This window comes from Numenius arquata, chromosome 8, assembly GCF_964106895.1.
Source record: "Numenius arquata chromosome 8, bNumArq3.hap1.1, whole genome shotgun sequence".
NCBI classification, from domain to species: domain Eukaryota; kingdom Metazoa; phylum Chordata; class Aves; order Charadriiformes; family Scolopacidae; genus Numenius; species Numenius arquata.
In genome coordinates, this window is record NC_133583.1 from 7,845,472 (window position 1) to 8,100,540 (window position 255,069).

The following is a 255,069-nucleotide window of genomic DNA, read 5'->3' on the forward strand; positions in this document are numbered from 1 at the left end:
CCGAGTGTGATAAGGCAGGGGAGCTCCGATACTGGCTCCATTTTCAGTCCTGTATTTGTTCTGCAGTAAGCACAAAGGGGGCTCGGTCCCTTGGTAGGTCCTGTCTTGTCAAAACAACGTCAGTTAAGTCAACAAATCCATTCACGTTACGGTCATTTCCAAGTCCTGCTTCCTTCCTTTAAAAATTCTGGATGGAAATGTTAGGGATATTTAAGAATTAAGCTGATAAAACATCGGGAGAAAACGTGGAAACAGCTGGCTTGCAAACGTGAGCCTGATTCCCATCACCAACATTCAGTAATGTTATATATAGTGTATATAGAAAGTAAAGAGGCCTGATAAATGTGACATATATATCCCAGCATATGTGCATCGTAGGATAGAAAATGACCTCTTTAGCAGAGTTGTCCTATCTCCAGGCATACAAGATGGGCTGTCCACCTTCACATCTTCTTGGGTCTGCCATGTACCTGCAGGTGATGAGGACCTCTGGCGGGGAGGTCACCCAAACGGCCCAACTCTTCTAACCGTGCCTGGGTAACACTTTTGGCTGGGAAAGAAATGTCATGCTCTCAAACTGGGTGTATGGAACCTCTGTTCCTGGTGTCTTCAAATTCAGTCCCTGATATTTATTGTAGGTAATAGTGCTATAATCCTGTCCCAGCTCATCCCTCCTTGCAACCAAAAGACAAAGTAAGGTTTGGTTTAAAAGCCTAGAGAATTTTGAGGACTGATCCATGTTTCTGTGTGCTTAGAGTTGACAAAGTTAACTGCTTGCTTCATTGACTGAAAACAGGTAAAAAGAAATGCCTCCTTGCGCAATGAATAATTCATCAGTGAAAGAAAGTGCTGCAGGATGCTATTTGGGGTGAAAACTGCTTAATGTTAGTCTCCGTGAGTCAATCTGCTACCTATAAAGTTAAAGGAAGGGATTCCTGCTGGCTGTCCTCTCTTCAGGAAAAAAAAATGACGACAGAAAAAACCCTCCTCTTAACACTGCCTGCATTTAGAAACAGCCTACATTTTAAGTAATTAAAACTGATGATCCTGACAAACAGTCGCCTCCAAAGAAATAGTCTATTGTAAACGTAAACTCTCAAGATCCTTCCAGGCATACCAGCACAACTGTCTCCTAAAAATTCTTCCCAAGCCATCTGGTGCCTTATCTTTGTAGCCAAGCCGTACAATAACTTTAAAAGGGGATTGTTGCTAGCAGGCTTTAGTCCCTTGGAAGTATCACAGCTAGCTCTGAACCCGTCAACCAGGCAGCTCTGGCTGTGTGAACATTCCACTTCTTTCTGTTGTGACCCAAAAATGTCCAGCTGTGGTTCTTTGGGGAGATCCCTTTCTCATGTGGTTTGCGAAGAGAGTGAAGGGGAGTTACAGGGAGAAGCTGGAGACGCTGTGTACTTCCAAACAGGGATTTACACTCCATTAATTCTCTCTACGGCAGCCCAGCCTGAGTGGCATGACATGAATGCGGTTACGAAGGCTGCAGCCAATTCACATCATTCGTATAGCTCTCCCTGCACCTGCGAGGGGAACGTATGGATTCCAGGTTTGCTCCTACACTGTCTTTGCCATCAAAAAAGGTATTTAGTGAGTGAGAAGGCAGGAAGGCATGGAGCAGAGACGGCTGATGGAAACAGCTGGGAAGGAGAGGACAACTCTGCTCCAGCTTTGCAGATCATCCAGAGTTGTTGCATCCCACTACTTCTGAGGCTGCTCCTTAACATCCCACTTAAACTCCATCATTTAAGGAACACTGAATTCTTACTGTTAAGGGCCCTATTTTGGTTGCAAAAGCAGAGCTTGACAGTGAAGTTAAGTAACAAAGCCAAGGCTGCAGACACCTGACAGTGAAGCAATGATCCAGATACGAGCCGGAGCGAGGGATCCTGTGTTAGCTGTGCCCAACTGCTCGGGCAGGCGACAGCCACCGTGAGAAAGGGGCAGGTTGTCACAGAGTGCGTGGCTGGAAATAGAGCCTGCTCACTGCTCATTCATCCAGGGCAAACACAACATAGTTGGGGAGAGACCAAATCCCTTTTTAGATTCTTGTCACGTGCTTATATGCTGACTCTCCACCGCCTAAGCATCCCTAGTCTGTCCCTTATCGATGCTGCTTTCGGAGGAAATGAGGAAACTGGGTGCAAGAGTGTAGGAGCATATGTAGGAGGAGAGCTCTTTCCTCAGTGCACCCTGCACTCGGCAAGTTGGAGACTTGCTGGAAGCGGCATCTTCAGCATCACGTTTAAGCAGTGTCTCTTATTCCTTTAGCACCGGGAGAGCAATCCTGTGTCGCTGCTCCGGTCTGGTGCTCCTTCTGACTGTAGCAATGATGTGATTCCAGCTCTTGTACCAAGGGATGGAGCTACCATTAGGTTATCTTCTCCCTCCCTGTGCCAGCCTGCACTGGCAACACTCAGCTACCCGGGCAGCATTTTAAACCACCCAGGGTTTTCGTGATGCACCTTAGGGAGCAGAGCCATTTTTCAAAGTTAGAAATGTTTTTTCAAGCTGTTGCAGCAAGAAATACTTGGGTGTTACATATGCTTGTCAGGTGGATGCTTATGAGCATGATGTGATGCTGTAAAATACTTCTGGAAATGACACAGGAGGCCCCTATTCTGCACTTCTCCAAGTCAGTGGAAGTTTTGTTGATGAATTTTGACAGGAGCTGGATTAGGCCTAAAACATTCCCGTTTTTTAGCCATTGACAATTGTTTTGATGGTTTTATAACAGGTACAGATTTTCTACAAGTATGCAAATACAACAACATTGCAAAGACTTCCCCCAGGGAGATGTCTTTGCTTTTAGCTGGCTACTTTGTGACACCCCTAGGGAAATCAAACAGTTTAGGGAAAAAGAACGCGGTGTCTCTAAAGCTGCTTAGCTTTTTTTCTACTCTAATGGATATTTGTATTTTATTATCTCTGGAGACAATGTACTATTTGGGCAAAGAATGAAAACAGCCCTCCTAAAATAGTGCTACAGTTTAATGATCCCTGCACTGGAATATTGCATTGTACACTTACGCTGCGTGCAGGCTTGAGCGGGAGGGTGGAACTGATCCACAGGGTCAGAAATCCACAACTCCCGTGTCCTTTGCCAAATCAACCCTCTCGGTCTCCTCTTCGTAAGGTGGTGGTGATACCTCGCAGAGCTGTTACGATAATTAGTTTATATGAATAAAAGTACGTGGCTCGAGGGGTAAAGCTTTTTGTACCTGCAGAACTTCCAACGTTCCCTTTTGGTGTGGGATTACAGAACATCTGCTCTGTTTAGTCCTCCTAGTATTACTGTTAATGTTTTGGCAAAGGCACCTGGAACACAGCATAGATGCGTATGTACATAATATCACAAGTCAAAAGGAGTGTATTCAGCCTCTGTTTGATTTATAGCCTGTCAAACACAAAAGATAAACCAACATAATGTTTAGCTTGATGGCTTAATTTGCACAAAAATGCGAAGATGTAGAATTAAGTGTTTCTCAGCTACTTTAGGACCTGTTCCAGATTGCTACCTGCAGTAGAAAGGGTAGGGGATGGGTCTATAAATGCTTGTCAGGCCAAGGGAACTCTCAGGCTGCAGTGAGACCCAGAAGTTGGTCTACTCTGAGCGCGCATTTCCCCAAGGCAGATAAGAGGTGTAAGCAAAGGCAGCGTGCGAACGGTCTGCGGCAATGCTGGGAGCAGGGGAGGGGTGAGCTGGAACCAGCAGTTTTCAGTGGAAAGCCTCAAGGGATCATTATGTCCGTCCGTGCTGACCTGAAGACGAAAATCCCACACATTTGCAGTGTCTACGTGGGTTTTCCTGTTCCTCCCACCCACTCCCTAGTTCCTACTCATCTATCTGTTTTCCAGGGTCAAAGTTTTTCCAAAGGCAAACTTGAGAGCCTGTTTCCTCGCATGTGAGCGGAGCATTATGAGAGACTTGTTTGCTTTTCTTCTTTCACCTTCTGTTCCCAAATGGTGCTTCCCCACCCAGGCAAGGAGGAGGGATGATGTCTGCAAGGACAGGGTGATACTTGCCTTTCCACTGCACCCAGATTGCACCTCTGTGCCGAGGGATGGCTCTCACAGGACACAGCTCCTGCTGCAATGCACTGCCTGGGAAGATGTTTGAGTTGTACAGTTCGACCAAGGACCAAGCTGAACAACATTTGGGTCTTATTTGCATGGGTGACCTTGTATTAGTCACTTCAGCACGCACATCTCAGTGTTCAGGGGACTGGGATGGGACCGAGAGTTTAATTCTGCTCTGCAGCATCCAGGTGCATCATTTCACATCTCCTTCTGCCACCGGCCCTAAAATGGGGATCAGGATATGGCCCCTCAGAGGGCAAGCTGTGACAGCAGTGACAAAGTGCTGTGTTGGTGTTACTGCGAATGGCAGGTACCACTTCCCAGCCCTCCACGGGCCAGAGGAGCAAACCCAAAACAACCAAGCGATTCAGACCTCAAGGGCAGCAACACCCTACGTGGGGCACAGCTCGGGGGAAGAAGAGAGAGCCCCACAGAGGGTTGGAGCTTAAATGGCTACTGTAGATGAGTTAAACTGTATATTTAAATCCTTTTAAATAGGATCAAAAAGAGTTGGCTTGGCACAGATAACAAGTTTGAAAATTAAGTATACACCAAGAACTTGCAAGTCTCAGCCCCTCCAAACAAATGCAAAAGGCTTAAACCGACTTAAAAATCCAGCCTTGACACAATTGTTGAAAGTATCCTTTAAAGAGAAGCCTTTATGTGAGCAGAACAGCTTCCTAAACTGAGGGAAAGGCAGCAGAGAGAAGCGATATCCTTGTTACCGGCATAGGTATAGATGAGCAAGAGAGGCTGAAATCTAGCCAGCAAGAGGTCAACTGTTTGAAGGGAACGAAATCTTTCACTTTCTGACCACACAGATTAGACACGAGGAGAAAATGTTTGCCGTCTTCAGTTATCTTGTGGCATTGAAGAGCAAGCATCAAAGGGAAACAGTCTGCCTCCCGGGATAATCGTTGGGCAAGCGAGTGGATGCAGCAGATAAAGGAAGATGAGGCTTACCGGGAGAGGCCGAGCGGCAAGGAACAAAGATTAGCGACTGGGGATTGCCCTCACCTATGGGGAAAAGGAAATGGTAACGAGAGTGAAAAGCAGTGCAAAAACCGCAGGAAATCTGGGTTCCTTGAGTGTATTCTTGCAGCAGCGTGCACTGCCTTAAATTTCCTACTGAAGTTTCGTGGTTGTTGTCAAGTTCTCATTTTGTAGTTTATAAAGAGGCCTTTGCAGCTAACTTTTGCCGTATTTATGTAGGCAAAATTCCCAGTGTTTTGAGGGGATTTTTCCACGGGTAGGTGTGGGCTCTTAGGGGTTACATTTGACTGGGTTGAGGACTTGGAGTCTGCACAATTACCATACCGTAAGTATTAATAGATCCTTCCTAATAGGAAAGTTATTTGAATTTAAGATTGGAGCTTAGCTCTCTAAAGTCCACATAATCTATTTACTTACACTACAGCTTTCCTTCTGCATTTCCTCATCTCCAGCTGTAAAGATTCAAAATGCTGCACAATATACAACTCATGTATATCAATGGAAATGGCATTGTCAGTAACGCCACGCTCCTAGAACATGTTTAGTGCCACCGCAAAGCTAGGATTTGGTCCTGGGAGCACTTCAGTCCACTCCCAGCTCTGGCCCATAATTGAGACCTGATTAGTCCCTCCATGGGTCAGCTCCTCTCTTCTGAATGATGGAGGGGTTTTGTTTCTTGCCTACCTTCAGGTCTGTACGTGCCGAGGTTTCAGATCATGGGCCGAGCCCGTCAGGATGCTCCTCTACAAGCCTGCCTCGCTCCATTCAGCTCAGTGCCAAAGAGAAAGCGGTCCAACCCGCTCAAGTCACAGGTACGTGCTGCCACTTCTCACTTTGTGCCAGCTCCTGAGCATCTTTGATCCCCACTCCAGAGCCAAATTAACTGCTTACCTTGTAGAAAACGAACAGAGCAAAAAAAAGGCAAAGCTTTGATGGGTTTTCCTGGGTCAGTGAGCTGAACAGGAGCAAGGCAGTTTTCACCAGCACCAAACCCAACCCAACGGGATGTTGAGGCCGGGAGTGGTGGGATGCAGGGCACTTGTGAAAAGGGGAACAGCGGCTGCCCCGGGGCACTCTGCAACCCAGATAAACCACCAGCAGACCTGTTTCCCAACACCATCCTGATCCGAGGAGGAGGAGATGAATGAAGGCTGCACCCCTCTCCCCCAGGACACCAGCAGGACTCGCTCCACGTAAGCCTCCTTCCCCTCCCCTCCCCTCTGACTCAGCTCTAATGCTATGCTCAGCTTTTCACCCTCTCCTTCCTCAGGCAACTGCCTTCACTTTTCTTCACTCCCCCTTTGCTGACCGGCAGCTTGATATCGCTCAACACACCCAACCGGCAGCACCAGCTCGCCCCGGCACTCCCGGGATACGTGTCTGCACCCACCTGAGCGCAGGATACAGCCTCCTCCTCCCCTGCCACAACTACCCCAAGCTCAAGCACCCCGTATCCCTCTCCCCGCAAAGTCTGAAACTTTTGGGGCACACGTGGAAGTTGTGGGACAGTGCTGGAAGACTGTCAGGGGTTTGGTAACGTACAGGGTGCTCCTGCTAGGCCGGGGGGAGCAGCACCACAGCTCAGGGAGCAGACATCACTCCTGCTTATGAGTTAAATCATTTATTTGACGATGAGACAGAGAAAGCCTGAAGAAAAGAATCAGAGCAAGAAAACACGCCTGGAGGGAAGCCTGGGCTGCTATGCGCTGACGTTATGAGATTCCCCTTTTTGTTCCTCCAAGGACCTCGGTGGCTTTTCCGACTCAATCAGGACACAATTCAGCGTGGGACGGGTGGGGATGCCACGCTCTTTCATGCTGAGCCAGGCAAGGCCATGCAAGCCAGGGGGTTGCATGGCAGCCCCAGCAGGCTTCACAGATTGAAGTTATTTTAGAATAGTTTGGTCTTGCTCCTCGTCTGGGGGTTTCTTTCTTAATGTGCGTGCATGAGCAAGCAATTAGCTGCAAGGATACGAAGATGTTACTGTGCAGGCCCTTTGCAGCATTAAAAGCAAATCTGGTCCACGTTTGCTCAGGAACAGATGAGTGCATGGACATACAGCCACATTTGGTTATTGGAAAGAGCTGCTCCCAGCAGGAGATGACACCTACCAGAAGGGCACATCACTGCTCCTACACATCCACAGGAAGCAGGAAGACACCTCTGCCCCCCAGAACCAGGAGACCATCAGGCAGCCGTGGCTGTGCTCATGTCAGCCCTAAGGCTGGACACAGTGAGAAGACACAACGCCATTGTCGGAGCTGACTGCACGCAAACCAACTCATGTCTGGAAGCATCCCAGCTTTGCCAAGCCCCTGAAAGCAATATAGGTGAGTTATCTTACTATAAGCATCCCAGACTTAAATTAAACATAGTTTATAAGTGTGGGCACAATGCCATGCTGGGAGGTTACGTGCCATTACGCCTTGCCCTAAAGGTGTGCTGACTTGGGTCTCCACCAACGTGGGGATACCTGCACCATGCTCAGTTGTGCCAAGCTGCCACCGAGGGCTTGCCCAGCAGCCTTCCCAGCCCCGGCCAGCCAGCCACAGAGTTAAAGACACAGCTTTTCAGGTGATGCTTTTCTTACTTCGACTTTTATATTCATTGTACAAAATTAATAATTTGCTGCTCATGGTGGAGGTTTGTAGAGCTTCACCAGTTCATCTGGAAGAGCCAGGAGGTGCTATTCTGCCCAGAAGTGGATTCTGAACTGATTTCTTTAAAAGCTTTCCCTTTCTGCAGCAAATACGGAGATTTCTGTTCTTTGTCCCAAAGTTGAGTGAAGAAAGCACAGAACTTTGACATTTTCTATGGATGTGCAAATCCAAACTTCCATCCGGCTATTTCCTTTTGCCTTGCCTACAGGCTTTACATTTCATTGCATCTTTCCTCACTTTGGAAAAAAAAAAAACAACAACAAACACCAGACACAAACCCAAGGTTTTGGGTTGAGGAAGGGTAGAAAACAACGATTAATTACATTCAGCTCTAAAGGATGTCTTAAATTATTATAGAAAACTTCCAAATTGTGAACCAAACCGAAATAAACGCAGATAAGGAAATAATCTTTCTTTTCCCTCAGGGTGCCTGAAAACTGCACAACAAAACAATAACCCTAAACAAAAGTTGCTTTAAGTGCCTCATATCTGAGACGTGCGGAAGAAAGCAACTGCTATAAAAAGTGTCCCACGGGGGGATTCTTCGATTGCCGGTACGCCTCTTCGACCTGTCTTTAAAAGAAAGAAGGAAAAGCATCAATCATGTAAGAAAATTCAGCTCTTCTCCTGGTGAGTGATAAAGTGGCTTTTCCCCCCGGGACCTGGCAGACCGGGGAGCAGCCGGTGCCGCTCTGCCCGGGCCGCTTTGAGTTTTTAAACCCCCTTTACCGGGGCGCGGCTGCGGCCGCCCGGGCCGAGGCTGCGGGGCTGCGGCTCGGGCTCCCCCCGCCCGCCCCGTCCAGCCGCGGCGAAGGGCTTTTCTTGGCGAAAACCTGCGATTCCTGCGTTCTTGGGGAATGAAAGAAAGTGACATGTTGAAAGGCGAAGAGGAGGGGGAAGAGAGGAGGAAGGGCTGTCCCTGCTCTTGCAGGGCGGGATCTTTTCTCCTGCTTGATCTATGGAGCCCGCCCCCTTAAATTGGCTCCCGGGAGCGCCCCGTCCACCAGCCCGACGGGGGGAGAGGCGGAAAGCGAGGGAGAGCAGGCAGGCAAAGGCGGGCGGGCGGCCGGCTCCCCCGTCCCGGCCCGTCCCGTCGGTCCCGGCCCGTCCGCCCCCGCGCACCATGCGCGGCCCCCGGCGCCCCGCTCCCCGCCGGCCCGCCCGCCCCTAACGCCGCCCGGCTCCAGCGCCTTCCCCCCGGCACCGCACCGGGGGGGCGGGGAGGGGGGAGAAAGGGGGCGAAATAAAATAAAGAAAAGGAGAAAAAAAGAAAAAGAAAAAAGAGGGAAAAGGAGGAAAAAGGAAGAGGAAAAGAAGAGCCCAGGGAAAGCCGGGGAAAGCTGCTCTCCTCTGAGGACAGCGCGCAGCACCATGCAGCTGGCGCCGCTGGCGCTGGCACTCACCACGCTCTTCATCGACGGCTTGAGGATAGGAGCGAGGAGGCAGAAGCTGCACCCCAGGCAAGGTAAGGGGGTGCTCGGGGAGGGGGGGAAGCCAGGGGGTGTGCTGGGCTGCCGCCCCCCCCACCCCTCCGGGGGAGCGTGGAGGGCTCGGCCTCCCCGCTCAGGGGCATGTGCTTCTCTTCCCTTGCAGCCAAGCTGCTGGAGAAGCTCAGCGAGTACGAGATCGTGACTCCTACCCGGGTGAATGAGTTTGGCGAGCCCCTCCCCACCGATGTCCACTTCAGGCGGCGGCGGCGGAGCACCAGCGCTGCCCCCGACGCCTGGACGGCCGCCGCCGCCGCCTCCCCTAAGGCGCACTACAGGCTCTCCGCCTTCGGGCAGCAGTTCCTCTTCAATCTGACGGCCAGCTCGGCCTTCATCGCCCCGCTCTTCACCGTCAGCCTCCTGGGAGAGCCCGCCGCCGACCAGCGGCGCCTCTACGCCGAGGCGGCCGACGCCGACGTGAAGCACTGCTTTTACCGGGGGCACGTCAACGCCCACCCGCGGCACACCGCCGTTATCAGCCTCTGCTCCGGGATGGTGAGACCCCCGTCCCGGCTTACGGCCCCGGTCCCGGTCCCGCCGGGCGCCCAGCGGCGGGGCACCGGGGCGGAAGCGCGGAAGAAGAGGAGGAGGAGGAGGAGGAGCAGGGCGAGGGAGGGTGGGCAGAGGGATGGGGACGGCCTCTTTTCCCCCGCCCCCCCGGTTGTGGGATGGGGCTGGCGGCTCTGGCTCGCCCCGGTCGGGGGTTTCTCCCACTCCGCTTTTATTATTCCGTCAGGTTCTGGGAGCGGGGGGAACCCCCTCCTGCTCCGCCGGTTTTGGGGGGAAAAAGTGCCACCCAGCGGGCGCAGACCCCGGGCACCGACACCCTCCTGCCCCCGGGGTGCCGACAAGGACTGCAAAGGGATGACTGGGGGCTCCCCAGCAGCACCAGCCCCAGAGCCATCCTGCATCCCAGGGCAGGGGCACAGGCATGGCTCGAGGAGAGCTTCCTGGCAGCCCCTCCTGCCAGCCTGGTGCCCTTCTGTGCAGGGTGGCATTGGCAAAGGGATGAGCAGAGGCTCCCAGCAGGTCTGACCCTTCCAGCACCCTTGGTGCCTTCCAGCACCCCGGGGGTGCCCATCCCAGGTGCTCCCCGGGAGGTCTCTGCTGGCTTCTGTCTGGTCTGGGAGCCCTCCTGGGTGAGTGTGTTCATCCAGGCTAGTGCAAGTGTGTGTGGCTGGGCAGGCCTTCTTCCCAGTTACTGGTCATGCTTCCCAGTCTATGATGACTGTAGGATGGTTTTAGTTTTGGATGTTTTTTATTTACCTGCTGAATCCCCAATTCATAGTCACGTGCAGCTAGAAGTGTCAGTGGCTTCTCATAAGCAGGGATTTCTCTGGGCTGGCCACCTCCCTCTGGTCCTTACATGTGGGTTTAAAGCTTGCCTTGAGGAGAGCTGCTGTATGAAACCAGTACAACGTGATGGGCTTGCACTGGGGCCTCCAGCATGCTGCAGCACCATCTGCCCTGGGGCAGGGGTGGCTTGGTAAATGTCACTGGTATAGGGACAGGGTCTGGCAGACATCCCCCTCTCATGCTCCCTGCCTATGGATTAGTAATTTGCTTTTCATAAGTTCCAGTGGAATGGCTGGAGATAGCAGTGTAGCCCAGCAGGGGTACGATGGGAGGTGGAGCTCCAGCCTGTGCCTTCGCAGGGGTCGCTGCAGAACCAGGCACTTGTGCAGCTCCCTTGTTAACCACTCATTTTGTTGGGTAGTCCTGCTCCATGGTTTGTCATCACCCGAAGCTGACCGCCTGCTCCTCTCTGGTCTCTCTCAGCTAGGCACATTCAAGTCTGACGATGGGGACTATTTCGTAGAGCCACTGCTATCACTTGAAGAACAGGAGTATGAAGAAGAGCACAATAAACCACATTTAGTCTACAGACATCGGACACCTCCAACCAACTCTTCAGGGGACAGGCAGACTTGCGATACTCCAGGTATTCATTTTGTTACTGCTGTTGATGACTTGGCACTTACAAAAAAGGAACTAATTTGTAGTAATTAGTAGGTTTCTGTGGGGCAGAAGGGATGTGGAGTTGAGGGACCCCTCTAGAAATGGTACCGCGTGTGCTGGGACCAGCCTTTGCAGTGGTGCTGCTGTCCTGAAGAGACGTGGTGTGCCTGTGCTTTCTAGTAATCGGTTATAAGGAAGTTGTGGTTAGGAAAAATCTTACAGTTTCCATTTCATCCCTGCTGTAAGGCTGGCAAGAGATCCTTTGGGCTGTCTTGCCTTAAGTATTCCACGAGCCTTTAAACTTGCTTTCTGTCCTCTCCTCTCCCCTCCCAATTGTAATTCCTAACCATCCGAATCTGATCTTCTCTCTGTCCGAAATTCTGTTTCTGTCCTTTATGTGTCATCCTTCTGTCCTGGTCTTGCTGTGCTCCTGGTCTTCCCTCCCCAAATCTGGTTGTGAGTTACAATGTCTTACGTCTTTCTAGTGGAAATGAGAAAGAAGGTCCTAACACCAACTCTGACAGTTCTTCCCTTATAAATCGCTTTTCTATGGTTCGTTTTCAAAGCCTTTTTTTTTTTCTCGTGTCTCTTCACCAGCACCATCTCCCTGACCTCCTCACTCCCTCTTTCTAGTCTTTGCACATATGAAAGAGCACAAGCCTTTTTATCTCCCCTTCACGTGCCTTGGTGAGCCACAGCCTTGCTCCCACTGTCCCTATTATCTGCAGTGGCCTCCTGCTGATCTCTGCCTCGTTGACTTCCTGATTTCCACAACTAATCCTCTCCTTTGGCAGCAAATACCTAAGTTCTCTCTGAAGAAGCTTATTCCTTCGGTCTCCTGTTTCACCTGCTGTGTTGCCCTCCTCCTTTGGCCTGCAGCTAGATCTACAGGAGCTTTAAAGCCAAAACAGAGTAGACCTTGACTGGCTTCCCTTGCGTGGGCTGCAAGCCGCTCATGTGCTGCAAAGTAGGTGGAGTTGCTCAGGGAGTAAAGGTACCGCTGGAGGAGAAGCGTGGTGCCAAACTTAGACTGCATTTAGCACGCGTGACTCGTTTGGCACCCGTCTCTGAGGATCGTGGCCGTGCTGTTGAGCTGTCGGTCTGTTCAGCTTGCACTGATCACGTGCTAAGCCAGAAGATGCTCTGGTGCTCTGTGACCAGCCAGAGCTGAGGCACTAGCAAGATGTGTTTCTTCTAGAAGACATGTGGATAGATGTCCGCATGCAAACATACGTGCTGGGGGACAACGGTACCTCTCCCAAGGCTGTCGTTGTGTGTTCTTCCAAGGGTTGCTGCTGGACTATGCCATTCTGGTTTCTCTCTTCCAGCTGTTTCTGCTCCCTTCTTTGAGATCAGATGCAGGAGACTCAGAACAGTTGGAAAGAAACACGGAATCTGGCACATTGCATCAGTAGCCCTTGGAGGAACGGAGCAGCAGATCACAGGACTCATTGAATCAAAGGTAGCTGGGAGGGCTCTGACGTTTACTTGTGGACTTTACTCTGTGCCGTTATAACAGTCTGCTGTATTTCATCCCACTGTGTCATAGCTTCTATTGAGGGTATTATTCTTCTGGATCACGATTCACAAGAATAATACTCCATCCATGATATTAGCTACGTAGTGTATCTTTCTCCTCTTTTCCAACACTCTTTACCTCTTGCTTGTCTTTGTTTCCTTGCTCTTCTCAGTTGCTTGGTGGTGTAGTGGAGGGAGGAGGTCTCGCCTCTCAGATACAGGCTTAAGATTCCCAGATAGGTGTGACAGTCTTACTTGTCCTCCTGTCCTCTTCCCCTACATCTCTCCCTCTCCCTTTCATTGTTGTCAAAGTTTTTGAAAGGGAATGAAGCTTTGGTGATACGATTTGGTGAACAGGTCTTGGTCACTTCATTTAAGGAGCAAGTGCAGGGCAGCTTGTGCGATGCTGAACCTTGGTGTTCCCCCTGGGGTTATGTCTGGTGGAGAGAAAGTATCTCACATGTCTTTGGAGCAGAGGGGAAAACGCAAAATCTAGCAGCACTCACTGTTTTGGAAGGGGTGCATTTTTCACTCCTACCAGAGAAGAATGGTTTCATAAGAGTTTGGGAGTTTATAGTTGTAGGGTGTTGTGTGAATCCAGTCTTTGGTCAGAAGAACGTGTGAAAAGGTGCATGTGCATTGCAGGCTTCTGGCAAGGATTGAAATTTTCTCAAAGAGGAAATTATTTCAAGGGAAGTCTTGAGCACCCACCCTGCGGTGAGCAAGGGAGCCCACGTTGCCGGGCAGTGGTGCTATTAAGAATGGCTTTCTGATAGCTGACTTCCTGGAAATGATTAATAAGCAACGTAGTGGTGTGTCCTTGCCATGATGATGTAATTATAGACTTCTTGCAGTATCCAGGAAAAGTTTCCCTTGTGAGTTGACTGACAGATTGAGTAAAAGCTTTCATTTCTAGCAGTCTCCGTGGTGTTACTTTTAGTTTTCAGCGTCCTCAGGTCAGCTTAGAAAAACAGGCATTTGATTTTGTTAAGTTTTAATTAGCAGTTTCTGATAACAGTTTTAGGTCCTCTGACATACGAGATACACTGCAGATGTTCTGAAAAAAAAGACCTTTCTCCTCTGAATGCTGATGGATATCGAATGCAAACTCTGGTCTGCGTATGAACTTTCATAGCACAGCACCGGGGTCTCCTGGCAATGCACTTCAGCCGTCTGGCGTATAGCTCAACCGCCGCAATAAAAACTTTTGACAAAGTTTTCCTTGGGGTAACAGGTTAATGTAGTTTCAGTCATAGGAAATGGTGCAATTTCTCCTCCTTCCCTTCTTTTAGTTAGTGCCGTGAATCAATTTGTCATCTGGTCGAGGATCTGGCAGAATAATTAGTTGTGTTTTACTGAATAGCCCTGACGGGATGAAGACTTGGCCAGGCTGACAGCGTGATGTGACTAGGTGCAGCGCCGCTACCACCCATCGCTTCACGATAGCCAGCTCTTCCGATCCAAATTATTAAATATCCGCTTTTTTGAGGTGGAGGAGGAAGAGGAAAGAAATTCTGATCCTAAAAAAAGACAAAAAGGAAGTGGCTCATTGCGAAGCTGGAGAGCGGAGCTTTCCTGCGCCCCGCGGAGGAACAATCTGACTCCAATGATAAAAGGTGTGTAGCCGTATCCTGTGGTGCCACAGGGAGCTGCCTCCGCCGTGCTGGCCGGCTTCGGGAGACCGGCAGCAGCTCTCCAAGCCCCCGGTCCAGTCTGACCCCCCCACCAGGAGCCAGACCAGCGAGCCCTACCCACCGGTTTCCATGTGAAACCCTGAAGGTTTAGTCTTGCAGAGAGATGTCCAGCTCCAGATGCCAACAGGACACTGCCTCTGGTCGTCGCCTAAATAAACCACTTCAGGCCACCTCTTGCTCTGTGTTCCTTTCTGTGGCCTCTCCTCTCTCTCACAGTTCACATGTTTTGTCATTGATATGTTTATACATATATATTGGTTGTTGGCTTCTCTGGAACTCTTCTCTTCCAGTTTTCTTGGATTTTGTGATAGCTTTAGCCTTTTACTGAATCTTACCCAATCGTTCTTCCCATTGGCCACCCCTTCTTCTGAGGCTGATGTGGCCTCCACCTGCTTGGTGACACCGAGCCACAATTGCCCTGTGGCCGTGAGTATAAATGTAAGGGCTTTCTCATCTCCCCACTTCGGCTGCATGTTCAGCTATTTATTGCTCCAAACTTTGCAAGTTCCTCGCGGCTTTTACTGTGACCCTGGTGCAGGACTCCTGAATGAATGCTTTCGGGCAGCTCCTTCTGTGTTCCCACTGCGTTCATTCACTTTGTTCTTCTGATCTGTGCTTTCCATTTCCTTTCCAGCTTCGTTAGTTAAATACCTCCCTGTTCTTGCCTCATTTTTCATAATTCTTCTATATTCAAGAACCATCTGTGGCTGAGATGAATGAGTCAAGGACCCAATATATGGCAAGTTGTAGCTGTTCCCATGACTTGCTGCTGGTCAGCCATGACCATCCTGGTGTCAGACGTGGGCTCTGGAGCCGCTTGTGAGGATCTTGCACAAAGTCCTGGCTTCTTAATGAGAATGTTTAAAGCAGGGATATCTACCACAGGCAAAACTCCTCACGCAGAAGCAGCAATAACACTCTGATGGTGCCAAACTAGTAGGAAGATGATTAGAGCTTTTTCTGTTTCTGGAGGAGAGCCAAGCGGCTGTAGCCAGCAAAGAGGCCTTCCAGCAATTTGCGCTGCAGTGGTGAGGTTTTTGGAAGCGGGCTCAGATGAGTTGAGTGCAGGACAGAGCAGATCTTACCTGCGTGGAGCTAGCTGTGCCCCCATCCGCTGCCGGCGGAGGTGGGAAAGCCCAGTGACTCAGCTGCTGAGGTTGCTTTCCAAAAACCACCAAGCACTGCCAGCACAGGTGGCTGCTGGGCACAGCCTGGAGCCTTAGCACATCCCAGTACCTGCCAGAAACGGAGGCAGAAGGGTCTCAATTTTGCAACTGGGTCTTTAGTTGCAAGGCATTAAAGCAGTTTGACTGCTTGGGAGGCAGCACATGTGCTGCAAAAAGGCAAGGCCCATGTACTCATCCAGGTGAGAGGAGAAAAGGAGCCGTGTGTGTAACGTGTGTTGAGAAGGTTGACATAAAATGAACAAGGCAAATCAGCAGCATGAGCCAAGTCCTGCCGCCGAGCTAGCGTGACACAGGCTTAATCAGTAATATGTCACTGATTTTTCAGTTGCATTAATAATTTGTAATAGATTACCCTTTCATAGTAACTTTAACGACCCTTTCCACTAACGTGACACTGGGGAACCACCAGAGCAGAGGAGTGCTGCCCTGTGTCTTGAGCGAGCAAATGCCTGGTACTGCCAGCTTGATGATTGCGATCCTGTTCCCGCGTGATAATTGGCACCAACCCTCTCAGCCCTTAGAGATGGTTGTCATCTCTCTCATGCCACCCAGCTGCGTGGGAGGTCATTGGTGAACCCATGGCACACGCAGGAGGTGGTTCTGCCGCCACGTTCCCATGTGCTTGGGAAGGGATGGCCAGGTTGAGGTTGCCTGGGTGTGAGTTTTTTATGTGTTATCAGTGTTGTGACCAGGGAGATGACCTGGGGGAGGATGTGTTGGGGGTCTGGCACCATGGCTAAAGCTTGACTTTTTCCCTTTCCATGTAATGTGATCTCTTGTTGGCACAGGGAGGTGGTCAGCTCTTGCCTCTGCCTGTTCTGTGGTTCGAGGTGTATGCCCAGTGTTAGAATTGGCAACGGTGGGGAACGGGGCCAAACAGGCCAGAGCTGGAAAATTTCACACTCATTCTACAGACCATTTCTTTGTGTCACATTCTTATTTTATAGCAGCTTTGAGAAAGAAACTTTGACTGCCTTTTCCACAGGACTTGATGTTTGCACTCTTGTGAGTGGTCCATGGTGAAATCCCAGATCCTTTGCAGTCAAGCTGTTGGTCTAGAGCTCTTTTGTGTGTTTGCAATTTCTTTTGGACTATTTGTCTTGCTTCCAACTGTGTGACCTTATTTCAGTTTTCAACTCCTTCATCCAGCAGAATTTCATATTCTAGGTGTCTGGTTTCCAGGCAGGTCTTCAGGCAAATTCTGTACTGCTGGGTCTCACGTAACCATGGGGTTGCAGAAGATCTCCAGGGTGGTTTTCCTAAGCCTTTGCTTCCAGGTTGAGCAATCCTTGAGCTCTTTCAAAAGTCTGTTTAAGCTGTCAACTGTGCTTTTGGCCTCAGGGTAAAACATTGACTTCGTTCTTTCCCTCAGAAAAGTTTCTCATCTTAAGGAAGTGAATTGTAATTCATAGTCAGATAGTAATTATTTCAGGTTTCCTTCCCTCCCAAAAACAGCAAACGAGAGAGTTACGTCACAAGTCCCATACGCTAATGTAATTAATTCTATTTCTAGCTTCCTATTGAGGTAATAACACAGTAACAGCCAACAGCCAACTTGGTCAAATGGGCCTGGGATGTCAAATGCAAGCTTTTCCCATACTGAGTTGGGAAAGGGATCAGGCCGTAGTGTTTATGCTATCTTTCTGCGGTATTGGCAAGTGAAATAAAGTATTAGACTGACTTTGGCTAAAAAAATTGATCACAGCCAATGATACAGATCCTATAATTGCAGTTTTGTGTGAAAATTTCTCAGTGTGAGTTAGAAGCAAGGTTTTGTTGCCGTTAGTATTGAAAATGTATTAAGGATCTGTCTGGCACAAAAGTTTAATTCCTTAACAGTGGAAGACCAAGATTGTGACTAAACAAATTATTATTGATTGGTTATTGTTCTGCAACTTAGAAATGGTAAGTGAACAGACTTAAATTGTTCTCCTGGAATCAATTAGATGTGCTGTATTTTGCATCTACTATTACATCACTTGTGTGGACGTTTGCTGATGAAGGGGCAGGTGGGAGAAGCAGGGAGGTATCACCTTGGTACTTTCCAACTCTACCCCGTGGCATATACTAATGAAAATAAACAGGCTGACTGTTCTGTGACTTCTCTTCCATGTGCCTGTATTGTCATTACCAGCATCCCTGTGGCCAATTGCTAGGCAAGGTTTCCTTCTAATGGGATTCCTTTTTTCTCATCTTTTACTGAGTGTCAGTGCAAAGATGTGGTGAGCTCAGCGTTGTTCTCGTTGGCGTGGTGCCCCGTAGGTATCACTAGACATGAGTGGGGATAGCGTGTTGGCATACTTGTGACTGTTATGCGTTGAAAGTTGCATTAAGAGCAAGCAAACAAGCAGTTTGGGTGCTCAGGTGGCTTGCAAGGCAGAAGTCAGGTTCAGCAAGTGCAACCACTGGCACTCTGCAGGCAAAGAGGTTACATCAGCCCAGGCAGCGCAGAAGGCAGCAGCCCTGGCTGTTTTCCTGACATGCTGAAATGCCACCAGTGCATGTCACTGTGCCCGTGGTATATTTGTACCTGTTTGACCCACAGCCTGGCTCAGATGTGTGTCTACTCATAGGTGAAACGCTGGGATGTACTTTAGCAAACTGCCCAGCGCCTTGCAGTGTCAGGATGGTTTTCAAGGGTATTTTACCATGGGTTTTTTTCAGTCATTCTACAGGGCTAGTTTATTTTTCTTCCTGAACCAAAGGATTATGCAACTGGTATCAGTGATTTTCAGCACTGTAACTTTCTGCCAGCCATACCTTAAACCAATTTTGTACCAATTCAATGGTGCTTTTGTGCCTTGCAGTTATGAGATGCAGTTATTTAGTAATTTTGTCTGGAAGGTGATCTTGAATCATTTTCTGCCACATGCTCAACTCATGTGTTACTATCTGCTCTCTTAAGGAGGCAATTTATTGTTTTGTTCATTAATCTAGTTTCTGTCTACTGTGCGAAATTGATAGCTTTCACGTACAACTTTTTACCTTAGGCAGGAAAAAAAATTCTTTAAAGCTGGAATGCATTTTCACATACATCATCAGGAAAGGAAATGTCTAGAGCATGTGTGGTCTTTGGTGTTTGCGTGGTAGAAAAACAGAGAATATTTTCTTAATAAGGGAAGTTGATTGGTGCTAACTGCAAGTCTGTGGTTCTCAAGCGTTCTGGTTCAAGCAGCAGGAAGAAAGGCAGGATCACCCAGAAAGACATAGCTGGGTTCAGCATCTCCTTGAGCTTTGGCACCTCCAAGGCTGGAGTCTCTATAGCCAAAGCCACCACAGGCCACAGTGGGTGAATGGAGGTGGGACCATGGATTTTTGTATCAGTGATGCTTCATGCCCGTCATGGCTCTATAGTGTTGCTTGCTGGCCTTAGAGTATTTTCACATATTGCAAACACAAATTCCAGGCTCTGGGCTTGATGCCGGGGAGTGACTTCAGCAGCAGGTGTTTCTGGACATGGACCTTTCTGAAGATCTAAATGTTGCTCCAGTCAGGCACTTAGGAAGCCACTTAGTAAAGGGTATGTGCAAATTTCAAAGTGGAGGAAGGCAAGAAAAATAACAAGCAGGTGTGCCTGGGTCATAAGGGCTTATGATCCGTTCATGCAAAAGTTTCTTTTAGTAGCAAAGACGACTTTTTTGTAGAAGCCAAATATTTTGATTCTCCTGGAACAGTTTGGGAGGGAACTCTTTTCAGCCCAGATTGTTTCCTAGTTGAAAGCGAAGTATGAACAACACAGGGAAAATTAAAGTTTCCCTCTTTTCTATTGGTCTAATAGTGGCACCCCATATCCTGGCAAGAAGAGCCTAAAAATATGGTTTGATTTCAGTTAGTCGGACCTCTGCAGGAAGAAAATCCATTTTGCCTCTTGCCTCTCTTTTCCAAGTGATGGCAGTCACTTCGGTGGCTGCTGTTGTACCAGCTGCAGGCAGGAAATTCAGGCCAGTCGACTGTAGCCGGAGCTCATACCTGACCGTTTGGGCAGGGTTTGCTGCTGTGGCTCCTTCTTGAGTTGAGGAAGGCAGGTCCCACGCCGACTGCCTGCCCGGAGGGAGCTCAGCTGCGTCTTGATCTGCTTTATGGAGGTGTGCAATAAATAATTAACTTCCAAATGACAGTTTTATCATCTACGCAGCTGGATCAGAGCAGGTCTAGGAGTGTTATGGGCCAACCACTGAGGAGCAAATTTTGTGTTAAAAATCCTAGGTCACACATTCAGAAAACCTCTGATGGCAAGTTGGTTTGAAAGGACCATGCGCCTTTTCTAGCAAGGCAAGGTTGTTATTGTTATTAGCTCAAGGAGAAATAGCTTACTTTTCCCTCTCTCTTTTGCTTCTTTTTTTTTTCTTTTTTCTTTTTTTTTTTTTTTCCCCCTGCTATGTGAGCTCTCATGAACTTGGAGCTGAACTGGAACTCCTTGCATTGTCACATGTCTTATTTAATTGTGCAAATTGCTTTCTATTCCAAGGACAAGTTAATGTAGAAATTGAAAGGATTAGAACTGTTGGGATAAGTGATCGCTCTTTCTTTTAATTTTTGGTTTTAGCATAACAATAGCTACTATTTCAAAAGCAGTCCCTGGCTCTGCCCTGTCACCCTTTCATGCAGGCAAAGTGCTCATGTAGGGCCTGAGTCTCTCCTGCTCTCTCCCTTGGGATAGATCCCCATTAATCAGCAGGAATCACCCATAAATCAGCTCAGTAGGCTCTGGGCTGAGGCTTCTTGTGCAAGCAAAAATAAATGGCACAAGTGGGAAGATGGCATCAGGAAGGAACATCCCTGTCCTGGCGTTGGGTCTCCTTTTTAACTCTCACATAACAAAGAAGAAACCAAGCAGGAAAAATGAACATCCACCTCCAGGTCTGTCTAAAGACATTGCAAACACCATAGACTGTCCTAGTAAAGCAAGCAGTAAAAAGGACATTATTCCTGCAGCTTTTTAGCCACCTCTTAAATTAATACTAACTGTTGAGTCAGTGCATAGGCTAGTCTGGTACTTGGATTGTTGATCTGGAGTTTGCGTGGTTTGAAAGTGTTTGTCTGCTCATTGGGATTAGGGTGTTTCTTTTTTTTGCAAATTAAAGAAAATATTTTGTTACTTAAACCTATCCAATTACTGCCATGTGTAGGTAGATATTTTTCAGGTCATTTGCAAAGATTGAGAGCTTGCCAAGCAAACCATTTTCCTTACTGATTTCTGTTAACATGTTAACACAATAGGAAAAAAAAAAGCAAAGCCAGGTGGAAAAATATCAGACCCTTTTTGGGTGTTGTGTGTGGCAGTAGGAAGCTGTTGCTGTAAAATTTCCGTTTTCTCGTGTAATGTGAGAGATTTTTCTTTTGAAAAACACTACTTCTTGATTAAACGGCAGTATCCTGCACCATTCAGGCAGAGCATTTTTGTTGTAACGGAGCGAGCGAGATATCAACAGCATCAGCACAGGGAGTACTGGCAGTCCCTGTGTGCAACTCCCATTAACGCTGGTGGGGGGTTTTATGGATGGGTTGAGAGCAGTGCACTGCCATTAGTGTTTAATTTTTTACAGGTGCATGTGCACCACCTCCTGAGCATAGTTATAGGCAAGAATGATGGGTGAAGATAACAGCTCACTACTCTCAAAGTCCAGGACTGGCTTTACATCCCCACTCTCTTGTGCTTGGTTTTACAGTAACTAGACTGGCAAACATACTCTATGCGACTTGTCCAAATGGCATGTAAAAAGTGTTGGAGTGACTTCATACCTGGAAAAAAAATGTTGGTTTTTGAAGGGATGATGTGGATGACTTGATTTGTGCGCTGGACGGGGGGGAGTACACTGATACCGTACCCTTGGCGGTGTTAGGTTAATGATTGGATTTGATGATCTCAAGGGTCTTTTCCAACATACTGATTCTGTGACACTGTGCCAGATCTCTGCAACAGAAAGAAAGGTGGTTTTTCCTTTGTGCTGTGTGTAGCTGGCTCTGTTGGGCTCTGGTTCTCGGGGCTCTCCGAACCAGACCTGGCATTTCATGTGGACTCCTGGTTTTTGGGTGGTATTTTTTTTGGAGCGTGCGACAGCAATAACTGCAGGATTTCAGTGCAAGCCTGGTAAATGCCAGTTAACTTCTTTTCAACATCTCCTGTATAACAGGTGCTTCTTCAAAGAATCCTTTGCATTTCCTCCTCCTTCTGCCATCTAACCTGCCTCTGTGAGGCTGGCAGAAGGAGAAGATGCTTGAGCCCTGTGGTCCTGTTTTGAGGCTTTGCAGAGCCACTGCGATGGATGCTGCAGAGCTCTGCCTTCGCCCTGCAGCCTCGCTCAAGCCCTGTTGAGCATCTCCCCATCCTTTCCTTGAGCGCCTGCTTCTTTTGGAAGTTAGTTATTTAGAAAGGAAACGTGACTGGCCGAGGGTGCAGAGAGGAGAGGAACTGGCTGAAGGGCTGGGGTTAGCGCTTTATCCTCCGTCTGGTCTTCCTCTCACCTTTAGGTTATTTGTATGCATAGTTGGCTTCCCGCGCTGATTGGCACTGAACGAGTCGGGATAATGTCACAGTTGCCCACGAAGCCGTGCCAGCGTGAGAGCACAACCTTGCCAACACAAGGGCATTGATTAGTGCAGGGGAACTAGGGCAATCCAATTATAACCACAAATGCCATTGGCTTTCTCGAATTCTTACTCAAATAACTGCGGAGTCTCTGCTGTATTAAGGTGGTCTGGACTATATCAAGAAAGGGGAACTTGTAGGGCTTAGTTAGTGCAGAGTAAACAGAATTTAATTCTTAAATATTCTATTGCCTACTTACACATAGGGCAAAACCCCAGCATTTTTCAGATGGGTAAAAGCTGGCCAACCCCCTTTGCCTGTCTTGATATTAGAGAATGTGTTCTATATTTCTTTTTTTTTGGAAATTATTACAAAATATCCTAAAAGGAAACTACACAGGAAAAATAGCTAAAGTTTCCTATCATTTCAATCTTGTTTGAGCATTGAATATTCCTTTGTTCCCTGATATTATGCTTCCTCTAACCTACTCAGTAGGTCAGATAAGGAAATGTGATATTTTTCACCACCATGACGAAATTAAACTAAAGCTACAAAGAGCGTGAGGGTTGTAGCCTGGAGTCTTAGATGAGTAGTTCAGATCTGGCTTTATATTAAATGCAGAAGCGAACAGTCTCTCATGGATGAATCACATTCAATTAGCTTCTTCCTATGATGAACTGATTAAAAATTAAGTGGCATCAAATAAGACTGATTTTGCTCTTACATTTAAATAATGCTATAATTACATACTAATCAGATGGTAAATCTTAATTGTACACGTTCCATATGTATTATTTGTCTGTTCTCCCTCTTCACTTTGTCGTCTTTGTATCAGCATGGAGTATATTTTCAGGCTGCTTTTATGTTTGGCCTAATTGAATATCAAAAGCAGTATATGTGAAACTTCCTGAATTCTATTCTTTAGCCAGTGGCAGCTGTGCTATTAGATGACCTTTACCATTCCTGTAGCACAGAATAATAAAGGGAGGGGGGGAATTGAAGCCCAGCCATGTTATTGTTAGAGACAGAAATAAATCATATATAATTGCTTCGCTATGAAGGCCAAATCCTGCCGTCCTTCATGCCTGAGTTAGAAATACAGGATTTGGACCTTTGTTTCCTGTGGTTTCCTGGCCACCTTGGACGTGCCCAGAATCCTCACGCTGCTGCTGTGGTGGCTAATTACCATCCCCAGGCTCACATCGAGTTAAACTGAACTGCAGCCCCGGCTCCATCCCTCCTGTGTGGGCAAGGAGACGGCTCTGATGCAGGAATGCCTTTTTGTGAACGTCTGCCTTCAAGTGCCATTAGACGTTGCATTACGTAGTGGGCTTCCACATAGTCCTTCTGGTTTGTTTAGCTGTTTTGAATAAACCTGCTAACTCTTGGTTAAAGTAAGTAGGTATTTTGACATAACGTGCATGTGGTATTAACTCTATTCACTCCGGAGTGTGCTTTATGTTTTTCTCTGCTTTTTAATCACAGATCATGAACACAGTCACAAAAAGAACAAACGGAAACACTGGAGAAAACAGTGGGCAGAGGGCAGCTTATTATCTGACATGGAGATGTTAAAACACAGCCTGGAAGTGAATTCATTTCCTGCAGACAGCAACAAGACTGGGAACATCAGTGAAAAGAAGAGCCACAGAAGAACAAAGCGGTTTCTCTCCTACCCTCGGTTTGTGGAGGTGATGGTGGTGGCCGACAGCAGGATGGTCGCCTACCATGGAGCTAATCTACAGCACTATGTCTTAACATTAATGTCAATAGTGAGTATTCAGCTACGGGGAGTAGGTTCACCCATGGATCATTTTCTAACAGTCACAGAGTCTCCTTTTCTGCTGAGTTCTTATGCAATACCATCAGTTTGCCTTGGCCAGGCATGGAGATAATGCTGGGATTAGAGTAAAGCTTGGTAAAACTGGTGAGGAAGTGTTGGTTGGAGTCTTCTTCCTTCCCAGACCCATCACGTTTCCTAACCCTTCCCACACCTCTCCCATCCAGCTTTTCAAGCCCCAAGCAGCACGAGAAGTGTCACTGGCCCTTTACTCCAAACGCTGTATTCTTTTTATTTACACCCATGTGAAGTAGCAGCTGGATTTAAAAGGTGCTTTGGGGACTGTGCCTTCCAAGAGACTGATGCTAGTAGGCTATGCAGTTGCATGACTTCCCTTGAGCCTGTGGTCACCTTGATCCTTAGCATAGTGCTACGGTTGGCTTCCCAGGCTGAGGACAAGCATTTTAGTAGCTACCGGTACTAGGATGCAGTAGTGCAGTCCCCAAAGAGGCATAGAATCATAGAATGGTTAGAGTTGGAAGGGACCTTAAAGATCATATAGTTCCAACCCCCTGCCATTGGCAAGGACACCTCCCACTAGACCAAGTTGCTCAAAGCCCCATCCAGCCTGGTCTTGAACACTTCCAGGGATGGGGTATCCACAACTTCTCTGGGCATCTCTGTAGGTGCCTAGTGACTGGAAGTGAGTATCCAGCATAGTTGTGTCACTTGGAGGGATTTTCATCCTATTCAAGTAGAAGTGCGGGTCTGAAAATGTCCATGACAAAACAAGGCACTTGAGAGAATGAGTTGCTTTTGACAGTCTTGGTCGGTGGTCATTGTATCTCAGAGCAGAATGATCTTGTAATTTGGTGAAATGTGTGTTAGAGCAAAAGGAAATGTTGATTTTCTGTGATACCAGCAGGTTTATTTTATTCTATTATTGTGCTTCTGGCAGGAGGTCTCTCCAAGTTGCATCAGAGCTCTGAGTGGGCCGGAAGAGTGGCTCAGGAGAAACAGATGCAAAATGGAAAACATGCATGTATTGTCTTAATTGCTTTTTTCCTTCAATATTAGCATTAATTCTGAACATTTCTTTTTTGAAACAGGTGGCTTCTATCTACAAAGACCCAAGCATTGGAAATTTAATTAATATCGTTATTGTGAAATTGGTCGTGATACATAATGAACAGGTAATGGAAGTGGTTTTCTTCTCCTTCTGTTGGACACTGGCATTTGCAGTGAGCATTACAATGAATAATTAAAATAACTGCTTTCTGTGTGTCGCTTGTTAGGATGGTCCTGCAATATCTTACAATGCCCAGACAACATTAAAAAACTTTTGCCAGTGGCAGCAATCCCAGAACCACCCTGAAGGAAGTCACCTTCAACACGATACAGCCGTGCTTGTTACCAGGTATGGTGAATATTCTCATGAGAACAGTAGCCAGTCGTGTGTCAGAGGCTGTGAGCATGGAATGTATGCAGCTATGGGAAATGTTCGGCTTTTGATGTGGGTGTAATGATGTTTGCAATCATGGGAGCGGTGTAACTTTGAGCAGAACTGGGATAATGTTTCCACCACACCGGTAGATGACTTCGAGCGGTTCAGGACTGTCCAAGGTCTGCCCGTGGGTTCAACATAAGATGAAAAACTCTGACTATGGTAGGGAGTTGGTTCAGACCCTGACTGGACAGTGTGGTCAGCCAGCATGAGAACATCTGGTGGAGAGCCAAAAATTGCTTTTGGATGTTGTTGTTATTGTGCTTGTACCTTAACTCACTGCTGCATTGAAAATTAATGTGTCAGGTCTGTTCTGCTTTCAGACAGGATATTTGTAGAGCGCACGACAAATGTGATACTCTGGGTAAGGAAAACCTTTTCTTTGTCTTTTAATAACTTTTTTTTGTAGTGACAATCTTAGTTGCCTGTGCTGAACCGTGGACAATGTTTCTTTTTCTATCATAAACCTCTTTGTTCTCTCCTAGGTCTGGCAGAGCTGGGCACAGTCTGTGACCCATACAGGAGCTGTTCAATTAGTGAAGATAACGGACTGAGCACTGCTTTCACAATAGCACATGAACTTGGCCATGTGTATGTTTTATGTAAATACATTTACATTTAAATAGCCCAAGATTTATGCTAGCTAGGGCTTGCCAGCCAGGCTAGGCTTGGGACCTGCTGAGCCTAATTATTTGAGAAGAGATAAATATACTTGTGTAGAAGGTGTGCCACCGAGGAAGATTAGGCAGTGGTGTGACGCCGGGAGGCAGTGGTGGGGCTCCGGAGCCCATCTGAGAGCAGTAAAAACAGCAGACCCACGTTTTGGGGAGGATGAACGACAGAATACCCCAAGCAGCACCTAACCAAGGGAGGAGAGCTAACAAAATGTCCCTTATTACTGCGTCTTCCCACATCTACATGTGGGTGTCAGTAAGATCTGCACCAGCAGCTGTGACATCTTGGCCGAGCCACTGGAACTAGCCAGGATTTTGGCCAGGGCCAGGAGGTGCTGGGTGCCTCAGGGAGGACCAGGGCAAGAGGCAGGGATGCATCTCACCTGGCCTTCAGGGCTGAAGTCTCCTCCAAGAGCAGGTACTCAGCCTGCCACAGCTTGTCCCGGTGCCATGCGTGATGCTACTGAAGAAAAGAATTTACCCAGGGTGTCTGGCAGGCGATCAGGACGTGTAAGTGAGCCTGACCCACCTCCTGGACCATTTCACAAAGGAAAATCTCATGCAGCTGGACATCTTCAGAAGAGATGCTGTCATTTAAGATTCACCTCCTCCCATGGAAATTCTTTTTAACTGATTTTGTCTTTTTTTCATAGTGAGAAAAATCATCTTAGATCACACAGTTCTTTACTCACCAGCTACAACTCAGTCCCAAACCATCTCACACCTGGTTTGTGGTGGAGGCCTGTAGGTGTGGGATGGATGAGTACATGGGAACAGATCTCTCAAAAACTCCCTTTTTCTGCACAGAGAGCTGGCTGAGAGGGTCTATTTTAAACCACAGTAGCATTTGTTTAAATAAGATTTCCTGAGGGAAAGTCCCTGAAGGTTTGGTGTTCCCCACACCTAGCCTGTGGCTAATTCCTTGGCTAATGCTGCCCCAGAGCTGTGGAGGGGTTAGAGGAGCTCCCGAGCAGGGAGCCAAGTGAAAAGGTGGTTCCTTGGAGGTAATCTTAATGGGATACAAACTCCCCACCCTTCGAAGGGAGGATCACACCGGGTCATTTCCCTTTCTCCACTTCAAACGGCAAAGCGCTTTAAGCCATTCTGTCTCCGTTAGCGTATTTGCCGCGTTCTTCAATATGTCACGTGCTGCAAACTTCGCGTGGGTTTCTGCTGATACTGATGCTTGATAGCATTTTGTAAACCTACCACATAACATGTAGAAGCCAAATCTATCCCCGGTGCAGTCCTGTTTAGGCATCAGCACGAAGGATCAGCATGCAGTCATTCAACTGCATGAGAAGACATTTTGCAGCCAGCGTAGGGTGCTGCCAACATACATGACGGACTTGGACCACCGGTCGTTGGTGGGATCAAGTAATTTATCTCCTTCAGAAACTTGGCTCTTTGGATCAATTCCAGAGAACTTGCCATTTTCATGAAGGTGGGGCCAGACTCCAGCCTGCCTGAGGGATGGCGACCTTCAGCTGAAAAGGAAACTGCAGCTGAAATTGCATCTCACTCCAGGCTCCCTCAAGGACTCGTCTGGATAAATATATGCAGTGGTGGTGTGGACAGCTTAGCAGGGTGCTGCGTAGCTGTTTGCAGACAAGTGCTGGGAACCCAGTTTGAGCAATGCTTGTTGACACTTATGAATATGTGCATATTAATACTTTTCTTCTGTAATATCTGTCAGTAGCACATCTCGGAAAAAATCTTGGGTTTGCTTACATTTAATTCACGCTGTTGCTCTTGCTGTGCTAAACGCTTGACATTTGCCATTTAACTGACTGTACTTTTTTCTGTTTTGTTTCTCTTAGATTTAACATGCCGCATGATGACAATCATAAGTGCAAAGAAGATGGAGGTAAAAATCAACAGCATGTCATGGCACCGACACTGAACTTCTACACCAATCCCTGGATGTGGTCAAAATGCAGTAGGAAATACATCACTGAATTTCTGGAGTAAGGCCTTGCATATGCATGTGTTAGGCTGTTTTCACATGTGCATGCCATCCCATGGGGCTCCTCGGTTAATCTGAAATCCCAGTGTGCAGCGTTTGGGGGAAATCCGAGGGATTCGTGTGTGCACGCATCCTTTACGTGGAGCAGGAATGCACCCCTGGCATCCAGTCCCTGCCAGTTCAGCCTCGTGATAAGCTGGCAAGGACCGGCCTCTCTATGGGGAAGAATAAGTCTTCCCCCATGGATATTGCTTTTAAGGAATGTGTGTTCTTCTCTGAACCTGAAGAGTGAGTTTTCCAAGCCCTGTGGCCCAGATACGGAGCCGTGTTTTAGGAGGCAGATTGAATCTGCCTTTCTGCTCTGCAGGTCAAGTGCCTTGGCACTAGTCCATGGTGGGAACACTCTTCCAGCAGCCCGGGGGTCAGTTTGATGCACAGTGATCACTCATTTTGCTGTGATGCCTTCCCATGTGTTGTGATGGGGAGCAGAACGAAAGCCACGATGCTGTCCTGGCAAATCCAGTAGCTCAGTCCCCCGCTTCTTCTGCTGATCAATAATTTTCTTTCTAAATATATACTGGCACTTATTTAGCAACTAACCGCAGGTTGTGCATGCTCAGAAGTGCTTTTGCCAGGGTAGCTGGCTGCATGGTGGTGGATGGTCGCTAGCACAGCATGGGCGGGTGATGAACGGGTAATGCACCCTCCTGTGCTTGAGTCTGCAGTAGGTGCTGTAGTGCTTGTTAAATATGGCAGATGTGGTGCACATCTGCCCTGAGACTGGCTCAGGTTAACGCCAATGAGTTCTAGTCCCATCACCTCCTGTTTAACACCATTTCTCTGCTTTGCGTTGTAGCACTGGTTATGGGGAGTGTTTGCTTGATGAACCTTCATCAAGAACATATACATTGCCTCAGCAGCTCCCAGGGCTGATTTATGACGTCAACAAACAATGTGAGTTAATTTTTGGACCTGGATCTCAAGTGTGCCCATATATGGTAAGTGAAATTCCACACCTTGGTTTTCCTGGTGTTGCCAAGGCAAAATGAGGTCCCCTGGGGTTGGAAGAATGGGAGGCTCAAGAGCCATCAAATTATTGTCAAGTTTGTCAGCTAACGATAAAGCCTAAGGGGATAATTTCATAAAGGGTCATCTCACTGGTGAGGCAGGTGGCATATATTTATTTCATATTTTGATCTTTTCCATAACTTAAGCAGATGCAGTGTCGACGACTTTGGTGTATTAACATTGATGGCGCGCACAAGGGATGTCGTACCCAGCACACACCTTGGGCTGATGGGACAGAGTGTGAGCCTGGAAAGGTCTGTAATACCTGGTGGTCCGTGCCTTGTAGCTGTTTCCCAGGGCTCGGGCTAAGCCTCTCAGTCAAAATCATCCTATCTCAAAGAGCATTTTTATGGGGCAAAGCTTCTATCTGCAAGGGTGGAAGCCCAAAGCAGCTCTGTGTGTTTTAAAATTGGTATACGTGGGTCAGCTCTATGCCAGATAATGTGATTAAAATCAACTGCGTGGCATAACATTGTTTTAAAGTGGGTATTCCTTCTGGAGTGCTTATCTTTTTAGATTAATGCCCTTGAGTGAACTCTCGAGCAAAACTTTCGCAAAGCTTCCCTAGGCTTTTATTAGAAATTTCCTATGTGATGTGACCAATTAGTAATTTTGTGTAACAGAAATTTGCCAACTGGCTTCTCATCTTGACAACTTCAGAGTAAAATATAGAACTGGTTGACGTTTTCTGTATGGAACAGTTTTGGCAGTAATTCATAGAAACTTTCAATTTCCATGTGCAGTATTAGTTTCCAGCTAACATTTTGTTTTATAGAATAAGTATTTAGGTTTTAGTTGTCCAGATCTGGAGAAAAAGAGTTGAGGATTTTTATTGTATTGAGATACTGAAGCCTTTGAAGAAAAATAATAGCTAGTTTTCCTAATTTTTGTCTGAATGAAAGTATTCTCCATCTAGGTCTAGTAAAATAAGTGTGATGTTATTCTATAAGGTATAACTTAAAAATTTTCTTTTCTGGCTATTAATGATCAACAGTTAAAGTTTTCTTTAGAAAGAGTCAACATTTTAATTCATAGTCTTTCAAATGTATTTTAATACAAATATCTGGATGCTATTTTAGATATAGCTTTCCATAAAGGCTTGGTAATTAATTTTTTGTTGCATGTGTCTGCAAAGTCAATTGTTCAGCGATGCTTGACTGATTTCCTTCAAGACAATGGGCAAAATGTATCAATTTACCTTCCTTTCTTAGGGAAAAGCACAGTCAACACGTTTGTTTTTATTGTTGAGATGTTTAGAGTTGTGGTTGGAAATCCTATTCCTGTGCTACCCTTTGGAGCCACTAGTACACTGATTTTTAAAGTTTTTATGTAAAATCCTCCCTTTTTTGAGACTCAGGATAAAGTTTAGGTATCTGTGGAGTCCCCTTGGCTTGAGACCTTGTGCTTTCAACTTCTCCATTTGTGAGCTTGGGGTCTGCTCACTGCTGGAAACTCAGAAGTAACTGAGTTTTTTTTTCTCAAAATCCAAATAATCTGGGCTGCAATTTTGTTCCGACAAACCTGCTGTTACCCTTGGATATGGCCAGAGTGATGTGCAAACAACTGCAATTGAGCAGATTAACACCTCCTCAGAGTTACTGTGTTATCCAAAAGGCAGTGTCCAGCTGCATGGCTCTTAATAAAGACCGTGTAAGCAAAAACATTTCAGTCCACAAATTTAGCCAATTTGACAAGTTTAGACAAGTTGGACAACTGTGACCTGAACTTCTCAGCTGAGAGCAGATGGGCTCTTAAGAAAAGCTAATTCGGTCCACTCATGTTCAGGCATTTGAATGTATTCTCACAAAAAGGCTTTACAGAGTAATTCTTGTATCTCTGTGTCAGTCTAATTCAAGCTTAAGGTTTGGATCATCATAAAATCTCTTCTCCTCAGAGTTTACTTGGGCTTGTGAAGTGCTGAGGTGCGAGTCTGGAGTGCTTTTCATTGGAATAAATCACTATTTTGGTACTCTGCTGTGGCCAAGGGCCCCATCAAACTGCTGCTTGCTGACTAATGCCTTGCCTCAAGTCTGCGTGCTTAAAGTCTGTGATATACGGGTTGGCAGATGGAGAAAATACCGTGCCATTTTTTACGGAGATATCTTTGGAAATGAGGGAGCCTGAATAGCTAAGAAAAATCAGCTAGCTAAAATTACTGGCATGTAGATTTAACCGGGCTCTATATTTATTCTTAAATCAAGGACACTAAAACAACATGAGAGTATTAGCTTATGCATATTTTGCATGTGAGGACACCGAGTTTGATATCGCTAAATCGAGTAGTAAGCCCAGCCCAGAGTTTGGCCTTTGCTGGGTGAGCACCAGTTGTGATGGTTTACAGTGTCTGACAGCACCAGTGCATTGTCGGGGGGAAATAAATCACTGAAAGAAAATAAAGAGAGTCGTAAACTTGGGCCTCCATCTCTTGCGGTTTTCAGGGTTGTTTAGAGAATGGTAAAAGAAGAGTAGACAAATAGTAATCATTTCTGTCTCCTGCCTTATGGCAGCAGGTAGCGTATATGTTATGCATGCATGAGGCTTCACAGCACTTGTCTGCCCCCTGCTAATCTATTCAGCCAAAGTCAGCCCAAGGATGGGAGCTGGATTTGGTGAATTATCTGGGACTCCGGTGGCAAGACAAAGGAAAGGAAAGCCTGTCGTCGTGTCTCCCGTCCCTGCCATTGCTCTCCTGCTCAACTGTGTGTCTGAGCTATTTTGAACTTGCTCCAGACAAAAACTCTTTTATTCTCTTCATTCTCTGATCTGTAAGCTCATAGGAAAGAGAACGCTGGCAGGCTTTTTAGTTTTTCCTGTTGTAACTCAAGATAGAAATTATTTTTAAAATACAAAAGGCACGAAGGTTGCACAGCCAGACTATTCACAGTGTGGTTCCAAGAAACACCATTGCGTTTCCATAAGATTATCTTGCTGTTTATTTAAAACAGCTGCTCTTTTTTCCCCCCTTTGATTTACCATCAACTCCAAACCCCCAGTTTTTAATAAAATCAAGGGACGTAGGTGATTTCCTGGTTAATTCTCAACCATGGGATGGGAGATGTATAGGTCATGTCATGGTCTGTTAGCTATGTTCATTCACTGGTTAGCTATTCAGTCATCTTCAAAGGGTCAGTGGGGCCAAGCATGACTGTGGTTATATATTTAGCTGTGAGCATCAACATTGCTGTGAATTCTCCGCTGGGACAGCGCTGTTGGATTGATGTTATATATTTTTGTACGGTGATGATAGCTGTCGGACCTCTTTGTCCCTGTGCAGGATTGGCATAGGGGACCCCGTCCTGCAGTTTTTCGACCCTCTAAATGCCAGGAGGAGTTGTGCGTCATAAGGGTTTGTCCTGAAGCAAAGGAACAGGCATTTCAGCATATTCAGTTCTCGTCCTTTACTGTAGCAGATATTTTCCAGCCAGTTTCTAGCTGGGCAATCAAATCTTCAGATGAAAGCAAATACAGGGCACATCGCAGCCTGGAGACCATGCCCATCTCTGAGCAACCACCACATTTAGGGCCCAAGCTACGAGTTGTTCAGCTGCCCTGCAAACCATGCCCATAGGCAAATGCACCTGAGATCAGCTTTATTCATCAGGAAAGCGATGTGACAAGCTGGCCATCGTGCGAAAAAGGTGTGAACCATGCTGCAGAGCCAGTGTCCTATGGGCTGGATGCACAACTGCCATGACAGCTTGATTTTGGTCTGTTTTCCCAGACAGCTTTCTCCAAGGTGGTTCATCAGGATGTCTAAAAAGGGGGGTGAGCTTATGGTGGGTGTGTCTTGATACAACCTTAGTGAACGGGCTGGAAAAACACGGTACGTCAGTAAATTTGACTCCATTCCCATAAATATTGTCAGGTGTTTCCCTGCCTGAACAGCATCTGATGCAGAGAAATATTGCAAGGGAATATTTTCATGATGCACTACGCGTTTTCTTCTTTACGTCTGTAACCTTTTCTAATCTGTGAGCAATCAGCAATGTTTGGGCTTCCTATAATTGCCAAGATTTAGGCATCTGCCAGCAGATTAGCCCATATCTGGGTTTAAACCTGCTTTAACAAGCGCTGTTCAGTGGGAGGGAAGCCCCTCATGGGTCTGAGGGACACTTTTCCATTTGGTGAGGCCAGAAGGTGACTGTCTCCTAGATCTCACCTCTCCAGAAGTCTGTGTAGTCAAACTAGCAAACATAACCCAAAAGCACATTATTTATACCATAAAAATGAGGGACGGGGGCTTGCCAAGATAATTTAAACCAGTTTTCCAAACAAAAGAAAACAAGAGTTATAGCTGGAAAACAAAAGTGTAGGCCAGGCCTTGGCAAGTCCCATGTTATGGCTGAGTGAAAAAAAAAAAATTACTTTGGATTGAGGAATTCATTTGTCTATTTTATTTGCCCTTTGGTTTTGGAAGTTTCCTTTCCCTCTTCTGTTCTGAGGCTTTGTACAGCTGTGGTGAGGTTTGAGTTTTCCCTGGTGTTTTTCCCTGCTGTCTGTCTCTGGCACAGCGCGGTTCCTGCTGCTCTCCAGGAAATCAGATAAGCGGCTTTTTGAAAAGCCAGCGCTGCGAGCGTCGCCGTGTTGTTCGGCACCAGTAACCAGGGGATATTCGGTGGTTGCTGTGGTCCTCAGTCTACTTCTCATAAGTCGCTCCCGTGGACTCTGCAGTTTGCCTTGGCTTCTTCATTTAAGGGTGCAGAGAATAAAAAATAAAAAAAAAAATAATGGGGGCGACAGACAAAAAGTAAAGAAGTTGAATTTTATTTGATTGCAAAATCCTTGCTGCGTGTTGGGAGTGGTTGAGAAATAAGTAAGCGTGAGTCTGGGCGCCCAGGCTGGTGGCTGGCGGTCGGCTCGTAATGCAAAAGCAACGCAAAACCCACCTCTCCCCTCTCTCTCCTTCGCGCCCAGCACTGCCGGTTTGGGATGTGCGTGCCCAAAGAGCGAGAGGCGCCGGTGATAGACGGAGCGTGGGGGACGTGGAGCCCTTTCGGGACCTGCTCGAGAACCTGCGGCGGCGGCATAAAGACGGCGATACGAGAGTGCAACAGGCCCGAGTAAGTGCCCGGAGGGGAAGCGCCGGTGGGTGAAATGGGGAAAAGCGGGCTGGGTTGCCCAAATGGGCTGAAATCCCCTTCGGCTGTCCCCAGCCCATGTCCACCCCAGGGACTGGTGGCTTTGTCCCAGGGACCAGTGGCTTTACCTGGCATGGATGAGGCAGCACAGGAACCCAGGAGGAGCCCGTCACAGGTTTGGTTTGTGGGTAAAGTGCACTAAAAAGGGATCCCTTCAACAGAGAAGAAAGCAGCTATTTCTGTGTGGGGGTATTGCCTGCTCCTTTCCTGGGGAGGCACAGTTGGGGTCCCACTTCCAAAGGTGTTTTTCTTTCTCCAAATCTGTGGATCGGAAAGGAGGAAGAAGGGAAGGAGCCATGTTTTTTCTCAATTTTTCACCATTTTACCCCTGCTTTGGCTACATTTGCAGCAGTTCCTACAGGCCAGATCCTCTTTACAGAGTTCTACCACTTTACTCCTGCTTTGGCTGGTTTTACAGCTTTTGGCTGGTTTTGCAGCTGATCCTTTATACAGTTACATGTCAGCTGGTGCAGACTAGCCAAACCTCAGCAGAAATCTGTGCCCCATTAAAAAGTGGCACTCGAAAATGTTTGCCGTCAGCCTGGAATGCAAAATTCCTGCACCCTTTGAAATAGCAGGGAATTTTGCCGTGGGCTTTAAAGAGATGAATGCGTGGCTGGCAAAATATTAGTAATAGGTTGAGCAACTGGTATGAAAACAGCCTGTTTACATAAATTGTGAGCTGTGCTGGTTTCTGTTTAACTGCGTCCTTTCAGCCCACGAGAGCAAGAAGGGGTGAGCAGGATGCTCCCCAGGCTCTCATTTGGGACTGTGATATGGAGAGGAGAGGGGTCTGCGGAGGCCCTTGGACCAAGGGGTCTTAAAAACATCAAGCAGGCTCGTTCCATTTTCTCGTCATTGGTGTTGGACGGCACATTGCCAAGGAAATTGCCGTTAGTGATGCACCAGTGACAGTTTCATCACTGCTAATGGGAGAAGGGAGAGCTTGTACGTGTGGCATCGGTGGTGAAGTGACAGAAGAGGCTGGCTCAGCATGGCTGGGCAAGTGTTGAAAGAGAAGAGAGGGGTTGAGGCTAAAGGAGTCAGACACCAGCACGTTAATTAAAATGATGCTGAGAAACACACAAGCCGAAAGGAGTTCTCGTCTCACTGTGCTGAGTCAGCACACGCCATATGGTTGTCCAGTAGCCATGGAGACGCAAAAATAAAACATCTTTCCACACGCAAAAATAGCTATGCTGCTGAACCTTGCGATGCTGTCAGAGAGAAATATTCCCGTCTTCTGGAGGGACACCTGTTTGGACTGATAGCTTTTTGTGATAGAAAATCTCCTTTATCCTAAAGGCTAGTCAAGGGATTTTAAATTCCATCTTCTCTTATAGCTTGTGTTCTGTATCTTGGTGTTTTTTGAGGCATGTTGCTTCGGCTGGGATTTGCAAAAGCACCTAAATACGCCAGGCACCAAGCTGCCTGTGAGATACCCTGCGTTTATCATTAATAGTGGTTATTTTCCAGGCCCCCTTTTGAGAGCTGTGTAACTGGCACTGACCTCTTCTCCAACCCCTCATGAAGTCTCCGCAGGGAGTCGTCTGTCCTAGCACCGTCCATAGAGCTTTACACCGATTCTGTTGTTTTGTCCCCATAATTTGACATCGCAGTGTGGGCTCCCACTGTCTGTGTTCCTGTTCCTGTGGGGCTGCTGGGACCACGCGAGTGGATGAGACACCACTGGGTGTAGTCTGCCTTTCTCCTCTATTGTAGAAGGCAGCAAAACCAACCCAGATACCTTGAGTAACATCTGAAATAGTTTTCATTAAGTCTTTTATTTTCAAAGACGGCTTAGCTTATTTAAGATTTCTTTTTCGTGCATGAAGATCTGAGGTGGTATCTTGCACACCAGTAAAATATTGTGTTAAATCTGGCATTGACGATGAACCCCCTCCACCACGGTATAGAAAATAAGGCTGCAGCTCCTGCCTCTGTTTGTAATGGGCTGTGACAGCTACGTGGACAAGTATCTTGCAGGGCTGTAGGAAGATGTAAGCCTCTGAAAATGTCAGCAGACTGTGTTTTGATGTAAGCTGAAGGAATGTATTAGCTAATCAGACCAGACCCTTCCCACCAAGATTGCCCACTCGGGAATCCAGGGCTGGCTGGTACAGACAAAGCCTGCGGCTGCGGTGCATCACGCAGAGGGTCTGTGGTGCAAGCTCTGGTTTTCAAAGCAAGGCGTAGCTGCAGAATTATGGGGAAAAGGCATATTTCATAAGATGTCGATACCAGGAGCCCTGTTTTCAGGAATGGCTTTCTGGATGGGGCAGTGTTATCTCTGAATGCGAGTCAGATCACGTCTACATTTTAGACCATCACAGAAGTATCCACCTGTGCTGAAAGCTGCCTGAGTTTGACATGTAAACACATCTATAGATAACTGTGCTGGCCACTGGCAGCACACATACTGATTCCTGGTCTCAGGGCTTCCCGGGATGCTGCAAGAGATCTCACACTGCTCTGTGCAGACTGGAGCTTCACAGATGTTTTTCTGCAGTCGCTGAGTGAGCACAGACACATGGGCAGACGTGCAGATGAACACATGTGCCCCGCAGGTGGTCTCCAGGGTCCTTTCGTTGTGGCAGCCCGAGTGCCCCCGGGCGCAGCAGCATGGGGCTGAGCACATGCAAAGCACCCCCAAAATCAGCAATTCTCAGCAAGTTGCCCGTGTCTGGTGCTCCTGGACCTCTGGGAGTTGGGCGCTGCCTTAAGGTCTGCAAGCGAGAATGTTCAAGGTTAGTAATTGCGGATGATGCATTAAGCAGTGTATATTTAAGACCTGTTGGGGTGGGAGTGGGGATGAGATCCCGTGGTCCCCCAGGCTTGTCTGCTGTGTCCTGAACGTTCCTGACGTGCTGGGAGGAACGCAGCGAAGCCGGGATGTGCGCAGGAGCTTGTAAGGGGAATTATGCTCGATTGAAAGTGGGTCCACGCCAGCCATTAGTTGATCAAATAGATGGTTCAGAGAGAAGGGAAGTCGAGAGAGAACAAGGAGGTTTCTATGCATGCACTGCATTCCCTTCTGCCTCTGCAGTACATCATTGATGATTATCCATAGAAATATTACGTAGTGTGAAGTATCCCGTATTTCTTTGTGACACTGAAAATCGATGTTGTACGAGGCTGACTTATTTTTCAGGGTCAGCTCTTTCTGTTTACTCAGACTCTGTGAAAAGCAATGCTGGTTTAAAAACACCCTAAAACTGTCAGGGTGGTTTGGGACTGTTTTGAAATGTCAGAAGTGTGAGTGTGCTTCAGCCCCAAACACTGGCTGCAGGGAGATTTACTGCCACGGTTACAAAGCTGACAGTTTGCAACACGATGGCAAGTTTTAGCATCTTCAGTTTGCTGTGTGTCCATGTGCTCAATGTCATCTCAATCTCATGGGTCACGTCTAGAGACAAGGAAACTATACAGTAGCTTGGGATCTTTGGCTTTTGTTAGATATACCCCTAAGAAAAAAAGGTTTCTGCATGTTCTTCTTAACTAACTTAATATTTTAAAGTCTCATTTTAATTAAACTGATTTATATATTATTTATATTGGATTTATATTGTAATTGCCTTTTTTTAAAAAAAAGAAATGCTGTGTTAGAGATTTGTGTAATTTAGAGCATTTGTCAAACTGCAACAGTCCTGCTGGGGTATAAATGCTTTCGAAGTGAAAATGCTGAATCCTGTTAACTCCCCTGTGAATTATTCGGGTTCACTGAGACCTGGAGTGTGCTGCTGCCGTAGCTATGAAGTTTGATTGCTCAACTGCAAACACCAGAAACCTTTGCAAGTGACACACGTTTAGTTTCCAGATGGCATGTGAGAGCTGCCTCAGAGCAGGTGGAGCTGCTGTTACCAGCTACTGCTCCGCTCTGTGCCTGAAGACAAATCATACCCCTCAGCATTCAGGGCAGGACTCGAGAGGTCTGCGCCATGGCAGTGGGTGTCTCGGCGAGGAGAGGATGCTGGCAGGAAAAATCCCTTGTGTGTAGCTGCTGGTGGTGCTCTGCATCTTGCTCTCAGCTGCTGGAGGAGATAAATCCTTCTGTCAGACCTGTGAGCATCCCTAGTGTGTTGCTGGTGGGGTGGTGGGAAGTCTGCCTGCCCTTCCCTGCTTTGCAGGTAGCCTTTGGGCAAGTGCAAGTTGCTCTGTGCCTCTGTCTCCCCACTTATATCACAGGAACTCTGCTACTTGAGTCACAAATAAGAGTGAAGAATTGTTATTTGTGGGAGAAAAGGCGCTGCTGGGCTTCCTAGGTGGTTGATGTGCAGAGACGCTAAAAAAACTGCTCAGCTGTAGGAACTCGTTGACTCCCTGTGTGTAGAGACCCTCATACATGTGCAGGGTGTTTCTGTGTCTGTTGTGTCATGCAATGTGCAGAGCTCGCAGTGGGCATCTCTGTGCTAAGGGCAGGGGTGGTTCCCGTTTATCACTCATTAGTTCATGTTTCGAAGGGTCTCTAAGTGGGCAAACCGGCCTCCTTCCCATGGAGGCTCAATGGGAAGATGCGTTCTGCCAGCATCCGTGGGGAACTGATGGGCATCTGGTCCCATGACAAGACAGAGCTGATCCTGAAGGAAAGCGCTGAAATGCAGGAGACGTGGGTGCCAGGGCTTCAGCCCCCAGCATGTCGCTTTTCTGATCTGCACTTCTTGCTACAGCAAGCACTTGTTTTGTTCAAGGGTTGGGTAGAAGATGTAGGTTTAGTGGTTATTTTCAGCAGAGGCTAGAGCTGAGCACAGACGTCATCTTGAGCTTCGAGGGCCACTCTCTGCCTCTTTACACATGTCCCGGCTCAACGTGGTCAGGACACGGTGGTTCTGGCCACTCAGGATGCTCTTGCCCTCCTCTGACTCCTCTGAAATGGTCTGTGAAAGGGAGAGGCTGGGGCTGACCTCAGCTGGTGGAGGGTTTCCCATGCTGGTGGCTGAGATTGTTGTTAACTTCATCTCTCCTCAGTGCAGGTCCTAGTTGGTATAATTCTTCCCTTTTGGATAATTACAGCTTTGCCCAAGTTGACCTTGCCGACATTTCATCCAGATTGCAATATTTTTTCTTCTGTAACATCAGGGAAAAGCAAAGCTGCAGTTTTTATTATGCATATTAATGGTGGTAGCTTGTAGAAGCCTCCACCATGCCCTCCCAATTTCATTTGAAGTTTCAGGAGAGAGCAGCAGAGATGGTGGGGTTTGGTTTGTTGGTTTTTTTTTTTTTGGAACATTTGGAACATGGTGCATCCTTCTTTTATTTTATTATGGCAATTCATTATATACATAGAAGGCTGCCCGTAAGCAGGCATATGAAATCTTACTCAAGTTCCTAGAAGAAATGTCCATTGAACAGGCAGTAAATAGGATAGCTTGGATCCCAGAGGTACTTTCCTTGCAGCATTACCGTAGCTGAAAATGAGCCGTCACCAGAAAAGTGCCTTCTTCTGGGCTCCTCTGACGCCGTCCGCATGCAGCTCGCTCCCGGATGGCTGCTGACAGCAGCTGGAGGGGGAGAGGCTTGTTTGGTCCCCAAAGTGAGCTGTTATCTGGCAAAGGCTCCGTCTACACATGAGGACAAAAATAGTTTTATGACTACAGCCCTGAATCTGGGAGTCGGGAAATTCAAAATGACAATTTCTCCTAGGCTTATCTGCTGGCTTTTATGTGGCTTGGATGGTATCACTCTCTCCAGTTTATACGAGAGTCATCCTACTATAAAATTGGGGTTAAGTATTTACCGGCTGTCTTCAGTGCTTTCTGGAATACACGGAGATCAAGTTGTTTAAAAGTGTCTAGCATTACCATTTCTACCATTTTGGGCTAGAAATCCTGAAGGACTAAGTGCTTCCTGGCCTTTCAGCCTCTACAGGGAAGCCCTTTCTCTTTTCTGCTGTGATGTTTGGTTATTTGCAACCCACTAGGTCACGTGCAAAACTTTCAGCCACAAATCCATAGGACCGATGGGTTTGTGGAGGGATGGTTCTCCTGTATGGGATTCCTCAGTGTGAAACTAAATCCTCAGATGGGGAGGAAGATGTTGCTCTCCCTCTCTGGTTTCTCTCACTACCGCTGCACTCATTAGAGAGCAAATATTCCCTTTTTCATCCCTTTTTAGCATCGCATATACAGTCTTTTTTTTTTTATTAGACACCTACGTAATCTTTCCTACTTGTCAGCCTGGGATGTTAATTAAAGACAGGCATAGATGTAGACAGAGCCGTCAAAGTGGTGTTGAACAGGTCACAGAACTGCAACTGCATCTCATTTCCAGCCCGATCCCAGCCAGCTTCTCTTTCTTGTTTCTGCAGGCCTAAAAACGGTGGGAAATACTGCGTGGGTCGTCGCATGAAGTTTAAATCCTGCAACACCGAACCGTGCTCGAAGCTGAAGAAGGATTTCCGTGACGAGCAGTGTGCCGACTTCGACGGGAAGCACTTCAACATCAACGGGCTGCCCACGAACGTGCGCTGGGTTCCCAAGTACAGCGGCAGTAAGTGGCGGGGAGGGGAAGGAGATGCAGATCCTGCCTTCCGCATCGCCGCCTCGGGGTGAGGGCGTCGGGATAACGCGCTTCTGGTTTTTCCTCCCTCCCATCCCCAGTCCTGATGAAGGATCGGTGCAAGTTGTTCTGCCGGGTGGCGGGAAACACGGCGTATTACCAGCTGCGGGACCGTGTCATCGACGGGACGCCCTGCGGTCCCGACACGAATGACATCTGCGTGCAGGGCCTTTGCCGGGTAAGTGTTTTCCCTTCTTTTTAGCGAGGGTGACTGCAGTTTTGCATGGCAGGGTGGCGCTTCAGCACCTTGTTCCACCCAGTTGTTGGTGTGCCCTCTTGACTCGGGGGATGCCGGCAGCATCCGCAGGCTCCACAAGCCCAGGCTGGAGCCTGGGGCAACCTCCAGGTTTGCAGAAGATCCACGCGTGGAGGATGTTCATATATCTGTCCTAAATTACGGAGGGCTGAGGAAGGCTGAGCCTCAATCCCAATGATGCTTCCTTCTGTGTCTGCCCCGGTTCTTCCCGGTCTTCCCGGAGCACTTTACATTTCCATTTACAGTTATATTTCACGTTTTTCTCTATGGGAACAATTGATGCAAGAATTTTCTCTAGCAAAGGCATCGCCCGGTGCAAATGGCAGTTCCGATTCTCGCTTTGCAAAAAAAGCTGTTTGTTTGAAAATGGTGTGGGATGGCCGCACAGATTTTCAGCAGAAAAATGTGGGGAAGCAAAACAATTTGTCTCACGGCAGCCTTTTGCATACAAAGCTTTTGTGTGCCTTAATTAGGAGGTTTGTAAATGCTGTTCTAGTCTGTATTTGCTCAATCTAGTTTTTTCAATTTTTCTCTTAAAGCAAGCTGGATGCGATCATGTGCTGAATTCAAAAGCAAGAAGAGACAAATGTGGTGTTTGTGGTGGGGATAATTCTTCATGCAAAACTATTGCAGGCACATTTAACACGGTGCATTATGGTAAGAATCTGTTGCTAAAAACTTTATAGTGAAAAATGCGGGTCTATAAAAGCTATTACCACACTTAATCTACAAAAACACTGATGTAAAATGCAAAATCCTTCTAGCTATAGCATATCGCATTTTATAACTATTTATGCTATCCCTAAATGAAAAGTATCGGCTTGTGTAATGTGAGGTAATTTTGCTCATTTCCCTTCCCCCCATAGAAAGCAAATGAAATGTCTGTGTAATAGCCTTGACTTTCTGTTAAATCTTTTCTAGGCTATAACGTTGTGGTCCGCATCCCAGCTGGTGCAACTAATATTGATGTGCGTCAGCACAGTTACTCAGGGAAACCGGAGGATGACAACTACCTGGGTGAGTTGCAGTCCTCGTTTCGGTCCAGAACTCTGCTTTATTTTTTGGTGTGGTGATATATCTACTGGCTGTTCTCTGCTAGGGAGGATGAAGAATTCATTTAAGGGAGATGTTTTCTTATCGAGAATCTTTCTCATAAGTCTACCAAACATTCAGTTTTATCTTACTCCTTCTTTTTGTTGATGAAATCCTTGATGCAATGTTTGGGAGGCCCTTAAATCATAAGAAATATCCCCTCAGAGTTCCTCTGGGGCTGGGAAGGAGTTTCAAGCCCGGGCTGGGGGTGGGAGCTGAGGCACTAAGCTGGGAACCAAACAGGCTTCTGAGTTCTGCTGGAGTCTCCTCATCGCAATTTAGCACATCTCTGCTGCCACCGTGCCTTAGTTGGAGAGTAAATATGTCATATCCTGAATGACGTGTACAAACAAATCCAAAGAGAAGTTATTTTCTATTCCCCTCAGAATAATAATTCTGATTTCACTTATACTCAGCCCCTCTTGTCCCTGCCCAACAATGAGGTGTAACTGTAATGAAATACCGTGCGCCAAAGGTGTTGGTTTGATTTAAACCTAACAATAACTTGGCCTTTGGCTGTTGGACATTGGACGGCTGGTGGTTCCTAGCCCATTGGAGGTAAAGAACCTCATTTCTTTATGTCACTTGAGAAACAAGTAGGGGAGACTATCGTGCACCAAAGGAAAATGGTGCTGACAGCTTTGGCTGTCGCTCCGAAATGCCGCCCATGTGGCTGGACCCTTCATTTGGGCAAAAATCTGAGCGGGTCCTCCCTGTCCTCATTCCCAGACTGGAGTCATTGAAGGCTCTCTGTCCCTCACAGCTGCTTTGCATCATTTCTGCACGTTCACATCAATGAAATGAGACGGTGCAGCACGAATGCACATCAGTACCGAGAAAACCTTACTGAAGAGTGATAGTTTTCCATCCTGGGGGAGGGAGATACGTTTCATTATTTATCTTTTCTAGAAATACAATCGGCCCTGTGTTGCGCTTATTCAAACTGGGTCACCCCAGAAGGAGCCCCAAAGAACTTCTCAGCTCTTCTTGGAGAGCCTTTAATCTTCTTGGGAAGCAATGCAGTCAAATCTTCTTTAATGTTGCTTTAATATTGCTGGGAAAGCATCTCTTCACATTAGGCCTGACTAGAAGCAAATGAGAAGTGTGCATGTGTCCACTTCTGTTGCAGCTCACTGAGTGTGAAATCTTGGGCCCTCAGAACTGTGAACCTTGTAGTTGCTTAACAATTTAGGAGGAATTTGGTGTTGTCATCAAGTCCAAGACGTGTACCTACTGTTGTAGGAGATACGGTAAACGGGAAGGAATCCTTTAATGGGTTTTACTACTGCCTAATGACATTAAAGCCTCCAAAGTGTGGAATTTGGTTGAGTATAGCATCTGCTTGAGTTTTTCTCCATCTATGTCTGTTTGCTACCGAGCAGTGTTTTGCTTCATTATCTCTCCTCATTCAGTGTAAAAACCTTCCCTTTAGTGTTTTGGTGTTAAGTTTAGGTTTTTCAGTACAGAGGCTTTGTAGTAATGTAGCTGTGATGGGTGAAATGGTGGGGAAACTAACTTAGGAAATTAGCTACATAATCGCATTAGTGTGAAGTTGTGCAGCAGACTGCTGTTTTCAGGAAACTGTTCCTTTTATAAAGCATTTAGGCTTTAAGCCTCCAGTGCTTTCACATACCTTAAGATTTGGAATAATAAAAAGTATGGGGGCGGGGAGGGAGAGAGAGGGGGAGATACTGACCACACTCCCTGTAATTATCTACTGGAAAATGACATTTGGGCAATTAGGGTACTCGCATTTACCCTAAGAACACACCTGGAAACAACAGGGAAGCCACCCTATCCACACGGCTAACAAAAAGGTTTGGGCAGGGTTATTTCTGTAATAAAGGAGGGGATACAGGCTGCGTGCCCTGCGTCCAGCAGCCGCCCGGCGTGTCTTTTGGGTATCTCTCTGCCCTGGGTTATGCGTGAACCATTTAGCAACGACTTCAGGCATTCAGCCTTCATTTTAATGAGGCTCTCCAGTGGAAAACGGAGAAGGCACAACGTCTGCAAGAGCTCTGCTGCTCTCTTTGCATCCTTTCTGCTTGAGAGTGCCAGTGGGCTTTTCCTCCCACCCCAATGAAAGGGAGCCCTGGGAGCACATGACCCACGTTATTGTGTACGTATGAGTTAATTCTGCGTCTTTAGTTCTTGTTTTTTGCACCTATGCAGCCTTATCTAACAGTCAAGGAGACTTTATATTAAATGGAGACTTTGTCGTCAGTATGTTTAAAAGGGAAATCAAAGTTGGGAATGCTGTGATCGAATACAGCGGATCGGATAATACTATTGAAAGGATTAATTCTACAGATCGGATTGAGCAAGAAATAACACTTCAGGTGAAGTATATGTTGTGCGTGTGGAAAAGTCTGCCCAGCATTATTGGACTGAAAACGGTGGGCAGCGAAGTCTGTTGGTTTACTCTGCTTCATCTGTTTTCCCTTCAGGTTTTATCAGTGGGCAATTTGTACAATCCCGACGTTCGTTACACATTTAATATCCCCATTGAGGACAAACCTCAGCAGTTTTACTGGAACGCGTATGGCCCGTGGCAGCCCTGCAGTAAGCTCTGCCAAGGTGGGTGCTTGGGAAGGCTTGAAAGTAGACATGGTTTTGCCCTGGATTCATCTGGGATCTGGGCAGTGCTGTTAAAACCCTCTCCATGTGCTTCCTTTGGGATTCTCATATTATGGGGGGGATTGTTTCCCTGGGCTGTGGTGGTAGATGGTGTTGCAGGAGATGTAGCGCTGCTCTGCTGCCTCTGGGTTTCAGAGCAGGGCACCTTTACGGCGCCTCTGAGCCAGCTCAGCCTTGCAACCCACTTTGCAGGTGAGGAAGTCAAGCACAGAGAAGGTGAAGTGGCATTGCCAAAGGCTGCAGGAGGCATCAGTGTCTGGTTTGGGTCTGAGGCCCAGCCGTTCCCACCTGGCCATCCTTGCAGACGTGCTGCAGCTCTGCCCGTGTCCATCCTCCCCGTGCTAAACCCCTTCTGCTCTACTTAGAGAGTCTTAACCCCCTCCCTGTTTCTGAAAGAGATTTAAAAGCATAATTAAATGTCTCTTAATTGCTACTTTAAAAAGAGTAAGAGAAATACCTGATTTGATTGCTTTCCTGTATGACTGAAAGGAGGTTGTAGAGAGGCAGGGGTCGGTCTCCTCTTCCGAGACACAGGCAATAGGACAAGAGGAAATGGCCTCAAATTGTGCCAGGGGAGGTTCAGACTGGATATTAGGAAAAATTTTTACACTGAAAGGGTTATTAAGCATTGGAACGGGCTGCCCAGGGAAGTGGTTGAGGCACCGTCCCTGGAGGTGTTCAAAAGACGGGTTGACGTAGTGCTTAGTGACATGGTTTAGAGATGTGGTTTTTTGTTTTTGTCAGAGTTAGGTTGATGGTTGGACTAGATGATCTTAAAGGTCCCTTCCAACCTAGACAATTCTATGATTCTATGACTTAATGTGTGTTTTTTTTAACTGCGTAGGAGAACGAAAGAGGAAGCCCGTGTGTACCAGAGAGTCGGATCAGCTCACGGTGTCGGACCAGCGATGTGATCGAATTCCCCAGCCTGAGCCCATCACTGAGCCTTGTAGCACAGAATGTGAATTAAGGTGCATTCTACTCAGCCAAGTGTATACATTACATCGTATATTTATTGTTTACTCCTCTTTCTTTTCACCTCTCACCATAAGTCCTTTTCTCAGCAGCCTGTATTAGATTTTTAAAAAAATAAAAGGATTAGCAGTTGCCTCTTTGTCAACCAAGAGGGATTGACATCCACCAGCTGTGTTTTGAGAGGCACTTTTCTACATTTTCACATGTCTCTTGTTGGATTAAATCAGTGCTAACTTTAAAAAGAATAATTAACCTGATGTTGAAAAAATCTCCCTGTGCAATACAGTGCCTGAAATTCGCATCTGCCTGGATCAGAAATGCTCAGCACCATCCTACAACCAGCCTGTAAAGAGGGGAAAAACATATGCTCCAAGCAAAAGAGTAACTAACTAAGACTTGGATTTATCATCATTTGCTTAAAGCGAAGAATAGGCTTAAGTGTAGAGTGGGTTTGGGGCTGTCCCCAGAGAACTCCTGGCAAGCTGGAATTGATGGAGCACGGCCTAAATCATTACAACCCATTTTTCCTTTAGAAAGCAATCTGTTTTCCTTTCTGGAGCTTAAATATGGTGGCATTAAGCGGCTGCTGGTGAAGCAATTCAGATGGCCGCCTTTCCCGAGGGGTTTCTCTGGCGGTGTTTAAACCCGGGGCTGTATGGGGGCTGTGGGTCGGGTTGTCGCGGTAACAGCTGTTGCCATTGCAACAGGTTGGAAACTTGAGAAGGGGAAATGCAGGAGTTTGAAAAGCAGGCAGGGATGTGAGTGCTCTGCCATTCAGGAGCTATTGACTCCAAATCCCCTTGATCTTATTCTTCTCCTGGCTGTGCTGAAGTTTGCTCTCTCAGCTTAGGAGCGGGGCTCCCCACTCCCTGCACAGGAGCTTGAGCAGCCCAGGGGTCTCCAGGACCCTCAGAGGACATCACTGACTCCTTCCCCAGGAGCCACCCCTGCGAGGTGCGGGGAACAATCAGCTCCTGTTGACTCAGGGTCTCCAAAATCTCCTTGGATCAGCCCTCGTGTCCAACATCTCTTACCAGAGCTGGGGCTGAGGCTGATGGAAAGCGGGGGTGTATCTCCAGGTGGGTCCTTGAGGGCCACCAGCACCAGCCCTTGCTGCCCATCTCAAGAAGGAGGCACCAGGGTGGAAGTCTATCATAGAATCATAGAATGGTTCAGGTTGGAAGGGACCTTAAAGATCATTGAGTTATAGTTCCCCTGCCATGGGCAGGGACACCTCCCACTAGACCAGATTGCTCAAAGCCCAGCCTGGCCTTGAACACCTCCAGAGATGGGGCATCCACAACTTCTCTGGACAGCCTGTTCCAGTGTCTCACCACCCTCACAGTGAAGAATTTCTTCCTAATATCTAAATCTCTCCTCTTTCAGGTTAAAACTGTTCCCCCTCATCCTATCACTCCAATGCCTGATAAAGAGTCCCTCCCCATCTCTCCTATCCATCCAGAGGGAACAGCCCTAATCCCTGCTGACACCTCTGGGGCTCGTGTGCTTTGAAGAAAGTAGTTCGCTCACACTTTGGAGAGCTGAAAGTGTTTTGCAGGCATCGTGCCTCGTGGAATGCCTTGTTGCACATTTCAAGCCTGTGTGGATCATGTTCTGTTGCTTTATTTGTCAGCTTTTTGTTTTCAGAGGCCAAGGTGGCACTCCTGTAGGGGAAGGTGGGGTAGAAAGCCTCCAAAGCACTGCTCCTTGCTTGGTCATGGACTCTCCCCACCACCTTGTGTGGTCCTGCAGAGTTGCAGCATGGCTTTGCTGCTCATAAGAGAAATTTGGTGATAGTTCCTTCCCCGCAAGGAGCAATGCCAGGGTTAATTGCCTCAGGTTTTTGGAAGCCACAAAGCATTGGGAAGTATTGTAAAGAGCCAAAACTTCCAGTTCAAGAGTGTATATTCCTTATTAATGTCAGACACCCCTGAGCACGTTACCTGCAGATTCCCAGAGCCCCACAGCTCCTTCTGCCTCTTCTGATCCTCTCCAAGGCAGGCGCCTTCGTGTGGGGCCATGGATTTTTGCCCCACCAGGGCTGACATTTGCTTTCCTCAGGTGGCACATCGCGAGGAAGAGTGAGTGCACAGCCCAGTGTGGGCTGGGGTACCGCACCCTGGAGATCTACTGCTCCAAGTACAGCAGGTTGGAGGGGAAGATAGAGAAGGTGGACGACCGCTTCTGCAGCAGCCAGCCCAAGCCGAGCACCAGGGAGAAATGCACTGGAGACTGTAACGTGGGAGGGTGGCGGTACTCGGCCTGGACTGAGGTAAGGGATGCTCGATGGTACAGCAAACGCTGTCTCCTCCTTGCTCAGGGTTGTGTCAGGCTGTTTAGTTTGCAAACAGTCTATATATAAAAGTTGGCCATGGTGGTTCTGCTTCCATTGCTTTTTTTGAAGGACACTGTAGTCCAAATCAGCCTGGTACTCCTTACTTTCCACTGCAATTTATTTATACTTTTAAGCATCCCAGTGTCTGTCTTCATCACGCTAAGCCATGCTGGCTGTCTTCTACTGTCAAAGCCAGCACCGCTGCCAGGAGTTGGGGAGGACATGTTACCATCGGCAGAGGACTTCTGAAATTTGTTTCCTTTACACATTTTGGCTTTTCCATGAACAAGAAAATTCCTTAATGCAAGACTGGCACCGAGAGAATGACTAGCCTGGGACGTTCCAGGGAGGGCACAGTGAAGGCGAGCTGGCTGGTTAGAATTAATCTCTCCTAAATGAGAACAAGCAACAGCCATTCGGGAGAACTGAAAGGCAACAGTTGTAAAAGCAATAATGGGGTTATAACCTGAAATGAATTTGTGAAAGTCATTGCCATGAGATTTTATTAAGCTTAGCAAGATTGGCTTTTTAAAGGAATATATAAAGTAACAGCCTGTTACTTAAAGTGCAAATTGTTCTTCCGGAGGTTTTCTGCAGTCTCTTCACAGTCCTGACTGCAAAGAAGGAGAAGGGCAATAAATGGGCCCTCGGCTCTTAACAGAGTGGCAGAAAGTATTAACCCAGTGTCTCCCCTTCCCAGTGCTCCAAGAGCTGTGGTGGGGGCACGCGGCGGCGGCGAGCCATGTGCATCAACACCTACAACGACGTCCTGGACGACAGCAAGTGCAGTCAGCAGGAGAAGCTGACGGTGCAGCGATGCAGCGACTTCTCGTGCCCCCAGTGGAAAACTGGCGACTGGTCTGAGGTAGGAGCTGGTCACCAGGGTGGGCTCACCCTGCTGGTCCTTCGCCCTGAGGAGCTGGTACCTGCAAAGAGATAGCTCGTGTCCCTGCTCATCCCTCCTGTTCTGTTTGTGCCCTGGGGCATGGTGGCACCTTGCCTCCTGCAGAAGGTCTCCCCGACCCTGTGCTGCCTGTCAGGCAGCAAAGTCACTGGCCTTGTCACCGCTGGTCAAGTGGCCGTTTCCCTCCTTGCAAAGCCGCAAGGGGTTAATTCCTCTCCAGTCCTGCAGTAATTTCTCCCCAGTTTTTCCACTGTTCCTCTGCAGTTGTAGAGAGAAAAATAGTTCTGCCCTCGTTTTCCCTTGAGGTTGTCCTTACGAGCCCTGGCAGCTCTGGCTGTCGCTGGAGGGCAGGATTTCACCCTACTAAGGTCTTGCTCAACCCTCTCCCTGCTGTTTATTACTGTTACCTCTTCCACTGCTGCTGGTGTCCTTCACAAAGCAACAAAACCGTATCTTGATAAGCTTTTTCCTACATCAGGACTGGGGATGCTGGAGAACAGTCTTCAAAGGCTGCTCATCACCTCTGTGGCCAGATAGATCTTGTTTCTTGCAAATCATGTTCTTTTAGGAAATAATGAAGGCAATTAAGTGGGAACGGGGATTGTTCTCTGCTAAATATTTGTTTTGTGGGTCAAGCTGCTGGCAGCCCAGTCCACGCTGGGGTGGTGGAAGAGGCACTCGCAGCCTGCGGGAGCCAAGACCCTTAACGTACACACTCAGAGCCCAGCAAGTTATTTTGCAAGCCTCTGGCACCCCATTGTGCACAGCTAAAGCCCCGTCAGGCAGCGATATGTCTTTGCCCTACGTCTCACAGCTGCTGGAAGTAAAGAGCCTTTGTGGTCTCACTTTGCCCGTGCTGAAGGGTCCCAGCCCAGCTGTGTTCTCCATGCTCTACTCTGGACCAGCTCCCGAGAGCAATTCTGTCTCCTTGCAAGAAGCTCGTGTTTTTTCCAGCACACGTGGTCATTAAACTCAGCAGCAGTTTTTAAGCAGTGGTTGCAGCGGGTCTCCAGGTTTATTTTTCAGCGCCGGGCAGGCGCTGAGCTGGCAGCGCATCCCCAGCATCTCCTGAGCTTGTGCTTTGCTCCTGGCAGTGCCTGGTCACCTGTGGGAAAGGGCACAAACACCGCCAGACCTGGTGCCAGTTTGGAGAAGATCGATTAAACGACAGGTTTTGCGATCCCGAAATGAAGCCGGAGTCGGTGCAGACGTGCCAGCAGCAGGAGTGTGCTTCGTGGCAAGTGGGGCCGTGGGGCCAGGTACCACTTTGGGACAACAGAGCTACCGTGGGGCTCCCAGCTGGTGGGACCCTGGTACTGGTGGCCAAGGCTGGGTTGCTACCCTTTCATCCAAATTCAGCGGGATAACTGTGTTAATTGATTTGCACACCAAAGCAGCCCTCTGTTCGCTTGGGTTCAGCGGATGGGCAGCAATAACAGTACCTGCCCTTTGTGCTAAATTTAATCTGTGTCATGCTAAATTGGTTGTGATTTTCAAAAAAGGGGTTTCCAAGGTTACGCTCCTAAATCCATATTTAGGCACGTAAATACACGGCCTAATTTTCACAGAAAAGCTGCTCCTATGGAATAGCTGTTTTTGCTTTTAATGTTTTCCAGTTTCTGGGTTGGTGAGGGTTTTTTTTCCTGTTAAAATACAAGTTGCTCGTTTCTCCCAGAGTGTTCTAGCATCTCCTTTCCCACAAAGCTGTTAGCTCTTGACTTAAAAAAAAAAACTGCAACAAACCCAGACCAGTTGTCCCAGTCAGACTTATTTCCCATCAGCAAAATTATTAATTAGCCGCTTGTGCTACTGTGGAGCTGAACAACCAGTTTTAAGGGAGGATATGATGCAGGTTCTACCAGACTATGATTTACTGTGTGCAGCAAAGTAAATCATTTAAATCCTTGCACCTTCATTCCTGGGGAAGCAAGTGAAGCGTGTGAGGCTCTGGTGGATGCAGTGAATTAAAACTTTGACTTAATTTAAAGCTGAAATGCATGAATTGGAGAGAAACCAGAAGGGAAGCTGGGTTTTATTTTTGCTGCTCATGCTGAATGCCTAAACACAGGCTGGGCTGATTAATCCTTCCTAACGGAAGCAGCTACTCAGACCCAGCACTTCTTTCTCCTGTCTATCCTCTCCCAGTGCACGATGACCTGTGGCCAAGGCTACCAGATGAGAGCGGTGAAGTGTGTCGTGGGCACCTACCTGTCAGTGGTGGATGATAACGAGTGTAATGCTGCAACCAGGCCAACGGATACCCAGGTAAATCCTGCTGTCCTATCTCCGTCTTTTGCCACCATGTGTAGAGAAGCAGTCAGGCTGCAGCTTCAGGGGATGTCTTGCTGCAGTAAATGCTTGTCCTGAACACCAGCCCATGCAGAGCAGTTTCTTGGTCCTCTCAGAGCTCATGAGCTGAAGAAGCAGCAGTAGATGAATACGGGAAGAGAACCAGAGAGTAGAAGGGTACACTTCCTTTGGCCTGCGTGGTGTCTGGGATGCCTGGCTGCCAGCTGGGCTCGCTTGGCTGCAGAACCGTTGCTGTGTGCTACAAGTGACAACTAAGGGCCATCACTTCTTGTCTGCTGCACGTGACAATATAGCCTGTGTGCCAGCTACAATTCCAGATGCATCCCTCCTGGCTGGATAAATTGAGAAATGTTGCACACCCTTTGCAAATTTGCTGAAGAGGCTTTCCCTGCTGTGTTTGGTGATACTTGGAAGCAAACGTGTAAGTTCCCATTTCAAACAGAGGATGTGTCCAGGGTGCCTGAAGGAGTTGAATAAAACAGTACGTGACCATCCATCTGTCATCTAGGAGAGCTGTGGTGCTGATGCCCTGCCCAGCTTCAGTCCTGCATGACTTCACAGAGTTTAACTAAGGGCACAACATGTAGGAAAGGGGCTGTTTTTCCCATGTATGGAGACCAATTGCACGCTATAGTCGAGGGGTAACAAACCCACTTGTCATCAGCCATCGCTTGTCCTGCACGTCTCCAGTATAAGTACAGTCCCAGCAATGTGGAAATCATTTATGCCATTTGTCAAGAGCCGCTCTCTCCCTCGCAGTGACCGTCAGTATTAATTTCCTTTTTGGCAATGACTACTCATAGGTTCATGGAGTAAAGTCACAGCTATTCATCATTTCTGTTGCCAGACCTCCCAGGAGGTCCAGACAGGACCAGAGCCCTCTTGTTAGGCACCGTACCAAGACTGAGCAGAATGACATGCCTGTCCCCAAAACCTTGCATGCTTAGCATGTGCTGGAGCTCAGCATGTGGATATAGGTGGTCTGGTGGGCTGCAGGGAATCAAAGGGCTGCAATCAGCTCAGCAGCGTAACCTTTACAAAGTGGGCTGCAGGTCTCATGCTGAAGGAAGGGAGCTTTGAAGGGAGATAAAGTTGCTGCTTTGCAGATGTGTGTGTTCACACCAGAACTCTCTTAATGAACTTTCATCTTTTGCCGCAAAAACATCTGGTTTTAATGCATGGAGATGGCACATGGTTATGGGGATCCCTACTGTAGAGTTCCAACGAAGTCAAAAAGCCACCAAGGTTCTGCATATGAAGCCCTCAGGGGTATTGATACCAAATTTTGCTGATTCACCAAGAGGACGCAAGGAAGAAAGCCTGCCAGTACACAAGCATTGCAGGTCACAGATTTTCAAGATGTTGTGTGTGGTTGATAATTATGTTGAAGATGAGGTGGTTTAACTCTGAAACATCTACAAATTCTTTAATTCCCTCTTTTCCCTCATGTATTTCATGTGCAGGACTGTGAAATAGCAGCATGTCCTCCCCATCCAAATAGTCCCGAAGCCAAGAGATCCATATCAGGCATTCACAGGACACAGTGGAGATTTGGATCCTGGACACCGGTAAGTGCCTGTCATCATACTTTCAGGATTATTTTACAGTAGACAATGTGCTATTTTAAAGTGCATTTGACCAACTTTTTGTTCCAAAGCCCTTGTAGTATATATCAGGAAACTTTCTAGTGGAGGGTTTGTTGCTCTTCCCTAGTGCTCCGCAACATGCGGGAAGGGTACCCGGATGAGATACGTCAGCTGTCGGGATGACCAGGGCTCAGTGGCTGATGAGTCAGCTTGTTTCCACCTCCCGAAGCCGTCAGCCACGGAAATGTGCACCGTGACACCGTGCGGGCAGTGGAAGGCCTTGGAGTGGAGCTCTGTAAGCATCACACTGTCTCTTGCAGGAGAGCCTTATAGACCTCGTTGCAGGAAACGTGTTTCGTTAATCTGTCACGCTTGCCCTTTTATGACTGGGGAGATTAAGGTTTTCTGCTGTTCGTTGTTATCAATAGCTGTCTGCCCGATTTTCAAAGCTGGAAATGTGACTGTGTCTCCTTTTCCCACTGTAATGCAGTGCTCGGTGACTTGTGGTCAAGGTAAGGCAACGCGACAGGTGATCTGCATCAATTACAGTGACCAGCTGGTGGATAGGAGTGAGTGCGATCCAGACGACCTCCCTGCCACCGAGCAAGACTGCTCCATGTCTCCTTGTCATCCAAACAGCCATGACTACGGCAGGCCCATCCACCCTTTCCTCTATCCGGATCATCGCCTGAAACTGCACCCCGGAGGCAGCCCGAACCGAAACCGTGCGCATATACCGGGAGGCAATCAGTGGAGGATTGGTCCCTGGGGTGCTGTAAGTGCCCTGATTTTTCTTATTCCTGGTTTTTTGGTTGTGGTTTTTTTTGTTTTTTGTTTTTTTTTTTTTTTAACCTGGGCTAATGCAGGCTTTTCTTAACACCACCACGCAGGGAAAAGAGGGGACCCTTCTCCCCATGTTCTGCTCTCCGCTCACAGGAGCAGAGTGTTGCAACAGGGCGCAGGCATCACTTCTCAGCCTCTTACACCTCCTGTCCCCAAGGCTCTACAGGCAGAAAGGTGACGGCATCATTTTCCATGATGCAAAGCCCAACCTCTTCTTCTTGGCTGCCTCCCGGGACATCTACAGCTGTGCAGAGCTGTTGCCAAAGCACAGCCGAGACTTAGTGCCAGCTCCTCTCACCCCAACCGGTTTGCAGTGCTTTATCACGGAAGTCCCTAAAGGGAATTAAGCACAAATGGGATGTCAAACACTGCATTAAGGGCAGTGAGGATTACTCACCTGCTTAAAACTAGGCTTACGTTTATTTTCTTTGCTTAAGTCAGCACCTACATCGTTGGTGCACTACTATTAGTAATAGCTGGGGTTTGAAGTTAATAATGCCTGTTAGCTGTGTTAAATTTCTTAGCCACACATTCCCACGGTGCAAGGCACTGGGAAGGAGCTGGGAATGCAAAATTATTCCTGGACTCAACGAAGCCGTGGGCAATTGTGTCTTCCAGTGCTCCAGCACATGTGCGGGGGGGTTCCAGCGGCGGGTCGTGGTGTGCCAGGATGAAAACGGATACACCGCAAATAACTGCGATGAGAAAAGCAAACCCATGGAGCAGAGATCGTGCGAATCTGGCCCCTGTCCTCAGTGGGCTTATGGCAACTGGGGAGAGGTGAGTGCACCATTCATCCTGGGCTCCCTGCGCCAGGGGAAGGCTTTCATTAGCAGGTGGTTGAAAAATGGGAGAAGAGAGGGATATTGCGGTGACATTTATTAGAAAGATTGGAGCATGAAAGGCAGCCTCTGATAAATGAGTGAACCCTAGCAACTGCTTGGTGGTGTTTTCCTTTCCATTTGTCATGGGAAAATTTTCTTCCCAGGCAAAAGCAAATTTTACAAAAATTGAGATTATTTTTTTTTTTCTTTTTAAGAGAAGTCTAGTTTAACTGAAGGCTTTTTTTCTTAATAAAAACACTGCTCCATTCTGAAAATTCATCTGAGACGAGCGATTAGAGACACTAACCTCCAGTATTGTGTTGGGTCTGGGAATATCATTGTGAAGCAGCATGAACAGCTTTGGGAAGAGAGAAGCTGAAGTGGATGATGCCCCATCTGAGGCTCATGCAGCGTTTGGGGGGGATTTGGCCAGCGTGGGGTTGGCTGGGGACAGAAACAACCGCTGGGTCTCGAGAGGTGCTAGTGCCTCGAGCGACTGGTTGGCAGTATTTTTGCTGCCCAGAGGGTGATTGCTCTGTCCTCTGCTGACTTCCAGTGCACGAAGCCATGCGGGGCGGGGACAAGAACACGGCTGGTGGTGTGTCAGCGCCCTAACGGAGAAAGGTTTACGGATCTGAGCTGTGAAATCCTTGACAAGCCACCAGACAGAGAGCAGTGCAACGTGCAGGACTGTCCTAGAGATGCTGCCTGGAGCGCTGGTCCTTGGAGCTCGGTACGACCATAAACTCTTTCTCTTTGTGAACCGTTTTGTGGATATCCCGTAACAACAGATTTAATTTGCTTCAAACCAAGGTGCTAATGCTTCATGTCTTAAAACTGCACTTAAAGAGGATTATTGAAAATATACTCAGAATAACACCTGTTCAGGAAGGGCTTACATTAGTGGAGCTCAAGTCCTTTAATTTAAAAAGCACATTCTGCTAAGTAGCCACCTTTGTCTGTTTTATTACACTCTGCGACCGCTGTGCATTATGAGTCTTCGTTCTGACTGAGTTCTTTGCATATGGATTTATACCTGATATTTAAGCAGTACATTTCCACTGAAGTTAAATTGTTCTGACGTTTAATGGCAGTACTGCACTGTGCACCTACTGGTTTACCAGTCGCGTGTTCTCTGCCAAAAGCAAGATGACAGGGGAAAATGTGTGCTAAATTGCGTCAACTCCCAAGTGTGTACAAGTGTGCATAGATGTGTGTGTGCCCACGCAGCTATATAGAAACGTGTGCATTCACACCTGTGCTCTCTTTCTGTTCCCATGTATATATAATAAGAGCATGATGTACTGTGCAAAGGCACGTGTAAGCTATTCTCATGCTTCTCTCTGGTTCTGGAGAGTTATTGCCTGGCCTGATCTCCAGCTGCTGCTCTAGATACCATTAAGTCAGCCAGGGATCAGCAAGGTGGCGGAAGGCTTAAAAGCCTGGGAGTTTTTCTAATATCAAAATAGTATTTGGAGCAGAGGTGTCTCACGTTGCTCCTTTGCTGCTGGAGAAGTCTGCTGCAGAGATGCTCTTGTGATGACAGAGCAGCCGTGAGCCAGGGGGCTGGGATGCTGTTTTGGGTCCCATGGCTTTGAAATTCCTGCCCAGAGCAGCACCGAGCCCTGGTGTGCCAAGCCAAGTGTCGCCTGGGGCACTTCTGTCACAGTGGAAACCATGGACCTGCTGGTTTTGGAGTGGCCTTCAAACAATTGTTGACCTTTATTGTGTATTTTGTTATAAAAGCATTTGAAGAAGATTTAAAACAAACAAACAAACAAAAAATTAATGTGACTCAAAAGCACTTTACAGGAAAAGAAAAAAAGAGGTCTGTCTGTAACGTATTGGACTTCCTTAATTGTCATGGTTTGAAAAGTCATCTTGCTAAAACGTAACCGGGTGCTTCCAGTAACGCTCCGCAAGATATTTACCATACCTCAGTGAGTTATGCGATAGCCATAAAACTGCTGAACTGGTGTTTATGTGGTGCTTCACCAGTACAAGGGACAGTGACGTGAAATATTTCATTTGAGGTGCTAATGTATCACTCGTATGCTGATATAGTTGGTGCTAAAGGTGAGCGAGGTGAGCTAAGCAGAGCTAGAAACCCCTGCGGTGGCTTCCCCGCCGAGTTACTGGCTGGGGGTTGCTGCCAGCCTTTGTTACCTGGACCATTTGTAAGAACCAAAGGTGTGGAGAGAGTCGTGTTGCATTTTGGTGTCGCTCAGTGTTCAGCCTCTTCTCAGCTCTTCAGGAGCAGGCTCCAGAGCTGCGTCTGCCTCTCTGTGTTGGAAATGCAGGGTGCAGTCCTGTATTCTGGTTTGGGCTGTTGGTGTTTTTTTCACCCAGGAAAAATTCCCTTGGTTCTACTAAGTCACATTACCCTTGGTGGGTTGTCCATGCTCGGTCTCCTGAGAGCGGGTGGGATGTTGGGCAAACAGGCAAAGGGCAAGAGCATCCTATCCTGCCTGTGGCATCTCCTCCCAGCTGCCGTGAGCCTTGCAGCCCCCTGGCCTCCCACCGGTGAAGGGGCTGCGGAGCTGAGCCCGGCTCATGGCCTCAAAGTGACTTGATTTTTCAGGTCTTATTCCAGAGGTGTCCTTTGGCTCTGACGTAGGGGACCCCAGAGCTGTTTGAAGACTGAATTGTAGCTATGGGGTCAACAGGGCTTCGTGTCCCTCCTGCTAAATACTCCACATCTATGTCTACCTCGTGCTACTACTGTAGGTAGTAACATCCAAATTTTTTTTTTTCTTCAGTGTGGTATCACCTGGATTTGCTTTAGCTCTGTCATTGGTTGCAAACATCATTCTGTAGCTGTACATACTTCATCTGTTGGGATGGAGTGTCACTACCATATTTTTTTGGTCACTTTTGAAACAAGAGTATAGTATTAGCTGAAGCTTTTCAGCAGTATGGATTTATGTATTTATGTAAAAGTGTATTTATTTTTCCAATATTGTTATTTAATTTTATATAAATATTGCATACATTTACGATGTTTAATGTTAATGTTGAACAGTGAAAATTAAAGACGAGTAGAATGTAATCATAAATGAATTTGTATAATGATTTCTTGAGTCTTTTGCTAAATTAAGATCATATACTTAGTTTTGGTAACTTTTACTAAATTTTCTGAAATGGTACTGCAATGTTCCATCTTCTGACTCACTTTTCTTTTGCTTGCTTTATTCTCCAACAGAAACTGTCATTCTCGATAATTAAACAGTTAAAAGTGTATGAATTACAAAGTTTGGATAACTAATTTCTTGCAAACATCTGATTGGCTTAACTTTGCTCAAGTTTCAGTGAAATTAGCACTATTAAATACATACAAATTAAAGCAGAGAGAGTCTGAAGAGTCCAACCCGCAGTCCTCAGGTGAAATTCCACTGGGATTTTATACAGTAAACAAGTGATTTTTATCTGGCTGGTTAAATCCAGGTTTTAAAGACACAATTAAATAAATAAACAGATTCTGTATGTAAATGATACATTTATAACAGGAAACTGATGAGATACCTTGTCATTATAATGTATGTTCAAAGAGAACTAAGAGGAGGTGACACTTTTTATTTCCATGCTTGTTTAAGAACATGTATTTAAACACTACAGAATTTGTACACCATGTGATAGACCTGACCTTTTTATTAAAATAATGCTTTAGAAAACACGCAGAGACTGTCACCAGGGTACAGAGAGTGTTTTTTCTCCTCTGAATGCCTTATGGTATGAATGCAGATCTCCATCCACCCTCTCGAATACCGAGAGGAAATCTGGCCATGTTCTCCAGAATGAGGGAGATGCTCACAAACAGTATTATCCATCGCTTCACTTAAATCCCAAGGCTGAACCCACTTCTCACAGAGCAGATCTGCTCTTTGCAGTAATCTCCGTGAAATTTTGGGGCTGTCGAGTTTACCATAATATACAGCTGTATCCTGAATGTATGAATAATGCTGAATTCACTTATCGTGGGCTTCTCGTTCTTTCCAAGTTAGGAAATGGGCACAGATAAGGTAAAACAATTGTATCTCACAGCACCGTGTCCTGGTTCAGCCGGGTGAGTCCTTTGGGCTTCAGTGCACTGGGACAGTAATCAATTGGATTTGACCTGTGGAAAATGGGTGGGTGGGGTTTTGGATTTGGTTTTTTGGTTTTTCTCCTCAAAAGTATTATAATTTTAAAAGTAATCTTTGTCAAGTACTTATCGCTCTTGGGTATCAAAAGTTCTGACTGCTAATGCACTGGCTGTGAAGCTCTTAGTGCCTGCAAAACAACAGTGGGTGCTTCCCAGCTCTTTATCAAATAGGCAGAAATGCTGGTATCTTAGTCTTTGAGGGTCTTTTGATCTAACAATGAGGAATTGGAAGCTTAGCGTAAAATAATTGGAATATTAGCTGGCTAAGCTCCAAACTCTGTTATTGTGGATGTGAATTCAGGTTTGGGTTAGGACAGCGATGCCGTATCCCCATAGCCAGAGCTGGAAGCTGGTGGCATTGATGGCTTTGCAAGGCTCTTTGGCCGCACGCAGGGATATAGGTAGCGGCGAAGGGCTCTGGACTCGGTGGGAAGCAGGAGGACTGTCTGGCCAGCATCCATGTCAGGGAGCTGGTGCTCAGGAATTTTAATCTTAAAATTGGTGTCAATGGAAAGTTCAGGTTATTTGTATTTAATTCTGCCAAAGCCCCAACACGTTGTTTATAAAATGCCCTACCTGTGAAGCTGGCTGAAAACAGGCTGTTCAACAGCAATATTCTCCATGTCGTCGTCTGATAATATTCTTAGCAGGCAGGATGTCAGCTCTTGCTAAGGCAGAAGTGATAACCAGGGGCAGATTTGGTTGCAAGTGTATATAACTCTGCTGTTCTCTTCCTCTCTTCTGCAGAAAATGAATTTGCTGTGACAGCAGCATTACTGAGCTGCTGTATGATTCTTTACACATGTTTTTGCAATAACAAAGCCATCCTTGAAAATGAAGTGATAGGCATGCTGAAGTCTCCAGTCACTCAGTGATTCACGTTGCTTTTTCTGTCCTTCATTCATATGACATTGGTTCAGGCTCTGAGAGTGCGGCAGCAAGCCTGTGTTTCTCTGTAGTGCCGGGTATTATCAGAAAACTAATAAAACTAATCCTACCCTGAGAGCCTGTTGGGGAAGGAGAGATGTTGCTGCAGCAGAGGAAGGCTGCACGTACAGTCCCAGCTCCCATAACCCACCCAGGCAGGAGGATGCACTTGGGTGGCTTGCACGCCTTTAGACAAGCAGGTAGAAATAGATGCCTTGGTGAAGATTGAATAAACCTGATCCAGACCATGAGAATGAGAACTTGGTAGCCTGTGGATATCCCCAGCCATCTGTCTGAAGCTGTCTCTGTCTCAGAGCTGTTTACTGTAGGCTTAGGCTGGCCCACCAAGGCTGCTGTCCCTCTTGGGCTCCTGGCTGTCTCCCCTCCGGCATCAGTCAGACCGACTGACTCCAGGGACTGCCGGTTCCGTGTGCTGATGAAAGGCAAAAAGTTGTCTGCTTTGGTTCCCCGGTCCCCTTTGACAGTGCAGGCCTCTTTGCTTTTGTTTAAAAAAAGCAAACCAGACACGTTTCAGCCCTTCCCTGTACTCCCTGCTGTGTGTCGCCCACCCAGAGCATCCCGCCGCCAGTGCCCAGCTTCAGCCACCCTCCAAAACTGCACGTCCCTGGGTGATGGCTGGAATGGGCAGAGCTGTGGCAGCTTTCTTACCATCCACCTATTTTCTGCCTTGTGCCCTTCTCAGAGCTCGTCCCGGAGGGTAAATGCAGTTGGGATTTTCATTTTAAAAGTTTCAGCCTGTTGCTCCTCTAGGGCAGTGGTGACGGATGCTCCTGCGGCTCTTTCCTCAGTGCTCACTGTCCCTACTGAGGCTCAGAGCCACAGTTGGTGGCTCTCAGCTGGTTACAGGTGGGTGAAGCCGGTGGTACCCAGCTGCCTAGTAGAGCAACATCACTTTATTCTTCTCGTGCTACTCTAAAATCTCCAATATTTGTTTTCCTTTCCATTTTTGTTGTTTGCCTATCATCAGCAAACATCTTTCATTGCCACTTCTGTTTCTCCTTAAATAAGGAGAACTGTATAAGTATGCTTTTGCTATCAGTTCTACTGTCTCCTCTTTGCTAGCATTGATGCTCCATGAGCAGAAAAACAAGAAATGATGCCCGTCTGCTACGCTGCAGGTGAGGGACCACCCCGCACTTAACACTGAGCCTGCACCGAAGTGCTTTGCTGGATCGGCTCCTCGCAGGGCTGATTTCCTGCAACTTAATGCTCAGCTGCTGCAACCCCGACTCCTCCCTTGCAGGCACCCCTTAGTCTTTGCACCCTTTGCGGTCTGACCTGGTGGTTAAATCTAGTGTCTTTTAGTCTGATGGAGAAGTAAAAGGACTGGGCAGGAGTGTCCCCTCTAACCTCCCTAATCCGGCGCCTGGATACTGGGGAAGTGCCAGGGTAATGAGCTGCAGAAAAGGGCCAGTCTCTACTCTCCTTCGATAGACTCTCCTACTGCCACTGCCAGGACAGAAGCCAGCTGGACCAATGGCTGGACTCAGGAAGGTTATTTTCTTGTATCTTGAAATTTTTCTCTTTTCCCTGCTCTCAGATGCTGCACCTTTTCCCAAGTTCCCCAGTGCACTTTGCCAGTCAGAGCAGGTAACTCCAGTAGTATTCACTGATGTGTCTTACCATGTACAGTCCAACCCATCCTTCTGTCCTCACTTATTGTAAAATACTTGCCTTTCTCCTCCCAAAGAAGTACAGTGGTTGGTTGGCTGCATTTGGTGTGCCTCTGGTTGCCTTTTTACACCTCCTCTCTTACACGCTTTCTCTACGAGATGACCATTTTCTAGGCTGTGCACAGTTCGCCTGAACTTGAGCAAGTGGTGGGACTGCTGTTCAGCGATGACTGGCTTCAGTCTTCGTGTCATGGTTGGCCCATACATGGCTGCTGGCTTTATAAAGTCTGCAGACCTCCTATATATGCGTGTATGCACATGCTCACACGCACAGGAGAAATAAAGCAATAAATAAAAGGGCAATTGCTGGGAATATTTGTCTCCCAAAGCACTGGCTTCAAGTGCGGAAATTGAAATATGCGTTAGACCACAGGAGACATGTTAGAGCAGTAACACACTTTCAAGGATGAGCTGTGAAGTTCAGCATCTTCAAGCAGACCCCTGAATTGGGGCAGTGGGAGGTCTGCGTGTGGTTTTGCCCACATTCCATACTCCCACCATGTACCCCAAACTGCAATATTTGCTGTTGCTCAGATCCTAGGGGTTGCAGCATTTAGAAACAAGAATGTGTGATGATGAGGGACGCTAAGCATAAAGACATTTACTGTGTTTCTAACTTTTCTGGTGACTGATTTGTGCAGTCATTAAGGAGAAACGATGCAGTCAATCTTGTTCCAAAGGCACTTCATGCTCTAGTCATGTTTTAATTTTCACTAGCTCACAGGGGAGGCGAGTGAGCCAGCAGCATGGATGAGAATCTGTCTGATGCCCAGACCGTGTGCAGGCTGACAAACAGGATTTGATCCCTAGTGCATTAAACCAAGATTATTCTCTATGAAAGCGGGGAGAAAGAATCAGCCCAGTGCTCCTACAAACCCCCGGTGTGATGCACACCTGTGAAATAGGGCTGATGGTCCTTGGAGAGCTCTTTGCTTTGTGTTTCACTCTATCTGACATGGAGAAATCCTACTTTTGAATGGAACTTCTAAATGGCATTAGAATACAACTGTTCACTAAAAATATGAAGTGTCAGTTAGCCTAGGCTGCTTGCTGCTTCAATTGCTACTTTCTTAAAAGTGCCACAGCATGAAAAATATGCTTCATCAGTGCCTTCCACATCCCATTACACTGGCGTCCTTGGGTAGCTCACACATCTCCTCCTAATTTGAGGGAATGCCATCTAACGGCCCCCTCCCTGGAGACACCTGCAGCGGCTATTTGGGGGCTTTTTCTTGTTTGTTGTCGTAGTTAAATAGTGTGGAGCAGAGCAGGGATGTGCCTTTTAAGGCAGCTTTGTGTGTTCACAGCCCTGCTGATTTCTGTACCCGGTGAAGTCTTTGTATGGGATGTAACAACAGAGCAGGGGAAAAAGGAGGAGAAGGTGCTACTTACTACATGGACACCATAGAAGATGAGATGTGTGGCTTTTCCTCCTGCTGCAGTTACCTGCTTTTCTCCTTTATATCATGTGAGGTTTCCCCAGCTCAGGGAAATTATTTACTTCAGTGCTCAGGGCCTTAAACCTTGCAGGAGTTAAAGAGCCCAAGAGCATCCTTTCCTCTGGGGCGCTCTGTGGTGCTGGAGGAACGGGCTCCAGACACACCAGTCTCTTCCCTCTGCTGCAGTAACACATCGAGTTGTACATTTTTCTTTCAAAAATTTCTCATTTTTTTTCTTTTTTTTTTAAGCTGTTATGAGACATCATCAGCATCTGTGTTTGGCAGTGGGAAGTGTGTGATTCCTCCCTTTTGCAAATAATCACTTGGGAAACTCTGTGCCTGTGCTGCAGAGCAGGGGGAAGTCAGACCCCTTGTGCAGTGCTCTGGGAGCCAGCATGGTTGTCCCCTCTCGCCCATGCCCGGGGTAAGGAGCACTGCTTGGAGGGGGACACTGGGGCAAAGCCTGCTCTTGTGCACACCAAGGGCTGCGCTTTGGCTCTGGGAGGGCTCCTCGGGACGCTTCCACAGGGATTTCTGGACAATGTTCACAAACTACAGACTCTCAAATCTCTAATGTTTGTGTCTTTCTTTCAGTCCTCCCATCACTCTGGGGACTCAGCGTGGATTAAGCATTTCTAAAGCCTCTTCCAAACTGCACTGCAATGATTTGGTGTGTTTTGCTCACAGCTCTGGTCTAATTCCCTTTTCAATGTAGAAAAATCAAATGTACTTTCTGGCCTCGTACCAGCTAAAATCACCATGACCATGCGCTCTCAGCAGCCATGTGCGTTAAGGTATGACTCCCTCTTAAAGTTTTCAGGAAAGGAAAGGAAAGCCCTTGCTGTTGTGAAGCTAATTAAGTTACTCTGGCTGGAAAAGAGCCTCTGTTGCTGGATAACACACAAAGGTTTGGGCATTTTCAGACTTCCAGTAAGGGTTCAGTTGGCGAGGAACAATCCAAGCTTTCCTTGGTGGTGTTTCTTCTGATGTTCCTTGTGCTTGAAGGACTTCAGAGGTGCAGAAGTCACACGGCTGCAATTGCAAAGTTACCAGCATCTGATGGCAGCAGTGTGAGTTGTAGTAAGAGCTGATGTAGACTAATAGGATGCTGAAACGTAACTATGAGGGTGCGTGGTGGGGCTCTGCTTGTAGCTGGAGAAGTTTGCTGACATCCAGGAGCACAGTCCCTCATGGAAAGGGCGTGCAAAGCATTGTAGGGCTCCATTGCTTTATTTCATCTAGCACATGTTCCAGCTCAGATTGTTGGAAAGGATGAACGAGGGCTTACTTAGGAGCACTTACTTTCCGTAAAATCCTTAATGTGTGGAAATCTAAACCTACAAGGATTGATTTTAATTTCCTCCAAGAAGTTGCTCCTGGCAGAATCTGATAAAGCCGTTTTTAGTCTTAATTCTTCCCAGCCCTGCCCTTGGTAGCTATCAGAACATACCTATCTTCAGGAATTCATTTGGTGATCACCGCAGCTTGCATTCATTATCTCAAATACCTCCCAAATCGTCGGCTGATGCACAGAGGGCCTGGAAAAGTGATCTGACAGCATTTTCTGAAACTTTTCACTTTTGGGGGAGAATGTCCTCAGATTCTTGCTGGTGGTTTGCTTTTCTGCCCCATGTTGAGCTGCCTGTTTGGTACAGAAAGTTAGGCAGAAGTGGAGCCGCTCCATAGCTCTTGACTGCTCTGTGCTGCTTCTTTCTTTTCACCAAGATTTGCTTACTTGTGCCCAGGGCTGTTGAGTCCCTTTGGTGCCAGACTGACGTTACTCCCATAGCTCAGCCTGGCAGTGGCACGGCTGTGACACAGCTCCCAGTGCAGAAGGGCAGGTCACGATCTCCTGCAACAGGGTCAGAACCTGGGTCCAACCAACCAGAAATTTTATACAATTTTTTAAGAGCTTTTGGGGTACATATTCTGGTTTTTACCTGCTACCAGCCCGGTGAATCAAATAGCAGTCTTCCTACATTAGGAAGGTCTTAATGAACAAGCTGTACCCTCACCTTCCAGAACGTCAGAGTAGGAAATGCAGCAAGGGTTAGTTTAAAGCAATTTGCACATACTTGGTAAAACAGAATGATCTTCGTCATTCCTGAGCTCTGAAACAGAAAACAAATTTCTGTGGAAACAAAAACACAAGCTTGCCGCTGTGCTGGAGCAGAGCGATGCATTGCAGGAGAGATTTAGTATCGTGTTCTGACCTTTCTGGAAACAGTTGATATGGAAATATTTTTGTCATATTTATTTAAACTTTTTTTCTTGCATTTATTTAAACTAGGCAGCATATTTATTTGAAAAAATCAGCAGCATACCAATCCCTGGTTCTTGGCATGTTAACAAAACTAATCATGCAATAAACATAATACCCTTAAATCTGTGCTCAAATGCTTTGATCCTAATGCTATTAGGAAAGTCCTTTTGTTCTTATTCTCTATGTAAAGCACCAGGTGTGACTGGGGTGGTTTCAGGAGATAATAAAGATAATGACAATAGGAAGGTTTACTAGAGCCTTTAGTGTAATGGCGATAGCTTATTTTTGAAATAGTACTTCTCTAGTATTTTATGTGCCACAATCATCTCATTTTTTTTAAGAAACACCATAATGTGTTGTTTTCACACCATCCTCCATGCCTGGCGCTCCTCCCGGCTTCACCCAGGGGTGCTGTTTGTTGCCGTGCCTCTACCGCAGGCTGGAAACGGCATTTCAGAGCCATGGTTTCAAGCACTTGAGGGGAGGCAGAGGCGGGTTGACCACTGGCATGCCCAGTGCCTGTGATTCTTGCCTCTAGGAAGCTGGTGGGTGAAAAAAGTCATTACAGTACCTTGGCTACACCTTCAGGGCTGGATCCAGAGGCGATTAAAACCAGTAGAAATCTTTCTGTTGACTTCAAAGAGCCTTGAACGAGGCTGCTGTTCTACAGAGAGCCACCCGTCCATCCCCAGTACTTGGAAGTATTTTCTATGAGGGGGTGGGGGATAGGAAAGAAAGAAATAATGTGAAATATGAAAGGAGTGATTTTTGGCTGTGCTATTCAAATGTTTTAAAGAAGGGGAGGTCAAAGCTTACCTCACTATGGCACTGTTATTGATAGGTACTGTAAGCGGGCAGCAGTGTTTGCAACGATGAAGAGCCCTGCTAATGAAATGCAAAGTTTCTCCAGGGTCCAAAATAAATGATGAGGCTGGTGGCACTAACTAGGTGTATTGCTTCCCTAAGTCATGCGGCGTTGAGATGAAGCCCGCTATTAAATTATTTTCTGCATGTGGCTCACATATGCTTAAAATCTGCATGCCAAATGGAAGCTGGAAATACCTGAGATGAATTAGAAGGCAGTTATGAAGTAGACTCTTTGCAAAGGAATTTTCAGTCTCTGATACTTGGTTACATTAGATTATTCAACCTCTCTTTTCTGTCAGTGCAAATGAGATCATAACTCACGTGTGCATAAAAGCAAATGGGTGGTTTAGATCTAAAAATGCTCAGCTGCCTAACTTTGATTTATAGTAAAGACAGACATAGAAATGATTAATTCCAGTGTCTTGGGAATTACATTTAAGTATTAACAAAATTAGGCAAATTATGCCTCAGCCTCTGAGTGCATCAAGGTACGCACGCAGTCTTGCTGTTTGATCATGGGATGGGGAGATAAATGTCAGAATCAGGCTCCATGCCAAAGTTGAGCAATTTGTAGAAGGGGGATGACAATTTTGGAAATGACTAGCACCATTGACTAGCACCAAATGACTCTCACATTTGTGAGATCAAATCTTTATCAACCAACTTCAGGTCCCCAGAAATGTCCTTGCGTTGTTGCACAATGAGATTATTCTTCCTTTAGAATAAGTAGAGGATCCAATGTATCTTTTAAATTAGCGAAGAGATGCACTTGGCTGTACTGGCCCAGGATGTGGGGGAAGAGAGAGTCCTGATCGAGTGTGTGAATTTACTCTTAAGCTTTGGCTGTCACAGTAAAGTGGCATCAGCCTGCATGGAGAGCGCTTACTGAGGAGCACTTGAATTTTTGCTAAAGTATCAGTGTTGCCATTTAGTCCAAAGATAGTAAATGGATGAAGGTATTAGAATTTTACGACTGGGTTTGGTAGGATTTGGTATTTCCTTCTTGCTGATGACGTTCATTGCCTTAAGAGAGATGTAGAAAGAATGAAAAAATGAACTTCTGTTGAAACGTGAAGGCTTATAAAAATAGGATAGCATTAACTCAGTCTTTTTTCTGCTGATACTAAAGAAAAAAGGTGAAGTTTATGAATCTGGGTAACTCGTGGAAGTCTTATCTTAGAACAAGGGACAGTGTTTCTTCTGGTTCTCGGTACAAGGTTGGATGTTGCTCTTTGGGTTTTTTGGCCTGTCTTGAAATTAGAGCTGGGCTCAGGAAAGTTCGGAGGCGGCCGTTCCTGCCGCAGGTTCTCCTGGCATCCCAGCTCTTGCAGAGGAGCATCGTTAATGGCCCTGTTGATCGCAAGGGACCTCAGCTACTTTTTGTCAAACTGCAGTAGACTCGCAGCAGGAAAACAGCCTTTTTCAGGATATCGCTTATACAAGCCTTTAAGCAGCAACGTCTGATCTTATGAGTTACATCCATTTCTCTCCACGTTGGTCTGAACTTTTCCATTTTGGAGCAAGTTACTGCTGTCTTGCTGGTTCTTTGTGTACCTCAACACAACAGGGGCTGAAGGAGTTGGAAGTAGTGCTGTAATTTAAAATAATCACAGCTGTCAATGCATATGCTAATTTCTATTATCACGGATCTTCCAGAGCTGCTACATATATAAATTGTAGTTTTTAAGGTTTCAAATGTATTCGTAGACTGGGAGGAGGTTGGGCTGTAGTTTATGTCTTAGGAAATATACAGACGGAGTGGCTCCGAAATGAAGGAAGAAGCCTCATCTCTGCATGTGTGCTGCATTCTGAAAAGAAAGCAGAACATTTTATACTCAGAGATGGTTGAACCAGTGTGTTTGTGCTCAAGGATTAAACCAGGATGCTTGTGACATAGCATGTAATGGCTTGCATAACATGTAATGAAGAAATTGAAGCTGAGTCTCTGGGTGCATCATGCTGAGTAAGAGGCTTGTTCTACACGAAACTGTCATATTAAATTCTTGTCGTGATTCCAGAGCCCTTTGATTCCTAAATCTTTTGGAGGAGACTAATCTGAAATCAAAGTGAAGTTGCTTGGGGTTTGCATGCCAGAAGTGGTCACATTTGAAAAAGTTCAGTGAACCTGCAGAGGGAGGTTGAAATTAGTTGCTTCACTACAAAGCTTACAGCTAACATACCTGCTGATTTGCTTTTTGCTTTGATTCTTCAGGCTCTGCCTTCTTGCCACCTTCTGAGTTGTTTTCAAAATGCATAAATCTTATGGATGAGCATGTCCTGGTTTCAGTCTGTTTAGTAAAAAAAAAAAAAAAAAGTAAACCAGTCTACACTGGTAAAACAAACATGAGCTTACATACCAAGGACATGGAAAGACTGTGGTTTTTTTCTTCTGCCTTGTCCTTTGTGCAGTCATTTCCCTCTGTGAAGGTGTATATCGTGCTTTACTCTCCTGATTTACCAACATTTGACCTCCCTTTGTACCAAGGTAAATGGAAATGGTTCCTTTCAAGTTCTTCTGAGTAGATACTGAGGGCTCCTGCCTTGATCCTTGTAAGATGACTCTGCTCCTTTGAAACCACTGGAGCAATGCCAGGAATCCAGCCTGTTATCCCTGCTGAATGTCAGCTGCCTTCTCTATTTTGATATTGGCATTTTGGGGGGCTTTGACCCATAATATCGTGCAATATTAAGTGCAAATGGGAACATTTCCAGCGGTTAAATTCTGCCCTTACGTATCCCCTTCAAGCTTTGTGTAGGCTCTTGAAGAACTGGGGACGTGCTTTTTGGTCCAGTCAAAATAAAATGCCCTGGGTAGCCATGGCCCATGTATAACCGTGTAGATGGCCCTGTGTGAAAGCTGATCTGTTGTTACTTTATATTTACAGTGTTCTGTCTCCTGTGGAAGGGGCCAAAAGCACCGCAATGTGTACTGTTTGTCAAAGGAAGGCAGGCATATAGAAGAAGATTATTGCAAGCACCTTGCTAAGCCCAATATGCAAAAGAAATGCAGAGGGGGCAGATGTCCGAAGTGGAAAGCAGGAGATTGGGGACAGGTGAGACACGTTGTATACCCTTTTGCACCCTTTGATATTCTTCCTCCATCCAATTGGTTAGAAGCTGGTTTCCCCATCGCTTCTGTCCTCTTGAATTTTTCAAGGGTAAAAGTTTTGGGCCAGATCCTCAGGTGGCGTAAAACAGTGTAGCTTCATGGATAGCAGTGGAGCAGCACTGATTAGTACCAGCTGAAAACACGGCAACTTGCTTTTAGTATCTAACTGAAAGCAAATTCCTTAGTATATACTCCACTATTTATTCTTGGTTTTAATGTTGTTGTTATTTAAATATGTCACTTCACAAGCAAAATCTGCCTTAGCTTTGAGAAATCTGAAATTAATTTTATTATCGGCTTCCTGGGAAAGCCTAAAGAACAATCTGAGCTGTTGATTAAAAATGCTTTTCACTACCTTTTGTTTCTTAACAAGCTCATCAGTTAATTTTGCTTCATTAAAAAGTCAGACACTGATGCATAGAGCAGAGGCTGCTGGAAATGTGAAAGTGCTTGGGAGTTATTAAGCATCTTGTTTGCTGAAAGCATAGCTTGAATCCTTGTTTTCCTGAAAATAATGTCTTTGTCATCACCTTGAATTTGCTGCATCACTTTTTTATCTCTGAACCTCGCTTTTCCCTCTACCTCATTAGTGTGCTAATCAGCAGAATTATTGAAAATCCCAGACTAAATGAACTGTTACTTGTAAAACATCATGTTCTCTTGCGGTCTGTCTTCCAAATTAAGGTACAAAACACCAGTTCTCACTGTATGCGAGTTCCCTGAAAGATAAACCATTAACATCGCTACAGGCACCCATGCAAATGTTAGGACTAGGACAGCATACTCTTGTTTAATATCGACTATTAAAAAAGACAATAAACCCATTGATGTCCTATGATTGTTTTCAGACTTGTATTTTTTTTTTAATGCTTATCTTTGAATTAATAAGATAGCAGTATTTGCCATTACGGGTGTAAAGGGCTAAATGTGCATTCACCATGGAGGTTCAGTTGCTGAGGCCCTTTATCCAAGGTATGGCTGGGAGCACCCAGGTAGCCCTGTGAAATGCACAGTACTGCTCCCATCTTGGAAATTAAATCAATATTATTACCTTTATTACCTGCAGGACTGAACCCTCAATTTTATACAGGAAGTTAGACTGAAAAGAAACGCCAGGCCATTAGACAGTCTTGTCATATCTGATTTGCACCTTATTTAAAGTGACTGCTCCTGAAAGCAATTTTTTACAGCTAATAATTGTAAACATAATAATGTAATGGTCTGTTGATTGCGTTAAAATACACTAATGTTAATTGATAAAAGTGTTTTAAAATTCCCAACATTCCACCGCATGAACGGAGTTAATTTTATGCAAGTGGAGAGAGAAACCCAAGTTAATAGGAGGATGAGGTGATTTATGGCCTGAGGTAATCTCTTGTGACTAGGCAATTAAGGAATATTTGTATGCTAACGATAAGACTAAGAATAGGCAGCACATTTCCAGCGTTCAGGGTGGCTCCGCAGCCCAGGTCCCTGATGCTGTACGGGCTCAGCCAGCCGGCATCTTGCTTGGGGGAAAAAAAATGAAGGGGTAGAAATACCCATTCTGCCGTATCGAACTGGGCTTTTTAAAGCCACATGAAATACTCTGACACGGCTCCCTTGCTCCTGATCCTCACTCATGCTGGCAGCATCGCTTTGCCGGTAAAAGATGAAAAGCGGGGGCTGTCAGTAGTTCGGAGCACCGCCGTGGCCGCCCCTGCCAGAGGTGTGCAGAGCTTGCACAGCTTTGTAGGAGATCGAACGCCTTAGAGCCAAGGTGGATTTCGGTGCTGAACTTCTCATTAAGACTATGAAACAGGCAGGGGTTCGGCACTCTGAATGCCCAGAGGTCAGGATCTAAATGGGCATGGAAGCTCCGTGTCACCTTCCCCATCATCGGTGACACTGCTGAAAACAGGGAGCCGCAATCAGCTTGCACTTAGATACCATCAAAAAAGCTTTCTGAAGGTCTAATTGCCTCCGAAAGATAATCCCGCAGCTGAGCTGCTTTGAGCTGCCTGCCTTTTGTCCTGGGTAAACCAGCAAAAGTCTGCGTGAGAAATAAGGCAAGATTTTCCCATAAAAGCGCATCCTCCTTGTCACCGCATACGCACCGGACCTGTTGCATCTGACTTTTGGTTTTCTTTTCTTTTCCTCTTGGGAAAAGGAATGTTTAAAAAAATCAGGATTAAAAAATACAGGAATGGTTAAAAATGAATGCCAGTCAATAGCTGGCTAAGCTGGTGTTCTGCTACCAGGTTTTTTTCTCCATGGATGTTTTGTATTCAGAGGCCGCGTAATTCTTTGCTAGATTGTTATGAATCCACTTTCCCACAGCAAAGCATTCTTAATATATCTGTAATAATCAGAAGGGAAGAAAAAAGGCTTTTTCTCCAAGTTTTAAATGTGCCTGTGTCTGCACTGAAATGTCAGATTTAATGTGTTTGCATCTCCTAAGTACTATCAATTATGGCCATTTACCTTTCGCTTAGCAAAAATACCAATATTTGTTCTGCTGTCCGGTATTTACGTATTTCAGCTACAGGCTGAAATCCAGCCCTGTCTAAAAACACAGGTAGAAGCATCAGGCAGAGCTTCTCCTTATCCAAGCTGGCACTCGGCAGTTTGGTGATGGACTTTCTCAGTGGAGAAAGAAGCGCTCCTTGGAAAACCCATAGACTCTATAGAAAGGACAAACGGGCTGCCTGGCTCGTGGCATCCCATAGGGGAATATATAAGTACAGCAAAAGTTGGCTGCCCCAAAATTGAGTATCTTCTGGCAGTGTTAGCCAGCTGTATTTCCCTAAGGTAACTGGTATACTGGATTAAAATAGCCAGGATGAAAATGGTGTAAAAACTCACCTTTTCTTGCCCCTGTAATAGAGCATAATGGTGTTATTTTGAAGCCAGAGATAAATCCAGCCACAGCAGTATTGGTGCTGCAGTGGGGGCAGCAGGAGGAGATGCCTCAATCTGCCGGGAAAATTCCCGTGGCCCCAACTCCCCCACCATTGCCCATTGCACAATCCTCCTCTGACTGGGCTCATCTGCAGCTTCACCTTCTCGGCCAGGGCCACGCTGGTGTTCCTTTCTCCCGTGCTGTGGCTGCATCGCACTGTGGCCACCGAGGGCACTTGGGAAGCCCGTTCAGCTCGGAAGAGCCTCCCCTATGTACACTCTTGTAATTAGCCCAAGGAAAAGCTCTTTTCTTGCTTGCTTACAGGAGGGGGGTTCAAATCTCTGCCAAGGGACAGTCCGGGACACAGCAGCACTGGTCTGGGATCCTGGGGGGGGGGGGGTCTCACTCCCCCGCTGTGAGTCCTCCCATGGATTCAGTTGGGGTGCAGCATTTATCCTCATGGCCTTATGCGGGGACAAAGTTTCACCCCAGGCACGCAGTGAAATGAGTCAAAGGCTTTGCCCGGTGGCCCGGCACGGCCAGGGACCAGCCTCCTCCACCCCGAGCCTGCTCTCTGGGCTCTCACAGCCCCCCCGTGAAAAGAGCCGTGGGATGGCTTGCTCTCCCTTATCATAACATTCCCGAGCACGTGTTTTTTAGGTGGGTGATAAATGCAAACCAAAAGGCATGTTAGAGCATGGTATGCATCCTGGTGTATATGTTTCTCCAAGTTTGTTGCCATTATTCAGTTTAACTGTCCCCTATGGAACGCGTAGGACAAACAGCCCTGTTAATCACAGGGAGGCAGTGCAGCAGATGGGAAACATTTGCATCTCCAGCGACAGAAACCTCACTGCTACTTCCAAAAGTGACACACAGAAAATCCCCACCCTCTTACACGTATCTGAAGCCAGGCGAATATTCACAGTCAGCTTTTCTCTGGTCCCCTTGGCTTTATGGGACGTTGGGATAGTAAAGCAAACGGAGCGTTACAGAGGAATACTCTGCAGAAGAGAGAATTGCTTCCCCGTCAGGCACTTCTTAATTCCCTGCCTTAACAAGTCTAGCTTTTATGGGTATTGCAATAACGGGCTGTAAACTTGTTTTCTTAGTTCCTGATGTATTAATAAGGTTGCTTATATTAATTGTTAACTCAGCAAAAGGCTAATTGTAATAGCCATGTTTTAAATGCATACCTTTGATTTTTACATGCTTTCTTCTATAAATGCAAATTCTTTCTATTCCAAATCTATATCGTATACTTTAAGATCTAGCAAAGAAAAATCCATACCAGAGGGACATTAAGTACTGCTAAACATGTTACAGTGTGCAGTCACAACAATAAGAAATGTTGTGTGAAGGAAAGAGCAAGCTGTTAAAAGCATTGTAGTGTAGATAATAACTTGAAGATGTCTGAGAAACGGAGAAATTCAGGCTTTTCTTGCTGTGCCTTGAAGTGGGGAGAAATGTGCCCACAGTGTAATGAAGGAAATGCGAAACGCAGTTAATTTAAAAGAGACATTTATTTTCACAAGCTAACAGTATGCCCTGGCTTGTGTGCACGCGCGTGTTTAGATACACGCTGAAAGAAACCCCAGCTGTGTCATACCTTTGCCTCTCTACTGCTGCAGACTTTCTTCTATATCATTCGAGCTCGCTTTTCATTAAAGTCCACTCCAGTGACACTTGCGGCATTGGAGATATTTTGAACTACTACTTTTTCGAGCCGAGTGCCTGAGAAGTAACAGGCAGAGCCTTGCCGCCTCTGGCGCGTTGCGATGGTTTAGCAGTGCCGCTTTCTCCAGAGGTTTTTTTGCAATATAAATCCTGTCCGGGAAATCCTGACCCCACTGAAGCCAACGGCAAAGCTTCCCGCTGGCTTCAGCAGAGCAGGGATTTCAGCCTGTCTGCTCTGCCCTTGCAAAATTTTCCCCTCGTGCGATGAAAAGCCGTCACCGGGAAGTTTAAACGCCGGCGTTAGAGCGTTGCTATTGCTGCCGTTGAGCCCAGAGCAGAGGGTGAACATCAAAAACTTACCGTGACGGCTGCGACGGGGACCGCCACTCACCTTTTGTCCCTTCCTCCAGTGCTCGGTGTCCTGCGGCCGGGGCGTCCAGCGCCGCACCGTGCACTGCCACGGCGGCACCCCGAAGGCAACCGAGGAGGCAGAGTGTGACCCGGCCGGCCGGCCCCCTCCACAGCGGGACTGCCACCTCCCCGAGTGCCCCACGCACCGCTGGGCAGCCGGCGAATGGCAAGCGGTAAGCGGGGACCCCCCCCACCTCTGCCCTCCCCCGGGGTCACGTCACTTGTGCTCTCAAGCGTGCAGCGTGGGATGATGTGGGATGATGCTGGAGATGGGGGGCTGCCGAGGCTGGAGATCGCTGCCTGAGGGTGGGGGTTCCCACCGAGTGGGGGTTTGGGGTTGGAAAAAAAAAAAAACCAACAACCAAAACCAGAGGAAGGGCTTGTATGTGCTGGCTGGAAGGGGGAGCTGAGGAATAGCTCATTAGAGTTAATGTATTGCTTTGTGCTGTCCCATGTTTGGCTGGGACCTATGCAAACGTTGAGCAGGTTTTGGGTAGTGGGGATTTGGGTCTATTCCCGGAGGCTGAGCCTCGTGCCTCTGGGTTTGGAAGAATTGGGGAACATCGTTAATTCCCCTTTTCCTGCCCTATTACCCCAGCTCCTGACAGCTCTCTCCTTCCGCTGAGCTCCCCATCCGTGCTTTTTGCCAAGCCATGAGCAGTGCTGAGATGAGATCTCCCATGGGAGACGGTGCTTTTCTGAGTGACCGGGACCAGTGCTCACCAAAATCAGCTCCTTAGGCTGGAGTGAGGGAATAAAGCTTCTGCTCTGGTGGCTCAGGGAGCGACTCCAACTCACCTGCAGTGTGGACGATGGCTGGCCCCGAGCCTGGTGGGTGGCAGGAGGACAAGGGGACACTGGGCAGGAGGAAGGGGTCCAAGAGGAGCCCTCCCATGGGCTGCGCACAGGGTGCTGTGTCAGGCTTCCAGTGCACGACAGGTTTTGGCAGAGAGAGTTCAGACCAGGCACCAAAATTATTTTCATTCTGGTTTTGTTCCATTTTTAGCTATCCCTGGGTGAAAAAGTCCTGCCCCAGTTCTCCTCCATCCCCATCCCACTGTCCCAGGCTTTTCCCTGTAGTGTGGGGACTGCCAGCCTTGGAAATGGGAAAGGCGATGGAGCTGCCAGCTCTGGGGAGCTGACTCCTGTCTCACAGCCCACAGAAGAGGCCAGCACTCCTATGGAGAGGATGTCCTCATCACACAGGGAGAAGGGGAATGCCTGACATGGGCCATCCATGGGGATGCAGGGGATGGAGAGGGGCAGAAGATCCCCAGCCCTCAGGTCCATCATCCTCCCTGCAAAACCATTGCTGTCCCCAGTGGCAAGGCAGCAGGGGCTCAATCCTGCACCCTTTGAACAGCAAAAGTCTCACTGGCTTTAGAGGTGCGTGATCCTGGTCACCCTGATGCCTGCAGTGCTCAGCTCTGGGGAGCAGGATAAATGTTAGTCAAACGGGGGCCCAGCTTTCATTGGCAGTCAGGCTGCTTTCATATTGCTTCTGCATGGCCCAGGGAGGTCTCGAAGGGGACGAAATGGGTCGAGGTCCCTTCCCCTGTTGAGATGGTCTGAAGAGCCCATGGTATCAATGCAAACCGGGGCCACCTGCTCCGCTAACAGGAGATGGAGAGGCACCACATCCATAAAGGCTAGTTCCAGAGCCTGCCTTTATTGTGTCACTGAAAAAAAAGACAAAAAGAAAGAAAAAAAGCAGGGGTATAGGAAAAGAAAATTTACTGATGAGAGAAAAAACATCTCACGCATGCAGAGGCTGTGCAACTTTGCTGCTGCAGCAAGAAAAAAATTCAAGGTCAAGGCAGCGTGTGCTTTGCTCTCATCTGTCCTTCCCCACGAGCTCGTCCTTGGCTCATGACTGCACAGAGCACCCCAGACTGCAAACAACCAGGGGTGTGACATTATCTAATATCCCTCTGCCTGTGGTACCTGCGCCTGACAGGGATGGTACAAACCAGTTTAGCTTCCTTTCTCCAGTCTTGGCGGTGCTGGGAAGTTATAATGGGTTTATAATCTGATGTAACGCGGCCACGAGTACAAGAGGCTGGAGGGGACCTTGCCCCATTCCCACCTGCCAGGGAGCCGAGGTGATGGGAAGCAGCAGGAGGCAAAGCCGAGCTGAGCACGCCGTGGTACCTGGTGGAAACATCCCAGCCTGGAAAAGAAACATCCAAGCAGCTGAGGGAGCTCTAGCAAGTTCCTTGCAATGAACTTTTGTTTTTACAGAACTTTTTTAAATTTCTTCAGCTAATAAATTTACAGGCAGCAAAGTAGGTCACCAAACAGCATGCGGTTGCAGTCCTTACGCAACGGTGTAATTAGCCCTGAAAAACCTAGACTCTGACCCCATCCTTTCACCCTCTTTCCCTTATTTTTGCAACTTTTCAAACCAGTGGTGAGAGACCCCTGCCTGCTCCCACCCTGTCAAGCCCTCGGTGGGAGGTAGATGCTGATATTTTCTATGGAGATACTTGGTTTTCCCCAGGGGAGCTTTGCTAGGGGAGTGGCCTGGAAGTTTCCTCACCCATAAATACCCATTAATAGAAACACGCAGGAGATGCCCAATGTGAGCTTGCCCCTTTGGCTGACTGCAAGCAGTTCTTCTGCGCACTTCTTACTTTGTTCTGATGTACCCAGCGAAAAAAAGTAATAGCACCTTCTCCCCAGCCATAAGTGCGGGCTGCATGTTATTTATAGTGAAGAGGCACAGATTGCATTAGTATTCTCGGAGCGGAGAACAGCAATGAACCCTAATCGACTTGAAAGGCGGGATGTAAAATAACATCCCAGAACTGTCTTGTTCTTGATTTCTTATCTTTAAAGGAATCTGTCGAGAGGGGTTTTTTTTAATTGTTCGTTTTTGTTGATGTTTGGAAAAAAGTTGGTCTTGCCAATGAAAAGGAATAGGGAACTTATTGGAAACCGTTTATTGCTCTGTTGGTGTATCACCATTAATTAGCTGTTCTCAGTGCCCACACCAGGGGGAAGAAAGTCAATAGAAAGGGCCTTGCTAATGTCAAAGTAAAACTCAGACCAGAGCCACAAAGAAAAAAAGGAAAATTGGGAGAGAGAATGGTTGGTTTTTTTAATATGAACCTCTGTGAAAGGACAATGCACAGCTCTGGAAGCTGCAATTCAATTCTTGAATCTTTGACATTTGCCGTTTGGGGAAAAATTGTGCCATCCTTGCCTGATTTGGATTGCAGTTACCCAAGGCTTGTTTGAAGTGTTCGTGGTGTGCAGTTTCATTTCATCTCTCTGTCAGATTTTGATTTGAGAAAAAAAAAAAAAAAAGAAAGCAAACAATGAATGCTTTCGCAAAGCAATGCCTTTGGGGTTTTTTTAATTATTATTATTACTCTTCTAAAATGGTTGCAGAAATGCTTGAAATGGTCCTTAATTTGAACTGCCAGGAAAATAGTTCAAGATTTGGGAAATGAGGCAAAAGAGACAAAAATTGTCAAATGCCTGACCTGTTTTTCAGCTCTTGCTATTAATGGCTGTTATCCCCTGGCCCTGCTGTTTTATATGAGATTTAGATCAGTCATGAACACGAGATTTCATACAAAATCTATCACCATATTAAAATGAAAAATAGCCTTTTCATGCTAGCTGAACTGTCCACCTTCTATGTGAATAATGTTTTATAACCTTGGGGTGGCTGATTGGAACCTCTGCAGTGTTTCTCTCTGATTTTGTTTTATGATGGTCTCACTGTTTTTAAGCCATATTTAATAACTCACTGGGATTGTTTTAATTGCCATTTATCCCCAAAAATACAAATAATCAAACATTAATTTACTGATGACGACAAAATCACAGAGCTGGCTCAGGTTTATTTGGCCAAACAACTGTTATTTGCAGAGAAACCCAAAGCAGGCTGGCATGAGTTTGCGAGTGTCAAATCTCTCATCAGCGACTAATGATTTTAAATGAGGATGGGTTTTTGATATGATAGCTCTTCACAGCCAATGTCAGAAGATGCATTGATGGCATAGAGATCGTTCACCCTCCCAAAATTAAGCGTGAGCCAATGTACTTTGCAAATTCAGGCTTAAGTATACATTAAAGGGAGGAGATGCAATCAGCCTTGTTTCTTCTTACTCACTGCAAGGTGCCTCCCTTGGCCGTGAGCGCGGAAGGCTGGAACGATTCACCCTGCGCTGGTGACCACATGCTGGGTTGGCCTACGCCAAACCAGAGACAAGGGGAGCGCTGAGCATCCCGTGGCCCCGCTCCCACTGCGCTGGGGAGTCCCTCCTTAGGAGGGAACAGGAAAGTCGGGGTCCACGCGGCCCCTGAAAGCTTCCCCGCTCAGGGAAGCTACGTGACGATGGAGCATTAGTGATGCCTTATTCACATGCGATAACCCCCTTTCGGATTTTACTTATATAATAGGGAGATATCAGAGAAGGGCAAATACAGTACAGTTTGTTTGCTCTCTGGGGAAATCACACTCCAGCAAATTCCTCCAGCCCCTATAGGATCGCTGTGTTTCGGCACAGACCTAGAAGGAGCTTCCACTCCAAGGACTTAAAGAAAGAGAGTAAATAAGGTTGAAAGCACACGAAGCCCTTGGGGTCTTCTGGCAGACTGCAGATTTTGCAATGTTGACTGTTGCCTAAGAGCTCCTAAGTTATTCCTTCAGAATAAATGCTGCTTTGTGGGGCTGCCTCTCCTTCCCCGTCCCCCTCCACTTTGCTCAGTTTCTAAATATTTACGATGAACATGATGTTGTGCTCACCGCGGCTCTCCTAGTTCAATGCTCCTGCCACGGGTTCGTCTGTTTTTTTCAGAGTTCTCACATAATTCGCAATGTTGGTTCTGACAGCTAATTACTTGGGTGCCTGACAGTGCCCGCTTTTCACAATTAGGTGAACCCACTAAGATCTTGCTAATTGTGGGCCGGCCAGGAGAGAAGGATCTGCTTCAGGGAGGCTGGAAACGATGTTCGGAGGGTGAGACTCTAACTAGATTAAACTGGCACGGTCCTGCGAGCCTAGGTGACTTCAAACGGTGTTTCTGTACAGAGAGGGATGGTGTGATTGAGTGTTTTATCCTTTTCCTCAGGGGAAGACATTTCCTGCATGTTATATAAAATGATTATTTTCATGCATTTTTCTCCTTGCTAATCCGGTTAGTTGAAAGTGTTAGAAGTCCATTACAGGCGATAACTTTAAGAAAATGGGGTTTTACCCAGACAGCTGCTCTTAACGCTGATTTATTTTGTTTTATGTGTGTTTTGTAAGATGTGCTCTGAGCATAGACCTGCTCCCAGTAGCACAGCCTCGCAGCCGGCCTGGTTTTCCCAAGAAGAGCAGAGAAAGAACCGAGTCCTTAAAGTCTCCAGAAGCCCCTGGGGAGCGGTTGTGCTCAGCTGTCAGGGGTTACTCTTGATATCGGTCAGGGCAGTGTTTAAAAGAGGATAAACCCGTAGGGCACCCTCCGCTGCAGTGGTTGCAGAGATGTGTCCCCATGTCGTGATGGCAGGGGCCGCGGAAGGGGCTCCCCCCAGCACCAGCCACAGCCAAGGGTGCCATGGTGTGTATCTTGTAAGGGGGATGGCTGGATTGTCATTCTCCAAGCAGTTGTGTTCACTAGGGGCTGAAATGATGGGGGGTTGGCCCTTTTCTTTCCCTCTTGCCCCATCTCCTGGCCCAGCATGCCCACATCTGCATCTCTTGGTCCCATCACAGCTGGACCCCACATCCACCCCATCCCAATACTTGCTCCCTCAGGTTCTCCTCTCTCCCTACACCTATGACTTGGCTTGGTACCTCCAGAAGATGGGAGCAATTTGTCACTGGATGCTCCCACAGCCCCTGGCACAGCGAGGCCCTGGTCTCGAATTTGTCCCCAGGTGATACCCATGAGAGATGCCAACACGGGGTACGGGGCCATCCGCTCACTGGGGATGGTGAAAGGAGGGCTCGCTTGCTTTGTAGGTGCAGATTAATTTGCTGAAGTCGCTCGTGGGTTGCATGAGCTGTTGTTTCTTGCAAACAGTGCATGAAGACGTGCGGGGAGGCGTCTCGGTACCGCAAGGTGGTCTGCGTGGATGAGAACAAGCAGGTGCAGAACAGCGGCTACTGCGACGCCAGCAAACGCCCCCCTGAAATCGAGAGCTGCGGGCTGCCACCCTGCGAGTACGTCTGGATCACCGGGGAGTGGTCAGAGGTGAGTTCCCATCCCCACGCGGGGACCGTGCCGCTCAGCACCGGACCACCCTCTCCTTCTCTCGCCGCCGGCCTCGCTGAGATATTGCAACCCAAATCAACAGTGGCAGGGCAGTGCTGCGTGGTTTAATTATTATTTTTGGGTTTGTCTCTCTGCGCAATTTCCCTGCTGCAGGGAAAGGAGCAGGGCTGTAGGAGAAGACCAGGATATTAAAGACTAAACGCCAGCGTGCTCAGAGTCCTAGCTAATATCTAGAGGCAATTTTCTTCCACAGCACATCGCGTTCAGCAGACACCCTCTTTGAATCTGTGCCATTTCATTTCATTTATTTATTTATTTTATTTTATCCCCATTCTCTGCCGGGAAGCCCTGGGGCCCCCTGAGCTGTTCAAGAGTCCGGGTGAGCATCCTGGGGGAAAGGCGAACCTGGATGTGACCATGGGGACACGTCCTTCCTCGGTGCCATCTTTGGCAGGAGCGAGGACCTGGCAGGAGCGAAGGCAGCAGGTTCACCCTCGTGGCTGGGAGAGGGTTCAGCAAGGAAAATAATGAGTTTTCTTTGCAGCGGGTGCTGAATGCGGGAGGACCCGGGCTAATCTCAGCCTGTTTCCTTCTGCGGCGAGTGAAGGATCACTCTCCACTTGGAGGAACAGCAGAGGGAAATGACAGGGCAGCTGCTGACACAGCACTGATTAAAAAGAAAGAACAAGAAAAGGGAAACAGGAAAACATGCCAGGACTGAGGGGGAGGAGAGACAAGCCACCCGAGATAGCGCAGGAGGGAGAAATGTGGAGAGAAGAGAATTTCTCGGAGCAGCCTGGTCTGCGGGGTAGTTTCCTAAGAGAAATATTAGGGTGCCTGTGAAGCTGGAGCCCTGGTTGCCCACACACCTTCTATCTGTTCCCACCACCCATCAGCCTCTGGGAGTGCTCAGGCCCGTGAAGACGAGGAGGTGGGCGAGGGCTTGTGGAGCTGGCGCTCAGCTCGCCCCGGCTCCCACTTGGCCTTTTGGTGAGGAGGGCAGAAGCACTGTTTGTCCTCTAGTAACAAGGAAAATCTTCCCTTTCTTCCAGTTCCTGCCAAGTACCTGCAATTCGGGGTCAATCTTGACCATTTTCTGTCACTGTGCATACCATGGCAAAAAAAAAAAAAAAAAAAAAAAAGATAAAGAAGAAAATCCAAATAATAGAAGCATTTCTGAGTTCTCAAGGATCTTCTGCTCCTTTCTTTGCCCTTGGGGAGAGATAACTTGTGCCCAGGAGCCAACCTGGAGCAGGAGGTCCTGGAGCAATATAGGGAGGAATTTTTGAGGGTGCTCAAACACAGTGTTGGGTGCCAGCCCACTTGTAGCCACTCACAATACTCGTGGTTGGCTTAAGTAGTTACTAGTGATCCCTTGGAGCAGCTTGCTATGTTAAAAGCTGGTAAGCTTGCTTTTCCTCCCCGTTTTGGGCAGCTTTCCCAAAGAGTTCGGTGCTGACTGGCATTTCCTCTGCCTGCAGTGCTCCGTCACGTGTGGGAAGGGATACAGGCAGCGCCTGGTGTCCTGCAGCGAGATTTACACCGGGAAGGACCACTACGAGTATGGGTACCAGAACACGGTCAACTGTCCTGGCACGCAGCCGCCCAACATCCAGCCCTGCTACCTCGGGGAGTGCCCCGTCTCGGCGTCCTGGCGCGTCGGCAACTGGGGAAGCGTAAGTTTGGCAAACTCCATCTTTTAACTGAAAAAATTGGAGCAAACGTCTTTTTCTTTGTGCGGGGGACACAGTCCCAAGGTTTTGCAAGGGAACGTTTGAGAGCTGCATAAATTAACACAGCAAACACCCTCGTGCAGCGGCAGCCCCGGTGTGTGTAGGGCTCCTGCTCCAGACTGAACCCCATCGTATGGGGGAGTCCCAGCAGCCACGAGTAGAGTCATCATCATGAAAATGTGATTGTAGCCAAAATTTGTGGCAGTGTTGAGGGTCCTGCTGAATGTTTACTCAGAAAGTGGGGTCATTGCCAAAAAAAGGGGGGTTTCAATCTGCCTTGTGCTAGAGTAGAGGGAGTGATGGTTAGTTGGCAGCTGGGCTTGATCCTACTTGCTCGTGTGTGTGAGCAAGACTTGGGAGCCACCAATAGGCCAAAACACTGGCAATTCTAGCCTAAAAAGGAATTTTCTTTCTTTTTCTTTCCCCCCCTTCCTTCTTACGATGCTGGGACAGGGCAGGGGAAAAAACTTTGCCTTCTGCTAAAGTTATTTGTGTTGAGCCTTTTTTTAAGCCTGAACTACAAGATGGAATTTTAGTTAAGGTGATAACATTTCACTTCTTTGGGCTTCTGACATTCTTTGAAATGTGATGTTTCTCCCATAAATTTGATTTATTAACCCAGCTCAGGCATTTGTAGGAATTTGTCAAACCTTTACAAGGCAACAAGGGTCAAGCCAAGCAAAATGTAGTGGAAGCTGTCTCAGTAAATGGCAGAGCCGTTTGAAACCTAAGTTCCTCCTGCCCCATAAGAAGCCTCAGATCCTCCCTGCAAGTCAGGGCAGAGGAGCTACAGCAGAGAGCTCAGCCTCAATTAACTGGTATTTTCCCAAAGAATTTCAGTGCAAAATGTCCGACTCATTAATACATTTCATTGCAAAGAGTATCCATTTCAGAGAGCAAGACCTTTCTCCTCACTTTGGGCTACTGCATCTCCCAGTGACTACAAAGTGCCATGACCCTTCTCATGTCTCATTTTCAAAGGGACTTAATGTAAAACACTATCACCTTTGATGGACACAGAGTCCTGTGTCCTTAGTTAAATTTTATGGATTTGGACCAGATACAGTGTAAGCACCAAGACTGAACACTTTGCAGGATTGGGGCCTTTGCTGCTGTCTCTTGATATAAGGGAAATGGGCTGACTCTGGTCCTCTGGAGCCCAGAAACCCTTGAGATGAAGTATGAATCTCTGCTTGTGTCTCTCAGTGCTCCGTCACCTGTGGAGTTGGAGTCATGCACCGGTCGGTGCAGTGTTTGACGAACACTGACCAGGTCAGCAGCTTGTGCCACGCGGATCTGAAACCCGAAGAGAGGAGGACATGCCACAACGTGCATGACTGTAAGTCTGCAGATTTGCACCTTCCTTTGCCTTTCTCGTGGCTTCAGCATCTGTTCCCATCAAACTCCTAGAGATGTGCAGTAGTTCCAAGCATTGGGAGCCATCCAGCTAAGCACTAAGGCGCTTCAGGGAGACCTCTTAAAAATAAACAAGGTGGTTTGATGCTTTAGGTGCTTCACAGTGTTACAAAAGAAATTTTGATGTACAGTTGCTCAGTGACTACAAGTATTTCTATTTTGTTTCAGGTGAATTGCCAAGGAGTTGCAAAGACGTTAAAAATCTCAAAGGTGTCACTGAAGATGGCGAATATTTCCTTCAAGTCAAAGGAAAGACGTTAAAGGTGCATTTCAGCAACAGACTGATAGTTAATGCCTTTCCAAAAGGCGCAAGAGGACCCTGCGTGTGCTCTTCGCTTCCACTCCTGCATTTTCTACCCTGAGTTTTCTCGGCCATCCCTTTGCACGTGATACCTGACAAAATTCTGGCTTCTCTCTCTCAGGTGTATTGCTCTGGGATGCAGACTGACAGCCCAAAGGAGTACGTGACCCTTGTAAATGGGTATGCAGAGAATTTTTCAGAAGTGTATGGATACAGGTAAGAAATCCCTTAATCCTGAGCTTTGTGATATTTTTGTTTTCCATGGCAATATTTTCCGGTCATGAGTAGAAAGGGTTTTCTTTTGATTTAGATTGCATAACCCGACTGAATGTCCGTATAACGGGAGCAGACGAGAAGACTGCCAGTGTAGGAAAGATTACACAGCAGCTGGGTTTTCCACCTTCAGCAAAGTAAGGCTGGACCTGAACACTATGCAAATAATAAGTGAGTAAAAACAGGGCCTTGCCATTAAAAAAAACTGTTTATTTTACAGAAATATAGCTGTAACTACAAACAAGCAGTAGTACTCTAGTGAGCAATGCTTTACACTTAGAAACTGCAACTTGAATACATCAGAGATGCTCATACTATTTCTCTGTAATAAGGACATGAGGAGAAACTTCTTTACTTTGAGGGTGGCAGAGCACTGGAATAGGCTGCCCAGGGAGGTGGTGGAGTCTTCTTCTCTGGAGACATTCAAAACCCACCTGGACAAGTTCCTGTGCAACCTGCTCTAGATGGACCTGCTTTGGCAGGGCGGTTGGACTGGATGATCTCCAGAGGTCCCTTCCAACCCCATGTGATTCTGTGATTCTGTAATATGGGAAAATATTAAGATAGTCACTGGTGCATCTGCCACGCAGGATGAATATTTGTATGCTCCCAGCAGGCCAGTGTATTTTTTGAAGGATTTTATTTCATTTGATCCCCTGTTTTCAGACTGGACTCAGACAGCTTCACCAGGGAGGAGCTGGACCCCGTTTTACACACAGATGTGTCAGGACATCCCAGTGCAGGGTCTCTGCTGGGATCGGGATGCTGTTCCCTCAGGGCTGGGGCAGAGGAGCCTCTTGGTAGAGCCTGGCCATGGGGAAATAACTTGTGTGGAGAGTGATGGAGGTGGGGCCACGGATTTGCAGGGGAGGAGGGGACTGTAGCCGTGCAGTATAAGTGATGCCCTGTATCTCTTGTCATCCATGGGAGCTGGAAGCCTTCCTGCTGCCAGAGAGCCCACAGCATCCCATAGGGATACAGTTTCAGTCACCCTGACTCCAAGGATGCTATCGGTTTCCAGCAAATGTCTTAAAAATACAACGTATTGTTGGGGGTTCATTCAGTAAATAGCGGAGATTTTTTTAGCAAATCAAAATCCTTCCTTGTAAAGTGACTCTTTATCTGATAGGGGGTTTTTATCACTTAATTTTCAAGCCATGATTCCTCCCACTCTATCAATCTGTAAAAAGCTAGTAATAGTCTGTAAAAGCTCCTAGGTAAAGATCTCAAAGGAACCACCCTTGGGGAATTTGATACCAGCTCCCTTTGAATTTCAAAAGGAACTGAGCACCTATCTCTCTCAGGCAGGAGCTATCTCACATCCCCATCTAAATGAGTCTCGATTACTTCGGATCCCTCCAGAGCAAAATGTCCCAATTCCCTTTGAAAGCCCGACCCCTGGGCTGGGCAGCCAGGAGAGCACAGAGAGGGTTGTTTGCCTTTTTTCAGAAGTGGGGTTTAGGAGGTTCCTGAAAGTGGGGCGTTTTCTGATAGAGAAAACCCAAGTCATGGGTTCGAGTTTTGCTGTTATTTATACCTAGGCCCTAAATCACCAATGTACTTGAACCAAGCTGTAAATGTTGAGCGTGTGAGTGCCCTGTTAAATTCAGTGCTCACATACCGGGAGTCACATGTGGGATGAATTGGGGATTTAGTATTAAAAATCCAACAGATGAGGTCTTGACTTTCAAGATTAATGTTTGAAACCAGCTTTAGTGAATTTAAACATTAGCCGAGAGAATGTTTACATTTATTTTGTCTCTCTCCTTGCCTCTTTCTTTCCGTGTTATTCACCAACTGTTCTCCACAGCGACCGATTTACAGTTTGCACGGACACATGATGGACGACCTGTTCCTTATGCCACTGCTGGGGACTGCTACAGTGCAGCCAAATGCCCGCAGGTATTTGACAATAGCATTTCATAGGAATTGGTGCCATTTGTTACGTTCAGGCCCTCTATTAATTACTGCTGATCACATCAGCCCAACTCCAGTGAGCGTCACATTCTCATCTCAGCGGTCGGAAACTTCTCCTTTTGTCTGTGCAGAAAGCATTCTCCATTTTCTATATGGGAAAATGTCAGGTTATTATCAGACCATTGTTGGTACTGACTCAGGGACATTCCCCAGGACCTCAGATAGTTGACAGTAAAGGAGAAAAGAAAGAAGAAATAAGTTGTGGGAGAATGGCTGGTCTTTGCATGTGTAGCTGAAGGTAGGAGGATGGGTCCATGGCAGAGCTTGGTAGAAATGCTGGGCAGGCAGAGCAGTAGTGGATCAGGCCATCAGGATGCCCTGGGACCCTGCCTCTGTGCTCTGCACAGTCTCGTATCCACTGAAACGAGGGTGCAAGAAGATGGGTGAGAGAACCCCTCTGGGTGGAGAAGGCAGCAGACAGACAGCAGAACTCCTGCCAAGCCAGCTCAGGGGGGAGATGCCCAAGAAGGAGAGGAGAGAGCCTTTGCAGGGCAGGAATAGGTCGGGTTTCTGCCACTGGACTGATGGAGCCCACCCATCAGAGACCACTATGGTACCTGCCAGCTGCTGCCCCACCGTCCCCATGCCCTGCTGCTTATCTTCACAGCAGCCCAGTGAGACCACCACTCACTCCACTTCAGGGCTGGGAAAAAAGTGATGAAATGAAGGCAATGCCTGTACATCAGGACAAATCCAGGCTGTCTCAGCACCGCAAGGTGCCTGGCCATGAAAGCACAGAGCTGGGCACAGGCTAAGTCACATCTTCAGTAGGTTTGGGAGGCAATGCAGGATGTTTACCCCAGTTGCTTGGAAGAAATATGCTTTTTTGAAAGTCTTTGGTAGACTAATTACCATTGTGCTACAGGTGGCTTCCTCTGTGTCCCCAGCACACCTAGTTTTTGTGGAGCTGGGGGATGATAACTGGTATGTTTGGATAGTCCAAGGTGTTGAGTGGAACTTACTCACAAAGGCTATTAAGTACGGAGTCACAGCAACAGACGGCAGAGTGCAAAGCTCTCCAACTCTTCCCTCCCTACTTTCAGAGCTGACACTTTTCCGCACAGCTCAGAGGCTTAGGGATTGACTTCTTACCTCGGGAAGGCTCATGAATGTTAATACCCATCCACCTGACCCAGACAGTTTGCTCCTTGCAGAAAATCAACGTTCCCAAGGCAGCAAGTGCAGGGAGCAAAGCTAACAGCCATCTGGTACTGCACGGCTGTGCTGGGCTGCGGGTCAGCCCAGGAATGTGGCCAAAGGATCCCTCCTTGGGTCCAGAAATAGGCAGGGCTGGGGTCTGCCTTGGGGGGTGGGGGCATCTCCATTGGATGCAGACGTAGCCCTTAATTTTCTGTCCATTTTGTGCATTTTGAGACAGGTTGGAATGAAGTGAAGGACGTTTTTAAGAAATAAATAAATGAAAGAGTTTTGATTTTACTGAAGTCTGCGGGAAGAAAAAAAAAAAAAAAGCCCAGTGGAAAATAAGGAAAATCAGGACAAGTGTGCCCTCTCCAGTTGAGGAGGGAGCAGTGAGAGCAGCTGCAGCGCGTCCCTGGGGTACCTTTCCCATCAGCTGCTGGAGCACGTCAGGCTCTGCAGTTTGTCATGGAAAAGCCAAGAATGCCCTCAGCCGGCAAACGGTGAAAAAGCAGTGTAAAACCGAGAAAAAAAGCAGCGTAAAACCCAAGATAAAGCCCCTCCTTCCTTGCAGCCACCAACAAGAAGAAAATTCCTAGCCCAATACATGCTGTGCTTTGTACAATATGTGCTAATCACTATCAGAGCAATGGAAAAAATTGAAAACATTGCTGGCAGGATCCTGCTAGAAAAGTGAGATGGCGGCGAAAGCACAGTATTTGGGGGTAACCAGGCTTGTCTGCTTGTTTTTTAGGGTCGCTTCAGCGTAGACCTTTATGGGACAGGCCTGTCCTTAACGGGAACGGCAAAGTGGCTCTCGCAAGGGAATTACGCAGTGTCGGAAATTCAAAAATCCCCAGTAAGTTGTAATTTTAATTATGGTTATTCTTGCTCTTGAGAACTTTGTAATTGTTGTCTTTCATGGCAACATCTTCCAAGGAGAGACTAACAAAAATCTGACATCAGAAAGGAAGTGTTTCCCGTAATTGTATGTGAGGTGGGGGGGACCCTAGCAGGTTTAACTTGATTTGAGTTATTGCAATTAATTAGTGAGCCTGCTTAACCGTGAAGCTGCAAACGCTGCATGCTGTGGGGCAGACAAGTCCCTAATTAGTTGTCTGAGGTGTCCAGCAGGGAGTGTGGATGACAGGCAGGCAGGACCGGGGTGCGTGGGGTCAGGGCTGCAGAGCAGGGCTGGACGTGCCGGAGAGGGTCCGGGTGCCAGGCGAGTGTGCCCCGAGTAGGAGTTGTTCCCAAAACGTGGCTGATAAAGTGTGGAGGACATGGACCTTCCCAATGGGCTGGGTTTAACTCCTTGGGAGACCCCCAAGTCACCACAGCTCTGGGGATGGCTTTTTTGCCCGTTACTTCATGTGAGTCATCCCGATTGCCCCTGTTAAAACTCTCCTAAGAAGGTCACCGTAATCATTTCACAAAAAGCAATTTGCAAAATATCCTCTCCTGTACTGCTATAGGTCTCCTTGGCTCTGGGGACCACGAGCCTCATCAGTGCTTGGGCTCTGAAAGGAGAATTAAATGCTCCTGATCCAACCATGCTGCAGCAAAGCATCTTCCAGTGCAGGTAGAAGGGGACCAGCACAGCCCACCTATGTTAGTTCTGGCAGGTGCTTTGCTATTCTTCTCCCCTTCAAAAAGGAGAAACCTGGGCAGATGACTTTGGGGTTGCAGAGAGCAGACACCATCACGGCTGGCAGAATTAAAACAAACTTTAAGGGACAGGGGGTGTAAGAGACAACTCTTACCTCCATCACTCGGTGGCATCTGTCAAGCGCTGTTCCAAGGGTGTAATTGCCTGCAGGAGCAGAAAAGAGAAAGGCATAGTGAGAAGAGATGATAGCAGCCTGCTGCAATCACAGATCAATAGTGTCAAGGGCAGGATGGAGCTCGTTTAAAAATAAATGCTTTGTGCAAGCTTGTCCTGCACTTAAGTCCAATTTTCTGGTAATTGAGGGTTGAATTCCCCTCAAGGACTGTCTGTCCATTGTAATGACCAAAAGGAGAAAGACTCTGCAGAGGTGCGATAAGGAAGGCCAGATGGATTAATCTCCGAACTCAAGACCGGAGTTGCACCATGCTTGCCGGGCTCTCCTGGAGACCAGCCCAACCCCAGGACCACTCTGCATCTTCCTTTGTCTCTTCTTGCTGTGGAAATGCAGAGCTGAGAGGGGGTGGCACTTTAGCAAGTGGCGTAGCCTTACCTCATCCCTTTCCTTCTTGTCTTGGCTCTGGAGCCGCTCCAGGCCTTTCCCTTCCAAATGGATGTTTCTGCCTACAAATATCCTTCCTGTGCCCTTCACGTGCTCAGGCACAACTGAGGAGCTGTTGTTGTCTAGATGGGTTTTTGCTCTTGCCTGAGCCAAGTTTTCCACTCATTACAGTAAGTTATTCACCGTGGGGCAAATTGGAGAAAGCACATACCCTTGAGATCTCCCTCCAAATGGCCTTCTCCTTGGGCATCTCTCAGTGTAATAAATCAAAGCTACCCTTTCTTATTTGTGTTCACCATCTGACCTGGTAGCACTAAAGGGAATTGCATTTGCATACATTTAAATACAATGATGATTTCATAGATTTATTTAGGCATAATTTGTTTTCCTTCCAAAACATTTTCTATTAAAAACCCTGGCTACAGTATCCCAGATCTGGCCCTTTCACAGCACAGAATTCCTGAGCCCTTACGTGAGGTGTTATTTCTGATTTTGCCTGCAGGATGGTACCAAAGTAGTAGGAAAATGCGGCGGTTACTGCGGGAAGTGTACTCCATCATCTGGAACAGGCCTCGATGTTCAGGTGTTATAGCGATGGTGAGTTCCCAGCTGCTTCTGCTGGGGAAATCATCCCCAAAACATCCTGAAGGAGCTGATCAGGCCACGCTTGTAAAAGCACTTGCCACTGAGTGCACCGGTGGCAGCCACCCACCCCACGCAGCATCCAGGGAGCGATGGGATCCTGGGTTCCCGGTCCTCGCTTCCCCCGGTAACCCTGATGGGTATAACACTGTCAACTGGAAATGCACTTCCCACCCGCTTTGGCTCCGCTCTTGTGCCCATCTCTCTACTTAACAGTTTTCAGGGGCGAAGAGGATGATCTGACTCTAATGTGCCCCTCGTCTGTATTTCCCAGGTTCTCCTAGAGCGACCAGCGGCGAGGAGACAGATGAAGGATAGCGATGCAATACCTCTGCCTTCCACTTTTTTATCTGTTTATGTGTGTATATAGATCGCATATTCTTAATGTACAGTATAATATTTATGTTTGGAATTATTTATTTTGATTTAATATTTTTGTACGTAAAATCATTATATTAAGGCTGCTTTTACTATTTTTATTTTTTATTGTTAAAACCTGCAGTCAAACCACTGCATTTTGCGTACTCTACATTATATGTAGCATTATGACAAGTGATACTTTATTGTCACTGTATTCAGTTGTTTACTTTCAATCAGTAATTTTCCTTCAGTTATGGGCTGCTTTGGCCCTCTACGGTGCTACACAATCTGCATAGGGGTATTTTTGGCATTTCAATCTGTCTTTATGTAAGGAACATAGACAAGATGTGCTTAAATTTTATTTTAGGGATTAGGCCGACAGCACTCAAGGAAAACATGACAATGAATACAGTGCTAGTTGCATTAGCAATCTTTATCTTTTAGGTATGTTTTGAATTTCACATGACCTCTGTGGCCAGTGCTAAAAGCACTGGTTTGGTGCTAACGTGATATTTATTAATGCTCTGTAGTTTTAATTAATCCAGTGCCTTTATCAGTGAAAAAGGGAAGAAAGCAGAAAAGAATTGTCAGGCGATTCAAACCAATTAAGATTTACCCCAGGTTTAGGAAAATTCCTGCAGATGGATCTTCAGCTCGAGCCCCTTATTTTTGCAGGTCTCCGAAGCGAACTCGCTTTTTAAAAAAACACATGTATTTGTCTCCTGATTGCATGTGCCTCTGTGCTTCCTGGCTCCATCTGGAAGCGGGGTATTAACTCATCCCAGACAGGCTGATCAGGCCATATGTTTCCCTGGGCTGCGCGCTGAGAAGCGCTGCAGTTTCTTACGGCCCTCGTCACCAAAACCCTTACGCGAAGCCGAAAGCATCCCTGCCGTGTTATCCCTGCCGGTGGGGACGGCGGGGGCTGCGGCAGGGGATGGGGACAGCACACCCAGCCAAGCCACCCCTTCCTCTTGGCTGGGGGACTCCATTGCGGGCACCTGCAGCGTTTCCCCGGCTTCCTACTCACTCACAGACCATCTGCAAAGGGAGGCTTCAGCGCCGGCTCTGCCTGGTTTCAACAAGATCACTCTGTACTTGCAGATAACTCTGTCCCCCACCCCCCCTCCCCCCGCCTTCAAAAACAGGCTGCTTTACGCCTACTTCTGTGTTGCTTCGGATCTTCCTGGTAAGGCATCTGCGCTCCTTGCCTATCCGCCATCCCGTGTACAACCAGACCTTTAGCATTGGCTTTTTTTTTTTTTTTTAATATATATATATATATATATAAATTGAGGAGACATCTCCCATAGGTGCCTAAGGCGGCTGTGCGATGGCTCCCGCCTGTACATAGCCCGCCGCTTGTGCCACGCCACGTCTTCGCAGAGCTTTGTAGCACGTTTGAACGGGGGTGATGTGACCAGATTATTTTTGTAGTCTATGACTATGTCCCTTATCTCTTTCTCCACAATTTTACTTACCGATAGGAAGATGCTGCCCTTTCGCCTTCCATATCGGGGCAGCCAGGAGCACGAAGTACAAGGAAAGGAAGCTTTTCAGCACAAAATTGCCAGCAGTTTGGAAAACTAAAGAGGTTTGTCTGCTACTTCAGATAAGTCTTGCAGTTTTAGATGCCAATAGTTAACAAAAACCCAACCTCAGGATCTCCTGCGAGTCTCCCCAAAGGATGTGTAACCAGCCTGTTACAAAACCGCCGAATCAATAGTGATAAACGATCCGATCCCTGGATTCATAACCCGGGTGTGCGTCGGGCTGTGTCCAGCATTCAGGGTGAAACCTGTCAGCCTGAATGGCCAGGGATCAACCCATCACATCAGCCGGGGGACATCTCACAGGCGAGCAGGGCTGCCTTACAGTCCAGCAGCTCGAGAACTGGTGCTCTACACTTACTCTGTGTGTGCCTCTGCTGCTCTTACTCATATTCAGACTTAGAGGAAAGAATGAGACTCTTACCCATAATTTGAGTTTTTTTGGCTTAATAGCGCAGAAGTAGATAGGATCATACCTTAGAAAGACTATTTTTTCCACCTGTGTTCTGTGTCTATGCATAACAATAATAAATTCTACCATTCTGAGAAAAATGCCAAAAATACCATTTCAAAAGCGAAAGAAAAGGGAAAAAGGGAAAGGGGAAAAGGGAAAGAGAAAGAGAAAGAGGAAAAAGGGAAAGGAGAAAGAAGCAGTAATGGAATAGTGATTTTTTTAATGATAATTGCTTATGTATAACTTCTGTAGGGGAAAAGGGAAAATTGCACTATGAAGTTTAGAAAGAAACAGTGGTGCTTAGAAAGTACAGGCTTATTATATTTTCTCTAATGAAGTGAATGGCTATTTATAAAAAGAAATATTATTTTGACCTGTACAAGTTCATTTCTACAATATAGTTTCATAGCAGCTATTAACAAGAGCAAGAGAAACCTAAAAAAATATTAAATAAACTATAAGGGAAAAAAAATGATAGAGCACTGATCCTGTGGTTCATTAATGGGCTTCATTAAACAGGAACAGACTTTGAGGACCAGAGACATTAGACATTTCTTGTTCAGGAAACAACTCTGGGTTTTGTATATCAATGCCATTATTTTTCTACAAACTGGGGTTATTTTTGCAAGCACTTTCCTGTACAGTGTTTCTTTTCTTTCTGCTTATACTCAAAAGGAAATGAAAAGACCCATAAGACATGTCTGTACGGTCTTTCTGCATTTGCCATCGTATTTCAATACCTGTGTGCTATTATAGAGGCAAAATACTTTGTACACAAGGGAATAATACATTGAATGGTAAACATTCCTTTCTGTGCTGGTGTTTATTTCCAAGCTTTGGGTTCCTTGTTTGATTGTCCCATGCAAAAAGAAGGAGGGAAGTCAATAATGTTGTTTACATGGGGCCCTGCCCCAAGCCCACGTTGGAGTCTGTGGACCAGGGACCATCTTGGTGAGTGGCCACAGCATGACTCGTGTCAGATGGACTGATGGTCCCCGGTTGCTGTCCAGGAGAGGGGTGCCCCAAGGTACAAACCATACCCAAGCACATCTCAGAGGTGCCCCGGGCGCTGCTCAGACGTGCCTGGTGACCGGCTGGTGCTGCCATTCACGCACCAGGGACATCCCTTGCCGTGGGACAATAAGGGAGACAAACAGTTGATTATGCAGATGTTTCTGAAGGATGAGCTGGGGTACTGGACCTGGTCCACACAGCTAGCAGTGCTGTTTAAAGAAATCTGCAAATAAAAAAAATCAACTTTTCTAAATTTGAAAAAATAGTATTACATATACAAGAAAATTCAGGTAGAAGAAAATTGGGTTAAAAGGAAGCAAACGTCGGGACCGGCTCCCAGGAGGGCAACCAAGTGACAAGCTGCATCCAGAGTCTTACATCGCCCCTGCCCCAGAGGCTGCAGGTAAGAGTGAAGGAATTGCATTTTTCTGTCCTCCCTTGTATGTTCCTCTTGCTTTGTCTCTGAAAATACAGCAGATCTCTTAGTGCTGGCAGCTCCAGCCTTTTTCAGCTTCTGTGCTTTTAATCCAAAAGGAGAGAGGATGGATACCTTTCTCGTGCTGTCTGAAACTGTCAGATGCAGAAAACAGAACATGCGGTATTTCAAAAGCTTGATTCTTATACATCTTTAAGAGACTGGTCATTTAAACTTTCTTTACTATCACTTATCCTTAGTAAATGATTACAAAGACATTAAACGTGGGTTGCCGTGGAACTAAAGCAACAGGGGGTCTGTGCACAGCCCCTGAATCATATTTAACCTTCCAACCCTGTATAATGAGAGGGTCATCTCAATACTTTTGATGCTTAGGTCTATGAAAACTACAGCGCTCTTCTTCAGCCTTGTTGTACAGCATATCAGGACTAATTGCTCCAGAGACAGAGGTGATCGCTTCATCTCTTCACCATTCTCTTCTGCCCCAATAACGGGCATTTTTTCCTCTATAGAATGAAGGCTGTTGGAAATTCACTTCTCAAGGAGCTAGTCTTAAATCAGGACGTTTGCTAGAAAACCTTCTTCTCCTGCATAGCCAGGCTTTGAAAATCAAATTGAAAAATGGGGTGAGGCAGAAAAGACCAAGGAGGGCAGTCTGGGCACGAAAGATAATTTTCCACTGAGGTACTTCCAGACATGGTCTAGTGGGTCTTCCAAACACGACTCCTCTTCCCAAACAGACAACTGAGGGCTGACTTTGAGAAAGCATTTCTGCCGGGGGAGCGGCATTGAGGCAAGACAGTTCTCCCACCTACCAGGCAAAGGCACAGAAATTCCACCCAACCCAGGAGTCCTTAACAGTTGGAGCAGCTCAGCCTACGTGGTAAGTTCTCCCACCGCTTAAACTCTTCAGATCGAGAACTCTTCAAATCAAGTCTTTTTAAGAAATATGTTTGAGGTCACCCAGAAGTCACTACCCTTAGTAGCTGTTGGTCATTCAGTGGGAGGGGATGAGTCCCTTTGTGGTACTAATTCCTGGAGGCAGCTCTCCAGCTTGCATTGTGCAGGAGTAAGGAGCCAGTGGCCAGAAGTGGTGCTCGTCAGCCTCACTCCAGTATCTTCCAAGTATTTTTGCCTGCGCTGGAGTAATCCAGGCAATTGGAGTTGTAGCCTTCCAGAAGCAGATTTAGTTGACAAGTTTCTGACCTCTCTTTGCAATAGTGAGATGAAGAATGCTAAGAAGTTATTTTTGGCCTTCACAGAAGAATCTGAGTTTCCACTTCAAAGTTGGCTTAATTTTTCAGCTATTTTATATTACCAAACATAAGGCACAGTTTTTGAAAAATCAAAATGAGAAGAGAATACTGTTTTGACCTAACCCATATGCTTTTTATACTTTTATTTCCTGAGGGTTTTTTTGTTTGTTTGTTCCAATTTAAAAAAAAAAATATATAAACACAACAAACCTGTGAAATTTTCTGTTAAATGACTTCTGCCTCTCTCTAGTTATAAATATTATTTCTGAAGTGTTTGGAGACAGGATCTGTTGACTGTAAGTACAGGGAGATCTGAGATACCATTTGAAGCCGAGGGAAGGTAGAAATACATTTCTCCTTTCTGAAGCTGATTGAAGTCCTTCAAGGCGGTGGCTGGATATGAAGTGCAGAGGCTGAGGCCATGCCCATCAATCCGGTCCCACCAGGAAAACCTCAGTTCTGCTGGGAGTGTCAGAGCCCAAATGGTTTCCACGTTACGTCTCCTCGCAGGCTCAGGCGCATGCCGAGCTTTAACACTCCTGCTCAATCTGAGCTGCCCGCAGTGATATCAAGCTGCAGCTCCTTCAACATTTGCTGGTAGTCGGTGTCTCCATCCATGAGAAGACGACATGAGGAGAAGATCCAGAGGTCTGGAGTAATCCCTGAATACAAACCCCTTTGTACGCAGGGCAGAGGGAGCAGGGGGAGGCAGGGCTCTGCGTATTTTCTCCCTTAAAATCATTACTCGGCTCCATTAATATGCTTATAATTTCTTCATCCTTCTTTAATCTGTGACTACATTTCAGATGAGCAATTAAATTAATCAGGTCTTTGCTGCATTGTCCTAACTAATCCATCCTCGCTGCCTTGCTGACCTTTCTCTTTGAAGCTATTCACAGTTTACAGCCTGCCTTCCCCCCGCCCCCACGCAGAAAGCAGTATATTGCTGTGAAATGCTTTAATTGCTCCCACTCACGGCAGCAGGGAAGCAGGGATGGCTCCCTGCGAACTGGCAAGAGCCAACGCGTCCAGGTGAGCCGCCATACAGGCAGGCCTGCGGGAAAGCTCTTCGTGACTGGCAAATATGAGCGGGGGGGGCTTATTCGCTCCCATTCCTGCGTAATCCCCCCCCAGGCAAGCGTGAGTGAAGCCGCCTGCAGCCAAGGATGCAAGCAGGTACCAGATGCTGCCAGAGGCTGGAGCTCTGGCCTCATGCACGGCTTGGGCTCCCCGGATGAAGTCGTCTCAAGTGCAGGTCTCGGGTTTGAGCAGCCCCCTTTGGAGCAGGGGGTTGGATTTGAGGCACTGGGAGCGTGCAGCCCTGCATTCGCCCCCTGAGGCTGGGTGGCAACTCGCCGGAGCCTGGCTAGAACAAACACGTACCCACTGGTGGCAATCTAGCCCTGCTTGAGAAAAATGCAGCTACAGATAAAACCTACCCGCGTTAGCTGAACCGGCAAATAACTGAGCTCTGAAATAATAAACCGCATACTGGAAGGAGTAGATCAGCAGTATCCATGGAGGTTTCCTTCCTGGAATAACACGGTGAGTCTAAGCCTTGCCTTGTGAGAGCAGAAGCCAGTGGCCTTTCTTCCCGTCCACGCTGGGGCTCAGCTGCTGAAAGACTTTGCTGTCTTACTCTCTCCTTCGCTGCTTTCTTCCCAGGGGATCCCTGAGCAGACCAGGTCTCTTCAAATCCAGGTGTCCTGGGGGACAACCCACCCGGATCAGTGGCACAGATGATCTAAGGAGACCTCAGCCAAAGGCATTGGAGCAGACCGCTCTGCTGACTCTCGCTTGAGCTTCTCTCCCCATCCAGGTGGGGCAAATCATAGAATGGAATCACAGAATCATGGTTGGAAGAGACCTTTAAGATCATCAAGTCCAACTGTTAACCTAGCACTGCCAAGTTACCACTAAACCATGTCCCTCAGCACCACGTCTATGCATCTTTTAAATACCTCCAGGGATGGTGACTCCACCACTTCCCTGGGCAGCCTGTTCCAGTGCTTGATAACCCTTTTGGTGAAGAAATTTTTCCTAATATCCAATCTAAACCTCCCCTGGCACAACTTGAGCCTGTTTCCTCTTGTCCTATCATCTGTTACTTGGGAAGACAGACCAACTCCCACCTCTCTACAGTCTCTTTTCAGGTAGTTGTAGAAAGTGATAAGGTCTCCCCTCAGCCTCCTTTTCTCCAGGCTGAACAACCCCAATGTAGAGATGCTGCCCTTCACATACATTTTTTTAGAGATGTTCCTAAATTCTGCTCACTGAATTGCACAAAGTGGGGTGTCCTCAAGTCCTTCCAACAGCTCTTCTCAACATCTACAGCTTCATCCCGCCCTAGGCTGAAAAGGCAGCAGGTGTGCCTTGTGCTGGTGCGTGGCTCACCTGGAATAACCCCTGGGAGCTGCCCACCCGCCCCGGGAGAGGCTGCCTTCCTTAGGTGCCCGAGATAATCTGATAATATCCTTCTCTTCATCAGCTTTCCTCCACGTTGTGCAAGTGGTATGTGAAGCTTCCCAGATATGACCTGCATTCAGATTTCACTAATGGCTTTTCCCCGTTTGATCATTCCTAATGGCCTTTCAAGAGCCTAAAAGTACGGAAGCATTTAAATTGGGAGTATTGGAAGCTTTAGACAGCAAGTAGGTCCTGGGCTGTTTGCCTTGGCCAAAGAACTGGTATCTCCAGCAGGTGAAAATAGCACAAATGTAAACTCGGAAAAAATTCATGGCCAGACAAGAAACAGCTTCTGGCATCTCAGGGATCATAGATATAGTTTTCTGAATTTTCCCTTAAAGCAGCTACCTAACTTCTGCCTGATTTGGGCTACTGCCCCGCCACAACCACTGGCAGTCTGCTTTTCTCAGGTATCTCACCCCTATTTATCAGCAGGTTTCGATCCTGTGAAATGGGAAGAAAAGGCTATTTTCTTTTTTCCTAATGAGAAGAGACAATAAAGCAGCGTTTAAAAAAAAAATAAATAAATTAAAGGACCTTTCTACCTGTGGGATGCCAAATGCATGATTAATGTCAGGGACTGAACAACATCTGTGATGCTTCCAGTGTCGTTGGAAGCGAAGGGCAGGACGGCTTCCCTCCCGACAGCTCACCTCCTGCCTCGGCTGCGGATGCTTACCTCCCTGCAAGCTTCCCCAAACAGGTTAGTTTTTTCTTATCTTCAGGAATGGTCCTGAAAAGTCAAAGTAGCATGGAAGGAGCGTGGATTTACTGCATAAAGCAAATAATTCTGCTGGATCGCAAGAGAGCTCAAGGGAGCGAGGGAGGGAGAGGAGAAAATGACTTGTTGCTACAGCGCAAGGAGGTTTCATACAAATTGGCAGAGCCCCACTTGATTGCTTTGTTTAGCCTCAAATTGCGAAGCATTAAGGAACTGCATGAACCAGGGCCATCTACCGCCCACCTCTCTTCAAAGAGAGGTGAGGTAGGGGCTGCGCCCGGGGAGGCTTGAGCTTGACAGCAAAGAAATCCGGTTCTGGGAAAAAGCCACAGCCCTGTCATTTTGGGGAGTGAATAACAGCCTGCAAGGACGAGGAGGGAGCTGGAAGAGGAGCAGGAGGAGGGGAGCGGGGCGGCAATGGGGATGCTCTTAGCGCCTGGCACAGCCTGCATCCCAGCACCGATACATCACCGTGCCGGCACCACAGCCTGGGGGAGCCCAGGGTCCCTCCAGCACCCCAGTGGTACTCAGCCTGCCCAGTTATAGAAAAGCTGGGCCCTTTTTTGGGCGGCGGGGGGGGGCGGTGCGAGAGGGATAAGCTTTTTGTATCCACTTGGCTCTGTGTTTCATAGCAGGTGCTCCTCTCCATGGAGTGGGACTGGGCTGCAAGTTTTTATTGGTGTGGACTCCAACTCCCAAATGCTATTTTCGGGGAAATTGAAGACTGCCTTCAAAATTAACAATAGATGGCTATAAATCTTACTCAGTTACCTAGCAACTAACACAATAAAATCCTAAGGTTAAAAGGAGAAGGGTTATTTGGAGATACCTTGGGGAGTACATAATGGCCATTTGCATTCCTGGGTGGGAGGACAAAAAAAAAAAAAATAATCCTGGGATATCTACAAATTACTGTATTGATGAAGGAAAAAAGGTGAAATTACTCAGTGTGGCTTTAATCAAAATACCTCAGAACTGACAAATCTAACAAAAAAAAAATAGTAGTCAAATGGCTGTGATAAAGAGCACTCGGAAAATGTATGGCAATCCGCAGAAATGATGAAGGGTTTTGTTAAGTTGCTAAACCCACTTTGTTACTGTTTCTGACATCTGAAGTGTGTGTTCCGCAGACTAACAGTGTAATAAATGTTCAAAGTGAATTTGACCGGTATGTGCCTGATGGAATATGCCCTAGAAAAACCTACGCAGTGCAAAAAAAATTTAAAACTGAAGTAACATAGCATGATTCATCCCGGCCCGGGTTCCTGTTATGCACAGCACAGATTGAAATTCCATATCCCCACCTCAAACTGGGGCTTATGCACAGTCTTTTCTGCCTGCGGTAATTGCAAATCTCGAGGTCGGAATGAGCGGAAACACTGAATTGTTTCCCTCCTAAAAGACCCTCATGAGGGCACGTTTACCCAGGAAGGAGGAGGCTTGGTGGAAGAACTGCGCAGGAAAAGAGATGCCTGGTCCCTAGCACGCTCCTTTGGCAGCTGTGGCACTCAGAGGCATTTTTTAAGCCCTCCTTTTGTTGTTGAAAGGCTTCAGACAATAACTGCCTAATAACAGTCAGACTTTTATTACCTTCAGGGTTCTAGATGGGGACAGGATCATGTTGAGTTGTAATTCACCTGCGCAGGCTGCAGGCAGGAGGAACCGCGAGGGGACTGACTCGGTCCGTAACAGCCAAATTCACCTTGACATTGCAGAGGGGAGAAATGTCTGGGTCCAGCTGGCAAAAAGAGAGCCTTTCTGCCTTACTCCAGTGTTTTCTGTAGTGGTACTGCTGCCCCAGTGCTGACAGTCAGGGCTGGCCCACAGCGGGGTCAGAGCTGATGGAGGGATGCGAAAAGCTTTCTGCAGGTATTTTGGAGGTGATTCCCTAACATGAGGCATGGTTTGCAGGATAGAAGAGCTGCGGGCACTTTCCTGGAAAGAGTAGCAAACTTTCCTGGCTCCGTACACGGAAGTGTTGTGTCTGCCAGCTAACTCCCATCCAGAAGTGCTGGGCCAGAGCTGGAGGCAGAGACTCTGTGATCTTTGGTGGCACAAATTGTCCATGTACTTCCCATCCCCTGGTTCCAGCTACTGCTGTGGACCTGCAGCTCCTCTTCCTGGCGGGTAAGAACTGCTGGCTGGGCTTGGACACTAGTGACTTCACTGCTGCTATTGCTCAAGCTGGTGTCCCAAAGGTGATGGAGGTCACCAGGAGAGCAGAGCCCTAATGGTATCTCCTTTCCTCCATGTGCAGCAGTGGGGCACGCTACAAGGTGAGACTGGGCAGAGCTGCGAGATTGGGCACGTACCCTGGGACCAGGCAAGCAGAACAGCTCTGCAGCAATTTCTTTCCACCTTCTGCTGCCAGAGGCTGCATTTGCTTGAAGTGCATTTATCTGAGCAAGAAGCACAGCACATTGGACGTGATGGACTTAGATGGTCACAGGGCTTGTGACCAGATCTGCGGAGCCATGAGGGCTAACGCAGCCTGGGTACACTGTGGCCACACCAGCACCTGCCCTGTGGCCAGGGCTGCTTTCCTGCACGGATCCCACATCAGCCCGTGCACCACCTGGCCCCTTAGTGGGAACTAATGCAGGAGCTGTATTTTACCTGTCCCTGAGCTCTCTGATCTTAATCATAATAATTTCTGTAACATCAGGTACAACACAGAGCAGGAAAAAAAGAATATTTCTGCCATTTCCCTCTTCTCAGCCATCCATAACTTCAAAAGGGAATGGGGTCCTTCTCACGGTGCACGAACAGAGAAAACTGGGTTTTAAACTGGTTTAGTCACGAGAATGGCTGGAAGAAGTGTCATCTCTAGGTAGGTTTGGTTGAAACAGAAATGGGAGGGGAAGATGACGTACGGAACAATTTAAGTGACAGCAGAAACAATAATTTGTCAGACAAATTGTCTGGCATATATTATCCATGTCTCTCTGTTTCTGAGCCTATTTGACAGCAGTATCTGACACCCCCCATCTCCAAGCTGAGTCTGTCTGCTCTTGAGAGGATGATCTACATGCTTCTAAAAGCAAAAAAATAATATCCCCTTTTGAAAGTACCTCTCGTGATAGCACAGGTAGGGCTGGAGCTGTGTTGCTGTCCCCTGCCTGCCCAGCCATGCCAGGATGTGTGCATCATCCCCTTTGAACATGGTGAGAACAAGGGAGTGGGAGTTTATTTCCTGAGAGATCTTTACTCTTGGCAGCTTTTCTGGGGGAGGAAAGAGAAGAGGAGCGTTCAGGCCAGTGAGATAATGTCTCCCCTCCCTTTCCTAAACACATCCCAGAGATGATGTTCTGGCCTGGCTGTTTCCTTATGGAGATGCAGCATCTGAGCATCCCTAAAATGCGGATTGAGTACTCCTGACTTCATTTGTCCTGGATGTCTTGGGCCAGAGGGAGACTGCTGTCCCCATGAGATATTTAGATGCCCAGGAGTCATTAAGGACCTGACTCCATTGGGGTCTTTGGTACCTGAATATTTTTATGGCTCTGGGCGTACATGATTTCCCCACATCCCCCTCCAGCCACACCAGGGCAGAAGCAGTGAGCACCCCTCTTATCTGCGTCTGCTGCACCCCCAGGCTGAGCCCTCATGTTCCCTCTCCTTTCGGACACTCTAGTCCAAGTCCTGATGCTCAAAGCCTTCCCTGCCTTTTCCCCATGTATTGAGGAGTCACTCACCAGCGTCGGCAGCATCTACTGAAAAGGGGCTGGAGGATACAAGCCATACAGGGCAGCAGGCAACTTTAGTGGCCCCATGGACAGCTTGGGATGGAGGGAGGGGACCAACTTGCCTTGTTTTAAGAAGCCGTTTAGGACCTGCCTCTTCATCAGAAGACTGGAGCTGTGATTCAGCACAGCCACACCTCCGAGGAATTTACCCTCCAACTTTGACTTACTTTTGCTGTTTTAAACTTATAGCAGATGTCCTCACCAGCCCTGTTATTGAGGGCACACAGCATCTCTTGCAACAGCAAGGCAATTAAGAAGGATTTGCAGGTCACCTTTAAAGCATTTCCCACAGCACGCTGAGTCTTGTCGTAAGTCCTGTATCCAATAATGCTTTTATTTCAGCAGTTTTAATTGGAGCTTTAAATATTCTGAATCTTATGCAAGACACCAAAAATGCGGGAGAATATCAGGCCCTCTCTTGCATGATGCTCCCTTCCCTGAAATCCTGTTGACCTTCAGTAGAAATAACAGTAACTCAGCACCCCTGATATTACTGTATCTGATATTAGATACAGCTTATAGGTAGGGATGTTTTAATATCAGGTCAAACCCCAGCCTGCAACCAGTTGCCCACCCCGTGATGAAACGTGTGTGTATCTGAAGAGATCGCCTCCTCCCCGGAGAGTTTCTAACATATTCGCGCACCACTGTATGAGCTGGAAGCTGGAAGAGAAACCAAGAAGGAAAATGATGAGGAAATTTGGCAGAAGGGAGCAATGGAGGGAAGCTGGAGGGCTTTGGAAGGGTAAAAATAGCAACCACAGGAAAACAGAGCTGGGAGGGATGTCAATATTTTCTCACTGACATGAAGAAAGCCCGTGCAAAAGAAAATTTTCTCCATGATAAAATTCCCTGGGTTTTGGATTTTTGGATTTTTTTTTTTTTTTTAAGAAAGCCCAGTATTTACAGGAGGAAAGAGTGAAAATCTCCCTGAAACTTTTTGCCTGAGACTGTTCAAAAGGCAGCCACACAGCTCCCAGCCTCATTTCACTCTCTAGGAGAGGAAGATACAAGCGAAAAATTGACAAAAATGAGAACTGATTAAATGAAAAAAAAAATCATCAAAGCATTACGGTTTTAACCAGCTGTGAGGCAGCAAGGCATAGGAACAAAGAGGCAGGGAAGGAGGGGAAGGAGATGACAGGATCTGCAAACAACCACAACCACGGGGTGAAGCTGTGAAATGCTAATGGCGAAGCTGCTCCTTCCCCACTGGGGACACGTTTCGGAGGACCCCTGTGCTCTGCCAAGCGTGTTGGCCGCTCCCCCTTCTCCCCAGGTTTTATTTCGCTCTGCCTTGTGCCAGATGTGCTCTTTGATTGCAAACCCCGAGGGGTACGGGCTGGCTGTTGGCCCCGTGGGTCCCTTCGTAGCGTGTTCTATACACGACAAATGCAGGCTGACGCGTGGGCTGCCCCACGGCTGCTGGCCCCACGGCTCCCGATCCCACCGGCCCACCTGTAGCTCTGGGAGGACCACGAGCTCTACGGGTGTAACAGGTACTTTGTGTCCCAGCCCGGCATCTCAGGCTGCAAAGGTATTTCCCGTGGCTGTGTTTCTCCTGCGCCCTGCTCGTGTTTGTGGACTAAATCTGTTCTTCCTGACGAGGGGAACAGAAGCCCAGCAGGAACCCAGGCTGTTTGCTCCCTGCCTTTGCCTCTGCCAGTAAACCCCCCCCCCCCCCCCCGCAGCAAAGGCTGCAACGTGCTCAGAGCTGCGTAACTTCAGCGAGTGCCCCTTCAAGTGCCGCAGAATCCCATCTCTGCTCTTCTGGAGCTCAGTTTTTTTCATTAACACCCGTGCTCTGGCGCGTTACGAGCGCTCTGCGCTGCCGGGCCGAGCCGGGCGAGCGCCGTGCTCCCGAGTGCCGGCGCCGGGAAGGGCGCGGGGAGGGTCGTTAACTCTGAAGCGGAGTGATGACAGCGGGCGCTGGGGCGCAGCGGGGCGGTAGGAACCGCCGGCCCGGGGCGGGGGGGGGGGCGCGGCCGGGCCCTCCCGGGGCGGTGCCTGCCGGGCCGAGGGGCGGGCCGAGGAGGCGGGAGGGCGGTGCGGCGGAGGGGCGGCCGCCGGCGGGGGGGGGCGGGTCGGGGCGGCCGCTGCCGTGCACTCGGGCTGGGCTGCGCTCGGCTGCGCGGAGCTGCCATGTTCGGCCGCGGCTCCCGCAAGCGGCTCTCCGGCCGGTCGGTGAGTGCCGGGAAGGGAGGGGGGGGGAGCGTCCCGTCCCGTCCCGTCCCGTCCCGTCCCGTCCCGTCCCGTGCGCAACCGGCCCCGCTCCAACCTGTGGCTCCCTCCCGCCCCGGCTGCGGTGCGTGTGTCCCCTCCGCCACCTCCCCAGCGCCCCTTTCTCCGGGTGTGTGTCCCGTCCCCCCCAGCCCCGCCGTGCTCCCTCCCCTGCCTCTTCTCCCAGCCGGGCGGTACCCCCCTTTCCCCGCCGGTACCCGCGTTCCCCACCAGTACCCCCTTTCCCGGCCGGTACCCCCTTTCCCCCGGGCGTGCCCCGCACCTCTGGGTGCGTGTCCCTTGTCCCCGCCCTGTCCCACAGCTGGGGGGCCGGGGCTGAGCTCTGCGGTTTGTTGCAGCTGACGGCGTCGGGGGAGCCGGAGCGGGGCCAGCCCTGCAACACCTGCGGGGACCAGTGTCCCGGCTTCGCCCTGCACAAGTGGAGGTAAGGCCCGGCGAGACCCCCGTGTCCCCTGCCCCGTCCCTCTTAGGGCAGCGGGACCCCGATGGAACTCCCTTGGTAGGGTTTTGGGGCTCCCTCGGGACTCTCTGCGCATCCAGGGTGCAAATGTGGCTTTTCGGGGAGTACTTGTGTCGGTCTGAAGCGTGTTGCCCACCCCTGGCTGGTGGGTCTTGAGACACGGGTGGGTTTGTGCGCCTTGCCGAGCCCGTGCCTGGTGCTGGTGCGGGATGCAGCAGGATCCAGATGCGGGACTGGGGTAACTGGTTTGTTAATTACCACCTTGCAGCCGATCTGCTCCCTGCTGCGGTCAAGAGCTCGTCCTGCTGCCCCGGGTCGTGCCGGGGGCTGAAGCCCAGCAGGGACAACCTGGGCAGGCTGGGGTGGGGTGGGAAGGAGGGGGATCGGGGCAGAAGGGGACCTGGGTGGTTTGCACCAAACTGCTGTGTGAAACTCCTGCCTCCCCCCATGGCCCCATGGTTGGGTTTATCTGCCTGGTGATGCCAAGCAGAAATTTAGCTATTGAAATGGATGGGGTGTGTGTAGGATAGAACGAGTATTTTTGTCTATTTCCATTGTGTCACTTTACCAAACGGACGGTGCTGGTGCCTGCGAGGCACAGCGAGCCATGGCCTCGGGCTGCATCAGCCCCTTCTCCAGCCCCTTCTCCCCTCCCCACCTTCTGCTGCCTGGAAATGAGTTCTTACTCACGGGCGATCTGGGACTTGGTGATATTAAATCTGGGCTGTGGGCTCTGGGAGCTGGTACACACTTAGTAGGCCAGGGAGCCCTTGGCGACCTTTTAACCTTATTTTATAGGGTATACCCTTTTCTCCAGCATCTGCCTCGCTCGGTGCTTCTCCCGGCTCTTGCCCTACTTCTTGGAGCTGCGTCTCAGCAGATTAAAGTATGGGTTCAGAGCGAGGAGAGGGACCGATTTATTCCTGTTGAGTTGTATCTTAGGCTTCAGCCTTGCAAATCATCGTTCCCGGTGGCATTTTCTCCGAGGTGTGGTGGAATGGGGTCCGTGGGCTGAGGTCTGCCTCAAGGAATGCACAGCAGCAGATGGGGCTTGCCGTGGTCCTCCACTGGTACCGGTGGCACATCCAGGTGCACTGTGTCCCACCTCAGACCCTCAGAAGGTGAAGGTGTCTCCTTCTCCCAGGCTGCAGGAGCTGTGGTCTCCTGACACCCGCCTCATAATCTGAATCCGCCACGTGTGCGTTAATAGATTTATAAGGTCACCCCTGAGTTGTCTTCTTTTCAGGGCTTATAAATGCTTTCCTGAGCTCTCCCAGGTTTCCTCGCAGCTGAAGTTTGGGGTCGCAGGTGTTGTTGCAGAGTCGCTTCATGATGCTTAAAAGTGTCAAGGAGAACTTTCAAATGTAGGATAAGAAGAAAAGGGGTGGCCATCAAAGCTATTTCTCCTCTGCTCCAAGGACTTACGAGGTGCTGTGTTTTGAGTTTTGTTATGTCAGAGGGAGCAACCACCTGGTGGCTTTTGAAAAATTAGGTGAATTTTGATAGCATCCTATCGAAGGCTGAATGGCCCAGCAGTAGAGGCACCCGGCTACTTGGGGAGCATGGGGTGAGAAGTGGTGTTGTGGTTCTACTCAGGTTGTGTCCTCCGCACCGGAACGCTGTGCCTCTGGTGCTGCATCCTTCAAAAACCTGCATGGAGCAGGACTCCAGCCTGCCAGGACCACCCATAGCTGTCTCCTAACTGCCCTTTTTCTGAGGAACCCTGGACACGGGCAAGGATTTTGGCTAAAACCGTGCGGATTGTTCAGCAGCCTTTTCTCGGGAGGGAAGGTTACCTTCCTTGGGGCAGGAGAAGGATGAGTCCCACTGACTGGGCAGGCAATGCCAAATTACACCTTACACCAAGTTACTTTACACCAGGGACCGGACTAGCCAAGAGCCCTCCTGCACATGCATTCACATTTTATTGCCTTGATACAAGAGTAATTAGGCAATTAAAACACATAAAGGTAACCTATTTGTCAGAACACAATAGAGAGGAAGCGAATTCATTTTTTTACTAGCCGGTGGTCTGTTAATGCCAGTGACATGTAAGCAGGCAAATTATTAATAGTAGTTTTGAGGGTTGAAAACGTGCTCAGGAGCCCTCTGCACCCAGGGTGGTGGAGGCAGCTCCCGCTGGGGATGCTCACCGGCACCTTCACGTGCAGAGTGAGGTGGGAAGAAAACAAGGGTTTGCAAGGAGATCCGTAGATTAAGGATACAAACCCAGATCAATTAACCGCGGGAGATTTGTAAGCCCTTTTATAATCCTTTAATAGCAGAGTTTTGCTGATAAATGTAAATGGGACCTTTTCGCTTCAAAGATGGGAACTGGTGATACGCTGTAGGGAGAAGGAAAAGAATTGATAAGCTTGCAGGCACTGAAACCATTGCTGATGCAGGCATTTTCCTATATGTAATTATGCAGGACTCTGTATTTTCTGGTTACCTGTGATTCTAGGTGTGATCTGTGCAGCTACTCTGTCAAGCAGGCAAATTGCTTTGTTAGATGCCAAAGATTTCTGTGCCCCTGCGTTCCCTTAAAAGCCACTTTTCTCAGATGGGGAGATGGCTTTGAGTGTTGGTTGAATTTGTCATTCCTGGAAGTACGTGCATGCTTCCTCAGCCAGGGAAACCACTCGAAAAGAAATTATATTCTGCAGAACTGTTTTTAGAATAAAACCCGCCTCTGTGCTGTAGGTGATGTGCAAAAAGAAGATGAGAGGGGATTGCTAAGTAATTTAAAAATGTCCCTGGTTTTAGAGTTTGGTTTGGAGTCTTTTTCATTTTGCCCTGAAATTAAAATCTCAAATTCAAGGTAGTGGGTGAATTATCCTGTAAAAGTGTCAGCATATTTAATACTATTTTTGGGGGAAGCAAGGAGTCGAAAACGCCCCGTGTTATAGACATGGTTAAACTGGAGCCCGCTGCCTGCATCTCACCCCCTCCTCGAGGCTCTCAGACCTCCTGCGTGCCACAGACCTCTGCAGAAATTCAATTTTCAGTTTTAAATCATTTAGCCCCCAAAGAGGAGAAAGTAAGTGGTTTTGTCTGAAAAGACTGAAGATTGGATTCCATCATCCTTGGGCGTGAAGTCTGCGAGGACGCGGCTATCGAACTGTAAGCGGTATAACTCCCAATTTCTCATGGCCTGAACGGCAAAATGACTCCTTGCTCTAATCACGTCGCTTTCGTTTATGGTAGGTTGTCAGTAAAGTAGGTAAGGACTGAAAAGTTCATCTGTGTGGGCTGCGGTCTGCAGGGTGGAAAATGGGTGTACATAACCAAATCCTCATTAATACAGGTCGATACTTGAAAGGTGGCTTTGTGTGGAAAAAGCAAAATCAAATTCAATAAAAATCTCCCAACTCCTTAGGAAGCCCGGTTGCTGTTTTCTAATCAGATCTGCATTAGATTAAACTGTGTGCCATTGAGCTTGTTAACAAGCTTTGGCATTAAATAAAGCTGTCACTGGAGTTGGGTGAATGAATAGCCATTAGGAGTGTCTTTTGCATAATGTCTTGCAGAGAAAAGCCTGCGAGGGAGGTGGTCCAGGAGGAGGGAAGGGAAGGGAATTTATAACCTAGTCCTGCTGCAATTAGTGTGAATATGCAAACCTTAAAGGTGACAAATGGTTGGCAGCTCCGGGAAGGGAGCGAGTGGCTTTTGCTGCTGTTAAGCCTACTGTGAAGAACTAATTTCAGATTTACTCTGGGCAAAGTGAAATTACAGCCTTAGTCCTGTATTTAAAATAGCGGATCCTTCGCGTTGGGAGATCGGCATGTGTTTAGCACACAGAGGCACGGCTTGTTTGCTCCTTGAGAAAGCCTTGCAAAAGAACGATACTCTTGCGTTTCGGCAGACTTTGGTGTTCCTTGCTCTCCACCCTTCTCCTCCAACACCACCAGCTACGCCACAGATGCAGGACACCCGAATCTATGTTTGAGCTCTGGTTTGAGGAGGGGGGGAGGGAGGGGGGATGTACCACCTGGTTTGCGAAGCCTGCAGAGACACGGGCGTGCGGCTGATTTCCGAGGGAAGGCGTTCAGATGCTGTGACAGATAAGAGAAATTTAAAAATAGTGTCTGAAAACCTTTGGAGAAGTCTTTGTTGCCATAGCTATTCTTCTCGTTTGCAGAAGCATTTAAACAACAGCAATAAACATGACATAAAGACAAAGACTGACTCGCTGGGTTTTTCGTTTCGGCGTGAGATTGTGTTTTACATCGTTTCTTGGAGTCTCTTTTTTTCTTGCGTATGCTGTGTAATCTTTGTTCCTAGAAATCACATTTTGGTGGGGAAGAGATCTCTTCATCCATTGCTGTGATACATCATGGTCTTAGTATCAGCAGTGTGTGTTTGCACAGCACTTAATGCCTTTGGCCCTTACCATCCAGGGCAAGTATTTATGTGATTGTTGGCTTAATATTCAGTAATATTCCGTATGAACGGGTGAAGTTTTGGTGCATATGATTGTTTTGAGCGTTTGTTTCCATAACTCAGCATCTCGCTATAATCTACTGCAGCCAGTCCCACAGAAGTCTGATCTGGGAGCATCTGCAAGGACAAACCTTTCAGCTTCTCAGGAGAGACCACCTGGAGATCCCAGATGATACAGGCTCAGCCCAAAGGGTCATGATTGAGCGCTGGATCACAAAACCCTATGGACGAGGTGAAGCTAACAGACAAGGAAACAGAGCAGCTATGTGTAGCGGGATGGTGACCTGATGAATGAGGTGGTTGACCAGAAGCCCAGAGATGTTTGAGGTTGCTGGGTGATGGTTGATAGGTTGCTTTGCAACTCCCGTCTCTGCCTTGTTGACTGTGGGCAGGGAGTTGCTAGTGGCAGTGAATGTTTATTTTCTTTGCGTGTTTGTCCAGTTCCCAGTGTTCTGGACATTATCTGCTCGTGTGTGGCGAACCGCAGATGGGACTGTCCGTGCAAGGAGAAACTCGGGGTGTGTTTGCAGCATCAATCGGCGTTCGCCTGGTGCTGGCCCTGCCTGCGGGAGGGACATCCCAGCAGACATGGGTCTGCATCCCGGGCCACCTTTGGGTCTCTGGTTTGATGCCTAGTGCCTCATCCAGAGAGCAGAAACAATAATATTTGTAATGCAGCACGTGAACGAAAAACACCGAGTCCTGAAGCATTTGTTTCTACTTTCCAAAAAAAAAGAAAAAAAGTACAGATTATTGCTTCCATATGTTTGCAGCATTTTTTGTAGGTTATGTATCTTTCACACACACGCTCCCAGCTTTTCCCTTTCATGAATAACATGCTTTGTGCCTCTCTCTCCTTTAGGATTCAGATATTCCACGCTTCCTTGCGTGTTTATTTGAAAGGCTTTGGAGATGTGAGAATAGCAATGCCTTATCTCAAACGGGTTTATGCTCGTATCGCTGCCACGGCGAACTGTGCTCAGCCCGGTGGGGTTTAATGAGTTTTTCATTTTGCAAGGGGGAACCTGCTGCAATGGGTAAAACTCAGCCGGTGCGGTCCATCCCAGTGCTCTGGAGGTGAGCCCCTGAGGGACCTCAGAGGGGACAAGCAGGCTGCTGTCCCTAGGGGTGGGCGGGAGTCACCTGTCTCCTGAGGATGCCGTTGTCCTGGTGGAAGGGATGCAAAAATACCAAGGGTGGGATTTGTGGGCTGATTTTAAAAGCCTCTCACAAATGGATTGGTATTGTTAGGTTGTTTTTAATGTATTGGGGTTTTTTTTTGTCGTAAGCAGTTCAGAAAGAAGTCATTCCCTGCCAGGTTAATCACTGACAAAGTCAGTGTCCTTCAGCCTCCGTCCCCAGGGTGGTTTGGGATGGGTGGCTGCTGTGCTCACTGAAGCTCAGCTCAGGAGGATGCTGGAGCATGCACTTTGCTTGGTATAAATGACTTCAGCTGTCCTATTTACTTAGACCTGTGAGATTAAGCACTTGTGTAAGTGTTTGAAAAATCAGGGTCTACTTTTTCTTTGCGTTTTCAACCCCTGTGGCAGCAGGGAAAGAGCAGGGCACCCGGGGATGGCTTGTGCTACTGTCACCGTCCCACAGCATCTCTGCTGAGGGGCAGCCGGGCCATCGGGAAGGGAGTTTGGGTGGGTTTGAGAGAAGGGATCCCCGTGAGGTTTTCAACTTTGTCCTGCCCTGGGACAATCTGTCTCTATATGTGTGTCGAGCGCATAGTTGAATTTAAAGGACTCCCAAGCAAATTTTTGGCCTGTCCCTTCCACGTCTTCATGCCCTACTGCTGAAACAGCACTTAAAACAGCCGAGACTGATAAGGTATCCTGTTTGTGTTGGCTGGGAGACACGATATCCACTTTAACAGAGCATTACAATATTGGAGGCAGTGTTGTCCCTGGCAAAAAGCCTAAAATAAATTCTTTAATTTTTTGTATGTGATGTACAAAAGAGCAGGTGAGGTATGTACTTGTATCCGGGCAAGCCCGGGGAGCCTGTTTTGAAGTCCTTTACAAGCCACTCAGGATTGTATTGCAAGAACTCAAAGGAGTTTGAGACACTTCTTGATTACATTTCAGCTGAACACAGAGCCCTAGTCTGCAGCTGCTGTAACTGGAGTTGTTCTGCTGCCCTGCTCCATCGCAGCTGAGCTCCCGGCAGAAGCCAAAAAAGCAGAATTTCTCCTAGAGAAAGGGCGGTGTGGGTATGTTTTCTGTCTGTCTGGAAGCAGCCTTGTGCAATTCTAGTTTTATGAACGGGGTAAAAAAAGAACACTAATAAGCTGTTGCGGGTTTTGGAGGTTTCTGGAGTGATTGTGAACTACACTGGTGATGGAGGGGGCAGAGGGGACAAATGACAAATTCGGACTTTACCTGATATTTTACTCCTAGACTAAATAAATCTTTTTAAAAGTCAGTAGGGTGGGGTTTTTTTGCACTAAGTTTTTGGAAAAATGGCTACAGCTGCTTCTTGGTATGCAGAGAGTGAAATGTTACCTGTCCAGGCGTGAGGGAGTGGGGTTTGCCCTCCTGAAGGGGGAACGATGGCCATGAGTGCTTTTCCGGCTCCTCGGCCGTGGGGCTGTGCTGCCGTGCACCGGCAAAGCACGGCTCCCTCTCGGAGCCTTTCGGGATGGAATTGCCCAAGCAAGATCCTCAGAACGCGGAAGTGGGATGGGTTGCCTGGCAGAGGGGATCTCCTTCAAGCAGACAGCTGTCGGTGCGGGGGGCTGCGGTTGTGAATTTGGTTGTGCAGGGTGTGATTTAGTGGGACGTGGTGAACTGATTTAACAGGTCAGTGATGTGGGATGCGTAAGGTCCTGAGCTCCCTGTGCATACCCGCCAAACCCAGGGTAATGGGTTAAAATGGTCATTGAAGCCTTTGCTGAGCTGACGGAAAGGAGGAGGTGGGAAATGAAGGGCCACATCAGTTCCGTGGCACAGAAAGCCAGGCTGTCATCCCTGCTCTTGGCATCCCCATCCACTTACTGGGTTCTGCTGTCCTGCTGTGGCTTTAGCCCTCTCGGTCCTCGTTGCCAACCCCACAGGAGTGCACAGAGTCCGTTCTCCCTGCAGGATGTGTCCCACAGAGCTTGTGGTGCCGCCTGTGGCTGCGATGCCCACCCGGGGGGTGCGGTATGTCTTCAGTGCGGAGGGAAAACTCCTTTAGTAGAGGATTTGCAACAGGTATTTGTCACAAGCACTGGGTGGCATGAAGAGCTCCCGGCCACCAATTTAGAAGGAAAGACGAATGGGGTGGATAAAGGCTGGTACCCGAGATCCCCAGCTGGAGGGGGCCGGGATGCTGCTATTCTGCTGGTGCCCGCTGAGCACTGCCCTCCTCCTTGTTGCTCTCCGCTGTAGAGGGCCATTCAGTGCTTTCAAGTGGTTTTCTTGGGTTTTGTTCCCTTTCTGTTTGCCTTTAAAAAGTCAATCTGCAGTCTTTTATTTATTTATTTATTTTTTTCAAAGACATTCTTCCACCCCCCGCCCAGTAATCCATCCTTATTACACCAGTGAGTCACTCTTCAAATAATCAATTGCATTTTCATTGTCTGGCTTGTAAGTCTATCACCGAGCTTAAGGACGGCGGATGGTATCAGCTGAGACCTTTGGCAGATGGTTTTGCAATTTGCAATGCTCATTTGGATATTTGCTGGTTTTTTTTCTCCGATGAATAATCTCCCAGCCGTGGCGGGGGAAAGCCGGGCTGGGGACTCTTTCCCCGGGCGCGCAGCATCTCTGCGGTCACTATCTAATGTCAGAGGAATTTGTAGCATTAGCAGAATTGTCTGATGCGAGGAAAACTAATTTCAAGCTAAGCCTCCTGAGCATGGCTGGCTGTAAAGAGCCTTTTTCTCGTGGGCTGTTGTGTCCTGGCGGGCTCGGGCCGTGCATCAGTGCAGCCCCGAGGCGGCCGATGGTCAGAGTCTTTCTCAGGTTCACTGAGGGCCAAGAAAATATAAAATTCAGGGTGCTCCTCTCGGAGAGGCCATTTCTTCCCCTGTGTGTGGCTCTTTGCTCTCCACAGGGCCCTGACGTGAGAGCTTAACACGTCAAGTGCTAAGTATTACAATTATTATTCTTACCGTGGAGGGAGGCACTTTGTACTCAGCCATCGCAGCAAATATTTCATCCCCTATCAATTGCCCTCGTGTGGATGCTGCCGCCGCGGTGATAAAAGACATAATGGCTGCTCTCGCTGATAAGGAGAGTATATAAATACAATTATTGAAATCCCCACGCAGAGCCTGTGGATGGATGGAGGAGTCCCTCTCCCTGCGAGGGGTTTCTCTTGCTCCTGAGCCCGTCGGGGAGAGCAGGGGCTCTCTCCCCGCCGGCTGCAGCTCCTGGCAGCCGAAATGGGAGCTGCTTGGCCACAGCTGTGAGCAATTAGTAAAAGATGTCTTTCCCCCCTAACTCCTTCCCCCTCCTCCACTTTCTTTCCTTGTCCTCTTCTCCTTGAAACGAAGCCACGGGCCCCGGGGGAGCCGGGAGGAAAGCCCCGAGCAGTTTGGCTTTGAGATGCTCGGAGGCAGCCGGTGCTCAATGCAGTTGCACCCTGGTGGCGGGGTGCAGGTCTAAGGACCCAACCCAACCTTGGAGGGAGTCTACTGCAGCCCAGGAGCCGGATATTATTTAGATCAAGCCAACAAAAAAATATTTCCATGGCAGCAGTAACCATAGGAAACCTCCCCAGCCTGTCTTGGGTGGGTCCTGTTTCCTTGCCTTCAGCTGTTTGCTTCGCAAGCGGAGCAGCGGTGTCAAGCACTCCCTGCCCGTGGTGCCACCAGGAATGGCTGGTGAGCCTGGCTGTCCCCTCCACGGGCTGTCCCCAGGGGCCCAGCAGCCGCTCTCCGGGATGCATCGCTGCTCCTGGTTTTCTCTTGCACTCCAGTTGGTAAAAAGATGCTTTCAGAGGGTTCTTTAGACGCTGTAAAGTCTCAAAGCCACCTTTTTACCTTGTGTCAGCTCACAAATGCGTGTTTGATCCTTTAAATACCCAAGGCATGAAAGTGAATTGGCTCCCAGGGTCCAATTCTTCTTCCTTTCTATAGCGTCTTAGAAAGATGCTTTTATATTCTCTCTGGCTCAGCTAGTGATGCTTGGCCTTCAACCAAGATGAGGAATCTAGGACAAGAATCACTGAGAATAGCAAGATGAAAAGTTACAAAAAATGCCAACTTTTTGATGGGGAAAAAAGCTGGTAAAAGATTTCATTTAAAAAAATAAACTGGAGTGTTCTTGATCAGCTTCATGCAGGCACATTTAGAGGAGGGCGTAAGAGGAGGCTTGTTTCCCTGGGTACTGCCTCCTCTAGGAAATCCAAGCTGTGAAGCAAATACAAATGCTGGAAGTGGAGAGGTTTTGGAGTGAGTCACTGCCAGGGATGGGCAACCAGTTGTGCTGGTGTGGCCGAGCCCTTCGGCAACCAGCTCATCGGCCAACTGGGATGGAGTGGCTGTGTGGGAGCACCTGGGGGCCTGGGCATCACTGGAGACAGCACCCATGGGTGCTCCAACCCCACTGCCCCTCGAGGACAGCGTGGAGGTGTGCCCACCAGGGCAGGTGGGTCCCACTTGCACAGCCGAGGTGTTGCACAGAGACGGGTTAAAAAAAGACATCTTCTGCAGGAGCATGAAGCAGAGGGGGGAAAAAATACATAGTGATGCCAATAGCCAGGGTTTTGATGCTGGAGGATGGAGCAGTGCTGCTCTATCCTGCCCAAGCCTTGGCATGGCAGGGTTTGCTCCATGGGGGAAGACCTGGTTGGTCTTTGACCCATCTGCCTTGGGTGGAGGTGGACCCCTTTGCAGAGATCGTGCTGTGCTTGTTGTCTCATAACCTGCCCTGGCTCTTTGCAGGTGATTTAATCCCTGTTTTTGCAAAGCCTACCACTCTGCAGAAGTTGGGCTTTTGCTTAGGGTGACACAACATTTGGAGCAGTGACAGTGGGGCAGGGATAAGGCCGATTCCCTTTCTCTTCTTGCCTGCCAAACGACTGGGAGTGCTCACCACGGAGCTGCACCCGTGCTGTATTAAATCTGCGTTCAGTGCCCTAAAGGCCGCGTGCTGGAAATGCAGCCCCTTTAAATGTCAGATTTGAGAAGAGCTGAGACGTGAGAAGACAATAAAAGTTAATATTCTTAAGTCAGGTTTGTGCAGTGTAGCCTGGATTTTTAATATCAAGTGCATAATTTATTACAAGATGTAGCGGTTTCAAATACATATATTTGAATATGTTTTAGTATTATCTTTCCTTCCAGTAGCAGGAACAATGCTGCTTTACAAAAGAAAAATGATTTCATGTTGCCATGTGGTAGTTTCAGCTTGTACCTCTAATAGATGTGCGGTTTGCTGAAGTGTGAAGGCTATCTGGTAAATGCCTGAATAATAAAGCGATATTGTTTGTTCTGATTTCCCTTTGCTATTTTCAAACGTATAAATAAAACATTTTCACACTCTACCCTGTGCAGTTCCAGCCCAGACTATTTACTTTCTGCTGATGCAACCTATAGGAGACGTGAATCTTTCCGTCTGACAGGAGAAATCTGGGGGCGTTAGTATTGCGTGCTGCGCTCAAAATGATCAAAGGTAATTTTAATAAATATTTTGTCCGAAGTAAAGTTATAAGTTGGTTTTGTTTTTTGTTTTTTTTTTTTTTTTTTTTTTTTAAAAAAAAAAGGTTGTTTTTTTAAACAAAGAAGCATTTGTCTGTGTGTACAGCAGAGGGCACTCGGCATCGCTGCGTTGGGAGGCTGCTGCTCAGGGCTGCCTGAAGGGAAGAAAAATCCCTGTGCTTCAATTATATTTTGCAGAAATGAAATACTTTGTGTGTGTGTTTGCTTATATATATGTGTGTGTGAGTGTTTATATAAAAAGACACAGGGTGGCATACATATAAAAATAATCCCAGCACATAATATAAAACTTAAATATTCCTAGTGGTTGCTGAAGTTGGATGAAACGCATGTTGTGTTGATTAATGCTCAGCCTGGTGTTCGCTGAGTTTCGGAGGGGATTGAAGCGTGCTGAGAGGGGAAAATGAAGAGGCCCACGCTAGTGGAGGGTCGCAATCTTCATCTTCCTTGCAAAGACAGAGTCTGGAGACGTCTTGTGATGTTGGGAACTACCTCAAGTCAGGGAAAGGTCTTGGAAGATGGGTAATGTTGGGGTTTGCTGGATTATGAGTCCTTCCTTCTAGAAAAGAAGCGGCACATCTAGGGGCTGGAGTTTGCAGTGCTTTGGTCTTGCTCCTGGCAGCACCAAAGCTGGTGGAGTTGCAGGATCTTTAGGAAGGTTCTTGAGGTGATTCTCATCCCCTCTTTTAGAAGTTATCAGCTGTTAAAGGAAACTGGAAACAGTGCTTTTGGTGGATGGTGCAGGAAGCAGCCCTGGCCCCAGGGATGAGGCAGCAGGGCTGGGCACTGGCTGGAGCATCGTTAGTTGGGAGATGAAGTGCCCACTTGGTAGCGAGGGACCCCTCGTCCTGCAGGTACAGAGATGTGTGCTTTGTTGTCTAGGGCCAGTGATGGAGATTGAGGCTTCACCTTGTGTAATAAGGTTTTTCCAACAGAAATTGACTTTTTTTTTTTCTTTTTTTTTTTTCCCCTGTAACTACTTGCACAGACACTACCAAGACGTCTTTCTCATTGAGCTCGTAGTGTACCTTGTGTTTCTCTTAAGAGGGAATAAAGAACCCCAGTGCCAAGACTGTTCTCGGCTTTTGGCTTCACTCTGACACTGCTAAAATATTCAGGGCAACTGGATTTTGTGCCACACTTTGGACAATGTGACTGCTGGTGAAACCATAAGATGCCATGCTGAATTTTCAGATTTTAGTCATTCATTCGAGAGGAATTCAGATTTCCTCTGTCTCCCCGCAATGAGCTGCTTGGACTGAGCTTAATCTAAATCTCTCAAAGCATTATTCCTGCCCAGGGCTGGAAGTGTCAACACGGTGGTATGAAATATGGGGCTGGTAACAAGAGTGAGAGGGCATGTGGTTCAAGATAACTAGTTTTTATGCAAAATACACAGCTGGGTGGATTTTGCTACTGGGTATCCATAGACTGTAATGATCGGAGAAATATGGAAATGTTGGAGGGGCTTTATACTAATGGGTTCCAATTAAGATGAAATGGATTTGGGTGGTAGGGAGTAATCCAAGATGACAATAGTAAGAGTTTGTTTTGGTTTTTTTTTAAATAGCCCCTGCTATTTGGGAGGGCAGCAGAGCTCCTTGTTACAGGGCTTAAAACAGCTGCTCCACGGGATTGTCGCAAGCGTCGCTCACCCTTGCCTGGTTATTTCGCAAGAGCTCGGTACAGCTAAGACATGAAATACGTGAATAATTTCAAGGGTGAAAGCTGGCCTGCGTGCCGTAAAGCACCTTCTCACCAGGGTAAAAATGCTGTTACATTGATGTGCCTGGGTAATTGCTTTTCTTGAGGTCTGGCTGGAGCTGGGCTCTGTGGAGGGGTGTTTTGTCCCCTTAGGGCGATTCCTGCATTCCACGTTTTGGAGCTGTGAGAAGAGCCCGATGCTGCCGTGACCAGTGAGATGCTCCTGCCTGGCCTGGTGGGCTGGGAGGTACTGGGAGAACGCTACTGGGAACGAACTCTTGCAGCTCTGGGACCAAAAGCAAGATGCGACACCACAGCTTGGTCTGAAGGACCCTGGTTCTGCCTCACCAGCTCCAGGTTTTGGGGCAGGAGCAGACGTGCGGAGCTGGGAATGTTTCTGCTCATGCTGCTTGGCTTTTCCTCTCTTGTAAGGCTTCACTGGTCCTTTTTCAGCGCTGACCATGCCACAAAGCGCTGGACTTAGCACACGGAGTGCTTCAGGCACCCAGCTCCTTGGGAAAAGCTGGTTATGAAACGTTTTGCAGGAGTTTGTCATCGTTAGAGGAGACCTGGCAATGCGTAGCTCGACAGGCTGCTCTCCTGGGCAGCCCAGCCTTGTGCTGGAGCCCGGCGAGCCTTAGGACTCACCTTAGCCAATGTCAATAGAAATGAAACTGCTTAAATACACAGTTAAAATATGTTGTTATGTTAGCGTGTGGACCTCCGTGCAAGATTGCTCTTTAACTGTAGCCATTAAAGGACCCCCGTGGAAGAGGTATAGGAGGCTGGTAAAAAAAATATCCCAGTCTTAACTGCCTGTTTGCTGCCAAGTGGATTTTGGGCTGAGGTGAAAGGTACCTGGTTTGGGGGTTTTTCTATCCAAAACCTTGTAGAGACGGTAAGAAGAAACGGGTCAAAAAGAGCCTGGGTGCTTCCTTTCAGGTGATGGAATCCAGCTGCCCCTTCTACCAGCTTTTCTCCTCCATGCTTTCCCGCGGGGTGCCCGAGCCGTGGTAGCGGAGAGGGTCATTACCGATGGCCGGCACATCGTTGTGGTTCAGCTCGGCCGTCTTCCTGGGCTTTTCCAGATGATCCGGGAACTTGAGTAGTTCATAAAAGGAGTGAGTAGCCAAATGGACCAATAAAAGGAGTTTGTGGAAAAGCCCAATATATTTTATGAAGAAAGAAATGGATCCTCTAACGTGAGGGTTGTGTCTTATAAAATTTTGCAGGGCTGCTAGCGCTGTTAAATGCTGGTTTTCTGCTCCAGCCGTTCGCTTGGAGCGCACGCAGTGACTGTCTAAGCTTTCTTTTTGGCCTGAGCTCTTCCAAGTTTGGGGTGAAATCCTAGCCCTGGGGAAGTCACTGGGAGACGTGCCATGAATTTCCCAGGGACCTGGAAAGTGATCTCCAGTGCAAGACCTGTGATGACAGCCTTCGAATAAAAACCGTCTGGCCTTTGTGGGGCGTTTTAGGCAAGGTAAAATACAGCTTTATGTCTTCTTAATGCTCTTCGATGGCAACAACTGCAGCTAGAAGGCCAAAATTTGGCTTGACTGTTGTTCTCGCTGGGAAATGCCTTTGTGCGATCCAGGAAAAGTGAAGCCCTTTGGATTTGAGCGATGGATGAGTTTGTGGCAGCCGGATGGTGCGTGCATACGCACCATTTCTAACCATGGCAACCCAACGAGTGAAATTTCAGCCCGGCACAGAGGGCAAGCGCAAGGCTGATCAATGATTTAATTCCCACCCCCGCCCCAAGCTGTTCAAAGGGCTTGAAGTGGGCAGGGAGCTCGGGTGCCAGCTTGGGTGGATTTCACACAGCATCCTTAGCTGCGGAGATCGCATCTCCCCGTGCTGCCCTGAAGCCCGTAGGGTGGGGACCAAACGAGGCACAGCATCCTTGGAGGCTGAACCCCTTCGTACCATTGCAGGGACAGGCAGGGAGTTGCAGGAAAGCAGAAAACAGGGATCTGGCTACCGATTCAACATTCTGTCCGTCTGTGCGCAGAAGCGTCTGCAGCTCTGACCTTGATACTACCCGACCTGTGAGATTTTTAACTAAATCTCTTTGGTATTCGCCTTGCGCAGCTTGAATTTATTCCGATGGACTGCAGAGATGTGGTGGTGTTCAAGCTAGGCTTGTATTTCTTAGCTGATAAAAATTTGATATCATTCTTCTCTCTTGGCCCCAAAGGGCAAAGCTGCAGAGCTCGGCTAATCTTATGAGATCCGCGTCTTTCTGATCTGACAGCTCCTGAGAACAGTTTCTGCTGCACCCAGACTTTATTTAACATGGGGCAAATTCCCCTATATGCAACCCACAATTAAAATTTGGTTTCAGATCCAATCTCTCCGCTCCTAGTGGCTGAACAGTGACAAATTTCGGACTCTGTGTCCTCTCTGAGAAATGGCGATGTGTAACCGGTGCGTGGCCTTTCTCTGAGCCAGGGATGGGGTGACACCGACTGCAACCAACTCTAAGAAAAGGGTCCAGATTTTAAAGAAATGGCATTACATTTCCCAATCGCTGGAAGTCTTTACGGCCGAGGGGGGTTACCTTTGCAGATGGCTTGGTCATTCCCAGCTCTGGGGAGCTGGCTATGCTGAGCTCTCCACCTCACTGAGGATGCTCAGCTGCCCTTTGGCTTCGTGGGAACACGACGGTGTCTCCTTTCGTGGACAGTGATGCTCAAAAAAATAGGCTGTGCCGACTGCCACACTTTTGGCTACTGGGCCCGTTCCTGCGAGCTTTCTCCAAGGCAAAGGTTGGTTTTTATGGCTGGAGTTTGGCTGCCGCTCTCGCTTTCCCCACGGCCACTTTTTGAGGGGATCGATGGTTGGTTTTGGCAGGAGCTATTTTATTTCTTGCTTACGAACGTAGTGATCTCAGCTGTCTGCGGGTCTGCGTGAGGCTCAGTATTAGAGCTGCTTTGATGTCAGCACTGATACATCTTAAGGCAGCTCAGGATGATTTTATGCAGTAGCCCCGAGGTGCTTGCACAGAAAAAGGTGCTTTAGAAATGTAAATTTTGTTTGAGGACAGATTTTTCTCTGCTGCTCTCTCTCAATGCAGGATGAGGCAGTAAAAATGTAGCATTTAATTAAAGTTTGTAAAGGTTTGGGAATGAATTGCTATAAACATAAAAGACATAATCAAATGCCTACCTAATCCCCACCTTAAGGGCACATTAAATGCAGAAAGAATATAATGTGTTGGAGACTAGGATTGAAAAGTGATGAGGATTTGGGAGCACATCTTTTAGAGCTGGAGCTTCTAAATTATTTTACTTCAGGCATAGGGATTTAAATATCTACATGTTATAGATAAACATGAAGCAGCCCAATTCTCAGTTGACACAGCCGGCATCATTTACCAAGTCATTTTAGCTACAAATCCATGCAGCACAGCCCTGTGACGTGCATTACAGCGCGGTGTCTTGTCCTGATGCTGGGTGAGATGGGAATCAGCCCTCGGTTCATCACTGAGTCGAGGACTTCTCCTTCTCTGAAGTCGAGAAGTATTTAGAGAAAAGCACCTGATAGGTTTCCACTGTTGGAACAGAGCAGGGTGAAGAAGGGGATGTGGCATTACGCAGTGTCAGCCGGGGAGCTGGGCTTCCTCGGTGGCGGAGCTGCCTTCTGCCATCTCCAGCTTCAATTTTAAAAAAAAAATACATAAATGAAATTGAAACAATCTTTTATCCTGAAAATCTCAGACAGCAGGAACGAAATGCTGTTATCTCCGTGGGTCTCTGGAGAAATAAAATCAGCGGGCGTTGGAGCTGCCTGGCTCCATCACTATTTCCCCCCTTCCGAAGAGCTGTTTTTCCCCATGGAACTGCTGGGCCCTCCTGCCCTCCCCCAGCAGCACGTTATCAGCAGGACCACGCCATGGTTTTGTTTTGCAATTGGGTAATATTTGGCTTTGTTCTGTTTTGGGTAGAAACCAGGCTGCGTTCTCTGGTCTAGCTGTGATTCCTGTTGTTTAAGGCGATGTGATTCCTATGGGAATCAGGAGATTCTCTTGGTGGAGAAAGAGAAGCGAAGTGTCACCAAAAACCCCAGCCAGACCCATGTCTCATGGCACTTTGCTGGGATGGTAACACCAGTGGTTTGCTTTCTGTGGGACCAAGGCTTGGAGAGGTGGGATGGGAAACGGCTGCCAGGAGAGGGCTGTCATGGATACTGGTGGTGATGGTGATGTGGTGGTGACAACGCTTGGAGGAGCAGAGGTGGTGGCAGGGGATTGCCCTTGCTGGTGGCATCAAGGAAAGGGCAACGTGAACCAGCAAAAGATTAACTCACCCTCTAAATGGCGAGGGGAGGAAAAGAGCCTGGGCAAACGGGAAGGGGATGAAGTACCTGCTGACAGAGCTGAAAGGTGCCCAGTTAAGGGTAAAGTTAGTCCCGTGTCTTATTCTGCAGGGCCCCATGGAAACGGGGAGGGCTTTCTTCTTCTGTTGAATCGGGCTCTACGCCAGGTGAAAGAAAACATTTTCCCAACGCCAAATGGAAAAATGCAAGGCAGACGTCTTAAATGAACTGTTAAAGGAATAGAGCTGTGAAAAGAATACGTTTGCTGTGCACCGGGGTTATGCATTTAACAGATTTTTGACTGTATGCGACCTTTGCAGTTTGTAGACAGAGAAATCTGCTGCAGAAACTCAAGTTGTAGTAAAAGCCAAAGCCAAACATCGGGGTATCGTCGCTGTTCCTGGGCTGGGCTTTACTCAGGAGGAATGGACAGTATCGTTCTGTACTCCCCCAAAATCTCGCTGCGTTTTTCTTTTCCCCTCTAGCCCTCTGCGCGCTCTTTCTACGGATCATTGGCAGCTCTGCTCGTGCTTTAAAATAACCCAGGCTAAAAAGTGTGATTTGCGTTTCAGCGATTTTTGATTACACCCACGTCCTATATTTATTGCCGTTTAAATCGTCTGTGTTAGCTTGAGATGTGTTTCTTTTGAGCAAGGAAAAATAAAAAAAAAACCCTCAACTTGACTCTGTTGCTAACTGTTGCTAAGGGAAAGAAGATATTTATTCATCAGGGCACTTCTTCAGCCCTGCGAGGCTGGTAGCCATGGAGGAGGAGTGTCAGGAAAAGAAACGGTTATGTATTTAAGCCCTTTCTGCTATTGTTGTTGGATTCTTGCCATATCTACTGATGGTCAGCAGATGTCTTTTTTTCCCTTCCCAGCGTCGTGCATCTTGGATTCGAGGTGCAGCTCGGGTTATGGTGCAGGGCAGCTGGTCCCCAGAGCCTGGTGTGAAACCAGGGGGGTCCCTGGAAGGATCCCAGGGGCTTTGACAGGTCCCATGGGCATTTTGAGGCTTCCATGTTTTGTAGCTATTTCCCCTCAGCCTCTCCAAAGAGGCTTTCTAGTCCTTGGCTTCAGTACGTCCTTCTTAAAAATCCCCATCAAATCAAAGACACCGAGAGCCAAAAATGATGCACATGGCTGCATTCCCTCCCCGAGCTACTGCTGCCGGGGGACGTGCGGCAGTGCCGTTAGTTGGCTGTCGCCAAGGTAAGAGGTTTTCCTTTCAGCTGTCATAGCAACAAGAAAATATTGTTTTGATGGAGATCGAATTAAAAATTAAATTTGTCTCTTTCCTAGTAAGCGAGTTGCTCGCTCGTGAAAAATACAAATCACTTTGATGGGGGTAGATGTCTTTGTAAGCACCTCTGTGGGTTTCCAAAGTGGATTTTGCAAATGCTTCATGCCATGTTCTGTCCCTCCTGGGTTTACATAGAGGGTCCCGTGAATTTGAGCTTTATTTAATGTTAGGCTTAGGTTGAAAAGCTTCCTTGGCAAAACTTCCTTGGTGCTCATAACCTGCTAAAGCTTGGGGGAAAAGAACAGGTCTGACAAGTGTCTGGAAGAAAAAGGGATGACTCCTTAAATGTAGCGGTTTTATTCTTTCTACTAAAAAACCAGACAGACAAACAGTAATTTGGTGTTTTACGAGACGCTCTGGTTCTTGGAACGCGAAGTTGAGCACAACCTGAGAGCGGAGAGGAGGAGGCGAGGCAGGTAAGTGGGAGGGTTTGCGGCAGCGCCGGCAAGAGGAGAGCAGCATGAATGTCTCTCTGATGCTCTCCCAAAGTATTTCCAGCTTGGGGACTTTCGAAGCCAAGCATGATTTCTAGGTACTCAGTGGCCCCAGGTGCCTTTCTGTCCTGTGACTTGTCTGTTCTCCCTTTGAGCCCACATGAGCTTTTGGCATCCACGGCATCACTTGCTGTGGCTCATTGTCCTTGAGTGGGGGACCACACCGTTTGGGTTGCTTTGAACCTGGTTAGCTTCCTTCAGCGAGGTCACACCATCCTCAGCCTGCAGGTGGGGAAACCCAGGAGTGAGAGGGAGAGACCTTCCCAGGCTGCTCACAGGTCCATGCCAGCCCTGAGGCCACACTGATGGCCACCTTTCTTCTCAAAGCAGCACACAGAAGCCTGAGCAGTCATATCTGTGTCATTTTGGCTTATAGTATAGTAGCGGTGGCAGATTTACTACAGCCAAACTGGTTGTTTCATGAGTTTACCTGTAATTATGATTCCTAATTGATAAGGAAAAAGTATTTTGGTTGAAGGTAAAGTGAAAAAAGGAAAAGGTTTTTCTTGGAAAGCATTTAGAATCGCAGGCATTCTTCAGCAGAAGTGAACAACCCTCTGTCCAACATTGTGCAAATAATTGGTTTTGTTTTTTCCAAGAGACATCCTGTCAGCAGGGATGGTTTGTGAATGCAACCAGGCTTTCTGACTGCATGAACAGCTCTGGCCTGACATCTGGCACTGGAGCATGACATAAGGAGGGCTGCGTTATGTCCATGGTGCTTTGATTGGAAGTCATCTACCAAACTTTGGTGACAGATGGAGCTTCCTCCAGATTATTTGGGGTGCACAAAGTCTAGCTGTGGGCAAGAGGGACCATCCGATTTGCCGCTGTCCCTGGAGCTGCTATCTAGACAGGCTTTGGCACTGGTTTGCCAGAAGCAGGAGGAGAGGGAGAAGCCACCCAGAAAATATCCACCTCCACATTTTATAGAAGTGACTTTGGGTTTTCGGTCATCTCAGCTTTGCAGGTGCCCAGGTCTTGGTTCAAAAGTGGTGGCTTTTTGTAACAAGCGTCTATTTTTATTCTTTTTCTTCTACCCTGTTCTTCTGCAAGGAATTCAGTCCCTGGGGACACACAGCTGCTCTGCGGGAGATGCTGCCTCCCCTCATGCCTGGCCGGGGGAAGCCTTGAGCCCCATGTCCTGTGTGTGTGCCACAACATCTCCAAGAAAGGAGGACAAAAGAAGAGGGCTTGTTTGCTCGAAATGTCAGTGTTGAAATTATAACAGCAAATTCCAATTTTTTCCCCACGGAAATCCGTGCACAAAGCCTTTCCTAGCCGTTCCCTTCTTAAGCACTCAGTATTGATTTGTGAAATCAAATCGGGCTCGGGCGACATCGTCGTTATCTGCCACAAGCTGATGGAGGAAGTCGATGCCGACATCGATCTCCCGATGCACGTGGCTTTCGTGGAGTTCATGGCAGAACGCAAGCGCTGTGACACCGAGACCGTATCTGCATGGTCGGTTATCGCCCGCTTTTGGTAAAATCCTCCTTCTTATCCCCAAACTGAGGTCTGCAGCGATGCTGGGGCTGTGGGAACCTGCATCCTCAGCAGATGGGCAGCTGCCCGCAGGCAGCGATGCTGCTGAGCGCTGCCTCCCCGCACCAGCAGGGATTCGTTGTGCATTTTATTTCTTGCGTGTGCTCATCCTCAGTATCCTCACGCGTATGTGCAGAGCAGGGTATGCGTGCCGATGAGGATTATTATATTGCTGGGGTTCTTTTTCCTCGTATATTTTAAAAAGCAACACAAAATTACATATATATAAATGGCGACATCTGTTACGGAAGCCTGGCCCAGGCAAATTAATGCTTTAGAAAGTCGGCGTGGATACTCATGTGATTCACTTTCATGCTTGCCAGAGACACATCATACCCACAGCGCTTTATTCCAGCTACGATAGGTGTGTCTTTTTTTTTTTTTCTTTTACACCCACATCAAATTCTTAAAATAAGAGCACTGTAAAAGGAAAAAATAACTTGAGTTTATTTTCCTCTGGAGTCCGCGGGGCCCTGGAAGTTATTATTAGAGGTGAAGTCATCACAGAGGAGGCTGGAACCCTTGGGGAACGGTGTGGGTGATGCTGCTCTTGCAGAAAGCAGTGGTGTTGTCCTGTGGCAAGGGGACATGGGTGCTAGCGGGGAGGCTGGAGAAGTCCCCATCTACCTCTTCCCCACATCCATGACTTTGGCCAGAAGGAGATGGAGTGTTCCGATGAGCATCCCTCCTCCAGCGCGGTGGCACCGGGAGCAGAGTGGATCTGCCCCAAGCGCTGCCGAGCTCCCCCATGTCTGCAGCACCATCCCTGCGCTGGCTCGCGGTGCCCAGACCACACCGACAGCTGGAGTGCAGCTATTCTTTTTTTTTTATTTTTTTTATTTCGCATAAAACAGAGTTGAATCCTTGTTACCATGGAAACCAGCAGCCCTAATTGTAAGGAGTTTGATTCACTGGATGTACAAAGCTACAATTCTTCTTTTTCTCTTAAAACAATAGAAATAAAAAAGACGTATCATGAAACGATAACCCCATATCTGACGTGAGGTTAATTTTGAGTGTTTTCTGTACGAATGGTGTCCTAGGAATAAATAAAATACTAGTAGTACTACGTCTGTAACGGTGAGCCAGGCTGGGATCAGCAATACCATCCTTTGCTGCCCATTACTTGTGCTGAACCATGGCTGCCTTCAGGCCAACACTGGAAACAAATCAAAGCTGTTGCATTCTGTATGATTTTTTTGTTGTTGTTGTTGTTGTTGTTGTTTTTGTTTTGTTTTGTTTTTTCCTGCCGTTGCATCACGTGCAGCACAAAGAGAGGAGATGAAGCTGGAGGGCAGAGGTGAAAACATCTCCTGCCGGGAACTCCGGATTGCAGCCAGGAAAAGAACTCAGCACCGCTCGGTGCGGGAAGGATTAAAGTCTGTGCAGGGCCCATGAATAGCCCCATTGAGCAACCGCTGGGCTGGAAGTTGAGCGGTGGCTTAAGCGTTTTGCCAGATCTGCTGAAATTGGCTCGTTTTGCAGACAGCGGTGAAGTAGCGTTGCGGTTTGCATCAAAACAGGATGCGAGTCAATATGTAAATACTAGATAAAGAATGCTGCGTGTGTGCAAAGTGGCCTTTGCAAGTGGTCTCCGAGTTCATCCTCCCCGCCGATCTGTCCTTTGAGGGGAAATCAGCTGAAAACTGCAAAAATTGGGGAGTGTTTTCTGTCTTGGCTTTCTGGTTTCTTTAAGCAGACAGCGAGGGGACCGTCCCGCGCAGGTCAGAGCATCGGTTGTATTTGGGTCAGGAAGGTTACTGGGGGGACAGAGATTTGCACGTGGAATTGATTATCTTACTCCATTTTTAGAATGTGCTTACTGTGGTTTAAAACTAAAATTCGTCTTGTAACACAGCTACTTAAATCCTGGCCTGGAACCGTAGCTAAGAGGAGAGCATTTAATACTTGCTAAATCCCTATTTCAAATAAACATGTGAGAGAGTAGCTTTCTGGTTTATTGGTGAAGAAATAAAGCTGATATTTTAGAATATATCCAATTAAATTCTGCAGAGTGGGCTTTCACATGAGGATAAATACATTTAGGGCTGTGTCCCTCCGAGCGTGAAAGGCAGGGACTGTTGAGGGTGTATTTTGGTGTAACTTCATCCATGCTTTTGACAAGGGCTTTTCCCAGCCCTGGGTATGGTTGCTTATCCATGGGGAACTCGTCTTCCACCTGGGAACAGCTGGCATGTTCTTGTTGTATGGCTTTGTTGCAGGAGCAAGACTCATTGTGTTAGGTTTAGAGTTGGACTCGATGATCTTAAGGGTCTTTTCCAAGTGATCCTGCGATTGCCACCCTTGGTTGGGTCAGTATCTGCATCGCATGGATGGGAAGGCAAGCTGTGAAGGGTTGGAGGGCCTCAGCAGCCCAGCCGCTTTGGCAGGGGACCTGCTTTGCGGTCCCTCTCTGTGGGCTGTACCCGCCAAGGCATGGGCATCCCTCCAGCTGGGTGGGACGCGCTGGTCCCTCATCAGGATGCTCCTCTGGTGGGGCGAGTGGCTCTGAACAACCTGGGCAGAGGGGCTGCTTTCCCGTGGAAATACCTTTCCATCCGTGATGGCCCAAGGGTGGTCTGTCTTGACCTTCAGTGATGACCTGACATAATTGCACTTCTCTTTCGTGGGGGTGATCAGAGCCATCAGACGCTCTTCTAAAAAGCCTGGAGGAATAATCTGGGAGCAGGGAGGCAAAGAGCGTTCTCGTTTGCGGGATCAGGATGGGCGCCCGCACCTTGGGTGCGTGCAAATGGGATGAGCGAGCTGGAGACCCCAGAGACGCTCATTCTGCAAATGGTTTCCAGTTAATGGTGTCCTGATATCCGTGATTATGTGGCAAATTGTGTGCTTAAAGTTGCATGCAACGGATGGTTTATCAAAGGCAGCAGAGCCTACTCCTGTGCTTAACGTTAGGCGTGCGTTTAAGTACCTTGGTGAACTGTAGCAAAAGCAGCTAATCCCAGCCAGGACTTCAGCTTGGGCTTTTTGTGGACTGAAAGAATTTTTCTGCCTTTTAAATGCCTTGGGCTTTTTTACAAGACATCCATCTCTGGTTTTAAAAACCCGTCGCCATGGTATAGTGTATCAATGCCTGACAGCTGGGACCAGGTAAGAATTATGATGTCTTGAACAGAATTTATGAAACCGCAAATTACCTTTTTGCTTATTGAAAATTAAAACAACGCTAGCAGTTTTGGATTAATACAAAGGAGCCACAGTACTTTTTTCGTTTAGCAGTCACCATGTGACTGATATAATTTTTTATCATACATGCCCCCCCAGTGTTTGGAATGTATAAATATATATTGGGCATTAAAAAAATTATAAAAATTATTAGGCAAGAATAGCATGTTAAAATATATTTTACATGTTTTTCTTAGGCTCAGTTAGCCATATGTTAAAACAAACTTCAGCAATGGCAACAATTCTTGTTTGAGATTATGTCTTAATAAAATAGTATGTGGGTGGTAAATACAAGCAAAGACATTTCTGTGCAGGAATCGAGATTCTGCTATTTTATATGTATTTTATCTAAATCATCCTCACTGAGCAGCCTGTACCTGCATCCGCTTGGTTAGGATGTGGTCCCATTCCCACTGGAGCCAGCGGGACATCTCCAGTGGGTTCGATGGGGTGCGCCGCTGCAGGGGTGCCTGTCCTGTCCTGCCTGTGGGGTGGATGGACCATGGGGCAAGCCAGACAGCGTTGTGGGAGACTGCTCCTCTGATAGCATCTCTAGAGCTCCTGCATCTCCTAAAATCCTTGGCAGAGGGGGTACTGGGAGAGCGGGCCGGACCTGTAGCGCTTGGTGTATGAAACAGGCTGTCACATGCAGTTGGGGCTGGATGCAGGCACTGGGAGCATCTGACCCTGTTCTCCAGTACAGCATGGCCAAGGCAGGCTTGGGTACTTCAGGCTTTTTTTTGCACCCTCTGGCATGGCATCCAGAACTTGTGCTGGTGGAGACAGCCAAGGAAAGTGCTCCCATCCATGGGGACGCAGTCTTGTGGCCTGGGTGGTGGGGACCACAGGAGCTTCATGTGCTCCAAATCCCAGGAGCCAGGTCCTGGCAGTAGGTGGTGGAGGGATAATGACAGGACAAGAAAGAAGAGGGTTAATTCACTTTCCACGCGCTCACAACAAAGCGCAGACCAGATCCATTTCTTCCACTGACCAGTCCAATGGCCCCAGTGTGCTGAAATTCCTGTGGGCATGAGAGGGGCTGGCTCAGCGTTCCTCACTGTCCCTGCTCTGCAGCATGAGGACATCTTGCTGGCTGTTGGAGGAGCTTCACTTGAGTAAAGGCTGTCGAGTTCATCTCCTACTTGCTTCAATTACACCAGCCGGGAATAGGTCCCGTGGTACTTGGCAAATTTGTTGCTTCCCGGCTCTGCTTGTTCTTCATGGAGATCGTTCCTGTTACCACAGACAGGTTTCACAGAATCATAGAGTCGTTTTGGTTGGAAGAGACCTTCAAGATCATGAAATCTAACCATTAACCTAGCACTGCCAAGTTACTACTAAACCATGTCCCTCAGCACCACATCTACACATCTCTGGGGATGGTGACTCCACCACTTCCCTGGGCAGCCTGTTCCAATGCTTGATAACCCTTTCGGTGAAGAAATTTTTCCTAATATATGGACTGCAGCGTGGTCTTCTGCAGGCTTTTTAGCACGTGGCAGTTGATATTTTTTCAGATGACACTTAATTTTCCTGGGTTGGGTGACGGTGGGGTGCTGGCAGGTCAGCCTGGTGCCCAGTGCTTTGCCGTGGCTGCGTAACACGCTCTGTTTATCTCTGTAAGCCTGAGCCACCCTCTGCTCATTTTAATAACCTCTTGCTTTTCTCTTCAAGACTTCACAGAGCTGTGGATGAAACTGTTGTTTCTGGATTTATTTATTTTTCAAGCAGGAGAAAATAATCGGGGTCAGCTGCGCGTTGGATTTTGTTAAGGGTTTTTGGAAGCCACATCAAATGGGTAACACGAGCATGATGATGAATGCCGGGAAGTTCATCTCCCAACTCGATGCAGATGGTCCACTCCCTATTTATGTTTTGAGGGCGTTGTTTCACGTTGTATCGCTCTGCTCACTTCTAACATGGTGAAGGCCAGGGCTGCACTTTCATGGTGTGCCCATGCGTGGTTATGTTGCTTTTAAATTGCTTTGTGTTGCTGCTGGCTTTCTTGTTGGTGAGTGATGAAGAGAGGAAAACATGCAGGGGATACCCTTGGATCTGGTGTTTCAGCCTTTCAACTTGTTCTACCCTTGAATAAACAGGGATTTGCATTTTGACAGTGCTTTTTCCCCTAACTTGGGGATCTGCAGTAAATTGCATTTTCACCTGTGATGAAAATCACTGCTGCTTTCTCCCTGTTGCGATGCTGGTGTAGCGAGGTGCAGCACAGCACGTTCATGTCAATGAACTGCAGAGTCCGCATTAAAGACAGACAGTGAGCCATGTCCTGATGTCACTGTCACCAGTCTCAGGGTCGGGAAGGGGACTGGCTCTACCTGGGGTCAGTTTGGGGTGCGTGCCCTCACCCCCCGTGGTGTCCCGACCCCTCTGGCTCCCGCTCCCAGTCAGACCCATGCCCGCGCTATTTATCTTCACTGCTGATCATTTATTTTGCGTTTATTCAGGATTTAACTCCGGCAGCCTGTTTTAATTGGTGGGGCTGGAGCGTTGTTGTGCTAAACTCGAGACAGATGGTGCTTAAACAGGGACCACACACAGAGACCCGCAGCAATGGTGATGGCCGGGCCGGCCGAGCAGGGTCCCACATGGATCCCAGTGGGTGGGAGCCGGCACCGAGTCCGGGGTGCTTTGCCGAGCTGCCCAAAGCACGAGGTTGGGAGAGGCAAAGGGGATGCACTGGATGCAAAGGGAAGCATCGCCCCTCCAGCTCACCCATCTCTATTTATCTCGTGGCACAGAGTTTTTCTTAGAAGAGCAGCAGTGAGTTTTCCACTCCCAGCTCCGTCGCCCGATGGGGTACCTGTCACCGAAAAAGCCCTTTTTGTTGGAGGGATGGGGTGGGAAGAGCCCTGCAGAGCGATGGCTGGAGTGGTCCCGTCCCCTTGCAGGAACGGGGACCGAGCCAGGCAAAGGCTTTCTAATGAGGCAGTATAATACTTTGTTATTAAGTGTTGTGGCTGGACGTAATTAGCTCAACGTGCCCGTTGCCATGGCATCTGGCACACGTTGGCATAAGCGCTGGGTTAACTCTCTGCCCAAATGCTCAGCCCGTTTGTTTCATCGCTTGGAGCCAGGAGAAGGGAGATGTCCCCAGTCCTCGGTGGCTCCTTGGCATGAGGAGGAGCAGAGCACTGGGAGTTGAGGTAGGTGAGGAGTCCAGGGAGGGTGGGACAGGGGTGATTCTCCACCAAGAGACCCTGCATCTTCTGCTCGGCTGCAGCACCTGCCCCAGGTCTTAAGGGTAGAGGTATCACCCTGGGCACGTGTTTGTATGGTTCCTGCTTCGCAGCTGGGCTTTCTGCTAAGCTGGAGATGCCCTCCCTTCAGCCTGTGCACCAACTGGTGGAGATGTAGGGCAGAGCATCCTGAGGTCATGGTCTGGCAACCAAAAACGCACCTTGGTGAGTGAGAGGCCATGATTCACAGTAGCCCTCCGATGAGATCAGAGATTTACCCACCCAAATTTCTTGAGACCTCTGAAAAAGAAGAAACCGCTGATGAACAGACCTGTCCTCTCTTGTCCGTTCCTGCAGGCGGGCAGTAAACCTGGTGGTCAGTGGTTTTGTGAGCTGCCAGGAGAGCCAATAAAATGTGCTGACCGTGTGAAAGCGCAGGGTTTGTGCAAAGGCTGTCTCATCTCCCACGTGGAAATTGGTTTGCAAGTACAAACAAGGAACTCGGGAATTGTTCTGCAATTAGAAACTCATCTGTCTGTGACTCTGGTGGGATAAAGAAGCTTCACACCTAACTCAGAGTAAATGGCAAGGTAACAAGTGCTGGGATCCTGGCAGCTGGATTAAGGGTGATTATCATAGGATTTTAGGAGAATTAACATGGTAGTAAAATCAAAAAGAATCCCTGGGAAACAGAAAGAAGCGTGACAGAAGAAGACCCATCCTGTCTGTCTTCCTAATGGCTGTGCTTGGTCTGGTCTAGTCAAAGCGGCTTGGGAAGTGGGAGCAGGTCCAGGGCTGTGAACCCCTGATACACGGTTGTGATGGGAAAGGCAGAATGAGATGTCTCAGGGTGTAATTTGCCCAGTACGAAATAAAATGTGATCCCGGGTTGTTGGCTGTGCTGTAGCCAGGATGCTATTACATGCATTTTTATGAGGCATTTTATCTAGAAGTGCTTTTTCTCTCGAGGACCCTTTAAGTTGATTTTCCACATCAACTTATTTTTATAATTGCATCATGTTTACTGATTCTGGCTCATGAACTTATAACATCTGAATGTTGTAACTGCGAGGCAGCCAGCGTTTCTGGGGAGACTGCACCGAATAAATACAGTGCAGAGGAACAGATACACTCAATTAACGAGCTTGCACCCAGCCTCAGTGATGAAGTGAGTCACTGGGTGTTTATCCAGGGAGTTGCACCCTCCTTCGGGCTCTGCCCAGGGGCAGGTAGAGGAGAGGTTACCTGATTTCCATCGGCTGCGAGTCAGCTTGGTTGGAAGATGAAAAGTAGCAAACTGGAGCCGATGTTCAAAGCTGAAATCTCTAAATAGGAAATAGAAATAAACAGGAAAAGCACACCATAAAAAAAAAAAAAAATCTCTTTATTGAAGTATTTGATAAACAGAAGTAGTAAGATGAATAGGGAAAGAGTTTGGAGTCATTAGTGAAGTACACAGGGATTAGACAGGTTCTGAAATAATTTTTTTTAAATTTTTTTTTTTGGTACCAAATTTGTGTCAGTAGCCTGGTCAGTCATTCAGGGAATACCATTTTACTAAGCAATATTCTTTTTCATCACCTCAGCAGCTGTTCCGGGATACAATTCAGTTGCCATATTATTTTGGCTGTCATTTCAGTCGACTCCTCCTGCAAGGCTCCGTCTGACTCTGGGATAAAATGGTGACACAAAGCAAAAAGCTATCCCGACACCAGCCACAATCTGACATTTTCAGTCAGAAAAATGTGCCTTTTTAGAACCGGTTGGGACTCGGCAGAAAATGGCTTTGCATTTTTGGGTGGCTTGTGGTGCCCGGCGAGCCTTGGCTGGCGCGGCGAGGTGCTTAGAGCTCCGGCAGCTCCCTGGTAGCGGGCTGCGGTTCCCTCTGGCTTATACCCCAGCCAACCTTCCCATATTTATCAGATTTTCTGCCAAAATGTGGGTGCAAAGCTTCACAGGCTTCGGTTCAGGCATTGCACTTTGTGCCTGCCGTTAATAAACGGTATTTACATAAGTAAGAGGGTGGAATATTGCTCACAGCTCTCGTTTGGGGTAGAGTAGCTCTCCAGCGATAAACTGTTTATATTGAAGGGGAAAATAATGTTTAAATGAAGCAAATAGCTGGATTTGGCATACAGATGCGAGAAACGGAGTAGAAGTCGAATCCTGGAGTTGTAATAATAAGTAAAATAGTTTTCTGGCTGTTGGTTGTCCCGGTTTCCCTCCGCCTCTGGCTCGGCATCCAGGGACAGGAGGAGCGAGGACTCAGTGACCTGCCCCATGGGAACCCGAGGGGGCTTCTGGTGGGGATTTCAGCCCATGGTGAACGTTCCTTTAAATCACTGGTGAGCAGGAAATTTTTCAACAGCTTTGGAAACAATATGTCAATGGCAACTAAACAAGTTTTTAATAACGTTTACAGAGGGGTGGAGAGCAGCAATTTTCTCCCAAGATTAATTCGTCCAGCGCACAAGTGCCAGTTTGTACTGGGATGCTTCACTAACGTGATTTATTAACAGCCTCTTTATTATATGGCCTTTCTAAATGATTTTTTATTAATTCCAAGTGTTTGTTTGGTCCCTTTTAAATAGCAAAGGAAAGAGCCAAGTCTGACGGTTTGATAGTTTGACGTATTTATTGAAATCTGTGTAGTCTGATTATCACCCCTCCAGCTCCGCAATGGGTTTGTTTACTCTGAATAGGGGTTTATGTACTGCGCATGGAAGTACCATAAAAATTAAAACAACTTTACATTTGTTTTCTTTGCTGTCTGAGCTCCAGCCTCCCAATCTGTCCTAGCCATCCAGAGCTGGGAGAAGAATTTGGCGGGGCAAAAGCCAAGGTGTGGCAATTCTCATTTAAATTCTCCTCTTCAAAGGCAGAAAGCCCCGTTCTTTGTCGATAAAACACCTTATGCTCAAAAGAGGAATCTAGGTACAAAAGAGGCACAAATTAAAGGGGAGCTGTTATACAGTCTCCTTGGAAAAAAAAAACATAAGCAGTATCTATGTGTACTATAGATATGCTATGTGTATATATACTATTCTTTTTATTTTATTTTATTTAAAAAGAGAGCTTTTCGCAATCTCTGTTTACGAGTGGTGTGGTCCCATCTGGAAACCATTCTTTCAGACGTGCATCCTACACAATAGATCACTATTTTGCTGTTTAATGAGAGTCCAGTTCCCCCGAGCATACAGTATATCCAAGCACTGGCTGTATTTCTTATCATCTATATTGCTTCATTAATACTGCACAAACCGACCCTGTGGCTGTGAAGCCGCTTTTCCGTGGTCGGTGTCATCTCTTGCAGCCAAAGGAAAGCGCGTGCCAAGGAACTGAGGTCGCAAATCTGGGCACGCAACATGCTTATGGGGCCGTTAACCGCCATCCACTCATTAAAGTTGGACTCTTTGTTTTCTAACCCTCTGACCTGACAGATTGCTGGAGGGTTTTGTTTGGTTGGGATTTTTTTTTTTCTTTAAAAAAAAAAAACAAAACAAAAAAAAAATCAAAATAAACCTCAGGTTGAGAAGTCTGAAGAAAAAGTGTCCTTCTGTGATGGCTGAAGATGGCTTTGCCAGCCTGCTGGGTTGCCATGTGCCATCCATGTAGATGATGTACTTTGGAGGCAGCTGGATGGGGACCATGTGCCTAATTTGAGGTGCTCATCTGGGCTCTTTTTTGGCATCCATGGCACTACATTGATTTAAATGAACCCCAAACAATTCTCCTGAAGGTGGGAATGACTTTTTTTTCTAGACATAATAAAAATGGGAACATTTTTCCACTGGAAGTGGATAGGAGGACATGGGAAGTTCTCAGTACAGATGAATGTGTAAGGGAACCCCACTCCTGTTCCAAAAAGGAAAGAAAAGAAACCCATAGGGAAAGCTGTGTTGGAGCTGGAAGGAGGGTGAAGGGGCTCGACCTCGCTGAAATCCAGCAGGATTTGTTACTTCCGTGAAGAAGCATTTGAGCCTTTCTCCGTGTTTGTCTGAGAAGAGTGATGCGCACCCAAGGAACCATAGAAACAACAAATAATAACGGCGGCACTAAGTGGCTTGCTCTAATCAAAAGCAGACTGTTGTGGTTATATTCGAGCACTGTCATTACAAGAAACTCTGTAATGAGTGGGTTTTTTTCTTTTTTTCATTTGCATCAAACAGATTCCCTGTATTAACATTAACAGCCTTCCGTGGAGCCCGAGGTATTTACAAATTCAATGGGGCTGCTTCGGTCTTGTGGGAAGATTTCTCAGTTGTTAGAATCACCCAAGACAGTTATGCGAGGCAGATTGGCAGCATGAGCTGCGTGGAAAATAGCATGCATAAGCTTTGCTGTTGATGAGTGGTCTCTAGTCCTGTCCCTTTGAAGACCCAGAGCATTGATATAAATATATACACACACAGAGACATATTATATATATTTATAAGATAGTGTATATAATACGTATATTGATTTCTTGCATTGTGGTTGTGATGTCAAATGTCCAGAGCATCTGGAAGGGTAAAGATGGAGCATCCTTCTGCTAACAGCAAGCAAGGCTTTGTTTTCCTCAATTGCTGAAACCCCACCTTGTAGGAAGCTTTGAGGCTTGGTAGGTGATAATCGGGTTTATACATAGAGTGGTACTCTTCTTAATTGAGATCTAAGTTGCCAAAAGTATACTATGGATGATTTTTTTTTCTTTTTTTGAGGGGGAGAAAATGTATCTCAAGGTCCTGTGTTGACATCCCGCCTAGTGCACAAAAGGCAAATCTGCTCAGGATAAGCTGAAATGTGCTTTCAGCCCTGTTTTTGGTATTGGTGAAAACAGAGTCTGCTGCAGCATTAGTTTAGATTGCAAACAAAAAGCATGTTTATGGTGGATGGAGTCTATCCCTAGTTGCTTGGCATTAAAGGGTGGCTGTGAGCCAGCAGGGTAACTCTGCCCAGCTACCCGACACTGCTGGTCACACTTTCCACCGCTCCGTGACCATTTGACTTCCATCTCCAACAGTGACTGAAAAGCAAACTGTCCTCCAGCTTCAGCCTCTCATCTCCCCAAGGTGTTATGCAAACAGACATGCTCCCTGCTCTCCTTTATACCAACAGATAATCGCAGGGAATACCATGGGTTTGAGAGTGAAGGTGATGGCTGAGGCTTTGACATTGGGCCAATATAAACATTTAAACCCTAGCCAGGAACCATGGAAAAATAACCTATCATTTTGGAGCATCTAAAGCCTGGTCATGGTGGCATGATAACGTTTCTGTTGGAGGTGCAGTGAAGCAGTGCTGAGGAGAGGGAGCCCTGTCTGGAGTAAATCACAGCACCTGGGACCTCTGGTCCCAAAGACTTGAAGAAAGACTCCAGAAAAGTTGGGCAGTGGGGTTTTCCTTGTGCTTGGGGACAACCAGCCCTGCTGAGAGGCTTCCCAGAGGAACTGAGCTGAGGAGGAGGCTGAGGAGGAAATAGAGCCTTGGAGAAATGCCTCCTTATTTCTCAGGACAGGTATAACGTGGTGATCCAGGTCAATTTGCTGTGGGTTAAAGTATTAAAGGACCAGGATTATTTCCTTTGCCAGAGGGCTTAGCATGCAAAGAGCATGTGGTGTCCTCCAATAAAGTACAACAATGAATATTTAAGAGAATGTTACGAGTATTTTAATGATTTTTCCCAGGTGTGTTTGTCCATTTCCTGCTTTTAGTTATGTCTGATGGACCTGTAAAAGCAAGGGGACTCAATGAAACCATACACGAGTTGAACGGGGCTGTCTAACGAGGAAGGACGGAGCTGCTCTGAGGTTTCCAGAAACAAAATTCTGAAGCCAATTCAGGATTCTTTGGTTCCAGTTAAAATTTTGCATCCCAGCCAGTTGAGCGCTGTGATAGCCCTGGGGGAGAGAGCAGGGCCCCATTTTGGGGTGTGATGAACAGGGGCTTGATTTATTCCTCGAGGGATGTTTCTCCAATGAGCTCCCACATGGGAGCAGCAGTGGAAGAAAGGCACTGAGCTGCAATGACCATCTGCATCCTTGTCAGGTTTTGGTGGTGCATGTTTTGTTACTCTCCAGCCACCCTTCATTCAATGGGACTGTTTCCACTTGATTGTTTCCCAGAAAAGAGTTGTTAAAGCAAAATCTCTCCTTGTTTTTGCAGTGCTGTGTGATGACTCCATCTGCTAGGTTATTCCTCATCAGCTGAGATGTTGGGTCAACACCCGGGACCAAGACATCTGTACAATTAGCACATGTTGAAACTGGAAATGAAAATTCTCCTTAACAGATTGGGAGAGATCTTACTTAATTCCGTGTTTAGTTTTCAAGGATCCAGAGAGCTCGCAAAGTTTTGGAAGACTCGGGCCTTGTGTCAGCCCGAGTTCTCTTTTGGCATCCAGATGTTAATTACGGATGAACTGAGTAGAGAGGCTGACGAGCCCGTTCCCACCCGTAAATGCATATGAAGAATAAACGAGTGTCTTGGCTGGAGCGAGCACACGCTCGCACCCTGTTTATGTGACTCCACATTCCTTTGAAATCTATGCGCAAACCCACATGTCACCGTAATAAGTTCTCAATATATTTAGCATATGTGCTGCGGGAGCTGGAAATAATGGAATCAAAGTGTAATTCAGAGCGCAGCCGTTGTCAGTCCAACTTCATTTATCATCATCATAGTCCTTATCATTTGCGATTTTGACTGCAGGCTGCTGCTGGGCAGATGATGGCCGTTTTATGGATGATGCTGTTTGTGCGTTTGGTTACGGTACAGCCATTCGGGGCAGTAACATGAACTTTGAAATTCCTTTTTCGTAATACCGTTTTTCTGCTGTTCATGTTTATGGTGTCTTGGAAGTAGAGCGTACTTTTGCACATGATTTTTTACATTGTGGAGAAGCGGTCCAAGAGTATTTGGTATTACCAAGATGTTTTTTAATGGGAAACATCTCTGTAGATACAGACTCAAGTTTTCATGATTGCATACTCAGCAACGACCAATTGTGCGCTCATTTAAGCAGATGCATCTCCACCCATTCCCTTCAGTTCATCTTTAGTAGGATGATTTGTTTGGTCACAAGGCTTGGAGGATTTCAATAAGCCCAGTTTGCAATCAGGAATAAGGGAATAGTAAGTTTTGCAGAAGTTTGTGTGTGCTGTGTTTAAGGTATGGGAGTTACTAACTGTTCAGGCGTCAGCACAACCCGGGCTGTCACACACCGGTGCACGACAATGGGATGCTGCAGTTGATTTCTTCTGCTGCCTCTTCCTGCGTGGATGTAGCCAAGGTCCAAGACGTGCATCATTCCCCACACGCTCAATGCACGTACCCCTCGGGGCCTGAGGCCGGACTAAAGGACCTTGCATCAGCCCTTCTTTTTTCATGATTAGTTGGTTGAAATACTGACTTTATATCTTGTGTGCACGTAGTTTTGCAGCAGGCTACTAGTGTTATACCATTCCCTGCTCTTGAAAAGAGATTTGCAAGGTGTTAACCATTCACTGGAGATTTACTATTCAATTCTGTGGTTGTTCGAAGTTCCCAGCAGCTGTTGGCTTCGAATCTTCCTGATACATATTGCAGAAATCACTCTTCCACAGTAATCATTATAGCAGGGAATATCTTGGCCCCGGCTGCTTTCTAACACCATCCGTTACTGCTTGGGTTTGTGCGTTGGCGCACGAGCGTTTCGGCCACCTGCTGATATCTTAAATACTGCTTTGCACGCAGGTGACCGGAGTCCTTTGGAAATGCTTCTATATTTATCATAAGAGATGAAAATTCAGTCTTTTTCTCTACTGTCCCCGTACATCATAGCCTTCTGTTGGGTTTTTAAAAGCCAACTGTGCAATTCGCAGTTGGGCTGTCGATAAAGATGCCCGGCACTTTCCTGCAGCGGCTGTAGAGATTTGTTTTGAGTGTCTCCCTGGACTTCACATGGTTTGATAAACATGCTTAGTCTATCATCCCTCCCTCTGTTTCCTGCAGTGATAATGGATCGTAGAAACCTTAATAAGCAAATTCAGGCCGATCCATCAAATAACCGAGTTGAAAGACATCGTGTCGTTCTCTCACTCGGCAAAACAGATGCGAGATATTAGGGCTGCGATCACAGACCTGTGTGAGTTTAATGGGGAGGTTCTCATCATTCCCAGGGCCTTTGCCTGGAGTTGTAAAATAAATTATCCTCGGCATTTTTAATATTTCATGAAATCTTGCAAAGTGATGGCATTCTGGGCAGATTAATACAAAAGCTATAAAATTCACATGTGCCATATGTTATATGAGCACTATATGGGACGCCTGGGATTCTTATAATCAATATCATTTTAATGTTGGCTTCAGCAGTGATTCATGACATCCTCGTCCCTGATGAGAACCTCGATAGTGCGAGTGGCGTTACCTCAGCGTGCACGTGCTCTACGCAACTGGTTATTTGGGAAGATTTATGAAAAACCACCATATGTGGTGTTTGCTGGCTGTTTCAGCTGTATTGGGTCTGCGTGGTGATGCTGTGCTGCCCCGGGCTGCAGCTGTGGCCAAGGGCCACCATCGTCCCCCACCGTGGTACCTGCAGAACGGGGTCTGCATCAGGCTCTCGTCTCACCGCCGGGCGGTAAAGTCTCATTCACTCTGGGTTAAATAGCGGGGCTCAATTACGCCAGGTCGGTGCTTTGGTGCAGACATGAGCTCTTTGACAACACTCGCTTCCGCACTAATGAGCCGTCTTGGGTTTCTGCATTAAATCCACCCGTACTGTTTTCTCTTCCTGCTGCCGGCCTCCCCGGGCTCCTCTCGTTTAAGCAGCCCTGGTTAAAAGCAGCAGTGGAAATGAGAGTGTAACGAACCTCTCTTGTTCCTCCTGATTCTGAAGTTTATTTGGGAAGTGTTGTACCCAGTCAGCGTTACCAGCTGCTGTTTGACAATATTTAACACCACTGTATTTTTGATATTCCTCCAGAATCTGTCAAAACCCCATTAGAAAGGGGTCTCCTGGTTGAGTTGGGTGGGGTTTGTTTTATTTTTTAATTTTTTTTCCTTGAGTTCCCTGCCAGCATCAAGGCAGCACTGTGCTGGATGATCACGGGCACTGCTTGCTGCCTGGCTCTGTGTTTTTCCCTGCCTCTGCTTGAATGGTGCATCTGTTCCTTTGCCTCAAACTCATCCATCAATTCTTAGGTCCCACCCTCTCTTACCACTCTCAGTTTTCAGAAGGGGGATGCTGCGAGGAGCCACATGGGTGTTTGGGCACGCTGGGCTCCCCCGCAGCCCCTGCATCCTGCATCCCACAGCAGCCGGTCCTGTGTCCCCGTGCCGGCACTGGCCCTGGTGAGGTGGCCAGGATGACTTGTTCCTGCAGCTGGCAGTAAAACAGTGGCATGGCTTGGTTTTGTTCGCTCGCTGGGAGCAAAACCCATCTCTGGATGTGCATTTGGGAAGGTGGACACCTTTTGTGCCAACACGGCTTCGGGAGTTCACTCACTGTACAAGACTCTGCCAGGTGACAGGGATGTTTTCAATATAATTATCTTAATGCGCTTTTAACCTGGAGGTTATTCTGCAACTCGCAGGATGGGTTTTAAAAATCCTGTCCCTCAGGCTTTCCTGTGTGCTGGGTTTTAGTACCGTTAAACGGGGAGCACAAAACTGCGAGTATTTTTCTTTCTCTGTTTCCTGATATTTAGCCTAACAATCTAACGTGCTTAAAATAGCCAATGTTCTTCCTAAGGCACAAATACAGTTTATTTGTTAAATACTCAGTTTTTCAGGCTGCTGCTTTTTCTCCAAAAAAAAACAGGTCTCTTGCTGCAAAAAAAAAAAAAAAGGGCGCAAATATTGTTATTACTCAAAAAATAGAGGATTAGTTGGCAGCTTACTTATGTTTTTGTAGGAATAATCACGTAGAGAATGAGCCTTCAGCCCAGTGGCAGCACAGTTGCTGTTAGATGCTATTTTGTACCCTTTGCACCCGGATTTCATGAGACCGTAGATGCCCGGGGAAGGTCTAAACCGAGCCCAAGCCGTATGTTGTTGTGTATATACGAGAAGAAATAAAGCCCAGCAGTCTGGATTGGCCTGTCTCTTGGATACCTCTCGAGAGAAGTCAAAGGTCCCTGAAAGCCATCTAATCAAGGCAGTCCAGGGGCAATTACAAGCATGCAGGTGTCTGTGCCGCAGAGTGGGTTGCGGGCATTAATGAGTAAAGCATTAAGAAGCAAACAGGAGACAGGCACCGGGGCTGGGGTTCAAAATAGAAAATATCTTAAGTGTATGGATGAGAGCATCGCCTCCCGCTGCCAAATGTGCCTGAAGCTCCCTGCGGCTGCTCGCTGCCTCCTGGCCAGGGGGAAGGAGATGCGAGGCCAGTGGTGGGAGGTGTCTGGGCACCCCGCGATTACCCACCTCGTTAGCCATCAGTAGGTAACGAGCCTTGAACGGGGTCTTTCTTATTGCCTGGGCATCCTCATCCCCTGGGCATCCTTGTTCCCAGGGCGTCCTTTCTAGGCAGAGGCTGCCCCAGCAGCGGTCCCCTCCTCTCCAAGCCTTCTTGGTCCCTTTCTTGGTCCGAGATGGGAAGGCAGGAGGCAAAAGCAGGCAGGGCAGAGGCAGGGCTAGGCTTTGTGGTGGTGCTGGGCATCTCCCTCAGCCCCAGGGTGCGCCAGCTCGGCGTGCCGCTCGCTGGGGTGAATAAAGCCGTCAGGAGGGCTGAGGCACGCTCGTGTTTTTCTTTGGCTGCCTTATAGCGAGGTATCGCTTTAAATAGGTTTTCTTGGTGTGATTTCCACTCTTCGCCGTCCCCTCGGGATTTCGGGGTGTCTGCGGCAGGCGGAGCAGCTTTCTTAGGAGAGACGGCGGCGCAGCGCTGTGCCTGCTCGCCTGTCCCCGGTGGCATGTCACCGGCTGTCACAGCTCCTGGCCAGGGCTGACTCGTGCAGCACCGTGGCACTGGTGGCTCTGACTTCCCGCCTGTGGCGCTGGAAAACTCATGAGTCTGAAAGAGTGGGGAGGAAAAAAAATGCAGCTGTGGAAAGGACATAGGGGTGTCACTGTGCCAAACCCACCAAGGACAAGCGGGCGTTCAGCCGAGACCCTGGTACAGATCCCAGCTGTGGGATGAAAATGTATGGGGATGTTGGGAGGAAACTCTCCAGCAAGTGATGCACTGCAGGGAGGAGAGGAGGAGGAGAAGGCATCCGTGGGTCAGGCAGCCCCAGAGCTGTTGGCATTTGCCATTCTTCTCCCAGTCCAGACACACCAGTTTGGGTTTTCTGGTGGTATCGCTGAGAGGTTCCCACCTGGCAGGACACGCGGGGGTTAATTCTGAGCATCCTTCCACCTCTTCAGCAGAAGGACAATAAGCCCTAGCAGTGTTTTGTTTTTAATACTAGTTGGCCAGTACAAGAAAAGTGATGTCAGAAAAAACATCTTTCGGTGACAATATGATTAATTCCTTCTTAGGGAGGAAAAAAAAAAAAAAAGGGTTGTGTATTTCTTTTTCTTTCCTTTTTTTGCCATTACCTAATGATGGCTTGACAGTAAAGAACCCGTGATTAATTGCACCAAAAGAAATATAATAGACACCTTTTCTTGGCATCATCTGTATTTTGTGTGATTTTGCTGTTATCTCGTTGGCTCAATGCAGAAAAATTATCTCTGAGGCTGCTGTAAGGGATGTTAACTTCCTTTTCGTTATTACAGATTGATCTTTGATATCTGCTTTTCTCTGGGAGCTCTTTTATTCCCACAAGTGATACAGACCTTCTGCTGTTTTCCATATATTGCACTTAAGTAGTTCAATACCTTTTGGAGCCTGCATGGGAACATTTAATAAAGACTCGATGATTGCCATATTTTGAAGGTTATATGATATGAGAAATTATATATTGTTTTAATAGCTGAATATATCTATGCAGTTGATTTCAGATAAACCAATGATTTTCTAATAAGGAGGAGAAATGATACCTTTTTTTTTGTTGTTTATATCCTCTAGAGTGTGAATATTTTTCCATCTGTGGTTTCCAGTAAAATGGATTTTCAATCTCTGAAATTTCTGCCCAAGTCCCAGCAATATTTGCTTAAGAGTAATCAGAGTATTACCCAAATCTCTGTTCAAAGCAGCAGTGACCTTACCAGTGGTAAGGAATAATTGGATTATTTTCAGAGATGTAGGAAGATTCACTGTAATAACAAAAGAAGAAATACCAAATGATAACACCACTTGTCTGCGGCACTGTAAGCCGCAGCACTTTCCGTAGAATAGTTTAATAGCTTAGCATATTATGAATACTGAATAAGAAAGGCAGAGACTTGGGGAATAGATGCTGCCTTGCAGTTTGGGGTGATGCACGTGCTTATTTGGGGGGGATCTTTTCTTGATTATTATTAATACTGAAGTGCTTTTGTCAGGATGTGGTGCTCTGTGTGTATATAACTTGCACCCAGGGAGGGCTCACCTGCCTGCAAGGTGAGTTGCAGTGAGCGTTGCCCTTCATCCTCATGGTACAAGCAGGTGTCCTGGCTTGGTGGCATCGTGCAGCTGTGGCTGGGACACCTCTGTGTCCTGGGGGTCCATGCTGCCCGCAGCTTGGCTGTAGTTGGGCGCCGTGGCTTTGGCAAAGCCCGTTTCTCAGCCGGCAAAGCCCATGGGCACGGGCTGCCCTCGGATGCAGGAGAAGCATCCCCAGGCAGCACTGGGCAGACACCAGCGGGGTTTCTCCTGGAGAGGCTGAGCTGCTGCGAAGACAAATTGGAAACCATTTGGAAGAGCAAATCCATACCAGCACAGCGTCGGACGAGCCTGATTGCCTCGCTCTCTGCTTTTAATTGTAATGAATTATATGGCTCGGCACAGCGGGGTGCCGAGCCTCTTGGCTGAAACTTGTGTAATTCACGTAAGTGTTTACACAAAAGCCAAGTAAATGTTAAGCTTCCTACAGATTTCAATATATATGAACCCTTGTTTGTGTTCAGTTGGGGAGACCAGAGGAAGCAAAGCGGCGGGTATGGCTGTGTGTCTGGGCGGGGGACATGTGTGCATATGGGAATTGCACATGTTAAAAGATATAAAAAAAAATATAACCTTTAAATTTCCCTGGAGCGGTTTTGCAGTGACCTGTCTGGTTCCCCCCAAAAAAAGAACTCTGTATAATTTTGGTTTATTAGGAGATGCTCAAGGGGATGGGGGAGGGGGGAGTTTTTGCCTCTTGACCACTAAAAAAGAGACTTGTGCTGTCGAGGCTACTGGCATCCTTTGAAGTCCTCCCGTGTGCCCACATGATGCTTCTAATTACTGCAAATGAGCCTTCTGCAGCACAGGCTGCTGTGTAATTCAAACCAACGCTGCTCACCAGATGGGATCCCTCCCAGGCTAGACCTTGGCAATGGCAGCCCCCACAAAGGTGACAGGGAGCACGTCAGACGAGTGGGACAAGATATTGGTCCTGACCTCTGATGGCACCTGATTGTGGAGCAGAAGTCCCTTAGCCTGGCTGTGCCCTATGTGTTGAGAGGTAACCACCCTTGGCTCTACTGGGACCCTGCACGTAGAATCATACCATAGTTTGGGTTGGAAGGGACCTTTAAAGGCCATCTCGTCCAACCCCCCTGCAATGAGCAGGGACATCTTCAACTAGATCAGGTTGCTCAGAGCCCCGTCCAACCTGACCTTGAACGTTTCCAGGGATGGGGCATCTACCACTTCTCTGGGTGACCTGAGGGCAACACCTGGGCAACATCAGCCAAACCCTTGTTGTTGTCCTGATAGGACCAGGTTTGCTTTGAAACAACAAAACACAACCAAGCTGTTAGAGAATTTGCATTAAGATGATTCCCTGGGCATGGTGCAGCCAGGAGATTTGTATACCTGGATGTAATTTTATTTTTAGAAAGCACATTAAGGAGCATAACGACTTCATTACCATGCCAATTGCAGCTCTGCCTGTTTAAGAGTATTTAATTGTTTTCATTCCCTGTGTGCAGCCATTCGTAGTGGATAGGGCAAAAGCAGGAGAGGAAGGGAGTTTGTGTGACTGGAAACAATAAGGATGCTGAAGCAGAAAGCACAGTGCTTGTCTTGAAGCATCCCTGTGAGAATCCCTCCCCAAAGCATCCCAGCACTCAAGGAACCTGCAGTGTTTTGGAGACCTTTCCTCCAAAGAGGAGAGGCAGCTCCTCCTCTTGAAAGCAGGCCTTTCTCTTGAAAATAAACTATTTGAAAGGCGATCCAGGCTGTCATTTCATCAGCTGGTGCTGGAAGCTGGGGATTGAGGAGAGGTAAGAGAACTTCCCCGCTGCCAAGAGGGCAGTGCCACGATGGGGGGAACGCTGACCCTTCCCAGCTGCTCCCTAGGACTTTATCTCCTGTCTGCTCACCTCGAGTATTTTTAGCCTCCTTACTCCTCCTCCTGTGCAAGGAAGAATGTATAAAAGCAGGTAAGAGAGAGAGGAAAGGAGAAAAAAAAAAGGATTTATGTTTCTCTGGCAGTGGTTTTCTAAGGAGCCCTGATTATTCAGCAGCAGTGGAAAAAACTGCAGAAGATGTAAATAATCTTCAGGATTATGCTAAAGCCAAGCTTCAGTCATTTTCCTGGAAAAAAAAAAATGCATGAGGCCTGTTCATTTAAGAATGATCAACCAGAATTTCTCTAGGGCTTCTTATATTTTCATGAAAAGGCTCAGTTGTCTTGAAGAGAAATGGTAATTCCGGTATCTACAAATACCCTTTGGTTGGGGAGCGCGTGGTTCAGGTTGGTGTACTTCTTTGATTGGGCTTTTTCTTCCCGTTTTCTTTTCATGATACTATCGTACATTCACGTTTGCCGTTACACACTAAAATGATCAAAAGCGCAGAGTTGGTTTATCCTGAAACGGCAAACCACGGCTGTACTCTGCGGTGTAGGCTGTATCGAGATAAAAACACTACATGATTTTTAGCTTTCCCTGTGTTTATATTTGGTGCCAGAGGTACTCGAGCAATTTTGCAAAGTGTGTATACATTGCAGGCGGGCTTTCCAAAAAAAAATCGTGGTATCTTTTGAAATCTATACAGGATCTTACTTACTCTGCTGGGCTTAATTTTAGACTATAGAGTTTATCGTTCAAGGAGAAAAAAAATGGGTTTGTTGTGTGCTGTATTTAATCAAGTGCAGCAAAAAACTATCACAGGCATCGTTCATCTTCGCAAGCCAATTTTTGTTTCCATTTTAGTTGTAGGAAAAACCCAGCCCCGGTAAAATGGACTCATTTATTGTGCAGATTTGATGGCACCGAGATTACGGCTGCTGGCAGGTATGGGCTGGTTTGTGGGGACAGTCCCCATATGGAGTTTTGTTTTATGGGCTTTCAGTGTTGAGAGTTGTGTGTTTAATGGTTGTAGAAATGCCAGGAGCTGGGAATTTGGGGATGCTTGGAAATAAGGGAAAGTGCACGGCATTCCTTTTGCAGCTTCCAGAACATGAGATGAGCTGCAGAACTGCTGGGTTTCCAGCGAGCGGCAGGGTTTCAGGTGCTCGTACATCCTTAGACAGCCTTTATCCTTCCCAACCATCTACCCTGCTGAGAAGCCCCATCCATGGTGGAGGCGAGAGGTTATGATGAAACAGTTGCTGCTACCATGCATAGAGGAGGTCTGTGGTCCCTCTCCGCTCTGCTCCTGCTCCATTCCTCAGGCTCTGGGCATTTCTGTGGAGCACAATGCCTGAGGTGATGAAAGTGGGGTGAAGAAGGGAAATGTCCATCATAACTCATGGCAATGGACCACTTGGTCCAGCAACGAGCATCTCTCCCCTGCGTGGGGTATAGCCAAGGTTACGCTTCCCAGTGGCCAAAGCTGCAGCTGGAGTTTCTGCTGTGGAGGAGCCTGTTGACTGTAATTACAGAACATCTTAACATTTAAACAGCGAGGTGCCTGGCTGGCAGCAGCCTGAGCAACTAGGGACCCTCACTTGCATAAATTTGGGGCACGCAGGTATGAAAATCCAAGTCCTGAGTGTGATGTTAATAAAAATGCCTGGCTTCTTACAGGACAGCCCTTTGTGTTGTGGGGATGCTCTGATTTATTGGTGTGTGGGGCTCGTTGAGGTGGGACAGTGGGGCTCGCGTTGCTCGGGAACAAATTCCAGTAATCGCCGCCCATAGACCTCTCTGGGGTTTCATTTCTAGCAGCCCTTAATTCAAGAAACAGTTTCTGTCACTCTGGGTTCAGGCAGAGGCAAAGAAATGGCCAAGGGAGAAGTAAGTGATGTGTCCTAAGCTGCAGGAAGGGAGTGGTGGTATTTTTCATAATTTGATGCATTAAAACTGTAATCTTCCAGGTCTGTTTCTGAGCATCCTGGCTGTCTCATATATCTGTGGGCTCCTGCAGCAGTATATTCTTCTCCAGGTTCGCACATGCCTGGGGTGATGGCTTGTGAGCTATTCTGGCAATACTGGGGAAAAAAAAAAAATAATAAAAGAAATAAAAGGCTTGGAAGGGGGCAGGGAGGGGATGTGATGCCAAGTGGAACAGCTCTGTCTTACCCGCCTCGAAGAGAAATCATCTGAATGCTGAAGGAGACAGGCTCCATTGCGCAGATTAATGTGCAGTGTTTGAAAGCAGCCAAGAACATTTTATACACACACACACAGCGAGCCTGGAAGGAGCTGGGCGGTTCATCTCTGCAGAAGCCATTCCTTTCCCTAAGAGGGCATTTAAAAAAACAAAAAAGCAAAAAAAAAAAAAAAAAAAAAAAAGGAGAGTACAAAGGTCTCTGGGAGCGCTCAGCCGCTCAGGCAGTTTAATTGGCTGAATATAGCGCTTTACAGTTGGGATTAATATGGATATTTCTTAATAACATGTCACCTTGTCAAGAGTTTCAGGGTCAGGACTGCAAGGCTGCACGGTGCCTGCAACTGAAGCTCTCGCCTTTCCTTCTGGTTTTTATTATTACAGTAGCTCCGGTAAGCGCACATTCAAAGGAAGACAGTGTTAAGTTGGTTTCTTCCTTTCTTGCCATGCAACTAGTGAAAAAAGTGGAGAGAGGAGGGGAAGGATGATGGCAGTGATGGCTGTGGTGTGGGTCGGCTCATGGCTCCGTGCTGGCTTTGACCCGTACACCAAGATGCACGGGGGAGCAGCGTAAACACGGTGAGCTCAAATCTAAGCAAATCCCAGCCAGAATGCAAATAAAAGAAGTGATTTAGCAGTTCTCAAGATGACTTAAGAGGACATGAGACCGTTAGCATTTTTACATGTATTTTACAACCAGTCTCACTGCCTTTTATCTCTGTGGGTCTCCCCTGAGTGACCACCAGCACCGGGATGCCCATGGGGAGGAGGTTGTTCCTGCGTACCCTGCTCCCAGGCAGCCGGGGTGATGTCTGCCTCCGTTGTTGAGGGTTATTTTGCTTTTTCTCTGTTTTTTTTTCCTTTTTCCTTCTTTTTCTCATCTTCCCACCCCGCCCAGTAATTTCAGAGGGGGCTCTGGGAAGCCCACCTACTTGATCAGCCCACGCAATTGCCACCAGCGCTAATGGGATGCGCTCGGAAGAAGGTTTCTCTTGATTTCCCCGTGCTCCTGCCTGCCCCTACCCCTCTCCGGGAGTGATTGCCTCCACGGCTTTATAATCAGCATCTCGCCCACCGCGGAGGAGAGGTCCCTCTGCCTGGAGACGCCGCAGGACAGAGCGATGCGGCTGAAGCCTTTCCCGCTCTCTATAAAGTCATTAGCGGCACAAAAGCGAGCAGTACGCGCGCAGCTGATAAAAGTCTCAGCGAGGCGTTTGCTCCTATAATGATCCTCTTTTATGCATAGATAATTTTGATAGAGTTGCGCTTCCGAAGCCCATTGTCATCAGGGTGGCGTGAGCTGACCTGTTAATCGTAAGAGGAATTAATGGGAATTACAGCTGGCGGAGGCCCCTCTCTGAAGAGCTGGTTCAGGGCATAGCGCTGGAGGGGGAATTTGAAAACGAAGCAGCGTGTGTTGTCCTTAGAGCTGCAGATAAAGTGGCAGCCAGTCGGTTCCCGGGGGAGAAGGGGGTTGTGGAGGAGAGAAACTCCGGGAGTATAAACACCAGCTTAACAGCCTAATTCTGAGGAGCACACGTGCGTTTTCATTGCATCCACTTGGTAATTAATGGCAGCTTTTAATTTAACCAGGAGGGAGCAGAGGGAGAGCAGGGCCACCAGGATGTGCAGCCTTTGTGGTGGCTGTACCCGAAGGAGACCCAGGTGAGATGGTCCTGCATTACCTCTCTTGATGGTGCTCCTGTGGTGTAAATTGGTTTAGCACCATTGACTGGAAGTGAACTGAAATCAAAGGATCCCTGCTGATCCTTTACACCACCTGAGGTCCTGGCTGTCTCCAGATACTACCAAACAGCTACTAGATACTTCACAAAGCATTTCCTCCAAGTTTTCTTTTTAGGATGTTTCCTGTAAAATGCCATATATCCATGTAGCCTGCAGAGATTAAAGGAATAGCTTATCTCATCCATACAGAAGGCCCATGAAGTCCTTAAATATGCTTTATATTGTGCTTCTCAAAGGAGGGGTTGATTGCCTGGTCTTTAATATCCAAAATGTGGTCCCTGCGTGCCTGAATACATGTACGTGAGAGCTCTCTGAAGAGCAGTCAGAAAGGCTGTCCTTAAAAGTTTATGAAGAATAACACAGCAAGTTGCACTGAAAAGCTGTTGTCATTTGCACATTCAAAATGCACGTGCAGTTTGGAGTAAAGGACAACAATTAGTCCTCTTAATAAGGGGCGTGTTTCTGGAAAGGGGAGAGCGATGACGGAGTGAGTCATTTCTTCTTCAACAATAAAAAGAAGATAAATGGCATTTGGTTGGTTCCATGTGTGCACTTCAGGAATTTTTAAAGTCTGTTCACCATTTTTTGGACTAATCTGATACAGAGGAGGGGTGGGTTTCCTGCAGAATTAGCAACTGGTTTGTACTTTGGGGAACGTGATGAAGTCATGCTCTTCCAGGGCAGCTGGAGAGGAAAGCCCCGAGCGAGGGAGATGTCCTTCCCAGCATAGGCACCGGTGGGACTGCGGGAACCCCTGTGCAGTGCCAGCCAAGGAGGAGTTTTTCTGTCCACATCATCTCCCTCTGGCTGTGCTGGGATTCCCCATTTCCCCACTGAATGCAGGGGCAGTGATGGGAACATTTCTTGTCGGGACCCTCAGGATGTCATTTAAGGATTTAAGACCAGGAAGGAGAGTACGTATAATCATATGATTGTCTAGGTTGGAAGGGGCCTTCGAGTCCAACCATCAGCACGTGGGTGGCTCTAACTCTGTGTTTGTTGCGGAGAAGCTCAAAATGTCTCCGTTTGCCATCCAGTGCCTAGGGGTGAGATGGTGCTGCTCACCTGCTGAACGACCCAGGGGAAATAAAGCAGCAAGGAGAGCTCAGACTTGCAGGGGAGGATGAGGAGAACGTATTTTGGGTAGTCTGTCAGTCAGCTTGACACTAATTGGTTGCAGTAAGTAATCGCTCTCCATGTAAATTAGACTCCAATTTCCTCTGTAGTCTGTCTGTTTGCTGTGTGGGCTTCGGTCTCTAATTAGGCTCTCACGTGGCAAACCTGGTTTGTAAGCTGCTTTTGTTCCCCCAGAGCCAGGCTCAGCCCTCCCCGAGCCCGCCCGGGCTCTTCGAGCCCCGCTCCCGAGCGGGATGCTTCTTAGATCAACGCTGCCAAGTTTGAAATAAATTCTTCTTTTTAATGGATGTTTTGATTATTTCTATATTTAAAGCTTGCAAAGGCGGGAGGTTAAAATGCAAAGAGACTTATTAGACTTACAATGGGGATACCGCTCGGAAATGCTTCCCCAGCGTTCCTGGAAGCCCGGCTCGCTCCTCCATGAATAGCCCTCATTGAATGGCGAGCCTTTGCCAAGGCTGGAGCAGCTTGGATCCGCATCTGGATCCTGCCGCCTGTCCGGCGGGACACCTGGAGCGCATACCGCTCGCTCCGGGCCCCTGGCTGGGGGGGTGGCTCTGTGTATGCGCATTCAGAGCTGGCCCAAAGGCCAGCCCCAGGGTCTGGAGCTGCTCCAGGGCTGCACATCTGTAACCCAGTGTAACGTGCAGTTGCACGAGAGGTTTTTTTCTTCCCGTTGTTTGCTGATGCAGGCGGGGGGGGGTATCTGGGTGGCTGCCCGCCGTGTGGCTCTGTGGTTTCCCAGCTGCTGCCAGGAGCCCCCACCGTAGCCCCAGTGTCAGAAGCGAACGCCGCGGTCAGGCGTCCACATTTGTGTGCGGCAAAGGGAGCTGTGTCTCCACGGCCAACGTCTGCGCCAGGCTGCAGGGGAAAAAAAAAAAGGAAAACCATATGTGCCGGCCAGCCAGGCTGTTTGCCAGCAGCGCTTTATGATTCAGTAGTTACCTTTGTGAAATTCAGTATAACTTCAGGAACCATGTGCTAACCGTTTCTATAAACCTCCTCCTTACGTGATACAGTCCGGACCCAGATGCGTCAGCGGTACTGTTAGGCATTCTGGTAAAAATACTGGGTTTACTGGCATCCAGATGTTGACCTTACTGACTTCTGATCCGGTGCCACACGCAGGGCGTTGCTGGCTTTCTTCAGTGCGTTCCCAGGGCTGTGGTCCCCTCGCAGTGGGTAGATAAGAAACTCTGTTGGGAGAGAGAGGTGAAGCAAATTGAGCGTGGGTGTTTTTTTTTTTTATTGCTTCTCTCTCCGTGATTTATATATTGGCAAGGTAACTTTGCTTTCATACCGCTAGTCAAAACTGGAAGGGATGTTGGCTCCGTGGAGAGCTAAATTTGGGTAAAGGGACAGGATTGGATTAGGGCTTACGATTTTCACCAATAAGCTAAAACTGCTGTGGGCGTCACTCCGCCAGCTGGGGCAGCAGCCGGGGAGTCTTCCCTCCCGGAATGACCGTGGCCGCCACCGGAGGATGCACCACGGTCCCCGGCACCGAAGGCGTTTGCCTTCCTTCCCTCTGCCCATCCTTCCCCCTGCCCATCCTTCCCCTTCCATGGGGGTTTTCCAGCGTGTGAAGTGAATGCCTGTTTAGCCTGGGTAAGTAACTGCGCCCAATTTTTTGGCATGTGAAAATATAAGCCGCTTTAACGCTGTACAGATGTTTGCGTTGGGAAATGATTTTCTTTTTTCAGCCCCGATTCCCGCCTGCCTCCGCAAGCGCCGGTTCTCGCTGCGGCAGAGCCCGGGGGCCAGGCACAGCCCCACCGTCCCCCGGAGCGGGGATACGCTGGATCCCCCGCTAATATCCGACCCGGCGGACATGGTAAAACTTTTCCTTGGTGCAAACTTCTCTCACCAGCCCCTGAGACGCTCCTGCTTCTTTTTTCACTCTGTTGAAAAAAACCCCAAAGAGTAAAAAAAGCCCTGCGGGAGGCTGGAGCTTATCTTCAGCTCCGGGTTTCCAAACGTGCTGTGTGTCTCCTCAGCTGTTGCGAGGATTTGTGCAGAATGACAAAATGCGAATTTTGAACCTTCGGCAGCTGTGTTTAATACAGGATAAAGGGTTATTTTTAACTTTTGGCTGTTGGATTTTCTTTTTTTTGTTGTTGTTCACATGAATTCAGGAGAGAATGTCTAATTCCTTTGAGGCAAAACAAAGGCTTCTTTTAAGTGAAACAAAGATTGCTAAGTACTTCATCAAACTTGCTGAATTGAATTGCTTTTGGAGACTTAAGGAATTAAGCAGATAGGAGCCTGAGTTAGTGACAAACAACACGTTTGGTTGGAAAAAGGGGTTCAGTCCTGCTGGAGCAGGCACAGGAGCCTGCAGCCCCCCGATGCCCACTCTGGGCAGAGGTCCATCCTGGGGCTGTTTGCCGGGGGGGCAGGGGGGATGTTTAACAGCATCCTCTGTTTGCCTTTGTTTAGGCAGCACAAATCATTTGTGTGCTTTAGGATTCCTTCTCTTTTCCAGCAGATGTTTTATCTGTGCAACTGGTGGAGTAATTAGAGAGAGAGACTGTGGTGCTGGTGTGCAAACACTCCCTTGGGGCTGGGGGCGGGGTGGGGGGGCTAGAAGAAGCCTTAAAATAACCAGGCAGCAGAGTTGGAGGATGTGGTGCTGTTCAGCTGAAGGGGTAAAGTGAGCTTGGGTGGTGAAATATTTACATTTGCTATTCTGTGTGTCGTAGTAGAAACTCACTGTTGGTGGGAATAAACGCAGGAGGGGTGGGCGCAGCGTGTCTCTGTGTCGCCACATCCCCGGAGCAGCGGAGGGTCCGTCCCGGGAGCAGCCGGATGAGGAGCAAAGTCAACACAAGGTGCCAAAAGCAAAATGCATATGGCCCAAGATATTGGACTTTACTTCTGTGAAGGGGTTGCTCCCCTCCCTGCCAAGAAAGAGCAAGGGCTGCATCCCGGGGCAGAACACCGTGCTGCTGCTTATGGTGAATTCCTCTCCATGTGCCAATAATTCACTCGGGATTTTTGCAGTGGCGGCTGGGGGATGATTCAGTGTTCTGTCTGCGGGAAATTACCAGGAGATTTGAGTGTTTTCCCCGGTGGCTGTGGCACCAGCAGTGGGGTGACACGGGAGCCTCCCCGCGCGTAATTCGGGCCGCCCAGAGGTTTTGAAGGCTCCAGTTGCACGAGCATATTTTTGCTCTGCTACCATTTAAATAATGGCAGCAACATGCTGATTCCTCTAATGACCTTGATTAAGTTATCGGTTATTTCCTTAATTAGCTACTTGATCTACTTACACCTTAAATGAGTCTATTTGTTCACCCGGAGGAGGGGAAAAAGAAACCCTCCTGTTTTTTTTCCCTTTTAGAAGGTTTTTTTCCCTTTTAAAAGGCTTTTTTCCTCTCCAAAAGGCAGCTGTCATTTTAGGTCGATAAGGGAGCTTAGATGAGCTGGCTTCCCCAGTGCTGCCACATCACGGGTCTGCGGGACGGTCACAGTGTTAGCGTGGTGACAAGGGGACCACACCAGCGGTGCTGGAGCATCCTGCCTGCCACCGCTGGGTCCCTTCCCCAGCAGAGATGCCTTGGTGGAGGGGGCTGGAAGTGAGCTGCTTCCAGAGGCTGAGCAAAACGGCCCCGTCGCTTTATTTGTGGAGGTGGTGACCTATAAATCCAACCAGCCGTTTCAGGCTGGCCGTGGAAATGTGCCGGCGTCTGCGGATGTGACGCTGAGAGATGGGCATTGGTGCTTCCCAGGGGCTGGCTCTCCTGGCGGCAGCGGATTTTAAATGAGACAGTATAGATGTACATTTGTTCCTGGCATCAGCGTTACGCAGGCAAACAAAATACGTTGAAGTGGTCTTCTGAATGCTCTGTTTGTATGTATTAACTAGGCTGGAGGTGGGATGGTGTCTCAGGGCCAGTTCTGGAGGAAAAAATGGCATCTTTTTTAAAGGCACTGGCCTTTAAATCTCCCATGCATAGTGCATGGCTCTGCGTTGACCACCCAGTGTTTCTGCACAGCCCTACAAAAGCAGCCTCACCAGTTGGCACCAATTCTTCACCAGTATTGCCTGTGTCTGTTGATTTCTCTCCCGTATCTCAGAGTAGACAGATTCGAATTCTTCACTTTGGAGGCTCCTTGTGATACATGCAGCAGCAGCCCCTGCTTCAGACAAGCCTATTTGTTCATGCTTTTGTACTGTTTATTACTCTTGGAGATACTCCCCTCGTTAGCCTTAGCTTCACACCCTCCCTCATCTAGAACTCGCTGAAACACATACTGCAAAATGAGCCTGCTTCCATATATAAATTGGAGAGACATAATCTGGGACTCTCCCAGCTAAAACAGAACTAAATGCTTGCCCTCTAGTTACATCTTAGCATCTGTGCCAAAAAATTATGTATTTGGGAGGAATTACCAAAAGTTCTGACATACGCAAGCTTTATTCCTTCGAGTCTTTTATAATCTTAGCAGTTTGGCCTGATTTTGGGCTGTATGAATTTCCCGTCAGAAGAAACTTTTCCCATGGCCCATGTGAAAGCCAGAGCATCACCCCGTGATGCAGAGCATCGGGGAGCGGCGGGAACATGGTTCCAGCACTGGTACTCGCTCCGGTCGGGATGTGCTTGGATGGCAGTGCCCAAAATGCCACGTGCCGCGTTTGGCAGGAGGCACAAACCCCGTGGCCGGCGCTGCCAGCCCTGCTGCCTGCGTTGGCTGAGTCTGGGCACTCAGCGTTACTCTTGTGGTCCCAGGTGATCCCAGGAGAATGACAGCTTTTGGTTCGGGTTTGCAAAAGAGCTTCTGAGCTGGTGGGAAGGACTCGAATACATCAATTCCAATGGCTCAGAAAAACAATATCCTAGTGTATTTATATCACAATCCTAAACGGTCGTGGTGACGTTGCAAATGCAAACGTGGTGGATCTTGTGGTCAGCTGTGCTTTGGACGCCACGGATGAGCATCGCAGATGTTGCAATGCCAGAGCAGCGATGGTGACGCCTCTGCGTGTTCTCTTCCACGTCTGTCCTGGATTGCTTGTGTAACCTCAGACGAATCATGGACATCCTCCAAGTTTCGGATGGGGGGAGAGCAGCAGAGCTGCTGTGGGAGCTGTTCAGGGGTTGGTGTCAGAGCAGAGCCAGCCCCGGGGTGGTACCCAAAGATGCCCGTAGCCACATGGTCCATGCAGTGGGCTCCAGTTGTGTCCAGGACCTCCAAATCCAATGGAAAAAAAAACAATAAAACCAGGCAAATAACTACGCTCAAAAAGAAAGTCTATTGCTGACTTGTCCCCTCTGCTTTTCTTTCTCTGCAAATCCTGGGAGGAGGTAGCGGAGGTGAAATATTTGCTCTGACAGGGTTAGATTTCTCTTTACATTCCTTGGAAGTTTGTGTTTGGAGTTTGCCCTGTTGGTGTTGGTTTAGGCAGTGATGTTTCCAGCATGGGTATAGTCCCAACTCTTGGTATTCTGTACAAAGATAAAAAGGAAAGAAAGGTGGGCCTGGGTAATGAGGTAGCTATTTAATCGCAGCAGGGCTCGCAGGAAAATGTATATTAAATATTTATGGGACAGCATTCATTAACATTTTCACTGTGTTTGGCACTGGGCAGTGCAGGAAAGCTGTCAAGAGAATTGGAGTCTGTGTTACAGAGCCATAGACCTGGAAAGAGCCGCAGCAGAGGAAAGGCATGAACGCTTGCTTTGTTACCCCGATGTGTTCCTCGTAGCATTCCGTTTGGAGTTGCCAGTAGCAAGCGGGATTTCAATAGTTTCACTTACAGTTCTGAAAATGCTCGTGGTAAATATTTCAGGTCTGATTTTTTTTCCGACTGCCGTGCTTTATGTGAGCGCAAGTGACTGACGCCGAACGCCTGATTTGCGGGCAGGCAATTAGAGAGATAAGCCTAAGTGACTTCATGTGTCTTCTTTTTAGATTGCTCAAGTCTGAGTTGCTGTAAAGGGCTGGGATTAGCAGAGATTGAGCTCTCAGGGCGCTGGAAAATGGGCTGCGGCTGGGGGCCTTGTCCAACGTGCGCTCTAGGTACCAAGTTATGTGGAGTGAGTTATCTGTGGGCGTGAAATGACGCCAGGAAGATTAGAGCTGATGATAAAATGGTATTAATGCTTGCTTTGTTAACAGTGTGGAAGGTATCACATTACTGTGGTGCTATAAATCTAACGCGTCTCCTACATCTGTTAAGTGAAGCTACTTAAATGATTGAAATATGTTCATTTGTTGGTTATTGCATCCTTAGAGGATCACAGCAAAGAATGTTGACTTTCCATAGCAGTAAGAGGAAGGTCTGAAGCATTAGCAGCCCGATGGATTAAATATTCCTTTGAGATGAGACAGGGTCTTGTGTCAGATTTTAGGATATCTTCTTCTAGATCAGTAGCGTGAGCCTGAGATTGGCCTCGGGCTCGTGCCAAAGGCTGTACGGGTTGCACAGGTCTGCTAGATTTGGGCTTTGGACCCGAAGGTTTGTGTCCATGACGCTGGCCCTGTCCCATGCCGTTAGCCACAGCAATCCCCATGCCCAGCTCAGGCACCCCCCCTGAGGGACCAAAAGTTTGTTTCGGTATTACTGTCACTGGGAGACACCTTTGTCCTACTTTTTAACAAGTGTAAAAGGGACGTATACAGATATTAGCGAGCTACCTCCTTTACCTGAATGCCTGTTGGATAAAATAAATGCTAATCTTTACTAATTAGCTAATAGACTCACTGCGGATGTCTGTGTAATCCATTTATGTACTTGAAAGCCCCATTAATTTCCACTGGTGCCTTACAGCGGAGCAGCAAGTGACAGGCTCGACCGTACCCATGCTCTTTGCTTTCTGGTACCTTTCCCCACCCCCCCCCCGTGCACGAGGAAGGAGCCGTCCCTCTCCCGGTGACAGTCACGGGAGCCACGTGGCTGGTGCCAGGCTTCTCGCTGCGCCTCAGCCTCTGGTGTGTCATGTTTTGTCACTTCGCATCAAGCGATGCCTTGTAGCACCCCACGTAGATGGCTTTGATTAACTTGCTGCTTATCTTTCGGCTGTGTAACAGGTGGTTGAGGTGTGCTGATGGGGAAGGGGGATGCAGGGAAGCTCCTCGGCTGGTCCTCATGGGGAGCCAGGTCCGGCCGGGGACCTGGGGAGGGTTGGAGTCACAGCAAACAGCTCTCGCTCCTCTTGTTGCTTTGACATGCCGCTTGTCAGGGAAGTACAAATGTGTTTCTTTGCGCCGGGAAATTAAAGGCGTCTCTGTTCTGGCTTCATGCATCATGTTTTTTAACCTTTCAGCGCAGTGTTTGTTGATATCCTGGTTCCAGCAGTTCCTTGCCTGTTTGCAGTTACCCCTGAGCTCTCCTGCCCAGCCCGGCTGGGGCTTCTTTCACCGAGAGGTTAAATTTCCTCAATGTAAACATTTTCTGCTTTCCAAGCTGCTTGTTATTTGTTTTCTCCGTGCTCTCATTTTCTTAAGCACCATAGGAAACAGTCTCTTGCATGAAGAGCCTAGAGCTCACACCTCCAAATGTCTTCACATTAGACACTTTCTCAGTGTCTAACACCCACTGAAAATCAGTGGGAGCTGAATCCTTGACTACATCCAAACGCAGCTATCCTGAGCATCTGACTGCTTCCTTTGACCAGCTCTGTTAGACCAAGGGCTGGCAGAAAGGCAGTGAGAAGAGCAATCCCTCCTGGAGCACGAGCACCAGAAATGATTCAGAATTAGTCTGGGTCTAAGCCACAGCATATTTTGAAATGTAGGGCCCAGATCCTGTCACGTAAGTGACTTTGCAACCCCTGCACTGGCTGCGGATGATGATCCAACCCTTAAAACTGTTGGTCAGGGGTGAGGGTGGTGGAACAACACAGGTAAAGCGAGTCACTCTTTTTTCCCTTGCAGTGGGCTCCCCAAAACGAGAAAAGCAGCAGCAAGCGGTTGTTGGAGGTACCAGAGGGTGTTTTGGAGACCTTAGTCTTCAGCTCCCCAAAATTTGGAGAAGGCTCACTTGAATTTCGTAGCACGTGGCACAAATCTGAAGCCGAGCAGCAAACACGTCTGACATTGGCTCTTGCGAGCTGTGGCCACAAGCAGGAGCGGCACAGGACAGCGCCGCGGCACGGTGACATGCCCGGTGCCTGGCTCCCGTGCAGGTGGCACAGGCCCCGCTGGTGAGCTGCCAGCGAAAGCGGCATTTTCACCTAAATCCCCAACTGATTTTCAACGAACATCTACCCTGTAACTTCTCCACCGTCTTAAATATGTTTCCAAACCAACTGAACTTCGGTGTAAAAAAAAAAATCACTGCGCTCCACTTACATCACCGTATCTGCTTTCCAGCCCTTTAAAGCGTTCTCCTGTCAAGAAGACCCCTCTTTTAAAGCAAGGCTGCTGTGGGTTTTGGTGAGCTGTAGAGCAGTTCTTCTGTGCTGCATGCTCACCGCTAACTTTCTGTGACCCTGGCATGGGTGGGGACAAGTGTGTTTCAAAGGAGTTTATCTTAGAGATGCTTCGGAGAAGCATGTTGGACACATGCCCATCAGGAAGATGGATACGTGCCCACGGTAAATGTCTTTTGTCATGTTCTGTAGAATGGTTCATCTCTGAGGCTTCAGGGATTTTAGAAAGTTATATATGGGCAGGTTTGTCTCAGTGTAGAAGTGATGAGGTTTTGTTCTAAGCCACATGCGAAATCATAGTTATAGTTGACACCAAAGCGCAGTTTCATGACCCTTCTGTAAGCACAGGGTGCTGCTTGCTCAGGCGAGGTGCAGAGGCTGGGAAGGCAGGAAAGTGCTCTCCTCTGCGTCTTATGTGCCATGAAAAGTTTACCAAAGTCAAAACGTTTTTCAAAGGAGAGATTTTCAGAGCACAGCAAATGTCAAAATGCTTCTTGGCCATGGGTTTGAGCCGGTGCGTGTAGCAGACGCTCAGGGAGGGGAAGGCAGCTGTTGAGCTGTGATTGCTGCTTATTACACTAATTATAATAGTCTCGTCGGTCTTGTGAGCTTCCCTTCTCCTTCCCCCAGCTGTCTGTTTGGCTATCCATGGTTGCTCATCTTTTTGAGACACTTGTTTGAAGGGCTTAGTACCGCAGGGAGCCCAACTGCCCTCCCCCTCCGCTTCCCCGCACTGATACAAGGGAGTGATCGGGGTTTGCACAGGGAAGGAATTTCGGGGATTGAGCTGTTTGCCCAGAAAGGTGAGATGTTGCCGTGGCTCTGCAAGCCCACATTTTCAAGGATCTCAGCCAGGTGAGCCCACCCTGCTCTGGAGCATCCCAGCCTGTTTGGGATGGAGGCAAGAGGACGATGAACATCCAGCGATGTTCATTGCCTTTTTCCTCCATATTTTGTTTTCTGCCCTGTACCGGTACAACCAGTCTAGATACTGGTCAGAGCAATCTCTTCCAGTCCAGGCACACCGCAGTAAGGTTTCCAGCTCTAACCCAAAGAACATCCACTGTTTTCCAGAAATGTCCTCACCCTCTGCCGCAGGAGCTTGTCTGACCCTGCCTTCGGTACCACCACTGGCAGCTGCTGAGCTGACCCCCAGATTGCTGTTCTTTTGTTGCAAGGAGACACTGTGAGTGAAACACTCAGCAAAAAGAAAGCACGGCTCCTTTGGATGCCCACCTGGTTTTTATTTCACTGGGGAGGGGCTGCTCGTTGTCACAGGGCACTCACTTTGAAGAACAGCCCGCTCCAAAGAGCCAGCAAGATGCTTTCTGAACCACGAAACAATGGGACTCACTAAATCTCTAGCAGCAATAATTGCTTCTAAAAGGCTGATGTATTTAGTCTGCTCATGTTTAGCAAACATGTTTGCTTCGCCCTTTGAAGATAATGCTGCGTGCAGCACAGCGTGGTAGGGGAAAAAAGAGGAAGAAATGGCCTGTGGTTTTTCAGCGTGTTTAACGAGCAGTAGGCTGACGGGAGCAATAACATTTGATAATGCTGGTGTCCCCCCGTTAATCGGGGGCGATTGAGTTTCTCTACCCCTCCTGGTGCTCGAGCTGTGGGCAGGATGCCCTGGTGGGCTTGTACAAGCTGGGAGCACCACACCAGAGGGTCAGGCTGGCGGTGGGCACCAGCAGCCCGGCACGGTGATGTCAGTGTCTCCATGGGCACAGGGCACCCATGTGGTCCCCTGGCTGGGGACATCTGCAAGCCATGTCCCATTGTGGGTATGATGGCACGCACCAGCATCTCCTTGCAGGGTGGCTTTGACCCTTCACTGGAGAATGTTATCAGGTGTATGGGGCCGGGGCTCCTGCAGCAAGAAGGGATGCTGTGAGGGCAGTGCCTGCACGGGACCCATCCAGGAGAGCAGGGACAGGCTGGGACCCCACAGCGGAGGGAGCCGGTGCTGGAGTCGGGGGCCACGCTTCTGGCTGACCCTCTCCTGATACAGTCTTAATCCCTCCCGGCAGGTCCTGATCCCCCTGTCCCTATGGCAGCCGGTGGAGTCGCACTTCCCTGTAGATCGCGATAAGGTAAAAGCACGGCCATGCTTTACAAGAAGGGAAGCGGGTTTAGAAGATGACAGGTCATCCAAGGAAGGGATGCAGGTTTCCAGCTGCGTGCTCTTGCCGCCGCGGCCGCCTTTGATGAGGGCTGTGATTGATGCCGCGTTGGGAGCAGGCAGCCGTCAGCCGGCGACGCGCTGACCTTTCCCTGACGGGCTGAGCGGCTCTAATGATCTTGATGGGGCTGGCGATTTGTATATTGGGTTTGATGTACGAGGCTTGACACGGCATGGAGAAATGGGACTGGGGAATGACTGACAGCCCTTTCCCATTAAGGGTGGTGAGGCACAGGCTGTTTTACAGTGATTTCTTTCGGTGGGAATGTTTTGCTGAATTATATTGTAACAGAGAAATTTTGCTGTTAAATATCTTCCTTTATGTAGCTTCCAAGCAGTTAAAAAAAGATGAGAATTAAGTAACTTGCAGGCCAGAAGGCTTATCACTAAAAAGGCTGTTCAAATTATATACTTAATTAATATTTAGTGAATTATTTTTACCCTGGCTGTAATGTTCAGGCTCTTTAGGCAGATAAAACAATGCAGTAGCTTGCGCCTGAGATATTTTTTTTTTTTTATATAATTCAGCTGTATAAAATTTCAAACCCTTGACTTCTTGCAACATTAAAACCTTTTAATTTCCACGAGTCGAGCTCTGTATAAATCACACCCTGGTTGGCACATCTCATGGGTGCTTGTGGCAAGAGTAATGAATTTCATGGTTTGTTATGAGATACTAAAACCAACACAAACACAGAAAGCCCGTTGTAATCTCAGCATATCATTCGAGGAAGCAATTTATTCCTAAGTATGAACAAATGTCAAGCCATGATAACAAATTGTTATTACTAATTAAAACAAAGGGAAGAATAGCAAACATCTCTTGTCATTTTTGCGCAGTGCCAGGCTGCCTTGGGGACACTGGAGCTCCATCCAGCTTCAGGCAGTGGGACAGCCAGGCTGCAAACCTCGCCATAGCCTAAGGCTCTTTGATCCGGCAAGGGTCCGGGACACCACCCAGGCTTACATCGAGATGCCACTCTTCATAATTTTATTGCTTTTTTTTTAATTACATTTATTTAAAATCAAGGTTAGCTGGACTGTAGAAGTCTTGCAATGGGCAAAGTTTGGTGGACCAAAACAACACGTGCCAGTCCATCTGCTTGCACAAGCTGGTTTTATGTCATCCAGGTCTACTTCATGCTCCCAGGTATGAAATAAAAAGCTGTTTTGGCACCTTTCTTCCCACTGAGCAGTTGGAGATGAGGAGCCAGGTGCGTTGCTGACCATGGCCGATCTCCCGGCGTTTGCAAATACACTGGGAAATTTAAGACTCGAAGGCATCATGAAAGCTCGTTTCTGTTCATGACCCAACGTGTGTGATTTCCTCCCAGATGTGTTATGGGACCATCGGGTGGATCCAAAAATGCGCTAGATTTACCACTTCTCTATGGATTTAGCGCAGTTTGGGAGCAAGGAGCAAATAGGTCTTTTTTCTTTGTTGGTGAAGAGCAAGCAGCCGCGTCTCTCCTAGGTGGGAGCAGAAACGTGGCCATCTTAAACTAGCAGTGGTTTCTGAGGAGTTTGAACAGAGGTTTGTGTGGATGGAGGACCTGCCTGTGGTGCCCAGCTTGGAGTGGGGGCTCGTGCAGTGACCGGCCGGGGCAAGAGGAGCACCAAAATCCCACTGGCAGCCAAAGAAGACATGCACGGACTGGTTTAGGGAGGTAAAAACCAGATTTGCGTCAGTTGGCCAGGACTCTGGGCTGGCTCAAGACTGGCTTCTGAGCACGGAGAGGGTCAGGCACCATGCCCTCTTCCCAGGGGATGCACAGCTTTTGACGGGGGGGTGCGGATCCGGGTGGTGCATGAAGGAAGCTTGGTGAGCAAAGGCAAGAAATCCTCAGGGCGCAACCACCAACCCGAAACAGCCTGTTAGACAGGTCTGAAGCCAAAAAATAAAATAAAAATCATCTAACGTGACAGAGACCCTGACAGCGTCAGGCAGCGAGAGAAGGACGGCAGCGAGGGAGTCCGGAGCTGCTGCCAAGGCACATGTTAATGCAGACTTGCAGGGTTAGTCGGTTATCCTGGAAATACATCTTCTGTTTTGTGTAAATGGAAAATCAATTTGGTGCTGATCAAAGATTTAGATCTTTGGAAAACGTACCACCAGATAAGCTGAAGATTTATGCGTTTCCTTCGCAACGTATTTTCAGTGAACGCTTTATTGTTCGTGGAAAGGCCCCAAGAAAAATATGTCATTAAAAAAATAACTGCGTTGAGTTTATTTAGCTTAAATTACGATACGGTGCTTTAATGAGGCTTTTGTAGACATCATTAAAGGACACTATTAAAAAGTCTTCAGATGAGAATAGTGTCAGGCTAGCAAAGGGGGGAAAACCACGTGAGCATCCAGATTGTTGTTCACATTCGGTTACAAATTTGATTTCAACATAGAAAAGTAAAAAACATAGCGGTGCCGAGTTAAAGCCGGAGGCTATGAAAAGCCTTATTGTTGTTAAGCTCTCTGAAGCTTCTTGCATTAAGGTGATTAAAAAAAAAAATAGGGAGAAAGAGATTCAGTGATTGATTGAAACGCCATCCGCAGAGTGTTCTGTGTGTCACAACGGGCGTGTGGTGCCGGTCTGGGAGCTGGCGGTGGGGACAGTCAGTGGATGAGGGTCCTTTTGGGGTGCCTTGTCGGGGGGGGGGTGGGGAGGGGTGGGTGGATGGGATGCAGGGCAGCGATGCTGGGGAGCATCAGCGCAGTGTGTCCCGTGATGGCACCCCTGCCTTGGCGTGGTTTGGTGCTGCCAGAGGACATGGATGGCACAGGGTGTGCTCACAGCTGCTGGCTCTGCCTGTGCGCTGGAGGATGCTGGCAAGGGTCAGGCCTGTCTCACTGGGTGAATTGGTAGGAAATGCAGAAAATCGTCTCTGAAATCAGCTGCAGCACGTATGGGCTGTACCTCCCCTTCTGTGTCAGCTGCTTCTGGGCTCGCTGGTGTTATAAAACCTAAATTCCTCCTTGCAGACCGACAGCACAGATCCTTACCCACGGCTCTGCCGAAAACAGGTGGAACACAGCAGCGGTGGCAGCAGGAGGAGAGGGTCAGTCTCACGTGGTCTCGGGCAGCAGCCGTGTGAAGGTACAAATAGCAGTGCTGAGGAAAAGTGGAGGAGGCCAAGTTTTCAGGATTAATGATCTGCATCTGATGTTGGTCTCTCTGCCCCTCCCTCCATCCCATTTTTCTTTGAGATAAGACACCCCTGTTTCTGGCATTGAGAGGTATGGAGACAGTCTGCTGCCTTGCTTAAAAAGAATAAAGACAAAATTAAAAAATAAGGAAAAAGAGAACTCAACCTAATTTAAAGTCCTGACCTGTGTTTTGTGACTCAGGTTCTTCAAGGAGCTTGCTCCATACCTTGGGCACATCCCTATATGCCTCCTGAAGAGCAAGGCATTTGGCCAGGAGAAATGGGGCTGGAGCCTGCCACGTAGGGTCTTCTCCCTTCCCTCCTCATTGCTTTTTGCAACCTCCTTGCCTTTCCCCTCCGGTGTTTGCAAAGCCATGCCCTCTCCAGACTCTTCTTCTGCCACTTTTTGCTGTCCCATGGCCATGGGAGCACAGCTCCGGCTGTCCCCCAGCCTGGGGACTGTCCTGGCACTGGGGCAGGAGCGCTGGTTCAGTGAGCGGAGATTTCCCTGCAAATTACAGGGGGGAGCGTGGGAACGAAGGGGGAAGAAACCACTGTGAGTATCCAATTCTGCATTTCTGTGGGTAGAAAGAGCGATGGGAAAAGTAATCTGTTATTGTGCTTGTTGCTGTGAGCCAGGACGGGCTCAGGGATAAGGGGGACCTGCCATCCCACCGATTCCAGATTGACTCATGATGTGTATGTGGCACAGGGGACAGCCTTTGTCCCCATGGGCGGCAAAGGCTGGAGCCTCAGTGACATCCCAAGGTAGCAGTGCTGTACTCTCCTCTGGCAAGCTGCAGCAGAGGATGCTCACTAAATAATTCAGAAAGGCAACTTGATCTGACATTCATCAGGTTAGTAGCCCGGCGACCTTGAGGATGCCAGTCTGCTGTTGCTGTGCGTGGCTGTGCCGTGTGTCTCATTGTCATCGGGAGAGTCAGCAGTGTCACATGGAGCCCTATTGATTGCCAGCCGATCGATACACCAAGGTGATAAAATACAGCATTTATGAAACATGGGCACTTAGCAGTGATTTGTTAAATTAGCCATAGGGATGAGTTTGTGCAAATGCCAGAAAGTTTAAAGTTGACTGGGTTTGGGTCTTTGTCTTTAAAACTAGCAGCAAAGGGCAGAAAGATGTAGCTACAGCAGAGTTTTCCATCACCTCCATCACAATTTCCATCTCTGTATTTACAAGCAGAGTTGTCCGTCTCACACCTCTGCACCTGAACAGGGGCTTCCTGCTCTTGATCTTTCTTTATTTCAGTAGCTAAGGTTTGACTTCTGGTTGCTTGCTTCGTTGCTGGCAGTTGTCAGCATCCATCCTTGTAATGGTGCAAGTCCTTCACATGACCTTTGATAATGTGCTCCACTGGCTCGGTATTCTCCTTAGTGCTTAATGAAACACCCGTTTCACCTGCGTAATGTGCAGAATCCGTCAAGAAATCTTGTGTGCCTTCTGGAGTTATTCCAACACATGACCTTTTCACAAGCCTTGCAGTTGGTAACGGAAACCTGGAGCAATTGCCAATGAGCCAGCAGCTTTCAGAGCAGGAAGGCTCATTTCCACTTTCCTAAGACAGTTGTGTGTCCAAATGTGGCAGCTTCTAATCTGATTTCTTGTCTCAGTAGAGCCTGTTCATTGGATTTTGTGGATATTTAGGTTTGCAAGTATTGGAACAAGAAGTCTGCCAGGAGTGATGACGATTATACATGCTGTTTGGAGACACAAAGCTCTTCTGCTCATAGTTAGCCATGCAGTTGAGATGTTATAAGCATTGGTCTTACTGATCTTTTACATCAGCTCATGATTCTTACCTCCATTTTATCTTTGTGGATCAACTTACACTTAAACGTTTGCAATTTCTGGTGTGATTCCTTTCTTGGGGATGATCCAGTTGGCCAAGACAGCCAAGCAGAACTCTCCTTTCTGGTAGGATGCTTGGTTATGTGGAGATGACATCGCCATCAGCCCAGTGGTAGGATCATGCCAAGCTGGTGCTGGGTGATCAAAGCTGCTGTAGATGGAGTTACACAGAGCATGTTGCACCAGAAGTGGGGTTGGACAGTCAGCCTCATACCCTGCCAACCTTTCCCCTGAGCGGAGAACCAGCTGGTGGTTCTGCTCAAGTGGCACTTGGAGCACTAATAGACACTTTGCTCCCAAATGTTTATAGCTTTGCTCCTTGAAAGTTAATGTGGATAAAGTCAGTCATTTTACTCGTGTTGGGTGAAAATTAGCGCCTACAGGATGTGGCGAAGGGAGCGGTACATATTCTCTGTGCCGGTTGTAGCCCCCCATCACTGCTGTGTGCTCTTAGCAATACGTGTCCAGGGAAGGTTGTTAACAGTAAACACGGGTAATTTCTGCTCTACAGCATTTCTGCTCAATGTTATCATTTTATTAGCAGGCTTCTTTATTTGCTTTTGCCCAATTCAGTTTTGTCTCATTGCCTTTGTATTGTAATTAACATGTTCTGAATTTAAGAGGAAAAAATACATCATCTTGAGGCCATGGCACGTTAACCACAGAGAGGCGAGCTGACAGCCTGCCCGCAACGCTGATGCAAGCTGGAAAGGACAAATTGTGCCAGTTTAGGAAGCTGAAGGGTCAGGGGAGATTTTTCCTTCAAGTTCTGTTGCTCTGAGGAGCTGGAGGAGCTGGAGAGGACCCTCCTTGGTGGTGCGGCCATCCCCAGCAGACGTAGAGGTGATGCTGCTCCTTCCTCCATGGAAGGAAGGTCTGATCTGGCTGGACGTGGTAATGGGGTCGGTGCTCAGCTACTTGTGGCTGCAGATTTAATTAAAAAAAAAAAAAAAGAGGGGAGAAAAAAAAAAGCAACTGTAAATGCTCAAATATTTCATCAGTGGCCCTGAATATTTTCTTTTGTCTGAAGTTGTCTGAGGCAGGTGAAGTCTGCGTGGTCTCAATCCGTCCCACTTGGCTGGGGTAAGTTGGGGCGGCTCCGAGGGGGAGCTGGGCTGGTTTGTCCCAGCTGAAGATCTCGCCCTTGAGATTTTGAGTGTAATTCTATATAATGAAACCTAATTTATGAGCCTTAATAATAATAATTTAAGGCATTTGAGACTGTGGAAAGACTCGCAGCTGTAGTTTCTGCATCCTTCTGTGTTCTGTAAACATAGCTAATATTGCCAAAGTCAAGGGCTCTGAAATCCGGAGCCGGGCCCCAAAAGTCAGTAGTGTGCTAGAAAAGCAGTACACGTTGGGCAAGTTTTATTTGCTTTCTGCATTTTTCTGAGCCCACAGAAACTAGGTTTTTGAATTTCACTCACTTTTTCCAAATGCAAAACGCTCTCTTCCAGTTGACTTGAAGCAGAGATTCATTTGTGACCACCTAATTCCCCAGCAACGGGCTTTAAGAGCAGCAGATTTGGCAGCATAGCTCCTTCTCTGTGTTTTCTTTTCTTCTCGGAGGGGAAGGAACGATGAGGGAAGGAGGCTTCGGCATCCCCATTGGGGTGGCGTGTTCCTGGGGTCGCAGCCCTCACCTGAGATACACATAAAAGGTGTGAATTGTGCATCTCTCGGGGCCGCATGAAAGAAAACGTATTAAAAGATGCGGTAACCAAAATGCCATGCTAATAACTTGTATTGCCCAGAATGTTTAGCCCTGCTGGTGCACAAACATGCTGCGTCTAAAAACCAGTGGGGAATCATAGCAAATGACTGCAGAAAATAATTAAGAGGGCATGGAAAGCCAGGAGAAAAACGATACGTTGCTCAGAGCCAGCGGATCATTGCTCTAATAGCCCACGTACCTAAGAAGCGGTGCCTTAAGTTTGACAGCAAGTTGAGATTCGGTCAGCATCAAATAAGATGATAGTTGGGGAAGGGTAATTAGCGTCTTCACACCATTCAATTTGGGCTGCTGGTGCGGAGCCAACTCTTTGAAAGACCCACATGCGAGCCAGAGAGAAGGATTTTTTTCTTTTTTTGTATTTTTTTTCCTCTCTCCCTTTCCCTAAGCAGCCGACAGGATTTATTGATTTGTAAGAGCGGGCTGATTTCCATGTAAATCCATGGGAGGGTGGCCGGGGCCGGCGGCGCGGGGTCCGGATGCGGTGACTTTGGCTTGCTGACATCATTGCTCATTAGCATGCAGGAGAGGAGAGCAATGCAACAGCACGGCCCCGCGCCGCTCCCGCGCCGGCAATTATCCTCCGCGGGCTGCATCGCTCCTCGTTAATGCCTCGCCGCTCGGAGAGCAAATTGGACATCCTCCTGCCACCTCCGAGGGTCATTTAGTGACGGGCGGGTGGCGGGGGGAGAGCTGCTGGATTCAGTTGGATTGGGAGCGGAGAGGGGGGCACCCTCCAGAGCTGGATTTCAGAGGGAGGCGATTTAAGCGAAAGCTTTAAGACGCGGGGCAGGGGATGGCACGGTTTTCCACGGCAGGTTTCCTTCGGAGACGCGCCGCGGTCGGTGCGTGGCTCCTCTGAAAGGCTCCGAAAGGCTCTGAAAAGCCCGTCTGGTGGCAGCACACACTCCCCCCCAAGTTGCGGGTGCCGGGGCGGTGGGCTACACCGGGAGAGCCCGGGATGCTTTATGGCACTGCGGTGCTCGGGCTGTTCCTGGGAGCAGCCCACCAACCGAAAGGCAACGGGCACGACTAGGACGTTGGAACAACCCGCTGGATTTTTTCCTCCTGCGCCGTCGGTGGGAGCAGGTAAGAAACTGCCTTTTGCCAGCGACTTCAAAGTTGTTGGGGGTTTTTAGGAGGGGTAGAAAGTAGAAGAGAGGAGGAGGAGGAGGAATAAGCGGCGTTCCGTGGATGCACGAAGCTGCGTGCGAACTTTGCTCGGTGTGCTGTCGGTGGTGATCTGCGGGGGGCTGCGCTTTTTTCCCAGCCTTTGCTGTTTGTGTTGTTTGTGGATGGAAAAGGTTAATTGTTAAATTGCATTTCTGCAGCTGCAGGAAGTCAGGGAGAAACACTGATGCCACCGTAATGGATTTTTCATTCTAAAAATAATCAGGAAGGCTCAGCTGGCTCTAAATAGGAATAAGTATTAAAAAATCCTCGTCTCTCAACATTAATGTCGTTGCTGTGGTAAATGCAGCTTCTGGAAGCCTGGGTTCTCTGGGCATTTTCTGAGCAGACTGCGTGCAGGCTGGTGTTGTGGATGAGGACAGTACTGTTCAGATGTTTATTGTGGTGGTTTTGCCTTCCTGAGGATAGAGAGTTTTAAAGTAATAATCTTTCTACATCCTTCTCTTTCATGGCAGAATGCCTAACTATAAACTAACCTAGAACTGCAACATGGGGGTTATGTTTTTCAGTACAATCTTTTCAAGTCAAATTTCCTTTTTTTTTTCTTGTTCCTTAAAGGAACGTTTTCAGCAGATGTGGCACAGACGTGACCTGTGACCGTAGAAAGATTTTAATCCAGTTACTCTTTGTTTTCTAGTCATGATTCCTTGGCGGTGCTAAATACTGATTGAATCTTTTCAAGCCATTGAGGATTAGCGCTGGACAGAATAATGCCAAAATAATTATTCACACCAGATGCAGTGTCATCCTTTCTGTTTTAGCTCGCTTATCTTGTAACTTATCTGACTTATTTTTATTCAGAGGTTATTTCACATACTGTGGGAGCACTTACATGTCTCGCATCACTGCGTTGTATTTATAAGGGTGCCGGCTTGAGCCCGCAATAAAGATTTGTGAAGTAAAACTGTCTGCAGCTAACAAGATTATATTTTGCTTCGTATTTTAATCTCCTCCCGTCGCGTGTTTTCTACCAGCCGGATTCAGCTTAACCAAATGACCCAGCCTTGCGCACTTGCCGTTGGCAGCCTTGCTCGGGCTTAGCCGGCATACACACGGATCAGGCTTGGCAGTGATTGCTTTCACAAGCCAGTCGGTATTGCCCGTCTCAGGGGACGCCGTCTAAGCCTCAACTTTTGAAATAATTACAATTTTCAGCCTAGCTCATCCTGCTCCCGAGCGTTTTGCCTATCAGCCAGGTTTTTTTCCTTCAGGACGTACGGCCTGGGAGAGGCTCGAATTGCGGCGTGTTTACTGCTTCCCGTGGTTTCTGCTTGTCATGCTGTGAAGGCAAACTGATGAAGTCCCCTAAAATAGCACTTCCAGCCCTGGGGCAGATCGCTGGGAACCCACTGGGCTTAGCCTGTCTGTCCCAGACCAGCGCTGGAGAGATGGGCTGCAAGCCTGGAACGGGGGTGGGAGGGAGAAAGATGGGCAGGAAGATAAATGCTGCCTGTGAAGAGACCAGGGTTAAGCAAACTTGAGAAGACAGTTGAGGACCCACATGCTGAACTGGAGCCAAGCTTCTTTGTGGAGGGAGAGAGAGGGTTTGGAGAGGATCCTGCTGCTGCCTGCTCCTTCCACTGCCTCCCCTGCTCCATCCCTGGGACTTGGGGCCCCACGGGGCTCTCGGGGCTTTGGGGTTGTCCTGCTATGGGGGACATCAAACCCCTCTTGGGTGCCCACAGCTCCTAGGTCTGCCCATCGTGTGGCTCCCCCTGCCTTCCAAAATCACAAGATCGGCCTCAGTGTTGTTTGCCCACCAGTTTTGGGGCTGTTATTGAGCCTGTTCTCCTCTCCTAGTTGGAAACTAGTGGTTTGCATTTCTTCTCTGTGACCAAGGAAAAATATGCGGTTGTTATTGTTTCTGTAAGCTAAGAGCTGGACCTTTAAGGGGGGGAAAAAACCAAACATAAATATTCTGAGATGAGTGGTAAGCCTGTGAGCTGGCAGGCTGCCTCCAACGTCTTGGATGTGACAGAGCAGCCTGTTGGACACCTTTTCTCCTGGTAGCATGGATGGGCAACAGGCTGGGGCTCACGGCAGCTTGTTTTTCCTCTTCTCTCCCCACCTTACTTGATCTGCAGCTCACAAGGGTATAGCACTTTGCCCACCTCTCTCTAACCTCTCTTGCAAAAAAAACCCACTGCATCTTCTGCAAAATATCTTGAGAGCTCCAGATAGAGAGTTCTTCTGAGAGCTGCCGAGTTATTAATATCCCTTAATTTAAACATCTCATCTTTATGCATCAGACTTTTCATGGTTCGTGTCAGGGGTTGCGGCTCATGGGAGCAGCCTGGCAGCATGGTTCAGGTCAGGAGGATGTTGAAGCACCCTGGGGCTCTTACCCAGCTCACAAGGAGAAATGGGAGCCCCAGTGGGGACCTGTGTTCACTGTAGAGCGCTGGGGTGCACCTGGGCTCCCCAAAATCACTTATGATGCACTTATGATGCTATGATTTAGCCACAGGTTGGAAAGGTTGGTCGTGTTTGAATTCATCCTGGGGTGTTGCTGAGAGGTCTGGCCACGGTTTTGGGCTGTGGTCCTGGTTCCTTGGTCACCTAAGAGGGCACCAAGACAGCCCAGATGTGGGATTTGGGGCTTTTGTACATCGTGTCGTGTTTTGTCCTGATTTCTTGGTCTCGTCTGGGAAGAGCACAGCCTCGTGTGCTGATGGTTGTTGTCTGCCACGTGGTCCCTTAGACCACAGACAGCAAAATGGGAAGCAGCCTGGAGGCTGCCCCGGGGCTGTGCCGCAGGGAAGCGGTGGTTTGGGGACAGGGCGGTGGGGACCCACAGGCAGATGTTCCACCCACTTCTCGGATTGATGGTCCTGATTCACTGTGAAGGCAGACCAACTGGAAAACCCTCGGAGACTGCTTTTGCTCATACCTGGCTGCAGCTGGCAATTTTTTTTCTTCTTTTTTCCTAATTAAGCAAGAATAACTCTTGCAATGGTAAAGGATTTTTACAGAGTCTTAAAAAGAAATAAAAATTAGTCTCCACCCTGAGACTGAGCATGGACAACTTCAGCCAAAGAGGAGAATTTTTCCAGGAGTGGAAATGGGGTTTGTAATAAAAGCTTCAACGCCACCCTGGACACCTTCGCAATTGCTGCTGTTGGCACTGTGGAGGTCAGAGGGGATTAAAAATAAAGCAACACTGAAAATCTGGCTTGTCTTGAGCAAATCAAGTGGGTAGAGAAGAGAAGATGGATGAGGAAGATGGAGAAGGGTCTGACTTGCAACTCTTCCATCCTCTCAGTGTTTCCCCACCTCCTGCAGGCCTTTCTGGAGATGTGCAGCTACACAGGCTCCCCTATGGCCACTGAGACTGGGGGAGCTGCACCTATAGGGGTAGTTTGGTTGCTGGATTATTTCTCTTGTCCTTAGCTTCCTGGCATTGCTGTGCTGCCTGCACCATTGCTACCACCAGATGTTGATCTTTTAAGCCAACTGTCCCTACAGCATCTTGGGCCAAGTGAGTGTTGTCTTCCCTTGGCCATCCTGGGAGGCCACCAAGGGTACCTTGTCCTCAGACTTGGAATTGCTGCTGTTGTAAATGCCCATATCTAATTCGCCTCCTTTAGCCTCCTGCAAATCTCCCAGTTTGGCAGATAAAAGCTTCCTTTTCAGCCCAGGTAGCACAAGGTCTCTGCAGTGCATTCCCGCTGATGGGCTTTTTTCTGGCTGAAGTGACTGTGAAAGAGCTGTGAAATCACAGAAATGTTTTGTCCAGAGAGAGCCACTTTGTCACCGAGGTCCATGGGAATTGAGGCCATGGGCAGTGGCTGGCTGGGGCTACTGGGAGCATTTTGTTTAAAATACAGTGTTTGAGAAGCTGGAGGAGGCAACTCCAACTGCCTGTTTTAAGCGCAAAAGCTTGGGGCTCCTCTGATGAAGCTGATGTTCAGGGAGTCGATGGGGAAGCCACGGCTAGGTGCTGCCTCTGGGTACTCCTGCGCCTCAGCTTCCCCATCTGTGAAATGGGAGAGTGGCGCCCATATTGGAGAAGAGCTGCCAGGCTCTCCCATGGCAGTGAAGGACTATGTTAATTTTTCAGTTTAAATAAATATTTGCCCTGCTTGTGGGGTCTAGAGAAATGGGTCTGTGTAGCTGGAGCTCGCTCTGGGTGGGAAGATGCCTCATTAGCTCTCAAATGAGGGGAGGAGATAACAGGCAGGGATATTAAGATGCCCTTGTTAAGAGACTCAGGGGTCACATGAGCTGCCCCAAATCCTCAGCCTCTCCCGTTTCCGAGAAGTCTAGTGATTTACTGACTGACGACTGACCCGAAAGCCTCATTGCAATCAGAATGATGGCACGATGTTGGAAAAAAAATCAGGCTGCTGTTTGTGTCTTAAGCCAAGCAGGGAGGGAATTGGCCCTTTGCGTTTACACACCCCATCCGAGCCGAGCAGAGAATTGCTTTTTGAGGGATTCCAAATCTTGCATGTTAATGTGGGTACAAATGCATGCAAATCCTTTATTGTGGAGCAACAGCAGAGGCATCGCATGGGCCGGCGTGGGCCGTGGCATTCCTGCTCCTCTCATTGTCTGGAGACGGAGCTGCTCCCTGATACAGCCCATTTATTTCCATCCCAGAAGAAACAACTGAGAAGCAGAGATAAGCAGTGCTGGGGGGGGGGGCACAGTGGTGGTGATAAGGGCTGTTTGCCAAGTTCCTTCTTTGTCCAAGAAGACTTTTAACGTTTGTGCCACGATTTTAAACTCTGCCTTCATTCTGGCTGTTGCTGGGAGGGGATGAGCTCTTGCGCTGCCCTTTCTCAAAATACGCGATGCAGTGCCCAGCCTGGGCAGGCTTTGCTTGGGTGGCGTTTGCTGTGACAGGTCCTGCCTGCCCACCCGGCCGAGCCGGCAGCCCCCGGCTGGAAGAGAAGAGCCCTGGGGCCAGAAGGTTTTCCTGCGGGCAGGGGTCTGCTGCCCTCACAGCCCCAGGGGTGTCTGGTCCCTGCCTGCGCTGCCCCAGACCCCAACTGGGAGAGGCCAGTTTGGCCGGCTCCTGTGCTGGAGCTACAGACCATTTGCAAGGCCCTGCTTTGCCTTGGGTTCACGCTGCCCCGGCCCCGTCCCTTCTTCCCTGGCTTTATAGCTCTCCTTGTGCTTTCCCGGTTTGGAGTCCTTGCTGTTTTTTTCACAGCAGGGAGACCTCGGCTCTCTTCAGAAAGCTGGGGCCACGCTCACGGCTCTCTCCAGAGCCTCTTGCGCAGCCCTAGTGTTCTCGGCGTGGTTTGACTTATTGTTGGTGCCGTTGCTATGATGAAAGGGCTGCGGGATGCTCCGGCGACGGCAGAGGCTGTGCTTTGGTAACTGGGGCGTACAACAAGAGACCGCCTTGTCCCAGAGACCTCACAGGTCAACTGGGCTCGTGCCGAGCTGTACGTAGGTGGACCTGGGCTGGAAGCGTGCTTCTGCATCCCAAGCGAGAGGGACTCGGGAGCCAGGTTCTCCGCTTGATGTGTTGGGCCCTGTTTGCTTCAGATTCCTCTTGCGTGCCTGTTCTCACCCGTAGAGAGAAGAGGGCTGGCGTGGGGTGCTGGACCCAGTTTGTACTGTTCCCCCTGCACCAGTGGGTGGGTGGGGATGTAACCAGGGACAGGGGTTAGAGCCTCTGCTGAGGAGAGGACCGGCCGCCGTGCCAAGAGCACCACGTAAAAGCAGCCGTTGCAAAATAAAATACATCCATCTTGTAACTTCATCACATGAAGTGCTGGCCTTGAGTAGAACAAATTTTTCAATCTGTTTTTGAGCCACTGCTGCTTTGTACCATGTGAAGTCAATTCAAGGCAGGCTCCTTTCCAGCTAAATCTGACACCAGGAAATGTTCTTTTTCTCCCCGTTTACTACCCGCCGTCCTGGCCCCGCTGCAGGGCAGAGCTCTGTGCCGAGCAGCCCTGCCGGGTGCTCGCCAGCCCGTGCCTCCCTCTCTTTTCTCCCTGTCCACAAGCCACAGCTGCTCACCGGTTCCTTTATGTACCCTGCATGCCTGAAGCTGGTCCTGCTGTCAGCTCTCCTCTCTTTATAGAATCATGGAATGGTTAGAGTTGGAAGGGACCTTAAAGATCATTGAGTTCCCACCTCCCTGCCGTGGGCAGGGACACCTCCCACTAGACCAGGTTGCTCAAAGCCCCATCCAGCCTGGCCTTGAACACCTCCAGGGATAGGGCATCCACAACTTGTGTGGGCAACCTGTTCCAGTGTCTCACCACTTTGTTGGGAAACACAACATCGCTGGGTTTCTTCTTGCCAGCCCTCAACTCCTGGAGTCAAGTGATGTTCCAGGATGTCCCCAGCTTTTAACAACACCTCTGAAATATCTCCAGCCCAGTGTCCTCCCTGAGGCTGGAGATCTCTCTCAATCACCAGGGCAGGTACCTCCCTGAGATGAGCTTGTAGACCCTTCTCTGGGATGAGAGCAAGACAGAAAGGTCAGGAATGAAGACAGTGATTGGGGTAAGTTTCTTCTTCGTAGAATCATAGAACGGTAAGAGTTGGAGGAGACCTTAAAGATCATCTTGTACCAACCCTCACACCATGAGCAGGGATGCCTCCCACTAGACGAGGTTGCTCAAAGCCCTATCCAGGCTGGTCTTAAACACTTTGAGGGACACTTCTTGCTTAAAAATAAAAAAACCCTGCCCGTGCTCTTCTCAAATTGTGTGGGGCTCCTTGACTGCACAGGCAGCTGCAGCTGCAGCTGTTGTTGATGGAGCTTTGGTGGTGTTTAGGTGAGGCTTGTGTCTGGCCACAGCCAAGCCAATGGGTTTCCCTTTGCAGGACATGCCACTGCACCTGGGCTGCAGCACCCTTTATATGGTAAGGTATGTGGCACGCCGATGCCCTGAGCATCTCCAGGCTCTGCCACTCCTCCCTTGTTAAAGAGTAATGAGCTGTCACTGGCGGGAGCATCTGTGCAGGCTGCTGGCCATGGCCTCACTCCTCTCCGACACCCACCAGCTCTCCCCTGTAGCATCGTCAACCATGGCACGTTGTCACTCAGGTCACCACACGTGGTCGAGCGCTGACGTGCATCATCTCACTTCATGCCTCTCTGCTTTGAGTGCAGTGGAGGGATACTGCTTTTTCAATTTCATCTCACATTTGAAATGTACGTTTTTATATTAAGTTTTTACTACAGGGAATTATTTTTAATTATAGGGAGCTGGAAGATGATAAAATAAAGTTGAGTAAGTGAGACCTATGCAAAGAAGTCATGGAAACCATATCATAGGAGTGGAAAGACACTCCTAGGACACTCAGTATTGTTCCCATGAAACAACATATCCTAATGTAAAGAAAATAATTATAATTAAAGCTGTTAATCTTCTGCTTTTAATGAGGGGAAAGGAAGAGAACTGAATGTCTCAGGGGCAAGATCTTGAAGTTTGTACCGTTTGCCCAGGGAGGTGGCAGAAACCCCATGCCTGGAAATACTCAGTTTTTAATGGTGCAAAGTTTTTACAGAGCCCGTTGTCCAGGCCTGGGGACATCACTGATGAGTAGACAAGCTACCTGTGTCCTTTTCATCCTTTGTGTTTCTGACCAGGAGAAGCCACGTGCCAGCAGCACCCACTTGCCTGGGACAGGGCAGGAGTGAGGGTGGGTGTAAATCGGCTTCCCAACCTGGTCCTCACCCTCCTGGCTGTACCTGGAGTGAGCTGCAGGGTGGTGGTCGCATGGACCGACCTGTGAGGTCTAATGGATCATACATCTCACTTATTAACTCTTCGACATTTTTGTTTAAAGCCCTCACGATGGCCTGATTAATCTCATTTATTAAAAGCCAAGACCTCTGATGCTCTCCTGCCATCCTCCATCTCCTGGAGGGGATGTGTCTAGAGCAGGGAGGAGGCAGAAACGTCCAGGATGGCTTTTTCCCCATCACAGTGATTGTGCTCCCAGTGTTGCTGCTATCCAAGCGTGGACTGTTGGGATTGTCTACCTTTGAAGCTTGTGATTGATGTCCTGAAAATTAAAATTTGGCTAAGAAGTCCTAAACTCCGTCAGAATAACTATCTCCAGTGCCGAATCCGGGGCTCTGGAGCTATTAATTATTCTTAGCATCTTGTTGGATATTGCGCTGCTTCTAAACATATCAGCAAAGAAACCAGCAGCTTTGCTGAGGCAGAGCACCCTTCCACGGTAGCTGATTAATTAAAGTATTCACATGAAATGGTGCCTTGATTATTTTTTAAGGTAACAGCCGGAGGCGATGCCGAGACTCTCCGACTGGACGCAAACCAGACGCCGGGGGTGCGTGGGGGTCACTGTGTGGTTTTAGATCTGATGAAAGGCAGGAAATGGGAAAATCTGGCAAATCTCCCTGGCTTGACTTAACGGAGCCTCTTGACTTTTGCTAGAGTGCATTTTTTGTGCTGTAATGGCCAAGTGGAAATTTAGACGCGGATCTGGATCAGGGCGCTGGTGCGCTTAGCTGGCTTCTACGCAGTGGCAAAAAAGAAGGAAAGGTGTTTGAAAATTAGAGCCCCCGATGTTTAACTGTTGCTGCCCTCTGAATTTCTTTGCTTTACCTTCTAGCAGAGAAACCTGCAATGGCAACGGTAGCTGTTCCCTTGCCTTTTGTGTGGTACCTTATTATCTCTGAGATGTCTCCCTTCTGCTACCCAATGAAACCATCGTATCTCATCCCTCAGAAGTCAGTGGCGCTTCATTAGCGCAAATTAATTCAGAATCCTGTGTGGTTACTTTAAAATAGATACCATTGACCCATATTGTGGAGGAGCATTGCATACTCAGTAATAGAAGCCAATTTATCAGCTTTCCCTTTAACCTCTCTTTATGGGGCTGGGAGATGTTTTCAGCCAGGTTAATCCTTCGCTCTTGCCCCTGGCAAAGGGGAGCGATGTCCTACAGATAAAAGCCCACGAAGAAAATCTCTCACGGACCACCAGCTGCAGGAACAGACCCTTAAAAGAAATGCTGAGAAGTGATGTTTGCAGTGAATTAAGCTAATGGCTGTTAAATTGCAACCTGTGGGCTGTTCTTTCAGTCCTCGTGCTTTTCCCCCCCGTCCGGCTCGCGGGCAGCGTGGGAGCTGGTGTGCTGCTGGGCCATGGCACGTGCCGTCGAGCCGGGCGGTTAAGATGCTGTTGTAGTGTGACTGTGGTTTTTGTAGCCTCCCTTAATTTAATTTAGTTTTATATGTTCAGACTATAATCAATTTTTATGCTACTTTAATAAGCAAATTTATGCTATCAGCATGCTAAAGGGACTTGTCATTCACAGCTTCCCAGTCAATCCACCATTTTCCATGTTAGCCAAGTGCTCAGCTGTCCTAAATTCGGTAACTGCTCTGCAATTAGCAGCTGGCACGCCGATCCGCACAGGGTGGGCTGGTGGCCCTTGCCTGTGCTGGCCCCTGGAAATACTCCTCGTGGTGCAGTAAAGGGACAAGGCAATTACATCTCCCCAAACATTGGGCAGGCTGACCCAGCTTGATTGCCAAGTGTTGTTACAGCAAATATGGACTTTTATTTCCTCCTTGTGAGAGAGACAAATCCTGCATTAGAAAATGCCTGAGCATAAAAAAAGGGTTGAGTTTAGTATCCGCAGGCCAACGACTGGCAGGAATCGCTTTGCTTTCTTATTTAACGTGCAACTCACCGGGGCATCGCCTCTTTTCCCTCTCTCCTCACCTTGCAGGAAGATTTGCCTTCACTGTAAGTGCTCCCAGGAAGAGCACATCGTAACAGTTATGCCTCTGGAGATGGAGAAGACCGTCACGAAGCTCATGTTTGACTTCCAGAGGAATTCGACTTCTGACGATGACTCGGGCTGTGCCTTGGAAGAGTACGCGTGGGTCCCCCCTGGCCTGAAGCCCGAGCAGGTAACGATGACACCACCCAGTTACCAGAAATAAATTGTTTTACTATGCTCTTTGGAAATAGTTGCCCTGATTTTCTCCTGGGGCCGCGAGCCCTTGTTGCATGCGGCTGTTTCTGGGTGCACGATAGAGACTTGCAGAGACAGGTCTGGTCTGAATGCACAAATGAAGCAAAATAGAGATGCGATCCTCGCGGGACTTGGTGTTTTTCTGTGTCTGTAGATGTAATTGGTAATTGAGAGGGGAGGAAACAAAATACTTCCAGGATGGGGTTTGTTGTGGTTGAGCAAGGGAACAGATATAGACGAATCTACTCCTGTTTCATGGGGAAAAAAGTGGTGATGCTCTAGTGTGGCTGGTGGACTTGCTGCTCATATTCTGCCCTCCTGGACCACTCCGCTCTGAAGTAAGTCCAGGGCAGACAGTCAGAGCTGCTGGATGACCCTAAAAACGGGCCAAGGTGTTTGGGGTTGGGTTTTTCAACCGTGACGTGTGTGCCTTACTGGAAAGAATTGTTCAAATGAAGTTCAAATCTCTCGGTACAGGAATTGAGCGGGATGGATTAGACCTCAGCGTGCTGTCTGTGCGGAGCAGGCATTGATTTCTGCTCCTTGCAGTTTACATGATTCGTTTGGTTTTTGTGCTGAGCTTTTACGTGTTCAACTCAGAACTTAATTTGCAGAAGAGATTGCAAAATGAGCTTAGCCTTGATAATTGCTATGGCAATCATTTTAAACTGTGTAAGGAGGCTGGGATAGGGTGGAAAGCTTTCATTCTTACTGTTGTAGTTGCTGTCCTTAAATACTGTGTTTTCTTGAGCTTTTATTCAGAAGGGTTTAGGCATTTCCTGAAATATTTTGGCACCACTCGTAGGCTGTAAATATTATCTGTCTGATTAGAGAAAATCCAGTTGTTTGGGTTTTTTTTTTTTTCCTCCTTCTTGTCTTTACAAGCCTGGCTTGGTGCTTGCTTGAAGCTCTGCAGCACCATGTGTTTCGTTTGGTGCCATCCAACCATGCAAATCAGGTGGCAGGCTTGTTTTCTGTCACCTTCCTTATGTCAGAGGCTCCCTTTGTGCCTGCCAGGAGGTAGAGGACACGGTGTATGGAGAGATGCAGATGGTCCTGAAGTGGCTGTGCTGGTCCTGCATGCTGCGGGGACATGAACCAGTTGGGTTTCGGAAGTCCCGTTGGAGGACCATACCCAAGCTGGTGCCACCTGCTCTCAGCTCCGCCTTCTGTCCAGGTATGTCGGTGGCTTCTGGAGCCCAAGCTGGCCCTGTAGCTTTGGGTGGAAACACAGGTATTTAGTGACAGGTGGCACCTGACCAGGTAGACGTGGTCTCTGATGAGTACAGCATGGCATGGACAGCAATTGAAACCCACTTCCAGCAGGGTGGTGACATATTCCATAAGACCTGGATGCTTCTTTGATCCCTCAGGTGCTTTTTACGAAATAGTGTGCCGTCAGGGAGTTTGGGATGCTCAGGAGACAATAAAAACAAGGAGTAGCAGTAGGTATTGAGATTTCATGCGTTACTCATGTATTTTTAGGTTCTTTCAGCATCTGTTTCTTGCAGAGGTCATGGTACTCCTCGCTACAAACACCCGCTTTTTAATTACACTCCTCTGTCTGCATTGCTGGGTCTTTTAGCAGATTTGCCACTTCAGACCTGTCTCCAATCACCATGGAGATGAAGAGCAGCCGTAAGCAGAGCCTAAGACAGACACCGAAATCCTTCCAGCATAGCTCATCCACCAGCCCTTTTGGGACCTTTTCATGCATCAGATGAGCCACTAAGGAGACAAAAGCAAGATGTGACTTATCAGGGCTGTGAAAGAGCCACGAAGCAGAGCTGGGGGTTGTCCCTGGGTGAAAGCATCACCCTGAATTTCTCCGGGAGTTATGGGAGTGTCGCAGGGCTGGGAGGCGCCCCGGGGTGCAGGAGGATGCTGCTTGCCTCCCGCGGGGGTAGGAGGTACCTCTGCAGCAACTTGCTGGAGCCGTGCAAGGCTGCAGACAGACATGTGGCTTTCTGGTCGATGAGTCAGGTTGTGCGTACGTGATGTGGAGCCTCTGGAAGGCTGATGTCTGCCGCGGAGCAGCTGGTGGGCTCCGCTCCGCCTGAGGACACTGCCATCAGGCTGGGGTGAAAATACCGGTTTGCAGGCGGCGAATTTTTCTCTGCCTTCCACTGTATCACTGTCGTATTTCTTTGACATGAAGCAGATGAAATGAAACAACTTTTTCTGCAATATTCTACTTTATTAAAATCTCTGTGCAGCATATGAGCTGGGGAGGTAAGTGGTCCCCTGAAAGACTAATGCAGTTTTCTTATTATACTTGGACGACAGCCTTCCTACCTCGCTGTTCTTGGGAGACAGCGTTCATGTCTCACTTAACACAGCAATTTACAGGATTTCAGGGGGGTAAGTTGGCCAACAAACATGACATCGGTTTTTGGCAGTTTCCACAGGTCATTTCAGAATCTGGAGAGTCCCTTCAATCCATAGCTTAAATTATTAAGTATAATCTAAAGAGGAATCGATCCAAACCTTACAAGGTCTCACCGGATTCCTGGACGCTAATTCAGACATCAGCTGGTCTGTGGAACATGTCAACTATGCAAAAATCATGTTGATTGCTTAATGCCCACTACTGAAGAGAAAAAAAGCCTTGGTCCAATGTTCACAGATAATGATCCAGACATTGCACTGATGAGCAAAGCTGAAAGTTGTCCCTTGTATTATGGATCATCAGTGTGCAAGACTACAAAGTGCTTTACACAACAGCCATAAATATTATATGTTTCTAAATATGCTTAGATGGATGAAGATGGTGATATCAAAAACATAATACCACCGCATAAAATATGGTAAAAATTAATCTGGAAAATTGGCTAAAATTTATGACATCTCTGCTCAGTAAAGAGGGGTATAAACTGGAAGGAGATGGAAATCTTATTTTCTTGAGGAACCCAGAAGAGCTTGGTTTGTTCAGCCTCGCAAATCGAAGGGTTATGATCACTCCCTATGCATTAGAGGAGGAAGAGCAGTTATTCAAGCTCCAACTTTGGCACAAGAACATAGATATAAACTGGCTCCGAATGCATTCAGGCAGGAAATTGGAAGAGGTTTCAAGCCATCGGAGGTGTAAGGCTCAGCGGCAACCTGCCAACAGGGAGAGCGACGGGTAAAAACCCACAACTGAGCTCCATAAATTAACGTGATTAGGAAGTGTGGTTTCTTGTAATAGCAGTCGGCTACACAGGATGGCCAAGAGCCTCCTGTGGGCTCTTAATCCCGCTGGGATTGTACCTCAATGAAAAATTATGGCACAAGAGGGTCTACTTTCCTGGAAGACAGGGATTCAGGTGGGAATGGGAGAGGTGGCTGTACGGGAGATGAGGCAGAAGCTCGGGACATGGGCTTTCGGAAATACTCCATTTTCCTGCCTGCCATTCGATGGTCGGATAAAGAAATAATTGTGAAAGTCTTGAACTGGGCAGACAGCAATAGAAACGTGTCCTCAGCAAAGCAAAATCCCAGACCAGGCCTGGCTGCGAAGACGGGGGAAGGCAATTTCGGGAGCCAGTTTGTCTGCTGGAGCTGGCAGTCCGACAGCCGATCCTCCTTGCACTGACATAAGTTTGAGGGCAGATGCTTAAAAATAAGTACTTTTATGATGTGTTCTTCACATTTTTGGGCAAGGCATGTGTAAATACATGTGAATGCGCAGCCTTGAATTCCTCAGTCCTGTGGTTTGGAGAAATCCAAAGGAGTTATAACACGCCAGCTCGAATTTCTGAATACAAGGGATTTTTGAGGATTTCTGTCTTTATTGTGTCTCAATAATAGGAGCAGCTGGTTATGGGCACAGATTCCCAATGAAATAAAAGATGGGGCTGTACTTCAGCTGTGGCGTGGCTTTCTGCACAGCTCCGGCATGCCAACATTCAAGACCCTTGTATGTGCCATAAGAACTTAATTCCCTCTCGCTGTCAGCACAGTTGCTCTGATCAAGTCCCTTAAAAAGTTATGAAAATCTCATCTGAGCTAAAATTAGCAGCATGATGGTTCAGGGGACCATTTTCCTCTAAGGCAGCCGTTAGAGCTTGGACCTCCAGAGCTTTGCAGTGTGGTGTGAAACTCGTAGCTGTTGTGGGGAATTTATTCAGGGGCCAACATACGTGTTGATTCCTGTTCTGGAACTTTTGTAAGATCTGTAGGAAGGGCTTGAGTTATAAAACCTCCAAGCTTCACCATTTGCAGTTCAGGTCACGAACTGAGGAAAGGAGAGCGGAGAGGAACCTACACTGAACATGCATTTACACCCCACCTAAAGATACCCACTTTCACCACCTCGGTGTGGTTGAAGGTACATTATCTGGGCCAGTTGTCTCTGGGGGACGTGTGCCTCGCTTCTGCCTATGTGTCATGATCGAGTGCATTTTACCTTCTTGTCCTTTCTTGAGCCCTGTAAGTTCAACAAACTGTTTCACTCCTCAAGAGACAGAAGCCTTGCACGCAGCAAGGAAGGAACAAGACAGACCAAAGCAACCCGGTGCCCCAAGCCTGCATAGTAATGGGGAACAGATAAAGTAATTTTTGGCCAGGTAGACGAAGGACAAAAGCCCCATGAAGAGCTTTGCTTTCCTTGGTAGATCCTGGCCCCGAGAGCAGAGCTGAGGGTGCTGAAGAGGAGCTGTAACTCATGTTCGCCGGTGCCAGAAGCTGCAGCCACCTCTAGCTCTGCTCCTTTGGACATGTGCACGCTGTAGTATTTTTACCCAAAAGCTGCATTTCAGCACATTTTTAAAAGCTCTCCGATTTCACTTTGAGGTAGCAGTAAGTCCATCACCTCCTCAGTGAACTCTTTCGGTATCTGAAGAGCCTGGCAGTTAGCGGCTCTTATTTCAAGGCTGGAGCTGTCTAAATCCAGCCTCCAGGCATCGGACCGTGCCGAATGCTCGCCAGCCGGATGGAGCAGCAATCCTGCGCGTGAAATGTGTTTTCCACGTGTGATGCCAGCGCTGCATGGCTTGGGGGCAGCTGGGGTGGGTTAGGAGGTCCTGGAGTTATTCCCCCCACCCTGAAGCAGAGCGGATGGAGGAGGTGTGAGTGCATCCCTGGCTGCAAAGACAACAAAAAAGGTGGCAAAACCATGCGTCTGGACTTCTGCTCCGTTTCTGTGTCCTGGGGTGTTTGCCTGATTGTGATGAGCTGACGGAAGCTGGTAAAATTATCTAATCCTTGAACAATCTCATTGTCAGGGAGGGAATCAGCTGCTTTTGGTGGGCCATAGATACAAACCCACTCACCTGATGGGGTTTGCTTGGTTCTTCAATCTGAAGTAGCCGTGTGGTGGTCAGCAGAGGTAAGAGGCAGGAGAAGAGCAGGGAGTGGAAAAGAAAGCAGAAAAATGCTGGACTACACAATATAAACTTGTCCCGGAGCTTTCTTCCAGCATACAATTACAGCTTTTCCTTGTTGCAGCATTATTCTAGTATGCTGCCCTATGACTTACAAACACAAGAGCATTTTAAGTGGCATACCCAGGGGAATTATCAGCGATGATCAATGCGGCAGATGATCATTATAATTGCTGGTGCTCCAGGAGACTCTCAGTGGTGCGAGAGCAGCTCTGCCGGTCAGTACCTCGCAGCACAAAGACCACTCACAGATGCTTTTGAAAGCGCCATTTCTGGCTCCTTTTCATCCAAATTTGATTTCTGCTTAAAAAAGAAAAATCATGGCATGCGCTTTCACAAGTCTAAAACTTGTGGATGTACGGCCTTCATTCAAATGTTCCTCTTTGATGCCAGCAGGAAGCAATGTTTCCGCGGGATCTCTCTGAGACCAAGAACTGCTCCAAAGGCTTGGCAGGAATGGATGTCGTTCTCAACTGGTGAGCAGCAATGCTCAAACGGCTCGGCTGCCGTTAGCTGTGGGAGAGAAGCGCACGGAGAGCCGCGAAGCGTGCCAGAACAAATAGGACTTAGGAAAATTATTTTTCCTTTGTTCCCTGACTTTGCCCCTGCATTCTGGGGTGGTTTTTCCGAGAGCCTTGTGGGGCACTGGACCGCCCGGCGCCAGGAATTGCATCCGCTTCCCACCGCCACGTGCCAGCACACGGGCACATTCAGGGGCCTGGGGGTGATAAGGGTCTTCTCCCAGCCGGGGCTGCAGGGTCTCCGAGGGACCCCAGCTCCCTCCCGGGGTGCGTGCCTGGCTGCATCCCTGCGCTCCGTAGACCCAACCAGGAGATCCCGCTCTCCTCTCCGTTTCGGACCATCTGGCCTTGCTGCAAGGATTGTTTTGCTTCGGGAAATAAATAAGTGCTTTGTATCCTGAGGTCTACAGAAAAGGAGGACGTGCCAGACTTGGGCTAAAGCACACTGAACCCCTTCTCCAGTTTCACACGTGCTGTCATCTGCGGAGCTCGTGTGTGAGCCTACACGTACAAGCGCTTGCACCGTTTTGCAGACGTGTTGGGAGGGTTATTTGCCTGTGGCTTGTCTGGGGGTTTTTCCCCCGCCTTTGCTTTTCCAAGGGAGGCCAGCAGGAATGAGAGCAATAACGAAGACACCAGATTTGTTTCTCAGTTTATCTTCAGTGCTCGGTGTAAAAGATCATTTAATGCCTGGCGTGTGGTTAAAAAGCCGGCGCTGGGGAGGAGCGGGCAAGCTGCCGGAGCAGCCCTGCTCGCCCGGGCCAGCACAGGCTTGTCAGAGCTGCTGGCCGCCTTCCTCCCAGTGCGGCCAGAGCTCATGGGAGCTCGGGCACAGGGCCGGGAGCGAGTGCAGGCACCAGCAGCCACTGCTCCGCACATCGCTGCAGCTCCCTGTGCCAACGTGGTACATCCCCGGGTGGCGCAGGGTGGACTGTTGGGGCTGTGGGACCCCTGGCATGGTCCCAGGGAAAACGATGTTCTCCTGACACAGGGGAATGTTGGAGGATGTCGGCGTGCCTGGGTTTTGAACAGACTCCACTACATGTACTGATTTGCCGTGCTGTGGCTGACCCACCAAGGTCCCCTTTTTGGGGACATCCGTTTTCAGGCACTGTGCTGCACACAGGCCAGCATGTAGAGCCCTCGTAGAGCTCTTCGCAAAAGCCTTTCAGCCGGTTTGCCGTTTGTTTGCTTTCCTGAAAGCCAGGTGGGATCGCCCAGCTGGATGTGCCGGAGCTGTTAGGACTGAGCAGGTCGGCACCCATCGGCTGAGCCGCGCCGGGACACCGCGTGCTCTTTGTTAGTCCATCCCAGCCGTACAGTCATCCCAAACAGCCCGGTTTGGTGGGTGCTTTTGGTAGGGGTGGTGTACTCAGGGCGAGTACAACCAAACGCTGCTTCCCAGCAGCAATTCATGGCATAAGAAACATGGTATTTCCCCTCTGCCTCCTTTAATTCCCTGAGCAAAGAGATTCTTCGTCAATGGCTTAAATTTACAGGTTATTTGCAAACTTCTCCTTCTAGGAGAATGTGTAAGACTTTGCCCACAAAGGCGCTGGCGTGGGTTTTGTCTTTGGTCACCCCTGGGACTGCCAGGAGAAGCTGCAGTCCTGCCTTTATTTAGTGGGGATGGGATTGGTTTGTAAACTGTCAAAGTTAAACGGAAACACACCCCAAACGTAGGAAGACTGCAGAACACAAAGGCATTTGTAAACTAATGTAATTACTTTCCTCAGTGCCTTTGAATAAAGTTGGCTCCACTTTAAAGGCTTTTTCCTACCCTTGTTTTACATTATGTTCTTTTCTTTCTCCTGGTTTCTTTCTTTTTTTAATTTCGATCTTCCCCCCGCTGCCCTCCTCTTATAGTTCCAAGCAGCTGATAATTTCCAAAATACGTATCATTTTTCGTTAGCAAAACTTGGCATTTGGACGTTTTCCTTTTGAAGGTGAGAATAACACCCTGGGAAGATGGATATCTGCTGTGCCGGGTTCTCGCGGCACAGAGCCCGTCCAAGCACCTGGGAGACCTCCCTGGGGCAGGACGGGGCTTGCTGGGCTGGCCAGCGTGCCACAGCACCCAGCGCCCTGGCCAGCCCGTCCCCGTGGCATCAGGGCCTCGTGACATTGTCTGAAGCCTTACTTTAACTCAGCCTGATGTTTTCCAGATTCCTCTGAGGTTTCTCCCATCCAGATGTGAGCAGAGGTCACAGTGAAGAGGGGCAAGTGGGGAAACTGAGGATGAAACCCATTCCGACCCCACACGTGGCTCCTGTGTGTTATGATGCTTATTAGGATAATTGTGGCCAGAGCAGATCTGTTGCGAAGAGAAACAGCAGGATGTGGAGCTGCTGTGTCGTACGGCAGAAGTATTTAATAATAAACCAGTTAAAGATAGCACATGATTTAAAAGTGATACGTTATCCGTCCTGGGTCGTTGCCCCACACTGTTTTCCTTATCTGGCTGCAGCTCATGTTGCAGAGCCCCTAAGGTCAGTGAGGAGCCGTCTGCTGGTGCTTGGCGGGTCTGGATCAGGCCCCTTGGCCACAGTGGCCCTGCAAGGCTCACCAGCTACAAAGGCTTGTGCGTGCTCCGAACCGGAGCTGGATGGAGGAGGAGTTATTTTCATGGAAAACGGTGACCTTTTGTACAAAAGCAAAGTGCAGACTGAGCAGTTTTAGTTTTCCAGTGAGTTAACATTTTCTGCAGGCCTTTTCCTTGAAAAGCCAGATTGATCAGAGAATCCCTCCCTTTCCTTCTTTATTTTTTCTTATTCTTGAACATCCCGGCTGGGCTGTGCCAGCCCAAATGCTGACTGCTCGCTTGCAGAGGTTGGAAATGCTGTCAACTGAGGCAGGGGACACTGGCAGTCTGCTCCCTGTCCCTCCCAGCCTCGGCTCGCCCATATGGGGAACGAGGTGTATCCCATGGGGAATGGGTGATGGACGAGAAAACATATTTGCACAAGCCTGGATTAACATCAGCCTGGGCAAGGGGCATCCTTCTGCTCAGCATCTTCACTCTGGCTGGACCTCTTGGCATGATGCCCCAGGTAAAAGGATCTGTGCATCCCCCTGGTTCATGTTTGTCCCCAGGAGGGATGGTGGGTGTAAAGGCAACAGCAGAAGCAGCCACCGATGGGCGTAAGGAAGGGGTTTTCTCCCCACAAGATGTCTCACGGGTGCTGAGCAAGGACTGGCAGCTGCCTCTGCTCCATCCCTTCTGTGAGCATCCGTGCAGAAGGTCCCCTTGGCTCATGCGGATCCAAAGCAAACCTTTTCAGGTTATTTCAGGCAACAGAACACAGGTTGGAGCCTGTTACATTTATTTTGTTTTGCTTTTCAAACCAAATTGCCCATCCCTGCCGAGCTATGTTGCTGGTGTGATGGGAGCCAGTTCCCGCGGACCTGCTGAGACTAAATGGAAAACTTCCCAGCGGAAGCAGAAATGGAGTTGGGCATGTAAGCCCTGCCGCATCGGGCTCCAGGAAGGCAGCTCCCGGGCTGCCAGAGGAAGAACTTGCATCCCTGCTTTTCGCCCAGGGTGAGCGTCTCACAGCTCGTTGCTTTAGGGACCAGAGCAGCTTGATGGAATTTGGCGGCTCTTCAAAAAAAAAAGAAAAGTCATTTCTGGTCTCTGCCAGCTTCAAGCACTCAGTGGGCAAAAAAAACCCTTCATCGCAAGAAATAAAAGCACAAACCAACAAGCTGAGCACAGGGGAAAGCGAGCAGCCTGTCCACACGTGGGGAGTTTGGCTGAGAGAAGTCAGCAGGCGTCGGTAGCGGCCGGGAAGGCGCAGCCTGGCAGCCCGGTAAAAGGTATAGGAGCCAGGACATCACCCAGAGATCTTCAGCTGCGACCTCTGCTACGGACCAACTGCATGAACTCGGGGAGCTCATTTAACGTCGTTATGCTGCAAATATATTTTGCAGTGCATATATTTGCTACCTCATGTAGCATGTCATAAGAATTTAAGTGTTTTTAATGTGCTTTGATGTCCCTGGGTGAAGGATGCTCTATAAATGCAAAGTAAGTATTCTAATGTATGTAGTTTGTTTTCTTTTTAACATAACAAAATCCTTAGCAGCCTTTCTTTCTTTGACAGTTTCCATAGCTGGTGGGTTTGTTTCTGCCGTGCCTTAGCAAAACAAATTTAGGGTTTCGCAGTGGCATATGCTCAGCGTGTTCCTCAGCTTCATGACCCAAGCATTTCCCTTGTCGTCAGCACTGCAGAGTTACGGGTGGAAATCTGCTAAAATCTCCCTTTCCGCAAAACCTGGTGGTGGGGAAAGGTGGATGTTAGGTTCGGTTTGGGGAGGAACCATAAATTGAGAAGAAAAGCGATTGCAAGCACTGGAGCAGCCCCGCTCGTGGGTAGCTCTGAATGAGACCAGAGAGTGAGCTGAACGCAGCATTATTATTCCTGAATAATGCCACATTTGGATATTTATTCTAGAATAAAAAGTGATTTCTTCCTGTTGAAGGTAACTGCCTGTATGAGCCACCCCCAGCAGCCTGCGAGCCCATGGGCAAGCTCCCCTGCCAGCCAGCCCTGTGTGACCTGCCTCTGCGTCCCCATCCCTCCCGGTGACCCACAGTAGCTTGTCATCGTGCAGATGCTGTGGGGCTGTGCGGGCAGAGAGGGCTCCTCTGGGGAAAGCCAGCCCAGGTGGTGCTTTCTAGGCTAAAGCCCAAAACGTACGGGGAGGGGAAAAAGCTGATCAGAAGCCACTGCGAAGCAAGTGTCGTTTGGGAAAAGCCCTGCGAGAGCTGCGGGCAGTGCAGCCGCCCTGAAATGAATTGCTGCAGGGTCTGAGAGCCAAGGGAGCATCTGAGGGGGTTCATCCCAACCACTGCAAAGGCAGAAAGCTCTTTGCACCGGGAAAACAGTTCGCATTTCTATAGCCAAGCGTAGATTTAAGGAAGCCATCCAGCCCTCTGCTCCTGCCCGAGCATCCGGAGGCATCCCGGGCTGCAGAGACTCCCGATCCCAGCTGAGCTTTTCCTTACCTTTACCTTCTCCAACTTCTTCCCAAGCTCCTCGACGTCACCGTGGCCATTTCGGAGCTGATCCTCGGCTAGGGAACCCCATCCCGGTGCCTGGCCCGGCCCTTGAGTACGCGTCCCAGGTGTGGCAGTCGGAGGAGAGACGCTGGGGTTCGGGGTGTGCTTCCTCTCCAGGCTGCCACCGGGCTCCTCCAGTGCTGGGGCATGCCGTGCCCCACCGCGCTGCCTTTTTAATAGCTGATTTTTAATTATACGCTCCGAGACGAAAGAGACAAACCAAGCCTTCCAACAGATTTTTGTCTGCTGTTTATTTCCACAAATTGCGGGAGAAAAAAGCCCGGAGGGTTTTGATGGAGGTGGAGGCTGAGATAGCCGGCAACACGGAGGCTGCTGGGGCGCAGCCTTTTTAACCTCCCCTGCCGAGGCAGGTGCCGACACATCCCCGCAGCCGGCGAAACATGCTCACGCTATGGAGGCTGACCGAGGAAACGGTAACAAGCTTCGCCAGGGCTGCCACCCCTCTTTCTTGATGGAGAAAAGGCAATAAAACCAAAGCGGTGCCTGGCTGCGTTTCCTCGCTCGAGATCATGGGGAAGACCCAGCGCCCGCTGGCTCGGGGGGTGGCTGCTGGCCGGGCACGGGGGTACGGGCTCGGCCGGGGACCCCCACTGCAGTCCCCTCTCTTGCTCCGTAGGTGCACCAGTACTACAGCTGCCTGCCCGAGGACAAGGTCCCCTACGTCAACAGCCCGGGAGAAAAATCTCGCATAAAGCAGCTTTTGCACCAGCTGCCGCCGCACGACAATGAGGTTAGTGACCGAAAAGTGTCCTCGGACATCCTCAGGGCTGCGGGTGGGGAAGGGACGCACCTCCTGGGGTTGCTCTTGTTGGAAGCATGGCTGGTCCTTTCTCGGTCCTTTCTCAGCCCTTTCTGCCTTTCGGGGCGGGGGTGGGGTTACTTGGAGTTTGGTCCTGTTGCTTTTTAAGTGCCATATTTGCTTCCTGCTTGGATTGTGTTGGAGGTGGGGAGGGAGATGTTTGTTTCTGAAGTTAACATTTTAAAAATCATCTTTCTTCAGTTCTCTGAAATAAAAGCCCTTTCTCAGTCCTCAGAGGCCAAAGCCACGTTAGAAGTGCCTTGAAATCTGTTGAGACCAGCTAAAGCCAGATCCAAAGTTGCAAAAGCCTTTTCCCAAGCGCTGCTTCCGACCCACCTTGAGAGTGGGAGTGTGTGCACCAAGGAGGGGTTTCTCTGGGGCTGGGAGAGCCTGGCAAGCTGGAGGCTGAGTCAAGACCAGTCAGAGCAAATAAACCTTCTTACGTCTTGCAAGAAAGATGTGAGGCAGCAGAAAGGGTCCTGTTCTCGCCAGTGAGAACATTGGCTTCCCGTAGCCCGCAAAATTTCCCTGTGTAAACAACAAAAAAAAAAAAAGAGTTTCATGCTGCTTTCTGAAGAAGCCGCTTTGGAAAATACGGGCAGGTAACTTGTTTGATCTAGGTCAGATTTTAATGAGTTTGCCTGCGCGTGGCTGGGTGCCACGGGCACAGCATGGTGCTGCCAGCGCCGGGGGGGCTCCAGGCACCGGGCAGGGGCTTCTTCCCCTGCGCCCTCGGGCCTCAACCTGCCCGCCTGCCTGCCTTCCCTGGCAGCCGCTGGAGGCACGAGCTTGCATGTATTTTCTGCAAATTGGGGGATTTTGCATCCGCTTTCCCCTCGTGCTCAGTGTTGCTGCTTTGAAAATTCCAGATGCGTTGGTTGCTCACGTGAATAATCCTGCTGGGCTCCATGAGCCTGCTCTCCAAAGTAACGGAGGCTGGATTGGGCGCTGGTGCTCCACGTGGCCACCTCGGCTCTTCAGACGTGTTCTCTGTTGAGATGCCATCAGCCAAGAGCTAAGCCTGCAGGATGACAATAGCCAGGAAAACCTCACAGTTTCATAAGCTTGATGGAAATTGCGTCGTTCATTGTTTATATCCTTTTATTTTCATTTATTTCCTTATTACCTTCCAAGGCAGAGGTTTTGCAAATATAGATGGAACTCCCTCATTTACATAGAGAAAACTAGCTGCACTCTAGAAATGCCAGTAAGACATGTTGAAGCTGCTGTAAGACCTCTGCCATAAGGAGAAGGCAGGGAGACCATCAGTCTGATTGCTAGATCTGGGTGAAACTCAGAGGACCCAACTTTTAAGACTTTCCTACAAACCTTTCACCCGAAGAACAACCTTCCTCCTGCCCGTTCTTCTCATCTCTACCTCTTGAAATCTTGGCCAAACCCTGGGCTGACGGAAGCCCAGACATCTGTGTTTCTCCAGCCTCCCAAGCCAAGGATGGAGTCCATTTGGGTAGCCCCTCTGCTGAGGTTTGCAGAGCCTGTGGAACTGTGGCTCGCTGGCCAGGGAGACGGGGACACCCCTAACACCGACCATTGCTTGTGTTTTTTAGGTCCGCTATTGCAATTCATTGGATGAGGAGGAGAAGAGGGAGCTCAAACTCTTCAGTAACCAGAGGAAGAGGGAAAATTTAGGCAGAGGCAATGTCCGGCCATTCCCTGTAACCATGACGGGAGCCATCTGCGAGCAGGTGGGTATCAGCTGATGAACTGGCATGAGTGTGGTGGGTTTTTAATCACCAAAGTTAAGTGAAGCTCGCAGGAGCAGCACCTGCCCCATACTCCCTGCCAGCTACGGGCACTGGGGTCCATCCGGGTGCGTGCCAGGAGCACCCCGCAGTATCTGATGGGAAGCAGTCCCTTCAGCTCCTGGCCTTGTGCAGGGGGGAAGGTGTTGATATCCCAGCCATAAAATGGGGATGAAAAGAGATTAAGAGGCAGCAGAAAGGAGCTGTGACTCGGCGCCTTCATCAGTGGTGGTTGTGAAGCAGCTGGCTGGCGAGGGGCGGCAGCGGGCTCCCTGGCCCCCATTAAACACCAGCTTTTCTGACAGTGCGGCGGCCAGATCAACGGAGGGGACATGGCCGTCTTCGCCTCGCGAGCCGGGCACGGCGTTTGCTGGCACCCTCCCTGCTTCATCTGCAGCGTCTGCAACGAGCTGCTGGTCGACCTGATCTACTTCTACCAAGACGGGAAGATCTACTGCGGCAGGCACCACGCCGAGTGCCTCAAGCCCCGCTGCGCGGCGTGCGACGAGGTAAGAGCCGGCTCCCCACGGATGCTGCCCGCGGGGATGGCACGAGGGGGTGTCCCTTGCCAACTGGATAGTATTTCCCCTCCACCTGCCCTGGCCCCTGCACGGAGGCACGCAGGAGAAATACGATGGTTTGGCTTTGCCAAGGGTCCACACAAGCGTTTTCTGGGGTTTCAGGTGAGGATCTCGGGGATTTTTAGTTGCAGTCTGGCTGGGACTGTTCTGAGATAGGTCCTTGTCTACACGCGGGGAGCTGGGGGGGGCTTTCTGTGAGCATTTCCAGTAACAGCACAACCCTCGAGCTGTGTGATTTTAGCCCAGCTGTGTGCGATGGTCCTCCCTTCTCCTCTGTCTCCTCAGAAGAAGCCTCTGGTGGGATGAGTGCTCCGTTTCCTACAAGACGGTAGTGTTTGAGTACACGCCGAGCTGAAATAGGCTTTAAGAGAGGAGATTAACTGGCTATAGGAAGCTGAACAAATGGAATACAAAACAAATATAGAAAACCGTACAGGGTCTGCTCTGAGCGTTTCTCAAGTGTCAATCTCTGTTTAAAAGGCTGGTGAAGGAAATTGTTCTGGCTTTTAAAGTTATGTGGAAAACCATATGTACTATAAAATACCATGTTCCATCTATGCAAGCGTGTAATAGTAAATATCCAAGGCTATATGCACTTCAAACATAGAGAACATTGACGTATGTATCCAATTAAATTTGTAACGTTACCAGTAAAAAAACAACTCCTAACCATTCAACTGGCCCTATTTCCTTGTGGCTTAGGCTGGGTAATTTTTTTTCATGTACTTTTTATCCTTGCAAATTCTCGTACAAGTCTTTCATTCAGCTCCTTCTTTAATACGCACTTCTTCCCCTGCAACATCCGGCACTAATTGCGAGAAAGAGTAACTCCAGGGGTAAGAGGAGCTGCAGGGGAGAAGCTTTTGGGTTGACCTGTGCCAGGGCAGAGAGCCGGGGAGCAGAGCTGGGCCACTGGCTTGGCTTTGGGAGCAGAGGTGGGGTGGGGATGGGAAGCAGAGACAGCAAGAAGGCATCTGCTGAAAACGTTTTAGATGGCTGCTTCACCGGCCCACCCTTAACAGCACTCTGTGCCTCAGTTTCCCCACTGGTATAATGACTGTGATCAGCACATGGACTGGGATAGAAGTGATGATGAGGAGCCAGGAAGCTCTGTCTTCTTTCCCCTCCAGAGAGCTGCCCCTTCTCCTTGTGTTTTCACTGATCCTTTGTATTCAGGTCCCTGTTTCAGAGACGGGTAAATGTTCTTTAGTAAGTGGCTGCTCTGTTCTTCAAAAGTGCACCAGATCGATAGGTTGTATATAAGCGTGTTTATTACCCTGATCGACCCCTCCTGCTGATGGATGTGCTTACGAGCATGTTGCTGTGAGCTCTGCCTTAACGCTTTGTAGTCAGTGCACTGACACCATCCAGAGGTATTTGCATTTTAATGGATTTCCTTAAGGAGTGATGGGTGCCCCTGCTGCAAGCCAAACCACGGGAGTTTCACATGCAGGATGGGGGGGGGAGTTGAGCTGTAAAATTTGAAGGTTGTATGAGCAAAAGGGCACGGCTGCTGTGAATGGGCAGGAGACACAAGGTTGGTGCCCGTGTCCCAGGTCCCCTCTCTGACCGACTCTGCTCCACATTTGTGTTTCCCCCCCCAGATCATTTTTGCCGATGAATGCACCGAGGCTGAAGGGCGGCACTGGCACATGAAGCACTTCTGCTGCTTTGAATGCGAGACGGTGCTGGGGGGGCAGAGGTACATCATGAAGGATGGCAGGCCCTACTGCTGCAGCTGCTTCGAGTCCCTCTACGCCGAGTACTGCGACACCTGCGCCCAGCACATCGGTACGTGCCCCTGGGGGAGCCTGCGGTGGGAGGGGAACGGGGAAAACCTCTGCTTGGAGGGTTGTTTCTGGCAGCAGGAGCTGTGGTGTTAAGTCTTTGACAAGGACTTGGAGCTGTGGGCAGGACTGGCTGGGGTCTGCACCAGCCCTGCGGCATCCAAAGAGGCTCGTGCCCCTCTCGCCTCCCGCCAAGGAGCTGGCACGGTCGTTTGGGTGGTTAATCCATTGCTTATCCCTTTTTGTGGTCAGAGAGGGGAGGACTATCAGAGAGGAACCCCACGAGCTGTTGCAACCGGTGAAAGATTTCTCTGGCCTGATGCAACACAACACATGCATTTCGTCCTTTAAATCTCATTTTCCTGTAAACAGCCTGGCTCTTCGAGTAACGCAGATTCTTCCCAACCAAGCTTGCCAAAGGATCCTCATGAGTTAATGAGCTACTGAGAGGAAAGATGCTAGTTCATTAGGCATCATTATTGTTTTTGTTTGCCTTTTTTAATCAACCCGCAGATAGATGTTCTCAGAAAGCAAGAAGTAGCGCATCAATCTACATTTCTAGAACAGTGATGTAAAATGTGTTTTATTCTGGGGGCTAGCTGTCCCGTCAGCTTAGGCAGGGGGTGGGAAGGCGGGTGGGCTGGGAAGCTGCCTCGCTCCTTTCTCCGATCCTGTTTGCCACTTGGCTGAGCATTTGCACGCACTCGTGGGCAGCCCTGTCTTTGTCCGTGGAGGTGAGCTCGCACATTCAAATATTTCATGGGCTGCAGGGAAAGAAAAAAAAAAAAACCACAACAACAAAAAAACCACCAAAACCCAAACCATTTTGCTCTTGTGCAGCGGCCAGATGGCATGGGGGGGTGGGGGGAAACTCAGGGCTTCAGCAAAGCACTTGGAGGACGTGTTTGCTGTGACCTGCAGCGCATCCTTCCTGAAAGCTCAGCTGCGGAGCGGTGAAGAAGCAGCTGTTAACGCTTCTTGCATGCTCCCTTCTCTCGTGCTTCCCCCATCTGCCATCCTCCCCTCTGTCCATCCGTCCCGAGCCTGCCGACTGTCAGGTTTTTGGGGGGAAAAATGCCTGTTTTGGTGCGTATCTGCACATTTCCAGCAAAAGAGGGACTGCAGCCATTTTGCCGCGAGTTGCTGGTTGTAGTCACTGAGCGTTGTGCCTAAGAGCCACATAAATCAGAGGTGAGTGCTTAAGACTTGCAAGGCTTGGGTTGGGTAGCTGAGGCTTGGAGTGAGGAGGCTCTTCCTCTGCGAGATGGCTTTGGGGCACTGGAAAAGGAGCTGATAAAATCCCACCCACCGTCTTGTCTCTCTTTTGTCCACAAGTGTAGCACTCCAGTCTGTAGGAAAGCATTTTGCTCATTATAATGGGAGAAAAAACCACAATTACGCTAAAGAAAATTCAGCTTGGAAAAAAAAAAAATCGGCTGTTAATGTACTGTTCATTTGTAAATTATCTGCCGGCATTCGGCCCCCCACCCCGCCAGCGACACGGCCGCGGCGGGTGTGCAAGCACGAGCTGTGCACACGTGTGGCACGGCACCCCACCGTGCTGGCCAGCCCACGCTGTGCGCCGCAGTTTCTCAGGTAACGGGGGCTTTTGCCGTGAGCGGCAGCTTAAACAAGCGAATAAAGGTTATAATTGAAACCTCGGGAGGTTTGCTGGCGGCTCTGACCGCGAGCGGTGTGGATGCCTGTGCTCCTCGGGGTTTTGCTGGTGGGGGACAGACTCTCTGCATCAATTCCTTTCCTTAACCCAAGGGGGGCTGGTGGGGGCAACCCGGGAAATTTGGCTGGGTGTGCGCTTAGATCCCTGAAGCCGGCTCTTTCCACTCCCTTTTGGAGAAGGGGCCCCAGTAGCCAAATTAAAGTTAGGATGGGGCTGTCTTAGCAGGAAGGGACAGGGATGTCATCTGCTTTGTTACATACTTAACCAAGGCAGCACAAATTCCTCATTATGGTGCAGTTGGAGGCTTTTTGTGTTGTTTTTTTTTTAAATAGGCAGCGTATTACTGCTTTGACTTCAAGGACTTTATGGAGAACTTCTTGCATTCCCTTGCTTTATGATCGGAAATATCCCCATTTAATATGAAATAGCTTGAGGCTTGGTTCTGCTGCCTTTCCCAGCGTTGAGTAACTGCCGAGCAAAGGCCTGCAGCCTGCAAGGAATTACAGAATCATAGAATGGTTTAGGTTGGAAGGGACCTTAAAAGATCATTGAATTCTAACCCCCCTGCCATGGGCAGGGACACCTCCCACTAGACCAGGTTGCTCAAAGCCCTATCCAGCCTGGCCTTGAACACCTCCAGGGATGGGATGGGATGGGGCATCCACAGCTTCTCTGTGCAACCTGGGCCAGTGTCTCACCACCCTCATAGTGAAAAATTTTTTCCTGATATCTAATCTAAATCTACCGTCTTCCAGTTTGAAGCCATTACTCCTCATGCTATCTCTACATGCCTTTGTAAAAAGTCACTCTCCATCTTTCCTGTAGGCCTCCTTCAGGTGTTGGAAGGGGATAGAAGGTCTCCCCAAAGCCTTCTATTCTCCAGGCTGAACAACCCCAACTCTCTCAACCTCACAATTAGAAATGGGTTTAACCTCACGTGTCAGAGGAACCCTGCTGAAGGGCTTTCGAGAGCAAGCCTGGATGTGTGTCACTTATAGGGGCTGCGCATCTTAAGTGCAGTGCAAAGTGATGTGCATGGGCTGACTGTCACTGTGTGTCTTCCCCCACAAGGTATCGACCAGGGCCAGATGACCTACGATGGCCAGCACTGGCATGCCACCGAGACCTGCTTCTGCTGCGCGCAGTGCAAGAAGTCCCTGCTGGGACGGCCCTTCCTGCCCAAGCAAGGGCAGATCTTCTGCTCCAGGGCCTGCAGCGTTGGCGACGACCCCAACGGCTCCGACTCCTCCGACTCGGCCTTCCAGAGCGCGCGGGCCAAGGAGTCCCGCCGCAGTGCCAAGATCGGCAAGAACAAGGGGAAAAGCGAGGAGGGGGCACGCAGCCCATGCAACCAGCTGCAGGTCACCTCCAACCGCCTCTCCACCGACGTGGACCCCCTGTCCCTGCAGATGGATTTGCTGAGCCTGGCCAGCCAGACGCCGAGCCTCAACAGGGAGCACCTGTGGAGGAGCCGGGATGAGCTCTATCACTATGGAGGCAAAATGGAGCCAAGTCAGTCCCAAAGCCCTTTGCAGCTTCTCAGCCAGTGCAACATAAGGACCTCCTATAACCCCAGCCAGGTCCCGGGCTCGCAGCCAGATTTATGGGCGAAACATTTCAGCAACCCAAAGAGGAGCTCCTCGCTGGCCATGAAGAGCCACGGCGGCAGCTTCATCCAGGACTGCAGAGAAGACTACTACTCGGGGAGGCTTCGCTCTCAGGAGAGCTACAGCGACATGTCCAACCAGAGCTTCCCCGAGACCAGGGGAAGTATCAAAGTCCCCAAGTATGAAGAAGAGGAGGACGGTGGGATGCCAACACCACAGTGCCGCACCCGGCACCCCATCAACGCCCTCAAGTTCACAGAGGACCTGACGCCCACCGAGCAGACTCCCCGCGGCTCCATGGAGTCCCTTGCGCTCTCCAACGCAACAGGTACATCACCCTCTGCTCTTGTCACCCTGTGGCCACCCCGGGACCTCCTCCATTCCATTGGGTCCCTTGTGCTCCAAGTCAGTGCCGTGGTGGATGTCTTCCCCAATACAGGGTGACCAGCAGCATGGGGACCACCACTCAGGGCCATGGGCTTGACTGCCCGGCCCCGGTGTGCCTGGCAGCCTCCGCTTGCTTTGCTTGCTCGTTTGCCAAATGCAGGGCTTTAGAGATGGCTGGCCTTTCCCCGTAGCTCAAAACAAATGTTTTCAAGCTCATTAATCCTCCTTTTGTGAAGGGGGGGTGGTGGAAATCAAGGCCAGCTGCTAACGCAGAGGCAAATTCCAGCATTCAGCTCTTGGAGGACTGCTGTCAGCTGCCCATGAGGGCTACAAATATTTTTAAATGCTTTGAAATAGGCCCAGTTAACCCTTTTTGCATGTTGCGCCGTCCTCAAGCACGTGACTAGTTAAAAGAAATTCCTCCCCCTCTATGCAGGGCTCTCTTTCTCCTCTTCCCCAGTCCTCTGGTGGGAACTGCAGGGAAAAGCCAGGCGAGATGCTCGTCCCGTCAGGCTGAACCCATTTCTCGTGAGCGCATCCCAGGGTAACATTTCTCAGTCCCTTCGCCCCAAACGTGTTTGGGTTTCGTTCTGCAGCCGCGGGGGTGGCTGTGTGTGCAGGGACATGTCTGCAGCAGGACTCTGGGTCCACAGCTTGGCGCTGGGGAGGCTCAGCCCCCTGCGCACACCATCCTTCTGCTGCCTGCTGCAGTTTGTATTATCGGATGACTGGGCTAGGAAAAGAAAATACCGAGCCTGGTTTGCTCGTCAGAGATGCTGCCTTGCTTTCTCTTTGCCACTCCCCTGGCTCTTCTCTATTCCAGCCAAGCATTCCTTGGATTTGGGCAGATCCTGTGCCTGCCCCCTGTCTTGCTGTCACCGATGTGGGCTGTTTGGTACCCGGTCCTGAGGGCCCCCCATGGGATGCTGACTCTGGATGATGGGGATGTGCCGGCGAGCATCTCTGGGTCCCTGGAGAGCTGAGCACCGGTGAAGCCAAGCCCTGTGCTCTGCCCTGCCTGGATGGACAGGTTTGCTCTGCTACGCCCGTGCCTCCCGTGTTTGTTTAGGGAAGTTACCAGCCCTGCGCCAAGCTGTGGAATGATCTCTGTGTTCAGCTAGGATCTCCCTGGCCGGTGAGTGGTAAAGCAGAGGGGGAGAGGAGAAGCTAATGAGCTGGAGACGGTTTCGCTCAAACAGCCTCAGATATACGCGGAGGGAAAATAAATGTGAAATGGCAAGGGAGTTGGGAATTGCTCTTCAAAACAAGGTTCTCCGAAGCAAAGCCACACATTTCCAAAGCCGCTTGTGTTCCTGAAAACGTGTATTGTGTAAAATCTCGTCAGTTCAAAGAGTCTTGAGCAACAGCGACTTTGGATGAGCAATCTCTGCATGCTTTGGAGCTGGAGTGTAACACGTTATCGGGGATACAGGTCAAAAGACAGGAAACGTGGCAAGGCCTTCATATTAGAGTGAAAATCATTCTGTCTTCCATTTTTTAAATGCTGGGAGGGAGATGTTCCAAAGGCATCCGTCCTCCGTATGTAACCAAAGTATGAATTTCCTTACGGGCAGCGCTTGCCTTAACGACTCACTTCTTTCCTGCTTTCTGGAGCAGATGCTCAGCGTGATGGGGCTTGCAACAAATTTAAACAGTTCCTCTGCAGAGTGAGGTGATAACATTTTTATTAATGTGTAAGATCTAATAATTTTCCTTGCTCTGGGACCTGGCTCAGCTCGAGCTGGGAGAGCACTGTGGCAATAGCAGGCAGCTCCCCCAGGGCTCTGTGTGCAATTATAGAGGACACAATTATCATCCCATTTAATTGGCAGCGTTTTGAGGCCAGGGAGATTCAGTGACCTGGCTGAGGTCTGCAGGAGAGCGGGTTGCCCAGCAAACACCCCCTTGAAGCTCCCCCCAGTGCAACCTGGGTGTCCAGCTCACCCCATGCCCTGCACACCCCAGTTCTGCTTTGCAGGGGCATCCAGATGCGAGGCCCCTTCAAGCTACTGACACTGCACAGTTGCTCCACTTTATGAAATAAAATAATTCACGCCGCATCCCTCTAACATTTTATTGCATCACTGAAAACGTTCTTTTTTTATAGGGAGCTGGAGGGCAAACAGTACCTGACCTGCATAGCACACTTTAAAAGCTGATCCCTCCCTGGCAGCAGATTTTGCTGTGATGTTTCTATTACGACCCAACTACTAATTAGCCAGAGACATCAGTAAAAGCAGATAATACATGAGGTGTGCAGCGGTCGTCCCTGTCCTCTGGCCAGAAGGCTGCCTCCTGTGAGCAGATGATATTTGTAGTTGTAATGCATTCAGTGCTGGACGGGGTGTCACCCACTGGGTGGGTCAAGACCTGCGTGACCCCAACTCTCCTGTGGGACCCCAGGTTTTCACCTTACCAACCAGGCTCAACTTAATTGCTTCAAAACCAATTCCTCGTGGGTTGGTGACACTGTGTTAATTCTGGGCACTTGCCTTTAAAGAGCTGAACTGTGCTCTGCTGTCTCACCGAGGGTAGTAGTGCACCGGCAGATGCCAGAGTAGCAAAGGTAGCCGTGACCCTCCCTGTGCTTTGTTTCAGGGTTTGACTTAGATGGGAGCATCTCTGCCATCCTCTGGTTTGTGTCTGTGTAATTGCCACAAATGCTGATGTGATTTAACCACATCCACAGGGAAAGGGCAGAGTTCTCTGCTGGTGGAGGGCATCTCCCCTTCCACGCTTCTGTTTGAAAGTCCCTTCTCTGCCGTCAGGCAAAGGCTGTGGCAGACTACGTCCCCTACGTCTTCTTCTTGAAGGCTGAGTCCTCCTCCTGCCTGACATGGCCATTAGACAGAGAGAGGCAAAGAGCAAAAGATATTTCCTAGCACATTTTCCAAGAGAGGGCTCATTTTTGCTGACTTTTATATTAGCTTTTATATTTTATTTCCTTTGGCTGCTTTTGCTTCATTTTTTTCAGTGGCACTAGCAACAATACAAAACAGTGGATGCTGTAGCAATGTTTACCCTAAAACTCCCTTCGTTAAGCAATAAGGCCAAAGCTAAGATGGAGTTTGTCCAGGAAGCTTTTCTCATGAGGAGGAATCTCATCCTACCAGAAGATACTGGGTCCATCACAGCCCTCCTCCCAGTGCTAGTGCTCTGCCTTGCTCCGCTTGTGCTCGCGTTGCCCTATAAAACGATTTTGCAGGCGCTGTATGTGCCTAGCAGCTGAATTGGAAATCAAGAGCTGATCTGTGCTGATTCCAAGCAGTCATTTCTACAAAATGCCAGCTGGTCAAATAGCCCACTTAAGAAAGTACCTGCGGGCTAAATGTTATTCTCCGGGAGCAGGCTCTTTGTGTGCAGCTTGCAGAGAGCAGGAGTGCTTTGGAGGCAGAAGTCGTGTTGAACGGTGAGACTTGTATGCAAAAGGAGAAATAGATTTCAAGTATTCCTTGAGAAGGGGAGTTTGGGTGAGGGTAACAGCCTCATCTGTCACGGGCATAAATCCAGGAAAAAAAGATGTTAAACTGGTGCCGTTACAGGGTGGAATGTGATTTCACATGGATGGCACACGTTTCTCCTGTCATCTGTGTTGTGAGATGCTCAAAAGCCCCATATAGCTTGTTTTTTCCAGGACTAAACAACAACTGTGATACTCCCAGAAAGTGGAGAGAAAAAATGTATGAATATGCACGTGGATCAGCGCTGATCCCTGCGCTCTGAGTTGCAGAGTGACCTGACAGCATCCTCTGTCTCCAGTCCCCTCTTCTTCCTCTGCCTGAGGAGGGGCTGAAAGCTGCAGGGAGGAAGGAAAAAGCCCTGTTTCTCAGAGCCAAGGTATATTTTCCAAGAAGCCTTCAGTGGCCCAGCCTCTCCTGCACCAAGGGCTTGGGAGCAGCTCCTGAATGCCCTTAGGGACAGCAGTGAGGGGCTTGGGGGCTGTTCCCCATCCCTATGTCCTCGGTAGCACTGTATCCCGTGCCCACGGGTGCTTCTCTCCCCCCTGGGCTGGAGAGGGCGGCTGCCTCGGGCACTTCAGCTGAGTTACACAAGCCAGAAAAATGACACATTGACTGTTCCTGACATTTTCTAAGAAAAAGGAGGCTCCCAGCTCTCCAGCACACTCCTACCACCCTCTTTTCCCTAGACGTGGGCAGTGTAAAACTGCTTCCAAGTCGGAAATTAGGATCCCTGGGAGGATTTCTTGCAATTTGGAGACCGAGGCATAACATTCTCCAATCCAAGCTGGGTTGTTTCAAAACCCAACATGTGAAGATAGAGGTTTTCCATCCCAATGGGCCAGTGCCAAAACATTATAAAACTGCCAGGAATGTTTCTTCTCCCCCTCGCCTGCCTTTTGCTGCTCAGCAATGGGAGGTTTGGTGTGCTGACCGCAGGGACCGACCACGTGCACGTCTTCACCCCTTCGGTGTCGCACATGGACGTGCCAAAGCACATGAGGTGATGCCCAAACCAGAGGGAGAGCCAAAATGGACTTGTGGAAGGAGATGTTGTCGGGGGAAGGAATAGCACGTCATCCCCATCCCAGCCCGTTGGCCATCCTGCCCTGTCTGGGGAGGGCGCAGGAGCTGGTGGTGCTGATGATGGGGGTTACAAGGGTGCTTTTAGGGTAAAATCCAACCCCTTTCCCGGGCAGCACCCATGTAGGGACTTCTTTCTGCGAGCCAGATAGAAGGACTGATGGTGTGGGAAATACGCCCTGACACCCTTGGGATGGCACGGGGGGGCACACCGTGGGAGGCTGTTGGGACCGTGACCCGCTTGGCAAGCGCTCTGCTTTCCCCCAAATTGTTTACTTTCCACGATTTCCACTTACATAAGGGTTCTGCTTTATTTCTGCACACCCCGAGGTCGCTCAGAAGGGAGAAGAGGCTGAGCTATAAACAAAGCCTTGGGCAGGCTGTTTCTCCTGAAATTCTTTTTTAGTTCTCAGGGGTTGAACTTGAAATAAACCCTGTTTCAGGGGTGGTGAGGATGTGCCTGCCTGGTCCTATGGGAGAAAGAAGGCTCTAACACAGGGGGCTGGACATGAGAGATGCCACGTTATCCCCTCCTGTACCTCTATAGCTGCACTTAAACGCTGGTGGGCTGGGCTGGGTGCAGGGTTTTGGTGCAGGCAGGCACCTATGTGGGCCTCAGGTGGCGAGGACTGCCATGCACAGGTATACGTATACACTGTGATAAATGTAAAGGCAAGAAGCGAGCGTCAGCACAGCCCTGCTTGTGTGCAATATCCTAAGTCAGTTGTGCCTTCCCCCGCTGGGGTGAAGCAGACGCTGCCATCTCTGTGGTGGGATGCTGGCTTCACCCCGTGTTAGCCCAGCTTCGTGGGGAGTTTAATTTAATGGGGGCTGGGAGCTGCTTCCCCTCACCGGGGGGCTTCATTCCCAGCCTCACAGCCAGCGTACGTGCTCTCTGCGGCCCCTCTGCTGTCATTTGCCGAGTGGTCTAATAATTCATAATTAATGCAACTTGCAGCCCCGGTTTAGCAAAGCACACAGGGAGATTTAAGCACCTGCGAGCGCTTTGTTGTGGCAAGGTTGTAGAGGTGATGCTCATGAGGAATATCTTTGTGCCGTCGTTTTGCTTATTCAGTTGTTATTTCCCTTGGCGACGTTTCATGGGATAAACATGGTTCTTAATAGGGGCGGGGAAGGACTTCAGAGGGGTTGGTACAGCATGTTCTTAGCAAATCTTTATGTTAACTAGAAACCTGCTTTGTGTTCCCAGCACTGGAGCCAGCTCGAGTTTTATATCAAACGCCCGCAGACGAGCTACAGCTTTCACTTGTGCTCATCTGAAAGGCGCGCGTTTCCATGGCTCCGGGGTGAAATATTGAGCCTGGCAGCCCCACGCAGTGGAGAACGGCAGCAAAATAACCTGCTGTGTCCACGTGCGCCACAGTGCTGCCTCCAGTCTGGCCGTGGGACAGCCACCGGCCAACGTACCACGCTGGTGGCAGCAGGTGCCATCTCTCCTCTTCCAGTGCAGGAGCCTCTGGGGCAGCCGCTGACGGATGTGCTCGGTGTCTCAGAGCATCATTTTGCAGAAGGGAAGTCACAGAATCAATCATAGAATGGTTTAGGTTGGAAGGGACCTTAAAGATCATCGAGTTCCAACCCCCTGCCATGGGCAGGGACACCTCCCACTAGACCAGGTTGCTCAAAGCCCCATCCAGCCTGGCCTTGAACACCTCCAGGGATGGGGGATCCACGATTTCTCTGTGCAACCTGTTCCAGTGCCTCACCACCCTTACAGTAAAGAATTTCTTTGTAGTATCTAATCTAAATCTCGCCTCTTTCAGTTTAAAACAATTACCCCTTGTCCTATCACTACATTCCCTGATAAAGTCTTGTGGGCATCACCCCTGGGTTTTGCACCACTTGGAAAGGGCTCGGTGATGCGGCAACAACCGTCTCACACCATGGGCCAGAGCAGGGCTCCTGCTTTCCTAGATGGCCTTGGGAAACAGATTCTCAGGTTTCCTTGTTAGAAAAAAATCACCGCTGCGTGGTGGGGTCTCCCCTCGCATGCTCTTTCTTCCAGGTTAGGGCTCGGTCAGGTTATTAGCTGCGTTCCCAGATGAAACACTTCATTAAGAGGGAGCTGCAGTGGCTGTAAATAAACTGATAGTTCAAGAAGATTGGGCCTCAATGCATTGATGTAGCTCTGAAATGGCAAATGACCGCAGGAGAGGAGGGTCGGGTGCCACCTTCGCCCCATTCAGGGCAGTGTGGGACCAGAGACCCGGAGCCACCCTGCCTGTGCCCGGGCATCTGCTGCCTTTGGGTGCCCGGGAAATCCTCCGGTGACAGAGCCTCCTCCTGGCCATTTCTGCTGTGATTGCACAGGAAGAGTTTTCTTCTCCTCCAAGCTGAAATTTTCCTTGCAGGAGTCCAGCAGACCTGCAGAATAATGTATTCCTTTCTCTTCACAAGCATTTTTTTCCACATTTGAAGGCTGTTATTATATCCCCTTCAGCCTTTTCTTCTCTAGACTAAACAACCCCAGCTCTTTCAAACTTTATTCCTAGGTCATGTTTTCTAGATGAAATTTTTTAGACAAGTGGTTATTGCTGTCCTCTGAACTCACTGCGGTCAGGCTGGAGCTTTCCTGGCTTGCTCCTGCTACGCCTTGCCAAGGCTTTGTGTCTCCACAGAGAGGGGCAGCATCATTTTTGCAAGGTTAGAAAGACTAATCTGGGGCTAAGCCCCTCTCACGATGCTTTGCACCTTGCATTGGTGTAAATGTTAAGCCTGGAGGGTAGCTTTGTGTTTTATGTTGGTGAGAAGTCGCGTCCTTGACCCTGGTACCTGCTCTGGGTGCCATAAGAGCTGTGCGGAGCTCTCAGTATCTGCAGGGATGCTATAAAAGCACAGCTTTACTCCTGAGTGAGCAGAAGAAATCCTTCGCTGCCACCGTGAGCAGATTAAAAACTGCTTCCCTGGCCCCCGGCCGTGCTGCTCGCTGGGTCACTTGCTAGTGTGGCTTGCAAAAAAAAAGGCTAGTTTTTTTGCAGCCCGCCAAATCTGCCTGGGAAGATGCGTTTGGCCCTCTGCAAGGAGCATTTCCCATTCTGTCATAGGGAGAAATGAAGCCCTTGGGTCTCGGGGTGCCTTTGCTGCGGTCTCCTGAGCATGGGCTCCTTCGTGCCCTGAGCTCGATGTGCTGCTGGTGGTGGTGTACGTGCTCCGCGCTGGATTCCTCTTACCATCGCCGTTTTCCCAGCAATTCAAGATCTTAAGGCCATCTGGATGAACAACCACAAACATCCCCTGGACCTAATAAATCGCTGATTAAACCTTGTGCTCTGAGCATGAACCGAATGTGTATCGCAGGCTCCTGGTCTGATATTGCCTCCCCCTTTGCTGACCAGCGCTTTGAAGAGGAAAAGACAAAGCACTCGTGGTGTGTGCAAGGGCTGGAGACCCCCATCCTGCATAAACCAAACCCGTCAAGCGCTGGCTCTGCCTTTCCGGGAGCCTCTTCCCCCAGTGCTCGTTTTTATCCTTGCTGGATCCAGGACCGGAGGGGAGAGATGGCCGGGGCGGAGGGGTCCGATGGGGCTGGCCGTGCACCGGGAGCAAAGCAGTGGCTCGCCCCACGTCCCTGGGAGGCAGGACAAGGTTGGCCCCTTCCAAACGATGCTGTCAAAATCCATCTGCTGATGCTGCAGAAGCATCCCACGGCGTTTAGAGCTGCGTTCCTCTGCCGATGCTCGCTCTTATTGCAGAGCCATGCCGGTTCTCATAATGAAGGGTTGCGTAAATGTCACCGAGGGCTCATTTTCTTCGGTGTCAGCTATTGTCTGACAGATCTGATTAAGGCCACATTCGGCTGTCAGCGGCCATGATTCACGTTTGGATCAGCTCTGCTGGCAACCCCATTGTTACTCTGTCTATTCAAGAGGTCTTTGAGCATATTACTGAGTTTCTTTTCCCTCCTGGGGGGCTGCTGGGATGCTGCATGGTGGCACAGGAGGGACATGGGGAGCAGTGCCTGAGGTGACAAATGCCATCACTGGGATCAAAGGCAGAAGATTGCGGCTCCAGGAGGAGGTGGTTTGTGCTGGGAATCGCTTGCTCCCATGATGGGAGCTGGGAGCCTGTGCGGGACTGTCTCCAAGGGGTGGTCAGCAGGGTTGGGTTAGCTCACTCGAGATTAGTGTGGCTTAGGAAAAAAAAAATAGGTATGAAACTGGCTTGAAAACTGTGTCCTTTTCGAAACAAAAGATAGCTTTTCCTTTTATTTTAACCCAGCCTCTCCCTTTTCCTGTGACGTTCAGGGATCGCCTTGGCTTTGCCTTCCTCTGTAATCATAAACTCCAGAAACATCCCCATTAACGGCAGAAAAGCAAACGAGCAGAGAAATGGCTGCGGCGGCTGGGAGTCAGGGAGCAAAGCCAAATCATGCGAGACCCAGCGGCAGCTTGTGCTCAAGTGCCTAAAGCTCTCCCCGGTGCCACCAAGGGCAGGATTTGGAAAACCTTGCCCATCTTTGCAGGATCCGTTGATCTTGTTAAGGCTGAGTCCAAAGAAACCCTGAAGCGGCTCGTGAGCGGGGTTGGTGAGAGCAGCCCTTGTTCTTGTTCAGGTTTGGCAGGCAGCGGCTGATGCCGAAGGAGCTGAGCTCTCGACGAGATGTAAGCAGCTTTTGTTGAGGGGAAAAGGAGTTTATTCTTGAATTGTGGGTTGGGTTGTTGTTTTTTTTAAAAAGTAATTAATTTACAAAGTCATAAATTCTCGGTGATTGCATAAGGGCGGGTGCGTCATGTTGAAAATCCTGCTGATGGTGCACAGTGCTCCCCGTTCGGTCTGCACACAGGGAGGTTGTCGGAGAGGGACGGGGAGAAGAGCGCCAAAGCAAACACTCTGCGTTTGATTTGGGATGAAATGGGTTTCCTTTGAAATAGCTTGCAAAACATGTTGTCCTGAGCTTGCAATGCAAGCGCCGACTGCTGCCAGTTGTCAGGCCAACGTGGAGGCAGTCAGAAAATAGAAAACACCCAGAAAATGGGCCAAAGACTAGGGTGATGTGGAGTGCATTGAGTTTTTCATTGATGGGCGGGTGCTGAGCGGACACTCCACTTCTCTGCTGCCACGTGAAGGCTCTCTGGGCTGGAGCAGAGCACCTTGCAGGAGCTCTGGGCTGGAGGAGACCACCTTGCAGGAGCTCTGGGCTGGAGGAGACCACCTTGCTGGAGCTCTGGTGGAGGAGACCACCTTGCAGGAGCTCAGGGCTAGAGGAGGGCACCTTGCCAGAGCTCTGGGCCGGAGGAGGGCACCTTGTAGGAGCTCCGGGCTGGCTGGCATATGGAAGAGACCCAGTGGGCCACCTTCCCAAGCAGGGCAGCCCATCAAGCTGGAGCTGATGTTCCTGACTCCTGCCCATGTGCAGCTCCCTGGATATCTGCAGGGATAGCCTGATCCAACTCCTGCGGTCCCACTTCTTACGGGGAACTCCAGCAGACCTTCTGGGGCTCGGCTGTTTCCTCACCTCCTGGGAAACCCAACTGCATGCACATGGCCAAGGGTGCCCCAACGTGTAGTTCTGGGGCTCTGTGCAGTGCAGCGTGGTGACAAGCCTCAATTAGTCAGTGGCCCCGTTTTCAGCCACCCCTGACATTGTTCAGTCCTTCAAATCATGTCACTGTTGCACAAGGTGTGGGTGGGGGATCATGGCACCCCAGTTATCTCAGCGTGCAGGAGGCCTCAGGTTACCTCTGACGCACAACTTCTCACTGGCATCGCTAGTTCTTCCTATCAAGTCACAGACAGCGTAGACATATGGGGAAGGAAGTCGTGAAAAGAAACTTGGAATCCAACTCAAAACACCTTAAATTGGTGTGATTTCCCCAAAGGAGGAACTGCCTGCTCTTTGCAAAAAAAAAAAAAAATTAAATATCCTCTTGAAAGGGCTCTTTGGGACAGCATCTAAACCACCAAGTTATTTTTGAAAGTGAGTCTCAGGCCAAAACCAGCCTTCTCCCATTATCTCTGCTGATAGAAAATTCTACTTTTTAACTCTTTTTTTCCTTCCTTTGCCCTTTCCCTGTAAAGGCCTCTCAGCAGATGGTGGAGCCAAGCGCCAGGAGCATCTCTCCAGGTTCTCCATGCCTGACCTGAGCAAAGACTCGGGCATGAACGTCTCGGAGAAAATGAGCAACATGGGGACCCTGAACTCCTCCGTGCAATTCCGAAGTGCCGAGTCGGTCCGCAGCCTGCTGTCGGCGCAGCAGTACCAGGACATGGAGCCGAACCTGCACAACCTGGCTAGCCCCCTCGGCTACCGAGAGCGGCCGTCGCACGGGAGGATGCACCAGAGCTTCGACTACGGTAGCGGGGTGGCCGGGGGGAAGCTGGGAGTGCAGGAGGGCCCGAGACATGCCCCCATGAGCGAGCGTACGCGCCGGCGAACTAACCTCCGGGATGATGACCGGCATTACCGCCCGCACCGGCCCCGGCGGTCTCGGCGTTCCCGGTCGGATAATGCCCTGCATCTGGCCAGCGAGCAGTGCTGCCGGCTGAAGGAGAGACCCTCGCTGCGAGCCAGGGAAGACTACGACCAGTTCATGCACCAGAGGAGCTGCAGAGAGACGCTGGAGCAGGGTCCCCGCAGGGACGTCTACGGCCACTGTCCCCGGACGGTGTCGGATCTCGCCTTGCAGAACCACTTGGGCGAGAGGTGGGGGCCCTACTTCGCCGAATACGACTGGTGCTCGACCTGCTCCTCCTCTTCGGAGTCTGACAACGAGGGCTATTTCCTCGGGGAGCCCATTCCCCAGCCAGCCCGTCTCCGGTACGTGACCAGCGAGGAGCTCCTGCACAAGTACGGCTCGTACAGCATGCCCAAGTCCTCCACGCTGGGTGGCAGGGGACAGTTGCACAGCCGGAAAAGACAGAAGAGCAAAAACTGTATCATATCGTAATGGCATCCTTGCCGGGCACCTTGGGAGAATGTAAATTAACTCACAAACTTGCACTGTTCTAGATCATGTAAGCGCTTTTATTGTAACAAAAAAAGACCCGAAGAGTAGGGGTTTGTAAGAAGGTTGTAGACTGGCTTCTATAAATAGTCATAATCCTGGCCACGTTGAATATATTTTGCACATCTTCCTTTGGAGAAAAGAAAACGAAAAAGTTCACTTTAGCCTGTAATATTTACCCAGTAGTTTTTCCTCTTTCTCCCAGATACTGCCAACCTGCAGAGTCCTGTTTGTCCGTACGTTTTGGTTACCGCTGTTGACTCTCAGCATCAGTTTGCCGGTAGCTTTTGCTTTCCGTCATGTTTTTGTTTTCCATTAGCCATGTTGGTAGGTCATTTGTCTCTCTCGGACAGTGTGGGAGCCTAAGTTATTTCCATGATTGTTGTAAATGCAATGTAAATGAGAGTTTGGAGAAAATATTTTTGTATTTTGTAATATCAGAGGAATTTCTATATCTTAGGAGTCACTGGGAAAATGCATGCACATTCAGAGTTGTTTTCAGCCAGAGCTAATCAAACAGTACTTTGGACACCCCCCCCTTTCCATTTCATCATCAAATTTCTTAAGTACGTCAGTGAGAGTCTGAGTTGTCATTTGTGTTGAGGGTTTGGTTTTTTTTTTAAATCTTTTTTCTGTTTGTTTGTTTCATTCCTGGTAAGTAAAGAGAACATTTTCCGATTCATTAAATCTTGAAGAGGCCTCCGTAGCATTTTGAAGTCTGCTCATGCCTGTGATTTTCAGGTACGCTCCATCAGTCAGATACAGGAATCCTGACAGCTGCAAAAGAGACCTTTTTTTTTTTTTTTTAATTATTATTAAATAGGAAAGAACAGAACTACCATATGTCTGCAACATTGTAAATGACCAAAGCCAGAGAAGGAATTTTACACCTCTGTAGAGAACGCTGAAGTTACTAAACGTTGAACTATTATTTGGAGTAAATAAAAGTGTAAATGGTGCAATTGTGTGATGTCAGCATGACGTTGTTTTGAATATAGACTTGTCTTATGGTGCTCTAGTCTCCTGGGCTATGTTAACTGCTGTTCATTACCAAGTGGAAGTCTCAATATTGCCTACTGCCTAACATGTACGAGAACGACTGCAAACTGCTCCTGGTGGGCCTGATCCTGCCCTGGCCATGGGCCTGAGGCCACCGGTGGCCGGGGGGGCTGGTGGCCCAGGTGGGCTCAGCCCCTGCCCGTGGAGCTAGGACAGCCCCCCTGCAGCCTCCCGGTGGCAGAGGGGTCTATAAATAGGGCTCAGCTGTATTGTATTATGGTGGATGTGAGTTTGTTCTCTGTATGCATTAAACCATTGGGGTTCTGCCATCACGGCACATCCCGACGGATGCACCGAAGGATTGCAAACCCATGCCAGCTTGTTCCCGGTGCTTCCCGGGAAGGAGCAGGTTTGCAAAAGGGACTCTTCGGCACCTGAAGATGCAGGCTGGCGCCTGAGGGTGTTAAGGTAAAAGCTGGGCTTTGAGCCGCAGGAGGGCTGAGAGGCTTAACCGGCTGCATCGCCCTTGCCCCACGCGCTGCCGGCATCTCGGGGTGCCCCTGCAGGAGGAGGGTCCTCGGGGACGCCCCCGTTGCCTACCAAAAGCAGCAGATGCAGAAAAAAAAAAATCTTGAAGATGGATGTCTCCATACCACAGACTATTGCTAGGAAATTTTTTTGTTGTTTGTAAAGGACAATGTGATAATTATTATTCCTTTAAAAAGAAAAACAAAACAAAAAATGACACTTAAGTATATTTAAAAAAAAATGTTTTTTCCAGTTGGAATAAATGGAAGTATTCATCCAAAGGGAAGAGTCTCGTGTGTATGTTTTTTGCTCTTAAGGAGTGTTGGTTAATTGTGAGTAGAAAACTTGATTTTTTAATTTAGCTGGTCTTGTAATAAAAGCGTAAGAACCAGCTCAGCCTCAGCCCACCAGGGAAAACTGATGGAGGAGCATCTCTTGCACGGTATGTGCCTTCCCTGTGGCTGGTCACCCGAACCCATTTTTTGGTGTTAAAAAAGACAAGTCTTCAACTGGTGTAAGTCAGCGCAACTCAGACAAAATCCCTGGCGAGTCTCTGGCTTACGCAGGGGGAGACTTCAACGCCTAATTTGTAAATAACAGCCTTTTCCTTAGAAAGATCACAGATCTCTCCATGTTTTCCAAAACAGACCTGGTAGGTCGGGTAGGGGTATTGCTTTCAGCGACAAGTATGACACTATAACTACAGGTTATTATATAATTGGCATTTAATATGTACAATTTAATGCGTTGTCAGTGATTAAAAGCACAATGAATGTTGTCTGTCAGCTCTTTGTACAGCAGGAGCCCGAATCGCTCGGCAAACGGTAAAAAAAAACCTAATCCCCAGCCTTTCCCCTTTAACTGCTCGTTGGCTCTCCCCAGGGGCAACTTAACAAGCTTTAAAGACTTCTTGCAGCAGAATTGCAGCACCTTTTCCCGTGCAATTTTTGTACCAAAATCCAGGGCCCGGTGCCCCCCTGCCATGGGGTGGTCTCACGGCTGGAAGCGGCACTTTGAAACCCGCTGTTTCTCAGCTGAGAGCATCTCTGCATCCCTGCGGAGCGCTGATGTGCCACCCAGCTCTAATGCAGCGCTGGAATCGGAAGACACAGGCAAAAAAATCAGGGGGAAAGAGTATCTCTGGCAGTGCTCCCCTCTGCCGGGCCCTTCCCCAGCACTACAAAAAGGTCTCAAGTCACATTTTCTAAGAAAGACGGTGCTGGCAAAATAATGAGTCAATACAAATTTCAGCAATAAAAGTGCAAATGCAGCTTCCAAACCTTTTTTATTTTTCATGTGGGCTCCAGAAGTCCCATATACTTCAAGACACATGGTTAAAAAAAAACTAATGCCTTTTTTTTTTTTTTTTTTTTTAGCCCATTTGAGGTATGATTAACCATTTCTGACAAACCCACTGAGCTTGAGGGATGGAGCTACGAGTCTGTAAAATTTTGCTCCGTCTCCATCTGGCCCTGCTGGTTCACCTCTCTGTGCTTGCTGCGCGTGGGTGCCACTACCCCACGGGAGCAGGGGGGGCACACACAGCCCTTTTCTTTCACATCTCCAAGAACCGAGTAAAGGTGACACCGCCTGAAGCTCAGGATGAGTGTCAGCGGGTCCAGGGGTGACCAGGCACCGTGCTGGGGTCACTGTTTGGCCGAGGGACTGGAACGCTTTTTGCTGGCACCCCAGGCAGCTGTGTTGCCAGAGTCAGCCTGGCACACTACCAAGGTTGCTTAGAAAAAGATCATCATCATAAAATCTGATCAGGTCTATTGCTGCCACAATTTTCTGCCAAAAAAAACCCCTCTTTTTTTTCCCTTTTTTCCCTAAAAAAGTCCTTGGCAAGGCCCACCCCGTGTGACTGCAGGGGATGGGCTGGCTTGAGTGGTACCCTGGCCATCCCACCACAGCCCTGCGATGCTGACCGTGGCTTTGCAAGGCGCAGGGGACTAGGCTGCCTCCTGTGATCTTGTCCCAAGTACATGGACACACAACCCTTCGGCAGCTGTTACCTCCGTTGCAGAGCCAACATCCGCATCACACGCTTGGTCACAGGCATGGCAGCAGGACCACAGCATCCTTCATGTCCACTCTCCCCAGCAGGCTGTGGGGGGGCTCGGTAAAGCCCAACACCCAAAAAAGCCCCAGCATGGGCAGCGTCTTGGCCCAAAAGCCACTAGAGCTGTGCCGCGAAGCTTCCAGCACATTGAGGCTTGTTTTTTGGGAAACCAAAAGCCACACTGCCTTGAACCCATGCTGATAAATTATAATCAGATGAGCAGAGCCTCTGCGGAAAGATGCAGAGATGGGAAGTATGAGGTTAGAAATAATCAGAAGCAACCTGATCCGGAAATTGTTATACACAGATAATCCCTTATTTGCAAATGGCCCAAGTGGCTCTGGCTACACAACCACTGGCCAGGCTCGCAGGAGCGAGCAGCCCACGCTGCTGGGGTGCACACAAGCCCAGGGCGCTCGGTGGCTTTGAACACCCCGTCACTCAACGAAGAGGTGTCTACGTGCAGCTTAAAGACGGCAGCATTGGATGGCGGTTTAATTGATGAGAGCAGTTAGATGAAGGCTGAGGGCTGCTGAGAGACAGGCATGGATTTAGCATCCCAGTTGAATACCCCAAAAAGCCCTGCCCCGTGCAGCTTGTGGCTGGCAGCACCAGCCCTGGCTCTGCTCTGCCACTGCTGTCCCCGCTCCCCAGCTTCCAGCTAATCTGGGCTCCTGGGTGGGAGCTGCCCTGTTATCTGATGAACTTTGCTCCTTCAGTTTAATAAAAAGATCCCCGTTCCTTGCATTTACATACAATTATGCTATTCTTGAAATCTAGGCTGTCCTCATTCTCCTGGAGCTTTTCTGCCACCTATTAGATGACCATCCTCCGCGGCCAGGGAAAGCTCATTAGCTAAGAGCGATTTCAGAAGACTTTATTGGAAAGATTATTTTTTTTTTAATGCAACATGTTTTCAACCTAGATCCTTAAAACTATTTAGGAAGTCAGCTCCTGTTTGAGTATCAGGCAAATTGATGGCCAAGGATGCTCAAGGCCACGAACAAGTCACTAGAGAGTTGGGTCCCATTTCCAAAAGCATCCATAATTTGTGACATACCAGTATAAACTGTAGCAAATAATAAAATTATTTTCTTATAAGGACTAGATCTTAACTCAGCCTCTGCAGTGAGCATCTTGCTCACCAGGTTTCACCTCTTCATCTCCCTTGAGGTGCTGCCAAGCCCACCGCCCTAGAGGAGACCTAGAGCAACCGCAGCCGAGAGCTGACCCTTTCCCACCCTGTCGTCACTGCACACGAGTTCACCAACCCAGCCATGTCCAGTATCCATTTTCTGAGTTACAGCAGCATGATTTGATCAGCTCCCTTTGCTTTTCTGACTGTGAGATCGCACCTTTCCAGTCCTTTTTAAATTGGCTGCAGACAAATACCAGCCAGTTGAAGGCTGGCAGCTTTGCAGTCAGAGGGTTCTCCATACAGGTATTTTGGCTTTGGAGAGTCCCACCAGCACCTGCTTGAGTCTCCCTTAGGAAAGGCCTTCCCATTTTCCACAGCTATTTCAATATTTTACTGTGCTGAAAGAAAGAAAGAAAAAAATAATAATAAAAGGCTTTTATTACTAAGCAGGTACTGCTAGATGCTGACATTTCATTTGTTAGACAGCAAGACACTGTTATAGTCACTTCTAGTGCCAAGAATGCCTGTCTGGACCTCTGAGTAGGAAAAAAAAAATGAGAAAGTTTAAATTATTTGAGTCTGTTGCCTTTGTCCATTGATGCTGGACTCCAGTGTTGTGCAGTGTCTCCCTCCGTGTAACTGCATCAGCTTCATCTGCCCCCAGGCTGCATCCTCACCTGGGAGGAGTGGAGGAAGGCAGGTCGCAGACTTAACCCACCTGATGGCTCACTGGCCCTTAGTTCAGTGACCGGAGACTCCTTATCTACAGCTCTACCTTTCTGCTTCTTCACTTATTAATTACTCAGCAAATTACCAGCTTCCCTGTTTTAAGCAAACCCAGTCATTTGCTACAGCATTCTCAGGAGAGTTTTGCCGTTGTAAAAGCAAATATTTATATCTGCAGCTCTCTTGGAGGCTCTGGATATGATCAACTTTTAAGGCAAGATTTAGCTGAAAGAGCTGATTTATTAAAATGGGTAAACAAAGCCCTATGAAGCAAGTTAATTCAGTCTAAATAAAGCATTAAACTGTGAAGAGCACACATCAGATCACAGTATATACATAATACTCATATACATGTGTGTGTAGATATATGTATACACACACGTAATTCACACAATCAAATATGCAGTCTCCTGAACAGGGATCCCATATCAACATCACCCCCAGGAGAAAGGTAGCCCTGAGCCAGGCTATATGTCTATTAAGCAATGTATATATTAGTACATGCCCTGATTTTTATCAAACCCAGCCCAGCACTCCACTCCCACCCCAGCCGCAGCGATCCCTTCGGCTGCTGGCCCTGCTGGTGCTCCGTGCCTCAGTTTCCCCATCTCCAAACCTCCACTACAGTGATGCTTTTACCCACAAGGAGCTTGAAAAACTCCAATGAGGGAGGCTGCCAAAACGGCTCTAATTTAAACCAGTGGCTCTGGCTCAGGATTTGAGCCAGTTTTGTTGGCACCTGGGTGTGAGCACGCTCAGGCCCCCTCCCCAGCAATAGCTCATTTCCCATCAACACAACCCTCGCTTAGATCCTCGCCATTCAAAAGAGCGTGCTTCAGCTGTATACAAGATTATTTTTTTCTTCTTTTCTGTAAGTCGGGCTCTAATTGTCAATTATTTGCTCATGAGTACTCTTTTATGGTGATGCTGGAGCAGACTCAAGCAGTTTTTATTTTGGTACTTGGTTTAATTAGCTTTTTTGGAAGAGCGAGGCAGGGCAGAGATCCATTCTTGCTGCTCATCACATATTCATTATTTACATTTTTCAGTATCCCAAGTAACTCGGCACAGAAAACAAATAAACGAAGACTGAAACATATACAAAACATCTGGAGATGCTGCAATTCTGTAATTATTACTGCTCATTCTCAATGCACAAGGGCTCCACTGAGTGCCTGTTGGAAAGGCCGTTAATATATTGGCCTGATGGAGATTTTTTGCTGTCGGGCTGGATACTTTCAGATGAGTTCCCCCCCCGCCATCCTCCCTCCCTGTCCGCCTGGGTCGGGTCTCACCTTGACTCACCGCCAAAAGCCAAAACAGCAAAATTTCTGGTTGCTGTTGGGAGGCAGCAGCCTCTGGAGTTCTTGGCCCACGACAGTAAATACAGCTGGTCAGATTAGGGCTGCTGAATAATTTATGTGATGACTCTTCAAAATAGTAAATTCCGCCCCCCAAGCCCCAGCCTGCTCCATCCTTCATCAGCTCATGTGGCTGGTGAGCAGTTAATGAATATTTAGCGAGTTTTACTAAATTCATAAAACCTTGTAAAAACAGTTTAAAAATGCTGAGTGAAATATTTGCGTATCACACTGCGCGCTGTTCACATAGCTACAGGGGAGGAAACAGGAGCTGGGGAGAGCTGCTGCAAAATCTCCATGGTTTGGCCCAAAATTTGTAAGATTTCAGGCCAGCAGATGCGGTGCTGCCCTATGCCCCCTGCAGCTCCATGCCCCTTGCTTGTCCACTGTAGAGAAGTTAAATTAAAACCTCCCCCTTGGGTAAACCGGTAATTTTTCATGTGCCTGGGGAGGCCAGACCCTGGCATGGCAGCATCTGCGAATGTGGGGGGCTCTCGGAACACCCCTCCAGAGGTGCTGGCATGGCCTCAACCCTGGGGGTCTTGCTGGCAGCACTGGTGGGTGCTGCCAATCTGGGGGGGAAAGGGAAAGGGAAAGGGAAAGGGAAAGGGAAGAAGACAAAGGCAAAAAGGAAAAAGGAAAAGGGAAAAAAAGGAAAAAGGGAAAAAAGAGGACAATGGAAAAAAGGAAAAAGGGAAAAGGAAAAAAGGAAAAAGGGAAAAAAGGAAAAAATGAAAGGGAAAGGGAAAAAGGGAAAGGGAAAGGAAAAGGAAGAAGAACAGCAAAGGGGAAGGAGAAAGGGAAGGGAAAGGGGAAGGGGAAAGGGAAAGAGAAAGGGAAAGGGAAAGGAAAAAAGCAAAGGAAAGGGAAGGGAAAAAAGCAAAGCAAAAGGCAAAAAGGAAAAGAGGGAAAAGGGAAAGGAAAAAAGGAAAAAGGAAAAAGGAAAAAAGGAAAGGGAAAAGGGAAAAAGGGAAAGGGAAAGGAAAAGGGAGAAGAACAGCAAAGGGGAAGGGGAAGGGGAAGGGGAAGGGGAAGGGGAAGGGGAAGGGGAAGGGGAAGGAAGAAGCTCTCCCCCATGATGGCTACAGAGCAGAGCAGTGGGAAGCCAAGAGCATCGAGGAGCTTGCCCTGTTCTCCCAGCTGCCTCTGCTGACACATAGGCTTCCAGCAGTTTATTTCGGAATTGGCAATGCTGGGAGCAAGCGTGCCCACCTTCACCACCTGGCCCAGTTGTGGCAGTGGAGGATTTTGCTCGGAGGAAGCAAATCTTTGCATATTTATGAACGTAATCGTTTACGGCAAAAAGATACAAAGAGAGGAAGTTGATTTTGGATGCACAGAGAACTGGAGCAAACAAGCATCGCTCCCCGTGGGGGCTTTAGTGCAGCCCCAGAGATCGCTGCCTTTAATGATCCTTGCTTGTTAACAGCCAGGAGAGTGTCGGGAGAGCCTGTCTGGCGGGGGGGGTGGGGAGGAAAATGGTAAAAATCTCCCTGTATCACTTTCATAATTTGGAGTTTCAAACTAATGTTGACGAGAACGTCATTATTTCTGAGCATCCGCTGGGCTGAGGGAGTAAAATTCCTTTTATTCGTCTCAAGTGTCAGGATTTGCAAGTGCAAGAAATTTTCAAGTGCTTGTCTAGGTCCCTGTTTGTATGCAAATGAAGTTGTAACATTTCTTAGGCTGAAAGACCTAATTTTAGCTAGCATCAGTCAAAGCATCTGTCAGCCTTGTCAGAAAAGAAATACTTCAATTCTTTCAGGTCAAAACAACCCAAAATTATTACTAGAATATTGAGGCAGTTTAAAGACATGAAAAGTAGAATGAAAATTGTTCAAAGCCATTTTTCCTTTCAATGAAGCTTTAATTTTTATTTTCCTTCCCTATGTAAAGCAAATTTTTTTCACAGGTGACAAAATTTTTAGAATCAAATAATTTAATGCAATACTCCAGTTCTCCGTAACTGGGCAGTGAGCAGTATTGGATTCAATCACATGTACAGGGTGAAACTGGGATGAGGAATGAACCAAGCTAAGGAATGGGCAGAAATAATAGAAAATTAAGCAGAAGCTTGTGCAAAGGCTTGGAGGCAGCGAGAGAGGCTCTGAGATCAAGCACTCGCAGGGATGCTCTAAGTGCCAAGGGCTTGGGCACGGGGTCCTCTCCAGGAGATAAATCCTCTCTCCAGAGAGAAAACCATGCCATTGTCCCAGCGCACGTGGACTCTGAGGTCTGAGGGTTTGTTCATGGTAAAAATAAAAAGGGCTGATGCCCACAGGAACACTTTTCCCTTGGTGTCACCTGGGCCCACCTTTTGGCAAGACAACTAGAGTATCCTCCATGTGGCTGGAAGTGGAAAACACTCATTGGCAAGCCCAAATCTGCTTGCGTGAAGCAACCTTTCTCAGCAGCAGGAATTCTGCTTCCTAATGAAAATGATTTTTTAATAGCCTGCTGGAGAGCTTGCAGCGTTCCCCCAGTCCCTGCGAGGGGGTTTGTCACTCTGCTCTTGGCCGAGAAGGCAAAAAGTTCTCCCAATAAAGCCCCACTCACCCTTTTCTCACTGATGAAGCAACTGAAGACTGAATAGTTTTAGCACAACCACCAACCAAAACCATACCTCCAGCTTTACCCCCTGTTCCATGCTTGGCCAAGGACTGGAAGGACTGGGATGTGCTGGCACTGCTTGGGATCTCCCCCAGCACCACCAGCAGGATGCATCAAAGCGGGGTTCAAGTCCCTGGGTTTGTTGGGGATAAAGAAGCTGGTTTAAGGGTCTGATCTGGAACTGGTGTCCTTCTCTGAGTCAGTGGGAGCGAGCTGCCAGGGGTCCTGGCTTGTGGACCAGGAATAACTGGGCAGCGTGACCACCCCAGCGTGGCTCTGGTTTGTTCCCATCTCTGTTCCCTCCACACAGAACCAGCAACAGCACCACTGCAGAAACAGAGAGAATCTCCAGGGAACCCTGAACTGCTGCTTTGGGCAGCTTTAAGATCCAGGGGGCTGCTGGAGGAGACCCATCTCAGTCCTCAAGGAGTTACTACAAGTTTCCCGTTCCCGGTGCATGCAGGTTGAGCAGTGCTCACTGCGAAAGCCAAAGCAAGCAGCCCTTGCTCTGCACTGAGCATCCACCTCCAGCACGGAAAGCAGATGGATTTTTATTTACAGAGGCACACGGCTCTCCCTTTCCTGGACACACACAGGGAGTTCTGCATCACAGCCTCCATCATTTATATGAGGAACTGTGAGGAAATAACATATTATAATAACAGCATGAATATATCCCTCAAGCTCTGAACGATAAGGCAGTAATCAAGTTTCACCAACATGGAGAGAGATTCCACAACACTCTTACCTAAAGATAAGCACATCCCAGGACCGGTGAGATACCCTCTCCCCACCGGCACGCATGGTTTTCCAGAGAAGTGATTTCTCCAACAGCCACTACATTAAACTATAGGCAGAATATCCAGATCTAAATCAGCTCCCAATGTGCTTTCGTCTAATAGCCCCGATAACCACATTGCCTTCGTTTTCATACCGCATTATTTATTCATAGCGCCTTGGGAAAGGAAGAGCCTCGTGAACAGTGGGAGTAGACTACATACCCGCAAACTAATATTTTCCTCTCACTGATGCGTTACCGTCACGTTCCCAGCAAAGGACTGAGCAAAGGAATTGCCAGCCAGGAGCAGCATGCTGCCCAGCAGCATCCCAAGCCTTCTGCCCACCTGCAGAGCACACGCTCCTTATTCTTCTCCCAGAGCACAGCACGAGTGGACATTTACTCAACATAGCCTTAACCTGATTGCCAATTCCCTCCCTCCAATTCTGGATCCCTGCACTTCAGGCTTTCAGAAGCCTGAATTTCTGAAGTTTACGGCCAGCTGACCCATCCATCCTGCCAAGTGCCATTTGCACAAGCAAATTTGAACTTTGGGATGGGCAAACACTTGAGAAGAAACGTGCACACTCGCTCCCAGGCGTGCAAACACGACTCTGCAAACGTGGTCCATCCCACCCAGGCAGGGCAAGCAGCTGGGGCGAAGTAACCGCTGCAATCATGATGTAGTATCTCAGTACCGCATAATTTTGTCCCTCTAAATTAAGCACATGAAATGGGTAGGTGGTAGAAAGTACTACTGGTTGTGGTGGTGGTGAGTATAAGCTCCAGTTTGGAAATGTGGGTGAAGTCAAGGGAAACAGTCAGGCTTTTTCCTCACTTTTTCAATGTCAGCCACCCAATCCTGAATACGAGGAGGATAACATGAGGAGGATATCACGAGGGAAACGTGAACACCTCTCCAGCTGTTCCTGGACAGCTGAAACGTGCTGTTTAATGCCAAGGCCATATTGTCCTTGCCTCCAACTTTCAGCTAAAAATGTACTGATTTCAAAAAGGCTCAGGCAAGAAGAGGAAAGACCGTTTCAAGTTCTTGCAAAAAATACAAGGAGATACAAGTTCCTGTGAGATTTTTACCTATTTCATCCCATAGCTTCAATCCCATAATTAGGTCTCCTGTCACTTCATTTGATGCTCTGCCCCATTTATCCGCAGCTTCCTGACCCTGTTTCCATATCTGGTAATATTTTTTCCACTACCGTTCTCAAAAGAAGGGAAAAAAAAAGGATTCTTGACCTTCACGCAGATGACGGAGATCTTTTAACTTTGAATTTTGAGAGAGACGACTGTGGTCTCGGAGTAGGGTATCTATAAAGTAGGAGACATATATATATATGTATTCTATATATATATAAAGTAGGATATTTTTAAAGTAACAGTATCCATAGAGCAGATACACCCTGGCTGATGCCCCGGTGGTCCAACGGGCTTCCTGAAATTGGTCCCCGAGAGGAGAGGGCTCTTCACATCCCAGAACAGCACTGGGTGCAAAAAGCCTGATTTTTTTGGGCAAACCTAAGCATACAAAATGCAGGCGGTGGCTGAGCACACGCTGCAGCCTTCAGCCAGGGCAGAGAGGATGCATGCTCATCTTCCATTTAAACGAGAGTTGAAATTTATTAACAGTGAAGAACCTTCCTGCCTGTGAAATGGTACACACTTCCAGTCAGATCCGAGCAGTGAAACCACGTTCCCAAATGCCAAATCTAAGCAATAGATAAGCCGTGTGTCAACTGCATCACCTTCTTATCTGATAGATATTTATTAAGTGAAGACAGAATATCTGTTGCATAAAAGCAAGCCACCTGCTGCCAAGCGGCAACCTTCCCTCTGCCACAGATAAATGTGTTCTCAGCTAATTTATGCTAATACTGCACTTCAAGTTACACCGCGCTTGCCAAATCTTGAAAGAAAGACCAGATTTCTCAATGCTACAGCACAACCGCAGAAAGAGCTACCTCCTCCTCTGACGGGGGTATAAACACCCAGCAAGGGCTGCGGCTCCCTCGGAGTGACTCTCGGCCAGGTCAGCAAGGCCAGCCTGAGAGCATCCACAAAAGACTGCACCCAGGATATTTGGGACAGAGATTTGGGATATTTGTTTCACAGATACAGTGATCTCCTCCTGTCAGACCATCTCCATTTGCAGATATAGGTCTCGGGTGCTTCTCCAACAGCTCCAGCACTCTGGTGCACGGGCCCCTCTCAACCCACCCAGCACCTGGTCCATGCTCTGATTTCAACCACCGTCTCTCCAAGCAGCCCGTGTCCCCGGGGAGGGATGAGCAGTGCTCTCCTGGCGGCAGGAGCAGTTCACCTGGCTTACAATCAGCCTTGGCATCTCCATGGCAACTCCAGCGGATGCTGCACTCCTAATGGCTCGTAAGGAACCACCGCACTCAGGAGCAGCAGTTGCAATCAAGTTCTGTCTTGGTCATCTCTAAGGGGGTGAGAGGAAAATGCAGAAGAAAATAATAAGGGGCATCGATACCGCTTTCAATAGTGTAATTGCCACAACAATGCCTCTGGATTAAAATGAGTCTGTTCCTTAAAATGCACAATATTTTTCCTGTTTCTCAGTTTTTCCTCTGCTGCTGCTGCTCACTGATGCCCCGTATGTGTCCACGGAGGAGGCTGAAGGGCACGGAGATGGATGTGCCATGCTCAGATGGGCTCACTGTGCCAGGACTGGGTTTCACCAGCAGGATGTGAAAGATTCCGAATGCAAACATGGAAAAATCCAACCTCATTAACCCAGTGCACCTTTCAACTGTGGCATAACGGAGGCAGAAGCATCTGAAAACCTGCTGGACAGTTTTTGCAGTAAAAAAATAAAACCAGCTTCATCATAAGATATATGAGAGTCCTGACCTTAACTTCTAGGTCAAAGACTCAGTCCTGCCCACAAGGCCACCTCAAATCCCTAACCTTCACCTTTCCCGAAGTCTTTTGCAGGTGGGTGACTATGCTGCAGTAACCCCTGAGGGATTTTGTCTTTCCAGCTCAGTGAAAAGCATATTTTTCATGCATAAGCTGCTGGGCAGCTCTCCCCAGTGGGGGGAGAAGTTTGCACTCCAACCTTGGGGCAGGAATACACCTGAAATCACCCTGGCACCCACTAGAGTGGGTGATGTCCCACCTCACTGCTGGGGTGCATCCCTGAGGTCCCCTGGGCAGGATTTAGCTGCTCACTGCTATTCAGGAGCCAAAAGGCACTTCTGTCTCATGGCTCACATCCCACTCACCCCCAGTCTCTGCTGCCACGGTGGGAGCTCTCCCCCACAGCCCCTCCAGTTCCGTGTGCCAGGATATAAGGGAAAGCAAATTACACCGGGTTTAGGGTTAACGTGTTTGCATTCATATTCCAAGCCTTGCTTTCACATCTATAACTCATTTTCCAACATCTTCAAGCAAATTTCACACTGTTGGAAAAATGTCAAGGGTTTAATCTGATATGTGTGATATTTACTGATGCCACTAGGGAGAGAGATGATCATATCTTCCACTTCCCATCACGTTTCTTACAGGAGTGAAAACGTATCAGGAGAATTCACTGGGTTTTGCCATACTTGGTATATGCAAATGAACATAAATCAAACTATCTGAGGAGCACAGACAAATAACTTTGCATATAAGAGACTCAAGGAAGAGTTTATGTGACCGAAAGCTTATCTGTTTTTTCCAGTTGTATTAGACAGTCTTAAGGTATGTGGTTTTACCAACAAGCCTTATCCCATGTATTTTAACTGCATCAGAGAGCAGGACCTGAAGCGCAGGACCAGGCTCCTGCAAGCCTTGTGCTTGGCATCAACTGGATTGAGAGTGGAATTAAAGAGAGGCAGGAAAAAAAGGCAGGTGGATGAAAACTGCAGTGCATCGATACTGGGATTTTCCTCAGATGAATTTATTCCCTGGAATACCAGCAGGAAAAAATTCCTTCAAATCTACAAGAAATCCGGAGAGGGCTTTCACAGGCAGCAAAGAGGTGGCAATCTCATGCCACAAAACCAAACAGGCAGAATGAAGCAAGCAGCAATGTTCTTTCTGGTTTGGGTTGATTCGAAACCCAGGATTTAAGCTGCTGCTGGACTGGAAACCAGTGGTTTGCAGAGCTGTGGTGGGGCTGGGGCTCCCACGGGGTCTCAGCGAGGGGGTGGCAGGGCTGAGCTGGGTTCGGTTGCCCGCTCAGCAGCTGGCCCGCAGAGCCACACAGAGGGGACTTGTGCCAGAAAAACATCTAAAGGAGCCCAGTGTGCCCAGTGACGGGCTGGAGCTGGAGCCCCACTGCTCGCACTGCACCCAGGCAGCCAGGCTCATGCTGCTCCGCATCCCGGGCAGAAGCAAAAGGCTCCAGTTAAGCCCTTTGCTGTATCAAGTGATTCCCTCTCCCAAAAAAAATACGTGCTCTATTTTATAGCTTGGGATATGGTGAGGAGAGGAAAAAAATGCTCAGTATTTCAATTTTGGTCCTAATCTGAGCACCTGCAAACCCAGGGCAGGGCAGGAGGGAGGGATGGGGCTCTGGTACTCGCAGTGGGGAGGACACACATCGCCGGGCAGAGAGGACCAGGCATGTCAAATGTCACCCCAGCCTGGCCGACTCCAATACCCACATTGCCTCTGGGAGTCCCCTTGGGCCTGTGGATTAAATTCAGCTATTATTAATGCATGACATTCTGCTGATACCCAGATATCAATCAATATTATTGACTTCAGTAAATTTTGCTCTGAGCCTATAACTGTAATTTAATTTTGCCCAGACCGGGGGGGAAAAAAAAAAAAAAAAAAAAGCACACTGCATGAAAGCAATATTCCTAAAGCTTCATTTTGGAAAGACATTCAGATCTCAGAAATAGGACTTGAAGTGTTTGTGGCAAGGAATATGCTTAATTAGATTCATGTCTGAGAAGTCCCCAGCTGTTCTGCAGACAAACAGAAATATCTGAGATTTCTTCCAGCTCTATGGAGACACAGAGATTGGCTCCTCTCCCTGTTGCTCCAGTCTGAGAGATTTGCACGTATGATTATTATCTGGTGCTGTTTCAGACAATACAAGATGCCACACAATCTCTGAGCACAGAGCAAATATTCCAGCATTTTGTTTCATGATTACTTCCACCCTCTTCACTTCAGCATCTGAAAAAGTCTGCTCTTTTTTTTTCATGTGAAAGGCTTTCTGGAAGTTGGACATAACATGCATTCATTATGAAATGAAAATACCTCATGTGTTCAGGATGGAAAAAAAAAAATCCCTGGCTTTCAAGAAAGCTTTGTGAGCTTATTAAAAACAAGAGCGCTCGCTATGCGTGTCGCTCTGCCAAATGAAAAATTCCCTCCTCTCTTCTCAGGCTTGTAAGCTGCTTTTTGAGCTCAAGACATCTCTTTCCAGTGTCCAGCACATTTTCATGGTTAGTCTAACTTGGAATAAAACATCAGCTGCCTTGTAATGACAGAAGGGGACCACAGAGCAGCCACACCTTGGCCCCATCGTCATCGGAAAGGGATGCTGGGGAAGCCCCCCAGCGACAATGCCCTCCCAGCCCTGGGACCTTGCGAGCAGACCCTTGTGCCGCAGGGAACGGTCATACCCAAACCACTTGTCTGGGGAGAAGCTGAAACAGGAACCGTGTGCCAAAACCATAGCTGGCCATAAGCACCACACCTTGAGAGGAAGCGAGCCGTGACCGCTCCCAAAAGCCACATCCCCAGGGCACCGGGGCAAGTCCAACCACACATGGGAAGATGCAGTTTGGGAGCCCCAGATCCAGCAGCAATTCCCAGGCCCATCTCACCAGCCCTGCCCCTCTTCCCTTCTCTTTCTATCTCCCCATCACTCACCCCAACCCCGTTTTTAGGGGTCCCACCCCCAGCACTTCTCCTGGAGAATGCTTTGAGGCAAAGCTGCAGTGTATGGTTGGGTGGTAGAGGCTGGTCTTCCACTGCTTTCTTTCCTTTAATTTCTTTTGCCATCCCTTGGACTTCTCCATAACCCATCCCACCAGCTGGGCTGGCCTGGGAGGAGGTGCAGACAGGCATTGTGGAAATCAGGCAACTGGCCACTGCACATGGAAGAGCCCAACTGTACATCTCGGCACAACCAGCTGCTGGGTACAGCCCTAAGCGTGCGGCATTTTGGAAACACAGCTTTTACTCATGTTTGTCCCAACTTGCTGGGGTTGGATACGCAGTGGAGCATGAGTACAGGAGAGCATCAAATGCTAGCAAACCACAGGAAAGTGAGGTTAACCTCTCCTTGCTGGAGCTACCCACGACAAGGAGTCTCCAGGTCCTGGTGAGACAGATCAGACAAGGAATATCACCCAGAGACCACTGTGGCTGGGCTAGACCTGGGCTGGACATACATTCCAAGGATCAGACTGGCAAAAGCGCACCTGTGGAGTTACCTCCAGCAGATAGTGTAGTCGAGGCTCTAATCGGTCAGTTATTTAAAAATAACATATTTCCAGAAAAAAAAGCCTTCCACAGGGAGAAATGGATTTTTTGAGCTAGCTGGAAAAAACTGCACAGAGCAGTTCAATCTCACATATCACCAAGATCTCCCTCCCCACCCAAGGAGGGCCACTCACCGCTGGCAAGCACCCAAAGGTTTTGCCAGAACTGGGATAATTTGTTCCCACAGGGCAGAGCGATTCACCCAGCACGGCGGCAAAACTCTGCGTTTCGTCTGACTAAAGAGGAGAGATGACTAAGAGCAACTACGAGGTTGAATAAACACTTAAGGAGCTTTGAAGAGCTGCTCTCAGTAGCCAGAGTAGCATTCATTATCCCATAACTACCTGAAATGGGACCTCTCAGTCTCCCGTGCACGCTATGAGGTGAGTTGGTTGGTTGGTTGGTAGGTGGCACCTGGGCAGGTAGGTTGGGAATTTGGGATGAATCAGGACTGGATCACACACAGCTCATTTGCAACAGCAGACCCCATTCTCCACGTGGATTATCTGCAAGGCTCTCTCTTTCCCCTAGTTCTTCATTCCCATTTATCTTACAAGCAATTAAGGCTGTTTAAGATGATCACTTTGGACTTTGAAGCTTTTTTCTCTGATCTGCTATGTTTGTTCCTTAAAATATAACTTCAAATATTGTGGCATTCTGGATGTTTTCTGTTTCAGTAACAGGCTGGTAATTGTAATTAGTTTTATCATGGTGGAAATTCAAAAATCTACTCTGAATGCATTCCTTTGAATTTAGTTAAAAGGGGCTTTTTGAGCTGACAATCATTTTGACTGCAGTTGGTGAGAAAGACTCAAATTTTAAACTTACGGGAAAGGCTCGTTTTACTGCAGGGTTGAGAATCCACTGTCTCAGAGCTCACTGGCATCGTGAGATGCTAGCGAGAGCCAGAGCAAATATTACTCTGGGCTTCCACTTTCATGCAGTGTGTTTTAGATTACACTTAAGTGGATTCGGGAGAGGAAGCTGGGGGTGGCGGGAGGGAAGGACGCGAGTAGGTAAGAATAAAAGGAGGCAGCACTTGGAAAAATAGGAGGAAATGGTCAACTAAAATACAAAAGGATGCACAGAAAGGGTGAGGAGGTGCTGGTAAGGTTGAGAGTAGACCATACAGAAAACTCAGTTATTTGTAACAGATTGAATAGGTAGGGATAACGAGGCAATATATAATGATAACGTATCAAAGGATTGCTGCTCAGCACTTCAGGAGTGGCTGTGAGTCACAGAATGGTTCGGGTTGGAAGGGACCTTAAAGATCATCGAGTTCCAACCCCCCTGCCATGGGCAGGGACACCTCCCACTAAACCAGGTTGCTCAAATCCCCATCCAGCCTGGCCCTGAACGCCTCCAGGGATGGGGCATCCACAGCTTCTCTGGGCAACCTGTTCCAGTGTCTCACCACCCTCACGGTGCAAAATTTCTTCCTAATATCTAATCTAAATCTACCCTCTTTTGGTTTAAAACCATTACCCCTCGTCCTATCGCTACACTCCCTGATCAAGAGTCCCTCCCCAGCTTTCCTGTAGTCACTAAAATCACTAGAGGTGGGATGGAGAGAAAAAGAAAAGGGGAGTGAGCCAGAAGAAAACACGAAGAAGATGCTAAAAATGTTTAAAGATGTTGAAATATTCAAGATACAGTTCAAAAGATTTAAAATACTTTTTTGATGTTTGGACAACTCTGCAGTAGGAGAGTGGCAATGTGCCCAGGAGGGAGGATGTGGCTGGGCAGGAGCTGTGCTCAGAGGGGGACAACTGGTGCTGGGGTGAGGTGGGGACAGGAGCCAGCCAGGGCTCGGGCTCTGTGCAAGCTGGCACACACACATATAGCCCAAACCTCCTCTTGCCACCCTCCTCTCTCATTTTAGCGGGTACCAAACCTGGCTACACCGGGCTGTTGTCCTTCCGTGGGTGATGTGTCCTCTTCCTCTAGCCAGAATATGCTGCTCCTTTCAAGGATGAGATGGCTCTGCCCTCCAAAACATTTCCATGGCAATATGCTGAATGCAATATAGAATCATAGAATTGTTATACATTACGGTAGCCTGCAGCACCCGTATAGTGCTAGTGGGACACACAGGAGATATGAAAATAAAAAATGGAATAGAGCATGAACTTCTGCAGTCAGATTCCCAGATGGGCAAGAGCAAGGGCAACTTTGCAAAACAGCAACCGAGGGCAAGGCTGCCTCTAACTTTGGGGATAATTGTCATGGAAACTACCAGTTAAGTAGCACAGAACACAAGCAGGTACGAAAAAGGTAGCTGAAAATAGCTGCTCCAGGAATGTTTCTTTGCAAAGGTTCTAGACTTTGGAAGTCAATTGAATAAACAGTTTAGTAATTTTAGGTGTTTTTGGAAAATGGATTTTAAAGGGCACACCGGGGCAAAACAGAAAATTATGGCTCAGCAAAAACTCGAGGAGAAAAAAGCTGAGAGGAAAACGAACACAAGTAAGACTCCTGCAAGCTTTATTATATACATACCTTCTTATGTATAGATAGATAAACTCATGCATGTGTGTGTGATTACATATATATAGTATAGTGTGCATATATAGTTATATATATATAACTTCATACAGTATACAGTGTGCATACATATCTATATGTAGATTATATAAATAACCACTACTGAGAAAATAATACTGAAAAAAAGAAGCCAGCACAAACCCAATACTTCCTGCATCAAACCGAAGACGAGAGGGTTTCTCAGAGGTTAACTTGACTGAAGTCCAAGGCCTTGAGCCGGAAAGCAAGTTGTTTGATGAGTTGGACCAGTGTCTAAATGGCATCCGACCAAGGATGGCTATGACCAGAAAATACACACTGAGGGTGAGATCCAGGCACCCAAGAGCAGAATGGATGGGTGCCAAAGAGTGGAAATAATCAGAAAATGCATGAAACAGGGTGTTCAGTGTGTCTGCAGAGAACCCCAATGGGCGGAAAGCGGGGGTACAGCCTCCAGCCAAGTGGGAGGTATTCTGCAATTAACAGCAAGCCTTTGATGGCCACAAACCAGGACCTTTGTCTCTGCTCAAGAGAGCAGCAAATCACGTTTCACAAAGTGCCTTTTCTTTGCTGTGAGGAACATCTCCCCGTGCCAGACGGATGGTGGCTCGTCTGGGGTTATTCTTCCAGCCAAAATTGCCAGTGGGCTGATGCAGGTGAGCTGCAAGGGCAGGGGATGGAGTATGGGGTGCCAGCCCAGAGAGCAGAGCAGCAGGTACAACCTCTGTGGGACGGCGCTGGGAATGGCTGGGCAGGATTCAGTGCGAACACGGAGGAAAATAGATGAGATGCGGAGGTACGGTCATGCAGGTCACACTAGGAAAATATTAAAGGGCAATGTATGCACTTTGAGAGGGAAGAATTGAGTTATAACAGGGAAAAATGTTAGTTGGAAGATGCAAAAAGTAGCAGGATATATATTATATCACTCACCAGCACGCACTGCTGGCTGGGGCTAGCATAATCCCACTCCATTTTTTATGCCACATTGGAATAAGCAGCGAATAAGTGAGAATAATCCTGGAACAGTGAATGGTGTCCATGCACTGGTAACTGCCAAGTGGTTCATCACAGCAGGGAAGAGGAAAAGAAAAGATGTTGGTTCAAGGGCAAGTACCTGAGAAGTGCTCCGGCATCACACCAGATCCATGTGAGTTGTGAGGTGGGATTTTAAGAAGCTGGTCGTATCCACACCACGTAAAATATAACGATCAGAAACTCAAACTACACCCCGAAAGAAGGCAACAGCAGGAGAACCATCTCAATTTCCCAGAGGAGGTGATTGCTACCACCAAGTGCAAAAAGCTGGGAAAAAAGGAAGGTGCAAAGAGCAAGAGATGAAGAGGGGAAAGTCAGGGGAGAGGTGAAAGGAAAATGGAAATCAAGAGAAAAATAACCCCACCTAACAGGCAATTCTAATCAGCTACAAAAGGAGAGTTAAACGCAGCCCCAGCTGCAGAGCAGTGTGCCATGGAAATGGATGGATAAAAACCATGGCAGCAAAGGCTGGATGCTGCAGCTAGCCGGGGCTTTACAGGGCACTAACCAGGTATTTATGAAATACCATCGAGGCACAGGTTCCTTTACTTCTGAGCAGTTACAGCATAGAAAGACACCAACAGGAAGTAATTACACAGAGGTTTTTTTGCTCAATAATGTCAAATCGCAGCTGAAGAAGATTAAATATGCAACCAAAAGTTACCTATATTGCTGTAATACCACTAATAACACTAGCATTTATAGAGGGCTAAATCATGCTTTCCTTGCTTAAGGCCCTCCTTTCTGACCTTTGAAGGTTTGATCTCAAGACACCATGCAAATCATCCAGACAGTTTTCTTCACCTCTACTGGATGAAGGATATTCCTATTCCGGTAAAGCAATGTTAGTCTTCCAAATAAAAGAAAGAAAGATACTGGAGGTACATGGGCATCTGAACTCTCCCCTTCCCAAAGTCACTCAGACACCTCTGTGCAATGGCAAAGTGGTTTCCATCAGCTGAGGAGCACCGTCTGTCACTGCACACAGAGATGGACTCCCAGTTCCAGATGGTTTGAATTTTCTGCACACTTATTAAAACCGACATAAGCCCCCCTAAGGTAATAATTCAGCTATTTTCACCCTGACATGTCTCAGGCCAGCAACTTGCCCATTAGTAGGAGTACACTTAGGGTGATCGGTGCCGGGGCAGCACAGCACAACGCTGCATCTACCCTCAAATCCCACTCACTCTGGGACTGGTAGTGCTCTCAGGAGACAGAAACAAGAGCAGCTTCTTCAGTTAAATTGATGTTCAAGTCAATGGGCATTTGGTAGATGCTCTCCAGGTACACCAACACTCTGCAGCAACGGCCAGAGAGACATTCCCATATGTTTTAGGGAAGTACCTTGCCCTGTGAACTTAGCAGGATGTTCAGACTGCATCTGCTCGACCATTGGGTTTATTTTAAAAGACAACACGATGTTAAATCATCAAACTGGTGTTTGCATCAAACATCGCTTCCCTTGATTAATAAACGTGTGCTTGGTTTGCTACGAGATCTCAATAGAAGTTATACAACCCTTCTCAGGCAAGCGCCTTTCTTTCCACGATGTGAAAACGACTTGTCGTTATAAAGATTGGGGAAAAAAATAATAAACGAGGCTGTGTGTTTGAAAAGAAGCTGTGGAAAACACATCAATATTTGTAATTACAGCAGCAGCTGCTGCTCTGTGAGCAGTCATGGATGAAGGCTTCTTTCCCACAGATCCCATACCCCTTCTCCCCACTTTGCCCCCATCCCCACCACGGCAATACTTCCAGCTTTTCCTCCCTATGTGCCTCACGCCTGTGTATTTCCCATCCCTGCGTGTAGCCTGTGATGGCTTACACTTGATGGCTTACTGTGATGGCTGGGACTTAGTCCCAGCTAAACAAAAGGCATTGCGAGCATGGGTTGCCGCAGGGCAGGAGGGCATGGGTCGGCCAGAACGGCTGATCCTCTCCAGCTGGGATCTGCCTACCTCATCTGCACGTAACTTTGAGGAACTGGACATTGTCAAGATCTCACAAGATCTACCAAATTTGGTTCAAGTTGACCCAGGGGTTCAAACGTATTAGAGCACAGAAAGACAGACCGATGGGCAGACGGCATAATCGCATGAGACTATTACCTTAGAAAAAGAGGCTTAAAAAATATCATCAAAGGACAAAAGTCGCTAAGGCACCGCAGGGAAGGCTGACAAGGCTGAGCTAAGGAGGAGGAAAATGGAGTAACTCCCCAGAGGACTGAAATATTTCAAAATCCTTGCTCTCCATTTCAAATTATCTCAGTAAACTGATAACTATCGCATCAACCGGCCAACAACCTGAGGATTTAAATGAGCTTTTTGCTAACAGCACATGTAAACCCCAATGAATTCCAAACAGATGGTTTATTTAAAGATCACATTATATGTACTGTAATCAATATCCAGATTACAGTAGAGTTGTTGCAAGGAAAAAGATATAATTGTAGACCTGTAAAAACCCTCCAGTTTGGACAGAGACTGGGCAAGAGTAATCAGCACTTCGTAAAGTCTTAGAAACGTAGTGAAAGAGCTGAAGTGTGCGTAATTACCAGTGAGAAGCATTGTAGCAAAGCAGATAAAGTTAATTATACAGTAGAGAAGCGTTTTCAGCTGATACGGTAGTAATCATAGTCAACAGAGAAGTGCCCAACAGAAGGAACCGCATACAATAAAAGCAATCATGTGGTGAAAGTGTACAGCACAAATTACCTAAAAAACAAAGGCAGATACAGACACACAGCTGGAGCTGACAAATCTTAATAAAGATTTGTGGATTTCTACGTGCAATAGGATACCTTAAAAAGCAGCAGACCTTACCCTGTGGATGGTAAAGCCCCAAAATTGTCACATGATTTTGGAGGAGGGATCAATATTTGTGCTCCATGTGGGGAAGCAAGGGCCAGGTCCAGTCTGTGATGATATTCACGCTGGTTGTCACGGGAAACACTGGTTATGTCCTGGGTGCTGCTACTGCATATGAAACAAATACACCAGTGGGTTGGTCCAGAGGACCAATTTTCTGAAAGTAAACCTGTACTTAGGAGAAAAGACACAGTAAATAGACCTGGTGTTGAAATTCAGGCTTGTGGGCTGCCATTTCCTACACACCATTCAACACTTGCACCCACCAGTCTGTATAAAAAACAGGGGGGCTGGAATACAGGACCTAAAATAAAAAGTTCAAGCATAAATCATTTGCACGTGCGCACATTTATGCACCTCTACAAACATCGTCTCAGCGTCTCTCGGTTTGATGACAGCATGGACACAGCACAATTTCCCTTCCCCATGCCAGCAGCGATCTCTCCCACTCCCCATTACAAGCCATTTCACCCAGGAGCTGCCTCTTCCCGTACGTTTTCATGGCACTACAGAAAGTGGGCTCCTACCTGTTCAAAAAGAGCTTTCCCCCCCCAAGGTTTCCTGAAGCAGCAGCACTAAATAAGCCTCGGGTCAGGCGGCAGCGTGCCACCACCCAGGGCTGCTGCAGGTATGGGGCGAAGGAGGAGGCTCCCCCATCATCCCACCCCTACCTGCCAGTTGGATTTCTCATCGCCCTTAGCTATTAACAGCTTTTCAGGTCTCTGTCAATGATGGGATCTCATCCTGTCTTCCCAGGGTAATAAACTCCCCCTAACATGGCTGCTTGTTGGAACACCCTGATTAACAGATTTTTTATACTGTAAAAGACTTAATTGGGGACTATGTGAAACGTTGTCCTTCCAAGCATCCTGATGTGCTAGTGGGGAAGGATTTACTGATCTGAAAGTGCCCAGATAAATAAATAAAAGACACTACTAATTGCAGTGAAACAGACACCTGGCTGATCAGATGCAATTAGCAACACAGACAGGGTGACAAAACACCACCAGGGAGGTCAAGGGATGTAGAAATCCCACTCCAAGGGTGTTTCCTAACTGTCCTTACACATGTGGAAGGGCTTGTCTAGCGGCAGCCAGCCAGCAGGGCTGCGCTGGCAGAGGGCTTGACCTGTGCCTTTCACTCCTCGCTAACACAGACCCTTATTTCTGAGAGCCAGGCTTCCAGAGATGAAAGCCACATCTATGCCAACAATAATTACTTACGAAAACAGGTAACTTCTAGGAGCTGACTGGGAGGAAATCAATGCCTCACACCTGCAGGTTTAGATAGTGCAGCTGTGAGTATTGCTGTCAACACTTCCACTACTGAAGGATGAAGAATGAAGACAGATGTGACTCAGGTGCCATCTTTTCCAAAGTTAAGTTAGAATGGAATAGAATCGAATCACAGAATAAAATCATTCAGGTTGGAAAAGACCCTTGGGATCATCGAGTCCAAACATCAACCCTACTCTACAAAGTTCTCCCCTACACTATATCCTCCAACACCACATCTAAACGACTCTTAAACACATTCAGGGATGGCGACTCAACCACCTCCCTGGGCAGCCTATTCCAGTGTCTGACCAGTTTTTCTGTGAAGAATTGTTTCCTAATGTCCAATCTAAACCTACCCTGTTGCAGCTTGAAGCCATTCCCTCTTGTTCTAAAAAGTTAAAACAGCCCTGGAAATGAAACGAATGCATCGGCCTTGAAGATGTTTGAGGACCACAGCAAGGTTAAAAAAGGGTAATTGGTATTGCCGAGGTGAGCCTGCAGCTCGCAGTGTGATGGCTGTGCACAAGGAGCTCTTCATGACAGCAAGGACACACCAACCAGCTCCCAGGACCCTTCATGTCTTTCACGCTGGGAAATCAAAGCCGTTCAGCAGCACTTGGGTCCCATCTGGGGTCCTGTCTGCTGGCAGAGGGTGCTCACAGTGCTGGTATGGTCCCTGCCCTGATGGTACCTGCCCAGGAGAGCCAGGTAGTGCCACAGGACCACCTGGGAGAGGAAAGCAGAGGACTTCTGTGACCTGCTGCTGGCAGGTCACAGAATATATATAAGTATAATATATATAAATATTTATATTTATATTTATATTTATATTTATATTTATATTTATATAAAGTGCCTATCACCATATTGATAAACATTCTTTGGAACCACCCTGGCAGGTGCCAGGTACCCTGAGATGACATGAGCTTCTCGCTTGGTGGGCAGGGGGAGAGCCCCTGTGCCCAGCGGATCTGGACGAACAGAGGGAGTGGTGACAGCCGAAGTCCCAGCTCCACCTATGGAATTTGCAAGCAAAATGCCTGGATCCTGACACTGCCATAACGGGTGGCTCCCTGCAAGCAGCAAGTCACCATCTGGCCGGGCACAGGGTCCTGGACACCAGGCGGCGGCTGGGGAGGGGGATACAGCAGGTTTCAGGTGGCCTGTTCCAGCTGTGGCCCTGCAGAAGGCTGGCGGTCCCCAAAGCTTTCAGGTAGCATTTAGTGAGAGCGGGGCTTCACTTCACACGCTGGAGGAAAAAAGCAGCCCAGCAAACCCAGCACCCAGCGGTTGGAGACACGGCGCAGTTATTGCTCTGAAATACTGTCATCTTGTGGCTGCTCAGCTGCCGTCGGACACGCTGCAGCCCACGTGTCTCACTGGACATCAGGGTGGCCCAGGCACAGCTCTGAGAGGGAATGGCTGGCCAGGACATGACAAGGAGCAACCCCACACTGGGGCGCAGGGAGCCGCTTGCTCCAGGGTAGCATCTAGTAACAGGTATTACTGGGGGAGGAGGAGGTCTGGAAATCTGTGTTTGCACTTCCAGCTCTGTCTGTGGCCTCCCACGGCTGCAAAAATGGTAACAGGGAGGGTGGCAATGGTTGGGGTGATCCCCTGTGACTGGTGGGAGTCCTGACCGTGAAAGACGTGTCCGCTCAGGAACTGCAAGGATCAACCAAACCTCCCCGTGTGCATGAGCATCACTGGGGGGGAGCACGGGGTCTGCACCATCCTGGGAGAGGGAGCCCGCTGGCACAGGGAGGAAAAGCCAACCTGTCTGTCCCTCTTTGACACCAGAGTGCCGCGATTCCCCTTGATTTGACAAGTGGGTGGGAGATCTCCACTCCCTGTGAGAGGAGCACAGCCATCAGCTACACGAAAGGCAATGCTGGAGAGCAAAGCAGCAGCAAATACCACTATATTTTGCTATTTTTAAGCTTGCCTGCGTGGCTAGAAGGGCTGACAAATCTGTCCCGCTCCAAAACTGCCATCAGACAGAGGAGACCTCCTTGGATGCCCTCGATGCCACCGGAGCCACTTCTGGGGTTGGTGCGAGCAGGAGGGCAGGCAGGATCAGTGCTTTGTGGGCACGGAGCCGTGGGGAGGTGCTGAGGAGCTCCTGCCAGGTGATAAAGGGGCTGGCACCTACTTTCAGCCAGATAACCAGGGTATATCATGCCATTAAAAGAACCTGCAGCCCATCCGTGCTGTCACTCTTCAATAAAAGAGCAGCATTAGAGTTCCTAGGAGCCACCACAGGAGCCCTGACGCATCTTGCAGGGAAGGAAGCAATCATTTGAGGTCCATTTTGGAAAAAAAAAAAAAAAAGAAAAAGAAAAAAAGAAAAAGTATTTATTCATTTGGATCCTTTTGAGTGCTGTACGGCCACGTGAGAATTACAGTCACCACGAGGCCTTATTTCTTCATATAAATATTTGAGATATAAATACTCCCTCTGAATTTCCTTTCATGTTTAGCAGGGAATGTCACGTGCGTGTAGCCAGCTCCCTTCCTCCCAGTTATTGCTTAAATATACATAAATATGAAAATGTGGGCAAATATTTACAGACAATAAATGCTGGGGGTTTTTAATTAACTAGTGTTTCATGTGGTTACAAAACAAAACACAACATTTTAGCAACAACTAAACCCAGGAAAATTAAAATTCACCTCTCTTATTCTTCTCCCACCTAGCAACTTATTTTGGGGGCGATTAAAAAGTGGCAAATCCAGAAAAAGGAGACTGAAAAACTTTGTTTCTGCCGCAGCACGTAACAAAACCGTGGCTTTTACTGCCACAATGAACTGGGGATGCAAAAAAACGCAGCGACGCTGACAGGGCGCGGGGATCTCAGTGGACGGTTAAGAATGGCCAGAGCTATAACAGTTACGAATGACGTGAATTTTGGAAGAGATGCAGACCTCCAGCTGTGGCTGCAAACCAATCTTTATTAGGGATTAGGAAAAGAGCTAAAGTGACAGCCAGGTTATCTGCTTACAAGGGAGCTGCACATGCTTTCCACCTTCCACCCAGCGCTGGAGAGACCGGCTGCAATAACCGGACGTTGGACCTGACTGAATTTTTATTTTATTTTTTTTTTTCCTTCTTCAATTTTTGTGAGCTAATCCCAGCTCGCCCGTGTGTGCAGTGCCTGAGCGTATGAAACATCAGCCTCACTTAGCAGGAAAAAAAACCCAACCCACCCGTCCTTTTCTTCCTAAACAAGGCACGCTAAGAATAAACAGCATACCGCAGCGCCGGAGCACACTGCCCAAGAAATATAGCCGGGGACAAGATTCAAAAGAAAAATATGCAAGAGGCCTAAAAGGGTCTGTCATCAAAAAAAAGAAAAAAAAAAAATCTAATTAATAGGTCTCTGAGCAAACGCAAAGGCCAACAGGCAAATAATGTAAACACCGCTGCAAAAGATCTACGTGCAGTTCTCCGCAAAGCAACAACGCAATTCCTTATTGCGCAATCAATACAAAAGAGATTGCAACTCAAAAAAAAAAAAAACCAAAAAGAAACAGAAGACAAAAAAAAAAAAAAGCCCTGCTCCTAAAGAAACAAAGGAGCTGCCCAACTTAAAACGCAGATTCTCTTTTGCTTCATTCTAAAACACTAGAGCTACAAGGCAATGACTTAAACGAAGGGGGGGAAAAATCAGAATCAACACAAGAAATGTTAGCACTTATAAAAAATGCAGCAAACAGGTCCTTCCAGCAAACTTCTAAATAATTCCCACCCAATATAAAGAATCTTACAGAATCCTATCCAATCTTAGGAATGCACCGTGCCAAAACAGTTGAGGGAACTGTCTCTCCCGTGATCTGGATGAAAAACCCATCCCCAAAATAAAGGCATCGGCAAAAAGCCTCGTGTTTCACACCCAACTCCAGCAAAAGACATCATTTAAACCCAAAAAGCGCCCGGAGGAGCCCTGCTGGGGCCGCTCCGTTGGCACAGATGCTTTGCAGGGGCAGGACCGGGGCTGACGGTGGGGGGTGACCTATGGTGGCCACCCATCCCTGCTGCCTGACAAGCCCACGGGCACAGCTTGGCTCCCCATCGCCAGGGGAGAGGGCACTCGCCAGGAACCTGCTCCAGCCCCTGGTGCCAGCAGAGGCCAGGAAAGATAAAAGCGTTTAATACAGAGATAGAGAAACGTTAAGAAAAGCTAAATGCCGAGTAAACGGCAATGTGACCAGAACTCAGGAGTGACACCCCCCTAATCCCAATGAGCTGCAACCAAAACCTGGGGGGGTTTGAACCCCTTTTATTTGCTTTTCTGAGCCACTGGGCATGCTTTGGGGTAACGCATTCCGGCTTTTCTTTCGGCAGCCGTGAAGGCTACAAACCTACGATTTTATGTTTTTCACGGCAACGGCGGAGCTCCCGGGTGAGCCCCTCTCCCTGCCCCGTGTCCAAGGCACCCAGCACCCGAGATGCCGTTTTCAGAGAAACCAGAGCAAAACGCAATGCAGCCGCGATGACGGCGACAGGGCGGACAACGTGCTGTGCATCCCCTATAGACCGCGCCTGCACGGCCCCTATAGCCCATACCCTGCATGGGCGGCTCCTACAGCCCGCACTATGCGTGCCCAGCTCCTATAGCCCGCACGGCTGTTCCGCACCCCTTGCAGCCAGCACGTTTGCAGCCCCTATAGCGGGCGCACACCCAGCCCCTACAACTCGCTCCATGCGCCCGCAGCACCTATAGCCTGCGCCTGCCCAGCCCCTATAGCCTGCCCTATAGCTATAGGGCTCGCACTATGTGACACAGCCCAGCCATCCTGCACGGAGCCCGCAGCGCCTATAGACACCGCACCCCTATAGCCTGCTCCTGTTCTGCCCCTATAGCTCGCACTACGTGACAGTAACAGCCCCAGCGACCCGCACGGAGTCCGCAGCGCCTATGGACACCGCACCCCTATAGCCTGCTCCTGTTCTGCCCCTATAGCTCACACTACGTGACACAGCCCTGGCAGCCCGCACGGAGTCCGCAGCGCCTATGGACACCGCATCCCTATAGCCTGCTCCCGCTCTGCCCCTATAGCCCGCAGTACGTGACAGCCCCGGCAGCCCACAACGCCTATAGACACTGCACCCCTATAGCCCGCACTACGTGACACAGCCCCGGCAGCCCGCACGCAGGCCGCAGCGCCTACAGGCACCGCACCCGTATAACCTGCGCGCGCCCGCCCCCTATAGGCCGCACTGCGCGTGCGCGCCCTCACAGTGCGCGCGCACACCCCGACTCGCCAGTACCGCCCCGCGCATGCGCACTCCCTCCCACCCCCACGCGCAGGCCTCCGGGCCGGCAGGGGGCGCTGTGAGGCGGAAGCGCCCCGCCGTTTCCGCCCGTCGCGGCTGAGTCACTGGGCCGCGCCGCCGCCGCCGCCCGGAGCCGAGCTGCCCTGTCCCGTTCCGTCCCGTCCCGCCGCCATGCCGCTGGAGAACTTGGAGGAGGAGGGGCTCCCCAAGAACCCCGACCTCCGCATCGCCCAGCTCCGCTTCCTCCTCAGCCTCCGGCCCCGCGCGCCCGACCCCGCCGCGCGCGACGAACTGATGGCGGCCGTACGGCTCCACAGTGAGTGCGGCCTGCTCTGAGGGGAGGGCCTGTCCCTCCGCGGGGTGCAGAGGGGCCTCTTCCTCCCTCCGTGGAGGGGGGAGCCCCTCTCTGTCTGTCTGTCCAGAGGCGTGCGTGGGTAGGCAGGGAGCCGGTCTGACTTGTCTGTGTTCATTTGCCCCGGGGGCGGTCTGGAGTGTCATCAAGCTACCCCTGGGGCACAGACAGTCCGAGAGCAACAGGGGAGCAGGGGGTCAGGTAGGGTAGGGAGGGGGTTGGACATATCGGTGTGGTGCCCTGTCCCCAGCTTTGCTCACTTTTACATCGTGCTGGTGTTTTAAAAGGCAGGAGTTGAGCACTAGGGGTCCACTGTGCTCAGGGTGTGATAAATAGTAAGGGAAGTGCAAGAGGGAGAGGGGTAAAGAGAGCAACGGTGGAAAAAAAGTCAGCACAAAGATGTGTAGCACGCAAGGCCTGCTGAAACACCAGTTCAGTCATGTCTGGATTTAACAGGTACCTGATCGGAGAAATGATGGAGCTGGCAGTGATGATCAGCCGTGTTGTCCTTCAGTGCACACACTTATTGCAGCAATTAATAGCAGAAGCCTTCCTGCTTTTTTTTCAGATATGGCTCCGTATTATGAAGCCCTTTGCAAGTCTCTGGAATGGCAGATAGACACAGATCTGTTGAACAAAATGAAGAAAGCTAATGAGGAAGAATTGAAACGTCTTGATAACGAATTAGAAGATGCGGAAAAGATCTTGGGGGAGAGTGAAATCCGAGATGCAATGATGGCCAAAGCTGAGTACCTCTGCAGGATTGGGGACAAGGTTGGTTCATGGCAGAGGCTTTAGGGACTCCTATTAGAAACACTGCATTGTACTTCTCTGAGCTGGGCAGGTTCCAGTGAGCACTGTTCATAAAGAGGAAGCCGGGTGACTTACAGTGCATTTTCTCTGTGGCACAACTGGGACGTAGATGGGAGGTAGGGGAGGGTGTCACTAAAATTTAAATTAACTACGAAAAAGCAAGTAGCCCTTGAAAAAAAACCATTTTTTTCTTGAAAAGGGAAAGTTATTTTCCATCTGGCAGATGTTACTTTTCACTTTCCTCATGTCTTTAGACTTTTTTAAGCTATTTGCATAGTGCAGCTTAATTTCAAGTTACAGACTAGATTTTTGTAGTCCTTAGATTTAAAAGATAGATAAGATTGGCTCTTTTAACTTGATTTAAATTGTGATTCTTTAAGATTATTCAGAATGCATGATGTTAAAGAGTTCTGTGGAAAACTAACAAAGCCACAACTACCAGAAGACGACAACACATGTCCTTATGACAGACATTTTGTAAATATTCTGGGTGCTTTTAACATTCTTACAGTAGAAAATACTGTCTTGTTAGGAGGGAGCTCTGACTGCATTCCGCAAGACTTACGACAAAACTGTGGCACTGGGACATCGTCTGGATATCGTGTTCTATCTTCTAAGGATTGGCTTGTTTTACATGGATAACGACCTCATCACACGGAACATTGAAAAGGCAAAAAGGTACTGCTTGGGTTGTTTGAGTGCACTGAAGCACTTTTGAGACAAACTGTAACAAAAGAAATGGAAGCTAAATGTCTTGCTGTCAAGAAATGACACTGTCTCACTGGTTGTGAGATGGAATCACAGAGTGATGGGTGTACTAGAGAGCTTCCTATTCCTGGAATTTTTTTTTATGAGGGGGAAGAGAAAAGAAAGGTTAATATTTTTGTGTTGGCTGTTTTCTAGCAGCTGACTTAATTTGTATTTGTAGCCCACCCTCCACTCCCACTTTTCTGCTCTGTAGCTGTTAGAAGACGAATAACTTTGGGTGTGATTAGATTGTAGGATCAAGTGCGGTGCAGGACTGCCAGCTGAATTCAGCTGCTGCCAGTGCCACCCAGCTGGCTCTGTGAAGCATCTGTGTTTCCTCTAGGAGCAGGAGCCCGGCGTCAGCACGGTGTGCTTCGGTGCTGCTCTCCTTCCCTCGTTTCTACTGCTGGTTTCAGTGTCTCTGTGTTCTCTACATTTTGAACTTTGGTGGTTCCTGTAGCAAACTACTGTTTCCAGTCTCTTTGCTGGTGCTATGAGAGCCCAAGGCAGAGGGTCTTCCCAGTTGTCATGTTCCTTGGGCAATGATTTTTTGAGTTGCCTTCTCAGCAGATTTTGTCTCAGCCCCTGCTTATAGCCACATCAATTTCCAGTTAATATTATTCTTGAGAAGTGGCAACTTTTACATTTTTTTCTATGCTGCTAGTTGGGTGGCTTTGAATTTAGGAGCATAGGCAGTTGAAATAAGTTGCCACAGCCGAGGTTGACAGCGATATTTGCCCGCACCTCTCAAACGACTGTCGTTAAAATTTAAGAGACCGTAAACTTTTCCTTTCAGTTGAAACTTGCCCTGTGCAAAAGTGTCCGTCCTCTCCTCTTCCAAGGAAGCCACAGATGTACAAAGCCTGGACTGTTTCAACAAGCTGTAACATAAAACAAGTTATTCTTCTCTAATCACATGGTATCAGTTGATTTACTGCACTTGTTTCGTGTAACTTATTATGTAATACATTTACATAAGTAAATATTTCTTCTTGTTCTATTTTAAGTCTAATAGAAGAAGGAGGAGACTGGGACAGGAGAAACCGTCTCAAAGTGTACCAGGGCCTTTATTGCGTAGCTATTCGAGATTTCAAACAAGCAGCGGAGCTCTTCCTTGATACAGTTTCAACGTTTACATCTTATGAACTTATGGATTACAAAACCTTTGTGACATACACGGTCTATGTCAGCATGATTGCGTTAGACAGGCCCGACCTTAGGGAAAAGGTACGGAAAGCAGGTGAAAACACCGATTCAGACACAGCCATTCTTTAACTTGTGTATCTTCATGCTGAAAGTGATGGTATTTAAGCATCATTCTTTGCTTTCAGGTTATTAAAGGAGCAGAGATTCTGGAAGTGTTACACAGTTTGCCAGCTGTGCGACAGTATCTCTTTTCTCTGTACGAGTGCCGTTACGCAGCCTTTTTCCAGTCACTAGGTAAAGCCTTGTTCTTTCCTACAACGCTATTTCAGGTGCTTCAGTTATTTGTTTCAGATCATACACAACTTTTGCGGAGTAGCTACAGTCTAGAACTAGAGCTCCTTTATGCAGAAAAATAAGAGGTGTGATTATTTTTTTTTTAAGTGACCTAAAATCTGTTGCTGTTTGATTTTTAAAACAAACAAATGAACCTACCTTTGCATACAGTGAGCTTTATGGAAGGTCCTGATTAGGTGGAAGAGCATTTTGAAAATGGCTATGGAACACACTCTTGCCTGGAGAGCCAGGTCAGATGGGAAAGGTTTTATCTTTGAAAGAAGTTACAGGACTTGTAATCTAAAGGTCCTGAAATCTCAACCCATAAAAGAACTTCCATAGAAAGTTTTCATTGTTGTTGTCACCCTTGGCTTTTTGCTCTGGTTTCCGTGTAAAAGGGTGACACGGAAGAAAAGCTTTTCAGAAGGCTCCCGTTCTTGCCAGTTCTCAGACTGCTTGTTTTCCTTCTGTGAGATTTAGAATACAAGAAAATAAGATAATTAGAAAAAAACAAAAAACCCACCCTTATTTTATAGAAGCCTAGGCCTGATGAGATATAAAAGCGAAGGGCAACATTTTTCTATTGCTGGCCTTATTGCTAGCTGAGAACTAAAACCGTCAGGAGAAAAAGTCACTTCAGTGCCTGGAAATCCTTGTAACTAACAGAAGAGCTAGTACCAGAAAGTAAATCTTATTTCTTTACAACTTTGTGTAACAACATTTCTTCAAGTAGTTACACGCCAAGTAGTGCTGGTTTCTCAGCCCCGCACTGCTCCCGTGTGACAGCAGACCCCGGCACTCGCCTTCGGTGGGGTCCTCCGCTGCCATAGGAGGGACTCACTCACAGACTGGAGGAAGGATTCCCTGCTGACAAACAGGTCTCATTAGCATTGCCACAGTTTGCATGTTAGTGCTGCTTCTGGTCCTAGAACTGATAACGGACTATAGGAGTTTACTTTTCTTCAGTGTAGAATACCTTTCATATCCTGAAGTATGCAAGAATACAATATAGTTATGTTCACACTGATTACTTATTAACTGGTGTTATGTGTTTTATTTACATAACTGATATTTTACGTTTCTTAGAGATTACTGACTCGTTTTCTTCTTTTTTTTTTTTTTCTTTTCAGCTATTGTGGAGCAGGAGATGAAAAAAGATTGGCTGTTTGCGCCCCACTATCGATACTACGTACGGGAAATGAGAATTCATGCCTATAGCCAGCTCCTGGAGTCTTACCGGTCGTTGACATTAGGATACATGGCAGAAGCATTTGGAGTCAGTGTAGAATTCATAGATCAGTAAGTTATTGAGCTTTTTTAAGTTCATGAAGATCTCACTTTACACCTTTTAATTATTTATAATGATCCCATTATGAATAAAAATCTTTATTCTACTTTGATTCTAAACACACCAAATTATGTTTCTATGGAAGAGCTTGGCTAAATTTAAGCGAACCTTATGTTTCAGTAAAGAACATAATTTGACTGCAATCTCTCATGACAACTTTTCCACTGTTCCTTTCACTCTCAATGCTGTACGAGAAACTAGTCTTAATAACGACTTTGTTCTTCATATTACTATTTCTGTGGACTTTCATAAGCTATGAAATTTAAGATTTTAGAGGATGACTTTGTTAACAACTATGCAAAAAATTAACTGTTACAGCTTTGGGGGTCCACACATTTTATGTGTCCTACGGGTCTCCTCATTTAGTTTTGCTTGCTCTCCGGTATGTGAACAGGATCTGATGTTTTTCACTTAAATCAAACATACACTGCAGTCTCAATTTGCAATTCTTTTCTAGTGTAAAATCAACAGATTTAGATCAAGATGAGAACTAGCGTGAAGAAATTGACTTTTGCTCTATGTACATGAAACACTTTGTTTCAAATGCCTCCACGAGAGTCATTCCGCTTTCATAGACCAGTTTCAAATTTTCTAACATAGAAAAGCGTAACAGAAATCTGAATACTGCTTGAGCTATTCAGAAATTAATTAATAGGTGTTTCAAGAGAAACCAAATACCATTCAATTCAAAGGTAAATGTTTTAAAGTCCTACCAGTTCTTATGCTTCCCAGTAATTTATTACTGGTTGTAACTTGTCTTACTGTTGATGGCGGCAATATTTTCTTCTACCATCAGTAATGTGCTGTAGACCACCCACCAGTTGATTAAGGAAAACAATAATTAAGAAGGCGGCATATTTAGAGCCAGTAGAGAGTAGGGAACTATTAAGAGACTTCTCGAATGAATTGACTGGCACAAAGATCTTTACATCAGGATAAATTCCGAATGGGCACACTAGGTGACTGCTGCCTGTGAACGTGACGAGTGGTTGATGCAAAGCCAAGTGATAAATTTCACTGACTCAAGCGACTCTTTGGCCCGAGAAGAAAATACTGAGACATTTTGTATTCAGATCACTGAAATGATTCTTCTTGTGTGTAACATCCAAGCTTTAATAAAACAGGATGTATAAGAAAGATACCTTATGAAAATATATAGGCTGTTGTTTTAGAAATACGGTGTGGTAACAGTGTTGTTTTGCAGTAGCAGGTTCAGAACTGCTAAGTCTACAAGTCCTCGGTGAAAAATGATTTAACCAACTTTTTTTTTTTCCCCTTACTTAGGGAGCTTTCAAGATTTATCGCAGCTGGGCGATTGCACTGCAAAATAGACAAAGTAAATGAGATCGTAGAAACTAACAGGTAAGCTAACAATTCCTAGAAATTGTTTTTGACAGCCCAGTTGAGTTCTATATATTTTGATGACACTTACTACAGCAATGTAAGTGGCTTGGTGTAAAACATATTCTCACTTCTAAATCTTTTTTCTTCCCCCCCCCACAATTCCTAGGCCTGATAGCAAGAATTGGCAGTACCAAGAAACCATCAAGAAAGGAGATTTGCTGCTAAACAGAGTTCAGAAACTTTCCAGAGTAATTAATATGTAATTTTTTTTTTAACGCAAGGGAATGCAAAATTTAGATGTTTAAAACATTTTGGAAGTAACCTATAAATATATTGTATAACTTGGTATACTGCAGGTAAAAAAATTACTAGCGAGAGAGGTAGTGTTTTTGCTTTCCACTTCATTATGTAAACAATGTTCTCTTTTGGTGTACGGATCCCAGTTCATTTATTAAATGTATGATACAGTTGGTGATCTCTTGTAATATACTTTGTTCCTTTACTTGACTGTTTTCAATATTTAATAGCAAAGCAGGGTTAAGATCTGTGAACAGAGAGAACTAACGGCCATTCTGTGCTTGTTTTTTTAAGACTTCTGTATTTGAATCAAAGGTGTAAAGAAACAGTTGCGCAATAGTAAAGTGGGAAAAAATTTTAGTTTGTGCACTCTGGCCAGAACAAACTCCTGTCTCGGGAGGATTACAGCTTAAGGGAGGAAGAATAAGGATACAAATGACTGTGGTGAAGCAATAATGCAACCACAAAAACTGTCAGGACTGTAACTTTGGGAACATCTTTTAACTGAAGCAGCCTCTCCCTTAAAATGACATTTTTGCTCGCTGTTGAAGAGAAAGTCAGCGCATTAGCAAAGCCTTACCTTTGAAACCCCTTCCTCTGGTAGATTGGCAGATGTCAAAACGAGGGTGGGAACAGTGGAAGACACTATTGCAGTTGGGCGCAACTGATCAAACACTGCAGGGGGTTACGTTTCTTTCTCCACAGCTGCCAAGGAATGAATGTTTCAAGGGGGCTGCTGCCACACTGATGACACGTGGGTGCTGGCCGCAGCGCAGCCTCCGGCACCAGCTGTTCGTCCTGCTGGCTCGGCTTGAGGCTTCTTTTTCCTCCCAAAGAAAGTCAGTGACTTAGTTCTGTTCTGTTTGATGTCACTTCGCTTGGCAACAGAACGTGTTGACTGTCTGTGTTCCAGCATTAAAGTAGCAATGAAGGAACACCCCCAGGGGGATTCACCCACTGAAGGGTCCTGAGCCCGGAATTTCCCCTGCCCGCTCCTCTTACTGGTGCGTCACAGAAGGTCTCCCCTCTGTGAATCGCTGCCACCCGCCCAAGGTTGGACTCCTCAGCCACAACATTGAGGGTCCATTAATTTTCTTCTCTGTTGAACTGTTCTGAAACCCAAAATATGACCTTTGACCACTTACTAGAAGCTGGGTTTGGTTTGGGTTGCTTCCCGCCACCCAAAAAGTAGCTATTTAGGTAGAGTGTAAAGATTTGCATTTCAGACAGTACGAACTAGAAGAAAATTCCTCTCTTCGCTTTCCTCAGAACAGTGAGAGCAATAACACCTTAGTTTGTTTACCATGTGGCCAGCTAATGATTTTATATTTTGTGTGTTCAAGCACATACCGCTTCCTATAAAGTTTTTAATTAATTTAGGCCAATATTCAAACTTTTCAGAGCAGCAATAATCGCTCAGGTGTTCCAGATCTGTTCCGTATCAGATGACGCACAGCTGGCTGGGGAGGCTTTAGGTCTGGCTGCCTTTTGGTAGCGGCTTTTCCACCTTCCACACGTGACCGCTGAGCGTCTCGGAAGCCCTCACTGTGACGGAGTGAGCCGTAGCCTTCACTGAATCGAGGGATTTCATTTACTGGTACAGGGATGAATTTTCCTTTCCAACATATTTGTATCCGAAATGGCCTTAATTAACTGTATCAAAGCTTCGTGAAATAAATTTCCGTTCAACTTAGGTATTACCATATATATATTCTTAACTGTAAGTTGAAGGGACTAGAAACTTCCTGAAGAAAACCAGGCTAACAGGGGCTTCGTTCATCAAGAGGAATCTTGCTCTTTTAGCGCAGGTAAGAACAACAGGAAAGGAAATTAAAAAAACAAAAACAAAAAACCACAGAAACATCTTTGTGAGGAAAATAAAAGTATTACTAAAGATTCTTAGTGTGCTGTAAGATACTCGCAGAGCTTCCTCTTTTGGTTTTATTCTAACCGTCACTATCCTGTGGGAGCCCAGCGGCTCGGAATCTGGTGTTCTCTGCTCAGGTAGGTGAAAAAAAAAACAATGTTCCAAATGGAAGGGCACGGATCCTACCAGGCCAAAGGGAGAATTCGTTTTCAGTGTGCCCCCAATAAATTAATTCTAGTACAAATCTTTGCCAAGATGTCAGCATTATCTAGGAAAAATGTTAATTGCACCGGAGACGATTTTTAAAGCCCTTCTTTAAAGATCCCCGCTTGCCTCGCTCATTTCCTGATCTTGGCCTTTGTCCTACGAAGGAGGATCCGGGAGGATCCTGCAGAGCTTCTTGACAAAGCTGTAGGGGTTGAGGTCTGGTGAGAAAGTCGCAACATTTTTACCTGAACAATTTTAGGGCTTTCGGCAGCAGTTCAGCCTCAGCCACAGGAAACAGCGGTGGGACAAAATCTCTGGGAAAGGCAACGCCTCCCGCAGTCCGCAGCTGGACGCGCAAAGCGCAGCCTCGGCAGATATTTATTGCTCTCCTGGAAAAAAGAAAAATCAACCTGGTACGTTGTCTTTTCCAAAGGGCAGGAATGCTGGGGGTGCAGGGGAGGGGGTCAGGCCTCGAGCTGACCAAGGGCATAATTTTTTTCTATTCTATCATTTTTAACTGCCGACTTCGATTTCCACATCAAATCAGAAGCGCTAGGAATTCCGCTTCCTTTAAACCCTGAAGTGACTTCGAGTTACCTTTCGCCGTCCCGTGGAGGGGGGTTAGTTTTACCTTTGGTTTATTTCAGCTCGCGATTTCCGTTTATTTAACGCCAGCGGCGAGTGGCACCGCTGACACACCCCTCCGTGCCTCAGCCTCGACACCTCTCCACGGATTTATCATCCACATGCCAAAATTGTACATTCTCTCTCGTAATTTAAGCTGGTGCAGTTCCTTGCACTGATGCCATTCTCCAATTTCGCTTTGGAAGCCTGACTTCATGCTGGCACCGAGGTGGCCAGAACCGGGCAGAGATTTCAAGACACAGCCACCCCAGAGGGACAATTTCCATCCTGCTCTGCAGCACGTGCGCTGCCCCGGAGCGGTGGGAGCGCAGGAGGGAAGGATGGGAGACGGAGCCTGGCAGGGTTTGGCACTAAAGTTCTTTTCCAAAATGGTTGAAATCTAGTTTGTGTGCACAAACCTTTTTTGGTTCACCTGCCAGAGGCTCCGTTTCTTTTCTCGCCGAATGCTGGGCTCCAGAGCTGAAGGTCTCCCCTTGCAGAGAAGGGACAAAGCACTTGCTTTCGGAAAGGAAAAGTCACCTGCTGTGGACGGGAAGGGACACGGGTGAAGGGAGCTCAGCTGCAAAACTGGAGCTGAGGTCAAGCTTCCAACTTGACCTGGAGAGGCTGGAGAGCTGGGCAAGGAAGAACCTCATGAGGTTCAACAGGGAAAAGTGTAGGGTCCTGCACCTGGAGAAGAAGAATGTCAGGCACCAATACAGGTTAGGGGTGGACCTGCTGGAGTCAAGTTCTGAAGAGAAAGATCTGGGGGTCCTGGTAGACAGCAAAATGACAATGAGCAAACAGTGTGCTCTTGTGGCCAGGAAGGCCAACAGAATCCTGGGCTGCATAGGGAAGAGTGTGGCTAGTAGGTTGAGGGAAGTCATTCTCCCCCTCTACTCTGCACTGGTGAGGCCACAACTGGAATACTGCATCCAGTTCTGGGCTCCCCAATTCAAGAGGGATAGGGAACTACTGGAAAGAGTCCAGCGAAGGGCAACGAGGATGATTCAAGGATTGGAGCATCTCCCTTATGAAGAAAGGCTGAGAGAGCTGGGACTCTTTAGCCTGGAGAAGAGAAGGCTGAGGGGAGACCTTATCAATGCTTATAAGTATCTAAAGGGTGGGTTGAAGGAGGAGGGAGCCAGACTCTTTTCAGTGGTTGCCAGTGAGAGGACGAGGGGCAACGGGCACAAGTTGGAACATAGGAGGTTCCACTCAAATATGAGAAGAAACTTCTTTATGGTGAGGGTGCCAGAGCCCTGGAACAGGCTGCCCAGGGAGGTTGTGGAGTCCCCGTCTCTGGAGATTTTCAAGACCCGCCTGGATGCAGTCCTGAGTAACATGCTCTGACATGCTCTGGGCAATCCTGCTTCGGCAGGGGAGTTGGACTAGATGATCTCTATGGTCCCTTCCAACTCTAAAAATTCAGTGAAATTCAGTGGAAGGAAAGGAAAGAAACGTCCATCATTTTGTTGGGGAGCAGCTAAACCCAGCGGCGACACACTGTCCCTGCTGATGCTGAAGGAAGCTTTTGTACCGATTTGGCTACAGGTGTCACCTACAGCCATTCATTCCCCACGGGCTGGGACAAGGCTTTTTGCCCGACCACATCTCTCGGGCCAGTTTTCATCCTTTGCAGTGAAGTTTGACTCCAGGTTGGTTTGAACAACTTCAGGGGAACCTCAAAAGCCTTTTCTGAAGTTTGGTGGGTCAGAAAAACCAAACCAACGCAAGCATACACCGCTTTTCCACGACAAAGATCCCACGCTGCTCGTTAGGAACAAATCCAGCAGCTAACGCAGTCCTGAGCCAAAGCACCGCGAAAAGCATTCAGTCGAACGGAGAGTCCCAACAAGCCACGTGTGTTTGATTATTTGTTGCAGCAGAATGCGATAATAATGAACCAACAGGAATTTGCATTTAAATAAAGCCAATTGCAAGCCCTTGTATCGGTGGTTTGGGTAGCTGGCAGCACTAAGAGCGGTACAAAGGCACCCAGCGCCGGGGCTGTCGGCAGGGAGGGCACGGGGCCAGCTTCCCTCCCCGCCTCCAGCGCTGCACGTGCGGGACTGGGATTTAGGAGTTTTCCTAACCAAAGGCAGGTTGGAGCCTTTGATGCCAACAGGTCTCCGCCGGGAGAAGGAAGGCCATCAGGCTCAGAGGACACACGCCAGCTTCCGTTTGAAATCAGAGAATTGTCTCGGTTGGAAGGGACTTTTCAGATCATCGAGTCCAATCATCAACCCAACGCTGGCAAAAACCATCACTAAACCACGTCCCTCAGCACCACGTCTGCCCAGCTTTTGAATACCTCCAGGGATGGCGATTCCCACCACTTCCCCAGGCAGCCCGTTCCAGTGCTCGGTAACCCTTTCGGTGTAGAAATTCTTCCTAATAGCCAATCTAAACCTCCCCTGCTGCAACTTGAGGCCGTTTCCTCTTGTCCTATCTAATGCAAAGGGCATGGACAATTCTCGCACGTGCAGAAGAGCATGCAGGCAGAGAACCTCGGACAGGTGGGTTTGCATTGCAGGCACTATCAGGCTCAGGCTCCTTCATCACCCAGCAACTCTTCCTGGATATCAACCAGAGTATTTTCCTACGAGATAATCAGTGACGGGAGAGAAACTGCTTTCTACCCACTTCAGGGAATCATAGAATAGAATCATAGAATCGTCTAGGTTGGAAGGGACCTTTAAGATCATCTAGTCCAACCATCAACCTAACTCCGATTAAAAAAAAAAAAAAAAACAAACCAACAAAAAAACACATCACTGAAACATGTCCCCCAGCACCATGTCAACCCGTCTTTTGAACACCTCCAGGGAAGGTGCCTCAACCACTTCCCTGGGCAGCCCATCCCAATGCTTAATACCCTTTTCAGTGAAAAAAAATTTCCTAATATCTGATCTAAACCTCCCCTGGTGCAACTTGAGGCCGTTTCCTGTAGTCCTGTCGCCTGTGACTTGGGAGAAGAGAACGACCCCCACCTCTCTACAGCCTCCTTTCAGGTAGTTGTAGGGAGCAATAAAGTCCCCCCTCAGCCTCCTTTTCTCCAGGCTGAACAACCCCAGCTCCCTCAGCTGCTCCTCACAGGACTTGTGCTCCAGACCCCTCACCACCTTCGTTGTCCTTCTCTGGACGCGCTCCAGCACCTTTTTTGTCTTTTTTGTGGTAGGGGGCCCAAAACTGGACACAGCCCTCGAGGTGGGGCCTCACCAGTGCTGATGTCTGTGTCCGTGGAGCTCTACTCCAGCACCTGGGCAGAAAGCTTTTTTTCATGACAAATCCCTTTTTATTGAACCGATGGAGTTGTTGGGAGAAGCACTGCCCCAGGGAGCAGCTCTGCTCTCTGCCCCGAGGGCAGGCTCCGCGCTGCTGGTACCGGTGCCAAACCCAGCAAAGGACAGGGAGAGGGGGGACATCCCAAACCTGCAGAGCTCCGAGATGCCTCAAAGAGCTCAGGGTTCTACAGGATAAACGCAACTTTTTCCCCCCCTCTTTCTTCACCTTCCCGCTTTTAGAGGATACAGAACCCTATTTTCAATGCAGTTAAACCTTCAGTATGGAAGCAGAGACTTGCCTGACCGGTGAGGAGCAGAGAGCTCCGCTCCGCTCCACCAGCTCCCGTCTCCTGCCCGCTCCCGTACAGCCCAGCGTCACCATCTCCGGTGCCCCCAGCTTACAGGGTGGAGCAGACATCAGAAACAGAAAAGCATTTGCAGGAAGGCGAGACTAAAAAAAAAAAAAAAAATTAAATAAAAAATCCTCAGTCAACACAAAAGATAAATTAACTGTCGAAATGTGCTTATAAATATAAGTATTTATAAAAAGGCCAAGCAAGAACCTGCCTCCTGCCTGACCTCCCACTTATATCTTGTGGCATTTATTCCAAATATTAAAGAAAAACTTTTTTTCTTGCCGTTGTAAGAAAACAAGAGAGAGAGAGCGTAAAGGAAGCATGGCCATGGATGCAACTACGAATTCCTACCCCACAAACAGGAATTTTACCAGTTTTTACAAACGGCTCCTCAGAAGGCATCCAGCGCACGCCAGTCCCGAGTCACACGCAGAGAAAAGCCCGCGGGAGTATTTAAACCTGCTGAATTCACACACTGGATCTTTAAACTGTGAAAACACGGAAGACGCTATTTTTTGACTTAAAAGAAAAAAAAAAAAAAAAAAAAGAAGAGGAAAATTGATGATGCAACATACCGACATACTGCATTTGGGGTTGTAAGAGCTGCTTCTCATTAGTCCATTTAGAAAACAATAAAGAGTGAACCTTAAGTGACAAAACGTCCTTTGCGTGGGAATAACCCTGCGGGTTGAGACAGGCACCGCTCGGGTACCAGCGGGGCGGGATGCGGCCCCGCCGGGCTGGCTCTGCGGCCCCCCCCCCCGTGATGCCGAGGGAGGACGGGGACAGAATTTGACCACGTCCAATTCTCTGAAATTAGTTCACATAGGCACCGGTACAGGTAATGGTTTCCTTTAATGGTGAATGATTTTATAATGAAGCAGAAACATATAATGTATTCCATGCAACCAACCTCATTTATTGAAAAGTCCTAATTTTATTGCCTTGTTTTAGTAACATGTTTGTTCAACAAACTAATCTTTTTCATGAAGCAAAGCACAACTTTTTCTTATAAATAGTATAAATTATTTTATTTACAGAAACTTGTTACAAAACAAATAGACTATATATTTATTTTTTCTTTTAAATATCCAAAGTAATTTTTCTATCCCATGACATTTGTTCATGTACTATACAGCAGCCAACACAGAGTTCAGCTGATCAGATGCTCTTGATTATGTATACAAATTATCAAACTATTCACACATTTTACACAGGAGATTGCTTTTAGAACCAGGCTCAACACCGAGCAAGATGCTTTTCAAGGCCTACATTCACATTGACATTATGTAGTGCTCATTTTAAAATTCTCTTTAAAACGTAAAATATCTCGCACAAAAGGTAAAAATGATTATTTTCTGCTGAACAGTGAAACATTTAAGAATCTTTCCAAGCCCAATTCCCTCCTCCAGGACAGAATGAGTGAAAGACGAGAGAGAGATTCCTTGGCAAGAGAACTCTTACAGGAAGACAACTGCCTTAGAAATGTCATGTGGAAATCACATCTTTATTTTCTAATGGTTTTAAGAGGTACTTACTCAGGTTGTTTTGTTTTTTTTCCTGGAATACCAACTATTTTGAACATTTCCTAAATTATTTAATTTATGAATTAACACCCCCCCTTTCCCAAAATTAGACATTTAAATAAACTGCTGGTTAAAACCGTATTTCAAACCCTTGGCTTTATATTAAATATGAGTTATCAGTGGGATTGTTCCAACAGGGGGTATTCTAATTAAAAGATTTTACAAAAGTTACCAGCATCATTCGCTTCCTTTTGTCAACCCATCTCATTGATTTCAGACACTATATATATATATATGTATGTGCATATACATATACATGCACACATACATATATATACGCACACATATATTATATATAGGTGGAAAAAGCAAGCTCCAAAATTTCAACTGAACATTCAAGTCTTTTAAGGAGAAGCTGTCTAAACAGTCCAAGCTTAAAACTAGTTATATCAGGCACTTTCAGTTTTTCCGTTAGTTTTTTAACCACATGAGACCCACACAAACGCGCACGCACACACACGCACACGAACACTAAACAAACAAAAAAAAACAAAAAAAAACAAAAAAAAAAAAAAGAAAAAAAAATTAAAAGAGAAGCAGTGTGTCACTTAACTAAATGTAAAAGTCTTCTGGGAATCAGGCAACCGATAAGCAATGCCGGATCGACCAGTTGGGCTCCGGTCCTGCGCTCGGGGTCCCCGCGGCAGGACCCGGCCGCAGCCCCCGGGAAGGGCTTTCCCGCCTCTCCACTCCCAAGACATGAAAAAAGGGACACAAGCTTTCACAAAACGGAGGCATCCCTTAAAGTT

At 48.2% G+C, this 255,069-nt stretch overlaps 3 protein-coding genes across 5 annotated transcripts; all 3 read left to right on the forward strand.

Annotated features, from left to right (window-relative positions):
- The first annotated feature begins 8,960 nt into the window (after nt 1-8,960).
- On the forward strand, nt 8,961-89,842 carry ADAMTS9 (ADAM metallopeptidase with thrombospondin type 1 motif 9). Of its 2 annotated transcripts, XM_074152669.1 has the most exons (39): nt 8,961-9,207; nt 9,336-9,724; nt 11,009-11,171; nt 23,602-23,888; nt 25,006-25,089; nt 25,192-25,313; nt 25,724-25,764; nt 25,886-25,991; nt 27,895-28,041; nt 28,897-29,038; nt 29,258-29,362; nt 34,023-34,168; nt 40,551-40,732; nt 40,843-40,979; nt 41,597-41,714; nt 41,979-42,074; nt 44,322-44,488; nt 44,597-44,726; nt 45,631-45,757; nt 47,823-48,033; nt 48,797-48,961; nt 50,095-50,259; nt 51,146-51,265; nt 52,774-52,878; nt 53,024-53,191; nt 53,387-53,671; nt 54,358-54,519; nt 55,120-55,296; nt 68,780-68,947; nt 73,972-74,145; nt 79,994-80,164; nt 81,667-81,861; nt 83,125-83,257; nt 83,503-83,597; nt 83,757-83,851; nt 83,946-84,079; nt 85,719-85,810; nt 87,777-87,881; nt 89,753-89,842. In XM_074152669.1, the coding sequence occupies exons 1-39, from the start codon at nt 9,114-9,116 to the stop codon at nt 89,840-89,842; spliced, it is 5,793 nt and encodes a 1,930-aa protein (XP_074008770.1). In that variant the 5' UTR covers nt 8,961-9,113. The 2 variants fall into 2 exon arrangements, with proteins under 2 accessions (XP_074008770.1, XP_074008771.1); XM_074152670.1 differs by lacking the exon at nt 25,006-25,089.
- A 14,195-nt stretch (nt 89,843-104,037) lies between these two features.
- Nucleotides 104,038-210,292, forward strand: PRICKLE2 (prickle planar cell polarity protein 2). The gene is made up of 9 exons (XM_074152261.1): nt 104,038-104,079; nt 104,475-104,560; nt 179,026-179,209; nt 190,858-190,971; nt 192,609-192,746; nt 193,109-193,312; nt 194,989-195,175; nt 197,921-198,784; nt 209,424-210,292. Exons 1-9 carry the CDS (start codon nt 104,038-104,040, stop codon nt 210,290-210,292), a joined length of 2,688 nt encoding a protein of 895 aa, XP_074008362.1.
- Nucleotides 210,293-240,144: 29,852 nt separating this feature from the next.
- PSMD6 (proteasome 26S subunit, non-ATPase 6) lies at nt 240,145-246,654 on the forward strand. Of its 2 annotated transcripts, none has more exons than XM_074151783.1 (8): nt 240,145-240,329; nt 240,934-241,139; nt 241,711-241,856; nt 242,933-243,152; nt 243,257-243,365; nt 244,535-244,703; nt 246,037-246,114; nt 246,263-246,654. In XM_074151783.1, the coding sequence occupies exons 1-8, from the start codon at nt 240,185-240,187 to the stop codon at nt 246,357-246,359; spliced, it is 1,170 nt and encodes a 389-aa protein (XP_074007884.1). In that variant the 5' UTR covers nt 240,145-240,184; the 3' UTR covers nt 246,360-246,654. The 2 variants fall into 2 exon arrangements, with proteins under 2 accessions (XP_074007884.1, XP_074007886.1); XM_074151785.1 differs by having other exon boundaries at nt 240,185-240,210; nt 240,932-241,139; nt 246,263-246,597.
- Nucleotides 246,655-255,069: the final 8,415 nt, after the last annotated feature.

Coding starts and splice junctions, on each gene's coding strand:
- ADAMTS9 (XM_074152669.1), top strand. CDS start 9,114: ATGCAGCTGGCGCCGCTGGCGCTGGCACTCACCACGCTCTTCATCGAC. Junction 23,889..25,005: donor TCTTAACATTAATGTCAATA/GTGAGTATTCAG, acceptor TTTTTGAAACAG/GTGGCTTCTATCTACAAAGA. Junction 41,715..41,978: donor ATTTAACACGGTGCATTATG/GTAAGAATCTGT, acceptor AATCTTTTCTAG/GCTATAACGTTGTGGTCCGC.
- PRICKLE2 (XM_074152261.1), top strand. CDS start 104,038: ATGTTCGGCCGCGGCTCCCGCAAGCGGCTCTCCGGCCGGTCG. Junction 104,561..179,025: donor TTCGCCCTGCACAAGTGGAG/GTAAGGCCCGGC, acceptor CTCACCTTGCAG/GAAGATTTGCCTTCACTGTA. Junction 193,313..194,988: donor GCTGCGCGGCGTGCGACGAG/GTAAGAGCCGGC, acceptor TTCCCCCCCCAG/ATCATTTTTGCCGATGAATG.
- PSMD6 (XM_074151783.1), top strand. CDS start 240,185: ATGCCGCTGGAGAACTTGGAGGAGGAGGGGCTCCCCAAGAACCCCGAC. Junction 240,330..240,933: donor GGCGGCCGTACGGCTCCACA/GTGAGTGCGGCC, acceptor CTTTTTTTTCAG/ATATGGCTCCGTATTATGAA. Junction 246,115..246,262: donor GAGATCGTAGAAACTAACAG/GTAAGCTAACAA, acceptor CACAATTCCTAG/GCCTGATAGCAAGAATTGGC.